General features: G+C 38.2%; 2 protein-coding genes and 1 pseudogene across 7 annotated transcripts; all 3 read left to right on the top strand.

Moving 5' to 3' along the window:
- The first annotated feature begins 14,677 nt into the window (after window positions 1-14,677).
- Window positions 14,678-135,187, top strand: LOC149841099 (putative cyclic nucleotide-gated ion channel 20, chloroplastic). Of its 4 annotated transcripts, none has more exons than XM_090003590.1 (13): window positions 14,682-14,851; window positions 18,357-18,973; window positions 20,239-20,322; window positions 54,941-55,039; window positions 62,092-62,232; window positions 75,162-75,410; window positions 84,575-84,835; window positions 85,754-85,899; window positions 86,135-86,212; window positions 95,972-96,101; window positions 97,332-97,578; window positions 133,970-134,132; window positions 134,685-135,187. In XM_090003590.1, the coding sequence occupies exons 2-13, from the start codon at window positions 18,449-18,451 to the stop codon at window positions 134,752-134,754; spliced, it is 2,193 nt and encodes a 730-aa protein (XP_089859716.1). In that variant the 5' UTR covers window positions 14,682-14,851; window positions 18,357-18,448; the 3' UTR covers window positions 134,755-135,187. The 4 variants fall into 4 exon arrangements, with proteins under 4 accessions (XP_089859718.1, XP_089859716.1, XP_089859717.1 ...); XM_090003589.1 differs by having other exon boundaries at window positions 14,684-14,851; window positions 20,239-20,415; XM_090003592.1 differs by lacking the exons at window positions 133,970-134,132; window positions 134,685-135,187 and adding an exon at window positions 102,925-103,044 and having other exon boundaries at window positions 14,678-14,851; window positions 20,239-20,415.
- Window positions 135,188-192,357: 57,170 nt separating this feature from the next.
- LOC149841098 (F-box protein At5g46170 pseudogene) lies at window positions 192,358-194,663 on the top strand (annotated as a pseudogene). 2 transcript variants are annotated; one of them, XR_016431632.1, is made up of 4 exons: window positions 192,358-193,425; window positions 193,579-193,662; window positions 194,047-194,155; window positions 194,442-194,663. The product of XR_016431632.1 is annotated as an F-box protein At5g46170 pseudogene, transcript variant X2 (transcript). The 2 variants fall into 2 exon arrangements; XR_016431631.1 differs by having other exon boundaries at window positions 192,358-193,662.
- Window positions 194,664-239,130: 44,467 nt separating this feature from the next.
- Window positions 239,131-243,081, top strand: LOC149841097 (protein trichome birefringence-like 4). Its single transcript, XM_090005188.1, has 5 exons — window positions 239,131-240,152; window positions 240,262-240,454; window positions 240,589-240,782; window positions 242,381-242,539; window positions 242,639-243,081. Exons 1-5 carry the CDS (start codon window positions 239,131-239,133, stop codon window positions 242,967-242,969), a joined length of 1,899 nt encoding a protein of 632 aa, XP_089861314.1. The 3' UTR covers window positions 242,970-243,081.
- Window positions 243,082-249,185: the final 6,104 nt, after the last annotated feature.

Below are 249,185 nucleotides of genomic sequence, written 5' to 3'. Positions count from 1 at the left end.
AGATGAGATCAAAAGGTTCATCTTCAATAATCTCGAGAATTCCATATTCTATGTTTTGGTCATCCAATAACATAATGTCTCTACTGACAATTAGACCCTTAGGTTTCTTTAGGATATCCAATAAAGGCATATCTTATGAATTTGCTATCAAGTTTATCTCTTGATCAATTTATTACCTTTATATGAGTTGTTGAACTCTATCTACAAATATGGCTAAGGTTCGGTTTTCTTTCAATCCATAACTTATAAAATGTATAGACAACGACCTTACAGAGAACTCGATTCAAAATGTATGTTGATGTATAAATAACTTCTTCCTAAAATACTTTGGATAATGAAGCATGAAACAACATACACCTAACCATGTCAAAAATAGTCATATTATATCTTTCACAAACACCATTTTGTTGTGGTTTTATAGGTGTTGTTTAAGGTTTGATTTCATTCAACTTACAATATTCAGTAAATTCATTTAAAGTGTATTATCTCCTTCGGTTAGAACATAAGATCTTAATTCTTCTTTCAAGTTGGGTTTTCACTTCTTGACAATATTCTTTAAATTTGTCTAATACCTCAAACTTATACCAGTGGCAGAGGCATCTTTTCATTGGGTGGGCAAACATCGGGTCTCGGGCACAATGCTATGGTCTTGAAAGATGATCCATTTATTTGGACTAGTGGCAGAGCCAGAATTTTTTTGTTGAGGAATAGTCGTTTGTGGAGAGATAAAACTTAAATAAGCCTTTGAATTAAAATAACAATTGTTACAAACACAAACAACTAAAATTATGAACATAATAAGATAAAACCTTAAATTTTACTTTTAAACTAAAATAAAGATTGTTCACTTAAGAAATACAAGCAACTAAATTCATGAAAATTTTACAACGAGCATCTTCTATTTTTTATATTTTGAAACCAATCCATAATTGCATCATCATTGATTGCATCAAATGTCTAATTTTCTATGTAAGTAAACAAAGCATCATTGATCCATTCATCTCCCATTCTATTACGTAGACGACTTTTGATATTGTTCATAGCTGAAAATAATGCCGATTTAATCAATAGATACAATTGTTATTACATTCATCTTTCAACACTTGTTATTACAATTGGCAAACTTAATGCCAACTTAATCAATAGATACACATGAGAAAATAAAATGTGCTTTTGAGTTGCTACCATCGTTTGTGCTAGCTCTTCTGAAGATTTTAAACTTGAAAACTTATCAATGTTTTACATTTATGTAATATATATATATATATATATATATATATATATATAATTGATTCTCAAGTTTAATTATGTTTACTCCAGAAAAGTCCTTAGGGTAAAGCTCAGGAAGATGAATCAACTTATCTTTATCAAAAGCAAAAAAAGAATTCTTTGGACTCAAGCATGACATTGAAAGGAGGGGCTCTGTATTTGCTCCAGTGAAACCATCATTCAAATCTTGAAGTTGCAAATCAATAATAGCATAAAACATATTAATACGATAATGATGCAATATGGTGATCTTTTCAACCTTACGTATTGGTCGTCCTTGAGGTGTATATGAGTCCCCTAGATCATGAATCAGAATATCAAATCTCTTACAAAATATGGACACTTTGTTTATGAGAGAGTCTCGTCCATTGTCTCTCAGACCTTGAGGGCACTGTTTTGATGTAGTAACTAAACGCATATCATTCACAATGTCTTGATCTTTTTGCTAAAGTGCTTATAAAAGGTCATCATTTCTTCTCAAAACTTTACACATCAAATGTAAGCAAAAAACAAATTCAAAATCTTGCAACTGATGATATAAAATAATTGCATCTAAACTTTTTTGGAATATATATCTTCTGCAATGAAATCTAACACTTGAATAACATAAGAATACATACTGAGTAAATTAACCAAAGCATCGTAATGAAAACCCCACCGAGTATCACCAGGTCATTTGAAACTTATTTCTTGATTTAATTTTTGTCTTGTTTCAAGTTCACCCAATGCAAGTGCTTCAACAATTCGCATAAATTCTGCTTCTCGAATAAGCTCAAATCTCTTGCATGAAGTGGAGAAAAAGTTGACAACCTGCCTAATATATTGAAAAACACATCAAGCAATGAATTTTTTTTAGCAACACCAACTAATGCCAATTGAAGTTGATGTGCAAAACAATGAATATAATATGCAGATGCATTTTCATGTAATATAACACTTTTCAATCCAGTAAACTCCCCTCTTATATTACTTGCTCTATCATAACCCTGTCTAATAAGCTCAGATCTCTTGCATGAAGTGGAGAAAAAAATTGACAACCTGCCTAATATATTGAAAAACACATCAAGGAATGATTTTTTTTAACACCAACTAATGCCAATTGAATTTGATGTGCAAAACAATGAGTATAATATGCAGATGCATTTTTATGTAATATAAGACTTTTCAATCCATTAATCTCCCCTCTCATATTACTTGCGCCATCATAACCCTGTCCACGCAAACTTGATATGCTTAATTTATTCTTACAAAATGTTTCTTTAACTGCTTGTTTGAGTGACATAAAACTTGTTTCAAGAACATGCACAAGAGTAAGAAATCGCTCAACCACTCGACCTTTTTCATTAACAAACTGTAAAACAACAGTCATTTGTTCTTTAGTTGATACATCATGAGAATCATCAAGTAAAATAGAAAAAATAAGTATCTCCAAGTTTCATGATAATAGCATTTATGGTTTGTATAGAAGCAACCTTGACAATATCCTTTTGTATATCAGGAGATATCAATTTGTTATTTTCTGGAGCACTTTTCAATACAACTTTATTTTTGTCATCATTGATCTTTGCAAATATCTTCAACAGCTCAATAAAATTTTGTCTATTAAGAGATTTTTCGGCTTCATCATGCTCTCAAAATGACAATCCTTGACTTAACAAGTATCTGATTGCATTAATAGTTGCCCAAAGGCAAAGTCTATACTCATCTTTCTATCGAACACTTTGTATATAAAGTATACCATTAATATTTTGTTTTTGTTGCATCAAATTTTGACACTTCATTCATGCTGGATTGTGAAAACTGCTAGAACTTCCAACATGTTTATCAAACCACTTATTATCTTTCCAGTAATCAAATCCTACAGATACAAATGCCTCTACACTAATCTTCTCCATACTTTTTGGCCTGAAAAGATAACACTGCAAACAATATGCTTTATGCTTACTTGTACTATACTTCAACTAATCCTTATACTCATCATACCAAGCTGGAATGAACCTTTATTTTTGGTGGTTTAGTTAAAACTTACAATCTCAAGGTTGACAAGGACCTCAGATCATATATGTTATACAAACATTATCTTGGATATTAGGGTGATAACTAGAAATAGAAGGATGAAGTGCAGGGTCTGCAGGTAACTTTGATTCATCAATTTCTGTTTTGCTTATTTTATAACTTGGTTCTCCTTCTTGAGTTACAGAAGATTTATCAAAGATTGGCCTTTTCATTATAAACTTATCAATTCCTATGCAATGAAAAAAAAACAAGACAATGTTCTACGAGGCAAATCTCATTGCAAAAAATGGATCAAGTAAAATGAAAATGACAATCTTCTATGAAGCTAAATATCAAACTATGTTTTTTAACTAAGTAATGAGTATCAACAACATGTTATGAACTGAATCTAAAGCTCTCAATCATCAAGTGAAAGTAAAATTCTAGAGAAGATGGCAACAAGTACCGTAAAATTCTTCAAAGTCCAAACCCGATGTGATCTCTGAATCTTCCTCTTACATGAAATAATCAGTTTACCTCATCTGAAGTAATGCTAAGTAAGTCCAAACCCGATTTTCAGTTCACAAGTTCTAGCAAGTAATGCCAAATCATTAAAAAGATAAAAAAATATCTAAGTTCTACATGTTTCAAGAAAATCACATAAGAGAAGCATTCAACCCATGACTACAGAGGCTTTGCCCCTGTCGATGATCAAAACGACGGAGGGTGGAGACCCCTGTTCTGCCAGAAAGATCAAAGGAGCAGGGGGCAAAGGCCCCTACCGACAGGCTCGAGGACAGAGGCAAGGCCCGCTGTCCTGCCAGCAGGCATGAGGACAAGGGCGGAGCCCCCTGTCCTATCGAAAAGAACAAAGGGACAGAGGGCAAATCCCCTGTCGACAAGCACGAGAATAAAGGTGAAGCGCCCCCCCCCCCCACACACCTCATATGGGTGGGGAGGGCCCGAAAGAGGCAGTCGAGTCTTGTCAACCCTCTGGCAACCACCGAAGGAAAAGGGGGAGGCTCCGACAGAGCCGCAGAGGCCACCGATCCTCTGTCGAACCTCTGAAAGCTCCAGAGGAAGGGGAAGGCTCCGATAGAGGCCACCAGACCTCCAACTGTCACAAAGGAAGGGGAAGGCTCCGACAGAGGACACCGACCCTCTGCTAGTCCTTCGGCGAACCCGATCGAATGAGAAAAGAAAAACAAGAGAAGGGGTTTACCTGCGGGAGGCGTCGGTGCTCGTTGCGACATAGTTGGCGCGGGGGATCGGCTCACCAGAAATCACAAAGGGAGAAACAGAGAGGACGAGAGGGAGCCAACGGCCACTGGTAACACAATGGTCGACGATGGCCGTTATAGGAGGTGAGGAGGAAGGGGAGGGCAGCGCAGGGAAAGACGATGTGAGCCCTTCCCTGCGACCCTACTAACTTAACCCTATTGGGTTCTCGGATCTGGGTCGGGTCCAGACCCGACCTGGGCCCGATAAGAAATTATGGGACCCATGCCCACCCCTGGCTCCGCCACTGACTTATACGTTATAAGATATATATAACTATGCCTTGAATGATTATCAATAAATTATATAAAACAATACATGCCTCTGTGAGTTTGGGTCCTAAAAGGTCCATAAAATTCTAAATGGATAATTTTTAATAATTCAGATACTCTAATTACATTAGTTGATAAAGTTTTTCTTGTCATCTTCTCATAAGTACAAGATTCACATCGATAAAAGGTTGCTTGTTCAAAGTTTGGTATTAAATTTTGTTTAACTAGTTTCTTCATTTTTTTAAATTAATGTATCATGACCTCTATTGTCATACGTTAAAATCTACATTAAGGACATTATTAATATAATCCGAAGTAGATGCCATTTTATTCACATCATAAATATTGATTTTAAACAACCCATGGTCTTTGTCAAAGACCGAACCAAACATAGCCCGATCATGCTTTTTCATTGGAACCTTTTATGGAAAAAACCTAAACTTCAAAGCACTTATTGACTAGGGTTGAGACAGACACATGGTCCCATCTTATGGATGGTACAAACAGGACATTGATCAATAAAACATTATTTTTTGATGTTTCTATACGATAAGTCCCAACACCCATAACATAAGAGTATGTATTATTCCTCATGTACACCCAATGTTCTTCAAGTTTAAACTCAATCATGTTCACCATGCCTTCCTTGCTCTTGGCAATATGTCATGTTGTGCCAGAATCTACCCGCCATCCAGAAAGTTTCGGTTCCGCATATGAACACTTTGATATTACATAAACTATATCACGCCTTTCATGTTGTCAATCAGATCTGTTATTCCTATTGTTATTATTTTGATTCTGGTGACTCTGACAATCTCTTTTGACAAGTTCTTTGAGTTTAGCCTAAGGGAAATGGTGTCTATCTTTCACGAAGAAAGAAGGCTATACAAAATAGTAGATATGTGTATACGATCGTGGATCACATTCTCAACTATGGCTAAATCTTTTGCCATTACCAATATCTTATCCACATTATCAACTACGTTATCATTTTCTTGCATTTTATATAAATTGTATTGTTCTAGGAGGAACTGTATGTGTGTTTCTAAGGTAGTGTAATATTTTTTAGAAATTGCTTAAAATATTAGTCCTCAAATACCATTATCAGAACATCCTCCATGTATGTGAGCATGATTGTCCTGGCTAACATAATATCTTTTTTGTATTTTTTATACGCAATTTTGTCTTGATCAGTAGTTGTTTGACCAAGGTCTTTTAGTTCTATATTTAAGGCATTTTTGATGCCCTTTATGGTCAAAACAAGAGAATTTTTTCTCTTCTAACTGTAACAATTTATGTCATCCAGTTTTTCTCTTTTGGCTAACTCGATAGCAAATACTCTACAAGTCATTTTTTTAATTTAAGTTATTATGTATTGCTAAATATCAAAAAAGAGGAGTCCAACATCTAACAGAAAATTGAATGACACTACATGAGTTCAGTTTATGCAATATATTATGTCCATAAACAAAGAATATATGTTTTCAGACCTATTTCACCATGTAATTATTGATAAATAAAAAAAAATTCAAATTTGTATTTATTAAAAAAATAAAAAGTTTACGAGAAAAATTGCATAAACTGCCACTTTTCTATAATTTTAGAAAAGTTAGTGGTGGTTATGTGAAAAAAAACCCTTGAAAGTAATAAAGGAAACTTTTCAAATTAAGTAGAAAAGTTTAGGAGACTTTTTGTAATTTTAAAAGGTAAGAGCATGTCTCAGATATTATCAAGAGTACAACACTCTTTATTGACTTTAATAAAATATAAGGCCTATGTTTTATAAAATCAGAGGATACCAAAGTAAATACCAAAAAAACAGAGGGCAAAATAGTTAAAGTTATATAGCAGGAGATATAACAATAATTAACAAAGATGTTCAGGGATAGAACAATAAATAAACTAATAATGGAATTTACAAAAATCTAAAGGGGCAATCTAGTAAATTGGCTACAAGTGATATGATCTGAATTTGTGCATAAGACAAAGGGTTAAACTTCAACCTCCCTTTAAAATGGGTATAAAACCGAAAAAGTCAATTTTTTAAAACCTAATGCAAAATTTTTTCTCCTATGGTCTCCCTTTAGTTCTGCCTCCTATGTGTCTCTGGTGGCCAATATTCCAGTAGATCAGAGGTTGGGTGATGAAAGATCACCACCACCAACCTCAGATGAAACTTTTCCTATCGGAGAAAGGGGATTCATTCACCATGTGCCAAAAAATCCATCAAAAAAAGGAGAAAATGTTTTTGATGCCAACAAACATGGAAAAAAGGTCACTAATGACCAACAAGAGGTGAGAGGTCTTTACCTCCTCCGCCCTTTTTTTTTTTTTTGCAGAATCAGGGGTCACCGAAATTCGCCAGCCTTCTATGCGTGTTTTTTTGTTCTTTTTGGATGAGACAACCTTCTACATTTTTTGTTTTATGTATAGTAAGAGAGGTCATAGAAATCCAATGACCTACTATAAAATTTAAAATTTAGAAGGTCTAAAAGGATGCCCTTGGGGAAGGGGGTTATTCCTCCTCTACCTTGGGTCTAGATGCAAAGCCTCGATTCAGGGTTTGCTTGCTATTCTATAAAAAAAAACCCAAGAAAAAGAGGGCTTTTCACTCTACCTTAGATGCCAGCATGCTTTGCCAGAATCTGGAGGGATCAACACTCCTACAACCACCTCTGATCCATTTTTTTTTACTTTGTTTTTTTTTGTTTGGTTTCCTTCTCTCCAATGATCGATCTTCTGGCAACTGTGATCGAAAAACCGGTTAAAGGCTTTAAACAAAAAGGAAAAGGAAAGCCCTTATTTGAGCAGGGTAACAAAAAAAAATCCTTTTTTTGTTTTTTTAAAGATACATGTGAGTAATTCTCTCCCATAGAGGGGTTCTAGTTTTTTCGGTGACTACATGGCTGAATTTTTTTGTGACAATCCCTCACATAGAGAAAAAATAAGCAAAACTAATCAATTTTTTTTGCTTATCCTTTTTTGGGATTCTGACGATGATGAGATCGAGCAATTGGGTATCATAGGAGGATGGATTTGTGGCTTGCGCACACTGGTAAGCAACATGACACTCTGATACCACTATAGAGTCTTTGTAAGCACAACGAGAGAGAAGAGAGAATGAGAGAAGGGTGAGAATTAATGACCTTCTTCAATGAGCTTTAATCTGAATTGATAATTCGTGTCACATTCAGAAGTTGCTCACTCCTATTTATAAGAGTGAGGGCTCGCTTTCCTCCTCTCCTTGGTAGCCGTCACCCAACCTTGTTCCTGTTAAATCTGTTGGTATTCTCTTATGGAAGGGATACCAACGGATGAATTAACCCAACGAATAGACTTTCCCATGCATTGAGCAAAGAGTGGGCACACCTCTTTCGTGAACGCATGAGTTTCATGTATGAGGTGCATGGGCATGCATGCCATATATGACCAACAAGTGCCAATATGGTATAGATGGGTACATTGACTAGCTTCTTCTCATGGAAGGTAGATGGATGATTGTACACTTGTGTATGGTGTTATGCATATTTCTTTATGGTTCATCCTTTTTTATTTCATTTTTGGCAGGGAGAGAAGGGTTTTGGCCGATTCATATGGATGGCGATGTATTTGGGCATGGGTGCATGGATGGTCTTCCTTTTTTTTTGGTGAGAGGGAGTAAAAATGTTATATATAGGACATACTCACACACACACATATATAAAAATTGATAGCTTGTCTTCAAACCCGAGCCCGTTAAGAATTGGGTCAAAACTTGGCCCGATAGTAAATGGGTCGGGCTATTGACCGCCTTGATGCTTTAAAACACATTAATTTCTTATCCCGATCACTTGAAAAGAACATTTGTGCCATGTTTGGAGTACGAGAACATTGATTCATCAAACACTACATATCTCGATGTATGTACACATCCAGTAGGAGGAAAAAGACAATGACATCCCTTATGTTGCTCGCTATATCCCAGGAAAACACATGGTAGGATTTTATGATCAAATTTATTTATGGCATAATCTCTAAGTTAAGGGAAGCACTGGCATCCAAAGACATGTAAGCTGGTGTAATAAGGCTTTTCTCAAATAGCATATCATATGGCAATTTCATAGACAAAATTAGAGTTGGTAGCCTATTTATGAGCCTCACAATAATAAAAAAGGCTTTAGCTAAGAAACAAACTGTGGTTTGAGTATGAAAAAGCATGGTTAGCCCTGGTTCAGTGATGGATTTATGTTGTCATTTAGCCATCCCATTTTGCTTGACAGTTTTAGGACTTCTTTTATAATGTAAAATCCCATTAGACTTCAGATAAGTCGCTAGTTCGATGCTAGATAATTCACCGCCTTCATCAGTTTGAACATTTTTAACCTCTTTTTCAAATTGAGTATGAATACTTTTATGAAGTTCAACAAATTTCTTGAACTCATATTTATGCCTAAGAGAAAATACCCAAGTATATCTCGAGTATTCACAAACACAACATAAAATCTGAATTTTTTGTGAGACGTAACATGAATAAGACCCTATAAATCATAATAGATTTTACCAAAACTTTATTTGCAATGATCATCAACAAGTAAAAATGATAGACAACACAACTTGCCCATTTAACAGCTTAAACATATGGAACTCTTAACAAGATTCACTTTTATTGAAATAAAACTATTCTTAAAAAAAAATCAACAACTTGTGTGTGAACATTCCCAAGCTGTTGGTGCCACACATCCCAACTGTTGTCTCTAAACCTTAAAGAGAAGAATACCTTATTGACACAAATGCCTTTATTCACCAAACTGTCGAAGACATAGAGGTCACTTACTCTACTTTAGGTTGCCACCACTTTGTCTATCCTCTTGTCCTTGAAAACAAAACCATTGATGGAAAATTCAAATAAGCATAGCATGTCAGAAGTTAACTGACTCGCAGATACCAAGGTTTTTTTCATCTCAGGGACAACAAGAACATTATTTAATTATAAAGACTAATTATTGTTTCTGACCCTAGTTGACCCCACATGAGTAATATCCAGTTTGGCACCATTACCTACCATGATTTTTTCAGGGCCATAGCAATTGAAACAAGTTTCAAGATTAGCTAAATATGATGTGATATTCAATATAGCACCAGTGTTTGGGAACTAGGCTTGATCCTGACTATCAACGAGTTTCATGGGGGCAAGATCCTGAAGAACATCTTCTGCTTAATAAGCATGATTGAATTGGTGCCAGCAGTTCATCGCACTATGGTTCATCTTGTGACATTTATGGTACAACACACCTTTCTCCTTTCCTTGACCAATTCTAAACGTAATTGGGTTTGACTCAAATTTATTCTTATATTTATTCTAATTTGTCTGACTTCCACCTTGGTCGGCTTGCTTGAACCCATGCCCTTTGGAGTTGAACTATTGCTTTCCATTAAAGCGATTTCGTTGATTATTTATTCTTTGACCTGCAAAGATATAGTTTTGCTCCATACCTTCTTCATGTATGGAGTGCATAGTCTCACACCCCTAAAGGAAGCCAACAACGTCGTCATATGACAAAATTGGGGGCTTTAGCATCATGGTAACAAATGAATCATGCTCATTACTAAGACCGTTCAACAACCAGAAAATCATGGTTTGGCGCTCAACATGTTTGCCAATCACAGCAAGTTCATCACAAATCTTTTTGAATCCTTTAATATATTCAGTAACAAGAAGTTATTTTTTTGGAAAGACTGAAGTTTCTATGTTAGCAATAACTCATGTTTCTTAGAAACATGAGCAAAAGACTTGAGTAGGGTATTCCAAACCGCAAAAGACATTTGGGGTCCAACGACCGAGCACTTCTTTCGACAATGTGCCTGTGATCCATCCTCTCAATAGTCGATCTGACTTCCACCAGGCTATAAAACCAGAATTTGATCGGTTGCCACTGATAGTCTGAGGTAGCGCTAGGATCTCTCCATCAATGAACCCATTCATGTCTTGGCTTTCAATCAAGCCAAGAAGTTGAGTTTTTCATAAGAGAAAGTTGGAATGGTTGAGTATGATGGTGATAAAGTTGGCAACCTTTAGGTTAAACGGGTAGAAAAATTTGACAGAGGTTTCACTGGACGATGAAGCTATGGTAGACAATATCTCTTTCTCACCCATGACGATTTGCTTCGATACCATAAAAACAAATGATGCACACACAGAGACACAATTTTATGTGGTTTGGTGTAATGATCACCTACATCCACGATAACTCCACTCAATGATTTTCCTTGTGTAGCCGTTCACTATTTAAAGATTGTATATACAAGTTGTTTGGTTTACATGACTCTCTCAGAGAGAGGATACTTATTTTAGCTGATATACAATCATTAAGGAGGTTGTGATTGAGTATACAGGGTTGGCACCAAGAGACTTCCTCGTAAGAATCTCCTTGTTGGTTAGGACTCCAAGCTGCTCTAGACTCATTTAGGTTGGTGCCATCTCTAGAGACTTCCTCTTAAGAGTCTCATTACTGGTTAGGACTCCTAGCTGCTCTGGACTCCTCAGGGTTGGCACCATCTCTAAAGACTTCTTCATAAGAGTCTCCTTCTTAGTTAGGACTCCTAGTTGCTCTCTACTCCTTCATCTTCTTGCGAGACTCTTTTGTATAAGAGTCCCGCCTCTTGGAGTCCTCTTTCCTTTATGTGGTGGTATCTAGACCTGGACCCATCTGGATCTGGATCAATTCCCTAGTAATTTGCTACAAATGTTTGTATATATAAACGACGTAGAAAATGCTATTTTTTCTTTTTAAATTCAACCCTTTGGATTTTATCAACATGGTTCGCTTAGTGGCAATTAGTGCTTTGATCATTAAATTTTAATGTGTGAACATGTTTTTTTTTTTGGTAATTCAAATATCAATGGTCTTGAATGTGTCATTTTTTCTCAAATCAGAAATATACTTTATTGGTAAAAAAAATCGTGATCTAAGTGCCAACTCCTAACAAATCAACCATGCTGAACTCATCTATGAGATTGTGTAAACAACAACAACTTGCAACTACAATTTCTCAACTAAATTATTGTATATACAAATTATTATAGCAAAGACTTTCCCTAATCCATGGTTTTCCTCCAAATGAACTATTGGGGCTGAGAGAGAGAGAGAGAGAGAGAGAGAGAGAGAGAGAGAGAGAGAGAGAGAGAGAGAGAGCAATGATACAATGCTTCTGGAGCACCTAGTCTCTTATATGAACCATTGGATTATTTTTAATCCAATGGTTTAGATGAAATTGAAATTTTGATGGGTTTCTATTATTAATGATTTAAAAAAGTAAATGAGGAGGATGCTTGACCATTTCCAAAGAAGTAAACGAATAGTTTTTTTAATGACGAGGAGCCCTCGCCAAAGCGATGAAACCCCTGGTGGGGCCCCACGACCACCATGCCTTACGTGGCACACCTCTTAAAGCTACGAAAACAGTGGGCCAGTGGGGTTTGATCCGGTGCCTTCCGAAGTAAATGAATTGTTGTACTCCCTTTAATGTTTTTGTAGTGTTTGATTTTTCAAAACATTAAAGATCGAGAGTTAATGTTGTTTGCTTAATTGTTATATTTATTGTTATTTATGTCTTTTAGGAAGAAAATTAAGCATTTTAGATTTTTTATAAATCTTTGTGGTGATGAAGGGAACGAATGATGACGTGCATGGACTTGGTGTACTACTCGATCATGACTGATCTCACCAGGAACTGATTCCCACAATATTTTCAGATGAGCTGTTCCTGTCATAGCAGAGGGGAAGAAAAAAAAGAAAGCGTACAAAGGATTTCCCTATTGTATTGTACAGGTCTTCCAGTTACCTTTATCAATTAATTTAAAACAGCATATAGTCATTTTTATTTATTTTTTATATTTTTTACTCGGATAATTAAGGAAAACTGTGCCGCTCGTAAGCTAAAGGCCCGTTTGTTTCACGCTATAGAAAGGAAAAACATCCGAAACTGAAATCCACCCAAAGCCCCCGTTTAGAGGAAAATGCTTCCCCAAGCCGGGAGGTGTGACAAGGGTTTACATTGAAACCCTTTATTTGGGTGAAACGTGTGTGGGCCCCACACGCTCTTTTCCTCTTGGTGTTTGTTTCAACCCAGTCAGAAAATTCGCAGATTGCTGCCCTGTGCTTCGAGATACAACTGGTCAGAGCTCTGACCAAGGTAGACCTGACTCATATGATAGGATCCAAACAATACGCATCTGAATCTGGGTAGGATCCTAAGAAATCTGGTTGGGATGCTTGGATCTGGGTGAGAGTTAGATCAACACATGTTTGGAACTGGGTTTGAAATCAACTTGAACCGGCCCGATTTTCTTCCCACTCTAGAGATTAATATCCTTGACCCATTTTGAGCGAATTGACTGGCACGCCTTGTGTCGTATCAAAATATCCAAAGGAGATTCAAGTTGGGCACTAATAGGGATGCAAATGGAACAGATTTTATCCGATATCTGACCAAATCCGGCTTTGTTTACAGAGATTTGGTAAGCCGGAACCACATCTGACTACATTTGGATACAGATATTGTTCTGGGTTTTTGCTATTGAATCCAACAGATATGCTGATTTGATGGATGCTCGAATCCAATTACATGTAAAACAGTAAATTTAGTATGAGATTTTCATCATTTGAGTCTGAATTTGAATCCAAATCTGTTGAGCGACATCCAATTAGTTCGATCGAGTATTCTCTACATCTGATCCGAATCCAAACAGTTTACATCCTTAGATCCTAGTTTGGGATCGGGTGCAGTCTTTGTAGTTCGGATCCAATTTCAGGTCAACCTTGACCACTATTTTCTTCTCCGCAGCTACCTAGCAACAACGAGGGGTTGCAGTTGATTTCCTTTTCAAACTTTTGGAGTCTACGAGAAAGAGAGAGACCGATCATTCTTTCGGTTTAGAAAACATTTTAGTTGGGAGATAACATTTTGCTTCTAATTTAAATATAGGATTTACGTCCCTGAAATTCCCAAATACAAACCTCATTTTTTTTTTGGAAACCGTCAAACAAGGGCTTGATACATTTATTAGTGTCTTTTAGCTCAGGTTAAATCACAAGTGAAATTATACAACTGTTTATTTTTTTCTTTCTTATGAGAATGAATGAGTAATTTTCAATATAAAATACCAAAAAAAGAATAATGTTTTTCACAATGATAGGTATTGACCTGAGGTCCCTCCCTGTTTTGGCTATTTTAATAAAGAAATTGGGCAAATATCTGAAATTTCAAAAAAAATAAGCTCATATTAAGAGCAAAAGATTGGCGCACAAATGAAAATTTCCCCCCTTTTTCTTTTTTTCAATGCGACGAGGGGTATTTTTGGATACTAATGTCATAAACTGGAAAGGTCAGGACCGGGTGGAACTTTCATGACGTTACCAAATAGTGTGAAATTGAATAGTAGCTACGACTTTGAGGAAAGGACAAAGAGAGAGCTCTCTGGGACGGAACTCGGCAGGTGTTTCAGGCAATGTTGTCAGTATCGGTATCGGCCATGAATCGTTTGGCCACCGATTCAGATGTATCGGCCGATACTGTTACTCAAGTGAATATTTCGGTATCGGCTAGAAAATAATAAAAAATATTACTAACTTGACACGTGTTAAAACCATTAAAATAATTTAAAAATAACTTTCAGTATTTTTTGCATTTATAAAAAAATAGCCGATTCAAGGGTGAATCGTATAGATTTATGCCGATACGATTCATATCGGCCAATACGAATCGAGACTTCAAGTCAACAAAGGCAAACGAAGGTTTGGTGGACGAAGTGAGAAGGTGAGGGAGGGAACGAAAGGAAGAAGCCGTCGTATGATATGACTTGTCTTACAAGTAACTTTCGCGGCTTCAACTTGTCCCCGCGTTCAACTCCACACACAGAAAAGAGAAAAATGCAAACGAGAATGAAGTAGAAACCCGAGTTCCTCCACTGCTCGATTCCCTCCAGAGTCGTGTTTTTGTTTGTGGTTTACTACCGCAGGTTCTGTTCGTGTTAGAAGACGAAGAACCTGAAACTCTTGGTATGACTTGCCTACACCATCGTGCTTCCACTTTGCTCTTTCTTCTTTTTCTTTACTCTTCGTGTTTGGTAATGCACGAGTTGTTTTTCTATATGTGAATTGAATTCCATATGTGAGTTAGAAAATCTTGTGTTCGAGACGGTTTTGATGTGATTTTTTTGGCGGATTCTGCTACTTATGGTTCCTCTTTTTCTCCCTAATGATGTTTTCTCAGTCTTGTTGTAATTTTCTCTTTTCCTTCCAATCAGAGATTCAGAATGCTGGGCCTTTTGCGTTGTATGCTGCATACTCGTCTCCGAACAACATATATGTATATATATCATAGATGAAGCCCTCTCCGTTTTTCTTTTTGATTGTTTTTTCTTCCTCGTGTTTGTTTCAGCTGCAATTCGTATGCGTATACGTGAAAGTTCCCGTTGGAAAAGGAATAATCATAGAACTGCTAGAACAGCATCAACTTAAACATCGCAAGTGCTAATTGCTAAAATTATATTTCAAATCAACATATAAGGGTAACATGAAGAATAAGTACGGGAATCCCAGTGGTGGAATTGATGAAGGGGAGAGTGCCTAAAAAAGCCATTTGAGATGTGTTTGTGCATGTGCCGCATATGCACCTAAAGTTTAATATCGTTATTAACTTGTTTCAGTGTGAATATGATGTCAGATCCAAATACAGACAGCTTCCGTGCATATATTTTGCACAGAAGACAAATGCATGGTATTTCTACTGATATGATTGAACGATTATGAAGTTTAAATAATCTGTTTCTGCTCTTTGGAATGAATAATAGGATTGAACATGGTTATACCATCACATTGAACTAAGAAATACAAAGGGTAATTTTTGTTCTTTGTCTGAATAAGAAGCCAAAAGAAACGAGTACAGAATGTGAGAAAGGTTTTTGAAATGAATGATAGTTGGGAAAATGAATTTAGGTTGACTGAGATCAGATTGGTGGAATTCCAAGTGAACTCAATGTCAATTGAAACTGAAGATTATTGACTAAAGGATTGAAAGATAAGAGGGCAAGAGAATGATGAAATATATGGCCTCCCTTTCATGTAAATTTTCTCAGGGTCCATGTGATGTTTTATTGCTTTGCATATGTTCTACAATATAGCGGAACAGTTAGTATTTGCAGTATTTAACTAATGACGCATGACTGGAAGATTGTTTAAATAACAAATAGTCAACAAAACTATAATATTCACATCCAAAATACTACTGTAATAGAAATGATCAAATGCTAACTGTTATGAACTTTCTGGGCTGTGTTTTTCATCAATGTTTATTCCTCTTCTATTGTTGGAGTTGGCTTGTCAAAAGAACATTACATTGTTGGTTTAAGTTTGTTTTTCTCACCGATGTTGAGCGGTTATTGTTTCTTATGTTCTTTGTGGTCATTTATGTAAACAATAAATTACTAATATTATATCATGTTTGCCCTTGTAAGGTTTGATCTTTGATTTTCATATACTGCCGCAACTTTTTAGAGTAGTTACAACCCACCAAAAAGATGAATGCCTTTGGATACTTATGTGGTTGAAAACAAGCTTATAAAAACCTTATCATAGCCTGTATCGAGCCCAAAATAATACGTATCGTATCATAAAAAAATGTAATTTTTAATAAAAAATCCAGAAAAGTTAGATTTTTTTAGAAAAATCCTAAAAATAACACATGAAACAATGATGAATTGCACAAGATACAACCATAGAATCATATATCAAGCATTTATACTAAAACATCATCAAAGATCAAATAATAAAGACAATAATGCATGCATATCTCACAAGAACAATGCAAAATATGAAATATCGTGCAATTAAGAACATGTCACAAGACTCACAGTTTCTTAATACATAAACAAAAACAAAATAACAAAGTTTGTGAATACTTAAGTTTTACATAACCAAGTTTTTTCAAAATATAAACAAAAACAAATGTATATGATTTCAATCATTATTATCATCACCATCATTATTATCTTCCTCTTTTGCTTCTTCTTTTCCTCCTCCTCCTCCTTGTTTATCATCCACATTCACCCATCTTACTATTATAAAGGTCCTTGTCTTTTTGTCCGTCCACCCATCTGCTATGATGCTACACCCAGTTTCCTTCTATGACTGCCTCATCTCATCATAATATTCCTTCACTTTACTCACATTAATATTTAAATTTTTTCTTCTCAAATCATGATATGAAGGCATTTTATATACATACCTAATATTGGTTATAGCATCTGCCATTGCCTAAAAATGAAATGAATTTGTTGCATTGAAAGGAATGCGGGCATCATAAAACCATCTCCCAACCGTGACCTTTGCTTTCTCTACTAAATGTTTTGGGGTCATAGAAGTGTGAATGTCGGGCTGCGACCCAGAAGCAGTCCTAGGAGAAAAAAGAAATTCCTACTAGAGCCTCCAACTCTTCTTCCTCTAGAGGAACTCTTTTCTCCTCTTCTTCTTCTTCTTTGTGTACTCACACCACTACTACTAGCACCAACCACACTTTTTTCCTTCGCTGCAGAGCTTCCTACTTCTAATGCTATGCTAGGAGATACAAGATCAGAAGTAGAAAGCTCATCATCTACATCATAAATATCATCCCATGGTTACACATACCCCATTTTCACTTCATTCATCTCTTTCTCTTGCTTTTTTTCTCTCAAAGTGGTAAGCAACTGATGGCATTGCCATTTCACAGCCTCCGACAAATTTCTTATGTCCCAGCCAAATGATGCTTAACCGAGAGATACAACCAGAGAAAGTATTATGACAAAACTTGCACTCAATTTTAAATCAGTTCTCACTCATTACTTGAGTCCCCCATTGCCATGTTGGCTCATTTGATGTCATATTCTTCCAAAAACCTCAAGAAGAAGAAAAAAATAGAGATTTGTTACGTTAACCCACTTTCTTGAGTGAAAAAAGGGTGGAAATGCGCTCTTACTCGAGCAAACTGGAAAAGCCCTCTCTCTTGTGCACATATCGGTCCCCAAATCGCTCTCACGACTCCTAGGGTGCGTGGATTCCCCTTTAATGGCCTCTACATAAATGAGGAAGTCGGCCCTCAAGAGGTGTTTAAAACCCCAAAAATAGAAAATACGGTTCGGTCCTTTTTAAAGTGCATCAAGGGTGTATCGTACGATACAACTTGTATCGTACGATACAACCTGTACTGTACAATACAACCTCTATTGTACGATACAAGACATCCGATACAGATACAATATACACTTATATCACGATACGAGTGTGTATCATATCGAAAACATAATAGTAACGATACGTATCGTAAGATACGGTACAATACTTACAACACTGGTTGAGAATGCATAATATTGAATAAGTGTCTTATCTTTGGAAGCATCTACTATAGAATATTGCATTTTGCAGTAATTAATGTTTCTAGTATGCCTTTTGTTGGCCATGTTCTCTTTCATTTTTGTAATCTTCATGCCCTTTCACTAATTTGGTGTTTCTATAATGGTACTAGCAGGCATATGGTTCATGTTTTAAACTCCTACATGATCAGATTGTGGTTATTAAGAAAATAATTTGTTGGTGAGGCATTTTATGTAGTGATAGACTATGGCTGGTTATGAGAAGGAAGGGCGTTTTGACTTATCGGATAAGAGTTCTGGTGTGCATAGATACAATTTCAATAGAAGCACATCAATGTTCACACCCACCAATACTACAACATCTTACCATGAAACTGGAGACAACTTCATATCCCACACAGGTCCTCTGAGGAATGAAAAAAGAACTCCCCTTGTACCTAATAGTGGTCCGTTGTATTACAATGGAAGACCTCAAAATCTTTTGCCCTACAGTGGTCCTTTGTATATGAACAGAAAATCTGAAAATATGGCTCTCCCTATGAATAGATTGTTAAGCAGTGTGACTCCAACAGTCATGTCCCAAGAATTTCATGAAAATGGAGTGACTAACAGAGATGATACTGAATACAGCTTTTCTGGAAGGAATGAACATCTAATGAAGTCGGGGTTATTGGGAAGATGTAACGATCCATTCTGCACCACCTGCCCTACATATTATGATGCTGCACAGAAACAAAAATATGCAAAGACTTCTTCGATCCTTGATGCTAAGGTTTGTCTCTTGCCTTTGAAGAATAAATCTGCTTGGCTAATCATCCATATATTTTGAGTAAACGTTGTGTCTGTTTTTTCTGTATGATTATGATGTATTGGCATGTTCTTATCAGAAAATTTTGCCTCTTGACCAACTTACAATTATAAGGGGCAGAAATTTCTGGGTCACTGCCACTTCATACCTGATTTCTCTATTGATACTTTGGGCCTTTGGTTCCTCATCTGAGGGATATCTCTCCAATGTATTGAATTGATTGAGCATTGACTTTGAATGGTCTTGGATGCTTTTGAGTGGCCACTTTCCACTGACTTTGTTCGCTTGTGGCTGATTTGCACTGATCTTTTTTGTTCTTTGAATGCCTGGCACTGTTCTCACCTAGGTCTCTGCATCTTGTTAACATTTCTCTTACAAAAGTTACATTGTATTTTCGACCTGCCAAATTGCTTGATATGGATTCCCCATTGCCATGACAGATCATTTGAGGCCATATCTACTATGAATCCTTGTAGATCGGCAAATAAGAATTTTTAGCTGAAAACATAGAATGATAGAAGAGAAGGGTAGAGATCACTTTCTTTGGCCATCAACCTACTTTTGACGCCGATTCAAATTTTAGAGAGAATAGAGAGGAAGAACCCTAAAAACCACCAATCCCCAACTCTAGAAAACTTGAGAATGCGTGAAAACGGACTTTAGGTGTGTTAAGGAGTAAAACCACTAATATACCTAAAAAGTCCTACCAAAGCTGGTTGGACTTAAATAAAACATTACACTGCTAGAAACCCAACTCTGGCAGCGTTGGGTTCATATGATACACTTCCTATCAGGATGGATTGGTAATGTAGGATATGTAAAGACAACACTTGTATACCCTAAAACTAGTTTCAGGGTGCATTATCCATTTTCCCTTAGAAAAGTGCTGTAGCAGAATATATCATATGATTATTGGAACACTGATTAGGATATTTATTATCAATGTTGTCTTGAAATGAGGTAACAGGGCTTGCAATGTCAAAATATGAACTTTACTTTTCTTGAACTTAATTTGTGTTCTTAATATCCATTCTCTAGCAGGTTATGGGGCTTGTGTTCATCATTGCATATGTATGTATGTAGTAAATCAAAAAGATTGTAGGTTGTGTTCCTTTCTTTTCCCCCTTATATTGGTTTGCAATTTCATGATGCATTTTATGTAAGAAGTTTTTTATCTTTCCTTCATTTTCATATTGTAAGTTTATTTAGTTATTTCATTTGGTATACAGTTTGGGGATGCCAAGGATTGGGTGACAAGATCTATATATTCCATTCATTCATATATTCCAGGTGTCATGAATCCTCATGCCAAGGTCGTTCAACAGTGGAACCAATTTTTTGTTATTTCATGCTTGGTGGCTATATTTATAGACCCACTATTCTTCTTCCTATTGTCCGTGCAGCAGGTAGAACTCTATACCATGTCTTATTTGAACAAATTTGTTCATATTTATATTATGTTTGTTTCCACTTTGTAAAAATTTAAGTTCATATCATGATCACCAATATTATTATATTGGCATGGTTGATGTATATTTTTACTTGCATTTTCCATTTGCAAAAGGGGCCAAAACAATGGATGATCAAGAAAAGAGTACCTTCATTTATCTAAAGCTATTACATACTAATACCCTTTAGGGCCAATCCTCGTGTTTTACATAAAGCAAATACACAGTGGATGAAAATGCCCTTATGCATGCCTCTTTGATCAAGAAAGGAGAAACCAGAAAAAGGATAAAAGTAACCCTGTACATAACAAAAAACAACAACAAATTGCCCCTACTCTGTATATACATAATGAACTGTTGTATGCATACAATATACAATATATTTTCACTCCCCCACCCAAAAAAAACTCGAGATGGTGCAAGATGAATCATCATGGGTTTGGAGATTAGACACTGAAATGAAAGCATAGGTTGACTCTTTGTAGAGAAGTCCACAATTTGTTACATAGATCTCAAATATGGCAATCTAATTACTATTGACTAGATATGCTTACCCTATAAAGTGACCACTTTTGTCAATCTATTTGGTGCTTTCGTGAAACTCTAGATTTTGACTATATCTATGACACTCTAATTATCACAATGAACTGCAATATTCTTTTCTAACTTGACACCCATATTTGTGGAGCCAATAGCCATATAAGTTTGCACCATGGATTTATATTATGCTTCTACGATAGATAATGCAATTCTTTATTGTTTTTTATTTTTCTATGAAATTAGGGAAAAATATGCAAAAACTAGTGCTAGTGCTAGAACATCGATCTTTGACAGATACTCCAAAATTAGAATTACGGTATCCTTAGTTCAAGAGATGCTGCTGCTGAAAGAAGCATGGCAAAATGCATGGTGTCACAAGCATAATAATTGACCGTTAACAAGACTGTCATATGAATAAATTGTGGTGTACTCAAATTGTTTTACTACATATACTGCATGAGTGATATCCAATATAGAAATAGTCAAATAGATTACACTTCCTATCAATTGATGATATATGGTAGGATCAAGTGTAACGCCCCAAAATTTCAAACTTTCGAACCTTTCAGAAAACAGGCAAGAGACTAGAAAAAAATCTCTTTCCCTCAGAGTTTGTTTATGAAATCAACGTAAGACTATTCTTTTGTTAAATTTAGAAAGGCAAGCTGACAACTTTGGGCACGTTAGCTAAAAGAACCAAAACTCACAATCCATGCTACTTGCAAAACACTTGGAAAAACCACTTTCATTAAAAGAAGTTTCCAAATAGTACAAAATTCGGATATCCCAAGGAAAATCCGTTACAAAACCCTAAAACGTCCAGGACGCTAGCTAAGAGCAGAAAGAGGAAATCTTGAAGCCATCTTGCAATCGCGCCATCGCCCGTGGTGTACCTAATCATCACCTGTACCCATAAAATGGGTTAGTTTTGCGAAAAACTAGTAGGTGCACAAGAGAGACTACAAGAAACTGAATTAAGTACATTTAATTCAGTATGCTAAGCAGTTTAAAGCAGATATGCAGCTAAACAGGTAAGCCGTTCAAAACAGGTAGGCGGTTCAACGCAGGTAAGCAGTTCAAAGCAGGTAGGCAGTTCAAAGCAGGTAAGCAATTCAAAACAGATAGGCAGTTCAAAGCAGGTAGGCAATTCAAAGCAAGTAAGCAATGCAACTATCAAATGTAGAATGACGATTCATTTGATCGTAAGCTGTGAACTACTATGCAGTAAGCAAGTCTCATGACCCATCAACCAGTGTGAACAAACTTTATGTTTCGATATTACTTGCCTGCGGGTACGCGCAGACAAAACGTAGAAACAACTGAGGCTAGTTCGGGCGTCTGTTATTCTATGTATTTTTAATAACCCGAATAGCTAGTTGAGTCCGCTCTTAAGGGGATGACTTTAGCCGAGAGAGGATTCCCCAAAGGCAGGTACTTGACAACGGATGTATCCAACTTCTGCAGAAGTCCATGGTATCTACCACTTAGGATAATGTCTGGTAGTCCCTTCCCCTAACTCCAATGACTAGGGAGGCCGGATCTTTGCCCGTGGGGTGGTTGTTAACAACATGTCCATTGGAGTTTTGTACCAATCCATCATTTCCCTTAACAGAAACACAAGGGCGAATGAGTGCGTCAGGGGTAAATTAACTAACAACTCATTCTATATGCTCTGGTCTTTTGACCTAATGAGCATCTTACCTGTGAAGGCGATCCCATTTTTATATATTTACAACATTGTGCATTTAGCACGGTTCGAGGTCGCACAACCGTCTCATCCGATCATCACAGTACTAGTGTGTAGTGCACGACTATAAGTACTCTAGGATGAAAGAGGTATAGCTCCTCAATAGGAGCCTTAACAGAAGTGTTTCACAAAGATGTAATGTTTCTCAAACTTTACTTTTGACATTCTTTATCTTTTGAAACAGCCAACAACTTGTGCTACATTTGGCATGCGATTTTCTAGAATATCATCCGCTATCGTGCTATCTACATGCCTCGCATGACTCGATACCAGTCTCGATAGACGGGATACGATTCTCAACAGAACCCCCACTAAGAAGCTTGCTCAAGCCCCAATTCAGGGTTACCCAAGATATATCGGATAGACGAACAGAACCAGCCAATGACATTCTTCCAAATACTTCGCTTTGGGCAGTCATTGATGCTTTTGCGCAGCTCCCTAAATTCTCAAGTCTACTATGCAGGACTGCTCACTCGAAAAGTCAGGATCCCTCTCCTTAGACGAGGATGTATCGCTAGCTCCCAACTCAACTCTTGTCGCAAGAGAGAGAGTGGTAAATGCCCTTTGCATCCTCCACGAGGATGCCTTTATGGCACATGCAATGAGCGAAAACCTGAGCGTCATCTGCAATGACAAGACAGTAACGAAACATTTGCAAAAGCAAGAGCCTGGGCGCAAAGCGCGACGACAAAGTAAAGACATAACAGAAAGTAAAGGACAAGGATCGCGAAACCGCATCTTTGAGTTAAATGCGTACTCGTATAAATAAATATGATATATATATGTATATATATTTATTTAATTGTCCTTTTTAGTTAATTAAACTCAATTCAATTGTCCAAGTCCTCTGTGCAAACTTCCCCTACCTTGGGGAGTTGCAAGCTTGCTAGCGCCTGCGGGTATAAACGATTGATGGCTCGGGTCGCGGAGTGCGAGCGGGATCCGTTGTACGAGTTGCAAAAGCGACAGTCTTAGCAAGCTAACACAAAAAATAGAAGATCAGGGGAACAACCGCTGACCTGACGTGAATGAAGCAGAGACAAGGGCATCATGCCCTTGCGCACCTGCTATCAGTGCAAGAAGCAGGGGCAGGGGCTGCGATGTAACACCCCGAAATTTTAACCCAAATTTTTTGAGGATTTTTTTTTTGAAACAGCGGAAACCAGTCATACCATAGGGATAAGCATTCCATAACATTACAGGTGGAGCAAGACCAAAACATTTTTTTCATTTCAATATCAATGAAAATTAAGATCAGAGTTCTCACACTATCCTTGGAACAGTAAATCCAAAATCCCGATCGAAGCCTCATCCCGCAACCGCTCCTAACTTCAATTCTTCATATGAAATTTATAGGAATTAGACTACAATTGTCTAAGTAGGAATTCTGTAACTTTTAATGTGGTACATCATGAATCCAGCATGTGATATGGGTGTCATGTATGATTTTCAGCACATACAAGAATAAATAAAGGTCTATGCTACGACAATCAACAATTTATCATAAGCTAACTGACAGGTAACATTAATAACAACATTTATATATCCCACAACTACAATACGAATCCACACAATTATTCAGAGAAATGCAATTATGACAATTCATAATTCAAGTACGCATTCATACCACAAGGTACATCCATTATGCATAAAGAAACATTAAACAATACCATGAATTACAAATCAAGTAGAACAGGGCATTTAACATGTATCCATTAAACATATAACAATTAAAGAAACATATAACATATGCATGTTCTAATGCATAGCATGAGATGCACGATTTAGGTGTAATGCATGAATCCTTTTATTATCTTTCCTTAGAATTTCTTTTTCCTTTCCATATGCATGCCCTATTAAATGCATATAATTTAAGTTCCTCTTTTTAATTACTGTTCCCGCGGATACACTAAACGGGAACAAACCCCGAGGTCAAGTTAGCTTCTCAGAGTAGCTTAACACACAATTTGTATTTTATTACTGGGTTCCAACTTAGCCCTCAACTGAATCACCTTCGGAACATTATACCTCCACATTTAATGTCGAGGACACAAGGGACACCCAACACCCACAAGTGCCACTTCCTTGGTACCAAACAAACTCACAGTTGTGACCAACACACCACTCACGGGTAAAGTGACAGGCTCTCCCTAAAACCGTGGCCAGGAGAATGAACCTCAATATCGGGTTCAGGGGACAAAATTGCAGCACACAGAGTTTTTGTATCCTTACAGTCTCCCCAATACCGGAACTCTACGATCCTTATTCTCCAGATGAGATATCCCATAACGTATATTACACTGTTCTTATTCATTATCTTTTTATTAAGCGCCAATTATTGAGTTTTGCAATTTCACATGCAAAAACAAGGCAAAAGCTCGCATCTACCCCTGCGAGAACCATCACGAGACTCCAGCTCGTGGAAACACATTGAACAATGCAATATAGAGCAATAAAATCACATTTGCAAATCAACATGGAAAGTTAATCATAGGCTTGCAAATCAACATGCAACCTTAAGCTCGCAAATCAACATGCACAACTATTCACGGTCTACCACCCGTGGCAACAATAGAACAACACAATTAAAACTATCGTGTAAATATGATTATTGCGATGCATTTAAACAATTAAAGAAAGAGCAAACCAAAGCTCAAGACTCTCCAGGCCTGTGATGATTCGTTTAGACCATCGATGCATCATATGCAAAAATCATCACAACTTCAATTTATGCGATGAGGTCAACATGCCTCTAAATGCACATTCATTCAAACCGATTTAACAATGTGCATGAGTTACCACAATCATATGCATGTATTCACCATCCACGTGTAAGTGCTTTCATGTAATCACTTAACACACATGCATTCGTCCATCATTCATAAGCACATAAGAACATTTATACTTGATTTTACATGCTAAACACAAATCGATTTCGTGTATGCACATGTACTCAAAACAAATCCATAAATGCACGATAAATAAATATGTCCCATCAATGTAGGCACAAGAAACCTTTTCATGCGTTAACATCCACACACATGAGCATAACCCAGATTTAGCAATTGAAATTTTAGGGTTGCACACATTCATATCATGTATGCGCCTATATCAAAACAACTTTGCCATAACATATTAATAGACATCAAATACCTCACATGTTACAAACTATAAAGCATGCTAACATGTGCCAAATGCATGTGCACTCATGCAACCCTAACACAATCATAAGCATGTCATATCTCAATCATATGCATCTTCACTATGTGTGTCACCTACATCACATACGGGTATTAACCAATGCATATCTCTTTTGAGTGTGGGAGTGTACATGTAAAATCTCACATACACATCAAGCATACATGCTCAAAGAAAAAATGTTAATAACTTAACCATGATCACCTTCATGATTGCACAATCAATATATTGAAAGGCTAAAATAATATTTTTTATATACATCGGCAGAAGGGTGAGTTTCTGCATATGCTAAGGAAGGTGATCAGGCTTACCAATCCCGAACCCCCATCCTTCTGGCTAAACTATCCAACTCAGTCCAAAAAGTCCAGGATTCTAGACACATACATAAGCGCATGTAGGTTCATAACAGTCAACATGTCACACGCACAATTTGTTCAATCTACATAACATTAAACTCTTTCGATGTCACATGGAAGAGAATAGAAACCCCCTTCGACGTCACATGGTTTGGAAAACCATTGTGTGCCCCTTTTTCATATGAAATGGCTTCCAACCTCTCCCAGTGGGGAAGCCATTTAATATGAACTAGTGAACCCTGATGGAAAATGTGTGACTCAATGCACTGCTACGCAGGCAATGCATGAGCCCTGCATTTTTCCTGCAAGGCTGTTTGTTTAAATGGCAGGCAGAGCAACCATTTTCATATAAAAGCAGTCACAGTTCTCATGAAACAAACTAGCCCTTAAAATTCTTAATCCACTAGCACTTTTCTGTAAGAAAATGATAGTAAATGGGGAATGATCAGCTGATAAGTTAAAACTTTACGCTACTGTTTCAATTAACTTACTTGCTAGCCTTTTTCCTTTCTTTACATGGGAGAAAATAGAAGCCCCAAATCTGGGGTTATCCATCTCAAGAATTCGAAAACCCCACGGCTGGGGCCATCCACTACCTCAGCCGAGCCCCCATAGACCGATGCTATGGAATTTATACTCATACTCGGCACAATAGTGGGTTTTTTCACTTGTTACAAAATTAATAACCGATAAGTACCACTCACAATATGGTGCATTTCAAACTGTACTCTTACAGTATCACTGTTATCACAATCTGATCAGAAAGTTTTGTTTGTCACTGACCAAATTCTGCAGACGTGAGTATTTTAAAAAGTGAGCTTACAGAAAAACATCATATACTGAAACCATTCCAATGTGACTGGTTTTTAACATACAATGGAGTTACCTCTCTAAACTCATGAATCTATATAGAGACTTATACATGTAATTTATGTTCAAGGAATACATTTCACAGTATACCTACTAATGCAATATGTATACATTTTGAGGGAATAACTGAGAGAAATACACTTAGTCTATTTTCAGCATTTTGAACCACCTATTTAACACATATTATGTTATCAACTAAAGCAAGACATACAAGAGGTTGTATCTCAAATATCCAGAATTAGGGAAGATAAACAAACTGAGCAACTCGTGGCTTGGTTTAGTTCAGCTTGGAACGGCTCAACTGCCCTTCTTGATTTCATTTTCTTCGAAGCCTTTGCAATTTCTTTCTTTTGAATCTTGCGCATGAAGTCACGATTCATCTCATGAAAAGGAATGGAGAAGTCTCCAAGATCCTTGTTGAGATTTAGAGGTTTTAAGTTTAAGTTTTCTTAAACTAGAGGTTATTTGATATTTAGTGTTTAATAAGGGACTTGAGTGTAATTTTTTACATTGGCCTATCTCTATTTAACATAGAGATTAACCCTAATCATATTAACGAGTTCTATCAGCCGATCTCTCTCTCTCTCTCTCTCTCTTCTCTCCTCTCCTCAACCTCGGTTCGGGTGCTCCTCATTCAAGTCGCAACATGGTATCAGAGCCCTGAATCTCTGGAGCCTGGAGAAAAAAAAACGTGATTGTTCTACACCAAATCGTAAACAGGTGTGGGTTTTTTTGTTTCTTCTCTCTAATTACATAGATCTGATCACAGATCTGATGTCTGACTCACGTCATGACACAGATCTGTAATCAGGTCTACAAATTGATTGCAGCTGGGAGTTACGGAAGAGCATGCGTGCTTTTATGTGTCGTGGAAAGCTTTTTCTCTTCTCATGCGTGAGTTCTGTGCAATAATAGCAGCCTTTTAATCAATTTTTTTTTCATTTCTGTGTTGTGGAAGCTGCAGTTTTTTTTTGTTTGGAGCTTTTATCTGCTGTCGTGGCAAACTGCTTTTCGTGGATTTTTTTTTAGCAGCATGTGTGCCGTGGAAGCAACATGTTATTTCTATGTTTTTCTGTGTCGTGGAAGCAGCATACGTGATTTCCTGCTTTGTGGAAAGTGCTAAAATCTGACCATGAACAAGTCGCCATGTTGGATGCTGTTCTGACTTTCTCAGATCTATATTTCTGAGGTGTTTACCTATTGTATCTGACGTGGGTTGAATAGTCAGGTGCAAGTAGGTCGTGGTATTGGCTGATGCGTGATTGTGGGACACACTACTTTCTGTGTCAATTGTAGTCTGTCGTGATTTTTATTTCAGGTGTGGCAAACTTTGTGTAGTCGTGGACTTGACTGACGCGTGATTATAAAACACGCTGTTCAAGTGAGTGAATCTGATTTTTTTTTGGCAGCTGCAATAGCATCAAATATTCAGTATGGGTGAAACTTCGAAATGTGATTCCAAATTGAACATATTGGGGAGTATAAGGCTTTTGCAAATCTCTTCTCGTATGGTTCCTCTATAAGGTTGAATAAAACCAACTATGCCAGGTGGTCCAGAACTTTTATGATGTCGGTATCTGGACATCGTAGAAAACATATTTTGTTGGAAGATGAACCAAATGAAAAGGTGGGAAAATACGTTACTTGGGACGAAGATAATGACATCGTTATGTCATGGATCATGAATAGTGTCGAACCCCATATTGCAGATGGTTTAATTTACTATAATACAGCCAAACAGATGTGGGACAATCTTAGAGATACGTACTCACAAGAGACTACTGTGAGTCGTATCCTGCAAGTTGAACAGGAGATATATAATTTGCAGCAGAGAGATCAGACTTTGGCCCAGTACTATGCCTCCGTCAAAGCTGCGTTTGAAAGACTCAATGCTCACAGGCCTCTTTGTTGTTCGAAGAAAAAGGATCATCAATAACAGACTATGGTTGCTCGGTTTCTTACAGGTTTATCTTTAGAATTCTCTATTGCAAAACTCCAAATGTTGATTGAATCAGATGTACCTACTATTGTTGATGCATACAATCGTCTGAGTAGACTTGCGATCTCTCTTCCACAATCTCATTCTGTGTCCCAGTCATCTGCTCTAGCTGTCTCATCTGGTTATGGGCGCGAAAATATTCAGAATATCAGAGGACGAGGTCGTGGGAGAGGTATGGGAGGCAGAGAAAAACTTCAATGTACATTATGTGGAAAATCTGGACATTTAGAAGATCGTTGCTTGGATAAGCATGGTCGGCCAACCTATTTTTCATCAAAGTCATATGCTCCAAAAGCAAATGTTACTACACTAGAGGCAACAAATGCACATGATAATACCTCTGCAAGTGACAGTATCACCCTGAGTCGAACAAAATATGATGAGCTGATAGCTTTTCACCATTCGAGTTCCACCTCTCCTGTAGCCGGTGTTGCCTACTCAACAGGGAATCATCTTCATCTAAATGATAGTAAGTGGATTATTGACTCTGGAGCATCCAGACATTTGTGTGGAAATTCACTTGTTTTTTCAGATCTAAAGGATATTATTGTTCATCGAGGAGTCTCATTAGCCGATGTGAGTTCCTCCCCGGTTGTTGGTCAGGGAAATATTTCTATATCCTCCTCATTACAGTTGCAAAATGTTCTTCATGCTCCAAACTTTCCTCAAAATTTACTCTGTGTTAGTTGCCTTATAAAAGAACAAAACTGTAGAGTAATATTTGATCCGATGGGTTGTCATTTTCAGGATTTGCTGACAGGGAACAAGATTGGTGGAGGCTATGAAGAAAATGGAGTCTACTACCTACATCATCCAGTGGGTAAGGTTTATGCTGCAGTGGAACACTCATCCAGTCCTGTTCAGTGGCATCGTCGTCTTGGTCATCCTTCATTGTCAAAGCTTCGTTATGTCTTTCCTCAAATTCCTTCTACTACATCATTTCAGTGTGAAGCATGTCAGTTGGGCAAACATCATCGAAGTTCGTTCCCTTCGAGTCAGAGTCAGTCTAGTCATAAAGTTTTTGAACTTCTTCATGCAGATGTATGGGGTCCTAGTAAGATTCCTACTAAGACTCAGTGTCGATATTATCTTGTTATTGTTGATGATTTTTCTAAGTTGTCGTGGGTATTTTTAATAAAAGAACGATCTGAAGTTCCAAGTATTATCAAATCCTTAATTCTTGAAATAAAAACTCAGTTTGAATCTGTTGTCAAGATTGTTCGCACTGATAATGCTCTTGAGTTTAAATAAAAAATTCTGTTACAATTTTACCAAGATCATGGCATTCAACCCCAAACTACATGTGCCTATTCATCTCAACAAAATGGGGTGGCTGAGCGCAAACATCGGCACCTGCTTGATGTTGCCCGAACCATTATGATTCAATCCAATGTTCCTGCGTTATATTGGGGTGATGCGATTAGCACTGCTTGTTATCTGATCAACCGCATGGCTTCATCTTCTGTGGGTGATCAAATTCCATTACATATCCTAAAACCCAATACCCCACTCTTCTCTTTCTCACCAAAAATATTTGGATGTGTTTGTTTTGTACACAAATTTGGCCCTGACCGTGATAAATTAGCCGCTCAAGCTAAAAAATGCATATTTATAGGTTATCCCAAAAATCAAAAGGGCTATCGATGTTATGATCCTATTTCTCGCCGAGAGTATATTATTGTGGATGTATCTTTCTTGGAATCCACTCCATATTACTCTAGTACCGGTTCTCCGTTGCAGGTTGATCCAACTGAGTCTTTTCCATTACCTATACCTCCTTTTCCTTTGGAATCTGTGCCCTCATTACCGAACCAAACTTCATCCTCTTCCAGATTTAATAATCCTCCATTGGTATATGTGCGTAGAGCTCCACCTCCGCAAGTGCCTTCATCTTCTTCTTCCCCTGAGGTAAGTTCTACTGACAATAGTGATCTTCATGATGATGATAACAAGCCTATTGAAATGAAATGGGGATCTTCGAAACACGAGCTTTGATTAACAAGAGCAAGTGTCAAGAATGACACTAAAGCATAACCCTTAAAAAGGGTATAACTGGAAACAAAATAAAAATAAAAATGTATTCTTTATTGATATGAAAAACCAATTGCTTAAGAAGCATTGGAGTGAAATACAAGAGGGGCTGCACCCCTTTATATACACAGCTGAAAGAGGACTCAATAGAGCTGTTGGGCACAGTCCAACAGCTCTATTTAGAGCTGTTGGAATGTGTCAGTCCAACAGCTCTATTGCTAGTCAAGTCTGGACAGGACTTGACTAGCAACAGTCATTCTAGTTCAAACTGAACTAGATGACATAAAGACAAAAAATAAAAATAAAGGAAAAAAAAATACAGAAAAGAAAGAAATTAAAAATGTATTTATATATATATATATATATAATAATATAATATTATTATATATACATATATGTACAGTTTTACATTTTAACACTCCCCCTCAAACTTACGGTACAATGAGCGAAAGTTTGTCTAAGAGAAAGTGAAATCGGGGAGCAGCGAGAGGCTTTGTAAAGAGGTCTGCTAACTGATATTCTGAAGTGACATATGGCAGATCAATTATCCCGTGTAGATATTCCTCTCTGACGTAGTGACAATCCATTTCGATGTGTTTGGTGCGTTCGTGGAATGTTCTGTTACTGACAATGTAGATCGCACTTTTGTTGTCACAACACATTTGTGAAGCCTTTGTTGCTTCAACTCCCATGTCAGCAAGCAGTCGTCGGAGCCAAACTACTTCCATGGTCGTGGTTGCCATGGCTCTGTATTCAGCTTCGGTGGATGAGAGAGATACCTTCTGCTGCTTTTTACACCTCCACGAGATTAATGATTCCCCTAAAAAGACACAAAAGCCAGTGGTTGAGTGTCTGTTATTGGGATCACCTCCCCAATCAGCATCAGTATATGCAATTAAATCAAGAGAAGAGGAGGAAGATAAGAAAAGTCTTCGTGAAAGAGAGGACTTGATGTATCTGATAATACGCATGACTGCTCCCATATGAACAGAAGTAGGAGCATGTTGAAATTGACTTGCTGTATGAACAACATGTGCTATATCTGGTCTCGTAATGGATAGATAGGAAAGTGCCCCGACAAGCTGTCTGTAAGGAGTAGGGTCTGCAAGAAGTTCTCCATCATCAATCTTCATTTTAACATTAACAACTTCTGGAGTGTCAACTTTCTTATCATCAGTAATACCAGACCTAAAAACAATATCAAAAGCAAATTTAGTCTGAGATAATAAATATCCTCTAGGAGAATAAGCAACTTCAATGCCTAAAAAATATCTCAACAAGCCCAAATCAGTCATTTCAAAATGAGATTTAAGAAGTGTTTTGATTGTTTCAACTCCCTGTTTATCGCTTCCGGTGATGATCATATCATCCACATAGAGAAGAAGCACAATGATCCCTGCATCAGAATTCTTAATAAACAAAGCAGTGTCAGTTAAACAGAATTGAAAACCAATATCAATCATAACACGACTAAACCTATCATACCAGGGAGTTGAAATTTTGTAACGAAGAAGATGGCATCCTATTAATGAGATAGGTGGCAGTTAAGGCAGCTTCTGCCCAAAAGTCTTTAGGGACTTGATTTGCTATTAATAAAGTTCTAGTGGTTTCTATAATATGGCGATGTTTTCGTTCTGCCAGTCCATTTTGTTGAGGTGTATAAGGACAAGATCTTTGATGTGTGATGCCATGCAATTTAAGATAATTTTGAAAATCTGTGGATAAAAACTCTCCCCCTGAATCTGTGCGAAAAATAGTAATATCATTTTGAAATTTGTTTTTAACCATATTATGAAAAGTTTGAAAGTATGAAAATACTTCAGACTTATGTTTGAGAAAGTACATCCACGTATGTCGGGAGAAATCATCGACAAAAATAACATAGTAAACAAATCCTCCTTTAGAAATTACTGGTGCAGGACCCCAAACATCCGAGTGTATTAATTCAAGTGGTCTTGAAGAGAAAAAGGTTCTGTTCTGAAATGGTAATCTTTTCATTTTGCCGAGAATACAATCTTTACAATCAAATGATTCAGAGTTACAAAATTTCCCTAGATTTGGAAAATGTTGGATTTTGGCTATATGTGGGTGACCAAGTCTCTTATGCCACAGTTCCAACTCTATTTTTTGAATATTATAACAAAAAGCTTTCTTCGGCATTTCCAAAAAATCCATGTAATAGAGTCCTCCTTCTCTATGGCCTTCCCCAATCAGCTTGCCTGACTGGCGATCCTGTACCCAACAACCATGAGAAGAAAAAGAAATATTACACCCATAATCAGAAATTTGAGATACAGATAAAAGATTTAAATTTAATTTGGGAACATGTCTAATTTCTGGAATAAAAAAATTTTTTGTTTTATAAATTTTTTCAAAATCTCCTATTCCTTCTATTTCAAGAGAAGTCCCATCAACAGTAAAGACCTTTGACACACTTGTTTTATTTTTAACACATTTGGATAGACTTTGATTATTTGGGGTCATATGAAAAGATGCACCAGAGTCAAGAAGCCAAGAAATTTTACCTAAATCAGAAAAAGATGAGGCTGCTGCGCCGGCTGAAGCTTCAGATGAGGAAGAGGCACCTTTGATGAGAGGCTGAAGGATCTCCATTAGTTGGGCCAGGGAAACTGGTGCATCCTGATCTTTAGGCTCCGATCCAGCAATTGCAGCTCTTTTTTTCTCTCAGCTCCTTAAGTTTGGGACATTGTGGCCTGTAGTGTCCCGGTTCATGACAGTGATGACAAATAACTTTCTTCTTATCATAGTCACCATTTTGTCGGTTAAAGTGAGGAGGCCTATATGATCGAACATGATTCCCTGGTCTAGACACGGCTAAAACGGAATCATCTTCAATTTTTAAAGAACCTTTCCGGAGACGATTTTCTTCCATTGTTAACTCTTCAATAGTTTCAACAATAGAAGGAATTTTTCCCCGGTGAAGTAGGGCCGATTTAGTTGTTTCAAATTCCGGCCTTAATCCAGTGATAAACTGGTAAAAATGTTCAACATCGAGTTGTTTCTGACGAAGCTCGATGTCTTTGGCACAATGCCACTTTGGTTCTAAAAGGGAAAGTTCTTCCCAAAGTTCGGACAACCCATTGTAATATTCACGAATAGTTTTGTCTCCTTGTGTCATCATTCGAACTTTTTCTTGGAGGTTGCACACGTGTGCAATATCTTTAAGGGAATACATATTCTTAAGGTATTCCCATGCCTTATCGGCATGATCAAATTTGGCAAGACTTGAGCATTTTTTAATGTCAACGCTATTGATAAGCCATGACATTATCTTCGCATGAGATATTCTCCATTCTTTCCATTTCTTCTCGTATGAGGCAATAGCCATGATTTTCTCTTCTTCCGATAGAGGGACGTCTTTATCTCCCTCCTTTTTAGTAAGAGATAGCTTAGGTTCCGAATCGGAACCATCCACAATCCCCCATAAGCCTTTTCCCCATATATGGTGCTTCATGATTGAAGCCCATGTTACATAGTTCGTATCGCTTAGTTTCATAGGCATGATGGTGACTTTATCATTGTCATCCATCGATTACAAGGAGAGAAAGAATAGGGATAGAAGAGAAACAAGAAGGAAAATGAGAAAGAAAGAAAAAAAAACAATGCAACAAGATGTGAAATCTTCTCCAATGAAGTGATAAAACACTTCTCTTCAAGTGGCGAACACTTTTGCAAACGGGCACGGAAACCGAGGCAGCTTTTCCTCAAGATTTAGTACTTCCGCGGCTCTGATACCATGAAATGAAATGGGGATCTTCGAAACACGAGCTTTGATTAACAAGAGCAAGTGTCAAGAATGACACTAAAGCATAACCCTTAAAAAGGGTATAACTGGAAACAAAATAAAAATAAAAATGTATTCTTTATTGATATGAAAAACCAATTGCTTAAGAAGCATTGGAGTGAAATACAAGAGGGGCTGCACCCCTTTATATACACAGCTGAAAGAGGACTCAATAGAGCTGTTGGGCACAGTCCAACAGCTCTATTAAGAGCTGTTGGACTGTGTCAGTCCAACAGCTCTATTGCTAGTCAAGTCTGGACAGGACTTGACTAGCAACAGTCATTCTAGTTCAAACTGAACTAGATGACATAAAGACAAAAAATAAAAATAAAGGAAAAAAAAATACAGAAAAGAAAGAAATTAAAAATGTATTTATATATATATATATATAATAATATAATATTATTATATATACATATATGTACAGTTTTACATTTTAACACCTATTGCTCTACGAAAGGGTACACGACAATGTACCTTATATCCCATATCTCATTTTGTCTCTGATGCCAGAATTGGAAATCAGATGAAGTCTTTTATTTCAGCCTTATCTGCTGAAACTATTCCTCTGAACTATCAACAGACAGAACTTGATAATCGCTGGAAGCTGGCTATGCAAGAAGAAATGGATGCTTTAGTATCTCAGCATACATGGGATCTAGTTGATTCCCCAGCAGATGCTGACATTGTTGGATGTAAATGGGTATATACCTTAAAGTACAAATCTGATGGTTCTATTGAAAGGTACAAGGCCAGATTAGTAGCAAAAGGGTATACTCAGACATATGGTATTGATTTCTTTGAAACCTTTTCTCCTGTTGCACGGATGGGTACCATTCGTCTTGTTCTCTCAGTAGCTGTTCAGCATGGTTGGAGCTTGTACCAATTAGATGTGAAAAATGCATTTCTATATGGGGATCTATCTGAGACCGTTTACATGCAACAACCTTCAGGATTCGAGGTTGAGGGGGAGTGTCAGAAGGTGTGTAGATTGAGAAAGGCGATTTATGGCTTGAAACAAAGTCCTCGTGCATGGTTTCGAAAGTTGTTTGAAGTGATGTCACACTTTGGCTTTAATAGGTCAGCAACCGATCATACACTATTTATCAAGAAAACTAGCTCTGGCATAGTTGTTATGGTGGTATATGTGGATGACATCATTCTTACAGGAGATGATGTGAAAGCTATTGAAGCCACAAAGGCTCATCTTCAAAAACACTTTGTTACAAAAGACCTTGGTTCACTTAGATATTTTTTGGGTATAGAAGTTGCCAGGAGCCGTGAAGGGATGTTTTTGTCTCAACGGAAGTATGTTCTTGACTTATTAAAGGAAACGGGAATGTTGGGAGCTAAACCAGCAAATATTCCCATGGATCATAAAGTTCAGTTGTTTGAAGAAGGGTCAAAACCGGTTGATAGCAAAAACTATCGCTCACTAGTAGGGAAGCTACTTTATGTAACTGTGACCAGGTCGGATATTGCTTTAGCAGTAAGAAAAGTTAGCCAATTTATGGATAAACCAACTGAGGTACATTGGAATGCAGCTATAATGATTCTCAGGTATTTAAAATCTTCTCCTGGAAAAGGGTTATTATTCAGGAAAAGTGGAACTCTGGAGATAGTGGCCTACTCTGATGCTGACTATGCAGGATCTGTAGTGGATAGAAAATCTACCACAGGATTCTGTGTGTTTTTGGGAGACAACTTAATTTCATGGAGAAGTAAGAAGCAAAATGTGGTTTCTAGGTCGAGTGAAGAATAAAAATATAGGGCTATGGCCCAAACAACTGCTGAATTAATGTGGGTCCGTACTGTTCTTCATGATCTTCTGGTGAAGGTTTCCTCTCCTATGACCATGATGTGTGATAATAAGGCTGCCACATATATAGCGAACAATCGTGTCTTTCATGAGAGAACAAAGCACATTGAGGTTGATTGCCACTATGTAAGAGATATGGTTCAAGCTGATCATATCACTACCAAATATCTAAAGTCGGAGGACCAAGTTGCAGACATGTTTACAAAGCCTCTTGCTAGACCAAATTTCTCAAAATGTTGTGACAAGCTCAGCATGATTGATATCTATGCTCCAACTTGAGGGGGAGTGTTGAGATTAAGAGGTTTTAAGTTTAAGTTTTCTTAAACTAGAGGTTATTTGATATTTAGTGTTTAATGAGGGACTTGAGTGTAATTTTTTACATTGGCCTCTCTCTATTTAACATAGAGATTATCCCTAATCATATTAACGAGTTCTCTCAGCCGATCTCTCTCTCTCTCTCTTCTCTCCTCTCCTCTCCTCAGCCTCGGTTCGGGTGCTCCTCATTCAAGTCGCAACAATCCTGAGCATGACTTCCATTAAATAGCTTATCAAAATAATCTTTCCATCTCTCCTTAATCTCCTCATCTTTGACTAAAACCATTTGCGTTTCATCTTTGATACATCTAACCATACCCAGATCCCTCGATTTCCTATCTTTCATCTTTGCAAGCCTATAAATATCCTTCTCGCCCTCTTTGGTATCCAACTTGTCATAAACCTCCTTATATACCTTATCCCTCGCGTTTCAAACTACTTTTTTATCTTCCTTCTTTGCTATCATATACTTCTCCAAATTCTCATTATCACGACTCTTACTTAGATTTCTATAACACTCTCTTTTAACCTTAATAGCTAATTTGACATCCTTGTTCCACCATGATGTATCCTTACCTAGCGGTGCACTGCCTTTAGACTCACCCAATACCTCCTTAGCCACCTTTCTCATGCCACCCGCTATCATATTCCACATTGATTCTGAATCCTCCTCGAGACACCAATCAGCTTCCTTAACTACCTGCTCTACAAACATTCCTTGTTTAGCTCCTTTCAATGCCCACCACCTAAATCTAGGTTCTATCCTATGTCTATCCCTTTTGCGACATTGTCTAATTCTAAGATCTAAAATTAAGGCTCTATGTTGTGTAGGTACACTTTCTCCCGGTATAACCTTACAATCGATGCAACAACCCCTATCTCTCTTTCTAAGTAGAAAAAAATCTATCTGACTCGTATTAACCTCACTTTTAAATGTTACTAGGTGAGACTCCCTCTTCCTAAACCAAGTGTTTGCTAAGATCATATCATAGGACAAACCAAAATCTAAAATCCTTTCTCCACTTTCGTTTTTTTCTCCTATACCATAGCCTCCATGGATACTCTCAAATCCATCCCTACTAATGTCTACATGTCCATTAAGGTCACCGCCGATGAAAAGCTTTTCTCCATAAGATATCCCTTGTACTACTCCATCTAAATCTTTCCAAAATTGACGCCTAATGGAATCATCTAAGCCTACTTGAGGTGCATAAACACTAATAATATTAATAATATCAATAATATCCGTACCTAATACTAATTTAATAAGTAAAATCCTATCACCCTTCCTACGGACCTTAAACTCACGACTCATAACAATCCCTACTCCATTCCTATTCCTATTTATTCCTGTATACCAAATCTTATATCCTCAAGGCTCTATCACTTTTGCTTTTTCACCTACCCATTTGGTCTCTTGTAGACATAAAATATCAATCTTTCTCCTACCCATAACATCTACTAACTCTACCAACTTACCAGTTAAAGACCCTATGTTCCAAGTGGCTAACCTAATTTTATGGTCTTTGACTAACTTCTTTACCCCCACCCGTCCAACAAAGTGAGGGAACCCTTGCCTATTTGACACCACACCCGGGCGCTGGTGTGACACGTCGCTTCTGGGCGACGACCTAACAACCCTTGCCCATTTATCACTGCCTCCGGGCCTATAAAGTACAGTGCGTCGCTCAGTAGGGAACGCCCCAACGAAATTCTCATATTGGTTCATATTCATAGGGTATGACTAAGTTTTTATGTTGGTGTGATCATCGCAAAATTTTTCCTCTCTTGTATTTCTCTCTCTTCCTTCTCTTTTCCTTTCTAACCTCTATTTTTCCCTTTTTTGAAGGGGAGGAAATAAAAGACAGAAAATAAGAGAGAAGAGAAAAGGAAAGAAGAGTAAGAGGAACTCTTTAGCAAGGTCTCACTTGACCTTAATTTTGAAAATATTTAGAAAAATTACTCGTCTCCGTTTTGAAATATTTGCGGGAATATTGAGAGACGGGATTCGCTCGTCGGTACGAGGTTCGACCGTTCCTGGCGCCTTTACCAGGGGTAATCGAACCAAGGATCGAATTTTATGCCTTTTTGCTTTGCTAAAATATCATCTAAGAATTTATTCTAAGTCTAAAAATGCACAAAGAATCATGTTTGTGCAATGTAAATGCAGAAACGTATGCTTTTGAGAAAACACTTTTGGAAATCTGAGATTTTCCAAGTGATTCTAAAGTGAATGTGATAAGGGAAATGAAGAAATGATTTTTGAATAGTTGAATTTAACTTAGAACTTTGAGATAGATCCGAAAAAATGTTTTTTTGAAGTTCTAAGTCTTTGAAATAATCAGAGTTGGGAAAATAAATCTTGAATTTGAAAGAATAAGCTGAGAGAAAAAAAATGAATTTTCAGAGTCAGAAATGGACTCTGAATTTGAATTTTGAACCTGGATTTAGGAGAGGAGATGAAATTTGAAATGGAATTGAATTACAGATTTAAAGTTTGAAATCAGGATGGAATTTGGATTTTTAGAAATCCAAATGGAATTTTGAAGAAGGCCAGATATGATTTGAAAAATGGAATCGGTTTTGAAATCTGGAATCCTAAATGGAATTGGATCCGAAGTCTGAGATCCAAAATGAAGTTGGATTCAAAATCTGGAATCCTAAATGGGATTTGGATCCGAAGTCTGAGATCCAAGATGGAGTTGGATCCGAAATCTGGAATCCTAAATGAAATTTGGATCTGAAGTCTGAGATCTAAAATGAAGTTGAATTCGGGAATCCTAAATGGGATTGGATCCGAAATCTGAGGTCCAAAATGAAGTTGAATTCTGGAATCCTAAATGGAATTGGATCCGAAGTCAGAGATTCAATATGGATTTGGATCCGGAATTTGGATCCAAAGTGGAATTGGGTTCTAATTTTGGATTTAGAAAGCTCAAATGGGACTTTCAAAGATGGATCTGGGTTTTGAAAACCTAGATTGAATTTAAAACTTTAGAAAAGAATCAAATTTTGAGATTCAGAATCACTCTCAAAACTTTGATTTTGAATTTGAGAATCAAGACTCAATGAAAAATAAATGATGAACCTGATTTAAAGCTTGAGTTTTGAAATCAGAAGATGAATCAGAAATTTCAAAGTTAAATTGAACTTTAAAATTGGATTTTGAGATGTTGATTTGAATTTTGAAATTGAGTCCTGAAAATGAATTTGGAATTTCAAAGTCAAATTGAACTTTGAAATTTGATTTGAATGAGAATTTTGAATATAAAATGAACTTGAAATCTCAAAGTCAAATTGGACTTTGAAATTGGATTTTGAACTTTTGAAATTAGATAGAATTGATGAGTTGAAATGGAAATTTGAAGAAAAAGATATTCAGGATCACTTGGATTTTGAAAAAGAATTTTTTGAAAATATGATGCAATTCTATCCTAAATGATGAATGAATTTAAAGAATTTAAAATTGGATTTTGAAAATCATATTTCATTCTTTTAAATGAATGTAAATAAGATTGATGATATAATAAACTCTTGACTATGGTCATTGAATGCATTATATAATAATCATATTTAAATTCAGATGAAGAATAAAATATATTTTGGTGCTTTTATAGAGTTTAAAATGAAATTAACTCTCAATATATTCTGACTATGACCATTGATATATATCTTGAGTTGATTTTAATTTAAACTCTGATAAAAGAAGAAAATATTAAAAAATATGATGATTTTTGAAGAGGAGATCCAGTGTGGATCCAATGTTATTCCATAAAAGATGAAAATTCTAAGTTTTGTTCAGATCTTGACTATGGCCATTGATGCAAATCATCAACTTAGGATTTAATCACCTCTTATTAGAATGGTGCACGTGTCATTCGTGTCCCCATTCGTGAAATTTTTATAAAATAATGAAAACAAATAATTCTATGAAAATGCATGCTCATACATTCTAATTTAAGACTGAAAATGTAAATTTCTCATTTATAATCTAAGCTATTATAATGAAAATTGACATGATAGAATCCTAATCTAAGAGGGAAATCAACATTTTCCCGAGATTCTTGCAAAACACTTAGTTAGTATGAAAGCAAAAGAGAATTGCACATATCACATTGATTTTAAAGATGCAAATGGTGAGATGCTCATATGCCATGATATTTATGATCCAAGGTATGAAAAGATGAGGAGTGACATATACGCATACACATACATGCATACGTATGTATATATATATATATATGTGTATATATATATGTATATATATATCACATATGACATATATGCAACATAGGTGGATGATAGTGATGCTGATGGTATACAACAATGTCATGAAGTATGGGATATATATAGGTAACTGTAGCAGGAAGTGAGTGCAGAAACATGAGTGTTGTGATTAGATGTAATAAAGGTAGTGAAAATGGTTGCATGTGCTGCTGTATGTTCATAAGTGAGCAAGTCCCGAGACAGATGTTACATAGCAGGAATAATGAGCGACACCTACACCATGTTGGGGCTGACAGATGAAATGACTGTTATCAGTAGTGAGTGGATGGGGTTTTGTATGGAGAAGGCTGTAAGGTTGGAGTTTCAACTTGTGGAAATGGGTACTGGGGATTTTCAGATTTTAGAGGTGCAGAATTAGCTTGAAGAGATATTGACTGAAATTTTTGCCAAGCAAAAGATGGAGAAATCCCCACCTCATCATCCTGCTTACTTTCGCTTGGGTCTGGTGAAAACAAAAAGGCTTCAAGTGTCGCCTTACTCATTTCTGCATATGATGCATCCACTACATGGTTATCCATAACCTGCAACTTTCATGAATTCCCTTTAGCCATTCCTGCATATGATGCATCCACTACATAGTTATCCATAACCTGTGACTTTCGTGAAGAGCCAACTGAAAATGCAATCATGCTTAAGGAAAGGAGAGGCCTGTCATCCTTATGCATATACCCGGAGTTGGCACTACTGATACAGAATTTGTGATAACAATAAAACAGAAATCCAGTAAAAAGAAATGTAAAAGCTGCGGTTATGACAACAGCCTCTGTAATAGTCCTTGTGATGTTAACCTGGTTATCTGATTGCACAAGGGGAGCAAAATTCGGGCGTTTGTTTGTTGTATTTGTACTGCTTATAGGCGGCACACTGAAGGAAACAAACTGATCCGATGGAGCAGTCTGGAATTGGGGAGTTGGGAGTATAGGTGGAGGTAATGTCCATGCTGCTGTGCTGTGGGGAGGTTTGGGTAGCGGTGTTATGGCAGGTTTGCAGTAGTGAAGGGTGACCATAGAAGTGATGAGGGTGCTATGTAATATACCAGCTAGGGAAGCATATGATAGAGTTACAGCAGCTTTGATAAAGTGCTGTGGAGAATTGGCAAAGAAAATATGGACTGGGCTACAGCCAATTGCAGAAGAGACAGAGTATACAGGGTGGATGCAAAAAAAGAAAAAATAAAAAAATAAAAAAAGAAAATGAGTAAGGGTTACTATGAAAGTGATGACTACACTAAGTGATGTTATAATATTGTGGTATGGATGTGGGGGAACAGTGGGTGCTGGAAGTGTCTTAAGATGGTGAATGCTGCAGTGACGGACACAAGGATGGGTGGTGATAACTGAAGATATATGTGAATAGTGCAGTTTGCAGCAGATGGGTGTTGCATGAGTGCTGCACACTGGTGATGGGATTTTGTCGTGAGGAAGCTTATAGGTAATGGACAGGTAAATGTGGCTATAGAGGACATAGGGGAAGACACTAATGCATAGATATGCAACAGGGTAATGATATGGATGCAACGAGATATATTTTCAGCAAGCCCAAAATATATATTCTGCTACTACCTTCAGAAATCAAACAACTACTAGCACACGACAGTTTTTATTACTGCATCTGTCAGAGAAGATAAAATAAAGGGAGAGGGGCTTCAACTGAACCATGTTGTTCATGAATTTACTTGGTCCTTGCACATTTAGATCACTAGTTCCACTCAGATTTACACATGGGACAAGCGTAAGCACCTTCAACTTGCCACCAGAATTCATATTCTTGGCATCAACCATGCTTCCCGTAGTTCAGGAAGAAGCATTTTAGTTATCTGGGGAAGTATAAATTGAGGAAGTGTCAGGAAGAAAACCCCCCAATTCTGCTCATGTTATTGTTAGAGGGAGGGTTTCCCACTACATCAATACCCACTTTGTTTGCAACACTTGAACATTTATGCAGAGCTCCAGATGATGGCCGAAACCATGAAATCTTCAGGGGGATCTGGTATGACAGACACACACGGGAACACACTGGTATATACAGATATATGCTCCTGTACACGCAATCTCTTCTTCATTGACCATTTGAAATTATTGTTTAGTAAAATGACAAACCAGGAGCTCACGCACAGATGCACATCATGTCCAGCCTTTTAAAAGGATGATAAACTTTCCCATATATTCATTGCTAATGAAATCATAATAATGTGGGATGAAGCAAATGGCAGCACAGGGGACGTAAGGCTATCAGAAATTCATTTTACAATGGATTAGATGCTAATGGCAGGTAAACAAGCATGAACGCAATACAGAGAACCAGAGAACAACCAAGAAAAGAATATAACTAAAGGATCAATCGAATGTACATATTAGAGTAAATAAGGAGAAAATCTGAGGTAAATAGGAAATCAAATCATAACAGGCCATCCAACCGATCCCAAGCAAATGTAAAGCCAAGGAGCGGAAATCAACATGTATATGGAATGCTGTATTGATCCTGGATGCAGAATGTTCATATAATGATTGAAAATAAAGGGATGATATACTAAATACCTCATCGATATGGAGATTAATGCATAATGGCCAGGGTTTATGCAATATGATGATGAATGGGAAGTGAAAGGAATGAATGAACGATATTACGCAGACTTCGATAGGTAAATATCAGATGAATGCATATGCAGATTCCATGACTCAAAGATATTACCAATAAAACGGTGAAGGAAAAGAAAAGTAAAGGGACACTAAATCTAAACAATATAAATCGAGATCTACACTTGCACAGACTGAAGGAAATCGAAAAATAATAATAAAAAAAAACTGTAAACAAATGTTGGGATCTCTCACCCCGTTAATATTGCATATCTTGTAAATCGATTTTGCTAATGAGCAAGCCGATGTTACAGGGATGCCTTAATGAAAATGATTGAAATAAAGGGAAGAAAGCAAAGAAACATGAGGAATGAGATAAAGAGGAAGAAAATCACTAAGAATTGAAGGAAATACAATAAAAAGATGCAAAAGAATACAGAAGAGTAAAAAAAGGGGGGGGGATCACTTACCTGGAGCTGCAACGGTTCTAAAGGGGAGAGAGGTCTTCCTTTAATGGAGAGGAGAAACACCGGAGGAGAGAGGGATCTAGAAGGATGGGCTCGGATGGGGGGGGGGATGCCAGATGGATCGAAGACCCCCTGCGCCTCCTGTTTTATAACAGGAGGCCGTTATGCTTTTTACAAGGGAGGTCCAAAAAACATTTTGAAAACTTTTAAAAAGTGGTTCTCTTTTAAGGATTTTCTGAAAAGATGGTTTTAAGAAAGAAACTTTCAAAAAAGGGGTTTCTAAAACCAATTTTCTGTATTTTCTTTTTTTTTTTCTATTTTTTTGTTCTTTTTATATTTTCTGTATTTTTGTGTTTTTGAAATAAAAATTCTAAAACTAAAGGATTTTTAAACTAAATTTACAAATACTTATAAAAGAAGGGTTTTTCTGAGAACTTGGGGTTATTTTTGGAAAATTTCTTCAGAAAAACGGGTTTACATTCGGATTTTGAGGAAATCTTTGAGGTTTAAACCTTGAATCGAGAAATACAGAGCTGTGGATCCAACAGGATATCAGATGGACTGTCCGAGCCTTTCAGAAGTTATTTTTGGTACTTTTGAAAATTTGGTTTAAAAATTGGATAACGAAGCTCAGATTTGGATTCTGATATTGGATCCGAATCTGAAATCGAGTCAGATATATAGAATGAATTTAATTTTAGTAAAATCTGAGAAATAAACTGGAATTTAGATTTAAAAGCGACTCAATTACTCAGAAAATGGGGTCAGGGGCAAAAAAGCGAATATTTACAATATTTTTGAAAAATTTGGGGTGTTCACAACTGGCTGTCACTGGCTTACCGCAACCCTCCTCCTTTATCCGAGCTTGGGACCGACAGTGTATAACTAAACATTTATACACAGGCGGAGTTTAAAAGGGGTATAGGTGTTATGATATTAAAAATAACAAACTTTATATTTCAAGAAATATGACTTTTCTTTAAGAACAAAATGGATTTTAATCTCAAAAACCTAAGGAAGAGGTTGATTCTTCTTTTCTCTTTGACTTATTGCTTAGAAATAAGTCTAAAGATTTTAATGATACTATTTGTGATGTCAATTCTTATCAAAATGATGCTTTGTTTCATCAAAATGATGATTCTCACAATGAGAATCCCAATGATATGCATGTGTATACTCGGCAAGAAAGAAATGAACATCAAAATGCTTTCGACATATATTCTCAAAACATCTTCTTAGAAGACCAAGTTGAAGAATCCCTACTTAGGCGATCTTTTAGGAATAGTAGACCTCCTCAAAAATTTGTGCCATATGATTCCTTTTTCCCAAATTATAGAATTTGTCTAATGATGATCCATCCCTATCCTGAGCCTTCTAACTTTAAAGAAGCCAAGCAACATCCACATTGGATTGATGCTACGAGACTTGAATTAGAATCACTTAACAAAATTAACACTTAGACAATTATAGGTCTCTCTTTAGGAAAAAAAGCTATTAGATATAGATGGGTTTATAAAGTCAAAACTAAGAGTGATGGGACATTAGAAATATACTAAGTTAGGTTAGTTGCTAAAGGGTATGCATAAAAATATAGAATTGATTATGAGAAAACCTTTGCTCCGGTTGCTAGGATGACTACTGGAAGAACCTTAATAGCCTTAACATCTATTAAACAATGACCTATCTATCAATTAGACATCAAACATGCTTTTTTAAATGGGAATCTTTGTGAAGAAGTCTACATAGATCCTCCGCCAAGTCTTGAGATTGAGAAAGGAAAATTTCTTAAACTCAATAAAGCTCTTTATGGTCTTAAACAAGCTCCAAAAGCTTGGTATGATTGCTTTAGTAAAGTTATTCTTGATAATGGTTTTACCTCTTGTTATACTGATACTACTCTTTTTGTTAAGAATGCACGTGATCACATACCTATTTTATTATTATATGTTGATGACATGATCATCACTGGGAATGATAAAAGGGGTATTGAGTTTATTAAAAATATTCTTAAAAGCAATTTTGATATGTTTGACCTTGGCTTTCTAAGGTATTTTTTAGGGATCGAAGTTGCATATTCTCCTGGGGGATATGTTCTGTCTCAAATGAAGCTTGCATAAGATATTATTGCTAAGTCTGGCTTAACTGACGGAAAGAAAGTGGAGACTCCAAAAGTAATCAACCCCAAGATGAGAGTCGATGATGAAACTCCTTTAGAAGATCCCACTCCTTATCGTCAATTGATTGGATCATTAACATATTTGTCTATTACCAGGACATATATTGCTCTTGCTATTCACAGTTAATGTTCCTACTACTATTCACATGGCTGCCGTCGTGCAGATTAACAGATATTTGAAGGAATTCATAACCAAAGGACTATTCTTATCTTCTTCATCTCCTAATTTAATTGCTTATACTGACTCTGATTGGAGTGGTAACCTCAATGATCGTATTTCTACTACAGGTTATTACATTTTTTTGGAGATGTAAGAAATAACAAAAGGTGTCTCTATCTTCCACGGAAGCTGAGTATATATCTTCCACGGAAGCTGAGTATAGGGCGATGGCCACAACTACAACTGAACTTGTCTGGTTGAGAAGTTTGCTTAAAGATATACAACAACAACAACAACAACAACTACGCCTTCATCCCAAAACAATTGGGGTCAGCGATATGAACCAAAAAAGAAATTCATTTTGGGTCTTCCACATGAATCCTTTTCCTCCAATCATTTCTATCCAACGCCATGTCCTCGGTGAGGTTCAAAGCATTCATATCCTTTCCTATCATCTCCATCCAAGTCTTCCTAGGCCTACCCCGACCTCTTTTAACTAATATATTTTCCCATTTCTCCAACCTTCTAACTGGAGCATCATTAGGCCTTCGCCGAATATGTCCAAACCACCGTAAACGATTCTCTCGCATCTTATTTTCAATGGGTGCAACACCTACCTTAGATGGCACTCTTATTGTCGTAATACAACATCTCCATAATTCTAACTTTGCTTAAAGATATAAGAGTCATTATCTCTATTCCTTCGAAGTTGTATTACGACAATAAGAGTGCCATCTACATTGCTAGCAATCACACCTTCCATGAATGAACAAAGTACACCGAGATGGACTACCATTATGTTCGAGATAAATTTTTACGGGGTACCATTCACCTATCATATGATGAAACTTTTGCTCCCGTTGCTCGAATGACTACTGTTAGAACTCTTGTTTCTATAGCCTCAATTAAAAAATGACCTATTTTTCAAATAGACGTTAAAAATGCCTATTTGAATGGTAACCTTAATGAAAAAGTTTATATGGAACCCTCACCAGTATTAGGGTTGGCACATGAAAAATTCCTTCGGTTGCGCAATGCTTTATACGGTCTAAAACAAGCTCTCAAAGCTTGGTATGATCGATTAAGTAGTGTAATGAGACAACTTGGTTTTAATCGTTGTTAAGTCTTCTAATGCTGGCATGGTATTATTACTTCTCTATGTTGATGGCCTGATCATCACAGGAGGTGATAAGCAGGGAGTTAATTATATCAAAGACGTTTTCATTGCTAACTTTTATATGACAAATCTTGGTTTCTTACGTTATTTTCTTGGAATTAAAGTGGCTTACTCACCTTGTAGTGATTATTTGTCACATACTAAGTATGCAACAAAAATCATTGAACGATCAAGGCTTTTTGATGAAAAACAAATTGATACTCTAGGGGTTATCAATGCCAAAATAAGGAAGGATGATGGAGAACCTTTAAAGGATTCAACTCCTTACAGGCAATTAATTGGATATTTATCTTATCTCTCTATTACTTGTCCTGATATCGCACATGTTATTTACTCTGCTAGTCAATTTCATCATGCTCCTACTACAGTGCATATGAGTGTTGTAATGAGAATTATTAGATATATCAGAGAAACTATTAGTTATGATCTATGTCACAGGGATTCGGCTAGCAGGGTACCGCACCCGCGTCGACGCGACTCGATGCGGGTGAGGGTGCGGCACAGGGTGCGGTCAACCCGATCCTGGGTGCGTTGACCGCACCAAAAATCATTAAGGTTCATTTTTTTTTGGGATTTTTTTTTTAAAAATTTGCCCAAATGGGCTGCGAATTTAAAAAAAAAAAAATTATGCTGACATCAGCTGTCAGCTGCTGTCTGTCAGCTGCTGCTGACAGCAGCTGACAACTGCAAAATTTGAAAAAAAAAACCCGCCTGTTTCCCCACCCCCTATATACATATATTACATTTCTGCCCCTGCCGCACCCCCGCACCCATGTTCAAACATATCGAAATGGACTGCCATTATGTCAGAGAATTTTTTTTAAAGAACATGACATTGTCATATGTACCAACCAAGTATCAATTGACGGACTTCTTCACAAATTCTCCTTGGCAAACTCTAGGTTGTGGCACCATGAGTTTGAAGGGGGGGTGTTAAGATATGCATATATATATAATGTATATATACATATTTTGTCATCGTAATAGTTAAATACCCAATAGGAGTATTTTAGTGTTTTCACAACCTTGTAATAAGTTGTACTCATTAAGGGTAGAACAATCTTTTATATTAATTTTAGGTTTTATTATTTTTGTAATTTATTCTTTTTATCAAGGGCATTATAGTCCTTATAATGCTCTTAAAATAGAGATGTTGGGGGTGCTCCCAACAACTATATTTCTAGCTGTTGGGAGCACTTCCCAATGGTTCTTCTTTGCTTCTTTTTGTGTATAAATAAGGGGTGTAACCCCTCTTGTATGTAATGCTTGTTCAAGCATATTTATTATACAAATTCTATATTTTGATGGTGTTCTTGGCCTCTAAGTGGATTGACCCATTTGTTTGAGATTGTGTTCTTGTAAGCCTATAAGAGGCACTCTCTTGTTATATTTCTTGTTTTGTTACATAAAGAATGACAAATGAGAAATCAAATATCTTATGATCCAAAATGGGGTACATATTCGACAAACCTTTTATGTCTTGGTACCCATATTCTTCTAGTCACAAGATCATGACAATGAGACCTGACCTTCAGGATATCAAAGAACACTTTTATTGCCCTAGATGAGAGTTTATCTCTATCATGTTATGGTAAAAAAGAAAAAGAAAAAGAAAAAAGAAAAAAAAACCCTACCAAAGTGTAACGCCTCAAAAATCTAGGACTTGTAACTTTTAGAATAGTTTAGAAAGCTTTGAAATCATACGATTATTAGAGTTTAAATAGTACATCAGTGGAAAATGATATTTTTAAAACAAGTCAATGGACTTTGAGCGCATTACAGCGTAAACTTTCCTTTGCCGAATTCCGCACAACTAATGAAATCATATGGTTTTAAAATGCAATTTCAATGATTGAGAATTTGTTCATGAGATTTTTACAACTCATTATGTTTGTTGAAACAAAAAAGAAGTTTACTAAAACAGTTTTAGTAACTCAAGGTTTAATTAAAAGAGAGTTTTTGAAATACACTTTATACCAAATTTACCAACATGTCCTCAGGAGCGAACGTCAGGGAAATAGCTCTATCTTGATCTCATCACGCCATCGTGCCATCGCAGACTGTATTACCTATCCATCACCTGCCCATAAAATGGGTCAATTTCACTAAAAACAGGTAGGTGCACAGACAGGATAATATAGAACATAATTAAGCAAAATAATTTAATATGTCAAGTAGATAGGCAATTAAATAACAATTTTCTTTCAATAGAGTCATGGAACAAACTATGATGAGCACAATGCTAAAATTATTACAAGCATTTTACTGACACAAGTAGGCTAACTATTACAAGCAAAGAACTGCATAAGAAATTTAACTAGCAAAATACAATGATACATCAACCACACACACAATTCCATAAGTATTGAACCCGTTGTACACTATAACCTTCATACGTGCATAATTTAACAAATTGTGTGATCGGATTTAAATCTTGTTTCAATATTAACTGGCCAAGTGGGTACGCCCAAGGCACGACTCTAGAAACAGCCTAGACTGATCCAGAGGTTTATTATGCTATATATTTTATGATAACCCGGATAGCTGACTGAGTCCGCACCTAAGGGGACAGTCAGTGACCAAGAGAGAAATCCCCAAAGCAACATAAACAATGGATGCATCCTGAACATGGAGGGCTACCACCTAGGATAATTATGGTAGTCCTCTTCCCCTAACTCCGATGACTGGGGAAGCCGAGTCTTTTGTTCATAACTGCCATTAATGGCCTGTCAATCGGAGATTTTGTACCTTCCCGTTCTCTCTCCTGACGGGAGTCAGCGGTTCAAATGAGTACATCAGAGTTAGTTAACTAAAGTCCCATTCTTTATACTCTGGTCTTTTGACCCAACTCGAGCATCTTGCCGGTGAAGGCGGAATCATCACTTATTTAGGTGATCTCAACATTTTGTTATTTGCACTCATCGAGGTTGCCACAACCTACTCATCCAATCATCGCAACGTAAGAAGACGTACTTGTCAAAAAGTATGAACGTACTTGTCAAAAGTACGACTACGATGAAAGGGATATGGTTTCACCAAAAAAACCCCAACAAATATTATCTGCAAAAGAAGTAACACAATACAATTTGGCAAGATAAGTCTTGAATTCATTTCAACAATATTTTGCATATTTCATGATATCTCGGATCTCTCGTCCGATCAACAAAGTACTTAACATGTCGTGCATGTCTAAAAGTACGCTACACTGAAAAAGAGAGGTGTGCCGGCTTCTCAAAATGAACACCCAACATACAACTTCATAACGATCCAAAGAATATAGGAGTGCTCATTTGGCACGATTCATCCTTAAAAGCCATAATGCCACATTGAGTCATTCACACAAGGCACATCACTATCAATCTTGCATCCAAAATTTATCTTAATATCAACATGATTCGCACGACACACGACACTAGGTTTAATAAATGAAGAATGGGTTCTTCAACAGAACCTCACTCGATCATAGGCTCATGCCCCCAATCGGGGTTATTCAAATTGAGCCGCAACTCGAATCGAGGTTATAAAACATTTCTCCCAAGTGTGTGGACTTGGGAGGGCTCAAATGTGACTTCGCAATCCTGCAAGACTTAAACTTAACTTTGCAAAAGTTGTGCATTTTGAAGAGCATTGGGTTCGTAGAAGGAAACCCTCTTTTAAAGAACTGCAATGCACAAGCACAACTTCTAATGTTTTGAAAACAAGTGATATCGGGATAGGCACAAAACTACATTTATGTAAGTACATATTTACCATAAATGTGAGCATATGCAGGTTATAACATGACAACAAGCAACTCTCGCCTTGAGATGCCGCACATCGAGGGAAAAGCATATAAGTAATACACGAGGTACCAAAACCCTACCTTGGCCACTTAGATAGGCAAACACATAAGGTCATAAGTAATACATGAGACACGAAGTCGTACCTCACTCAAAGGAAACATGTAGGCAAAAATGTATACAAGCGAACAAGGGCATATGTATTACAAGAAGTACGAAACCACACCTCAAACTCATAAACAACTACGCAAAATAATAATAGAAGAATGAAATTGTACATCGACCCATAGGAACGTACATGCAAGTATATATGCAAGCAATTAAGGGCATAAGTATTGCAAAAAGTACGAAACCACACCTCAACCACATATGCAAATACGCAAATTAATACTCGAAGAGTAAATTCATACCTCGACTCATAAATATGCAGACAAGAAAATATGCAACGCAAAAGCAATATAAATCTAAGTACATCTAGCATGGACATCTTAATTATTTCAACTTAATTAGGTCCATCTATTGCCCCTTGTGCGACTTTACCCTACCTCGAGGGTTTCAGGGTTGCACGTGTCGTTGAACGTAGTAATGTACATTTCGGGACGCGGGACGCGAGCGTGCTCTGTCGTGCAATCTGTGAAGAACAAATAAATAGCAACTCAAATAAGAAATAGAAGGGGCTAGGTGGACTCGACTGTGATCCTGATCCAACCCGACATTAGACAAGGGATGCCGGTCCGCTAGGACACTTGGCAGTGACAGAAGATGGTAGAGGCACGACCCTTCGCCCATCTTCTAGCATCGCAGACAGGGGCAAAGGCTAGGCTGTTGCCACCTGCCAGAAGGCAGAACACCGCAGAGCTTAGCTCATGCCGCTAGTTGGAAATCATAGGAGGCATTAGGGGGCTCAACCCCTGTCGACCCACCGAAAGGACTCAGTCGGTACGGACTCAGTTCCTGCCGATCTGCCAGAGAGCTAGTGGCAGGTGCAAAGCCCACTGCCGGAAGGAGGTGCATGGCAGGGGTCGAGGCCCCTGCTTGCTGGAAACATCAAACGGCAGGGACTGAGGCCCCTGCCTGCCGGAATAAGACGCACGGCATGGGTCGAGGCCCATGCCTGATAAAATCCCCAAATGGCAGGGACCGAGGCCCCTGCTTATCAGAATAATCGCACGGCAGGGGCCCTGGCCTCTACCTGACGGGAGCGACAGACGGCAAGGGTCGAAGCCCCTGCCTACCAAACAAGTCGAAGGGTGGGGTTGGGTTACGCAGGTCTCGCAAGGGGTTACCGGACTGGGCGATGGCAGAAATCGCCGTTAGGGCCTACCGAAAAAATGTTGCGAAGAGGGAAGTAGGTGGGAGTCGAGGCAAAGGCGGCAGCATCGGTGGTCAATCGTGGCACCGTGGCGCCGCAGCTCCGACGATGCTGCGAGGACCAGTGGCAGGGGGAGGTCGTCGGCACGGAAGGGGAGATGGGTTATGTGGCGCATAGGAGAGAAGAAGAAAGAGAAAATAGAAGACTTACCTATGCGAGGAGGTCGTCGTCGTGAGTGTCACCGCACGCAGAGGAGGAGAGGTGGAAGAGGAGGAGAACATCGACGTAGGGAGGTGTCGGTCAGGGTTGCCGAAAACCGCAACGAGAGAGAGACGAGGGTTGCGAGGTTGGGATGCCGGCGAAAGGGGCTCAAGTTGGCTGCGGCGATCTCTGATAGGAACCCGCCACCTGGGAGAGGATCGACGACAATGGTGGCAGCGGCGACGACAATCAGATCAGAGGGGAGGAGGAGGAGGAGGAGGAGGAGAGAAGGGAGACACATCCCCCCTCCCCTCTTGCGATACTCTTAAAGGGCTCGGGGGGGTGACAATCGGGGAAACCCTCAAGGGTTTCCCTTATCTTGTCAAAGGGGTGGAGCGGCATGGGCAGGGCGCAACGCACAGGGGAGAGGGTTTGTTTTTAAACAAATCCTCCCTTGCGTCGTGTTTTTAAAAACCTTAACGAGGACGGGCCCGGGCCCGATAAATTTTTTTTTTTTGCGTGGGTTTTACATCCTTCTGATGGGATCCGGTGCTTTAGTGCTGGTATAAATAAGGGGTGTAACCCCTCTTGTATGTAATGCTTGTTCAAGCATATTTATTATACAAATTCTATATTTTGATGGTGTTCTTGGCCTCTAAGTGGATTGACCCATAAGTGTTGTTTGAGATTGTGTTCTTGTAAGCCTATAAGAGGCACTTTCTTGTTATATTTATTGTTTTGTTACATAAAGAATGACAAATGAGAAATCAAATATCTTTGACCAAAATGGGGTACATATTCGGCGAACCTTTTATGTCTTGGTACCCATATTCTTCTAGTCACAAGATCATGACAATGAGACCTGACCTTCAGGATATCAAAGAACACTTTTATTGCCCTAGATGAGAGTTTATCTCTATCATGTTATGGTAAAAAAGAAAAAGAAAAAACTAAAAAAAACCCTACCAAAGTCTCTTGGGGATTCATAGTCTGTTTCCATCTGTTCTACTTCAGCAATTAAATATATCAACTATGGTTTTGTCTTTGATTTTTTCTGTATAAAAGGGTTTGGTCAATAAAGTTGCAATATGCTATACGATTTGAGTCAACATTTGCATATACATGCATCTTCTTATGACTTCATGCACAATTAACATAATCATTCACAACTATTTGAGAGTTCTATGAGCTTCACTGAAATGATGGGGATGTTGAAGAGGATAATTTAGCTGGCTGTAATCTCTTGTTTGGGTAACATTTAGACTCACTGCTTGATAAATATATATGGACTGATACACAGTATGTGAGTATGCATATCAACTTTTGTCATGATCCAATGAAGTGAATACGAACTTGCTCCAAGACAATACAACAGAATAACTCTTCATTGAAGATTCTAGAAAGGCATGAAAGATCACACTCATATTGTACCTCATGGTTTTCATGATTTCATGCAATGTTTCACAGATTCTTGCATACTTTGACTGTCTACAGATAAACTAATTTTGTTAGTACAAAGTGGGTCATGTTGTCATCACTTAGTCTTATATTTGTAGTCCAGATATTTTATGAGCAGGTGTTATTTTCTTGTGATACGAAGGAACTTTTAAAATCATCCAACTCATTTTCTAATTCTATATTCATTTTATTCTTTTCTAAACATGTCAGAATAACAAGTGTATAGTTCTTGATTGGACCTTGGCAACGGTGCTTGCATCTGTGAGGAGCATGACTGACTTTGTCTACTTGCTACACATGCTTCTGCAGGTGCACTTGCTTTTCAACAGTTCCTCTAACATTGATTTCTGTTTGCTTCTTGCTTCTTGCTTCCTGCTTCCTGCTTCCTGCTTCCTGCTTCCTAGACTTTTTGTTGACTATTGTAGTCCTATGACAGATGACTAGCAGTTAAGAAATTTAGTTGCTAATGATTTGTTTGTCATGGGAAATATTTCTATTGTATGATATTTTCATATCTGTGGGTATGTTTTGATGCTGTGGAAGATATGAAGTCCCATAATTTTATTTTGTTATTATTGTAGGAATGTCAGATGTGCAAAGTTTTTTAGTGGTATCATCTAAACTTGACCAAGATTGCTAATTTTTTGTTGTATGGAAAATCATGGCCAAGTTAACGGACTAGATATTCTCACAACTTGTAGCATGAATCTTCTTCATGGACTGGGCACTACATGTGACCACACTTAGTCAAAACAATGTGGTTAATGAAGGTAGAGAAGTTTCTCAAGCTGCCATGGATATCCTTAAGAAATTCATGAGATTTTCACATGGTATGCAAAGATACCTTATTACAAAGGAAATTTGAGGGGATCATTCTCGATTTGACACCATTAAAGCATGCATTGTTAAGAATGAGTCACTTATTGGCTGTTGATCAAAGGAATCCTTTGATTGCTATAAATAACCATAAAGTAAACCAATTCCATTACCGGATCAAAGATCCATTACCGGATCCAAAAGAATATAATTAAAAAGATTTGAGTAATTGGGGTTTGGACCCACATTGGAGCCAAATGGACCCAGCCAGGGGATCCTACGGTTCAATGTCGACCCGGATCCACTTGGATCCCTCAGTTTAGGCTGACCCGGATCCGCCTCTCGCTTGGGACCCGGATCCACTTTGATAGTGGATCCAACGTGGTGGGTCGCAGGACCCGGACCGAGCAAGGAGTGTAAAAGCCTTATAAAACATGACACGATTCTGGCAAACAGAGTCAAGAAGGGGAGAGGTTCCGCTCGTCGTTCTCAGAGATGCGTGAAGGGGGTACGATCGATAAAGGGAGGGGAAACGAGTCTCTCTTTCTCACCTTCCTCTTGGGTTCCCTCAGTATCTCACTCTCTTCCTCGACTCTCGATTCTTCGCTGCAGCAGCAACCCTCACCGGAGCCGGCAACCCTCCTTCTGCGACAGCAACTTCTAAGCCCGAAAACAGGTAGGATCTTGTGCTTTCTTTGTACGTATTGACTGATTTTGTATGGGATTGGGTTGGTCAAGGGCAAGAAGCTTAGATCTCGCATGCCTTAAACACCTGGTGCGATTTTGGGCTGCCGGAAAATCCAAGCCTGTAAGTTGGCGTTTCGACAGTTGCGACAACAAGTTGGAAGGGGGTTAGGTGTGTGCTGGCGTAAACCCAAATCAACTAATCCTGGGAGTCGGGGTTTACGGTCGTGGTAACAGGGATTTGGTGAGTCCAAGAACCCAAATCGTTCAATTTGGGGATTTGGACTGTCAAGAAAGAGAAATCTTGACAGTCAAGAAGAAGAAGGGGGGGGGGTTATATCAACCCTAGTTCGAAAGGGATTTGCATACGGTCATCAAGGGGTTTCGAGTGTTACTTCGATCTTGTTGTCATGTGTTCCGGTTTGAACTGTGCAAACAATGAATGATGAAATCTATGTATGTGTCTTAGTTGATTTTCGTACTTGCAATTTTTGTTTAGAGGGTATTAGTATGATTTCGGCAGACACTGAGCACAAATATGGATTACTTCAGATAATGTGATCATATGGGTTCTCTTGATCCGATTTGGTTCCTGGATCATATTTATTTTGCTTGATTCCTGCATTGGATTCTATATCATCTACTAAACTGTGGGTCTTGATTCTGTTTTGGGCACCTGATTTCATAGGGAAAAATATATAAGTAAACCATGTCTTAGCATTGTGTGCTTTATTGATTGATTAACCGAATATTTCTATTGTTATTTGGTAAACATAATAAGTTGATGTTACTTCTGAATCTTCTAAACTGGTCCTGAAAGCGGCTAGCTGGAAATGCTGTGATGTGGTTTGATGTAATATCATGTATGGTACTTTGTGTTGGGTTCATACGTATGCACATGCCTCTAGCTTGTGCTATAGAAATATTCCTGATATGTAGATACCCATGATCTATGTACTTATTATAATGATCCTTGATTCCTTATGAAGCTGCATGCATTCCATATTTCCAAATGTTAAGTTAGTTGTCTGTTATGATGTATATGCCCTACTGTTCCAAATGCATGATAAGCCGTACATTCGGAAGATTAGTTGCAAAGTTTTAATGCTCAAATGCCTATTTAGTTTCATATTCGCTTCTGCCTGTTAAGCTGCAAATGTTCTAATATTCAATGATAGTTTCCAATTCTCATGATAAATTCTCTATCTCTTTTCGTAGAAAAGGAGTGTGACATATCAAGGAGATGTTGTGTATTGACACTATTTGTTGCATATATTTAGATTATGGGAATTGTTTTCTTTGTTTCATTATGAATTAAAATTATATAATTTGAACTGCTTGTATGCAACCTGTTACCTGTGTTGAGGAATGGGATTGTTATATTGGTTTCACACATATGATGGTGTATTTAGTGATATATGGATATGTGCTTTGCCTAAGAGGGCAATATATGAATGGGTTACCCGACGTGGGTACTTGAGTTATTGGCTGGCGTGCTATGTTAATAAGAGTGATGAAAACTTAATTGTAATTATGGTGTGCTTGACTGGTTTAAAAGCATCGGAACTCTCTTAGGGGAATTAAGAAATCAATGTGCAAAAAAGATATGGATGGTTTTTACACCTTGGTAAAATGACTAAGGTTGAGATCTACTGCTATGGCAGTAGAAGGAAGTTGGGGAAATGCCCGGTACTTCGGGAAAGTAATTAAATAATGAAACCAATTTTTGAGGCTTACCTTGGAGAGGGTAGGTGGTACAAAACTTCGAGGACTTGTGTTGAGTTTCGAGCGTGAAGCGGCTCGTTGGTTCCCGTCCTCGGAGTTAGGGACCAGGACTACCTATGTGTCCTAGGTGGTAGTTCCATGTCTTCTGCAGAAGTTAGGGATGCATCCTGTTTTGAGTTGAGCCCTTGGGAGATTCTCTCGGCTATTAGTCGCTCCCTTAGGGATTCAGTCTCAGTTAGAATGTTCGGATTAATAAAATACTCTTGAATAATATACCCCCGAACGTTCTCTTATGAGATGGTCACCTGTGCCCGTGCGTACCCGCGGGGTAAGATAATTTAAACACAATTTAGTGCAGTTAGGTATCACATTGAGTGAAAATACTGGAGAAATATGTTTGTGTTCTTTAACATGTTTTATATTCAGAGCTTGTGACGATATACAATTATGAAATGTGTAGATACGAGGTAGTTGAAGAATCATCTGAAAGTTGTACAGGTTATTGTTATGACTGTTGCAATACACATTCACTTGCTTATTAATGTTGTATACGATGCTTTACCTGCTCAGTTATGGTTGTTGTATAGCTGTTCACATACTCATATATATGAATGTTGGCTTTTATTGCATGAACTGCTTACTTGTTTAGACATATGTTGAGAATCACATTTGACACCCACATCACATGCTAGATTTATGACATACTTGCATTGAAAGTTACAGTTTTCCTACTTAGACGTGATAGTCTAATTCTTATAATTTTTACCATTTTAAGGTAAACGAGTAGATTTATGAGCGGTTACGGGACGAGGCATTGGATCGAGATTGTTGATCTACTGTTCCAGTGATTCCTTGGGTTTATGGTAATTTAAATGTTCATATCATAATGAAATAAAATACCTGTGTTGAGTTTCCTCTCCAATGTAATGTTCCGAAATACTTAACCCTATATAGGTTATGCTTTCCGCTGTTATAAATGCTACCTTTGGTTGTTCATAAAAAATGGAATCTCTTCTTTGCGGCTTGAGTGCGGCCTCTTAATTCTCTTTGTAATATCTTGTAAATTTTTCATAATTTTTAAGCTCAAAAATATAATTTTAAATTAAATATTTATATTTAATATGAAAAAATTATGGAAAATACTTAAATATGGGATGACATCAACATGGGTCTAGACATGGTCCAGGGCCCACTGACAAGATCTATAAATGTTAAGAAAAATTTGCGAACTTATTTGTTTTTAACCTTTAAATTCGAAGAAATTTGGGTTAAAATCAAGTTAAATTTAGGCAAAATTCAGGAGCGAAATAGATCTAAGACCATAGTTAGATCCATTTCGGAACGTAGATCTCGTAGGAGATCTGTTTTATCGAATTCAGATGTCGGTTGGTTCAAAAAATGCATTTTTCTAAATTGACCGACCTCTATTTTTGGGTCTTTTTTGATTTGGATCGGACTTGACCCGCTCCGTTGGATCGATGTTAATATGGATCTAGACCCAGTCTAAGATCCATATTGACTAGTATTCGCTCTGGGTTGAGATCCAATTGGAATTGCATATGGGTTTGGATCATGGGTCTAACCCAGACCCATAATTCATCCATACTCTTTAAAACCGATATGAATTTAAAACTTTAAAAACATGAATTTAAAGAGAAAGGATGAGGCCACTTAACTTTCTAGAAGGGGGCATCCGCCCTAGTGTAGAATATTCCACATGATATAGTTTAAAAAAAATATAATAAATAATAATATATAAAAGATAGGGGTAGAGTTCTATCCACGTAGAAGGGGCATCACCCCCTCTAGAGACTCTCTCTAGCTATAAAAAGTGTAAAAGAGCCTCTCTCTCTAAGAACCGTCCCCTAGAGAGAGAGTGTAACGCCCCAAAATCGTGGACTTGAAACCTTTTATGAAAAAGGTTGAAAGCTTTGAAATCAATCATTTGTCAGAGTTTAAAACAGAAGTTCAGCGGAATATCAAGTTCAAATCAGCAAGTCCTTAGACCTTGGGCGCATTACAACATAAATACAGACTTCCCCTTACAAACCGATTTGCAGTTCAAATATATATTTTAGTGAAATGAAATGAAGAACCAAGTTTTAGTAATACAGTTTTAGAAATCCAGAGTTCTAATAAAAATAAATGCTTTTAAAGAAACTTTGTACCACATCTATCAAAAGTGTCCCAGAAGCGCAACGTCAGAAAAGGGCCTTGCCTTGAATGCATCACATCATCGTTCCATCGCAAGCTGTATAACTTGTTCACCACCTGCCCATAAAATGGGTCAGTCTCACAACAGACTAGTAGGGGTGCAAAAGACAAGAAAGAACAAAGGCTACAATAAGCAAGATAATCGCTAGATCAAGCAGGAAAAGCATGACTAGCAGATCTAACAAAAGTACTGTGAAGTAAGCAAAACTTTAATAAGGCCAACAACTACATACAAAAGCAATAAGGATCATAGTGCTAGACAAGCAACTATAGCGATCCCTCAGATTCTAAAGGTGAAGAGTGCCTAACTCTATTCACCAGGCAAGCAAAGCAATTGAATAAGACGAACATTCATAAGAATGCTCGCAAAACATACAAGTACCATTGGATGGCTCAGTCTATCGACAAATAACTACATTAATTGTAAGGCACAAACTATTGCATCACAAGCAATTCATAAGCTACACAGGATAAGCAATCAACTAGTATGAGAAGCTAGTACCCTTTTCTCTTTTCTTTCTTTCCCTTTTTTTTTTTTTGATCTTAAATAGAGTGAGAGGGAGGTGACGCCCCCCCTTCTTCAGCCCTCTCTAGAGGGACTGGAGAAGGAGAGTTTCCTCCTTTGAGGACTCTCTCTTTCTTCTCTTTTTAAAATTTCCAAAACTCTTATACTTTGACTTTTTCAAAGTTTCCAATTTTTTTAAAAGTCTTTCTAAAACCTATTTTAGCCTTCTTAGGCATGTACAAGGACTCTTTTAAGAAGTTCTAATCATCCATGTAATTAAAATTTGGAATTGAATGAAATTAATTAATTATTTAATTAATTATTTAGTATTAAATAATTAATAATTATCTAGAAGTTTTCAAAAATAGCCAAATTAACTTGGGAGACTTCTTAACCTTATTTAACTCCAATTTAAAGCTAGAAAATTGTTGGGCATGGATTTGGATCTGGAAAATCCAAATGGGTTTTGGACTGGACCAAACCCAGATTAATATGGGTCTTGGATAGAGTTCAGATCCATATTAATTTGGATTAAATCCATTGGATCCGGTCTGATCTAAATCCCGATTCGAATCGACAAACTACTCCTTTTTCAAAAAAATGCGATTTTCGGGCCAACCAGAACTCGAATTCTGAAAAGTAATATATCGTTGTGCTCAGCATTCCGAGACGCATCCAACGATATATCATATGATTATAAATTCTGAATTTTGCCTGAAAATAACCTGAATTTTGCTTGAATTTAAAGATCGAAAATAAAACTTTCTTACATTTTAAATGGCTCGTTTAGACTTAGTTGATGAGACCTGGGCCAAGCCCAAACTCAAAAGCATCTGTCTAATATCGAGGTTCAAATGATTTTTCTTTTATACTTAGCCAAATTTTCAACCAAAATCATAAAATGACTAAGTGCGAAAATACGCGATATTAGAGCTAACTCATGACTATCATTTTTCATATGTTTTAGGAAATATTGCTTCATCTTCGCCATTAGAAAAAGCATTGCATTGGCAACATTTGTTTAAGCTGAATATATGAGTTTCTTTTATGTGACTTGATATCAGTTCATTTGTTTTTTGAAAGTTGTGCTCTAGGATATCTTGAAGCAAATAAATGCACTAGCCCATCTATTGCAGGATGTTGTCTATGTTATTTCTTTAAGTCACATTGTTGTATTATCAAGTTTCCTAAGTTTAAGTTCTGCAACTCTTTGTTGACTCCTCCTGACTGAGGAATCTCAGGCATGTGCTTTGTTAAGGTTGTTCATAATTTCAAATTCAAGATCTATCACTTTTGTTGTAGGTAAATAGTGCCTTAGAAAATGTGATTCAGGATTCCTGAATTTGCTCTTATGTGTATTTAAGAACATATTGTTGAATGATATATTTTGACTACTGCTTATACTTCATATTTGCAGTTTAGATTGGCATATGTTGCTCCAGAATCCCGAGTAGTGGGCACCGGAGACTTAGTTGATCACCCAAAAAAGATTGCTCGCCATTATGTCTATAGCCGATTCTTCTGGATTGATCTATTTGTTGTGCTTCCTCTACCACAGGTATTTTGGACATGGTTCTTGTGTGGAAATCTCTACTTGTAACTGTTATGCTTTGAAAATGTTTTATTATTTAGGATAGAAGAAATTAATGAACTTTTCATATTGAGAAGGCATACAATTCTTTTGTTTTTACTTTTAACCTCTCTCCCCCTTGCTAGCCTTTGTGTACATGGACTTCGAGTCTTAATAGTACTATGCACATGCTACATGCTACATGTGAAAAGTGTTGAGTTAAATCAAGATGACAAAGTATTTTTAAGGCTAAGCTTAAGTGTTTGAATGATAAGTCATAAGCCTCATAAAAAAGTAAAATATTGAAAATTATTGAAACAATAAACGAGTATTATGTGTGGAAAGCTTTGGTTTAACACGATCTTTTGCATGGTCTGATGCAACTAGCCTAGACTCATCTTTGACTTCCAGAAGACACTAAATACTGGAACATAGAGATGAAAATATGATCCAGTCTCTGGTACCAGACAACTGACTCATCCAAAGTAGTAGCTCCTAAATCAACTCTAAGTCTCCTTTGTAAACTCATGTCTAACCAATCTAGGTAATATAGATCTCCCCTCTTATGGCCAATCCTAATCCTCCTCTCTGATAGTTGATCTTGCACAACACAATCAACAAAAGAAAAAAATATATTGCAATTGAGTTTAATAATGTCCTACAAAGACAAGATTCATCGCAAGAGAGGGAACTTGATAAACTTAAGAAAGATTTAGTTTACTCCTAAATCATGAAGTAGGTTAATGGACTTTCGAAATGGGCATGGATGGTCCATCTGCAATACAAAAAATGCTACTGCAAGAATGAAAACTGGTTAGAATGGACTCTTTAGCGGTCATATGATAAGATGCCCCTGAGTCTATTAGCCAACTGGCGAGGCTGCTAGCGATAACTATATAAGCAGTATGAGAAGAAAAGGGGCAAAGGCATGGATTGCAACAACTGAATGAGCTAAAAGTTGCTGGATTTGCTATTGAATATGCTCAAGAATATGTGATTGTCTTCCAACTGATGCTCTAAGGAGCTTCCAACAAGAAGAGGAGGATGAACACCACAATTGCCATCTAACTGCACCTCCTTAGAAGTCTATCCACTAGGTGATGCTGCAAGGGCTCTAAACTTTTTCTTTTTCAATGCTGGGCATGTATTCTTTATATGCCAAAGTTTCCTGTAATAGTGACATTGGATTGAGCTCATATCACCTCTAAAATCCCCGTCCTGCCAGCTCTTTTGCCTCTTGATTGCCTCTTGCAAGTACTGTCTCCTCTGTAGGGCGAGCACTAAGAGATTTGTTCTTAGTATCGTCCACTATCAGCTCATCTAGAGTTTGAACCAAGGTGGGCAGGACACAAGGATGAAGAATGCTAGTATGCACACTGTTGAACTCAGGACATAAAGCCATCAGTAGGTCAATAACTTGCTGTTATTTCCTTGCTTCACAATCAAGCTTTTTACATTCTGTGTACTCTTACACTTAATGCATTTGTTATTAGGCAACATCAAAGTGAAGGCAATACACAACTGCCGGAATCTATCAAAGACATCTACATGGGTTCATTTTCTTGCCTCAGAGCCTTGAAATCCTGTCCCGACTAATAACTATGAGCTCAATGACTTGCTTCAAATAGTCCCAAGCATCCTTTATTCAAACTTCAACATGTTAGATGCTATGTTATGCTCCATGGAACCCAAGAGCCATAACCTTCACATTATCCTTCTTCCATTCTTCAATATTTGTATCATAATTTTCATCACCCTTCTTTGGCTTCAATGTTGTATCATTTGGGCACCTTTTATATCTAAATCCTTTAACAATAGTCCTCACAAAATTAACCAATACAAATAATTTGTCCCATCCAACTTAACTAAAATAACTTGGATGGTTTCCTTCTTATTCATACTTTAACAAGCTCCAAGCTACAAGAACCTACATAATACAATAAGGCTTTGTTTGGGAGCCAGTGTTGGAGAGGAGGCAACATGGGTGATGGGAGTGGAAAGAAAATGGGTGATGAGAGTGGAGTTGTCATGTAAAAACCTAAAAAAAAGCATGGATTCGGGTCGGATCCGGACCCGGACCCAACAGAGGCACCACTTCTCGTGCTTTCTAAAGACATCGAGGCAGGGGAGGGGTTTCAAATAGAAACCCCCTTTCCCTCTCGTTCTCTCGTTTCTCTCTGTACACTCTCTCCCTCGACCGCCTCTTCCACTCTCCTTGCTTTTGTCGAGCAGCGGCCTCCGGCGACACACGCACGCCGGCAACCTTCCCTCCGACGACCTCTAGGTACGCACCCTTTTTCTCTTCTTCTCCTCTTCCTTCCATCTCTCTCTCTCCCTCACTTCTCTGTTTGCGCAGGATGGGGCTAAGCCACCTCCTTGCTGCCTTAAATCGCAGGGGAGGGGTAGAGCCCCCTCCTTGCTGCCTTAAATCGCAGGGGAGGGGTAGAGCCCCCTCCCTGCGATGTGTTTTGCGGGGGAGGGGCCCAACCCCCTCCCGATGCTTCTGTTTGCAGGGGAAGGGTCGAGCACCTCCCTGCGTGCCGTATTTGGCGGGGGAGGGGTCGAGCCCCCTCCCTGTGTCTTTTTTTGGTAGGGGAGGGGCCGAGCCTTCCCTATGCTCCCTGCGGCCAAGGGCGGGGTCGAACCCACTCCCTGCACCATCTTTAGCAGGGGAGGGGCCCAACCTCCTCCCTGCACCCTTTTACGGCAGGGTAGGGGGTCGAGCCCCTCCCTACTCCCTTTTTCCGGCAGGGGAGGGCTCGAGGTTCCTCCCTGCACCTTTGTTGTTCACGGGAGGGGCTGCGACCCTCCCTGCACCTTCTAGCGACAGGGAAGGGGCGGAGCCCCCTACCTGTACCCCCTGTATGCAAGGGAGGGGCTGAGCTCCTTCCCTGCGTACCCTTTGGCAGGATGAGGCCATGCCCCTCCTTGTGCACTCGTTTTGCAGGGGAGGGGCCGAGCCCCTCATTGCGCCCTCAGTTTGGCGGGGGAGGGGCTGAGCCCCCTCCTTGCGCCTTCTCCTTCTAGTAGGCAGGGGTGTCGTCCCTGCCTGCGCTAATTTTGGCAGGCAGGGGTGAAGCCCCCTACCTCCCCCTTTTTGATCGACGACCTCCTTGCTCCTTCGACAGGCAGGGGTGAAGCCCCCTACCTCTCTTCCACCTTGTCAGGCAGGGGCACAACACCTGCCTACTCTCATTTTCAGAAGGCAGGGGCGCAACTCCTACATCTGTCCGATTTTTCGTAAGGCACGGGTACAACCCTTGCCTCTGCCTGAATCGTCGACAGGCAGGGGTGCAACCCCCTGCCTCCCCGATGTTTACTGATAGCAGGTCAACAGGGGCTCGCGGCCCCTTCCCCTACTTCTTTCGCGTTCAACAGGTTCGCAGGGGCACGATGCCCCTGCCTCTGCTTTTTTCACGTCAGGACAACGACAACGCCCCTATCGTCTCTACCTTTCTGATTGAGATAGCACATTGACGTCTTGCTTTTGCAGCTCGTACGACGGATCCCGCTCGCGCCCCGCATCCCGAGCTGTCAATCGCTTACACCCGCAAACGCTAGCAAACTTGTAACTCCCTGAGGTAGGGGAAGATTGCACGGAGGACTTGGACAATTGAATTGAGTTCAATTAACTAAAAAGGATAATTAAATAAATATATATGCATATATATATATATATTTATACGAGTACGCATTTAACTCAAGGACGCGGTTTTGTGATCATTGTCCTTTACTTTCTATCATGTCTTTACTTTGCCGTCGCGCTTTGCGCCCAGGCTCTTGCTTTTGCAAATGTTTCGTTACTACCTTGCCATTGCAGATGATGCTCAGGTTTTCGCTCATTGCATGTGCTATAAAGGCATCTTTGTGAAGGATGCAAGAGGCATTTACCACTCTCCCTCTTGCGACAAGAGTTGAGTCGGGAGCTTAACGATACATCATCGTCTAAGGAGAGGGATCCCTAGCAGGGATCCTGTCTTTTCGAGTGAGCAATTTTGCAAAGTAGACTTGAGAATTTAGGTAGTTGCGCAAAAACATCAAAGACTGCTTAAAGCGAAGTATTTGGAAGGATGTGATTGGCTGGTTCTGTTCGTCTATTCGACATATCTCGGGTAACCCTGAATTGGGGCTTAAGCGAACTTCTTAGCGGGGTTTCTGTTGAGAAACTCGTATCCCGTTCATCGAGGCCGGTATCGAGTCATGCAAGGCATGTAGATACCACGATAGCGGATGAGATTCTTGAAAATTACATGCCAAATGTTGGCATAAGCTGTTGGCTGTTTCAAAAGATAAATAACGTCAAAAGTAAAGTTTGAGAAACATTACATTTTTGTGAAACACTTTTGTTGAGGCTCCTATTGAGGAACTATACCTCTTTCATCCTAGAGTACTTGTAGTCGTGCACTACACGCTAGTACTGCGATGATCGGATGAGACGGTCGTGCGACCTCGAACAGTGCTAAATGCACAATGCTGTAAACACATAAAAATGGGATCGCCTTCACAGGTAAGATGCTCATTTGGTCAAAAGACTAGTGCATATAGAATGAGTCGTCAGTTAATTTACCCCTGACGCACTCATTCACTTCTTGTAATCTGTCAAGGGAGAGGACAGAGCGGTACACACTCCAATGGACAGGTTGTTAATAACATATATGGGTTGTGTTATGTTGTAATTTTACTATTCATTAAAGGGCATTTTTGTACCCTAATCTTTGTAATACTTTATATACATATGCTTTGAATAGATTAGCCACACGTGAGAGATTCACCTGTGACCTTCTGCAACCCTCTTTCTCCTTTACTCATTTTCTTCCTTGCGCAGGTAAATCTAGAGTTCGCCTCTTAACATGGTATCAGAGCGGTAGAAAGTTGGGCTTGGGATTGCTTCTCCAAAAGGATTGTCCAAAGAGATCTTATCTGCGTCTTCTCCAAAACTGCCGAGAAATCTGTGAGTTCAATATATCTCATTTGTGCCTTCTTCAAAACTGCGTCTCCTTCAATTTGTGTTTTTTTTCTAAACCCAGACCTCCAATCTGTGTTTCATCTTCTTAAATCAGCGTCCTTTAAATATGTGTTCCTTTCTGAACACATACGTGCATCCCTTTTGAATTTATATCAACGACCTCCTTAAATCTGTGCTTCAACCTTTAAGTTTTTTTTTTTGGGTGTTAGTTAATTAGCGTATTCCTGTTTCCTTAATCACTGTTTTATGAAACCTTTCTCTAAAATCAGGAACGCCTTTCGTTAATCAACGTATTCCTGTTTCCGTAATTGCCGATTTCTGAAACCTTTTCTAAAATCGGGAACGTCTCTCTCCACGTCAAAATATTGACTTCCAACTTCTTCTTCTGTTGTTGCATATTTTTCTTTAAAGGGATCATCGATCTGCTGCCAATCTGCTTTACTTGAAATGTTTTTGTGTTATCTACATCATTCTTGATATTCAAGATTACAGGATTTGTTGAAGATTAGTTGTATTCATTCATCAATCTATTTTTTATCAATCTGAAATCGATTCAGTGTTGACAACATCAAACCTCTTATGTTCGTTGACCACGACAGGATATAATTTTCCTGGTTAAACTTCTGCAAAAAAAAAGGCAGAATATTAAAAGTGATTGATTCTTTTATCTATTGACTGAATCTGGTCCAAAAATTCTCTTTTTCTTTTATTCCAATCTCCTGTGTTACCCTCAATGCATTCCTCGTTCTCAGAAACGCCTCTTTCTTCCAATTTTCTTAGTCAACTCGTCTCTAAGAAGTTGAACAATAACAATTTCTTTACTTGGAAAAAACAGATCGTCCATTTTATAAGGAGTCAAGATCTCTCTGGACATCTGGATGGGTCAATTCCAACCCCTCCAGAGTTTATCTCGCAGGAAAAGGAAGATGATAAAGGGTCACCTTCTACTGTGCTTCTCAGAAATCCGGATTACATCGCATGGATGAAGAGAGACCAAGCATTGGTGGCCTACATCACATCTACATTGTCGCAAGAGGTTCTTGTAGCCATCTCTGATGATTGTTCTGCTAGGGAATTGTGGGATAAGTTACTTCAGACATATTTGCAAATATCCGAGGCTAGAGTTGTGTTTCTTAAGCGAGAATTTCAGATGTTGAGGAAAGATTTCATGTTGATCATGGAATACTTAAATGGAATGAAGACTATCACGGATCAACTGGCTATCATGGGATGTGTAGTTAATGACAAAGATAAAGTACAACAAACTCTAAGCGGACTGGGTCCAGATTATCATGTTCTGACAACGTCCTTATTGTGTCTCCTCGAGCTTCCGAAGTTCGAAGATCTACGTGCAAAATTGTTACAATATGAGATGAGTCTGAAAGGGTTTTCTGAAGAAAATCATGTGCAATCTGGGACTCAAGAAGTTCTTGCTACAAGGCTGACTTATGGCAGAGGTAGAGGAGGTGGTCCTTTTCGAGGCAGGAGTGGACAGGGAAGACCTGGTTTGGGGGTCGTGGGCTACTTCCAACGCCCAATGTTTCTTCCAATCTGCAAGGTCAAAGACTCATTCCTACCTGTTTCTTATGTAACAAAAGGGGACATATTAAAGCAAATTGTCGGTTTAATCCTCTGAATAAAGGAAAATCTTTGCAGTTAGAAGCCAAGAAAGACACAAAAATTTCAAAGACTGGGGGAGAAGTAAAAGAGTTACTATTGGCAGCATTGACAAGGCTAAATATGAAGCAAAATGATAAAGGCACTTGGTATGTTGACTCAGGGGCATCAACCCACGTTTTCGGTGATGCGGGTAAACTCCTAAACCCCATTCCTTATGTTGGTAGAAATAGCATAGTCACAGGAGATGTGACCCATCACTCCATATCACACATTGGAAATGTTGTTATACCCATGTCTAAGTCTTCTCTTCAACTTTCAAATGTTCTTCATGCACCAAATATTTAGAAAAATATTGTTTCTGTGTTAAAACTTGATGATATTAGTGCTTCAGTTGAATTTACTCCCTCTTCTGTTTATGTTAAGGATCTTCACACGAGGGAGACATTCGATGAGGGAAAAAGGCGAGTCAATATGTACATCTTTCAAGAAGATCTCTCCTCCACAGTTCATTCCACTTGTTCATCGAAGCTCTATCAGCATCCATCATTAGTTTCATCCGAGTCTGTGTTCGTTATCTCTGAATGTAATAAGCCAATCCTTTGGCACAGTCGATTGGGTCATGTTGGTCGTCATTTCATTGAAAAACTTGCCTCAAATAATTTGATTCCTAAGTCTAGTTTGAGTTCACAAACAAATGAAATAAAATGTTCGAGTTGTCATTTATGTAAGAGTCATGTTTTATCCTTCAATTCAATCAATAAAAGAGCTTCAAGACCTTTTGAGACCATATGTTCTGATGTCTGGGGCCCTGCCCAATTGCTTCTGGTTCTGGAAGTCGATACTACCTTATCTTTGTTGACAGCTATTTACGTTACACTTGGATATTCTTCATGAAGAATAAATCAGAAGTCTTTGGATTATTTCGAAAGTTCCATTCTTTTATCAAAAACTATTTCTCTGAAAACATTCTACATTTTCAATGTGATAGAGGGGGAGAGTTCTCCTCTAGTGATTTTATTGAATTTCTCCAGCATAATGAAATAAGGAGGAGAGTGTCTTGCCCACATACACCTCTAACAAAATGGGATTGCTGAGAGGAAGCATCAATATATTGTTGAGAGTGCAATCAACATGATGCATGATAGTAATCTCCCTATTACTTTATGGACAAAGGCCTTTCACTCTACAGTGCATGCGATAAACGCCTGCCTATGTCACTGTTGGAAAACATATCACCATTCTTTACACTTTTTGGCATTCATCCTGATTACCATGAATTGAGTGTTTTTGGATATATTTGTTATGTGCACATTGATAGCTCATTAAGGCATAAGTTTCAAGACAAAGCCTTGAAGTGTAGATTTGTGGGGTATGCAGATGAATATAAGGGGTACAGGTGTTATGATCCTTCGAGTAAACGCATCAAAGTGTCGAGAAACGCTATTTTTGATGAGATGAACTTTGATAATCAACCTACTAACTTCTCTGGCTCAAAATCCAATGTTGAAGTATATTATCCATGGCTAAGCTCTGAACTCTTCTCCAACATTAATACTGAATGCCCTCCGGACTGCAGTCAGAAGGAAGCATGTGAGGAGTCAGAAGATGCATCACATTCAGAAGAGGTTGATGGTCAACCCTTGGAAACAGGAAGGTATAAGGGCATCGTCTACACTCGACGTGAGAAGGAACTTCCACCTGTCTCTACTTCTTGTCCTGACCTTAATATGCCTCCTACTTTCACACAGATGTTGCCGGTTAGGTGGTCTACTCGGGCTCGTCATCCACTTGACAAATGGGTCAGCTACAAAAAATTTTCACTGGATTTTCAATTGTTTTTGACATCCATAACAAAAGAAGATGAACCTCTCACCTTTTATCAAGCTGCCAACTCAAAGAAGTGGATTGAAGCGATGAATGAAAAAATGAAAGCTCTACTTGAATGTGGTACTTGGGAGGTTGTTCCCAGACCACCAAATAGAAATATAGTCGGATCGAAATGGGTGTACAAGATTAAATATAAACCTGATGGGAGCATTGAAAGGTACAAAGCTAGACTTGTTGCCAAATGATTCACACAAGAGCAAGGGCAGGATTTTGATGAAACTTTTAGTCCTGTGGTGAAAATGGGGACCATTCGAATTGTGCTGGATCTAGTTGTTGAACATGGATGGATATTAAGTCAGCTAGATGTTAAAAATGCCTTCCTGCATGGAGATCTCAAGGAGGAAGTTTATATGGAGCAACCCACAGGATATGCAGAACAAGATACTGATCAATACGCGTGTAAATTGAAACGAGCGATATATGGTTTGAAACAGACATCTCGTTCTTGGTTCGAAAGTTTTTCGCTTGAAATACAGAGACATGGCCTGTCTAGGTCTCTTCTTGATCATTCACTATTCATCTACAAGAAGCAGAGTGTGATCACACTCCTATTGATATATGTAGATGACATCATCATTACAGGTAACTGCGAAACTCATATTGATGATGTAAAGAAATTGTTGAATCAGAGATTTAAAATGAATGATCTCGGAGATCTACGATATTTTCTTCGGGTAGAAGTCGACAAGACATGTAATACACTTACTCTCACTCAACACAAGTACATAGTGGATATTCTCAGTAGAGCGAGTATGATGAATTGCAAACCCTTGGCAACCCCAAGTGTCATGCATCAGAAATTGAGCTATAAAGAGGGAGACTTATATGAAGATCCTACTAGATACCGCAACATAGTAGGTATGTTACAATATCTAACATTCACTCGACCCGATATAGTGTATTCTGTCAATCAAGTATCTCAATTTATGCATGAACCTTGTATGTCACATATGGAGGCAGTTAAGAGAATATTAAGATATCTAAAAGGCATAGTTGGCGATGGACTTGTCTACAGAAAGAGTGGGCTGAATCAAGCCGCACATGAGATCATTGTTTATGTTGACACTGATTGGGCAGGAGATCCAGATGAATGCCGATCGATATCTGGTTATTGCAGTTTTCTTGGGTCAAACCTAGTTTCTTGGAGCAGTAGAAAGCAGAAAGCCATAGCTAGATCGAGCACAGAGGCCGAATACAGATCGATGACTTCCGCGACCGTAGAGGCTACATGGATAAGACATCTCCTCACAAAGATAGGAGAATCGATTGCTCGATCACTTTTACTATGTGACAACCAAAGTGCCATCAATATGTCCTTCAATCCCATTTATCACAGTCGAGCAAAACACATTGAGATAGATCAACATTTTGTAAGGCAAAAGGTCGAAGAAAAAGAAATTGAGCCCAATTTTTTCCGAACAGAAGAACAAGTTGCAAATATATTCACAAAAGGATTAACAAAGGACAGGTTTTGGATGTTAAAAGGTAAGTTGTTCGTGATCCAAGATCATGTACAACTTGAGGGAGGGTGAAAAGAATCGTTTATGCATCTGGATCCAATCCAGACCCGTACCCATATATGGGTTGTGTTATGTTGTAATTTTACTATTCATTAAAGGGTATTTCTGTACCCTAATCTTTGCAATGCTTTATATACATGCTTTGAATAGATTAGTCACGCGTGAGAGATTCAGTCGTGACCTTCTGCAACCCTCTTTCTCCTTTACTCGTTTTCTTCCTTGCGCAGGTAAATCTGGAGTTCGCCTCTTAACAATAACCACCCCACGGGCAAAGATCCGGCCTCCCCTGTCATTGGAGTTAGGGGAAGGGACTACCAGACATTATCCTAGGTGGTAGATCCCATGGATTTCTGCAGAAGTTGGATGCATCCGTTGCCAGGTACCTGCCTTTGGGGAATCCTCTCTCGGCTAAAGCGTTGCTCTTAGGAGCAGACTCAACTAGCTATTCGGGTTATTGAAAATACATAGAATAACAGACGCCCGAACTAGTCTCAGTTGTTTATACGATTTGTCTGCACGTATCCGCAGGCCAGTAATATCGAAACATAAGCTTGTTCATACTGGTTGATGGGTCATAAGACTTGCTAGTTGCGTGGTAGTTCACAACTTATGATCAAATGAATCGTCATGTTGCGTTTGACAGTTGCAATGCTTACTTGCTTTGAACTACTTACCAGTTTAACTGTTGATCTGATTTAAACTGCTTAGCATGCTGAATTAAATGCTCTTAATTCAGTTTCTTGTAGTCTCTCTTATGCACCTACTAGTTTTTCGCGAAACTAACCCATTCTATTGGTACAAGTGATGATTAGGTACACCACGGGCGATGGCAAGATGACTTCAAGATTTTCTTTTTTTGTTCTTAGCTCGCGTCCTAGACGTTTTTGGGTTTTGTAACAGATTTTCCTTGGGATATTCGAATTTTGTACTATTTGGGTACTTCTTTTAATGAAAGTGGTTTTTTCAAGTGTTTTGCAAGTAACATGGATTGTGAGTTTTGGTTCTTTTAGCTAATGTGCCCAAAGTTGTCAGCCTGCTTTTTGAATTTAACAAAAGAATAGTCTTTCGCTGATTTCATAAACAAACTCTGAAAGGAAAGGGATTTTTCTAGTCTCTTGCTTGTTTTCTGAAAGGTTCGCAAGTTTGAAATTTTGGGGCGTTACAGATTGATATCAGAGCTAAGGGAAACAATGATTATTGACCATTGAGCATCCGCATAGCGCTGTGAGTATACAATTTCTCTTGCTTTGTAGTTGTATTTTGCATTGTTAAGCTAAGTAGCTTGACACGTTCTGCTTATGTACCATCATTGCTGGGCTTTTGTAAACTACTCATGTTACGCATGAATAGTACGGATCTTTTTTGCTTCTATCTCGAGCTTCCTGAAATTTTTGATCTTTGGTATCCCTTGTCTACTTCATGGATGGTAAGGAACTCGAACGACGATTCTGCTGACGAATGGTCAGATCAGCGGGGTTTCGTGATGGATTCCCTAAGTACCCTAGCAGAGGCTATATGAGACCAGGTTCGTTCCCAAAGGGATCAAGCGCCCTTTTGCTGAATCGAGCCAGGATACCGCAGTGACGTATGAGAAATTTTTGAAGCTTGACCCCCCGACCTTTGCCGGTAAGCCAGACCCAGATATGACCGAGAACTGGGTGAAGGAGGTGGAACAAGTGTTTGAGGTCTTGTCAGTCCCCGATGACAAGAAGACGTTATACGGGACCTTCAGGCTGAAGGACAATGCCCACAACTGGTGGGACATGGCTTGGGGTGTGCAGTTTCCGGGAATTTCACCAATTCCTTGGGAAGCATTCCGGAAAGCTTTCTTGGAGAACTACTTCCCTCCTCATGCGAGGGAGAAGAAGAAGGTGAAGTTCTTGGAGCTCAGCCAAGGCATTTCGAGTTTGATGGATTACATTGCCAAATTCCAGAGTTTAGAACCCTATTGTCCCAACCTGTTCGCGGATGATCACGAGCGGGCAGAAAAGTTTATTCGGGGGCTGAAGGAGGGGTTCATGTATCGGGTCCTAACTAGTATGCCCATGACCTTCTCTAGAGCAGTTGTTGTCGCCACCCTCCTGAGTGAAGCTTGGGAGCACTCTAAGAGTACTCAGAGCAGGAAGCCACCCGCTGCGGGTGGTGAGCCGAAGACACCATCCGATGGCTTAGGCAAACGGTTGTTCTTTCTCATAAAGATCGGAAGTGGAAAGAAACAGTTTCCTCCTTAGTTTCCTCCTTCGAAGCGTCAACAACCTCAGGGCAACCCTCCAGCCCAGCAGTAAGATGGCAATGTATGCCCTAGATGCCATGGTATTCTGTCCTGAAAGTAAATTTCATGAAGGAGTAAATCTTGCATTCAACTCGATCAGCATGGTGGTGGGGCAAAAAGGAGTATCAGCACATGTTCTTGATGGAAACCATTCCCTTATTTTGCTTTGGGTTCAAGGTCATTACCATTTTTATCCTGTGAACTGTGTAGCTCGACTGTATGGGAACTTGATTATTTGTTCATGTTCCTAAATCATGTTGTGGCATGGGATGAATTTATGGGTTACTCAATGAAACAAATTGTGTGTCATTTTCCTCTCTTCTTTGTTCCTACTCTTGAATCTATTTTGATGGTAACAAATGAACTTTTTGATGTTTATGCAGGAGTTACAAAGGTGATTTGATAACTTAAAATGTTCTCTGGATTTCTTTCCCTTCTGTAATGTCTTATTATTTCCAACTTCAACCACAGATACTAATTTTAACATGCCTCATGCATGTCGGATTTTCTTGTGGATATCTACAAAATGACTTGATCATGTAAAATATTCTTGATCATATGTAGGGGATATTTACGATGTTGTTACCACTCATATTCTGGTCATCAAAAATTTCCATTTCTAATTGTCACATTTTGTGCTTGATTTGTTCAGATTATGATTCTGGGTCTCTTGCCGAAGTATGTTAAATCTGGATCAGCCAACTATGCGAAGAATCTATTAAGAGCAGTGATTCTTCTTCAATATTTTCCAAGAATGTCTAGGTTTATTCCTCTGCTTGCTGGACAGTCTCCAAGTGGCTTCATATTTGAGTCAGCATGGGCTAATTTTGTCATTAATCTTTTAATTTTTGTACTGGCTGGGCATGTGGTTGGCTCTTGCTGGTACCTTTTCGCATTGCAGGTTTGGTTTTAATTTAAGGTGCTTAGATGTGGTTGGTTCTTGTGTTGATTTTAATATTTTTGAATATCTTGTGCACCTTATAAGGTTTTATGAGGATGTATTCCAATAAAGAATGAGTCTTTCTAATTCTTTGATTTTTAATATTTGTGCATTATACGTAGCCATCTTATGGTTTATTCTGTGCTTAACAATGCCAATTGTATTATGTAGATGAACTATGAATTTACTTTTAAATGTTAAATTTCCTTCTCGCTTTTTCTTTTTATTCTGGTCTTATAATGTCATCTTTTGCAAAATCATATCTCTCTCTCTCTGTCTCTCTACCTATATGAGAAAAGTATGTGTGCAAGATGCAACCCATATACTTGTCATCAATCTTCTTGAAGAAACCTGATAATCAAGAATACATGTATTTTTTCTTTTGGGTACCTAAGATCATGTTGCAGATTGTAAATGAAGCAGTTTACCGGTACACCAGACATGGGTTGTATTTTGGTAAAGATACTTGCATATAGTGCTAAAAAAAGTGCACTTGAATAGCAAGTTTCCACAGGTTGATATATGATTTGTCTTTAAAGGCATTCATATTTCTATGATGATCTGCATCCATGGATGTATAAGTTATATCTTGAATTATTGTTATAGGCACATTTTTTTTATCATTTCTTCCTAATTTGGTTACCTTATTGCTAGCTTTCTTCATGTATGTAGGAGTTTAGTCATCTTTTTAGTGTTGGGCAATTGATAAATGGTAACTCTCATGTAACCCTTTTACTCCTTATATGCACATTTGAACAATAAAGTCTGTAATATAATATAAAGCAAATCTTGTTATGGAATAAATAAATGTATGAACATGTGATGTTAGCAAATAATACATGACATCAGACAACAAGGGCAACCTTAATTAGCAATGTGATGCAAGGATTAAGTCAATGACTTTTAGTAGCCACACATTCAGAGCGTAATTCAAAAATCTCAAAAATTGACAAACTAGTTCATGTATATAACTGTAAACATAAAGAACTTGATTACCTACTAGTTTTTGCAATTCAGAATATCAGTGGCAGAAGCGGCACCATTATTCTGTCTCCTTAAATTTGGCAATTATGTTTCTATAAGGCTCCCACCTGACTTCTCTTTTATGGAGTCCATGCACATGATTCTGTCTAGTAGCAAAAGAACTTTTGACAGAAACCCTTGCAATCTCTTGTTGGTTTAAATTCAGTTACTTCTGACACATGTTCTACTAAGCATTGTGGGAGAAATAATGAGCTATAGAATAATAGTGCTTATGCTATCAAATTTGCTCTTAAAGTATAAAGAGACCTAATTTCTTTGATAATATTTTTCTCATCTATTTACACAATAAAGTGGGGCTTGTGATTGCTAGAGCCTGTCTTATTTGTTTCAAGGCTTTCAGGAGCTCTTGAAGGTATTTCCCTCCTTGGTGCATCGATTTTATGTACTGCATAAGTTGGTACCTTTTCATCCATATAATTTGCTGATACACCTCCAAATATTTCCAACCATCATAAGCTGCTTAAAGAATTACTTGATTTGTTTCCATCTTACTTAACCACGACATAATCTTAGCACTTCTTTCCTACTCCATTTTTCTCTTTGTCACACTTCCTCCTTTTCACTGAACATTCGTCTCCATTGTAGCTTATATACCCAGTTAACTTCTATAAATTACTCATTGAGAGACACGTATAATTACTTCATTCTGGTTGGCTAAAGCACCGGATAACATCTTATTTCTCTATGAACTAGTTTTACATTCATGGAGAACATCTATAACCAAAATGATCAGTAAAGTTTTATACATCAAAATGAAAGATGCAGTTTTATGTGCAATGGTTCATTCTATCTGTAAAATACTCAAACCTTCAGCATAAATTAAACAAGTCTACCAAATTTCCAAATAATATTTAAATGCCAGAAAAGACTTGGCAAGAGAAGTAGTTGAAGTCAACTCCTGTTAAAGGCAAAATCACAAATTTTGAAAGTGACTGGACTTACCCAGATCTGATCAGGAGTTTATAGCCTTTTCTTGCAAGCTAAAAATTCCAAAAGCACATTAGGAAAGCCCATTTCTTACCTACAACATATTTTTCGCATCAACCCACCTCAACACCTAGTCACTTAAAGTGGGTCAGACATTCTTGTTGTAACCTCTTTATGTTGATTTTTCTTCATAAGAGACCAAACACATGCCAAATATACCAGAAAGCTACTGCTTGGGTCTCAATATGACTGGTAAGAACCATGGGAGAAGGATAAGAAAATCTAGTCACATTCTTTGATACCATATGAGAGGATTAATTTGAAAGGTATGAGGATGCCAATATTTTGAGGGATATAATCTATTTTATGAATCATAGGAAAAATAAAAATTAAGGAGTGACCAAGAATGCCCAACAATAGATAAGTACAAGAATTACAAAGACAAGTTCAAAATATTAATGCAGCCAGAATAAGGCCAATGAACCATACAATATGACTATACAATGTATGTAATGGCATCATTGTACAGTCTAAGTTCAAAATATTAATGCAGCCAGAATAAGGCCAATGAACCATACAATATGACTATACAATGTATGCAATGACATCATTGTACAGTCTATGTAGAAGGAAGCAATTGAAATCCTGGGGAGAGTAGAACTAAAAGAGTGCTGGTTGGTCTTTTATTTGAACATGTGATACTCAAAACTATTTCCATTGGAAGCTTCTAAACTTTAGAAGCTCACAGTTGCTACACAAGCTTAGGCACTCCTGAAGCTTGCTCCGATGTTGTAGAAAGTACAAGGCATCTTGGACATGAGGATTGTACTTTTTGTTAAAGTTGATACATACAGTTAAAAAATTCAGATTTCTATATGAAGGAAACCACAGTCAACCTATTTTAATTGAACTGAGGGATATTCATTTAAAGATTAAGGGCCTATTTATTCAGCAAAGGGATGGAAACACCCTTCCCGTGAAAGGGCATGAACTCCCATCCTTGGGGCCCACATTGCTGCCAGATTGCATGGGCGATGTGAAATTGCTTTCAGGGAGGGAGGTATGACTGTAAAATGCCATGAAAAAGGGAAGGGGTGAGAAAAACTGGGGCCTACACTGCCAGCATGGACTTTTCTCACCCCTGTGTCTTGGCTGTTTGTTTCAATCAGGGTGAGAAAAGCCTAACCTTTCCTGCTATGTTTGATGTTCCCCATCAAAATGGGATAAAAAAGACAGGCCCTAAGGAAAAAGTATACAAAATTTCCATGTTCATTTTATGTACTCTTGTACATCTAGATTTTCTAAATGCTGAGATTAACATGTTATTTGCTATTTATTGTTTATTTTGATGTTAATATTGATTTTTGTTTGAAGTCAAGACATTTGTACCAATTTTCGTCTTTATATCTAGTACATATAATAGAAAAATACTATAGTTATACAATAGAAGTAAGATTATTTTTAATTACATGAATACCTCTATGAAGTCAAAAAATAGTAGTGTCACACAAATTGGATTCTTTTTATTTCTGAGCTATGTCCCATAAGTTCAGGTGCGGATTTGGGTGCGAAGGGTGTGACACGGCTGGGTGCTGGGGTGCATATATATACATATATATATATATGTGTGTGTGTGTGTGTGTGTGTGTCTATGTCACATGGGTGCGGGTGCGGGTGCGGGTGCGACACGGGTGCGGCGCAATTCCAAAAAATTTGGACACGGGGACTCGGCTATATATATATTAAAAAATATATATTATAAATATATATATTTTAAATATTATAATTATATATATATATATAACAATAAATTAACACATAAAGATTGTAAATTTTAAAGCAAAAAAAAAGCAATTCTTAACAACACAAACTTACCAAAATATAACACATAAAGAAGCTTGTGAGTGTGATAAACAACAAAACTTATCATAAATCTGCCTCATCGTCTGAATTAGAAGGAAGAACAGGATCGATGTAGTCCATGTTGAGAGTATGTAAATTATGTTCTCCCTCCAAGTCAAAATCTTCTGGATTTACATCCCAATTCTTGGATGGTCCACAACTGCATCAAAAAATCACTATATTAGTATTTAACTTAAAACTTTGAATACAAATATGAAATATTTAAATACAAACTTTGAATACAAAGAAAAAAAAGTACTTATACTCTTCTTTGGTGCGGCGAGAAATTAATCGTAGATTTGAGTGAACATATACCAAATCCTCTGCTCTTTTACTAGTGAGTTTGTTTCTTTTAATGTTGTGAATTTGAGCATATGTACTCCAATTTCTTTCACAACAAGATGATGTAGCAGGTTGAGATAACAACTTCATTGCAAGACGTTGCAGATTTGGTGTCTCTGATCCATATGTTGCCCACCAATTAAGGGGATCTTCCTCGTCCCTTGCCACAAGTGTTGCTAAAGAATCAAATCTTCCAGTAGAAAACTTGCCAAACTCATTATTTACAACCTTAAACATGTGAGGATCATTAAAAACTCTTCCCAAATATATCATTCTATTTCTTGATATCTCAGGATCTTCATTTGGAGAAACACGACCAACACCTGCTGTCAACCATTTTTTTGCATAGTATTTTGGATTGAGAGAGTGTGCCATGCAATGCAAAGGTGTATTGCTTTTATCCCATCTTCTCACTAAAACTGAATGTACATGATTGTAAAATTCTGAATCATCAAGTGCAATATCTTTCTTCTCATGTTTAAAAATGATACTTTGAACTTTTTCAATCATATTGTCCCACATTTCATAAATTCTATGAAGCATGGGTACATCTCTGTCAACTTCTCTCAGCATTTCCCAAATAGGCTCTGTAAATTCAACAAAATATGTAATTTTATCCCACCAAAAATCATCACAGATGCATTTTTTGATAGCTTGAGCCTTGACATCATCTTCAGTACGGTAAAAATCCCAATCTTGATCAGCCACCATCATCATCAATGCATTCTTGAGTTGCTTAATTCTTTTTATCATAACAATTAGAGAAGCAAAACGAGTTTCAGCAACTTTCAGTAACTTGAGATCAGAATGCCTATTAAATATAGAAAGGGCATGATGATGGTTTACAACAAAATTTCTAATATTTCGAACATCATGCTCTATTTCCTCAATCCATAAGCACATTTCATGTGCATGTGCATCATCTTTTGATGGATTGCATATACTCTTAAGTGCCAAATTTAAACTGTGTGCTGCACAAGGAGTCCAAAAAATATGTGAATATGTATCTTCACTTGCCAAATTCATTCCTGCACGACTGCAAACTGGAGCATTGTCAGTAATGATTTGCACCACACTTTCTTCACCCACTTCTTTTATCACTTCAACAAATAATCTCTTTAAATATTCAGCATCTTTATACTCTCCAGATGCATCAACAGTCTTAAAAAAGATTGGCCCATTTAGTGAGTAAGCAATGAAGTTTATCAGTGGTCGCCTTTGTATATCAGTCCACCCATCAGAAACAATCGACACTCCATGTCGTTTCCATGCAAATTTTTGGGTCTCTAGCAAGTCTTCAATTCTATTTTTTTCCTCTGCAAGAATGACTGTTCTTAGTTTTTCTGAACTAGGAGGCACATAACCACTCAAATTGCAATTAGCCAAAGATGTAATCATATCTTTCCAGTATGGACTTCTAGCTACATTAAAAGGAATTGAGCTTGAGTAAAAGAATCGACCAATCTTTTTATCAATTTCTGCTCTTGCCATGTTTTTGAATGACGCTTGTATTGTTTTATTGCTTTTCATCTTTTTTTTCTTTAAAAGCTCTTCTTGTGTATCACTAGCAGTAGGAAAAGACAAATTAATCGAATCGCTTTTCATCTCTGCAATTTTCTTCTTTTCAGCTTCCTCTTGTTCTTTTTTTAATTGCTTTAACATGTCTTTGTCAACCCCAGAACATGCCCTAATTCCTTGACCACGAATATGCAAAAGATGTGCTTTCACACGCGTATAAGAACCTGTGAAAACAGTCTTACATAGATTACAATGAAACTGCACATTCCCACCACCACCACTACTAGCTTTTATCCCTTTTGTCACAAGCCTCCAAAGTGGTTGAGAAACATCTAATTCAGGGTTAGAACTTGAACCAAATGTATTGACACTACCGCTAGAACTCGCCATTATATCTGAAAAGTGAAAACTGAAAAGAAAATAATTAAATAAGTAAATAAAATAAAGTTAATAAAACAGGGAATATTGGAGGGGCCGAGCTCCTCTTCTGCGAGCAGAGGGTGCAGGGAGGGGGGCCGAGCCCCTCCTCTGTGAGCAGAGGGTGCAGGGAGGGGCCGAGCCCCTCCCCTGCGAGCAGAGGGTGCAGGGAGGGGGGCCGAGCCCCTCTTCTGCGTGCAAAGGGTGCAGGGAGGTCCTCTGCGAGCAGAGGGTGCAGGGAGGGGCGCCGAGCCCCTCTTCTGCGTGCAAAGGGTGCAGGGAGGTCCTCTGCGAGCAGAGGGTGCAGGGAGGGGCCGAGCCCCTCCCCTGCGAGCAGAGGGTGCAGGGAGGGGGTTCGAGCCCCTCCTCTGCGAGCAGAGGGTGCAGGGAGGGGGGCCGAGCCCCTCCCCTGCGAACCGAGGGTGCAGGGAGGGGGGCCGAGCCCCTCCTCTGCGAGCAGAGGGTGCAGGGAGGGGCCGAGCCCCTCCTCTGCGAGCAGAGGGTGCAGGGAGGGGCCGAGCCCCTCCCCTGCGAGCAGAGGGTGCAGGAAGGGGGGCCGAGCCCCTCTTCTGCGTGCAAAGGGTGCAGGGAGGGGGGCCGAGCCCCTCTTCTGCGTGCAAAGGGTGCAGGGAGGGGGGCCGAGCCCCTCCTCTGCCAGCAGAGGGTGCAGGGAGGGGCCGCGCCCCTCCCCTGCGAGCAGAGGGTGCAGGAAGGGGGCCGAGCCCCTCTTCTGCGTGCAAAGGGTGCAGGGAGGGGGGCCGAGGCCCTCCTCTGCCAGCAGAGGGTGCAGGGAGGGGCCGAGCCCCTCCCCTGCGAGCAGAGGGTGCAGGAAGGGGGGCCGAGCCCCTCTTCTGCGTGCAAAGGGTGCAGGGAGGGGGGCCGAGCCCCTCTTCTGCGTGCAAAGGGTGCAGGGAGGGGGGCCGAGCCCCTCCTCTGCCAGCAGAGGGTGCAGGGAGGGGCCGAGCCCCTCCCCTGCGAGCAGAGGGTGCAGGAAGGGGGGCCGAGCCCCTCTTCTGCGTGCAAAGGGTGCAGGGAGGGGGGCCGAGCCCCTCCTCTGCCAACAGAGGGTGCAGGGAGGGGCCGAGCCCCTCCCCTGCGAGCAGAGGGTGCAGGGAGGGGACGAGCCCCTCCCCTGTGAGTAGAGGGTGCAGGGAGGGGGGCCGAGCCCCTCCCCTGCGAGCAGAGGGTGCAGGGAGGGGGGCCGAGCCCCTCCTCTGCGAGCAGAGGGTGCAGGGAGGGAGGCTACGAGCAGGGTCGACATACCTGACGGAGGGGGAGACGGTGGCTGCCTGTCGCTGGAGTTCGGATCGCCGGCGTGGTTGCAGGAGAAAGCTGCAGGGGCTGAGGGGGAGAGGCAAAATCGAGAGGGTAAGCCCCTCTCCCTGTCGATAAACCCCTTTTAGGGTTCGGCTGCCAAAAAAAATTTGGATCTGGGTTGGGTTTGGACCCGACCCGACCCGGATCCAAAACAAAATTTAAAACTCGAACTGGACAATTTTGGACTCGGTCAAAGTTGACCGAGTCCAAAATGTGGTCGGACTCGGCCCGGACTCGTTGACCGAGTCCGACTCGGAGTTGACCAAGTCCGGGCCGTGTCCAAAGCCGCACCCGAGTCCGCACCCGAGTCCGTGCGTGTCGACGCGGGTGCGTCAACCCTTTAGCCGAGTCCGTGTGACATAGGTGTGTGTGCATACTATAGATAAAACTGGACTTAGTTAGGGTTAACTGAATCTAGTTTTGGACAGAAATACACCCTTGTGGGGTTGACTGCAGCTGACACTATGGAAGCCATGTCCAAGTGTCGCACCTGCAACGACACAGATGCGTTGACCTTTTAGAAGAGTCCATGTTGCATAGATTCTGATTTTTGAAAAACTTACTCACATTTTAAGCATTTCTTAGTTGCTTCTTGCTTCTCACTTAGATAGACCTGAAACAGGCATCACTTTTCATTCCCACTTGCCACATTACTTCCCAGTCTTGACAGTGTTGTTTTTATATGGAGCTATGATGGAATCTTGACGCTAGTCTATGCTTCGTTTAATATAAATAAAACATGCATGTAACAAAATCTTGAAATATAAGTAAACAAGAGATGATTGGAGTCATAATGTAATCTCAGTGCTAGGCTATACTCTGGTTGAGATATGTTAAGAATAAAGAAGGGAAATCATAAAGCGTAAGAAATTTTGAGCCTGCAAATTCTGCTAATCTTTCTGTTCATTCCATAACAAAGATGAGGCTATCATTTTCGGCTTACATCTCTCTCTCTCTCCCCCTCTCTCTCTCTTCTTTTACTTGAATATTGGAACTGAACAGTGAACATCCTTATATTTTTTAATTAGCTGCAACCTTGGTATATGGTGCTTGCCTTCTAAGTGAAGTTGACCATCCATTGTCTTCAAAGCTGCAGGAAAAGTTAGGAGGAGAAAACAATGGGGATGCATTCATCCGGCAACTCTTTAGGGCAAACATCCTTACAGACATGGGTTGACCTGTTGTATTGACCTTCATATTACAAACTAGACCAAAATGTCTTTATACAAAACAGCATTTGAGTACAAATGATAGAACATGTTTGAGAAACAAAAAGTGCCCCTAATAATAATAATAAAAAAGACTACTACTATTTCCCATGCTGCACAAACAGCACTTTTTTTGTCACTTTAAGATTTTATGATGTTTGGTGCTGTGATGCAACTGTTTGTGGATCTTTAGTCTTTTCCTGCTTTTTTAACCTGTTAACTTTGTGAGTCTTTGTCATCATAAACTAACATGTTCAGCATAACTTTGTATAAATATTTTCGCAACTTGCCTGAAGCATGAAATTATGATAAGTCACTTCTTTCTTCAAAGAGCTTTATTGGTAGCTTCATTTTTAGTATACTATGTGATGATTTAATTGTGTTGTAGGTCATTCTCTCATAGATTTTTGTTTTCCGTGGCATGATTTGGCCTTGCTTCTTTGTATGCAGAGGGTGAATCAGTGTCTCCGAGATGCCTGCAAAGCATCCAAAATATCATGCTCTAATTTTATTGATTGTGGACGTGGCAACATTGAGGATTTTAGAAATAATTCAAGTTGGAATCTTTGGATAAATAGTCCTGATGCAAGTAACTGCTTTAGCACATCTGGTGGTCCTTTTGCATATGGAATATATGTGAATGCTGTTCCTATTACAACAAAAAGCAGTATTATCACAAGATATCTATACTCTTTATTTTGGGGTTTTCAGGTAGCTTACTGTTTATTCATCTTATGTTTGTCTTTTTCTCCTTTCTTTTGCAGTCTTTTTCTCATATAAGTATGATTAGTTGAAAAGATCAGTTACATGCTTTATCATGCCATGGACTTTGCAATACTAAGCAGTTATTCACTCATTAGAAGCATTCCTTGTTAAAGATACTCTACAGTCTACTTGATTATATGTGTGCTAGTCAAGCTTGTTTATCACTGATGGTCTTACTGAGGGCATTACCAAGGAAAAAGGAAAAGGTCTTTTAGGGACCAAAATAAGGACCCAAGTTTTTTAACACCTACAAGGGAGTGAGAAGAAACAAGGATCTCCTTATGACTATGCTACTTGGTTAACATAATGTTTCTGATGAATTAGGTGACTCACCTTGTAGTCTAGTTTAAGAGGGGTTCTGGTCACTAGGAATGGCCTTTGCAATACCTACTCTGGTATTTTTTGCATAAACCAACTGTGCTAGTACCCTCAAATCACATTTTTGTATGTTGTGGCAAAAGATATCCATCTTGTCCATATTCATTATCAAGCCAAAGAAGGTACCTGTATAATATTTGTCTTCAGTTTACTGTTGCAATATTTTGAAAATCATTCCCAGAATAATCATGTCCTCCACATAGAACAAGATGGCATGGCCCACATTCTAGATAGCTTTATTTGCATTTTGTTTTAACTGGAAGCTTTCTTTTTTAAATAAGCAGAGTTGAGAAATTTTGTTGTATACTCATTTCCCCATTGATGACATGTTCACTTTTATTACAATATGACTTTGGAAGGTTAAAATCTTGTTTTCCTATAAAATTGACTAGGAAAACTTGCTTGTTTCATCACATAAAAACTAGAACTTTACCAGAACTAGCATATATTATCATTATTAAATTTGTCACTCTGGCCTTGTTACAGCAAATTAGTACTCTTGCTGGAAACCAAGTTCCTAGCTCATTCTGGGGGGAGGTTCTTTTCACCATGGCAATAATTGGACTTGGCCTCTTGCTTTTTGCTCTGCTTATTGGAAATATGCAGAACTTTCTCCAAGCCTTGGGTCGAAGGTAGGGCAGTCTTGCATATGATTATGCATATTTATGATGAAACTTCTATAAAGATCAGAATGAAGTCCTTGGTGTAATTTGTTGGATTGAGTTTATTTCATGTGATATTATGTCAGAGATGAAAAAAAGCTAACAAAATGACTAAAAATATTGCTGGGGGATTTCACATTTCTGTTGAGGAGGTGTGCCTACTTTTATTTTCTTTAAATATTAAGCAGGCTTTTTGTTTTCCCAGGAGGCTTGAAATGCAACTAAAGCTCCGTGATGTGGAACGATGGATGAGCCACAGACGTTTACCAGAAACTTTGAGGAGGTATGCACTGGTACTTAAATTATAGATAATTTGTGTGTCAAAATGATGTGGCTAAATTTCTTTCTTTTCATTCTAGTGTTCATCTGCAAGCCACTTCTTGTGCATCCATATTAATTTTGTTTGTTATTGTCACTGTCTTATGCCTTTGAACTTTAATGGACTAAAAGCCAAATACGTTTACACAAATGGTTAGCTGATCTTATTTTATAGTTCTCAGGTTATATTTACTCACATGAATTATTTTTTCCTTCTCTCTTGTTTTTTCTGTTTCTTAATCTCAAGCAGAAAAGATGCAAGAATTTGGTTGTTTAACTATTTACAACTGCTAGTGGGGCTTGAAATCCTCTTTCAACATGTTCTGGCCAGATATTGGAAACGAGTGCAATTTTTAGTTTTTTTATCTTTCGTTTGTATTTTTCTTTGAATTTTTAGATGCGATAACTCCCATGCTATTATTCTAATGAACTAAAATAGTTAATTCTAAATATTAAGCCACTGTGTTATTTGTAAACTCTTTGGAGTATCTTACTGCTTTAAATGCATTTTTGGGTGTTAAAATAGTAGCTTCCTGGAAAATTAAATTCTATGGGAAGAGCACTTTTCATCTCTGAATTAAGCTTGGAATACATGTGATTAGAAGTCAACATCCTAGTGTTCCTGAAATGAAAGCAAAATCTAGAGATAATCCAATTTTAGATGATACACACAATAATGCTTATACTTGTTGTGTATTGACCCTATTAATGTCTATTTTAAACAAATATATATAGGATGTTATATCCATTTAGCACATTTCCTTTGAAGGATGAAACAACTGCTTCGGTTGAGGCTTCAGTTAAGGAAGATGCTTAGAAGTTTTTTCATTAGTTGATACGGGTGCATCTTGATTACCTTGGTCTTTTGATTCTTGTGATGAGCCGACTGATGCAATTTTCTTTTAATCTTTTTTTTTTAATTTGGGGCATTGAAGATTATAATGTCCTGGTTCATGACAATGGTCACAAATCACTCTCTTTTTGTTATAATCATTGCCTTATCTTCCGAAATGAAGTGGCCTATAGGTGCGCATATAATTCCCCGATCTAGATACGGCTAGAATATAATCCTCTTTATTCTTTGGAGTATACTTTTTTAGCCTATTCTCCTCCATAGTTAATTCCTCAATAGTGTCAACAATAGAGGAAACTTTTCCTCTATGTAGAAGGGCCGATTTGGTGGTTTCAAATTCCGGCCTCAAACCATTTACAAATTGGTAAAAATGTTCCATATCAAGTTATTTTTGGCGAAGCTCGATATCTTCAAGACAATGCTACTTTGGCTTAAGAAGAGCCAATTCTTCCCAATGTTTGGACAATTCATTATAGTATTTTCTAATACTTTTGTCCCTAGTCATAGTTCGCACCTTGTCTTGTAAATTGCACGCATGTGCAATATCTTTAAGAGAATACATATTTTTAAGGTATTCCCAAGCCTTATTGGCATGCTCAAACTTTGCAGGACTAGAGCATTTCTTGATATCTACGCTATTAATTAGCCAAGACATGATCTTGACATACCCCATCCTACATTCTTTCCATTTTTTCTCATATGTAGCTAATGCCTTAGTTTTCTCTCATTTCATGAGAGATGTCTCTTTCTCATTTTCTATTTTTGTGAGAATTAGTTTTGGTTCCAAATCGGAACCATCTACTAACCCCCACAACCCCTTCCCTCAATTGTGGCGCTTCATAATTAAAGCCCACATCACATAATTGGTATCATTTAGCTTTATGGGCATGATGGTGACTTTATCATTGTCATCCATTCTTAAAGGGCGATGCAGAGAGAAAGGAGATTAGAGAGAAAAAATATGAGACAAGGTGAAAGAGCAAGAACACAATCACGATTCCACGGTCTTTTAAACCAACAAATCACTCATTTCTTTAACTATGTAAGCATAAGAATACTTGAATCACGAACAAGGAGACTGTTGAGAATAGGTGGTTTTTAGTTTAAGTTCTTTTATATTAGAGGTCTTTTGAAATTTTGTTCTCATAAAGACTTAGATGTAATTCCTCTTTTTAGCCTCTCTCTATTTAATATAGAGAGAAGCCCTAATCTAAGGGTTAACGAGTTTTCTATTGTGCAGTCGTCTCTCTCTCTCTCTCTCTATACACACACACAGGTGGTTGTGCATCGCATCTTCCTCTACATGGTATCAGAGCTCTCGATCTCGGGAGCGTGATCAACAGGGACTGATCTTCATCAACGAAGAACAATAACCCTACGACTTCTTAAAATCAGGTTTGGTGTTGTTTGATTGTGGAAGATCTAATAACAGATCTGGGATGTTACCCAGATCTGTCGTCAGATCTAAGGAGAAGATGTGGAGCCGTAACACTTGAGCTCCTCATCTGGATCTCCTACCGTGACCTTTTGTTGCCGAGTCCTGTTCCTGCCATGACGTGAGATCTTTCCTGTGTTCGTGAGTTGTTGAGTTGTGTTCCTGCTGTTTGGGAGCAACAGAAATCTTCATTTCCTGTGTTGTCGTGATTGCTGAGTTCTTTCCTGTGCTGATTGCGTGTGATCAGAATTTCGCTGAGTTCTTTCCTGTGCTGATTGCGTGTGATCAGAATTCTTGTCTGTGCTGATTGCTTGTGATCGAAATATAATTGATCTGTCTAACTGTGCCCTGAAGACTTATTGGATGTCGTGCCTTATATGTTTGGAGAACAGCATGTGTAGTGAATATTTGTTTTGCGACTGGATACTATCATTGGTCATGATGTGTTTGGGCGCAACAATGTTCGTGTTTCCTGAACTTTAGTTGGTTTTTAGTTGGTTGGTTTATTTCAGAATGTGGATTTCAACAGTCGTGATTCCCTGCTGTGTCGAGTTTTTTTTTTTTGGGAAAGAAGCATGGTAGTTTAAGTTATCCTTCTGTCGTGGAAAACAACAGGTGTGATTTCCTGCTGTGTTGATTTTTTTTTTGGTTGTGGGCTGCTGTTTTTGTGGAAACAACAGGTGTGATTTCCTGCTGAGTTGAAAATTCCTCTTGAACACTTGTTGTTCAAGTGAGGTAATCAGATTTTTTATTTGAATCACATCTTCAGTATGGTTGAAACTTCGAAATGTGATTCCAAAATGGAACATATTGGGGAGTATAAGGCTTTTGCCAACCCCTTCTCGTATGGCTCTTCTGTAAGGTTGAATGAAACCAACTATGCCAGGTGGTCCAGAACTTTTATGATGTCGGTATCTGGACATCGTCGAAAACATATTTTGTTGGAAGGCGAACCCACCGAGAAATTGGGAAAATATGTTACTTGGGATGAAGATAATGACAGTTATGTCATGGATCATGAATAGTGTCGAACCCCATATTGCAGATGGATTAATCTACTATAATACAACCAAACTGATGTGGGACAATCTTCGTGATACATACTCACAAGAAACGAATGTGAGTCGTATCCTGCAAGTCGAAAAGGAAATATATAATTTGCAACAGGGAGATCAGACCTTGGCCCTGTACTATGCCTCTGTCAAAGCTGCGTTTGAAAGACTTAATGCTCACAAGCCTCTTTGTTGCTCGAAGCAAAAGGATCATCAAGAACAAACCATGGTTGCTCGTTCTCTTACAGGTCTTTCTTAAGATTTTTCTGTTGCAAAAGTTCAAATGTTGACTGGATCAGATGTTCCCACTCTTGCTGATGCTTACAATCGTCTGAGTAGACTTGCGATCTCTCTGCCACAATCTCAGTTTGTGACTCAGTCATCTGCTCTTGTTGTCTTATCTAGTTATGGGCGTGGAAATATTCAAAATATCAGAGGACGAGGACATGGACGTGGTATGGGAGGCAGAGGAAAGCTTCAATGTACATTCTGTGAAAAATCTGGACATTTAGAAGATCGTTGTTGGGATAAGCATGGTCGGCCAACATCTTCTTCATCAAAGTCATATACTCCTAAAGCAAATGTTACTACTATCGAGGCAACAAATGTACAAGAGAATATCTCTGCAAATGAAAGTAGTATCACCCTTAGTCGTGCGGAATATGATGAGCTATAGCTCTTCGACCTTTGAGTTCCACCCCTTCTGTAGCTGGTGTTGCCTATTCAACCGGAAATCATCTTCATCCGACTAATAGTAAGTGGGTTATTGACTCTGGTGCATCCAGACATTTGTGTGGAAATTCACGTGTTTTTTCAGATCTAAAGGATATTAAGGCTCAGCTTGGAGTCTCATTAGCCGATGGGAGCTCCTCCCCGGTTGTTGGTCAGGGAAATATTTCTATATCCTCCTCATTACAGTTGCAAAATGTTCTTCATGCTCCAAACTTTCCTCAAAATTTACTCTGTGTTAGTTGCCTTATAAAAGAACAAAACTGTAGAGTAATATTTGATCCGATGGGTTGTCATTTTCAGGATTTGCTGACAGGGAACAAGATTGGTGGAGGCTATGAAGAAAATGGAGTCTACTACCTACATCATCCAGTGGGTAAGGTATATGCTGCAGTGGAACACTCATCCAGTCCTGTTCAGTGGCATCGTCGTCTTGGTCATCCTTCATTGTCAAAGCTTCGTTATGTCTTTCCTCAAATTCCTTCTACTACATCATTTCAGTGTGAAGCATGTCAGTTGGGCAAACATCGTCGAAGTTCGTTACCTTCGAGTCAGAGTCAGTCTAGTCATAAAGTTTTTGAACTTCTTCATGCAGATGTATGGGGTCCTAGTAAGATTCCTACTAGGACTCAGTGTCGATATTATCTTGTTATTGTTGATGATTTTTCTAAGTTGTCGTGGGTATTTTTAATAAAAGAACGATCTGAAGTTCCAAGTATTATCAAATCCTTAATTCTTGAAATAAAAACTCAGTTTGAATCTGTTGTCAAGATTGTTCGCACTGATAATGCTCTTGAGTTTAAATAAAAAATTCTGTTACAATTTTACCAAGATCATGGCATTCAACCCCAAACTACATGTGCCTATTCATCTCAACAAAATGGGGTGGCTGAGCGCAAACATCGGCACCTGCTTGATGTTGCTCGAACCATTATGATTCAATCCAATGTTCCTGCGTTATATTGGGGTGATGCGATTAGCACTGCTTGTTATCTGATCAACCGCATGCCTTCATCTTCTGTGGGTGATCAAATTCCATTACATATCCTAAAACCCAATACCCCACTCTTCTCTTTCTCACCAAAAATATTTGGATGTGTTTGTTTTGTACACAAATTTGGCCCTGACCGTGATAAATTAGCCGCTCAAGCTAAAAAATGCATATTTATAGGTTATCCCAAAAATCAAAAGGGCTATCGATGTTATGATCCTATTTCTCGCCGAGAGTATATTAGTGTGGATGTATCTTTCTTGGAATCCACTCCATATTACTCTAGTACCGGTTCTCTGCTGCAGGTTGATCCAACTGAGTCTTTTCCATTACCTATACCTCCTTTTCCTTTGGAATCTGTGCCCTCATTACCGAACCAAACTTCATCCTTTTCCAGATTTAATAATCCTTCATTGGTATATGTGCGTAGAGCTCCACCTCCGCAAGTGCCTTCATCTTCTTCTTCCCCTGAGGTAAGTTCTACTGACAATAGTGATCTTCATGATGATGATAACATGCCTATTGCTCTACGAAAGGGTACACGACAATGTACCTTATATCCCATATCTCATTTTGTCTCTGATGCCAGAATTGGAAATCAGATGAAGTCTTTTATTTCAGCCTTATCTGCTGAAACTATTTCTCTGAACTATCAACAGACAGAACTTGATAATCGCTGGAAGCTGGCTATGCAAGAAGAAATGGATGCTTTAGTATCTCAGCATACATGGGATCTAGTTGATTCCCCAGCAGATGCTGACATTGTTGAATGTAAATGGGTATATACCTTAAAGTACAAATCTGATGGTTCTATTGAAAGGTACAAGGCCAGATTAGTAGCAAAAGGGTATACTCAGACATATGGTATTAATTTCTTTGAAACCTTTTCTCCTGTTGCACGGATGGGTACCATTCGTCTTGTTCTCTCAGTAGCTGTTCAGCATGGTTGGAGCTTGTACCAATTAAATGTGAAAAATGCATTTCTATATGAGGATCTATCTGAGACCGTTTACATGCAACAACCTCCAGGATTCGAGGTTGAGGGGTAGTGTCAGAAGGTGTGTAGATTGAGAAAGTCGATTTATGGCTTGAAACAAAGTCCTCGTGCATGGTTTCGAAAGTTGTTTGAAGTGATGTCATGCTTTGGCTTTAATAGGTCAGCAACCGATCATACACTATTTATCAAGAAAACTAGCTCTGGCATAGTTGTTATGGTGGTATATGTGGATGACATCATTCTTACAGGAGATGATGTGAAAGCTATTGAAGCCACAAAGGCTCATCTTCAAAAACACTTTGTTACAAAAGACCTTGGTTCACTTAGATATTTTTTGGGTATAGAAGTTGCCAGGAGCCGTGAAGGGATGTTTTTGTCTCAACGGAAGTATGTTCTTGACTTATTAAAGGAAACGGGAATGTTGGGAGCTAAACCAGCAAATATTCCCATGGATCATAAAGTTCAGTTGTTTGAAGAAGGGTCAAAACCGGTTGATAGCAAAAACTATCGCTCACTAGTAGGGAAGCTACTTTATGTAACTGTGACCAGGTCGGATATTGCTTTAGCAGTAAGAAAAGTTAGCCAATTTATGGATAAACCAACTGAGGTACACTGGAATGCAGCTATAATGATTCTCAGATATCTAAAATCTTCTCCTGGAAAGGGGTTATTGTTCAGGAAAGGTGGAACTCTGGAGATAGTGGCCTATTCTGATGCTGACTATGCAGGATCTGTGGTGGATAGAAAATCTACCACAGGATTCTGTGTGTTTTTGGGAGACAACTTAATTTCATGGAGAAGTAAGAAGCAAAATGTGGTTTCTAGGTCGAGTGCAGAATCAAAATATAGGGCTATGGCCCAAACAACTGCTGAATTAATGTGGGTCCGTACTGTTCTTCATGATCTTCTGGTGAAGGTTTCCTCTCCTATGACCATGATGTGTGATAATAAGGCTGCAACATATATAGCGAACAATCCTGTCTTTCATGAGAGAACAAAGCACATTGAGGTTGATTGCCACTATGTAAGAGATATGGTTCAAGCTGGACATATCACTACCAAATATCTAAAGTCGGAAGATCAAGTTGCAGATATGTTTACAAAACCCCTTGCTAGACCAAATTTCTCAAAATGTTGTGACAAGCTGAGCATGATTGATATCTATGCTCCAGCTTGAGGGGCAGTGTTGAGAATTGGTGGTTTAAGTTTAAATCTTCTTAGTTTGGAGGTTATTTGAAATTTTTATTTAATAAGGGACTTAGATGTAATTTATTCTTTTGGCCTCTCTCTATTTAACATAGAGAGCAACCCTAATATGAATTAACGAGTTTTTCTTCCTGTGCAGCCGTCTCTCTCTCTCTCTACCTAGGGTTCGGTGCATCTCTCTAAGTATGGTTACATGTTCAATGAGGATTTTTGCATAAGATGCATCGGTGGTCTGATGTGAACCACTGTAAGCCATGTGGGCCAAGAGCATGTGTTGCTCTAAGATTTGTGTGTATGCATTGCAAAATCCATTTTGAAATTATTGGCTTTCTAAATTAATTGCTCTGTTAAATTGTAACGGGCCAAGGTCCCGCATTGTGTTTTGCATGTTGATTTACAAAACGATTCTTTTGTAAAGAATTTGACTTTTGTTAAAAAGATAAAAGAGATAAACATTGTAATTAATATTTTTTTTCTTCCTGGATGTCCCTTCCACAGTGTGAAAATCTTGGATGACAGTTTTGGGAAAACCGTGAGGATACTAAAACTCTGTATGCAATTTTGCCCCTGAATCCGATATGGTGGTTCGCCTTCCAGCCACAGTTTTAGGGAGTTTTCAGCTACTTTGCCTGGGGGTGGTGTTGTAGACACAACTCTTGTTATTGGTATACCAAGAAAGTGGTAATGTTGATTTCATTGGTGTCCCGACATTAGATGTTGATTTCTAATGTTTCGATGAACGGTGTTGATTTCTGATATCGGTTGAGGAACAAGTGTGAAACCCAGTAATAAAATAAAATTGTGTGTTAAACTGCAACTGATAACCTATCTTGAACTTCGGAAATTTGTTGTGCCCGTTTTGAGTATCGGCGGGTTTAATGAAAAGTGAAACTAAACTTGTGTACATTTAATAGGGTTATGCATGCGAAAGAGAACTCTGATAATAACTTAATAAATTGTTCATGCATGTGCATTGAAATCATGCATATTTATTGTTCAACATTAGTTCATGCATTCTTATTTGTTTTGTTTCATGTAAGATAATGTTATTGCATGATAATTGCTTTTAAATGATTGAATGGTAATTGAATTATGAAAGTGTTATAGTTATGTTCTTCTGAAAACTTGCATGAATTTGATTTATGCTTTTTCTTGCCTATTTGAATTTTTAGAGAAATTCGTATAAAGAATCTTTGATTCTTACCCAATACTTATGTTTTTCACAGGATCTAGAACTCAGTGATGAAAACGACTGCCATAGGGAGCCTACAAGACTGCGTGACTTACTTTTGTTATTCTTGGACAGTGTGGCTCTATGATTTTATACTTTAATTTAATTCTGTTCTCAAACTTTGATTTTTTTGGATTAATAAAGTTAGTTATTTTGATTAGATGGTTCAATGTAGAGATCTCTTGTAGTTTGAAAATTGTTAAGTCTGTGAGGCACTGAATCCTTTGGTTTTGGTTTCCGCATTTGTTTAAAAAAATAATAATTTTTCACTTTTCAACGGGGATGAGTTGGGGTCGTTACAATTTCGGCCATGACCCAAGTTACAGCTGAGATTATATTGATCAGATGCTATTGGGAGAGTTGGAAGTTCCAATGCATAACAGAACCCACTTTTTGTGACAATGAGTGTCATTCTATTGCAAAAAATCTTGAGTTTCATGAGAGGATTAAGTCCTTTGAAATAGATTGTCACTTTACAAGGAGGATATATGAAGATGGGCTGATTTTGCTTGAGTATGTACCCTCTAAAGAGAAAATTGCAGATGTATTCACTAAGAGCCTTGCTCCCTACTTAAAAATTTCTTACCAATCTTAGGATGATTCCACTTACATCATACCAAGTTTGAGGGGGAGTATTGGAAAATGTAATATTGGTGTATCACTGTTGTGTGTCTTACCACTTGTACATTTATTATTTATAAGGTTATTCTTGTCCTCTTTGGTAGTGCTGTTATAAAAGTCAAAGTAAGAGGGCCTTTTTAGTCTTATTTCTGATAGGATGTTAGTGGAGAGGTTGTTTCTTATATGCTGTTGTATTTGCCCTATTCTCTTTAATGAAGTTTTCTTCTAACTTTTCCCTTTCATTGCTTCCTCTCTTGGTTTCTTGTATCTTGGTTTGGCAGTGGAAAAATTTTACAAGCATCCATTTTCAAAATAGTCTAGACAAGTCTTGCTCTAAAATTTATCAGCATGTGTCGATAAGCTAAATAAAGCAAGTCTATAATCAAATTTATTGGGATGGAAATATGCATTTTACCAAATAATATTACAGTTCCTAATTTTGCCTTTTTCATATTAAAACTTTCATTTTTATGTTTGTTTAATTTTTCCTTTGTGTGGAGAGATATTTATATATTTTTTATTTTTGAATATTATACTTATAATTGCATTCAATGAAACAATATCAATTTTGATGCGGCTCTAATTTTTGCTTGGTTTTGCTTAATATAGGCGAGTTAGACAACATGAAAGGTTCAATTGGGCAGCCACTCATGGTGTAAATGAAGAAGAACTTCTTGAGAATTTGCCTGAGGATCTCCAACGAGAAATACGAAGGCATCTTTTTAATTTTATCAAAAAGGTACTTGCCGTAATTTGGTAGTAAGAATATTAATTTAGTGTAGTGTGATTGCCACCAGATGAAGTAATACTACCACAATTATTAGTGCATATAACAGTAATTATTAGTGCATATAAAATTCTTATTGAGCAACCGTATCCTTATGCACTAAATCATCTTATGCAAGTTTCTCAATGGCATATTTCCTTTGATACATCATGTCTGACTATATATCTTTCATAATTTTTAGTTTGTTCCTTTCTTTTTCAAATTTAATATTTTCTTAAAATATTTAAATGTGCACATCCCCTATGTTTTATGTATTTTCGCTTTTTTTAAACCTTTTAAAAAGAAAGTTTTGAAAATCAAGCTCATAGTGGCACCTATGGGTGCACAACGAGGCGAGCTCAGCTCAAGCTTGTCCGCGAAAATAAATGAACCGATCTTGAACACAGAACCAGGTTCTGTCCAGATTAATCAAGTTGTGGAACTCGATTAAGCTCGAAAAGCTTGATAAGTATTATGTATAATTTCTTTTTGTCATGTATCATGAAGGGTATTGTAGCATTAATGGGTGGAGTGTTGGACTACTTTTAGAAGTTGTCAGGTTTGAATCCTGCGGCTGGCCAAAATGCTTTTTATGTTTTGATAATGAGTCACTGATTTCACATGTATATTTCCCCAGCATCTTACATAGCAAAAACTGTTGGCCTACCCTATTGGTGAGGCCTTGTACTGTTTTCTCTTACCGTGGCGGGATCAAATCCCACCTCCTTAAAAAACATAAAACATTTTTTTTTTGTATGCTCAAGCTCGGAGCTGAGCGAGCTTGGACAGTACTGTTCAAGCTCGACCTTGAGCTTGAGCTGAAATATTACTGGCTGAGCCAAGCTTGAACAACCCAGGCTCGGCTCGTGTGCACCCCTAGTGGCACCACTATTGCTATCTGGTCACTATGTTCATATAAGGATGACTTTCTTTCTATGTGAGAGGGCACTTCAGTTGGCATGGGTATCTTATTTCAAATGACATGACACTTGGATGCACCAGGACACTTTATGGATGCAGTCAAATTAATGTGTCAGCCTACAGTGTGTCATTAACTTTATTCATTTTCCTTTATGATATTGATTACCTATATATATATATATGTGTGTGTGTGTGTGTGTGTGAACACACACACAACACACACTCGCATATACATATCAAACCTTTCTCCTAACACAACATGCTGTTTATTTCTATTTGCAGGTTAGAATTTTCACATTGATGGATGATGATATCTTGGATGCGATTTGTGAAAGGCTTAAGCCAAAACTCTACATAGAAGGGAGTCAAACTTTACGCTATGGTTGTGCAATTGAGAAGATGTTTTTCATTGTTCGTGGAAAAATGGAGAGCAAATGGGCTGAGACGGGATATAGTGTTCTCTCAGAAGGAGATGTTTGTGGTGAAGAGCTGATCACATGGTGCCTTGAGCATACCTCAGTGCATAGAGGTCCTTTCTCCTATGCCTATCTAGTTTTGGTTCTTTTCTAAACTTCACATGGTTGAAACCAATTTATGAACTTAAACCTGAAATAATAATGCTCATATTCGCACCTAAAAATCTGAATTCTTGAAAGCATTTCCTTTTAAAAAAGGAAATTTATGTAATATGCAGGGAACTGTGGGGGCCTTGCATGTGTCCTTTTTTTTCTGTGGAACATAAGTCTTCTATATATTATTTGGGACTAATTTTTTATTTAGTTAGTCATAATTTAATTGAAATAGTAAAGGTACACTTGATCTTAGAATGAGAGTTTTTTCAAGGCACACTCAATTATTTTCTCATGTCAATATGTTTGGGTTCTTTTTTGCTGGTAAAACCTAGGTAATATTTTTATTTCAGCTTTCATAATTAAAATCTCTCCTGAGCAGAGTTTTGTGGTTTAGCACAAGCCAAGTTGGGGTTCTTCAAAATTTTCATATTTTTCGGCAGGAGAGGTTAAGTGCGATCTCGTCTAGGGAATCATGTAGAATCAAATAAAACATCCTAATATTGATTGACCAATATGTAAACACACACATGTTTTTGTAAGGAAATAGGCGGAAGTGTAACCCATGAATGCACAAGCATTCACAAAGTCCAATAATGGACAAACACTACGGCATTCAAACAAGAAGTCCACAAAGGGACATTCAAACAAGAAGTCCACAAAGGGACAATCTGAAAGCCTAAAAAAAGCTACACAAGCATGAAAATAATGGAATATTTATTGGAATGGGCCTTGAAAGGCATGACCTATTCAAGGGGAATGACCCCTATTTATACAAAAAATGAAGCAAAAAAGGGAGAGCCATTGGGGGCCCCCAATGCGTGTACAAAAAAGGAGATTAAAAAAAAAATTACAAAAAATAAAGAGATAAAATAACCTAATTAAAAAATAGTTGTTTCAATAAACAACTATGTAAAAAGACAAAAATACCCCTATCAGGTACTACAAATGAATTACATAATTTATATATATATATATATATTTAACACTCCCCCTCAAACTTGACGGAGAAAGATATCCTGAAAGTTTGAAAATACAAAAAGAATCTTGGGAAGCAGTCTAAGTTTTCAAGGGAAATCTCCATCTTTATGACATCTCGGAAAAATCTTGCAAATATAAGTATTCAAAATGCCTTTATTGGTGATCATCCCTAAGCACCTTCATTGGTTATCTCCATGATGTATCGAAGGTATCACATCTTAAAGATCCTGCATAGAAAGAACAAACCAAAAGAAGACTTCAAGTACACAAAAAAATATTCTAGCCTAAGAGTTGCAAAATTTTAATCAACAATATATTGTAAGCAAGAATAACATAGTTTAAACAAAATAGTAATAACTTTTTTAATCATTAGATTTTAAGAAAGACAAGAGAAGCATCCCTCAAAGATGAAATTAAATTATAATCAACTTATTTGTCAAGAAACCATAACATTGATCATAAGAAGATTTGATTACTTAAAGGATATGATTCATTAAGAAGAGATACACAATTCTGCATAAAAATTATCTTAAATGAAATGGTGATCTTCCACGAAATTACTTGAATCACTCAAAATTGTGTCTGTAAAAGACACTTCAAACAAGACCCACAAAAGGGTATAAATGGAAGAACACAAAGTAAAATAATAAATCTTTTATTCATTATAAAAATGCTTAAGAAGCATTGATTATGCACCATGTGAAAATGTCTTCAAGACTAAAAGAAAATCAAGTTCGAAAAATGACTTTAATGTGAAAATATCTTCAATAAGATCAAGTCCAAAGATAACTTGATTAACCCAGAAGAATTACAAAGAGGCTAAGTGTAATGAAATATGCGGAAAAGCAAAGAGTGCATTAAGCACTTACAACATCCACTAATGAACAAACAAAAGGGCAAACACCCAAACCCACAAGAGACAACACAACATAAAAATATAAATGTCTCTTATTGAAAAGAGAGAGAGAGCTCTCAAGAATGAATAATACAAGAGGGGTTCACCCCTATTTATACACAAAAGAAGGAGAGGAGGAGTGGCCTTATGGCCTTAAAAGAAGCCCCACCTAGGGGCTCCCATGGAATCGTTGGGAGCCCCCAGCGGTCACAAATGTGACCGTTGGGGGCCCCATCGACTCCATGGTGGGGCCCCTTTTAGGTGGGCAAAAATACAAAAAATAAAAAGTAAAAAGAAAAAAAGAATTTGCAAAAAATAAAGAAAAGAAAAACAAGTACCCCTATCGGGTACTTGTGAAATGACTAAAATACCCCTATCGGGTATTTTAGATAATATATATATATATATATATATATAAACATATACATATATATGAATTACATATATTTTAACACCCTCCCTCAAGCTTTACGGGGATATAACCGAAAGCTTGTTAAGGAGAAACAAAAAACGAGGAGCAGCAAGGGCCTTAGTGAAGAAGTCCGCCAACTGGTACTCAGATGTAACGTAAGGTAGTGCTATGGTTCCTCTCAGGTATTCATCACTTACGTAATGGCAGTCCATCTCAATATGCTTAGTACACTCATGGAAGGTGTGATTGCTTGCAATATAAATTGCACTTTTGTTATCACAACACATCTTTGAAGGAGTAGAGATGACAATGCCCATATCACTGAAAAGACTTCTTAGCCATACAAGTTCCATGGTTGTGGTGGCCATAGTACGATATTCCGTTTCCGTTGAGGACAAGGATACTTTGTGTTGCTTCTTGCATCTCCAAGAAATCATAGTCACCTAAGAAAACACAAAATCCCGTAGTTGAGACTCGGTCATTGGGATTTCCTCCCCAATCAGCATCAGTATAAGCAATTAAATCAAGTGATGAGGAGCAGGAAAGAAAAACTCCCTTAGTTATGGTGTTTTTGATATATCTGACGATCCTTAAGACTGCACTCATGTGCACTGTTGTAGGTGCATGTTGAAACTGACTGACAGAGTGAACAACATGAGCTATGTTTGGCCGAGTAATGGATAAGTAGGTTAGAGACCCAACAAGTTGCCGGTAGGGAGTAGGATCCTCGAGAGGTGTTCCATCTTCCAACCTTAATTTTGCATTGATGACTTTAGGGGTTTCTGTCTTCTTATCATCAGAGATACCAGATTTGGAACAAATGTCAGCAGCCAGTTTCATCTGAGAGAATGCACCCTTGCGGAGAGTATGCCACTTCAATCCCTAAAAAGTATGTTAAGAAACCAAGATCAGACATGTCAAAATGTTCTTTTAAAACTTTCTTAATATCATAAATTCCTTGCTCATCACTTCCAGTGATGATCATATCATCAACATAAAGTAGTAAAATAACTACTGAAGACCCTGCACTTTTCACAAACAAAGCAGTGTCAGTATAACATGAACGAAAATTCAAACTTGTGATTACATTACTAAATCGATCATGCCAAGCCTTTGGGGCTTGTTTTAAACCATATAATGCCTTTTTAAGTTTGAGAATTTTATTTTTACCAATACATACTCCTGGTGGGGGATCCATGTAAACTTCTTCATTTAATTCGCCATTTAGAAATGCATTCTTAACATCTAGTTGATAGATAAGCCATTTTTTCACAGACGCAATGAAATATGCGGAAAAGCAAAGAGTGCATTAAGCACTTACAACATCCACTAATGAACAAACAAAAGGGCAAACACCCAAACCCACAAGAGACAACACAACATAAAAATATATATATCTCTTATTGAAAAGAGAGAGAGCTCTCAAGAGTGAAGAATACAAGAGGGGTTCACCCCTATTTATACACAAAAGAAGGAGAGGAGGAGTGACCTTATGGCCTTAAAAGAAGAGCCACCTAGGGGCTCCCATGGAATCGTTGGGAGCCCCCAACGGTCACAAATGTGACCGTTGGGGGCCCCATCGACTCCATGGTGGGGCCCCTTTTAGGTGGGCAAAAATACAAAAAATAAAAAGTAAAAAGAAAAAAAGAATTTGCAAAAAATAAAGAAAAGAAAAACAAGTACCCCTATCGGGTACTTGTGAAATGACTAAAATACCCCTATCGAGTATTTTAGATATATATATATATATATATATATATATATATATATATATATATATAAACATATACATATATATGAATTAGATATATTTTAACACTAAGTGCACAAAGGCACAATGAAATACTCACAAAGGAGTACAAATGCACAAAGGCATGAAAAAATCTTTATTTAGAGGACTCAAAATCTTTAGAAAGAACTAATTAGTCTTTATGCATGCAATTATGTGAACCATGAACATGAAACAACAATGAAAAGATAACAATTTTTATCAATAAAAGATGAGTTAATTAAATTTATGCATACCACAATGTGGACAGGATAAACATAATCCACTCACACATCCTAGAGTGAGTTTAAGTATAGAGAACCAAATATCAATATATATATATATATATATAACCAATGAATTGCATGATCTTTTATCGATAAATATTTTTTCATTCAAAGAAAAACAAGTAGTAAAGATTTAAAAATTCATTACAGAATTAAAAAATCCCACATGTTAAAGGGAATGATATATGCAAATCGAAACCAATTTGCAAAAAATTACATTCTCACTAATATCAAGAAGTGATATTTTGCCACCTTCAATAATACAATGCAAGATGCATGAAATTGTTTCAATCAATCATATCTCATAGAAGAGAAGATGAGTTAGACAATCTCAAACATTTAAATGAGTAAATTAGAGCATCGGTTTAACCATCACAAGCAATCACCTCTTAGTCGTCCAAACCTCAAATATCAAGTGTATCAACGACTAGACCAAGAGCATAAACAACATGTCACTAAAGAGCCAAAGACACACACAAGAGTGTGTAAAAACACCTCTTGTCTACATATAATGACACTTGAAATGAGTGTATCAGCGATTAAAACAAGAGTACAAAGCCAACAATGGGCTAAAAATCACACACGAAAGTGTGAACAAATGTCTCTTGTCTACATATAGTGACACTCAAAATCAAGTGTATCAACGACTAGAATAAGAGTACAAAGCCAACAATGGGCTAAAAAATCATATACGAAGATGTGAATCAACATCTCTTGTCTACATATAATTGAAAAGAAGTCGTCATTTACCTAGTTTACGGATCTGGATTGAATCCAGACCCATATCCATATAATAGTGTTATGTTATATTTTTAACTCTCATTAAAGGGTATTTTTGTACACTAATTATTTTGTAACCACTTAATATATGTATTATCGAATAGATCAATGTAAACGAATGATTTTCAGCTGTGACCTCCTTCATCTCCTTTTTCTCTATCACTTGTTTCCTTCCTTGTGCAGGTAAACCTGGAGGTAGTCTTCTAACATGGTATCAGAGCTTCGTTGAAGTTGGGCTTGGGATTGATTCTCTAAAAAGGGGTGTCTAAAGAGATGTTGAGTTCCAAGGCAAGAAATCTGTGAGTTCCAATTTACGTTTTCCCTCTTTTAAATCTGGGTTTTTCCAATCGGCGTCTTCTCAGATTCCAAAACCCATCCTATTTCTATCTGCATTCAATCTCCTTTCTAAACCCAATTTGCGTTCTCCTTTCTAAACCTAGTCTGCGTTCTCTTTTCAATCTGCGTGTTCCCTTTTTAAATTTGTGCTCGTTCTTCTTCCCTTTAAATACGTTATTTCTTTCTCTTTAAATCTGGTTTCTTCAAATTTGCGTTTTCACAGAATCCAAAACCCAGATCCTCTTCCAAAAAACGTTTTTGTGTTTCAAGTGTCCACTTCTGAAACTTTCTTCTTCAAGAATCGGTAACGTGTCTCCACGTTAATCGATTCTGATCTTCCTTCGTTGCCAACAATCTGCTTATTTAAGCAGGGATTATCGACAGGGTCCTCTGTTGCTAAGCTGGTCTCATTTGAAATATTTCTGTTTTCATATTTATCATTCTTATTATTCGAGATTACAATTTTTTTTTTTTTAGAAACTAGATATACTCATTCAATAAGGATCCGATTCAGTGTTGATATAATCAGTCTTGTCATGTTCGCTGGCCACAACAAGATATAATTTTCTTGGTTTATTAACTTCTGCAAAAAAAAAGGCAGAATATTAAAAGTGGCTGAGTATTAAAAGTGGATGATTTTTTATTCGATTGAATCTGTCCAGAAATTCTCTTTTTCTTTTAACACCAACTTCCCGTATTTTTCTTCAATGGACTCCTCGCTCCCACAAACAGCTCTTTCTTCTAATTTTCTTAGTCAACTCGTCTCTGAGAAGTTAAACAACACCAATTTCTTGACTTGGAAAAGACAGATCCTTCCTTTCATAAGGAGCCAAGATCTCTCTGGACATTTGGATGGGTCAATTCCAACCCCTCCAGAATTTATCTTGCAGGAAAAGCAAGATAGTAAAGGGGTATCTTCTACTGCTTTTCTCAGAAATCCGGATTACATTGCTTGGATGAAGAGTGACCAAGCATTGGTGGCATACATCAGTTCTACATTATCGCAAGAGGTTCTTGTAGCCATTCTTGATGATTGTTCAGCCAAGGAATTGTGGGACAAGTTACTTCAGACATATTCACAAATATCTGAGGCCAGAGTTGTGTTTCTTAAGCGAGAATTTCAGATGTTGAGGAAAGATTCCATGTCTATCCTGAAATACTTAAATAAAATGAAGACCATCACGGATCAGTTGGCTATCGTGGGATGTGTGGTTAATGATAAAGATAAAGTACAACAAACTCTAAGTGGGCTGGGGCCAGACTATCATGTTCTAAGAATGTCTTTATTGTGTCTCCCAGATCTTCCTAAGTTCGAAGATCTACGTGCAAAATTATTGCAATATGAGATGAGTCTGAAGGGCTTCTCTGAAGAAAATTATGTGCAATCTGGGACTCAAGAAGTTCTTGCCACAGGGTTGACTTATGGCAGAGGAAGAGGAAGTGGTGCCTTTCGAGGCAGGAGCGGACAGGGAAGACCTGGCTTTGGGGGTCGTGGACTACTTCCAACGCCCAATGTTTCTCCCAATCAACAAGGTCAAAGGCCCATTCCTATCTGTTTTTTATGTAAAAAAAGGGGACATATTAAAGCAAATTGTTGATTCAATCTACAAAATAAACGAAAATCTTCACAACAAGAGGCTAAGAAAGACACAAAAAACTCAAAGGCCAGGGGAGAAGTAAAGGAGTTACTATTGGCAGCACTGGCGGGACTGAATATGAAGCAGAATGATGGAGGCACTTGGTACGTTGATTCATGGGCAGCAACCCATGTTTCAGGTGATGCGGGTAAACTCACCCTATTTCTTATGTTGGTAGAAATAGTATAGTCACAGGAGATGGAACTCATCATTCAATTTCACACATTGGAAATGTTGTTATACCCATGTCTAAATCTTCCCTCAAACTTTCAAATGTTCTTTATGCTCCAAATATTGAGAAAAATATTGTTTCCGTCTCAAAACTTGTTGATGATATTAATGCCTCAGTAGAATTTACTCCCTCTTCTGTTTATGTCAAGGATCTTCGCACAAGAGAGACATTCGCTGAGGGAAAAAGACGAGGCAATATGTACATTTTTCAAGAAGATCCCTCCTTCACAGTCCATTCCACTTGTTCATCCTTGAAGCTCTATCAGCGTCCATCATTGGTTTCTTCTGAGTGTGTTTTTGCTATTTCTGAATGTAATAAGCCAATTCTTTGGCACAGTCGTTTGGGTCACTGTGGCAGTCATTTTATTGAAAAACTTGTCTCAAATAATTTGATTCCCAAGTCTAGTTTGGGTTCAAAAGCAAATGAAATAAAATGTTCGAGTTGTCATTTATGTAAGAGTCATGTTTTACCCTTCAATTCAATCAATAAAAGAGCTTCAAGGCCTTTCGAGATCATATGTTCAGATGTCTGGGGTCCTGCGCCAATTGCTTCTGGCTCGAGAAGTAGATATTACCTTATCTTTGTTGACAACTATTCGCGTTATACTTGGATATTCTTCATGAAGCATAAATCAGAAGTTATTGGACTATTTCAAAAGTTCTATTCCTTTGTCAAAAATCATTTCTCTACACTTCCAATGTGATGGAGGGGGAGAGTTCTCCTCAAGTGATTTTATTGAATTTCTCCAGCATAATGGAATAAGGAGAAGAGTGTCTTGCCCACACACACCTTAACAAAATGGGATTGCTGAGAGAAAGCATTGACACATTGTTGAGAGTACAATGAGCATGATGCATGATAGTAAACTCCCTATTACTTTATGGACATAGGCTTTTTACTCTACAGTGTATGCGATAAACCGTCTGCCTATGACACTGTTGGAAAACAGATCGCCATACTTTACTCTTTTTGGCATTCATCCTGATTACCATGAATTACGTGTTTTGGGGTCTGTTTGTTATGTGCACGTTAACAGCTCATTGAGGCATAAGTTTCAAGACAAAGCTTTGAAGTGTAGATTTGTGGGGTATGCGGATGACTATAAGGGGTATAGGTGCTATGATCCGTCGAGCAAACACATAAAAGTGTCGAGAAATGTTATTTTTGATGAGATGAACTTTGATAATCAACCAACTAATCCCTCCAACTCATGGTCCAATGTTGAGGTATATCACCCATGGTTAAGCTCCAAACTCTTTTCCAACATTAATAATGAATGCCCTCCGGACTGTAGTCAAAAGGAAACATGTGAGGAGACAGAAGGTGCATCACAATCAGAAGACGTTATTGCACAACCCTTGGAAACAGGAAGGTATAAGGGTATCGTCTACACCCGACGTGAAAAGCAACTTTCAGCTATCCCTATTCCCTGTCCGGACCTTAATATACCTCCTACTCCTTCACAGACGTTGGCTATCAGGAGGTCTACTCGGGCTCGACACCCACTTGACAAATGGGTCAACTACAAAAATTTCTCTCTGGATTTTCAATTGTTTTTGACAGCCATAAACAAAGAAGATGAGCCTCTCACATTTTATCAAGCTGTCAACTCAAAGAAATGGATTGAAGCGATGAATGAAGAAATGGAAGCCTTACATGAATGTGGCACTTGGGAGGTTGTTTCCAGACCACCAAATAGGAATGTAGTTGGATCGAAATGGGTGTACAAGATCAAATATAAACCTAATGAGACTATTGAAAGGTACAAAGCCAGACTTGTTGCCAAAGGATTCGCACAACAGCAAGGGCAGAATTTTGATGAAACCTTTAGTCATGTTGTGAAAATGGGGACCATTCGAATTGTGTTGGGTCTAGCTGTTGAACATGGATGGCCATTAAGTCAGCTAGATGTTAAAAATGCCTTCCTGCATGGAGATCTAAAGGAGGAAGTTTATATGGAGCAGCCCGCAGGCTGTGCGGAACAAGATGCTAATCAATATGTGTGCAGATTAAAAAGAGCGATATATGGTTTAAAACAGGCATCTCGTTCTTGGTTCAAGAGTTTTTCACTTGAAATACAAAGACATGGTTTCTCTAGATCTCTTCTTGATCATTCATTATTTATCTACAAGAAGCAGAGTGTGACCACACTCTTATTGATATATGTAGATGACATCATCATTACAGGAAACTGTGAAACTCATATTGAGGAAGTAAAGAAATTGTTGAATCAGAGATTTAAAATGAAAGATCTGGGAGATCTACGATATTTTCTTGGGGTGGAAGTCGACAAGATAGGTGATATTCTTATTCTCACTCAACACAAGTACACAGTGGACATTTTCAGTAGAGCGGGTATGATGAATTGCAAACCCTTGGCAACCCCAAGTGTCATGCATCAGAAATTGAGCTATAAAGAGGGAGACTTATATGAAGATCCTACTAGATACCGCAACATAGTAGGTATGTTACAATATCTAACATTCACTCGACCCGATATAGTGTATTCTGTCAATCAAGTATCTCAATTTATGCATGAACCTTGTATGTCACATATGGAGGCAGTTAAGAGAATATTAAGATATCTAAAAGGCATAGTTGGCGATGGACTTGTCTACAGAAAGAGTGGGCTGAATCAAGCCGCACATGAGATCATTGTTTATGTTGACACTGATTGGGCAGGAGATCCAGATGAATGCCGATCGATATCTGGTTATTGCAGTTTTCTTGGGTCAAACCTAGTTTCTTGGAGCAGTAGAAAGCAGAAAGCCATAGCTAGATCGAGCACAGAGGCCGAATACAGATCGATGGCTTCTGCGACCGTAGAGGCTACATGGATAAGACATCTCCTCACAGAGATAGGAGAATCGATTGCTCAATCACTTTTACTATGTGACAACCAAAGTGCTATCAATATGTCTTTCAATCCTATTTATCATAGTCGGGCAAAACATATTGAGATAGATCAACATTTTGTAAGGAAAAAGGTCGAAGAAAAAGAAATTGAGCCCAATTTTGTCAGAACAGAAGAACAAGTTGCAGATATATTCACAAAAGGATTAACAAAGGACAAGTTTTGGATGTTAAAAGGCAAGTTGTTCATGATCCAAGATCATGTACAACTTGAGGGAGGGTGAAAAGAAGTCGTCATTTACCTAGTTTACGGATCTGGATTGAATCCACACCCGTATCCATATAGTAGTGTTATGTTGTATTTTTAACTCTCTTTAAAGGGTATTTTTGTGCCCTAATTATTTTGTAACCACTTAATATATGTATTATCGAATAGATCAATGCATACGAATGATTTTCAGTCATGACCTCCTTCATCCCCTTTTTCTCTATCACTTGTTTCCTTCCTTGTGCAGGTAAACCTGAAGGTCGTCTTCTAACAATAATAACACTTAAAATAAGTGTATCAGCTACTAGAGCAAGAGTACAAAGTCAACAATGAGCTAAAAATCACATACAAAGGTATGAATAAAACATCTTTTGTCTACATATAATGACACTTAGATAAGAGGCATAAAAAGGAGAAGACACCCGAGGTAAGAAGGCTTATAATGGAAACACTAATGCAATTAAAAAATATCAATTTTGACCATATTTCGAAACACCATAGTTTCAAAAATTAGATATCCATCACAGATACACATAATTAAAAGCATCCATAATAAAAACAATGGCAAAAAAAATGAGTGATTCAATATACTCGCAATCAGAGATTACATAATTGTCAGTTAGAGTCAAACTACAAGTTGACAATCTAAAATGACATAAAACGAGGTGCACACAACTCACCCCAACAAACATCTCTGATTTAACAATAATAAGGCTAAGAAGATTGATGCATCATATAAAAGTCTGTGATGGACAACACAAATGCCATAAGAAGGCAATAAATACTCACAGAAATCATTTTTCAAATAGGTGAGTTCATAACAGGAATCGATATTAAAAGACAATTTCAAATCGAAAAAACCAATAATGGTAGATGACCAATCTTAGAAAAAGTGCAGTCATATGCATAACAATTTGTCTTATGACAACCTTTTGAATAAACAAGAATCATGCTTAACATAATCAATTCCTCAAAATAAATTCACCGATCAAGGAATAGATGCGCTAGGACACATTACATACAAAAACTCTATTAAATTTTAAAGAGAAGACAATAACATATTATCTTAAAAGGAAGTCTTTTAAATCAAAAGTCTATTATGAGACAAACAAAGCATGTAATATTAAGGAAATAATACATATAAAGTTTTTAGAAGAACCTTTTACAATATCAAAGTAAACATAATTACTATCAATCATGAATACTTGAAGCAATAAGATATCAAATAACTTATAGCCACGTAGGTTATATAGAAGGTATGAAATTATACCTAACATAATTCATAATGCAATCTATTTTTGTGTGACTATCACACATTTTTAGAGAAATTGAGTTAACATTATAAAATGCATTTAAAGCGTCTAATACAAGATTCACTTTCTATATAAAAGTCAAATAGAGATGAATACAAACATCTAAGATCATTCTCAAGCATAACCAATTGAGAATGTTTTTCAAAGAATTAGTTTCGTATAATGAGAGAAACATCTTAAAGTCAACCATTGAAATCACATAAAATATGAGACATGAACATGTCAATATGCAAAATATTCATGATATTATGATAAAACCAAAAGCATACAACAAGGGAATTAGCAATATGAAAAGCATAATATTTAAGATTTTAAAGGAAAACCATATATTCTTGTAAAATATAATTTTTATGACAATATGCATAATTAAAACAAATATTTTATATGGAGATATGCTTACACACAAGATTTAATGATTTCTTTAAAGAATTATTCATTTTTAACATATTTAGCAAGAGGCTACTACATTTTAAATACATTTTCAAATGCATACCGTAAATATTTAAAGTAGAGAATCCAAAGAAAATAACAAAACTATCCATATATATTTATATATATAATGATCAAGAAAATAAGTGTTTTCTCATGCATAATGCATGAGATAAATAATACAAGAGACACCTTTTAAAAAGTATGCGATACATACCGGGTAAATTCTTTATTTGAATCCAAATTTTGAGTGGCATGCTTTTCGAGGCGACCACCGTGATGACGCAACACACGAGCTATTCTTCTAGAGACCAATCTTTGATACCATGTAAGAAAATAGGCCTAACTGTAACCCAAGCATTCACAAAGTCCAATAATGGACAAGTACTACGGCATTCAAACAAGAAGTCCACAAAGGGACAATATGAAAGCCTAAAAAGGCTACACAAACATGAAAAATAATAGAATATTTATTGGAATGGGACTTGAAAGCCATGACCTATACAAGGGGGAATGACCCCTATTTATACAAAAAATGAAGCAAAAAAGGGAGAGCCATTGGGGGCTCCCCATAGAGACGTTGGGAGCCCCCAATGGTCACATCTGTCACCGTTGGGGGTTCCAACAACTCTATGTGGGACCCCAATGCGTGTACAAAAAAGGGGATTAAAAAAAAGAAATTACAAAAAATAAAGAGATAAAATAACCTAATTAAAAAATAGTTGTTTCAATAAACAACTATGTAAAAAGGCAAAAATACCCCTGTCGGGTATTACAAATGAATTACATAATTTATATATATATATATAGACATGTATATATATGTATGTGTGTATATATATTTTTAACAGTTTTGACCCATACATTCTTTGTTGGTATCCAATTTTTTTTTAATAAGAATAGGATGGTTGGACATAGTAGTGTTTAAAAACATGCCGAGTGAACTCAGTCACTCGGTCGACTTTGCTCGACTGGGCCAGTTACCTGGTCAAGCATGTAAACGACCAGGTTTGCCACAGGACTCAGCCAAGTCAGCCAAATTTTCATATGACTCAGCCATGACTTGACTGGGTCAACTTATGACTCAGACTAGTCATATATAGGTAGATTATTTATTTGTGTACTTATTTATAGATAAGTATATGATGTGTATATTTTACATAAATATATGAATGTATACTTATATAGTTGTATATGATATACACATATATTTATAAATATCTATAGGTTCTATGCATTTGAAGGTTAACATGACCCTGCCGAGTCACTCAGTTGACCTGCTGAGTCATGAGTCATGCATTGCCGAGTCGATTCTCGTGGGTTTTAAAACATTGGGACAGTGTAAAGCATATGTTAGAGAGTATTCTAATAAATGAGGTTGCTCTTGAGTTTTCAAAGGATTATATTTATTTTGCTTTTGAACTTGCCTTTATTTTTCTTGATAAAACTCATTGGCCTTAGTTAATCAAAGAAAGGATGTAAGAAGGGTATCATAACTCATATTGGTCGGGATCAAAATAAGATAGGTATTGTAAATAATCACATTTTTCACCAAAAAATCTCTAAAAATCTAAAAAAAAATCATAGAATACAAGATAGATGTAACTAAACATAGATATGCCATTAAACATTCATGATTTAACTAAACATAGATGTCTCATCTCATGTCACAATCAACTAAATATAGATCTCGTTACACACAAGTTTTATGACAAAAGATACAAAACATCAATCATCTTCACTATCAAACATCCAACGTTCGACATCAGAGATGACATCTTGTTGTTGGCCTTGTGGCTCTTTATTTGGTTGCATAGCTACTTCCCAAGCATGTGTCAATGCTTGTTCCTCTCTCTCCCTTAATCTAATATTCATATTTATGAATTCTTCTAAATCAACATGTTTTTAATATTTTTTATGAAGCTCTGTAACGCTCCGAAATCTTAACCCAAATTTTTGAAGATTTTTTTTTTAAATACAGCAGAAACCAGTCATACCATAGGGCTAAGCATTACAGAACATTACAGGTGGAGAAAGACCAAAACATTCTTTTCATTTCAATATCAATGAAAATTAAGATCAGAGTTCTCACATTATCCTTGGAACAATAAATCCAAAATCCCGATCGAAGTCTCATCCCGCAGTCGCTCCTAACTCCAATTCTTCACCTGAAAATTTATAGGAATTAGACTACAACTGTCTAAGTAGGAAATCTGTAACTTTTAATGTGATACATCATGAATCTAGTATATGATATGGGTGTCAAGTATGATGTTCAGTTTATACCAAAAATAAGCCAAGGTTTATAATACGACAGTCAACAATTTATCAGAAGTTAACTGACAGGTAACATCAATAACAACATTTATATATCTCACAACTACAATTACGAATCCACACAAATATTCAGAGGAAGGCAATTATGACAATTCATAATTCAGGTAAGCATTCATACCACATGGTACATCCATTAGGCATAAAAGAACACCAATCAATACCATGAATTACAAATCAAGTACAACAAAGCATTTAACATGCATTAGAAGTTAAACATGTATCCATCAAACATATAACAATTAAAGGAACAAATAACATATGTATGTTCTAATGCATAGCATGAATATGCATCATTTATGTGCAATGCATGCACGCTTTATTATTTTTCCTTAAAGTTTTCCTTTCCATATGCATGCCCTATTAAATGCATACAATTTAAGTTTCTCTTTTTAATTACCGTTGCCCGCGGATACACCAAACAGGTACAATCCCAGGGTAGCGTAACACACAATTTGTATTTTATTACTGGGTTCCCAACTTAGCCCTCGACCGAATCACCTTCGGAACATTAGACCTCCGCATCTAATGTCGGGGACACAAGAGACACCCTACGCCCGCAAGTGTCACTTGGTACCATAAACAACAACGGTGTCAAAACACACCACCCCCAGGTAAAGTGACGGACTCTCCTTAAAACCATGGGCAGGAGAAGAAACCTCAATATCGGGTTCAGGGGACCAAATTTCAGCACACGAAGTTTTTGTATCCTCACAGTCTCTCCAAGACCGGTTCTCCAAGATCCTCATTCTCCAGATGAGATATCCCAGAACGTATATTACACTGTTTTTATTCATTATCTTTTTATTAAGAGCCAATTATTGAGTTTTGCAGTTCTCCATGCAAAAACAAGGCAAAAGCTCGCATCTACCCCTGCGAGAACCATCACGAGACTCCAGCCTGTGGAAATACAATGAACAGTGCAATACAATCACATTTGCAAATCAATATGCAAAGTTAATAACATAGGCTTGCAAATCAACATGCAACCATAAGCTCGCAAATTCAACATGTGCAGCTCTTCACGTTCTACCACCCGTGGCAACAATAGAACAACACAATTAAAACCATAGTATAAATATGATTATTGCGATGAAATTAAACAATTACAGAAAGAGGAAACCCAAGCTCGAGGCTCTCCAGGCCTGTGATGATTCATTTAGACCATCGATGCATCGTATGTAAAAATCTTAACCACTTGCAATTTATGCAATGAAGTCAACATGCCTCCAAATGCACATCCATTCAAACCAATTTAACAATGTGCATGAGTTACCACAATGATATGCATGTGTTCACCATCCATGTGCAAGTGCTTTCATGTAATCACTTAACACACGTGCATTCATCCATAATTCATAAGTACATGAGAACATTTATGCATGATTGTATGTGCCAAACACACATCGATTTCATGTATGCACATGTACTTGAAACTGATTCATAAATGCATGATAATCAAACATGTCTCATAAATGTAGGCACATGAAACTTTTCATTCATAACATAAGTTAATATCCACCCCCATGAACATAACCCGGACCTAGGAATTGAATTTCAGGGCTGCACACATTCATATCATGTATGCACCTGTACCAAAGCAATAAAATATTAATAAAAATCAAATATCTCACATGTTACCAATTCTACAGCACAATCACCGATGCCGGTACCTTTAAACCGGTCAGGCATACGACATTTAAGTTTAAGGTTTCTATCAGTTTTATTGTCATTGCGCACAAGTTAACCACCCAAGTACCCGCATCAGGTATTCAACCCATATTGCCCATTAGGCAAGATTTCCCAAGCACCCCTTCCTAGTGCTATGTTGCCTTTGTTGCCATTTGCTAATTTCAGAAAAATATATAGTGTGCTAGGCCATTGATCGCTAGAAGACAAATTATGCACCTTAGCATGGAATTAATCATTAGAGAATAAGCAACTCAATAGGCATTTTAACATGAGCACATGTGTAGCTTATTCAGAGCCGTCCAAAAAGTATGCACTTCGAATGTCAGATTTTATGCAGTTTAATATGCACTTATCATCAAAGAAAATGGGCAGTTTCCCAGCCATTGTCACAACCCTTTTGACACCCGATTTGCATAACTAAATTGATTTAAAAGATCAAATTAACAATAATGAGGCTGACATGTTTCTGGAATGCAAGTGCAACCAAGGAACCAGAGCCACATTTATGTTCAACTGAGAAGAAAGATACAGCCGTATGAAGTTTTTCATGATCCAGCTCATTGAATGTCACACCAATTACTTTGTCAATATTTGAAAAAACCAAAATGCACCAACATAACACCCCTCCTATAATTTTTAAGAATATCAAAGTCACCCAACACACAGACATGCACAAGAGGAAACCCTGACCCCATGAGAACACAGTTCCACAATTCAGCTAATATAGGCTCAGCATGCCATGAAAAAAAATCCAAAATAAACCAGTCACGACTATTTAAGATTGTAACTGAAAGAGGTATTCTAATGTTGTCCTGATTAATAATTCAAATAACCAAATAAATGCTAGGAATTAGCAAACTTCAAAGCAAGAAGCAAAATAAAAATAACAATTGCCTGAATAATCACAATGTAATGTGACAGTCGGTAGGTCTCAAGGCTGTAGAAAATGAAGCACAACATGCTTTCACGTGATGGAAAGGAATAAGCAATCACTAAAATGAAAGCTTATCAACTTGTACAAGAGAGACAAGCTTACTGTCTCCTCAGATTTGGGGGTTATCCAATATCAACATTGGACCCCCCCCCCCCCCCCAATCTGGGTTTCTTTGTTCATGTTACGACTGGTCATGGAGCACTAAGGAATCGAGAGAGAGAGAGAGAGAGAATCGTTATGTTATTAGGGCTACTATCCTCTAGTTTAAATAGAGGTTAGCCTAATGAGAAATTACATATGGGTCCCTCATTTGTATATTAAATATCAAAAAGGAACATTTTAAGAATAAAACATAATTCAGACGACTAATTTTAACACTCCCCCTCAAGCTGGAGCATAGATATCAATCATGCTCAGCTTGTCACAACAATGAGAGAAACTAGGCCTCGCGAGTGCCTTGGTAAAAACATCAGCTACTTGATCTTCGGAAGATACATGATCTGTACAAATATAACCAGCCTGAACCAAGTCACGTACATAGTGACAGTCAACTTCAATCTGTTTAATCCTTTCATGAAAGACTGGATTGTTTGCAATATATGTAGCAACCCTATTGTCACACACCATCAACATAGGTAGGGATACTTTCACCTGAAGGTCGATCAAAACTGATTTTACCCACATAATCTCAGCTGCGGTTTGAGCCATAGCTCGGTATTCATATTCAACACTTGACCTAGCTATAACAGTTTGTTTCTTACTCCTCGAGGTAACTAGATTTCCTCCCACAAAAACATAGAATCAAGTTGTTGACTTTCTGTCTTCAATAGATCCCGCATAATCTGCGTCAGTGTAAGCAACAACATCCAAGGAAGAATTTTGTTTAAACAACAATCCTTTACCAGGAGATGACTTTAAATACCTAAGAACCATCATAGCTGCATCCCAGTGAACTTTTGTAGGTTTATCCATGAATTGACTGATTTTACTGACAGAATGAGATGTCGGGTCTAGTGACTGTCACATATAACAACTTACCCACCAAGGATCTAAAACTGGTACTATCCACATATTCAGACTTCTCATCGAACATATGAGTTTTGGGATCCATAGGAATGTTAGCAGGCTTCGCTCCTAGCATTCCAGTCTCTTTTAATAAATCTAATACATACTTTCTTTGTGACAAAACTAAGCCTTTTTTGTTTCTCGCAGCCTCGATACCCAGAAAATATCGGAGGGAACCAAGATCTTTAGTAACAAAGTATTTCTGAAGATGATCCTTTGTTGCAGAAATATCTTGGGCACTGCTCCCTGTCAATATGATGTCATCGACATATACCACCGTAACCACAATTCCAGAATTAGTTTTCTTGATAAACAAGGAGTGGTCTGAAGCAGACCTGACAAAACCAAAATCCGACATTACCTCAAATAATTTGTGAAACCATGCCCTAGGGCTCTGTTTCAGGCCATAGATAGCCTTCTTCAACTTGCACACTTTCTGACACTCCCCTTGAACCTTAAAGCCTGGGGGTTGTTGCATGTAGACTGTTTCATGCAAATCTCCATACAAAAAGGCATTCTTGACATCCAACTGAAACAAAGGCCATCCATAGTGCACAACAACAGAAAGAACAAGACGAATAGTGTCAAGTCGAGCGACTGGAGAAAAAGTTTCAAAAAAGTCAACACCATATGTCTGAGTATAGCCTTTTGAAATCAAACGAGCTTTATACCGTTCAATTGACCCATCCGAGTTATATTTAATGGTATATACCCATTTGCATCCAACAATATCTGCATCAGTAGGAGGATCAACCAAGTCCCAAGTGCCCTAAGAGCATAGGGCATCCATCTCATCCCGCATAGCCTGCACCCATTTAGGGTCGAATAGAGCTTGACTGTGATGAAGCGGAACAGAGGAGACAGACAGAGCCGAAACAAAATTCTTCATAGATGCCCCAAGATTAACTTCTGAAACAAATTGTGAAATGGGATGAAGGGTGCACTGTCGTTTTGGTTTGCGTAGAGCAATAGGAAGATCATCATCAAGAGCAGAAACTTCAGTATGCTCAGAGATACTTCAGGGGAAGGAGATAATGGGGGCACGGTGGTAGGTGGTAACCTGTGAGTGTATACTATAGGAGGGTTTCGGTAGCGAGACTCACCAGAGGATGGAGCCAAAGGCTGTGGAGGAAACGACTCTAAAGGAAAAGGAGGAATGGGCAGAGGGAGGACATCACCATGGTTCTCCTGTAACCTTGGAGTAGCACTCGAAAAATATGGAATAGACTCAAAGAAGGTAATGTCTGCACTGACATACTCTTTATGGGATGTAGGGTCATAACAACGATATCCTTTTTGATTCTTAGGATACCCAAGGAAAACACATTTAGTAGATTGCGACGCAAGTTTATCTCGATCAGGACCCAGTTTATGCACAAAACACACACATCCAAAAACTTTAGGGGGAATAGGAAAGAGAGGAACCTCTGGATAGAGAATTTGGATTGGGATTTGGTCTTCTATAGAACTTGAAGGCATGCGATTTATAAGAAAGCCAACAGTCAAAACCGCATCTCCCCAGTATGACGCAGGCATATTGGATTGAATCATTAGACACCGAGCGACATTGAGGATTTGTCGATGCTTCCTCTCAGCCACACCATTTTGCTGGGATGTATGGGGACATGTAAATTGAGGTTGAATCCCATTAGCAGAATAAAATTGAAGCAAGTCTTTGAATTTGAACTCCAGAGCATTATCAGTGCGAACAATTTTAACACACACATCAAATTGAGTTTTTATTTCAGCAATCAAAGATTTAAGAATAATAGGGCCTTGAGACCGATCTTTTAACAGGAACACCCACGATAACCTTGAGAAGTCATCAACAATGACCAAATAATAACGACATTGAGTCCTAGTAGGAATCCTACTTAGACCCCATACATCTACATGAAGAAGATCAAATAGTCTTTGACTCGACGAACTTAGACTAGAAGGAAAGGAGCTTCTGCTATGTTTTCCCAATTGACATGTTTCACATTGAAACGAAACTGAAGGAGGTATACGAGGAATGACACGACGAAGTTTTGGCACTGGAAGGTGACCCAGAGGACGATGCCACAATAAAGGACTCGAGGATGATGTAACAGCAGAGTAGACCGAACCCACTGGTTGATGTAAATAATACACGCCACCTTCCTCATGGCCGCCACCGATCCTCTTTCCCGTCAGCAAGTCCTAAAAGGTGCAACCCATAGGATAAAAAATCACCCTACAATTCAACTCTTTTGTCATTTGACTGACAGGCAACAAATTCTGTGGAAAAGCAGGAGCATGAAGAACATTTGACAATTGAAGAGTGGGGGAAATAGACATGCTTCCCTTCCCTACAATTGGAGAAGAACTGCCATCAGCAAGAACTACTCATTTTTTATCAGACACAGGTTTTAAATTTGAAAAATTACACGAATTTCCACACAAGTGTCTAGATGCTCCTGAGTCAATGATCCACCTACCACAATGGCCTGATAGACCATCACTTCCAGAGTATGCAACCTCAGCAAGCAACAGTAGACTTCGAAGTGGATGGGCGTAAGGCTAGAAGCTCTTCATATTCAGTTCTGCTAAGAGTTACAAAATCATTGAAATAATCTGCATCTGGTTTTTGTAAATCCGCCATTACTATTACTATTAAATATAAACTGTTCTTCACGGCAACCAGATATGGGCAAACCAAAGGTAGAAAGCAGGTTCACGACACAAACAATATATATAATCTGAATCCACAACCATTACTGAACCATTTTCAGCAAAAAAAAACAGCACAAAGATAGGAAAGCTGTAATAGAAAGTTGGCCAACTGAATCAGATGAGGTTTGTCACCATACGCTTAGATAATATCATTCCATACCTGACGTCGAGATTCATCAGAACCTATATAAGCATGAAAAAAAAACTCCAATAGATTTTTGACGTCAGATCTGGTACTCGATCAACGTCCGACACTCATAGAACAATTCCCTTATAGCCTTCAATAGACCCGATCCCCACTTGATCAGTCTTCTCCACGATCCACACACCACAATCTTCAAGATTGTATCACTCTGGCTGACTTGCTCCACCAAATATAACTTCAGCCATATTCAGATCTGGCTGAATTTAGGCCTTCTGAAATCAGGCCTCGAGAGTGACCTAGACACAGATCTGAAATCCAGATCTGTCTTCCACACGTTGGTTCAATCACAGAGGATACAACAACGACTCCTTATCGTACAGGATTCTCGAAAAAAAAAACAAAAAAAACGCTGTATAGGATTCACGGCAGCCCCAGATCAATCGGAAAGAGCCAATCCAAAAAAAAATTCAGCATCCAAATCCATGAATATCCAACACTCAGATCTGTGATCAGATCTGAACATACGATCAAATCCAAAGATATATTCAGATCTGCGACTGTAAGAGTTCCCACGACAAATCTGGTCGTCACCCACATCCACACACACAAAAAAAAATAGGCCGCCACCCACTTCACTTCAACATTATTGCAACGTACCTGTATCCACCAGATTTGATCAACATACCCTTCACACACGCTTTTAGCGCAGACCCAGAAGCCACGCCCCTTCACGCGATCTGGTACCCTTCACACATACCTTGGCGCAGACCCCGAAGTCACCCCCAAGGTCGCCAGCTCTGATACCATGTTGCGACTGTTCATGGAGCACTAAGGAACCGAGAGAGAGAGAGAGAGAGAGAGAGAGAGAGAGAGAGAGAGAGAGAGAGAGAGAGAGAGAGAGAGAGAGAGAGAGTCGTTATGTTATTAGGGCTACTATCCTCTAGTTTAAATAGAGGTTAGCCTAAAGAGAAATTACATATGGGTCCCTCATTTGTATATTAAATATCAAAAAGGAACATTTTAAGAATAAAACATAATTCAGACGACTAATCTTAACAGTTCAATACCAAAAATCCCCAAATTAGAGGATCGATCTGAGGGTTTCTTGCAGCCAAACCAATGGGATTTCAGGGTAACCAGAATTTCCCCTAAAACCCTGAGTTACCCGATACTACACAGAGCAAATCCGACTCTACCACAGAAAACCCTCAAATCATCTACTGTCTTTTGCTTCTTGGCAGCTAAGAACCCTATCAAGAATGACCGAGCATCCAATGTCTTGCTTTCTTGACCGACCCACAACACACACAAGATACAATAAACACCAAACAAGAAAAGTGCAGAAATCCTACCTGTTTTCGGTGATCGGAGGAGATTATCTAGAAAATCCTGAGCTTCTGGTGAACAAAGATGACAAAAGGATTTTCTTGCTTCGATCCCCTCTTCCACTCGGTTCAGCTGTTTCATCACCACAGCCATGACTTTAAGGGTGCTACCCACATGATCTCTGGCATTGATTGCACTCCACAGTAAGGGGATCACCCTACTCAAATCTTTATCTATCAAGTGTACTTGCTTTGCCTTGACGTAAGGCGAGTCTCCCAAAGGAAGGCCGGATTTCGGTGACGGCAACCTGTTCTTGATCTCTGTCGCCGGTAAATCTGGCGTTGGAGGGGCAAATCTTGTCATCTGAATTGCAAGAGGCTTCCTTGTTGGGGTGTTCTGAGCACCGTACGCCATTTACAGGTGACAATGAGAGAGAGAGAGAGATGAGAAGTGAGAGGGCGAGACCTCACCCTCCTTCTCCCTTTGTCGAACCGAACCCCACCTTCTCTCTCCTCTGTAACCCTCTCCCTTTTCCTTCTTGATGCTCTGCAAGAATCGTGCCCTGGGCACGATTCTTGTAATCGAGCCCCTTTAAAATAAAAAGGTGTCGGGTCCGGGTCCGAGCCCTGCGACCCGCGATGCCGCTGGATCCACCTTTAGCGTGGATCCGGGTTGGCCCTATAGTGCTAGATTCACAATGAACGTGGATCCGTAACGGATTCTGGATCCACATGTTGGATCCATTTGGGTCCAACCACAGATCCAACCCCAAATAATTAGTTTTTATACTAATATTATTCTCTTAAAAATAATTTTATTTATTTATTTATTAAATTTTGTTATTATATATATATATATATTTTTAACACTCATATATAGATATATTCCCTTTTTGGATCCGGGTAACGGATCCCGGGTCCAATACGAATAAAACTACCCATCGCATTTTTTTACGGGTATTACACTTACGCCTTATGCTTCGAAGGTTACACCTCGCTTCATGAGCGGGTCTTACGCCTCGCTATCAACGCTATTCACAACATTGCAATGGACATTGTGGTGTGTTTCCACCAACCTCTATAATGTGTTCTTTTATGCAGTTCGGGCTCCCATGAAGCACTAAATGACAAAACCTGCACCTCAAAGTAACACACCCTATATGACCTTCAGGAACTTCATAGTATTGCCACACTGGTCCATCACCATGTTGGAGATGTCGAGACATTAATAAATCTAATCACCACAAGTACAATCGCTTAAGACAAAATAACACTACATTCAAAAGCCAAAAGGTTTTCAATTCATAACTCGTTAAAAAGTCAAAGTTACAATTTTTAGTTATAGAAACATATGTCTATGATTCTATATTTAAAAGTTATGTTTAGCATCATACTTCAGCTGAATGATTTTCTCTGTTTATTGCATCATTTAGTAACCTGAGATGATGATGATTCTTCATCTTCTGAATCAGGGACCACCTTTGGCAATTGCTGAAGTTCTCATTCTTTTTTTATCATCTTCGATAAGACTAGTAAGAAGATCAACACGAATATCAGTAGGAATGCGATGATACATAATTTCCCTGTTAAGTTGCTATGTCCCACAACATGACATTTAAATCTATAATATCCTCCATGCATTAAAAAACCACAAAAGTTACACTTCATTACTCCTTTCAATGGGTACCCCAAGTCGACTGATGTACAATATTTCAATGCAGGATCTTTTGGGAGGCATCCTCCAAAACCACTACCCTCCATCAACCTCTTAGGGCCCAAATTTTTAAATCTAATCACCACAAATATGTAAAACAATGTTCAATAACACACTTAGGGACATATTTTGAGTTCTAAGGGCACAGACAATGGGATTAAGGGTAAAGATTAATGAATATATTTTAAAAACATAAAAAAAGAAAGGAGCCTATCCTCTCCCTACTTTAATCATACACAAATGAAGCAAAGAATGAGGATTTTTATCTTATCTCACTCCCTTGAGTGAAAAAATGGTGAAAATGCACTATTGAGCAAACGTTAAAAATCCTCTCCCTTGTGCACGGATTGACCCTCAAATCACTGTCATGACTCTTAGGGTGTGTGGGTTCCCCTCTAATGACCTCTACACAAATGAGAAAGTCGGCCCTCAAGAGGTCTTTAAAACCTAAAAAGTAAAAAATATGATTGGGCTCTTTTTAAAAATGCGTCGAAGGTGTATTATATGATACAGCCTGTAACATAGGATACATGGCTGTATTGTACGATGCAACTGATATAGATATGATACATGTATTGTAAGTGTGTATTGTGTCGAAAATGCTAATGCTAACTATATGTATTGTATCATATTGTACGGTACAATACTTACAGCATTGGGTCAAAGTAGAATGAGGACATGACTATTGAATATGATAATGTTTCACTAGCGCATGAGCCAATTTAGGTCACATCTCTTTGCTGGTCACATAGTATGTTCTTTTTCTTAAGGGGCACTCCCTTAATGAAAGACACATCCACTTTTGTAAAAGACCTGCTAATCCACATCATCTCCTGGTAGCTGTCACATAGGTATGGTGGTGGGGACAGGGCATGGCACGGGTACAATGGGTACAACATGAGATTTTTTAAAAGGATGGATACAAGAGTGTCTGTGTCTCTCTCTCTCTCTCTCTCTATATATATATATATATATATATATATATATATATATATATATATTGGCCCATATCTTTTTATCTATGGCTCCATCACTACCAATGAAAAAACAAAAGGCACAACCATAAAATACATACTTACATGTATATATGTATGTATATTGGTCTATATCTAAATACATAGGGCTCCATCACTACCTATGTAGTATGGGTACTTCTACCAGTCCCTCCTATCTGTGTCATACCCGTGTTGTAGCCCTAGTGGTACTTGGGTACTTCGAGTATGGGTCAACTGAGTTTAGACTTGACTCATTTTATCCATTTCATGATCCAATCAACTTGTAGATAACACTCGGGACCAAGAGAGTCCAACATTAACTATATGCTTAATTGTCATTGAATTAGATATCACATAAATACAAAATAAATTCAAACTAAACTGAATATAATCTAAATATATATGTTATATCTAAAATATATAGTATGTATTGAAAATATAAAGTTATAAATTGAAAATATAATTGTATATATATATTGAATACAAACTTGTGTCTGCGGAGGGTAAAATGGTGTGTCTGGGTGTTGACTCGTGTCGACACGAGGATACGCGTGTCGACACAGGTACGGAGGGTAAAATGGTGTGTCCGGTGTTGAAGTCGGCTAGGGTTTTGAGAAAACCAGAAGAGAGAGAGAGAGAGAATCATTAATCTCTCATTAGGTCTAATCTCCCTTAAATAGAGAGATTAGACAGAAAATAAAGCATGTACAATAATACCCTTTGCTATAATAAGAAAATACGATAGACCCTACCTATTAAATAATTACTAAACTACCCTTAATGCTAGGGTGACTGCTTCTCAACAGTTCCCCTCAAGCTGGAGCATATATATCAATAATGTTCAGCTTGTCACAACACTTTGAAAATTTTGAACTAGCCAGGGGTTTTGTGAAGACATCAACAATTTGGTTTTCTGAAGATACATGCTTGGTACAAATGTACCCAGTTTGTACTAGGTCACGTACATAGTGATAATCCACCTCAATATGCTTTGTCTTTTCATGAAACACTGGGTTATTAGCAATATAAGTAGCAGCTCTATTATCACATATCATCTCCATAGGTAATGAGACTTTCACTTGGTGATCAATCAACACAGATTTAACCCACATGCGGTCTGAGCCATAGCCCGATACTCTGACTCAGCGCTCGACGTGGCAACAACAGTTTGTTTCTTACTTCTCCAAGTAACCAGATTTCCTCCAACAAACACATAGAATCCAGTTGTTGACTTTCTATCAACAACCGACCCTGCATAATCTGCATCTGAGTAGGCAGTAACATCTAGAGAAGGATTTTGTCTAAACCATAGTCCTTTACTAGGGGATAACTTTAGATATTTGAGAATCATCATTGCAGCCTCCCAGTGAGCCTTTGTAGGTTTGTCCATAAACTGACTTATCTTGCTCACGACTAAAGATATGTCGGGTCTGGTTACAGTTACATATAATAGTTTGCCAACTAAGGAGTGATAACGGCTATTGTCTACATACTCTGATTTTTCATCAAACAGATGAGCCTTAGGATCCATAGGAATCCTTGCAGGTTTGGTACCTAACATCCCTGTCTCCTTCAGCAGGTCCAAGACATATTTCCGCTGTGACAAAATCAATCCTTTTTTGCTCCTTGCAACCTCTATGCCCAAGAAATATCTTAGTGGTCCCAGATCCTTAGTCACAAAGTGTTTCTGAAGGTGGGGCTTGGTCTCAGAGATGTCTTTTTCATTGCTTCCTATGACTATAGTGTCATCAACATATACTATCATAACCACAATCCCTGTACGAGTCTTTTTAATAAAAAGAGAGTGGTCTGAGGCAGATCGGACAAACCCAAATACTGACATGACCTCAGCCAGCTTGGAGAACCACGCACGGGGACTCTGTTTGAGACCATAGATTGCCTTATTCAACTCGCATACCTTCTGACACTCCCCCTGAACTTCAAACCCCAGAGGTTGCTTCATGTAAACTGTCTCCTCCAAGTCTCCATACAGAAAGGCATTTTTCACATCAAACTGACATAGAGACCAACCATGGTGCACTGCAACTGAAAAAACAAGACGAATAGTCCCAAGACGAGCAACATGAGAGAATGTTTCAAAGAAGTCCACTCCATAGGTTTGAGTATAGCCTTTAGCAACAAGGCAGGCTTTAAACTTTTCAATCGATCCATTTGAGTTATACTTAATAGTATAGACCCGTTTACAACCAACAATATCAACCTCATGTGGAGGATCCACTAAGTCCCATGTTTTCCGAGAAAGCAGAGCATTCATTTCATCCTGCATGGCCTTCGCCCATTTGGGGTCCAGAAGGGCTTGATGATGATTGAGAGGGACTGATGCAGCAGATAATGCTAATACAAATTTTTTCATATTAACACCAAGTCTGGCCTCAGAAACAAACTGAGAAATAGGGTGTAGTGTATACTGCCTTTTTCCTTTCCGAAGAGTAATAGGTAAATAACTATCAACAATAAGCTCGTTAGTAGGGTCAGGAACACTCACCTCTGGAGAAGCTGATGGCGGAGGCATAGAGTTGGGTGGAGCTCGATGGGTGTACACCACAAGAGGATTTTTGTAACGAGACGAAGTCGGACTTGGAACAAGAGGCTCAAGGCAGACAGACTCTAATGGAAAAGGAGGAACAAGAAGAGGAAATGAATCACCTTGACTGGCATGAAATCTTGGTGAAGTACTAAAAAAATATGCGATAGACTCAAAAAAGGAAACATCCGCACTAACATACTCTCTCTGGGATATGGGATCATAACAACGATATCCTTTTTGGTGCTTGGGATACCCAATAAAAACACATTTTACAGATTGGGGCGACAATTTATCTTGGTTGGGACTGAGTTTATGAACAAAGCACACACAACCAAATACCTTTAGAGCGATAGGGAAAAGAGGAGCTTCCGGCCTAAGAATTTGGATGGGAATACAGTCCCCCACAGAAGTTGAAGGCATACGGTTTATTAGGTATCCCGCAGTTAGAACCGCATCTCCCCAGTAAGACGCAGGCATATTAGACCGGATCATGAGGCAACGGACAACATTTAGAATTTGTCTATGTCTACATTCCGCTACACCATTCTGTTGCGAGGTATGAGGACAAGTAGTCTGAGGTTGGATTCCAAGATTTTTGTAAAATTGTAACAATTCAGAAGATTTGAATTCAAGAGCATTGTCAGTGCGAATAACTTTGACACGAGAATTAAACTGATTTTTTATTTCAATAATCAAGGATTTGAGAATAATGGGGGCTTCAGCCCTATCTTTTAACAAGAATACCCAAGATAATCTGGAAAAATCATCTACAATGACTAAATAATGACACTTAGAACGACTAGGAATTCTACTTGGACCCTAAACATCAACATGAAGAAGATCAAACAGATTGTGACTTGAAGGACTCTGACTTGACGGAAATGAACTCCTATGATGCTTCCCAAGCTGACATGATTCACACAGTAGAGTAATGGACGACAAGATATGAGGAATAACTCTACGCAATTTAAGCAACGGGAGATGATCAAGACGATGATGCCAAAGCAACAGACTAGAGGAGGACTCAACTGCCGAATGAACAGATCTAACTGGTTAATGTAGATAATAGACTCCACCTTCCTCATACCCTCCACCAATCGTCTTCTCCGTCAGCAAGTCCTAAAAAGTGCAACAGGCAAGATCAAATATTATTCTACAATTCAATTCTTTTGTAATTCGACTAACAGATAACAAATTTTGAAGGAATGAAGGGGCATGGAGAACATTTGATAACTGAAGAGTAGGATAGATGGAGATATTTCCCTGGCCAACAATGGGAGAGGAACTTCCATCGGCAATAACAATCTTTTTATGATTAGCAACACAATCCAAATTTGAAAAATCACAGGCATTTCTACACAAATGTCTAGATGCCCCTGAATCAATAATCCACCTACTACCTTGGCAAGATAATTCATCACCTGCAGAGCATGCAACATCAGCCACAGGGGAACTAGACAGAGGATGTGCCAACAAATCATCATACTCAGCCCGAGTGAGTGTAACCGAATCACTAGGAGGAACAGTGGGTGACTCGGGTTTGGCAACTTGAGTTGTAAGAACAACTTTAGCTGAAGATACGGGAGGTCGTCCATTCTTGTCAAAGCATCTATCTTCTAAATGCCCAAATCTCTTGCAGTAGGTACACTGGAGCTTGCCTCGTCCTCTCGTGCCTCGATCACGTCCACGACCTCGAGAATTAGGAATAAAACCTCGGCCTCGACCATAGGAAACAGACAAAACAGAGGTTTGTGATTCCGATTGAGATGAAGGAAGGGACATGGCAAGCCTGCTCAGTCGATTATATGTGTAACGCCCCAAAAATCCAGGACTTGTAACTTTTAGAATAGTTTAGAAAGGTTTGAAATCATACGATTATCAGAGTTTAAATAGTACTTCAGCGGAAAATGATATTTTTAAAACCACAAGTCAATGGACCTTGAGCGCATTACAGCGTAAACTTTCTTTTGTCGAATCCCGCACAACTATTGAAATCAAATGGTTTTGAAATGCACTTTCAATAATTGAGAATTTGTTCATGGGATTTTGCAACTCATTATATTTGCTGAAACAAAAAAGAAGTTTACTAAAACAGTTTTAGTAACTCAAGGTTTAATTAAAATAGAATTTTTGAAATACACTTCATACCAAATTTACCAACATGTCCTCAGGAGTGAAATGTCAGGGAAGAGCTCTATCTTGATCTCATTGCGCCATTCTTCCATCGCAAAGTGTATCACCTATACATCACCTGCCCATAAAATGGGTCAGTTTCACTAAAAATTGGTAGGTGCACATACAGGACGATATAGAACATAGTTAAGCAAAATAATTTAATATGTCAAGTAGACAGGCAATTATATAGCAATTTAATTTCAACAGGTTCATGGAACAACTATCATGAGTAAAATGCTAAAACTATTACAAGCATTTCACTGGCACAAGTAGGCTAATTATTATAAGTAAAGCACTGCATAAGCAATTTAACTAGCAAAATACGATGTTACATCAACCACATACACAATTTCATAAGTATTGAACCTGTTACACACTATAACTTTCATATGGGCATAACTCAACAAATTGTGTGATCGGATTTAAATTATCTTTCGATATTAACTGGTCAGGTGGGTACGCACAAGGCACGACTCTAGAAACAACCTTGACTGATCCGGGGGTTTATTATGCTATGTATTTTATGATAACCCGGATAGCTGACTGAGTCCGCACCTAAAGGGACGATCGATGACCAAGAGAGAAATCCCCAAAGCAGCATAAACAATGGATTTATCCCGAACATGGAGAGCTACCACCTAGGATAATTATGGTAGTTCCTTTCCACTAACTCCGATGACTTGGGAAGTCGAGTCTTTTGCTCGTAACGGCCATTAATGGCCTGTCTATCGAAGTTTTTGTACCTTCTCGTCCTCTCTCCTGACAAGAGTCAACGGTTCGAATGAGTACATCAGGGGTAGTTAACTGAAGACCCATTCTACATACTCTGGTCTTTCGACCCAACTCGAGTATCTTACCGGTGAAGTCGGAAATCATCACTTATTTAGGTGATCTCAGCATTTTGTTATTTGCACTAATCAAGGTTGCCACAACCTACTCATCCAATCATCGCAACTTAAGAAGACATACTTGTCAAAAAGTACGGACGTACTTGTCAAAAGTACGACTATGATAAAAGGGATATGGTTTCACCAAAGAAACCCCAACAAATATTATCTGCATAAGAAGTAACACAACACAATTTGACAAGATAAGTCTTGAATTCATTTCAACAATATTTTGCATATTTCATGATACAAGGTCGTCTCGGATCTCTCGTCCGATCAACAAAGTACTTAACATGTCGTGCATGTCTAAAAGTACGCAACACTGAAAAAGGGAGGTGCGTAGGCTTCTCAAAAGGAACACCCAACACACAACTTCATAATGATCCAAAGAATATATGAGTGCTCATTTGGAACGATTCATCCTTAAAAGTCACAATGCCACATTAAGTCATTCACACAAGGCACAACACTATCAATCTTGCATCCAAAATTTATCTTAGTATCTACATGTGACACTAGATTGATAAATGAAGAATGGGTTCTTCAACAGAACCCCACTCATTCAAATGCTCATGCCCCTGATCGGGGTTATTCGAATTGGGTCGCAACTCGAATCGGGGTTATAAAATATTTCTCCCAAGTGTGTAGACCTGGGAGGGCCCAAATGTGACTTCGCAATCCGACAAGACTTAAATCTTAACTTTGCAAAAGTTGTGCATTTTGAAGAGCACTGAGTTTGCAGAAGGAAATTCTCTTTAAAAGAACTATAGCGCACAAGCGCAACTTGTAGTGTTTTGAAAACAACTGAAATAAAGTTAGGCACAAGACTACATTTATGTAAGTACATATTTACCATAAGTGTGAGCATATGCAGATTATAACATGACAACAAGCAACTCTCGAGTTGCAATGCCGCACATCGAGCGAAAAGCACATAAGTAACACACGAGGTACCAAAATCATACCTTGACCACTTAGATAGGCAAACACATAAGGTCATAAGTAATACACGAGAGACGAAGTCGTACCGCACTCAAAGGAAACGTGCAGGCAAAAATGGATGCAAGCAAACAAGGGCATATGTATTTCAAAAAATACGAAACCACACCTCAACTCATAAGCAACTATGCAAAATAATGGTCGAAGAATGAAATTGTACATTGACCCATAGGAACGTACAGGCAAGTATATATGCAAGCAATTAAGGGCATAAGTATTGCAAAAAGTACGAAACCACCTTTAACCACATAAGCAAATACGCAAATTAATACTCAAAGAGTAAAATCATACCTCGACTCATAAATATGCAGACAAGAAAATATGCAATGCAGAAACAATATAAATCTAAGCATATCTAGCATGGGCATCTTAATTATTTCAACTTAAATAGGTTCATTTATTGCCTTTGTGCGACTTTACCCTACCTCAGAATGTTATGAGGTTGGGTCGCTGCGAGCGATAGAGAGTATAGGCGATGCGGGGGCTCGGGTCGCGGGGTACGAGTGGAATCTATCGCGGAATCTGCAGGAAACCCAATGTCAGTATGAAAGTGACCAAAGAAGGGGCAGGGAGCAGGAGAGGGAGACAGAGAGGGGCAGGGCATCACCCCTGCCGACCAAGCCAAAGGCGACAGGGGCCTTGCCCATGTCTGTCGATGAAAGACACAAAGGGCAGGGGCGAAGCCCCTGCCGAGAAGGTAAAGGTGGCAGGGGCTTGGCCCCTGCCTGTCAGAGGAAACGAAGGTAGCAGGGGCTCGGCCCCTGCCGAGCTATCGAAAGAAGGGCCCAGGCGATAGGGGAACGAGCCCCTTCCGACAACACCGAGGCGGCAGGGGCTAGCCCCTGCCCGCCGACGAAAGGTCGATGGCAAGGGAACAAACCCCTGCCGAAGAGAGAGAGATCGGGGCGGCAGGAGCCACCAGCCTCCTGCCGACCCCTTCGCAGGTCATGGCAGAGGGGAGGGAGACAGGGGGACGACCGACCTCCTATCGGTCGCCCGATCTCCCACAGGGAAGAGAAGGGGGTCCGCAGGAGCCATTGCCCCCCCCGTCGGCTCTCCGGCGTACCCCCAGAGAGAGAAGGAGTAGACAGGGGCCCCGTAGGCCCCCTGTCGGCCTCAGATGGATACGCAGGGCGCGGCAGGGGCCGTGCGCCGCCTGTCGGCCTCCCTGTGAACCCCTAAGAAGGGGGGAAAAGAGGGAGGTGAAGAGGGAGGAGACGGCGTTCCTGGGGCGAGGGTCGTCAGCGATCGCAGCAGCGATGGCGATCTGAGCTGGTGGTGTGCGCAGGGAAGGAGGAGGCGCAAGAGGGAGGTGTGCCTCCCCTTGTCCTCCACAAGTGCTCTTAAAGAGTTCGGGGGAGGAGGCGTGAAATCGGGAAACCCCGATTTCCATCCTTATCGGGTCGAAAAAAGGGGTTGCGGCGCACAGGGGAAAGGCCTCCTGTGTCGAGTTTTTAAAACCCTAACGATGACGGGCTTGGGTCGGGTCCGGACCCGACCTGGCCCGGGTCCAATTTTTTTTTCTGCGGGTTTTACAATATGCCTCAGCAAGAGTGGGAACAACTGAGCTTGTCAACATCTGAACTTTGGCAACTGAGAATTCAGCTGGCAAGCCAGTCAGGAACCGTGCGACCATGGTATGCTCCTGGTGTAGTTTCTGTTTGTCACAGCATAATGGTCTATGTGCATTTAGTCTCTCAAAAGTTGCTTTCACAGAAGCATAGTACTGGGCTAGAGTTTGCTCTCCTTGATGCAATTTATAGATCTCCTGCTCTACTTGAAGAATACGACTTACATTAGTTTTTTGAGAATAAGTATCTTGCAAATTATCCCACATTTGTTTTGCAGAGGTATAATAAACAAGCCCGTCAGCTATGTGAGGTTGCACACTATTCATAATCCAAAACATGACAATATCATTGCCCTCTTCCCATGTAGCATACTTTTCAGTTTTGTCTTTAGGCTCATTTTCAACAAAATATGTTTTCTACGATGCCCTAGTCTCATCCAACTTTACGATCCATATGAAAATGGGTTTGCAAAGGCTTTATAATTAGCCACTGTTTCGGTCTTCATGTCGGACTTCTGCATTTCAGCCATGGAAATACAACCACACGCAACTACCAACTGCTGAAAACTCGGATCTGACGTGCACACCAACTACCAACTATGAAACCGACTCTACCAGATTTTAATCACACTGATAAAATCTGATATATAGAGGATAACAACTGTAATACGTTGTTCAGATCCGAAACTTGAATATCTAACTTGAATTGGACTTTACCTGAACCATCCACCTTTTAAAAAAAAATCTGCGACAAGATGCATACCACGACCACGATAAAAAAAAAATCGACAACCTGCATACCACGACTGCATCATGACGGAAGCTGCAGGCATCTTTGATGTCCACACAACCATCATCGGCCACCATTGTCACGATCTGAAGTCAGATCCAAATCAGTCTGGTCACCATAAAGAGAACGTGATCCAAACTGCAGTTTGGGTCTGACTTCAGATTTGAAGAGGAAAAAAAAAACTGGAGTCTCCCTGCTCCTACGTGCAAATCCCTGCTCCTACGTGCACAACGATCGTTGTAGTCGCTGTACACGGTGCCACCCGATCTGCGTTCCTGCTGGAGTGGCTTCAGATCGCTGTACACGTTGTTGTTCACGCTGGACCCTATCTACATGTGGGTCGATCAAATCAGACGCCCAGAGCTACGTCCTGCTCTAATACCATGTTGAAGTCGGCTAGGGTTTTGAGAAAACCAGAAGAGAGAGAGAGAGGGAGAGAGAGAGAGAGGAAGAATCGTTAATCTCTCATTAGGTCTAATCTCCCTTAAATAGAGAGATTAGACAGAAAATAAAGCATGTACAATAATACCCTTTGCTACAATAAGAAAATACGATAGACCCTACCTATTAAATAATTACTAAACTACCCTTAATGCTACGGTGACTGCTTCTCAACATCCGGTACCATAGGTTATGGACCTTTGGTTTGCATTGATAGTCTATAACTCCACGTGAAGAGCATTTTGTAAATATAGTATAGTTGTGCATTTGTCTTTGTGTTTATACACACATACGCCATGCACACACGTGCTTACACATTATTTAATGTACATAAATATGTTATTTAGTTAATTTATGTACATTAGCAATAGAAAAATACATAAATCATTGTAGGCCTTAGCATATATGACACATCCAGTCATCTCTTCATTGGAACTCTTGAAAAATGAATGTGAACTAAAAAGGAATCTGTTCTTTTCCAGAAAAAGAAATGGAAATTTCCATTTAGGGGTCAACCTTTTGCCTCTAATTCCAAAAATGTGTCTCACTTTTCTCAAATTCGAGATATTGGCCATACTTTTCCTGAAAACAGTCAAATAGGGACCTCAGATCAACATCTATCATCTTGAAAAATGTGGTTCCTTTTTTGTTTCAAAGTACTTATTCATCCTCATGAAAAAGAACGTAAAAAGTTTGAACTCTTAATCATGAAGGTTACTATTGTAATTTGACTTATGATTTAACTTGAATTAAAGGACAATAGTAAGTGTAGGCCCTTGTTTGGCAGTTTTCAGGAAAACAGAGATCTGTGTCCAGAAATTCAGAAATGTGAGGCTCATTTTTTAAATTAGGAACAAAAGGTTGGCCCGTAAATGGAAATTTTCCTTTATGTTCATGAAATTGTCTTTTGACTAATGATCACATTTATATATATGTATTAAAATTATTAGATAATAAATATATACTATATAAGTTTAATTATAAAATGTGAGAATGTATGTATACAAAATTATTATTCCCAGTTATAAACCATTTAAAGAAAATACTCGGATTAATAAAAGTAGTCAAGCAGTTTATGGACTTATTTGCAATATTCTACACTTGTTTTGACAGTGCCCGAGAAGTCATTTCACATCTTCTGTTTCTTTCATGTCAATGAGATGGGTACATAGGGCTGCAAGTGTCCACATTTATATTGTTATTGGATAGACAACACAAAGAAACATGCATTGCCGATCAAACGCTTACTAAACATATCAAAGGCCTAACTGTGTGTGCCCCTTTTTTCTCACTTGAAACACTAGTTTCTTGGTAATGTTAATTGTCTACTGTCAGCATGATACATGCCTACATGGGTGTTTTCCCATGTCAAATGTGCCTCATGCAACCTAATAATCATGTTATCATTCTACCTAGCAGCTGTCCATGCTGTAGGGTGGAGTCCTACTGGTGGATTGAGATAATTATTACTTACTCTTCTATCTAGATCCTACTATCTGAGTTAGCGTAAGCTCTCCTTAAATGATTACGTAAAGGGAAAGAATACGGGACAAATCTCTCTCTCTCTCTCCATTATGTGTTCGTTTTAGTTATAAATCTTTGCAGTCAGATCTGATTCTCAGCTGACAATCTCCATGAGGGTGATAAACCATCAAACTATGAGCTGATTCTTGCACATGGGAATTTTAGGAAAAATTTATGTTCTTTAAAGTGTGGTACTCATGGCCTTGATTCTCTGCAAGTGAAACCAATTGAAGTTATTTGGGATTAGTTAGCTGATGAACTTTTTTGTGGATAGTTATTTTGCTATATATTTCTTGGTAGCTCACCAGCTGAGTATAATTTTCTTCAGATGGAGGGAGAATCAATTCTACTGGACAAAGATTACTTTCTGGCCGGACTGTAACATGTGTTTGTAATGTGGAAGCATTCTCATTGCATGTTGATGACTTGGAAGAAGTCACTGCGCTTTTTGCCAGATCTCTCCGCAATCCACGAGTTCAACGAGCTATAAGGTTGAGTACACTACCATATTTTCTGAACACTTAGTGAGACATAAACTGCTTAAAATAAGTGAATACTTCCCTGCCATTTTTTTCCCTTTTTTTTAATTTGTTGTTAAGCACGATGGTTCCAACAGAAATCACTGGAACCCGTGGTGATTTTTTCCCTTGCAAAATAAACAAAGCCATAGCCCCCACTGGACTCAATACCCATGACAGCAAGACCCCTTTGTTAAAGAATCTCTCTTGGTGCAGCTATCACATTCTATCACTATATGCATGTACAAGTCTCTTGGTGCAGCCCTCAACTCTATCACTGTATTTAGATTGCATTACAAGTAAGACATGATTCTCAATAGCTCTTTTGACATGATCAAGATTGCACCAAGGGTATTTGTTGTATTTGATTTGTCATTCATGTTTTGCAGAATCGTGGCCAATCCTATACAAAAAATGCTTCTGTTAACCCACATGTGGCGCCATATTTTTATGAAAACTTTCAAGTTGTTTCTATGTACAAAAATTTCAAACTGAATCTACTAATGTTTTTTTATTCTCTAAAAGGTACGAGTCCCCATACTGGAGAGCCTTGGCAGCTAGTCGTATTCAGGTTGCTTGGAGGTACAGAAAGTGAAGACAATCTGTTCGAACGAACCGCTCTACTTCTAATCATTAAAGAAGCAGTATGCTGAGTTAGTCACTGGCTCACACTGTACATGATTTTTGTCAACCTATTTGTAAAGGGACGGCTTGTTAAATTTATTATTGTGCTGTCTACTTAGCTTGTCAACTTATACATATTATGGCAGAGGTACTGTGTAAAGCCACAAATGAATTGGTACTACTAATTCGGCTGCTTGCTTTCTAATTTGTCCTGATCAATTTGGAGCAAAGAAAATCTTTTAGGCCATATTGTTGGGACCATGAGCTTCAACAGGCATTTTTCTAGTAAATTATTTTTTTGTTACTTATATATGAAAAGGACCTCTGTATGTGGAAATGTAAAACGATTGGATTCAGTTTGGTTGTAGGATTTACTCAGTCCGACCTAATTGGATCGTGGCTAATCGTGGTTGGAACCAGATTTGGATGGAAAAGGTAGTACTTAATTTGGAGCCTACTAACATAAAATAACTAATCATATGCATATTATTTATGGAAAATGACTGTACTGCATGAACATGTTTTTTGAAATGCGCTAAAATTTTTGCTATTCTCGTCTAAAATTGCAAATACCCAAATTCGTCATGATCTTTTTAACCCTCGCTTGTGTTGAACTGGTGAAGTTTGCGCAATATATTGCTCCGCTCCTCAGGTAGTGCAAACTCTTACCTACTTAAAATGAGTTTTGCACCCTTTTTGTGGACATCATGAATGTCGCATAAAATTATGTATGAACTTCGTGTTAATCTTGAACTTCATACTGTAAGAACTTCAAAAAAAAAAAATTGATATGGGCTGGATCCGGACCTGACCCGAGGCCACCGCCCCTCGTTGTCATTAAAAGATAGTGAGGCAGATAGGAGGAGGGTTACGAAACCCCCCTCACCGCCTCTCGCTCTCTGCAATTTCTCTCTCACTCTCTCGTCCCCGACTCTCTCCCTCATCGACCCTCTCGTCTCCCTCTGTCTCTCCGTTTCTCTTGCTCGTCCACTGTCACCGACGCAGGCGACCCCCGACAACCCGCGGCCACCGGCGACAAGCTCCTCTCCGGCAAGCTCCTCTCTGGTGAGCTTCCTCCGAAACCCCTTGGTACGTCGGCGTCTCCTCTTTTCCTTCTCCTCTTTCGTCTCTCTCCCTCTCTTTCCCCCTCGTATTTTGGTTACGCAGGGAGGGGAGGGTTGAGCCACCTCCTTGTTGTCCTAGGTTGCAGGGGAGGTCCTAAGCCCCCTCCCTGCTTCTGTCACGGCAGGGGAGGGGGCAAGCCCCTCCTCCTTGCCCCTTTTTGCTGTTTCAGCAGGGGCCATCGGCCCCTGCCCTGTTTATTTCAGCAGGGGTTGCAGGCCCCTGCCTCTTTTTGATTGTTCTAGAAGGGGCCATCGGCCCCTACCCTTTTTGCTTGTGAGCAAGGGCTGATGGCCCCCTGCCCTTTATGCATGAGCCTATACCCTTGGCAGACAGGCCCGGGTAATCTTCAGAAACTACATCATGATGGGGATAAATCATTGTAATTGTTGGTCTTCAACGAAGAATTCCTAGTAAGCGTAAGTCATCAACTCGCTTTGGCTACATCCCTCTTTAGGCAACAAGGGTCATTTGGCCCTGCCCCATCTTTTTTTCGAGTCAATTGGGACGGTTGGCCCCAGCCCTATGTATCAGAGAAGTCGAGTCTTCTCTTTGCTTTTGCTTTTGTCTGGGTTTGCATGTTAATATCGCATATTTGCAGCTATGACGGATCCCACTCGCGTTCCACGACTCGAGCTGTCAATCGTGTACATCCGCAGACACCAGCAAGCTCGTAACTCTCTAAGGTAGGGGAAGATTGCACGGGAAGACTTGGATAATTAAATTAAGTTCAATTAAACTAAAAATGATCATTAAATGAATATATACATATACAAATATATATATTTATATGAGTATGCACTTCACTCAAGGACGCGGTTTCGCGATCCTTGCCTTCTATTAGTCTTTACTTGTCGTCGCGCATCGCGTCGAGATCTTGCGTTGCACTCTTGCTTACAGTTTTTACTTGTCGTCACGCATCGCGTCGAGGTTTAGCATTGCACTTCTGCTTACCGCCTTTACCTTGTCGCCGCGCTCTGCGCTTAGGCTCTTTCTTTTGCATATGTGTTGGTATTGCCTTGCTATTGCAGATGACGCGCAAGTTCTTTCTCTTTGCGTATGCCTTAAAGGCATCCTCGTGGAGGATGCAAGAGACATTTACCACTCTCTCTCTTGCGGCGAGAGTTGAGTTGGGAGCTAGTGTTACATCCTCGTCTAAGGAGAGGGATACCTTGCAAGGATCCTGACTCTTCGAGTATGCAGTCCTGCAGACGAGTTGGGGTTCAAGCAAACTACTTAACAGGAGTTATGTTGAGAAACCTGTATTCCGTCTATCGAGGCCGGTATCGAGTCATGCGAGACATGCAGAGACCCCGATAGCGAATGAGATTTTAGAAAATCGCATGCATAATGTTGGCACAAGGTACTGCTGTTTCAAAAGATAAACATTACGTCTTTGTAAAACACTCTTGTTGAGGCTTCTATTGAGGAGCTATACCCCCTTCATCCTAGAGTACTTGTAGTCCTGCACGACACGTCTAGTACTGCGATGATCGAATGAGACGGTCGTGCGACCTCAAACAGTGCTAAATGCACAATGTTGTAATTACATAAATGGCCTTACATTCGCCTTCACAGGCAAGATGCTCGAGTGGTTTAAAGACCACAACATAGGATGAGTCGTTAGTTAAGCAACCCTTAACGCACCCATTCGCATCTGGTTGTTCGGTCAAGGCAGAGGACAAAGCGGTACAAAAATCCAATGGACAGGTTGTTAACAACCACCCCACGGGCAATGATCCGGCCTCCGCAGTCATTGGAGTTAAGGGGAAAGGGGCTACAATAGTTAGCTCAACACTTCTGTAGAAGTTGGATACATCTGTGGTACTGCCTCCTTTGGGAAATTCTCTCTCGGCTAAAGTCATCCTTTTGGAGCGGACTCAACTAGCTATTCGGGTTATTCAAAATACATAGAATAACAGATGCCTGAACTAGTCTCAGTTGTTTCTACGTTTTGCCTGCGCGTACCCGCAGGCCAGTAATATCGAAACATAAAGTCTGCTCACACTGGTTGTTGGGTCGTGAGACTCACTTGCACTGCTGACTCGGTTGCACTACTGCATCACTTGCCCTACTGACTCGCTTGCACTACTGACTCGCTTGTCGTACTGACTCGCTTCCACTACTTATTCGCTTGTACTACTTACGTGTTTGCACTCTTTTACCTGCGTGCATTGCTTACCTGTTTGATTGCATATCTGCTTTAAACTGCGTAACCTACTGAATTAAATATACATAATTTAGTTTCATGTAGTCTCTCTTGTGCACCTACTAGTTTTTCGCGAAACTAACCCATTCTATGGGTACAGGTGATGATTAGGTACACCAAGGGTGATGGCACGATAGCAAGATGGCTCCAAGACTTTCTTCTTCCTGCTCTTAGCTCGCGTCCTGGATGTTTGGGGTTTTGTAATGGATTTTCCTTGGGATATCCGAATTTTATACTATTTGAAGAACTTCTTAAATGAAAGTGGCTTTTTCAAGTGTTTGCAAGTAGCATGGGTTGTGCGCTTTGGTTCTTTTAGCTAACGCGCCCAAAGTTGTCAGCTTGCCTTTCTGAAATTAACAAAAGACTAGTCTTCCGATGATTTCATAAACCATCTCTGAGATAAAGAGATTTCTTTTTAGTCTATTGTCTATTTTTCTGAAAGGTTTACAAGTTTAAAATTTTGGGGCATTACAACTTGGTATCATAGCTAAGAGAAGCAAGGATTCTTGACCATTGAGCATCCGCATCGCGCTGTGATTATACCTTTCCTCTTACTTAGTAGGTGTATTTTGCATTGTTAAGCTAAGTGGCTTGACACGCTTTGCTTATGTACCAACATTGCTGGGTTTTCATAAACTACTCATGTTAAACATGAATAGTACTTATGTTTTTGGCTTGTTTCGAGCTTCCTGAAATTTCTAATTATTGGTATTCCTTGTTTACTCCAAGAATGGCAAGAAAGTCGAATAAAGGGTCTGCTGACGAATGGTTAGATCAGCGGGGATTCGTGATGGGTTCTATAGGTTCCTTAGCAGCGGCTATGCGAGACCATATTCGCTCCCAAAGGGGACCAACGCCCGTTCCTGAGCCGAGGCCGCATACCGCAGTGATGTATGAGAAATTTTTGAAGCTTGACCCCCGACCTTCTATGGAAGCCCAACCCAGACATGGCCGATAACTGGGAGAAGGAGGTGAAACGAGTGTTCGAGGTCTTGTCAGTGCCTGATGACAAGAAGACGTTATTCGGGACCTTCAGGCTGAAGAAGAATGCCCGCAGTTGGTGGGACATGGCCCGGGGTGTGCAATTTTCAGAAATTTCACCCATTCCTTGGGAAGCTTTCAGAAAGGCTTTCTTGGAGAAGTACTTCTCGCCTTATGCAAGGGACAAGAAGAAGGTGGAGTTCTTGGAGCTCATCCAGGGCAATTTGAGTTTGATGGATTATATCGCCAAATTCCAGAGTTTGAAACCCTACTGCCCCAACCTGTTTGCGAATGATCGCGAGCGAGTAGAAAAGTTTGTTCGGGGGCTGAAGGAGAGACTCATGTATCGGGTCCTAACGAGCATGCCCTCGACCTTCTTTGTGGCAGTTGCTACCACCACCCTCTTGAGTGAAGCCTGGGAGCGCACTAAGAGTACTCAGGGCAGGAGGCCACCCACTATGGGTGGTGAGCCGAAGACACCTTTCGGCGACCCAGGCAAACGATTGTTCTTTCCTGTAAAGAGCGAAGGAGGAAGGAAATGATATCCTCCTTCGAAGCGTCAGCGACCTCAGGGCAACCCTTCAGCCAGGCAGCAGGCTGGCAACGTATGCCTCAGATGTGAGAGATCTCATATTGGGCAGGCATGCCTGCTCAACACAGGCGAATGCCTGTATTGTGGCAAGATGGGCCACTAAGCCCGTGATTGCCGCAAAAATGCGATTGACGACTCCAGGCAGAACACCGGAGCACCTCTGCTCCCTCAGCCACCCCAACAGCAACAGCAGTATCAGATGCCACAACCGCAGACGAGCGGTCAGAGGAGGGCTCCAGGACGTGTCTACACCGCCAAGGCCGAGTAGTTGACCAAGGGTGACCTAGTTCAAGGTACCCTTTTTATCGCTAACCAAGCGGCCTTTGTGCTTTTTGATTGTGGTGCCACACACTTTTTTATTTCGGTAAATTTTGCTGAGTTTTTGCACATACCTATAAAACCATTACGTAATACCCTTGAAGTGTATAACCCGATTGGGAAAAATACTATTTGTGCGGCCTACGTACCAGACTTGGACGTAGTCTTGGCAGATCGACATTTACCGGCTTGTGCTATCTTGCTAGTGATGATGGAATTTGACGTCATCCTGGGCATGGATTGGCTGCACAAGTATCATGCCAAGATTTTCTGTTGAGATAGCAGGATTGTCTTATCTTCACCAGGAATTTCCAAGATGGAATTCAAGATCGTGAAACCCGTTCGGGCGAGCAAATTGATTTCGTCACTAAAGGCGCAAAGCTACCTAAAGAAGGGATGCACTGCCTTTTTGGTTAGTGTCATCCAGTCCGAGCCGATGTGAGTCCTGATGGGAGACTTGAAGGTTGTTCAAGATTTTTTAGACGTCTTCTCAAAGGAATTGTCGGGCCTTCTTCCACCTCGAGAGGTGCAGTTCAGCATCGAGTTGTTGTCGGGTACTGCGCCAATTTCTAAGGCTCCATATCGAATGGCGTCAGCCGAGCTCGAAGAGCTCAAGAAACAGTTGCAAGAGTTGATGGATCAGGGATTCATCTGCCCCAGTGTCTCATCCTGGGGAGCTCCTGTCTTGTTCATGAAAAAGAAGGACAAATCATTACGGTTGTGTATCGATTATTAGATGCTTAACCAGGCGACAATAAAGAATAAGTACTTATTGCCATGCATCGAGGATCTGTTCGACCAGTTGCAGAGGGCCAAGATCTTCTCAAAGATTGACCTTAGATCTGGGTATCATCAACTCAGAATTAAGGGAGATGATATCTCCAAGGCGGCCTTTCAGACCAGGTACGTGTATTACAAACTTACGGTCATGCCCTTTAGACTCACTAATGCTTCTGCAACATTTATGGATCTCATGAATAGAGTGTTCAAACCTTTCTTGGACACCTTCATGATCGTGTTCATCGATGACATCCTGGTGTATTCCGATAGCTGGGAGCAACATTGTGAGCACTTGAGAGTTATTCTCAAAACTTTGCGAAAGGAGCGTTTGTTCGCTAAGTACTCTAAGTGCGAGTTTTGGCTCGAGGAGATCATGTTTTTGGGACATGTCATCTCCAAGGAAGGTGTGTCCATGGATCCAGCGAAAGTAGAGGCCGTACTCAGTTGGTAGCAGTCGAGGAATGTTTGTGACATTCAGAGTTTTCTTGGATTAGCTGGGTATTACCGAAGATTTATCCAGGACTTTTCTAAGATCTCTCTACCTTTGATACAGCTCCTGAAGAAAGAAACTAAGTTCGTGTAGGATGACATGTGTAAGAGCAGTTTTCAGATATTGAAGGAACGTCTTACGACTGCTCCTATTTTGGCCTTACCTTCGGGTTAGGGCGGCTTCGTGATTTACACCGACGCTTCCGGGATAGTCTTGGGTTGTGTCTTAATGCAGAACGCTAGAGTGATCGCCTATGCATTGCGCCAACTTAAAATACATGAGAAGAATTATCCGACTCATGATTTGGAGTTAGCAGCGGTGGTCTTCGCATTGAAGATATGGCGACACTATTTGTATGGGGAGCGGTTCGAGGCTTTTACAGATCATAAGAGCATAAAATATATGTTCTTGTAGAAGAAGCTGAATATGAGGCAACGACGTTGGCTGAAATTCCTCAAGGATTATGACTTTACCTTATCCTACCACCCAGGAAAAGCGAACATCGTGGCCGACGCTTTGAGCTGCAAGTCTCCCAGCATTTCCATTAATTTGTTATTCGCAGGGTGGAAGCTGAACAAGGATCTGATATCGTGGGAACCATTTGCGGTCATTCAAGATTCGATCAGTCTTTCTGGCATGGTAGCTCAACCTGAGCTATTGTCAAAGATCTTTGTCAGTCAAAAGATTGATGCGCAGTACAAAAAGCTGAAGGCTCTAGCACAGTGGTCCGATACCCCCTTCCGTTTGAGTGAGGAAGGAGGTGTATGGCATAAGAATCGTCTTTGGGTGCCAGAAGATCCTATTTTGAGAGATGAGATTCTCGTTGAAGCCCACAAGTCCAAGTACACGATCCACCCCGGCGGCACGAAGATGTTCAAAGATTTACAACGCAGATATTGGTGGAGTGGAATGAAGCGGGATGTAGTCGGGTATGTTTCAAAGTGCTTGACTTGCCAACAGTTTAAGATCGAGCACCAGCGACTAGGCGGAGTGATGCAGTAGATGGAGATTCCTCAATGGAAGTGGGAAGACATCACGATGGACTTCATCGTCGGTTTGCCAAGGACGCGGAGGAAACACGATACGATTTGGGTGATCGTGGATCGACTCACTAAATCGGTGCATTTCCTCCTTATATGGCTCAGTCAGTCACTGAATAGCTTGGCAGACCTCTATGTCAGGGACATTGTGAGATTGCACGGTGTTCCTGTGTCAATCATCTCTGATCGTGACCCGAGGTTCACCTCCAGGTTTTGGGGGCAGCTGCAGTTGGCCTTGGGCACAAAGCTAAAATTCAACACCGCCTTCCACCCTCAGATCGACGGACAATCTGAACGCACGATTCAGACTTTGGAGGACATGCTACGAGCGTGCATGATAGACTGGAAGGGAGAGTGAGACTCTCATACCGGGTTGGCAGAATTCGCGTACAATAATAGTTATCATGCGAGTATCGATATGGCCCCGTACGAAGCCTTGTACGGGAAGCCTTGTCGATCACTTGTTTACTGGGATAAGGTTGGTGAACGAATGATAGATTCACCTATAGTGCTACAACACTATACTCAGCAAGTGCAGATGATCAGGGAACGTCTGCGTACCGCGCAAAGTCGGCAGAAGTGTTACCTCGATCGTCGACGTAGAGAGCTCGTGTTCTCAACTGGAGATATGGTTTTTGTCAAGGTATCTCCCACCAAGAGCATTTTTTATTTCAGAAAGAAGGGAAAGTTGAGTCCCCGGTTCGTCGGACGTTTTGGGATCTTGGATCAGATCGGTGAGGCGGCTTACCGTGTTGCGCTGCCTCCTCAGTACGCTCAAATCCACAACGTCTTCCACATATCTATGCTGAGAAGATACGTTCATGACCCATCACACATCATTCATTATGATAATGTGGATATCAAAAAAGACTTGACGTTCGAGGAAAGACCAGTGGAAATCGTTGATCATTGAGACCAAGTACTCAGATCGAAGACGATTTCTCTTGTAAAAGTACGTTGGCAACACCATGGAATAAATGAATGTACATGGGAGCCTGAGTCTGATATCAAGGAAAAATACCCTGACTTGTATTTTGACCAATGTATGCATTAGAAATTTTGAGGACAAAATTATTTTTTAAGGAGGGTAGGATGTAAGAACTTCAAAAAAAAATTAATTGATATGGGATAGATCCGGACCCGACCCGAGGTCACCGCCCCTATTTGTCATTAAAAGACAGCGAGGCAGGCAGGCGGAGGGTTACGAAACCCCCCTCACTGACTCTCGCCCTCTCGTTTCTCTCCCTTACCCTCTCGCTCTCTGCAATTTCTCTCTCACTCTCTTGTCCCCGACTCTCTCCCTCACTGACCCTCTCGTCTCCCTCTGTCTCTCTCTCTCTCGCTCGTCCATTGTCACCGACGCAGGCGACCCCGACAACCTGCGACCACCGGCGACAAGCTTCTCTCCGACGAGCTTCCTCCGAAACTCCCTAGTACGTCGGCGTCTCCTCTTCTCCCCTCTTTTCCTTTTTTTCTCCTCTTTCATCTCTCTCCCTCTCTTTCCCCCTCGTTTTTTGGTTACGCATGGAGGGGAGGGTTGAGCCACCTCCCTGCTGCCCTAGGTTACAGGGGAGGGGTAAAGCCCCCTCCCTACGAGCCCTTTTAGCGAGGGAGGGGCGAAGCCCCTCTCTTTGTTGTGCAGGGTACGAGAGGGGCCGATTCCCCTCCCGGTGCCCTTCTGGCTGCAGGGGAGGGGCTGAGCCTCCTCCCTACTTCCGTTACTGCAGGGGAGGGCCTGAGCCCCCTCCCTACTTCTGTCATGACAGGGGAGGGGCCAAGCCCCTCCTCCTTGCCCCTTTTTGTTGTTCCAGCAGAGGCCATTGGCCCCTGCCCTTTTTATTTCAGCAGGGGCTGCAAGCCTCTGCCTCTTTTTTATTGTTCTAGCAGGGGCCATTGGCCCCTGCCCTTTTTGCTTGTCAGCAGGGGCTGATGGCCCCCTGCCCTTTGTGCATGAGCCAATACCCTTAGCCGACAGGCCCGGGTAATCTTCAGAAACTATATCGTGATGGGGATAGATCATTGTAATTGTTAGTCTTCAACAAAGAATTCCTAGTAAGCGTAAGTCATCAGCTCGCTTTGGCTACATCCCTCTTTATGCAGCAAGGGTCATTTGGCCCTGTCCCATCTTTTTTTCGAGTCAATTGGGACGATTGGCCCCAGACCTATGTATCAGAGAAGTCGAGTCTTCTTCTTGCTTTTGCTTTTGTCTGGGTTTGCATGTTAATATCGCATATTTGCAGCTACGACGGATCCCACTCGCGCTCCACGACTTGAGCTGTCAATCGTGTACATCTGCAGACACCAACAAGCTCGTAAGTCTCTAAGGTAGGGGAAGATTGCACGGGAAGACTTGGATGATTGAATTAAGTTCAATTAAACTAAAAACGATCATTAAATGAATATATATATATATACAAATATATATATTTATACGAGTATGCACTTCACTCAAGGACGCGGTTTCACGATCCTTTCCTTTTGCCTTCTATCAGTCTTTACTTGTCGTCGCGCATCGCGTCGAGATCTTGCGTTGCACTTCTGCTTACAGTTTTTACTTTCCGTCACGCATCGCGTCGAGGTTTAGCATTGCACTTCTGCTTACCGCCTTTACCTTGCCGTCGCGCTCTGCGCTTAGGCTCTTGCTTTTGCATATGTGTTGGTATTGCCTTGCTATTGCAGATGACGCGCAGATTCTTCCTCTTTGTGTAAGCCTTAAAGGCGTCCTCGTGGAGGATGTAAGGGGCATTTACCACTCTCTCTCTTGCGGCGAGAGTTGAGTTGAGAGCTAGTGTTACATCCTCATCTAAGGAGAGGGATACCTTGCAAGGATCTAGACTCTTCGAGTATGCAGTCCTGCAAACGAGTTGAGGTTCGAGCGAACTACTTAATAGGGGTTCTATTGAGAAACCTGTATTCCGTCTATCGAGGCCGGTATCGAGTCATGCGAGGCTTGTAGATACCCCGATAGCGGATGAGATTCTAGAAAATTGCATACATAATGTTGGCACAAGGTACTGTTGTTTCAAAAGATAAACATTACGTCTTTGTGAAACACTCCTGTTGAGGCTTCTATCGAGGAGTTATACCCCCTTCATCCTAGAGTACTTGTAGTCGTGCACGACACGTCTAGTACTGCGATGATCGGATGAGACGGTTGTGCGACCTCGAACAGTGCTAAATGCACAATGCTGTAATCACATAAATGGCCTCATATTCGCCTTCATAGGCAAGATGCTCGAGTGGTTTAAAGACCACAACATAGGATGGATCGTTAGTTAAGCAACCCCTAACGCACTCATTCGCTTCTGCTCTTAGCTCACGTCTTGGATGTTTGGGGTTTTGTAACAGATTTTCTTTGGGATATCCGAATTTTATACTATTTGGAGAACTTCTTAAATGAAAGTGGCTTTTTCAAGTGTTTGCAAGTAGCATGGGTTGTGCGCTTTAGTTCTTTTAGCTAACGCGCCCAAAGTTGTCAGCTTGCCTTTCTGAAATTAACAAAAGAATAGTCTTCCGCTGATTTCATAAACCTTCTCTAAGATAAAGAGATTTCTTTTTAGTCGCTTGTCTGTTTTTCTGAAAGGTTTACAAGTTTGAAATTTCGGGGCGTTACAATAACATTGCATATACTTGATGAATTTCACACATATATCACGAAGTTTGTGTAAAATTATGTGTGAACCTCGTGTTACTCTCAAATTTTGAAACATCACATACTTGACAAAGTTTGCACATATGTCACAAAGTTTGCATAAAATTATCTGCAAACCTCGTGTTACTTTCAAACTTTAGAATATCGCATATACTTGACGAAGTTCGCATAAAATTATGTGTGAAACAATTTAGTATAAAAACTGAAACACTATCCCAAGGCTCTTTTCACATAATTTTTTGAGGCTCTTTGTGTTCCCCAACAAGTGGTTTTCAACCTGCTTTTTGGCAACAACTTTTTTGACAGTATTTTTGTTAATTATTTTGGCATCCATTTCAACAACTATTCTAGTGTGACTATTAGCCCAATATTTTGGTTTCACGTTAGTAGCAAGATAATTGTATGTGAGTTCATCTTGCTTTCAAATTAAAAAAAATAATAATTGTATTATTTTCTCATGATTGCTTGAATTGTACTTCACCAAAGTACACTGAGTAGTGAACCGAATTTCTTAAAAAAAAAATTGTCAAATGCTTCATGCAATATCCAACATGATATGTAGACCATATGTGGGGGATAACATACTTTAGACCTTTATGCATATTAGAGATAATTGTAAGCCCTAATCACTCTTTATATTTGTTGTAGCGTACGAGTTCTTCCTTAAGATGCTTGAAAAACTACTCTAATAAATTTTTTGGCTCCTTATCAACAACTGCAAATGCTATCGAAAATATCTCACCACAAGGATCAATACCATGGGTCAACAACAATATACTGACATATATTTCTTTTAGAAAAGTATCATCTACCATAAGAATTAAATGGTATATTTTAAAAACCTATTAATGCTTAGACGAAAGGATAAGAATAAGTACTGAAATTGATTTTTTTGATTGGTCTGAATATACCCCACCGATCCTAGGTTAGCCTTCATCAAATGATCCAAATAGATGAGAATCATCTTGAATGAATCTTCAAATGAACTATTAAGTGCCTTCTTAGTATGTTCCTATCCGCGTCGTGCTTGTTTGTAAGTAACATCCACTCCTTCCTCGCGACTGATGTCATTCATGATTTCTCTTGGAGTTATATTTAAGTTATTGTGCATGCACTTGTGAGTAACATCTGAAATCTACTTAGAAGATACTTTTTTCACTACAAGGTTGCTCAGTGATCCACCACAGGTATGCTCGCTTTGATACTTTTTCACTTGAAAGAATCCTGCTTTGCACACCTTTGTGTGGATCTTCTATGGGCAAATTATAGTGTGCATATTTTTTCTTGTGCATATGACAATGTCTCGGTTATTGCAGCTCTTCAAGAATTTTGTTTTACAGTTATTCCTGATCACATGATCTTTCAAAAACTCATGACAATGTTGGAGATCGTTAGCAATTTCTTGATTGTTTGAGTCTGTTGTTAGCCAATAAAATTGTTCACAATCATTAAGTGGTTCGTTACACAATTGGTCATATAAATGAGATGTCTCCGCTTAAATGATTTTCAATTGCTCTTCATTATATAAGAATCCATTGAACAAGAACATATTCAACGTCTTATTAATGTAAAAACATAAAATAGTTCTCATGCCCAACAAATGCTCATATAACTTCTATAACATACCAAGGCTTTAACTTTTTAAGTGACGTTCATGCATCGCTTTCACCTGTTATTATTTGTCTCATCTCATCACTATCTTTGTTCTCTTCCATTGACATGGTATAGTCATCATCATCGATATCATGTGATTCTTCACTACTACCACTAATTGACTATTCGATTGCACAAACTAAGTCAAGATTCATTGTATATATCACTTTCAATCCATCAATGCATTCAACATTCCTGCATTTTCAATATTCAAGATTAACCATATATGTAAAAATACAATAATTGCACCTATATCTTAAGCATAAATTATAACTTGTACTTAGCTTTATCACTGGCACTGGTTTGCCGACGTGGTTCCTCATCCTCTGCAGTGATCCTTTAACCATTAACTGTTTGAGACAGTTGGATGATCGAGAAAGGACTAAGCTCGATAGATGGTGCTTGAGTTAAATGCATGTTCTTTAAAGGATCCCCATCATTTCATTCATCAACTCCTTGTTTGACTCTCAAAGCAATAAATTTTTCTTCAATTTTTTGAGCAACTAAGCAAACATCGCCACTAAATAACATAGATTCTACATCATCATCTAAGACCTCTATCCATATATGTTGTCATTTAATTTGGGATCTCCCATATACCGGAGTATAATTGACTCTTCTGCATATCCGGTTTTATGAGACATTAAAACTACAAATTCCTTATAGCTACTATTTTTGGAGACCAATATAGATCTTCAAGCAGGGTGATTAATGTTACAATAGTATATTTGAACCCTTTTAGTGTAATGCCCAAAAATTTTAACCCAAATATATACATGATTTTTTTTATAACATTGTAAATGATGCAAGACCTTATAGATGACAATGTTCCAACTATACTAAGCACTAGGGAGCCTGCCTGAGTGCAAACACAAGCATATATTAGCTCACTAGAACTAAGTTTACGAAGGAGACAATCAAGGGCATGAATTCTCTATAAAACATAAATACAATGGAAACATTCATTTGGTTCTGGTTAGAATTTTGAGTAGTTTACACATATTTTAACTCAACATGAAACTGAATTCGTTCCTTGTATGGGACTTGGGTTTAGGTCCAAATCGTGAATCAGTTCCAACTCAAGAATTTGAATCTAAGGTATAAAAGAGACAATACAATACATGAACCAAATCAAATAATTCATTAATTAAATCAACTATTTGGAAACATTGGACTCTAAGACCTATAACATTATCTGAACAAATTAACAAGTCTTAATAATAATAGGTTGTTCCCAAATAAAAATCTCAAATATAAAATATTTGGTTTGTGGCACTACCTGTAATATCACATCATCACTCCAACTCATTTATTCATTATGAATGGTTATGATATAAGGGTCAAACTCATTGAGTAGGAACACAATAACAATACTTGCATATACAAAACCAAGCATACATGAAATCATACATTTTTTTAGAATATATGCAATGCAATATAACAATCATATTACAATCAAAAGAACAATTACAATAATTAAATTCATGCAACATGCTACATAACATGCACATATCCATGATTAAGCATTTAAATTATTAAGAGCATAAATCAAAGAAGGACCATCCTTAGAGAATATTAACGTATATAAACCAATTCAGAGATGCTTGCAATCACACAAGATAGATAAACCAATGCATAATGCATGAGGTAGCTTTTATCTTCCTTTCTGACATCACTTTTGAATACATAGAGATGTTAATTATAATCAATTTAAGTTTCCTCTTGACCCCTTAGTGAGTACTGTCACAGACAAAAATCGAAATTCAAAGCAAACCCAAAGTATATTTTATTCTCACATACAATTGTATTTTATTGACATGGTATGCACATGTTCCTCAAGCTGACATCAGGCATCATCACCCTAGTTGGATAAGGCTATCATCACCCTAGGCGGCCAAGAGCATCATCACCTTAGGCAGTCACTACTTAGCATCATCGAGCATAATCACCTAGCCAATTCTTGGTATACCAATAACGCTAACAACTGAAGCACAACCACACCATTCTCCAGTCTCAATGGTGGAAAATATCTGCGACTACCATGGCTGAGGACACGAGCCACAATATCGGGCTATCAGAGAAAACACCACTACGAAGTTCAGTACTACCTTGTCTTCCACGATTTCCATCCAAGGATCCTACTTTCTTAGAGGGCAACCAAGGAGAAAACTATTAGCACACCATTTGGGTATCTTTTTATAAAAAATGATCGTATTGTACGGGTAATTTAACCCGATTTTCGAAAAACCCTATGATTTTTTATATTCTTTTGATGTCCAAAATCGCAAATATTCGACATCGTTAGGACCCTTTTACCCTTCACAATTGCGAATTGAGTCCTTTTTGCAATACAATTTTACCACCCATCAACTAGGTCCAACTCCTACTTAAATACACAATCACAGGTTTTTTATGTGAATTTAGACCTTATGAACTCGCATAAATTTATTTTGTGAATTTTGTGTAAAACTAAAACCACCAAAATCATAAATATCTCTCTCTTTCACATATAATAATTTTTTTTGCATAAAAATATATGTGAAACACCTCTCACAAATATCCTACTATTTCATATATACTTTATGAAATTGCATAAATTTTTGTGTGAATATCTACTTAAAGGGAACCAACCAAATCACAAATATGCTACTTACATATTTGAAAATTTTGTATTATATGTAAATTTTTTTAATAGTTGTGATTTTGTCAAATCATATATATATATATATATATATATATATATATATATATATATATATATATATATATATACTCATTTTTGTATGAGTGTTTCTTCTTTTTTTTTGCGTCTGCAAAGAACTCTGTAGAACTCTTGCAGCGATTTTTGCATTTCGAGGAAGTTGTGGTATCATCCTTGTGATTGACTTTCCCATCTACAGGTTCAAAAAGTGAGTTTCATACAATATATATTTGCATATATCCATGCCTATTTTCGAAAAAGTTATAATATTATCCTTGTGATCGATTTTCATTTAAGGTTTACTATGTTTATGGGTTTTTTCATAAAAATATAAATATTATTGTAGATGATTTATGATTGTTTGCTTGTCTTTAGTTAATATTTGTTATTCTTGTGTTGGTGTAATGGGGCTAGGGTTCACTATACACAACCATTAAAAGGGCTAAAGTACACTATCGTGGTTGTTGTAAGTAGTCAATGATGGCGTCTGAAAGAGCTAAAGTATACTACCGTACGTCTTTTTACACTAATTGAAAATCTGTAGTGGTCTTCAAAAATATTACCTTTAAGAAATTTATGGCTTTGATGTCTCGTAAAACCGAATATGCGGCTTTAAGATTCTGGTATAGTTATTCTCTAAAAAATCAAGAAATGTGGATAGATGTTGAGGATGATAATGATATAAAATCGATGTTATTTAGTGGTGATATTTACTTGATAGTATGCAAAGTTAATGAAGGAGCAGTTAAATAAGGAGTAGTTGAGAAAGTTGATTTCAAGTGTTATTCACAAATACATGCACGATAACCCGAAGATAACTCCAAGAGAAATCATGAATGACATCAGTCATCAGGAAGGTGTAGAAGTTACTTACAAACAAGCATGGTGTGGATGAGAACATACTAAGGCTGCATTATATGGATCGTTCAAATAGTCGTTCAAAATGTTTTTCGCCTATTTGTATCATTTGATAAATGATAATCGAGAATTGCTAGGGTATATTAAGACCAATTGAAAAAATTGATTTAAGTACATGTTCTTATCCTTCCGACAAAGCATCGATGGTTTTTGAAAGGATGCCCTCAAGTTTTTATGGTAGATGGCACATTCCTAAAAGGAATATATGCAGATATATTGTTGTCTGCCCATAGTATTGATTAATGCAGTGAGATATTTTCGATAACATTTGCAGTTGTTGATAAGGAGTCCAAATATTCATGTGCATGATTTTTAGAGGTATTAAAACACAAATTCATACACATTAATGAGTTGAGAGAGAGAGGAGTACTGACAGTTATCTCAGATAGGCATCCAGGTTTAAAATATATTGTCCCCCACACATGACCTACATGTCATATTGGATTTTGCATGAAGCATTTGCTGGAGAACTTTTCGAAGAAATTTGGTTCACCACTCAATGCACTTTGGTGAAGTGCAGCTCGAGCAACCATGAAACACTAATGCAATTATTTTCTTGCCAAAGTTAAGGAACAAATTATAGACATACAATTATATTGCTACTGACGTGGATCCAAAACATTGGGCTAACTACTACTTTCAAGCGAAAAAATATGACTGCTTAACATCTAATATAGTGGAGAGCTTCAATTTATAAATTCTCGTCATACATGACAAGCCCCTGATTCTATTTATTGAAAGGCTTATTATTTTCTCAATGTTTAAAAATGACAGTCTTGTTAAGAGAGAGAGAGAGAGAGAGAGAGAGAGAGAGAGAGAGAGAGAGAGAGAGAGAGAACGGGCCTGCCTAAAATACTTTAATATGTTTATCTTAAAAGAGAGAACAAGTCTAACTAACGCTTTTGCATACATTTGGATCACACCCTAGGGAGGGACCCACACCACAACCTATTTTAACACATTATTTTCTAATGATCAAGTCAATGATGACTTGTTTGCCACTTGTATTCTAAACCTAATCATAATATTACCCACATTTTGAAAACATCACGAGGTCTTATTGTGATATTTTTAAAGAACGAGAACATGCCCGAAGAAAAGAGATGTTTTAAAAATATCACCATTTGAAAATATCATGTTCTTATCATTATTGACAAGCTAAAAACACTTTGGAAAGTGTTCATATTTTTTGTTTATGTTTTTATGCATTTCCATGTTTTTTGTTTATGTTTTTATATATTTTGCTTATTACAATGCACTCGTTTTGCTCTGTTAGGCCTTTTCAAAAATCACATTTTTTTGTATTTTTTCCTACATCTAACACCATATATGTGATCTATAGGTTTTGTTTAGTGGAAACCGGCTTTTGGATTACCATAATTTCACCTGTATACAAGTTTTTCCGGTGATTCAAAATCAATGACTATGAAGGCATCAATTTTTTCCAACTCATAAAAATACATTTTTTTCATAAAAAAAAGCATGATCCAATAGTCGACGATTCTTGCTAAATCAAGCATGCTAAACACATCTAAAGGTTCAGATCAATCATAAAACACTTCAAACTATTGAGCCTAAGGGGGCAGAATGAGAAAAGAAGGCCTAATATGTTCAATTCTCTTATACTTTTTATATATTTTGATATCTTCTCAATACTTTTTGACAAAAGGCTCCCTGTGTGGAAGTGTTTGTTTTTTATCAGAAATCTCCTAACCAAATAACTTCTTGAGATCTAAACATAAGGTGGCATTGGGCCGGCCAAGCCCAAGCCTGTTTGGAGCTCGGCCTATCAAGCTTTGATCAAGAGCTGCCACATTTATTAATTGTTGGGGTTTAGGCCTAGTTCTTAATGGGGCTCTTGTTTGAAAAGAAACCTATTGGTCTAATGAGCCTATGTCCAACGAGTTTAACTTCACCCAAATCCATTTGTGAGTTATTTCAAATTATATTAATAAGTTAATTCTTATAAGATAGAAATACAAAAAAAAAAATCACTACAAGAATAGGTAGCAATAGCAACGACATTTTAACAATGACTCAAAAAAGTACTGTTGTTGGGTGGACAATAGAGGCAACATTAAAGGTGGCGGCTGATACACAAGTGTTAAAGAGTCACTTTCTCAAGAGGTCTTTGATAACCAATGGCAACCATATTAAGCAATAAGGGCCACACTTTTAGTGGCTGTGTATTAGTAGAGATTTTTTAAAATTGTCTTCTAATAATATATTGAAGCCACAAAAGTGAATAGGGGTGACATTTATAGTGACTGCTGATACATAAAAAATAAGGGTGATGATCTATTGTAGCCACAAAAGTGGCTGTTGTTGGATAGAAAATAGAGGCGACATTTATGGTGGCCTCTGTTAATCTATTAATACTGTAGCCACAAAAGTGCCTACTATTGGAAAGGAAATACCACTTTCAAGTGGCTGCTATTAACAATTTTTAGTAGCCACAATGTAATGTCGCTACTATTTACATAATAGTAACCATATTTTATGTCGATGCTATTGCAAAGTTTTTAACCGTTGGGCCATTTCAAAAGTTGTACTGAGAATATGAACATTGGGTTTACATCTATAAATTTACAACATTTCACTTATATTTTTCAACCTCTATCTCTAAGAAAAAAGAACATTTCACTCATATTTCTTGCTAAACCCCTAAGACTCTAAAAATTACACTTTCAAGGAATGTTCGTTGAATTTGAACAATTAGATGTGTTTATCATTGTTTATTTACTAAGAAAGAAGCTTTATTTTAAAATGATTTGATATAAAAATATAAATATTTTGTCATCATTTTTTAGTATAATATCAACCATTGATTTTTTACCTTTTTAAAAATATAAAAAACTCTTAATCAAATACATGCTCCCTATTAAGTAATCAAGGACACACAATTTAAGGTACAAAGCAAAAAATACTTGAAAGTTCTATTTTCAGAAGGTCCTAATGGAACTAACAAAAAAGAAGGGTAGGCCTTCTCACGTTTATTATATCTAAGCATCTACTTTATTTAGATGTATTTATTTTACTTTTTGTATAAAATAATAAATTTAAAATAAAACTACTAGTCTTTTTTTATCATCTCATGCACATTTGCTGAACAAATCAACAACCAATTGGTCACTCTCTGACTAAAAAGTCATAGGCTCGAGGCCAGGCAATGTGCAGCCAGTGACGAGAGCAGTGATCTGGAAAAGTGATTTGGCATCCTCATAGTTCACAATGTACACGTGGATGAAGCAGTGGACGGTGAAGATGTCAAATCACTTTTTGACAAATCACCTGATTTGCTCTCCTCAATGATGGAGGCAATTTTCTTTTTGATTATATAAAAAAAGTCAATTGTATTTTAGGACGAAGTGTAGGACCTTAGATTGTTTACTTAAAAAAAGAAAAAGGCCATTCAAGTCTTTTGAACATAAATCACAAAGGCAATCAGCAAAAAGTAACAATTGAAATGCACACATTTTATAAATAAGTTAGACGGGCTTTTGTAAATTACTCTTCTTTAGTTTATAGCCCCCCAATGGATCGGCTTAATCATGTATTTGATCCAAATCCGACACATTACTTCTAGGCTCAGATCCCGATAGTAAGATCCAAAAATGGATTCCAATCAGTTTCATATTTGCTAAAATTAGATTGCTTTTGGATTCAGATTGGTATTTTTGTTAGGATCTATTTTGGAATCCGGATCAAACTCCAATCTGGTTTCAATTTTTACATGTAAAGAGCTTAGTTTCTCCTCTTCCTCTTTAGCTCCCCTTCCCTCCAAAAAAAAATTTGATTATTCCCACATATATTTGGGACCCAGTTTCAAACTACCATATAGAATCTGATCCACATCCAGATTCGGATCAACATTATACGGTTTAGATTCAGATTCGAATTTAACAAGATCTAAAGTGAAAAAGCTTATTGTTGCAATATTTAGCAATTGTTAATATTGTTAATATTTTTAATTATTATTAAATTTTAAAGAAATCATTCAAACTTTGGGTGCATTAAATCTCTTCCAGCCCAAAAAAAAGAAAAAGTAACACCGGCCCCTCGATCATTCCAATATTCCCTTTTTTTCTTCTCTCTCGATCTCAACATCTCTCTCTCTCTCTCTCTCTCTCTCTCTGGGGTGGCCGTACACCGCCGAGCCTCCTTCCTCCGCGCCCTCGACTCGAATCCACACTTGGAATCTTCCCTATGCTTCTCTGAAAAACTGCAACCCTTTGTTTTTCTCCTTTCCCCTAGAAAGAAAAAAATCTCTCACTGGGCCCCAAAATCCATTTCCATCACACCCACTGAACTCTTTCCCAAATCGAATCAGTTCTCCCTATTGTTCATACTTTCTTCAGTGGCGTACCCTTCGTTCCATCTCCAAACCCATTTTCCGAATGGCATCTCAAAACACAGAAGCAACAGCTAGGGCTTTCCGACATCGCGCGAGCTCCGGTCGTCTCCTTCGTTCAGCATTTCCAGTCGAGTGGGTTCAGCCAAGGTAGTCTCTCTCTCTCTCTCTCTCCGTCTGGATCTTGATTTCTTTCTTTCTCACCCATTGCTCTAATTTTAGGCGTTTCTCCGTCTGGACCTTGATTTGTAGGGCTTCGATGCAACGAATCTATGATTTTTTTTTCTGGATACAAAAATGACTGATCTTGATTTCTTTCTCTCTCGGCTAGGGTTTCTTTTAATGGTTCCGACAATCTTGATTTCTTTCTCTCTCAGCTAGGATTTTTTTTCTGGACTACGATTTTTTTCTCTTTGGGGGTTTTGTTTAGTTAGGGTTAGACTATTTGAGTATGGTTTTGCTTGTTAAACCCTAGCTTCATTGTTTGGTTGGTATAGATCGACCTTCTGCGCAATGCATTTGGTTTTCTGTATCTGGTTTCTTTTGTTGGGTTTTTTGGGTGTTTGATTTATTGATTTGTTTGTTTGTGTGGGATTTTATCGAGATTTTGTAGATCCTTGTTTAGGGTTTCATTATCTGTTTTTTTTCTGTTAGATGCATGTTATTGGTTGCATCATCAAATGAAGTTACCAGTCTTGCAATCATCATTAATGATGCTACTGCAGGAATTAGAGAAATGGATATAGGTCCCTTCTTATAAAGGTCAGCATTGCATATAACCTCCACTAGTGCTGGCAAAACTTCTAGAGATTTTATCTCTTCTGGAATGGGATTTAACAGATAAATTAAGATAGCTGCTTCATAGATCTTTTTGTTTAAAACATTAGCCAATGAATACATATCTATGTTTTTCTTCTTGATGTAATTAAGTATGGAACCATCTTTCAATATCAAAGAAACAGTATAAATATACATGTGAAAATGTCTCCAAAGAGACTATATGCACAAGAACACTAAGTTCTCAATGCGTGAAGTGTGCACAAAGGCACAAGAAGAACACTTGGAACAAGTGTGCACAAAGGCACAACACATACAATAAATCACAAATGCACAAAGGCATAGAAATAATATAGGATCTTTATTAAAGAAGAGAGAGCTTTTGCTCAAAAGGTTGAAGGATACAAAGGGGTTCACCCCTATTTATAAAGCAAAAAGGAGGAGCCTTGGAGGGGCTCCAAAGTAGACGTTGGAGCCCCTCCAACGGTCATAAATCTGACCATTGGAGGGGGGCCGACGTCTACAATGTGGGCCCCTCTAAGGCTTAAAGAAATGAAAAAAGAAAAAAAAAGAAAATAATTACATACATATTCAAAAAGATGAATATGCGTAAAATGTGAAAGGACATATTTACCCTTAAAAATACCTATATATCTATCTATCTATATATATATAGTTTACAATTTAACAATACATGCCCTTATAACGTCTTCAACTTTGAATGTCAAGATGTATCAGTTGGCTAAGGGCTAAGCACTGCTTCCTGTAGCATTATACAACTTTCTAGGATATAGTTTTTCTAATTTTCCCCAGATGGTTGAAACTTCTAAAATAACATTTTCTCTGTTCCCTATCTCCCTTGAGGAGCACAATGCTGACACTGCTGTTTCAAATCTCTCTTGTATTTTCATGCAGATGTCGCTGTTGGATTGCAAGCTTACAACACCCTGTATCTTTTGTCCTGCAAAATCTACATTTTTCCATGGAGATCTTATCCCATTGTTGAATGTATAAAAGTTGTAGTTCTCAGGTATCATGCATGAGCAGTGGCCAGAACATCTGACATTTTCAGTAATTCTTCTACTATGTAAAGCTGTTTCCTTTTTGCTTCTTAGCAGAGTTGAAATATTGCTTGTTGGAAAGATATTGGTTGCTTTCTAGCCATTATTTTAATCTTGTAAAGATGGATTTTCTTGTGAATGAAGAATGTTTATACATAGTAGTATATTTAATTTAGAACCTGAGAAGATGTGTGATAATTTTTAAGATGCCAACTGTGCTAATCTTAATCATTTTTGGTTTTTTAATGCAAAACTCTGAGTCATATTCATTAAGTAAGAATGTCTAGATATATATTTAACTGAAAATCTCTAATATAGTCCAGCAAACCTCTATCTTATATTGTGATAGGGACATCTAGATGGATAGAGGTTGGATGCATGGTGACAGACGTTCTGATCAATTCAGAGATGGACTTAATCAGTTTAAGGAAAAGGCACATACTTGTGCTGACTCGGGAGGTAGGACACAATGTTCATGTCGTATATGCGAGAATTCTAAGTTTGCCAAGGTGTACATAGTCATGTATCATTTGATAAGTAATGGATTCGATCCAAAATACACACAATGGATCTTTCACGGAGAAGCCAAAATTGTCCAGAATGTGGTGCATGCCCAACACCATCATAAGAACATGAGTACCACAGGAGCTGATCGGGTCGTAGAAATGTTGGAAGATGTTGTCATGGGGACAACGTTGAATCAAGCACTAGATGATGATGTCCAACATACGCCTCTCGAAGATTTGATGGAAGATGCTCGAAGTGATCTATATCCAGGTTGTACAAAGCTAACAAAACTAGTTTTCATCCTCAAGCTGTTGCATATCATGACAATAAATAATTGGAGTAACAAGTCCTTCAATATGTTGATTGATTTGTTAAAGGATGCCTTACCTGAGTGAAAAAGATTGCAAACTCGTACTATGAAACCAAGAAGTTTGTGAATCACACCGGCTTTGATTATGTGTTGATACATGCATGCGTGAATGACTGCATTCTCTTTTCTGGAAGGAACATGAACAAAGAGAAGTCAGCCTAAGGCGTAACACTTCAAGATGGAAACCACAGAAGGGTAAAGGAAAGAAAGTCCCTCAAAAGATTTTATGGTATTTTTCGATAAAACCAAGGTTGCAACGGTTGTTCATGACGAAGGAAACATCTAAGGTAATGAGGTGGCACAAAGAGTAGCGATGAAAATAGCTTAACCCACCCATATGATTTTTTAATGTGGAAGGAGTTTGACAGAGAACATAGCTCATTCGCGGCGGACCCTCGCAACGTGCGCTTTGGCTTGGCAAGTGATGGATTCAACCCATTCGAGAATATGAATCAATCATACAACATGTGACTTATGGTATTATTGCTGTATAACTTGTCTCTATGGATAAGTATGAAAGATCCTTTTATAATATTGTCCTTATTGATCCCTGAACCAAAGGTACCTGAAAACAACATAGATGTCTGTCTGAAGCGATTGATTGATGATTTGCTAGATTTATGGAATGAAGGCATCAATACATATGACACATCATCTGAACTCCCATTTAAGATGCATACAACAATGTTGTGGACCATAAATGATTTTTTGGCATATGTAAACTTATCAAGGTGGTCTATGAAGGTGAACCTTGTATTTCTGGTCTGTAACTTGAATACTGGGTCGAGAAGATTGGTTCACAACAAGAAAACCTGTTATATGGCACACTATAGATTCTTACCTATGGATCACCATTGGCGCTACCAAAAGAGGGAGTTTGACGTCGAAGATGAGCTTTGAGAGTTGCTAGAAGAATTATCTGCATTTTTTTGGAGGAACAATTGAGAAATGTTGTACAATTTGGTAAAAAGAAGCCGATTAGCTGGAAAAAAAAACATGATGATAACAACAAACAATACTTAAATTGGACAAACAAAAGCATATTCTTTGTCGTACTTGTAACGACCCTAACTTATACCCCTAAAAAAGTGATAATTTTTTTTTAAATGCGGAAACAATCCCAAAGACTCGGGCTTTACAGTTAAACACAACCACCACCACAAGGGATCTTATACTCATCTCTCATACCAAACTAAAATCAAACCAGTTTATTCAAATGTAAAGAGTCTGAGACATAAGTAAATAAAAGTAAAGAATGCAAAAAGAAAGAGTCACGCCGTCCCAAAAATCTGCCCTGCAGTCGTGTGGTCCCCTCGTGACCCTTCTCAAAAGCAAGTTCTTTCCATTAGGCATCTGAGGCTGCGAAAAACACAAGAAGTAGGGTGTTAGAATCCAAAGAATCCTGCGTACGAATCCCTTTAATGAATCAAACGAGTAAATGAACATAAATAAGATTCATGCAATATTTTAGAGGAACATAATTATAACACATTCATAATTCAAGTAAATCATTCATGCAATAAGAAATAATTATTAAGCATGAGAGAACAATTAAATAACAACATGAATCACAGTTTAAGCATTAAAGACATTTAACATGCATTAATGAACAATATTATGCATTCACCCATATATCACAGTTAAGGGAACAAGTAAATATGCATGATCTAATGCATAACAGGAATACGCATGATTTCAGTGCAATGCATGAAAAAATTATTATCTTTTATCAAAGTTTTCTTTTTATATGCACGTTCCTATTAAATACATACAATTTAAGTTTCTTTTTTTAATTATCATTGCTCGCAGATACTCAAAACATGTAAGAATTTCCGAGGTCAAGTTGGGTTCTCAGGATAACTTAGCAAACAAATTATATTTTATTACTGGGTTCCAAACTTAGTCCCTCGATTGATATAAGGAAACAACATTATTCATCGGAACATTAGAAATCAACATCTAATGTCGGGACACCAAAGACATCAGCATCCACAAGTGTCACTTTCTTGGTATATCAAAACAACAGTTGGGTCTACACACCACCCCAAGCAAAGTGACGAACTCTCCCTAAAACTGTGGTTAGGAGAAGAACCTCAATATCGGGTTCAGGGGCAACAATAACGCATACGGAGTTTTAGTATTCTCACGGTTTTTTCAAAACCGCAATATCCAAGATTCTCACACTACAGAAGGGACATCAAGTAAACATAAACTACACTGTTTTTTACTTTCTTTTATCTTGTTATTAATTCATCTCTTTTACATTTGCAAATCAACATGTAGAACATGCATAATTAATAACATAAGCTTGCAAATCAACATGCCAAGCTCTTCACGGGACCACAGTCCGTGGCATCATGAAACAATGCAATAGGAACGATAATATCACATTTGATTTTTGCAATGCATTTAACAACTAAAACAAAGACTAACACATGCTCAAGGCTCACACAACCCATGATGATCCATTTGATCGTCAATGCATTTATATGCAAAAATCATCAATCACATGCCACTATACATTACTTTCGCATGCTTTTTAACGCACATTCATGTATGCAAACTTCAAGAATATTTAGAAACATGTTTATATTCGGTTCATATGATAGTGACACGTGCATATTTTCATGTAATGCACATGTTCAAGTCTATTGCATGCTTTCATTTAGTACAAAAGTTTATGTCCAATGCATAATTTCATTTAATACTTGAATTCATATCAACTGCATGTTTTTGCTTACAATTCACTTTAAGTAAACTTGTGATCACATCATGCAGTCACTTACAAGTAATCCCACATCAATTCCATGTATGCTCATGTATAAGTAAACAACCATGTGTTAAACACTTTTTAACTCGGCATATAATATTCAGTTTAAGCATTGGAAAGGTTACCAAAACAATTACATGTTTAGCTAAATCATGGCAGCCCTCATAAATGTTACGTAGGTGTATGCTTAACAACTTTGCATGACCATATGCATTTTAGTCACACTGGACACAGGCACGACATGATGCATGAACATTGAGCAGGTATGCATCAAGTCAAGCAAGAAATATAAATCAGTTAAGCACTCACACAGGAGTAGCTATGTATAGAACCAGAAAAAAGGAAACTTGTGAAAAATCTGGATTAACATATATGCACATAATGCGTATTTTTTTTTTTGAGAACCAATGACCCAGCCGACCCGGTCGGCTGGGTCTGGCATGCAGCCAAACCCCACCCAGCCGACCCAGTCGGCTGGGTCAGGTACTCAGTCCAGCCGACTCAGTCGGCTGGGCCCTAACATGAAAAAAAAAGATAATTTATTAAACTCATTTTTTTTTCAAAACATGCCCAGTCGACTACTCGGCTGCCCACTAGGCTCGGCCTGCCTACACAGAAAAAATCTTTTTTTTATATGGCCAGCACCCAACTGGCCGGGTTGGAACCCCAGCCCAGCCGCCCAGTCGGCTGGGGCTGCCAGCACATGGCTCAGCCGACTGTGGTCGGCTGAGGCCCACACAACAGAAGATATTTATATATATATATATTTTGATGACAACATATCAACAGAAACACTAAAATAAATTTCATGCATCGGCATGCTTAATGGAATAAAAACAAGTCACAGTATGCATGTGCATGAAATTTTGCATAAAGTACACATGTACGGATCGGATATACTCAGATTCATGAACTACACAACCCGATTATGAAACAAATCTCATTTGTTATCATAAGCACACGTGCAACCGCGTTTTTGCTTGGTTATACCCAGATTTCACATACCCTAACCATTCCTAACGTGAGTTTTTCATAGGAATCGATACGATCATGGTGTACATGCATAACCACAATATTTTTCATGGATAAAACTTTTGTTTTAACATAAAAATACCTTCACACGTATGTTAATCCATAATAACTTTCAAGAAGACGAAAATATATGGATTCCATCCATGGATCTTTAGATTTACTCATTCACATGGTTTTACACTAAAATACCGCATGAAAATCGAATCTATATTCCTTTTCTCACTCAAATCAAAAGAAAAACCCGTATCATGAATCTAAAATGAAGAAAACGATGGTAGAAGGTGGATTTGATGGCAGGAGAAGATTGAATCTCTCATTTTTCTTCTCTCTCTCTTTTTTTTTCTCTCTTTTCTTTCTTCCCTTTCTTTTTCTCTCTTCTCTTTTATTTTTGAGTATATATATAGTCTAATAAGGGGGGACGTCTCCCCTTCTCCATCCCATCTAAAAGGGCTGGAGAGAGAGAACTCAAAAATTAAAACTCTTTTATATGAGTTTTTAGAAAATTTTAAAACTCTTCAAGTTTGACTTTTCAAAATTTTGAAAAAAAAAATCTTAGTCTCTCAAATCCTCTTGAACTCTTCCATAGGTGTTTTAGGGCTCTTTCAAGAGTCCTAGACAAACCTCAAAATAAATTTTCGGAATTGCATTAAATTAATTAATTAATTAATTAATATTAAATTACAAATAAATTTTTAAAAGTTTTCAAAATTTACCAAATTAATGTGGGAGGCTTCTTAACATAAATAAACCTCAATTTAAAGGTTTTTGATGAATTTAAAGTTAGAAAAATCGTTGGGCATAGATTTGGATCTGGATCCAGATTCAAGATCCAAATCCATCTTCAAAATCCAAATGGGTTCTGAACTGGATCAAATTCAGATTAATATGGGTCTTGGATAGAGTCTAAATCCATATTATTTTGGATCAATTCCATCAGATCCGGTCGGATTCAAGTTCGGATCCGAACTGACAAACTGCTCAATTTTTGAAAATTGCGATTTTTGGGCCAACCGTAGCCCGAATCGAGAAAAATAAAATATCGTAGCCTTTGAAGGGTCTTCTTCATTCCCCTTTATAATGATGGTTTCGTTGGATGACTCAGGTATAATTGTTTTTTTTTAGACTTAGCCATAAGCATTCTCATCTTTCTCCTTGACTTGAGTCTCACATTGGTGGACCTGAGTGCGAGTATATTATGGTGATTCAGACAACTGTCGGGCTTTTTTCTGATCCGCAAAGTCAACGTAGACAAATTTTTTGGTACAGGTTCATCTTTGTTAATCATGTGGAGTTTCTCAATTTGAATGCAACTTTGTTCCTCTTGAGTTTTTTCATTTTTCAAGACCAGTTTACCTATATCAAGGTGGTCTTGGATTATGTGCTTAAGAGAAATGTATTCTTCGGTGTCATGGCCCAGGGCCTGATGATATCTGCAAACCTTTGTTGGGTTTCATCATTTCATCTGGGTAGGATTTGACACTTTGAGAAATTCAAAATTGTCATTTTGTAGCAAAATATCTAGGATTTGAGATTAATTACGCTGAATATTGATGAATTCTCTGTCACTTAGACATCTTGGATTTTGGGTTGCATACTTAGGTCAATTAGGGTTCTAAAAACCTTGACCAAAATTTGAAATCGGGTTTCTTAGATGATTGATGGAATCCTTTTGTGGAACCATAATTTAGGATCTAGTATACACAAGAGTTTAAACAAGACAAATAACGCACAAATCAAGTTTTTAAAAACTAGTTTTCTAGTTTTCCACGAATGCTTCACGGATCCGTGAGGTCTGTTCCAAATAGGTTCTATTAGGATGAGCTTTCTCTGCACCAGACCTGTAACACCCCCAAAATTTTAACCTTAATTATTATTAAAATATTGAAATTTTGAGACTATTTTTTTTATAAGTATAAGTAAATCAGATCTTATAATGCAAAAATGATTTTAAAAAATGGTTAAAAACTTTGGGCGGGGTTACACTAAAGATAACAATCAAATAAAAATGTACAGGATATATACATTTTATACCACATACAATATGAGACTGAAATATGAAGAGTTTTACTTTCATTTCAAATCAGAGTATAAAAATAATAGTTCAGTCTCTACATGACCAAGTACTTAAAACGAAAAGATCATGTCTACCAAGATCGCAAGGTAAGAGTGGACCTTCAAGGATGCAGCTCGACCAATACTTCACTTGGACTACTCCTCATACTTTACCTGCATTTTCTATCCCCCATAAAACAGGGTCAGGCTTGCTAAAGTCTAGTAAAGCAACCCAAACTAAAACTTAAAGAAAGCATATCAAGCATTTAAAAGTAAAAACATGATATATTATTCATCAATCGTCAGGTGATAGACAGGGGAGCAACATCCTGTGAGTCATTCATTTCAAGCATTCGAACATAAAGCATTTAAAAGCATTTCATCACTTAATATTTTATTCAACCTTAGCTCACATAATAAAGCATAATCTACATGCATTCAAGTCAAACAAGTCATTACATAAATATATATATATATATATATATATATATATATATATATATATATATATATATATATATATATATATATATATATATATATATATACATATAAGACATTTGGATCATTGCATCATTTTCATATGCATTCATAATTCTTATAAACAATAAGTCAAATCACATTTGACCATTCTAGCGTGAAACATACACACATACCTTCTATGTAATTTAGTTAGATATTTATGATACACATCAATCATGATACATAAATATAATATATTCACTCAGACAATCATAATATAATCATTTGCAATAAAACTATGTAGGCATGAAAGTCAAAACTAGTCATTTGTAGGCATGATGTGTCATTCACCTATACGCTAACATAAGCATCACAATCATAACTTCACATCAAGATCTAAAATCAATAAGGATCTGATTCTCACATCTAAGTTCAATATATAATCATGCTACAACAGAAAAGTCAAATTTAGAGATTCATAACTGACTATCTCAATCAACTCAGAAGATCATCATAATTTATCATAACATTTCATTTAATCATATAAATATTCACAAGATTCACGCTGAATCGCCTGATCTGGAAAATGTACAACCTCACAAGGAGTTACCGCTCTAGACAGATGGTCTGCCTGGTCTGGGACAATGCACTTGTTCACAGAAATATACTATCTTCGCGAATTACCAGCTCTTAGATAATGCACTTTCTCACAAAGACTTACCGCTCTAGCCGGATTACCTGATATGGTCATACACACCCTCACAGAGAATCTTTTGAGAGCAGTTCCTTAATGAGTACCATATCTACTGAAGACTATTGTGACACATGCATCAATACAATTGACCACTCTCAGGGTCGATAGCCACCAACACGAGAACAAACATATATACAATCAATATGCATCACATCATACATCACTCTATATGACACTTAAATAATAAAATCATACATTTAACCAATAAGGTTTCATGAACCATAGTTCACTATTGAACTTAAATATTTATCGCGTGCATTCATAATTTATATCACGTAAGATTTAAAATCATATCATACAAAAGCATATTATCCTACACATCATATCATCGTCACAAGGAACATTGTAAAACATAAATTAAACTTCGAAGCATGTGTAAACAAAATATGAGTTCTATGCATGCATATGTGAACATGCACATTTCATAATACGAAGCTACTAAACCTCAATATACGTAACTCCTACGTAGTTTGAGCTATGCACACATGATTCAAGTTATATATGCATTGTTTCACCACATGAATCAATATGCAAAGCAAGCATTTCATGCATAGTGTGTCTCACACATAGTATATATATATATTAATAGCATTTACATCAATCATGGTTTGTTCATGCGAACACGGGACATATCAGTCCATGAGTAACGATATTTGCATAATCCTATCATGAACATGATTCTATCGCTCATGTTTTCGTGCATGATTACACAATTATTATTTTACACTAGCATTCAATATGGTCATGTTAAACACATCAATTTATGCAACATTCATTCACACAAATGCATGCTCAAATACGTACCTGCAGCAAACACACTCTAATATCTCGCTAACTACAATCATGACCAGCATGGTCTTCGAACTACAATTTTCAATAGTCCTAAATATCCACAACTAAGTAAGTGTGTAAGTATAATGAGTGTTGCATTCAAGAAAGTAATTAACCTGTGATGCGCTTGCACCACTTACTTACCATGGGTAGTTACCCGATTTACATGCTTTTGTATTTTTCTTTTTCTTTTTGCATGGCATTTTTAGCCACATGCAATGCTTAGCATTAAGTATCATGCAATTTGCTCAGCTATGCACCTGCAATGCACTTTCATATAGACAATACAATACAATTCTAACATCTTCTAGCAATGTGACTGTGTTACAAATTCAGTGTACATATTCAATAACTTTTAAATTTTATCATACAACATGAATAATATTCTAAAATTTTACTTTAGGAATCCTACCACAGGATTATAAGAATAATGCCTAAACATGTTATCTACAAGTTTAGTTAAGGTATCTTACCTTCGTATATCTAAAATATATGTATGACGAAACACAAAAATCCAAAGGGTTTCATGAACACCGCACCAAACTGCCCCTTATAAATATGCCAAGCAACTGAAAGTATAACTTATAAGGCTCCATTAAAACTAAAGTCTATTATGACTAAATTGAACCAAACTGTATGAATTCAACAATGATTGAGTATATATATATATATATATATATATGATTTACAATTGAATGAGAACTTCCTTTAACATAATACAAATACAACAATGTTTCCACACCTAAAGTAACGAAGGAAGGTTGTGACTAAGGACATAATCTATATTTCAGGGAACATACCGCAATGTAATATTTTTCCACCTTTTTGTCTTCAAAATGAAATGATTAATAAAAACAAAAACATCATATTACAAAAAACTAAATTTGACATCCAAGAAAGCTTTAAGCTATATATACATAAATATAAATTTTATCAACAGATAACTTCAGCAGACCATAACGTTGACAACAAAGATTTTTCAAAAGGATACAATGATGATAGCAGAGGTTTTGTCAACACAATTTTCAGCAAAAAATAACATTGACAATAGAGAGTTTTTAAACAAGAATTCAACAATGTGAAAACTCCAGCAGAGAAACATGTTACTACATGTTACAGCACGAAATACAAATTTCTAAATATCATGAATATTGAGCTAAAACCCTATAACAAAACAGCAAAATAGAAAACTGATTTACTTGCTATAACTATCAGATTGGAAACCCATTTTCTGCTATAACCATGAATCAAAGCCCCCAAAAATGATTTCTACCATGGTTTAAACCCAAATGCTTAACAGTTTACAAGTTCTAACAACCCAAAAAGTTACATAAATCTACGTGTGATAACCAGAGAAATAAATCTCAAAAACCATTCAATGACAACTTGCTAAACCAACATACCCACTAGGGCACCCAACCCCTCCATGCTTTCTTTTTATTTCAAAACCCAGCTGTAAAAACCCCAACTCTCCTGGTGCGACTTTGTGCTTTGGAGAGAAAAAACACTTCTCTCTATGTTCCTCCCTTCTTGTTGCCATGGTTTGTGACCACCATCCGCTCGGGCTCTGCATTGCTGTGGCCTCTGCACTGTTGTCACACCTCTTGCAACTACAACAACCACAACCTGCAATTCGTCAGTCGCTTGCTTGGTCTCCTTGGATTCTTCCTTTCTCATCGTTGACACCAAGTCCATCCTCTTCGTTATCTCATTACCAAACTAAAGTTCCTAATACTGTGAGCGAGTTAACAGTCTCCTTTGTCCACTACCGATATAGTCAATCTGAAGGCTTCTGGTATTAGTGGCGGTATCCGAAGATTCAAATTATAGGATGGGTTGGGGAGTTTTGAAAATCCACATAATAAAACAGTCTCTACAATCAAAGTACTAAGAAGAAGAATAAAGTATTAAGAACATATGCGATGCAACCAATGTTTTCACCCAAAATGATTTCTATTCTTGTTGGAGGTTCAAAAATTTTCTAAGAAATTCTAAGTGTCATGCAAATCTTCAACAAGTTTTTTAGGTTATTTTATTAAATCTAAAACAATAAATCAAACATAGAATCTACCTATTGTTTTTACCTAGGAAAAACAAAAAATACTACGAGAAAATACTATGCTTTTATGTCTAAAATAATTTTCAAGTGAGAAAATAAAATAGATCGAGATATAGATCTTATTCAAAAGATATATCCAATTCAAATACCACACACAACACACAAGACGAGATGCATACACGGGTTATGGGAACCAGGGCTTCGAAATCCCAGAAAATCAAATCCGATAAAAAAAGGGAGATTTTTTTGAGAATTTCTAAGTCAAGAAACAATAGCAGATGTTGTTACTAATTTTTTTACTATGAAAACAATAAAAATCGAGAAAACTCCAAATAAAAAAAATCAAATAAAAAAACCTTTGAAATGACGTATGGCATGCTAGAAATTGACATACGGGTGCCGAGATATGGCTCCTAAAGACAAGTCCTGAACATACATCAAGACACCTATTTTGACTATTCTAGCCTATGCTAAGCCTCCAAGAATGCTGACTAATTGACTGTTTCACAACATAGAGAATACCAATACCAGACTTTAAGTCAGAAAATAGTCACTCCAAAGGAGCTTTCGACTTTGTCTCAAAACTAGACGAACTTAGATCCAAGTACCAGCTTTCTAATGAGCCCAAAAATGTGAGTTTCTGTTTCTAGATCGCTGAGATACAAATAGAAGAACATGTATTTTTGGCAAAAAAGTCATAAAAATGACTATTTTTAGTGTTCATGCTGATTTTTTCCAACAAGACTAAGAACGTGAAAAAGAGAGCTACAAATATTGAGATACGACTCTATCACCGTGACAGTGCCAGAAATAAAAAACAGGAAAAACAGAATCTGCGGATTTGGATCTAGATCTGAAAAACACAGAAATAGGGTACCAACTTTGCAATGCTATCCCGACAACTTTGATCTTCAGTTCAGATGAACAGTCCCATCGTGATTGCCTTTTATGTAGATCCCTGATTTTTGAGAGCTAAAATACAATTTTTTCACTGAAAATTTATTTCAAAATTGGATCTGAGAACTAGATTTGAATTTGAGAAGATAATGAGAACCATTCTTCAAGACCTCGTGCATTGAAAAGAAGAAGAAGCGTACCTTGGACATGACAATATAAAAAAAGTGAGTTTGGTGGTGGTAGCCACCAAAACCCAAGAAAATATAAGACAAAGAACAATACATGAACATTAGAAAAATTTGAATCTATAAAAATAATTAAAATATATCAAAATAAAATCAACCTACCATGTGCTTAGGTAGCCCTCTCTACGATTGTTGAGCGCAGGGCATGAGTAGTACTTCAGCTTGGTGTGAGTTCGATATTGGTGTGAGTTGGGGATTTGAATCATAAGACTAGGCGCGATATAGTCTTGAACTAGGCTAGGTTCAGTTCTGCACAAATTTCGACAGAGTAAGGGTACTAAGAAGACAAAAACCAAATCTCTCATGGGGACGAAAGGTCATCCCTATTTATAGGCTTTTGGCGGATCTGAATACGGCTCCTACGTATCCAAGATTCAAAGAAGGATCAACGATTGAAATTTAAAGGATTCTAACCGATGGATAAGATTTAATCTTAAAGAGGAGATTAAGAGATAATATTTGGTTTTAATGGAGGTCATTAAGTGAGAGAGGTGTCCTTAGTTGTAAAAAATGGACGAAAATATGTGGGACATGTCAATCTTGAAGTTGTCGACATGAATTGACACGAAAAGAGTTAACGACAAATGAGTTGACAATTGAGTTAACAACACTTGAGTTAACTACGTAAAAAAAGATTTAACGACACATTGATTTGTTATTATATCCTCTACTAAGGGCAATAACGATAATTCAGAAAGAGTTAACGACAAATAGATTTGGGGTTAGCAAACTAGACAAAAAAGCTCGACAAATCAACTTGTTTCTGCCTTAACTTTTTATACGGATGTCGGTCTGAGGTGATTTTTAACGAGTTGAAAAGTTAACATCCTCAACTTTAATTTATCTTTTGAGTGAAAAACTATATTTAATAGTAAAAAATGCGGTGAAAAATAAACATACATGAAAACAAGTTTTTTACTGAACAAGTCACCTTAGTTTGGTCAAAACTTTTGATAATAGTGCTGGCCTTATGTTTGGCTTGTTGAAAATATGAAAACCGCTAGTTTAATTATTATTTTGAAAAAAATCTTTGAAGATGCCGTTTTGAAGGTCAAAAATGCAGTTGAAGTTCAAAGAACCTTGAAATATACTGAAAACACTGGAATTTGGTACGCTACTCATGACGTGTGTCTACGTATGGTTACTAATTTCTTTAAGAAATCGTCGTTCCGGTGGGATTCCTGTTACGTGAAATCAATTATGGACCGTAAGCACACTATTTTGCAGGAAATACTCCCTCTTTATTCTATTCGAGAATGTTGTTCAAGACTCACCTGTGATCATCTCTTTCCCCTGCGAAAACCTGAGTTCTGGTAGGAATTACTTCATATAGCCTCACGTCTGCTTCCCATGTCTAGTGCTCAGTGACTTTAATTGCATAATATCGCAGGCAAAGAGAAACAAACCAACCTCTTTCACCTCCTGGTTTGTCGGATTTCGAGACTTCTTGGTTAATGCCTCCTTGGCCGTCCTGCCGCTTGGAGGAAGATGTTCTCTTGGTCCAACAAAAGGGCCAACCTTTGTCTGTATAAGCTGGACAAATTGTTGGTCTACACATGGCTTCTCGATCTAGCCTCGAACATTTCTGGTTTTATCTCACCAAGAACCATCTCTGATCATGGTGATATTATAGTGAGATGGGGCTCTAGATTTCAAGCCCGACGTCTCTTCAGGTTTGAGGAATGGTGGCTAAGAGAACCGGAGCTCTGCAACAAGATAAAAATAAAATTGGTCCTTGCATGTAGATGGTGACTGGGCCTATTTTAAAATTCCACAAAAACGTCTCGTTCAGGAGATCTCTAATCTCTCCAAATTGCAAAGCAGTGATAACCAAGTGACCCCGAACCCATCCATCACACCAACCAGATAAAACATCTCGCTGACTCGACATGCAAGCAGAGCCGGACCTGTAAAGAGGCCAATGAGGCTTGGGCCTCAGGGCCCCTGGGCCCAAAAAAAATTTAGGGGCCCATTTTTAAGGCCAATGAGTATTGTTGAGGTAGTTTATATAAATATTTTATACATTTTTATTTAATATAATATAAAATATTTGGAATATTATATTTGTTTAATGTGAATGCAAATTTTATTGTTATTTTGATTCTTTAAAAAAAATTGGGAGGCACTGCCCCCGAACTCCTACTATTAATAGGGGGCCCATTTTTTCCCTCCGCCTCAGGCCCCATAAAACACAGGTACGGCTCTGCATGCAAGTGGAGGACCTGAGATGAAATTCATTGGAAGCATAGGTCTAAAATTAACTGGATGCAGTTGGGGTACTGCAACACCTCCTTTTCCCATGAATCCGCCTCTAAACGCACTAGGATCAACCTCATCCCTCTAATGCGCATTGGTGGTCATCTTTACAAGCAAGATGACATTCTCCCCGTTGCCACCATGCACTTAGAGGGTGGATCTTCATCTCCTTCCATCTTCCAGAAACTCTCAAAACCAATGAAGTTTGGGTTAGACATTGTTCACCTTGGCTGAGATTCAGAATATAGTTTGAAACCTTTTCACACAAGGTCTAGGGGAAGAACGGGTTCCTTGTAGATCTTCTTCAAATGTTTAAAGAATTTCATAGCATAGGTCGTTTGTTGTGCACTATTAACAAATTTGTACTGGTCTTATTGCCCAAACGGGAGTCAACTGTCTTCTTAGCTCTATTTACAAGATTATTTCCAAGGTATTGGATTCTTGTCTCGAGTCCATTCACAATGTGGTGTCGGACTCCCAATATGCATTCATCCATCAATGGTCAAGTTGAAAATTATTTTCCACCGAACACGGACCTCTGCCAAGGCTGCCCTCTATCACCACCTGACAGGCTCTGTGTCCCCGAGATGAAGGGTGATCTGGTGCTTAATGCATAAGTATTTGTGCAATCAAATTGCACCTGATCTTTTCGCTCTTTAATCTGGGCAGAGAGGGTTTGGCGGCACTAATAAAAAAAAAACTGTGCACCCCAAATTCAGGAAGCCCATTACATTCTATGGAGTGGATTTCACAGTTTTACATTACTTGGGTGATAAGTTGGTATTGGGTCACGCCTTACCCAAACAAATGGCCAGGACCGCTTTGATATTGAAGGCTTTTTCGTTGGTCTCAGGGCTTCACATAAACGATGAGAAATGACATCTTTTCACTTTTAATGTGGACGTCCAGACCAAGGTAGCCGGCCGGTTCTCGACCACTTCATTGCTGATCTCATATCTTGGTATACCCGATCCATACTAAAAAGTTTATATAAGACGGCTTTGTGGCAACCTATCATGGATCAGAGGCAAAGGAAACTGATGATCGGTCCTCATTTTCATCCCCATTTATCTATTCTCAATGTACCGTGGAGAAGGAGATCACCAAACTGCTTATGTCATTCCTCTAGTCTGGCGTCGATGACAAGCACAAGTCATTCCTCATCAGGTGGGAGGTCCTAGTTATCCTGATTCAGCGAGGTGGACCTTGGCAGCAGCTCGGTTAGTCAGAACAATACAACCCAACTAATATGATGGTTGTGTTATGGATGATATGTTCCAATTAGGGATGCACAACAAACCGAGCCAGCTCGGTTAAGCTCAGCCCGAAGCTCGTCCGTGCTTTAAATGAGCCAAGCTTGAACATGTTTCTAATACTCGATCGGACGAGCAAACGAGCCGAACTTGATCAGTCTACCAAGCTCAAGAAGGCTCGGATACAAGTATATATATATATATATATATATATATATATATATTATGTTTTCAAAAATAATTAACAAGTTATTGTAATGGCTAGGCTGTTGGCTTTTTATCGAGTACTTTTTAGTATGTATATATTATTTTCAGTATTAATGATTAAATTATATGAATTGGCTTAGTAGTGGGTCACTTGGGAAACTTGAGAGAGGATAGGGATCAAAACCTACCTTTAAAAACATTTTTAAAAGATTATTTTTTTTTAAATGCCTTGAAGCTCTGCTCGAGCTCAAAAAAACCATTCAAGCTCTAGCTCGGAGCTGAGCTTGAACAGAAATATTTTGAATCGAGCCGAGTTCGAACAGCCCAAGCTCAGCTCGTCTCCATCCCTAGTTTCAATAAAGTAGACTACAAGGTAAAGAGATTGTTGGTGGCAAAATATGAGAAGCAGATCAGGTCAATTTAGAAACCAGTTAACCCTCATCCGAGCATTGAGGACATTTTAGAAATGAGTTAACCCACATCCGAGCATCGTTGTTACTTGTTATCGATGAGTGCCACGTGTTTTCAGTTGTTTCACTTTTTTCCTTAATGGCGTCATGCCGTTAAGTTTTGAATGTTAAAATTTTAAATTAAATAGTACACAGAATGATCTTTTTGTTCTCTCTCTCTCTCTCTCTCTCTCTCTCTCTCTCTCTCTCTCTCTCTCCGTTAACGCCTTCTAAAAAAAAACATTCTGTCACCAACTATACACCTTCACAATGCAGACACTCAGGTTGTCATAGATGCACACTCAACACATACAACAACCCCCATCATGATAGGCATCCCCTTTTTATGCCACACCTACTGAATTCATAAGAAAACAATCAAATGAAGTAATGAGATCACCATCTAATTATTGATAAAAGCAAATTCCATCCTCCATGTCAATGTAAAACCTGTGACCATTATACTGAAAAAGTTTTCATCTAAGCACAAAAAATTAAAAGAAAAAATATATGGTATTACATTGGTACAAGTTAGTTCATGATTTTTCTTTCAAAATCAAGAATTACATAAGCATCATTTTTCTTGAAACTGAAAAGTAGAGAACTATAAAGGACCCCATTCTCATTGACCAGCTGGACCTACAAAAGAAAGAAGCATCACTTCCATTGCTTCTGCCACCCATCCAATTCCAGCATAAGCACTTGGAACTTTCTGAAACTCGGAACAAAAAGCCCACGATCCACTGTATACGTTGAGGTATACTCCCATCTACAACCAAAACAATGACAAAGGAGAATAATCATAACAATAACTGAATTAGCAAGATGACCTAAAATGAGGATATGAATAAGCTTTACACATGACCGAAGATTTGTATGCATTGTAAAAAGTAGTTAAAATTCACCTGAAATATGCATGTTACGCATAACCAAAATTGTTCTTTCATAATTTCAACTTTGCTTTTCTGCCTCATGTTTCGGTTCGACAAGCTCAAGTTTGGTCTTCAAAGTGTTTATTTTCAGTATTTGATTGCACAAGTTGTGCTTTCACTAGCGCCAACTCGATAGACAAAATATTGTATCTGTCCCATCTTCTTAGGGCTGTACTTTGTGTTGGCAATATTGGGGTTGGACTGGCATAGTCATCACACCAATAAAAAAACCACAATCACTCTCACCTTACACGTTTTTTATTACCGTTAAGATATTTATAATTGATTTAACATTTTCATTAATAACATAGAAAAACAATATTTTTACCTACTTTGGGCACCTATAAAATTTTCTATTTTTATCTCTCTGTATTTCCTGTAAAATTTTTGCATTACCCTTCACCACATTCACACCTAATGCGAGTGATTGTTAATGTGAAAATTAATAATCTCATAATAAAAATTTACTCCATACTAAATCCTTAGATAACTAACTCATGCTGGCATTTTTTCAATGATCAGTTTTGCTCTCTAAGACAAATTTGACAGGGTGCATTAAGCTTTATGATAGTCAAATTGGGGGACAACCCATGTGGGAATTGAACCCGAGGCCTGTCTGTCTTAATAGTGTGACCTCACTATCCACAGTTAATCCAATTCCATTATGCTTAGAGTGAATTCTAAGGTATTGCAAAGACCAGCAATAAGAGGCTAAATCAATTACAAGTTACGTAAACAATTTTGGAAGCGACCATCAGAATTTACTGAACCAAAGAGAATGGATTTCCAGAAACAATGTCAACAATGGTTTCCTAATCAACCATCTTTAACTACATTGCCACCTACAATAGTTTCACCAGTGCACTCACACAAAGTAATTTAAAGAAACAGGGCATCCAATTGTCTAGTGTGTGCTACTTGTGCGGCCGTGCCGATAATCTAGGTTCCATTTGGTTTGGGAGGAGTGCTCCTAGTTCCAATACGCTTTCAGAGCTGCATGGAACTTCATCACCGTTGAGCCAAGGCAGGAATCGTGGAGCAGGGACCTACTACTGTTGGCTCCACACTTCCCTTCAAATGTGAAGAAATGGAGATACATCTGGAGGTGTTGGATCATCACCTTATGGTGGTTCATTTGGAAAGAAAAGAACTCCAGAATCTTCGACAACCAAACTCTACCTCCACAGCTTCTATGCAACAGGATTCTGTCTGGGGTTTATCCCTTATTCACAACAAATTGGGGCAGCCAAAATCTGCAATGGCTCAATCATTTATTCTCATGTGACATGCACTTCTTCACACTAAGAGTGTCGACTCCTCGTTGAACACTCTTGGTTTGTAATTTTTGAACTGCTGAATGAAACGTTTTCCTACCTCTCAAAAAATACTCCCCCACTCATGAACGAGTTGCCAATGTCAACTTTCCTTGAAAATCATTGGATCACCAACTCTCCAAGAAAACCAATGATTTCAAGATGATTCAACGCCCTTTCTGCTGTTTCAAGGGTTCTAGAGAGAGAGAGAGAGAGAGAGAGAGAGAGAGAGAGAGAGAGAGACGAAAGTAATTCAACATTACCACTCATGAAGATCAACAAACTGTTGAACCCATGAACTGAACAAGAGCAAAAGCTAAAACCAAATAAAGAAAGCACAAGAGAAAAGAACATCAGACAGATAAAACGGGCTCACGCCGAAGCCGCTTGCTCAGATTGCGGCAAAGGAAATGTAGCGTCAGCAGGAGGGAGCGGAAGATCACTAAGATGCAAACACAAGATCACATAAACATCTACCAAGATTTTATGCACCAGGTTATGAGTGTTAACTGGAATATGACGAAAATGAGCGTTGTTTCGTGCCATCCAAACAAACCACCAAGAAGTAAGCAACCACGTCTGCCAGATGAGCCTCCACCTCTTGCTGCGCCTAATACAAACTGGTCCCAAGATCAGATCTAGCGCAAAAGACTCCTTCTTAACCAATACTTCTGGATGCCTCCAGGTCCTGCTAAAGATTTCTACAAATATTGGGCAATACCAGAACAAGTGAAACGTAGATTCTTCAGCAGCCTGACAAAGCACACACCAACTCGGGAGCTGAATGCCCCACTTTTTTAAATTACTGTGGGTTTGGATCCTATCGTGCAAAATTAACCAAGCCAGGACTCGAGAACGGGGAGAAGGACCCTTCGCCCAAAGCACATCCTCGGGCAACCAATCAGCCCCCGACGGGAGCAACGATCTATAAACTTTTTTTGTGAGAAACTCTCTGCTTGGCGTCAAAGCCCACTGCAACCACTGACCAAAATTTCTAGAGTCCTCAAAATGGTCTCTAAAGCAGGCTAAAACCCTCAACCATGATTTACGCAAGTGCGATACAACCAAACCTCGGGTTCCCAGACGAACCGGGGTAAGAGCCCCATATTTAGCAAGAAGCAAACTAGCACAAGGGTTATCCGGTTGGTGGGCCAACCAACATTGCTTGACGACAAGAACAATGCTTCGCAGTCTGGGAGCAGGAATGCCTAAACCAGCCATACGTCGAGGTAAGACCACTGAACGCGAACCAATCAAATGACACTTACCCTTGATTTGACACCCAGACCATAGAAAACCTGCCAGCAAGCGTGTCAGCTGCTTCTCTACTCCCACAGGCATCACAAACATAGACATGAAAATTTTTGGAATAGTTGAAAGAACATGTCTGACTAAGGTTAGACGGCCAGCGATGGAGAGATAAGACGACTGCCACGAAAACAATTTGCACTTCACTTTTTGAAGCGTCGGAGCCCAAGCAGCTGAATTGAGGTGCTTCACTTGTAACGGCAAGGCCAGGTACATAATAGGCAAGTCAGAAATAGTGCAATTAAAAATTCTCTTTCCAGCTGCAAGCATATTGGCATTAACATTGAACATGGGAATAGAGCATTTGGTCTCATTTAAAGAAAGCCCAGATAGGAAGAGAAAGAACTGAATGATAAGCTTGAACCTAAGCATCTGTTGAACATTTGCACGACAAAAAATGATCATATCATCAACATAAGTAAGAATATGACTCTGGAAGTCTAAAACCTGCAAAGGTTCAATGAAACCCGATACAGCAGCTCGCTTAAGCAAGACCATAAGACCCTCAACAACTGCATTGAACAACAAAGGCGATATGGGGCGCCCTTGTCGCAAACCCCGTACCAGCTTGAACCGGTCTCCTCTAATACCATTGATATTTAACATGGCCTGGGCATTTGAGACCAACTCTCTCACCCAACCAGAAAAACGACGACCAATACCAAAGTTTGCTAACATTTGAAATAAGAATGGCCAATGCACAGAGTCAAAACCTTTATGAAAGTCTAACTTAAGGACAAAGTAAGGTTGACCGCTATGCTGCAAGGAATGAACAACCTCGGATGCCATGATGAACGAGTGTTGTACCCTCTTATTACGGATAAAGGCGAACTGAGAGTCTGAAAAAATATGGTTAGCCACCAATTTCAACCTATTCGCCAAAACCTTGGCAAACATCCGATAAAGTGCACTCATAACTGAGATTAGACGGAATCGAGAAATATCAACGGCCTCATCATCTTTCGGAATGAGCGAAATAATAGCAACATGAAAATGATAGGCAATCTGGAGTTACGATGGAACTCATCAAACATGCTCACCATGTCTGATTTAACACAGTCCCAAAAGATTCTAAAAAAGTCGACATGAAACCCGTCAATGCCAGGTGCTTTCCAATCCAACAAATCCTTAATGGCCGTAAAAATCTCATCGTCAGAGAACCTCATTTGCATAGATCTGGCTTGCTTAGGCTGAATTGAGCCAACTAGGATATTGCCAAGGACACCCTCCGCAGTTAACGAAGAAGAATATAAGTCCTTAAAGTATAGCGAGACTATCGGAATAACGTGTTGATTGAGATAAGAAACACCCTCAATGGAGATAGAAGGAACAACCTTCCTCCTATGACGATGAGAAGCATATGAGTGAAAAAATTTAGTGTTGCCATCACCAGCCGCAAGCCATTTCACCCTAGACCTTTGCTTCCAACGAATTTCCTCTTCGACCCTCCAACTTTTCAAGAGCATATTTAATTCTAAGGACCTGGCCTGGAGACTGAGAAGTTGCAAATCAGAAAGAGAGTCAGGAGAAGACATATACTGATACAACGCAGAAATCTCTTGCTCCCATGCGGCAATTTGCTGAAATTTCTCCACCTTACGACTATGAAACCAAACTTTGATATTCTTAGCTAGACGAGAAAGCTTATTTTGAACCCGGAGCGCTGCCCAATGCTCATCAACAGTTTTGTTCCAAGAATTAGTAATAACCGAGAGAAAATCTGGCTCCTGAAGCCACCATTTTTCAAACACAAAGCTCCTGGTCGGTTGAAAGCCATCCTCCCACTGAGTGATGATCTGCCCATGATCCGAGATAGAGGGAGGAAACAACACACACTTAACATCGGGAATGAGGTCCAATAAATTAGGGGTGACAAAGACCCTATCAAGGACCCTACAACACAGACGAGACCACATATTTGACCAAGAAAAATGCTCCCGAGTTAAAGGAATATGGTAGAGAAAATGTCGATGAACAAAGTCTTGGAAACCTCGCATAGAGGGATTAGGAATTATGAGGTTATTAGAGTCATGGATAGATAACAAACAATTGAAATTCCCCATAAGAAGGTGACAATCCGCGTTGGAAACGACAACCCTATCCAAGTCATCCCAAAAAGCGGGCCTCATGGAGGCGAGATTAGGTCCATAAACAACAGAAACCACTACTCTTCTATCAACTGCCTGAAAATTGAAAGCAACGGACAGAGAAAAAAGTCCCACATCCAGCTGAGATAAATTTAAAGACTGCTTTCCCAAGATAAGGATACCTCCTGCATGATTTACTGCTGGCTTAAAGAAATAGTCAGCTCCCTGCCAGATGCTAGAGACGACTACGAGGGGGATGACCTCCATTTTAGTTTCACATAAAGCAAGAATGTCAAGTTTTTGTTCCCTAACCCAATTAGCCAGAAACAAGCGTTTAGTGGGACAATTTAAGCCCCTAACATTCCAACAAACAGTCTTCATGGAACAAAATCTGGAAAAACCTGGGGTTGGTGGCACCGAGATGACCTTCTTGGGGACCTGACATCGGTAGCCGAAACAATTGACGAAGGCCTCCTTCTTCTTCGTTGACCACCAGCACTGACAGACGACCTCAATTGACCATCGAAAATGCCCAACTGCTCGCAGTCTTCTCCACTGGAGTTGCATAGAGAGTCCCCAATAACCGCAGAAATAGCTGAAATCGTACAATCCATATCAACAACTATAGCTTGCAGCTGCAAAGAGGAGAGAGAGATATCCAGCAACTTAGCTGCATCGACAACCGTGACACCCAGGGGTTGTGAACTAGGATGTTGCTGAATCAAAGGCATAAGCCGGTGGCTACCCTGACCTCGTGCTAGACTACTGAAAGAGACCCCGTTTGACGGAATACCAAAAGATTTGGTAGAAGAAAAAACCTCAGAGACATAATGCGATACAGGGAGAGGACGAGGAACCGAAGAGCCAAGCACCATGTATCTGATTGCCAGGTTGGTTCTAACATTAAACGCAATAAGATTGATAATCAGATAGTCAGAGCGTCTGGAGAGAAAAATAATAAGGGATGATTGCAGATTCGTCCTTTGTCCATCACGCGCAAGCCTGCCCAACCGCGCCTCCAACTTGAAATGGCAATTGGTACAAACAGAGGCAGATACCAGGCCCCGAGCTTGAGAAATAGATAACGACCTTGACATAACTTGTGATGGCGAGCATGGCAAAAATTTTTTTTGCTTCCCACGAGCATGCCTAACCAACCGCGCCACCATTCCGCCACGTGAATTAGCGCAAAAAGAATCAGACGTCGAGCTCCATGCATTATAAATAGTGAGCGGCAAATCTCTAAGAGAGTCAGCATTGACGGCATAGCCAAATTTTTTGGGGCCCACCCCTGGCAGAACTTGCAACGGTTGGGAGATGCCATCAAATGCCGGCGAAGAGTCTATCATAGCTGGAGCAATAGACGAAAAAGAAAGCCCAAAGTGCTGCAGCCGAATCGGGACCCAGATAGACCCAATCTTGACAACATTAAATGAATTCGCCGGGTTATGAAGATTGTCAATCTGCACCCATGGCGAGAAGGATAATTTTTGTGAAGGCCGTTCAAGATTCCGACTTGTCGAATGACGCCCCACCCCAGAAAAATCTTTAGAGACTAGAGTCTTCCCCGAAGAATGGGAATGTGATGGGTTAGATCGTCTTTACTTCCATACTGGGTGCCGACGAGAGAGAAAAGATAAGCCGCACTTATGACAATCACAACGTTTGTGAAAGTTCAGAGAAAAACAATTAGTACACCACCAATCCTCCGGCCTGGCACGACTCAACTGAGATCTATAGCGAACAACATGAAAGGAGCTTTGCCAAGTTGATGGGACCTGTTGCCATCCTCGACCAGCAATCCATTCTGGAAGCTCACGAATGAAGAAAGGAGAAACAAGCAGAGCCTTAACAGAGCACGCTTCAAGAGGCTCCCGTCTAATAGCTCGCAATAAAAACCTAATGTCCGAAATACGAAAAGAGCCCATATCTAGGCATGATCAGAGGGACTCTGAAAACTTAGAGAAGAACCAATGATTGATTCTGAAAGGCAAGACAACATCCAATCCCCATCGGCGAAGCACAAAGGCTGCACCCCAGTCATTCACAACTTCCTTGATGAAATGTAGGGCTCGCAGGTTGACCTTCAATGGGAGATCGGGAGCAAGCCCCCAAAAACGGCTAGACGAGGGGCGCATAACCAAACGACGAAAGGCACCGATGAAGGAGCCTATGAAAGTCTGGAAAAGAGAATAAACAAGATAGAGGCTTTCCTGCGAGGGTCGGGGACTCCTCCGGTGATCGGCACGACCAACGAACGCAGCACAAGCTAGGGCAATGATGCCTCTTCACCGGCCAAAACCTCTGAATGGAGCGTGCTTCTGGTGATGGGGACAGAGGAGGGTTGTTGGTGAGGTACCCACCGAACAAGGGCCCACTGCGGTGGGAGAGCCTCCCTAAGATTCGAGAGGATACGTCCAGCAGACAAATTCCAGAGCTTCAGACACCGAATGATCGGATGCCGGAAAAATGTCGATGCCTCATCACTGGCCAAAACCTCTTGGATCAGTTGGTTAACGGCATCCCGCTTCTGGAAATGCAAGATGACTAGTGGTGGATGATGAAGGAAAAGGGGGACAGGGGAGAAAGGTCAGTTGGCAAACAGAGAGGATGTTGTGCGAGGGATGGGAGAACGGATCGAGAGAGAGAGCAGAGAGAGATGGGAGTGGCTGGGTTGACAGCAACTGAAGTGGCCGGTGACATGGGGTAGACTAAGGGTTTGGGAGTGTTGAGAAAGAGAAAAGACCGACGACGATGGTGACCGGCGATGGGGGTGGTCGTTGTTGGGTGGCCGGTGACGGTAGTGATCAGCAATGGGGGCTTGCGAAGGGTTTGAGAATGTTCGAGAGAGAGAGAGAGAGAGAGAGAGAGAGAGAGAGAGAGAGAGAGAGAGAGAGAGAGAGAGAGAGAGAGAGAGAGAGAGAGAGAGAGAGAGAGGAAACACCCAACTGCAAGGAGGGCAGCGAGAGAGACAGAGGTGGAGTCTCGACGCCACAAGGAAGGCAGAGAGAGCGAAAGAGAAGAACAGATCATGGGCGCTCCTGAAATTTGAGAAGGAGTGTCCCCATGAATGGATCTGCAGCAAGCGTCACTCCCCTGGGCAAATCTACAAGCCTGATGAGACTGAAAACCCCAAATCCCCAATCACCAGCCTCGACTCTGAGGACGTCCCCAACAACATCTTCAGGGGTTGCAGCATAACCTGTCATCTGTTGTTGGGTGTTGGTTCCGTGAGAGAGAGAGAGAGAGAGAGAGAGAGAGAGAGAGAGAGAGAGAGAGAGAGAGAGAGAGAGAGAGACCAAATGAAGCATCAAGCAAGAACAAAACTAGGAGAAGTAAATGAAAAACATGAAAGATTCAGCCTAGGTCAAGAGGCGTCCAGGGCGGCAAAAAGCGCTGAAGGTCAGGGAACGAGAAGCACAAAATAGTGTGCATGTCTGCTAAAATGCAATGCGCTAGTTTATTGAAAACAACTGGGCATTCCCGAAGGATGGCATTATTGCAGGTCATTCAGACAGCCCACTAGAAAGAGAGAAGCCACATTCTTCAGATAAGCCGCCATCGGCAGGCTCGTTCCAAGTATGCTTGGAAAGATTTCTAAAGATGGGGCAGGCCCAGAGTAGATGATAAACATAATACACCTACTTGGTAGATGAAAGCCGATATATTTTAGAAGATAGTCTGTCTGAACCCGATCAAGCATAATTCGCCATGCAAAGAACCGCGAACGAGGAGTAGGGCCTCGGGCCTAGATAAGGCTCGTAGGGATCCAATCGACACCAGGAGGAAGGAGAAAAAATAACAAAATTTGATGCAGAAAGCTTCGCTTGGCGCAATAGCCCGACGAAGAAACTTGGCTAGAGGATCAGGGTCACCCTCCTTGAAAATGACAACCGACCATGCTTTGATTCAAGACCGACGCAGCGGAGAAGCGTAGCGTCTGTTGTGGGAGTGACGATCCAAGTAGAGCGACTCAAAGGAGCCGTACTTAGCAAGGAGGAAGTTAACATACAAAGAGTTAGATTGGAGAGCGAGCCAACTTTGCTTCGTGACAAGGATGATACTTCTCATTCGGGAGTCAAATATCCCAAGCCCGCTCAACCCCTAGGAAGCGACAAATAATTTCAACCCACCAGATGACGCTTATTCTGGAGATTGCATCCTGACCACAAAAAATTCACTAGTAAATGAGAGAACTTTTTGTGCACTCCAATGGGCATCACAAACATGGACATAAAGAATTTTGAGATAGACATTAGAACATGCCTGATGAGAGTTAAGCACCCAGCAATGGAAAGGTAGGAAGCTTGCCAAGAGGAGATTTTAGATTGGACTTTTTGGAGACTGGCATTCCAAGTGGAAGATGAGATACATAATAACTGAAGAGGGAGACCCAAGTAGAAAATAGGAAGCTCTGAGGAGGCACAACCAAAAATCTGTTGCCCAATAGCAAGCAAAGAAGGAGGAACATTAAGCATAAATATGCAGCATTTACCGTTGTTTAGGGATAACCCGGACAACGAAAGGAAAGATTGAAGGATTAGCTTGAATATCAACATTTGTTGAATGACGATGCAGCCGAAAAAGATCATATTGTCGACGTAAGTAAGAATATAGTAAGAGAAATCTTTGATTCTGAGGGAGTCAAGAAGCCGATGCAAGACCAAGAGAGAGAGAGAGAGAGAGAGAGAGAGAGAGAGAGAGAGAGAGAGAGTCCAAGGTTAGTTAATTCCAGCAGGGTGTATTGAAAACAAAAAAGGTTTCATATGTAATAAAGGCAACCAATAAGAAAAAAACAAAAGCGCGAATAAAAAAACTAAAGACAGCTATTACCTTATGAAATAAAATTAAACAAAAATCTTTAAATTTATCAGTAAATCATAATATTAATATAGATATACAAATTAAAAATAACCTAATATAATAATGAAAGTATTTTATGTTCAATAATAAGCTAAAACCAAGCAGTTTTTTAGAATCGTGTAGATCATATATACTTGAATAATTTGAACACTTTTGCTGCCATGATTTTACTGTTTTGTGTCGATATACATATGAGGTAGCATTGTTTTGACAAAAATGTATCATATAATTAAAATATTAACATTTCATCAATTCTAAAAGTGTTATTAAATTTCTAGTTATATTTTCAAATGCAGTAATTTATAGTTGTTAATATGAATTTACTAATTTTTTGGATTAATCACAGTCTTATGAAGAATTTGCATATCAAAACTGACCGATCTTTGCCCCTGATTAATCACGAGTTTCTGAGGAACGCAATCCCTCATGGATTGCCGAGGACAGGGTTGGCTAGCTAGTTTGGTTTATTTTTCATTATCTTAATATTTGAATCTTATAGTATATTTATACTGATTAAATTGAGTGTGCGTTATTACCACGGGTCGCCTGCATGGCCAGCAGGATGGTTGTGAAGATGTTGAGTTGAAGAACCCAGATCAAACCTCGCTGGCGCACGGGTGTGTGCACGGTTTTGGAGGTGGTCCACATAAGGCAGGGTGGTCGTAGGGTTTTTTTACCTTGCTTGGGCGAGGGTTCCTTGTCATAAAAAAAAAATTTGAGTGCTTAGCGCGTGCCATTGACTAGTTTAACTGGGTCATGGGTCAAGATATGATTGACATCATCAAAGCCTCCATTGATAGGTCGCCATCAAAGAAAGACTCGATTCCTGGGCATGAGTCGATATGAGATCCAAACGAATGTCACAAATACTGCCCAGATTTGGAAAAACTCGAGCAATTTTCCCCATTTTTATATTAATACCACAAATATTGCTGAGACTTTTTTAAAATCTTGTGCTATTTTCCTGATATTGTTACAAGCTGTGAAGATCCATAAAATACCATAACGTTTGGAAATCTTCACCACTACTAATATATTGTGATTTTATAGTGACCATATTAATTGTGCTCTTATAATTCTATCATTTCTGCCATCTTTATTGTTTTCCTGTATTTTAGCACTATAAACATGTGGATTCTACATGTTTTTTGAGAAAAAAAAAACATTTTTTTTAAAATTTATCACGAGTCTCTCCCTCTCAGAAAAATCCGGATAATCCTGTCAAGTTGTCAACCAAGCCCTTGTTCACTAAGATGTAGACTCGGAATGTTTTTTTTTTAGATCTCCCAGTCCCGAGACGAGTCATGGCCTTAAAAGCCTTAAGCCCCGTTACTGGGTCGGATCTAGTTCGGACTGAGATGAGTCCAAACCCAGATCTGTTTTTGAGGTGCTGGGTACTCGGTCCAGACAGGTCCTATCAAGTCTTCTATAAAAAAAAAAAATAGCCGGATCTTATAAAGATTACATGAACCAGACTTAGTCCAAATCCAATAAAATAACATTTTTTTATCTATTTTATATTGAAAAATCAGGGGTCCTAATCGAAACTTGGATTGAACCTTGACATGAAATTTCACAAACCATACCCAGCTCCGACCCGGTTTCTAATCGGACCTCCTCTTTTATCACAAAACCATAGCGCTATAAAGGGTTTGGTATTGGTTGGGCCCAGATCAAACCTAACCCTTTGACACCCCTACCTGGATCCTATAAAGAGTCATTGCTTACATCTAGGGGTGTCAATGGGTCGGATTTACCAAGACCAAACCTTATAGGGTTCAGGTATGGTGATAAATAAGAATACCCGATTAAGATTCGGGTTCGAAGGTCCAATTAATACACGAATCTGGTATAGTTTGTGAAATTTTATACTAGACCAGGCCCCGACTTGAGTTTCGATTAAGACCCACAAATTTTCAATGTAAAAATGATAACAAATATTATTTTACTGGGTATGGTCCAGGTCTGGTTCATGTAGTTCTTATCGATTTCAGGTATAATTTTTCTTATTGGGGATCTGATTAGACCTGGGTCCAAACCTGATACCATACCCGAAAATCTGGTCCAGATTTGGTTCCACTTGGGTCCGAACCAAACCCGACCCGTTGACACTCCTACTTACATCGCATGTGAGCCGCCATTTCGGGATGAAGCTGAGTTGAGCCGATAAGGCCACTACCTGCGGCTCGGCGAATACAGGTAGGACACCTCAGTTCCCATGTGATGGGGCCCACCACCACCAGAAGTACCGTTCGGGTCCGTCCCCTCCTTGGCACTCACCCGTACTCCGTCGACCGGCTAACGGCGGTAAAACCGGTTCCAAACACCCCTCGAAACCGGTCGAACCACACGTGCGAGAAACACACACCCCCAGGTAAAACAATAAAAATGAAAAAAGAAACGATTTAAAAAAAAAAACCAAACAGAGTAAATGGCAAAAACAAAAAAGAAAACCAAAAATGAATAAAACGCCAAAAGGACAACCCACGATCCATTCTTAAGGGTTAGCAATTTGCAGTTTTGCATCCTCCCTCTCTCTCTCTCTACCCAAAATCCTCTCCATCAGAAGAGGAAGAAAGAAGGCGAGGAAGAGGAAGGATGAGGATACGAAACAGATCGACCCACCTCTCTCTCCTCTACCCTCATTTATCCCTTGTGAGAGAAATGCAGGCAAAGGACGAGGTTAAGCTGCATCAGAAGAATACCTCACACCAAGAGGAGAAGATGGATCAGATCGAAGGAGGTGCAGCCTCGCACCTTCAACTCCCCAGCTCTCATCTGCCCATCACCGGTTCATCCCTCCGTTTTCTGCAGAAGGCCGCCGGAGGAAATCCCACCACCACCATGTTGAAGACTCGTACACAGGTAGGTATCCTCCTCTCTCAAACTTGTTTTGGGGGAGCCCCCAACTCCTCCCACTTTTATTATTGCATTTCCCTCTTTTCTAGCCTTAATAATCGCATGCACCTCTACATACCTCGCCCGAAAAACGTCGGATTTCCGATCCCCATCTAGTTTGTCCCTACATTTTATGTTGCTTCTTTCTCTAAAATGCACATCCGACCTCGAGACAACCTCATCTTTCAGCAACTAAGGATTGATGGTTTGCTTTTCTCACGGGCCTAGATTTCTCTCCTTTCAGCCAATAGTTTCTTCAGATCTATAGTGTGCCAGTTGGTGGTGCAAAGAGAATGGAAGAATGTTGCACTCTTTTAGTCTTGTTTTCTTTTTTTTCCTTTTTGATATTTTAGTTCAAATATAGAAAAAATGCACATGTAGCCTCTCTAGTCGAGGGGGGGGTAAAAGAATATGGGTGGGCTTTTTATGTATGCATTCATGCTTGTGTGCAGGAAGATGAGCAACAGGAGAAAGGAGAGGGTGCAAGTAAAAATAGGTAAAGATGATGATAGTGAAATAGTGATGGTGATTCTTAAATTTATCCTGGTTATAGGAACATGGTGCGCGCCTTTTAAGTTATGTGTGATGGAAAGGCGTGGAGGGTATTGATGAAGTTTTGTTGTTATTATGTTCTTTTTCGGTTTTGAGCAGAAATTGGTCGACTGTGATGGCGCCTGAGAAGCAGTCCACACAAGGTATGAATTATTTTATTGATAACAGGCTGTGAGGAAACATTAACGATGGAGACTTGATTTAGTGAGCAGATTTTTATCTACTGTGTGAAATCTGCAACACCCATGTATTGTATTGAATCATCAAGTGTTTGTTTCTCCTTTTTGTTGATGGTTGTTCGCAATGAAATTGAAATGACACTGCAGATGGAGGATGGTGCGAGGATGAGGCCTTTCCATTGAGTGTGGTAGAGAAGAGATAGAAGTGCACTCGGATGAATTGAAGAGGATGAAGGTGCAACAAACCAACAGTAGTTAGATACTCTCTTTGTGAGCATCACCTTGGCAAGGGAAGGAGGATAAAAACCATCAACACTCTTGCACCCCAAGATGATAACCCTAAGGCTGCTGCGAAGGGAAACAAGAAAAAGAAAGAGATGGAGAGTGTGGTCAAGGCTCGATCCATCAACAACCTTCTTCTGGACGAGGCTTAAAAAAAATGGGTAAAAGTAAGCCCCTCTTGTTATTTCTCTATGTGGGTATGTTTGGGACTGGTACTCATGCAGATCTTTCATCTGGAGGTTTGTTGACTAATAGAAGCTACAAAGGAAGTGAGTTTGTTGGTAGTGTTTTTTTCTTTATTGGCTTGTGAATGGATGGATGAATGAATTTGATTTTGTTTGCTTGTCGAGTCTGCCTGCCTGCCAACGTTTCTTTTCACTGTGGAAAAAGGCTACGGCGCTGCACTGTGCTTTTCTGCAGTGTGAATTTGGCCACTAGGGGACACAGGTACGATGAATAATTTCCCTCTCTCTCTCTCTCTCTCCTTTTTGCTAATGTTAGAAAGAAGTCATGGGTCTTCTTACTTCTGTACACAATCACATGATTGCAAAAAATTAAGGGCAAAGAGAAGAATACATAAGATGCTCGGGAATCTATGATTCCAAAAGAAAGTAAAACAACAAAGTAATGGTGTAGCGCATTATTTAACTCTAAGAAAAAGGAAAAAAGTTGTCTGATATCTCTCTACTTTCTTTTTCTTTTTATTTTATTTTACGATCTTTGTGTTTCGATTAACTTCTTTGATTACCAGTTCAAAGCTAAAAACGTGAATTTTTTAGTTTGGATATTTATGAAAATTATTAGACCGTCAATCTTTATAAAAACTTATCCATGTGTCAGAATCAGATGATCCAATAGTTCATATAAACCAAGTATGCTTAATACATTTATACAATCATATTTGAGAAAAACATGAACAAAAAATCTCCAGAAGCTCAGTAGGTTGGGGGTATTCAAAGATCAAAATAAACAGCTACCACATATATATTCTGGATATACCCCCAACCTACTGAGCTTCTGGAGATTTTTTGTTCATGTTTTTCTCAAATATGATTGTATAAATGTATTTAGCATACTTGGTTTATATATAGAAATGGACTATTGGATCATCCGATTCTGACACGTGGATAAGTTTTTATAAAGATTGACAGTCTAATAATTTTCATAAATATCCAAACTAAAAAATTCACGTTTTTAGCTTTGAACTGGTAATCAAAGAAGTTAATCGAAACACAAAGATCGTAAAATAAAATAAAAGGAAAAAGAAAGTAGAGAGATATCAGACAACTTTTTTCCTTTTTCTTAGAGTTAAATAATGCGCTACACCATTGCTTTGCTGTTTTACTTTCTTTTGGAATCATAGATTCCCGAGCATCTTATGTATTCTTCTCTTTGCCCTTAATTTTTTGCAATCCTGTGATTGCGCACAGAAGTAAGAAGACCCATGGCTCCTTTCTAACATTATCAAAAAGGAGAGAGAGAGAGAGAGAGAGAGAGAGAGAGAGAGAGAGAGATTATTCATCGTACCCGTGTCCCCTAGTGGCCAAATTCACACTGCAGAAAAGCACAGCGCAGCGCCGTAGCCTTTTTCCACAGTGAAAAGAAACGACAGGCAGGCAGACTCGACAAGCAAACAAAATCAAATTCATTCATTCATCCATTCACAAGCCAATAAAGAAAAAAACACTACCAACAAACTCACTTCCTTTGTAGCTTCTATTAGTCAACAAACCTCCAGATGAAAGATCTGCATGAGTACCAGTCCCAAACATACCCACGTAGAGAAGTAACAAGAGGGGCTTACTTTTACCCGTTTTTTTTAAGCCTCGTCCAGAAGAAGGCTGTTCATGGATTGAGCCTTGGCCACACTCTCCATCTCTTTCTTTTTCTTGTTTCCCTTCGCAACAGCCTTAGGGTTATCATCTTGGGGTGCAAGAGTGTTGATGGTTTTTATCCTCCTTCCCTTGCCAAGGTGATGCTCACAAAGAGAGTATCCAACTAGCGTTGGTTTGTTGCACCTCCATCCTCTTCCATTCATCCGAGTGCACTTCCATCTCTTCTCTACCACACTCACTTTCTTCTTCTTCTGCTTGCACCCATTATCGCTATCACCTTCATCATCGTTATCGTCATTATCACCATCAAATGCCCATTCAGGATTCTTCCTCTTCTTCAATGGAAAGGCCTCCTCCTCGCACCATCCTCCATCTGCAGTGTCATTTCAATTTCATTGCGAACAACCATCAACAAGAAGGAGAAACAAACACTTGATGATTCAATACAATACATGGGTGTTGCAGATTTCACACAGTAGATAAAAATCTGCTCACTAAATCAAGTCCCCACCGTTAATGTTTCCTCACAGCCTGTTATCAATAAAATAATTCATACCTTGTGCGGACTGCTTCTCAGGCGCCACCACAGTCGACCAATTTCTGCTCAAAACTGAAAAAGAACAGAATAACAACAAAACTTCATCAATACCCTCCACGCCTTTCCATCACACATAACATAAAAAGCGCGCACCATGTTCCTATAACCAGGATAAATTTAAGAACCACCATCACTATTTAACTATCATCATCTTTACCTATTTTTACTTGCACCCTCTTCTTTCTTCTGCTGCTCATCTTCCTGCACACAAGCATGAATGCATATGTAAAAAGCCCACCTATATTCTTTTACCCCCCCCCCCCCCCCCCTTTTTACCAGAGAGGCTACATGTGCATTTTTTCTATATTTGAAGTAAAATATCAAAAAGGAAAAGAAAGAAAACAAGACTAGAAGAGTGCAACATTCCCTCCATTCTCTTTGCACCACCAATTGGCACACCATAGATCTGAAGAAACTATTGGCTGAAAGGAGAGAAATCTAGGCCCGTGAGAAAAGCAAACCATCAATCCTTAGTTGCTGAGAGATGGGGTTGTCTCGAGGTCGGATATGCATTTTAGAGAAAGAAGCAACATAAAATGTAGGGGCAAACGAGATGGGGAACGGAAATCCGACGTTTTCGGGCGAGGTATGTAGAGGTGCATGCGATTATTAAGGCTAGAAAAGAGGGAAATGCAATAATAAAAGTGGGAGGAGTTGGGGGCTCCCCCAAAACAAGTTTGAGAGAGGGATGGAGGGAGGATTTGGTGCAATGTGATTGAACACATTTAGTATTCCACCACATCTGATCACCCTCCGTCTTTAAGATGCAACTTGTCAATGGTAGGGCCCAAGCATTAAGGCAGGGTAATCGTGAGCTCCACCCAGAGTTTTCCCTCACTTAGGAGAGGGTACCTCGTCATATAAAAAAAGGTAAGGCCCAAGCACAAGCACAGGTGGAGAGTTATCAGGTGTAACAGCACACTGCAAGTGTGCAATCACATTAAACCTGATTGCACACTCTGTCTTTATGATATTTTAGAGCAAATTTGAGTCACTCTTATCTCAGATCCGTGGATTTCAGTTGACATGGGGCACGCTGATGCAATGTGGGCCCATGTCAAAGTGGAGAGGGATCTCTCATCAGATGCTAGGGGGTCGGATGAGAGATAAGGATCTCTATGCTATCTTCAAATTCTCACCTCCTTAGATCTCTGTCAGATCTTCAAACTCTCACTTAGACCTCTGTCTGGTCTTCAGATTTGGGGCGATTCATACGAGCCCTTAGGGATTTAATTGCACCCGGTTCAGGGGACTTGCACAGTTGGGTGGCCCAACCTGTTAAACGACAATGAGATTTTAGGATTGGAATAAACGAATTTTCAGTGGAACAATAATTACTTATCAGACAAATATTACAATATATTTATACAAGAATAAATAAAAGAAGACTGTGAGCTCCACGATTTTAGGATAGCTTTTAGGATATCTCTTATTTATGGTTATTTACAACAATAAATCACGATCATTTTTTTCTAGAAGTTTGAGATTTATAACGCATCAAGTAAACCCAAGTTGAGCCAGAGTAATCATCTACAATGGTTAGAAAATAATGTAGACATAATAATGATGAGTTTGATATCCTTCCCATAAATCAATATTAATGAGTTCGAAAATTGACGTAGAGTTAATAATACTATTTTACTACAAGAAAAATGTCGATTAGCGATGAAAATTTGCGACGAAAATAATTCATCGCAAATTTATGATGGATTAGCTAGAGAAAACTAGTCATCCCTAAAATTGGAACTAGCGACGGATTTGTGCCGTCTCAAAATCTATCGCTAATTAGCGAAAAAAACATTTCGTCTTAAACTCCATCGCAACTTCGCGACGGATAGGCAACAAAATAATTTTGTCGCTAATTTGCGATGAATTTTGAGACAAAATATTTCCGTCACTAATTTTTGACTTAAATCGGCCAATCTAGGGCACAAAATTCTTCCTCCCTCTCTCTCTCTCTCAGTACCGAGTGGCTTGGGATGTCGAGGGTGGCGGTGGACCACTTCGATCAGCTTCCTGACTCCATGCTGCTTCTCATCCTGAACAAGCTAGGTGACATCAAGGCCCTCGGCCGCTGCTTCGCCGTCTTTGGGAGCTTCGCCTCCCTCCTCCCCCAAGTCGACTCCGTCATCGTCCGCGTCGACTGCATCATCTCCGACGACGGTGACGACAACGATGACCCCTCTATTGGCGGCGACACCAAGCCGGGCGACGTCCTCGCCAAGCTGCTCCTCGACAGCATCCTTCGATCGATCCAGGCCATCCAACAGTTGATCGGCCTCAAGCGCATTATCCTCGCAGAGGTCTCCCACCACTCCCCCTACGAGGTCCTCCACTCCTTCAAGGAGCTCTGCCGGCTCCGCATCGAGCTCCTCGACGGCGAGCTCGGTGTCAACGACGACACCCTCCTCAAGTGGAAGGCTGAGTTTGGGAGCTCACTCGAGAGTTGCGCCATCCTTGGTGCCACCTCCTTCTGCCGGTGGCCCGCTGCTGGCGACGATCTCTCCATCGATCCCGCCATTAAAGCCGAGAGGGACCCCAATTGTGGCCCCGAGGACCAGGGAGGCATCCCAGAGTCGTTTTACATGAACGACGGGCTGAAGCTGCGTGTCGTCTGGACGACCACTTCGCTGATCGCCGTCTCCGCTCGGCATTACTTCCTACAATCGATCGTGGCAGAGCATCCGACACTCGATAGCCTGGTTCTCACCGATGTCGACGGGCAGGGGATGCTCTGCATGGGGAAGGAGCAACTCGCGGAGTTCTGGTGCTCAATGTGGAAAAGTGGTGTCTTGCTGCTTATAGAAATTGTTCCTTCGCTTGGGATTGATCCAGTGCTCAATGTGGAAAAGTGTTCCTTTGCTTGGGAAAGAAATTGTTTCTTTCTTCCTTCTTTTATTCTTTTTAATTGTTCCTTCGCTTGGGATTGATCCAGTGCTCAATGTGGAAAAGTGGTGTCTTGCTGCTTATAGAAATTGCATCATTGTAAAGCTGGAGTTTATCAGAGTATCTGTTTGAAACTCTCTTACTCTTGCATTTGATGTCTGATATATTACTTGTTGCTCTAGAGTTGATATGTTTTCATCTGCATCTCATTACAGATTATTGTGGTATCCGTTTTCCTCAGTTGTCAGTAATTCTGCTTTTTATGTGCATCAGGTCTACCATTTCTTTTTAAGTTGCTTTGTTTTGGGTGTCTTCCCTGTTTGTGGCACAGGAGATTTGGATCAAAAGCGTGTAAAGGTATGGCCAGACATCTACCTGCAATACTATCGTCAATTCTTTTTTAATTATGTTGATGCATTTTAGGACTTGCTCTGTGGTTTGGTTTCTTCAACAGTTTCGTTGGCATTATCAAATGACAACTTATACGATTGTAATATTAGCATGTTAACTGCATCTCTCATATTTTGTCACAAAAAAGGCCGTTTGGCCTGGCTATTTAACAAAATACCTAGATGTGGCCTTGTCCAAATAATTCTATTGTTCATCCCGAATAATTCTTGTTGTTGTTGTTGCTACTGACTGATTTAAGGATGGATGCACACCATTTTTTTGTTATTGTAATTAGTTATGATTGTAATTTACTCATTCATTATCTCATGTCCATTTCATGAAATGCCTCAGTGAAGTCTTTCCCAAGAGACAACCCAAGCAAGGCATGTCGGCTTACCGCCTTTCTCGGATACAAGGCTGGAAAGACACATTGTCAGGGAGGTGGACAAGCCTGGATCAAGTAAGCTGATTTATGCTTTACTGCTTAGATGGTTTCAATGGCCTAAAGTTTTCCAAAATTTCTAGGATGCATAGATTGGGTCTGACTCTGTATTTCATCTGTGCATTTGATTGTTTCCAACTTCTGGGGCTAGGTCATTTTTCAAGGAATCATTTTCTGCCAAAACCATTTCAAATGTGTTTTTTTGTAAATATAGATTATTTGTATCTGATTTGAACATTTTCTGCTTAACAATCTATTCAGTGTCAAGTCATTTCATTTCGTATGAATGTTATTCTTGTCTCAGCTTCACAAGAAGGAAACATGTCACAGACCTATAACCAGTGCACCTGGTTCAATACTGCCTGTACCAGTTAATACTAATTCTTCCTTTGCAAATAGCAATACAAGCTCCTCACAGGCGAAATAAGTATGAACTGAGGTATTGTATTTGTTTCAATTTTAAGGTATACTTAATGATTGTTTCGTTATTAACTGGATGTATACAAATATCTCCTGTGAAACAAGTCCTTTTGGAGCAAATCTTTTTATTTATCAGATTCCTCAAGAATTTGGTGATCAGGACTTGCAAATGCTTTCCAGTCTTTTGGTCAAGTGGAGGACTAATAAGGATAACCAACAAACAAAGTTTGGGAAGATGAACGATCAAGAATGGAGCACAAGATTTTCCAAACATAAAACATATAAAAGGAAAGCAGTATGCAGGAAAACCGATCTCCATTACTCCAATTAGAGAAAATCGGTGGATTGGAAGATGGTTTACTCGAGCTGAAATGCGAAGCACGAGAGATTTTAAACATGCTTATGTGGATTGTTTGCTTTGGTCACAGGCGGAATGGACAATCACTTTTTTTTTTCAAGAAGAGATGGGACACTCACAGTTGAGAAAGTAGAAGCTGTGATTGTTGGTCACAAGGTCAATCTTGTGACCAACTTTCATATGATTCAAGACGAAAAAAATTGCACTTTCCTCATATTTCGCTAACCTTGAGAAAGTGTTGCGATTGTGACCTGCAATCACAAGATTTTAAGAAAATTCAAGAATCACAAGTCTTTGCAAACATGCCCATAGTATATGCCTATCTGGGAAAATAGAAAATGCCTAACATCCAAATTCCCCAACATTTAAGTGCGGTGGATAAATTTTTTTCCCTTCCTTCTCTTTCCTTTTTTAAATAAGCAAAGATTCATAGTTTCAACATCACCCAAGATACGTCATGGGTATATCGCAATGCACCAAAGTTTTTTCCACAGAATATTTCACATATAAATACAAGGAAAATTTTCAAATACACATCAAACTTTTAGGTCCAATCACAGTTGATCAAATGTCCCTCGTCCATGACCTCGTAATCCTGTTAATTAGCTTGTCCTTGAGTTAACTCTAACCATTGTTTGGAAGTTATTATTTTACCTTTTTAGCAAATGAACTACTACTACTATTGCTTCATCACAATAACTGTTTGACCCTTACCTTAGAAGTCCAATCATTTTTACCTAATTATTTAAAGTTAGTTTGACTTCACATAATCCATAATTACTGTCTTACCCTTATTGCAATCCCATCCTTATCTATGAATATAGCTAAGAGATCAGATGAAACAGTAACTTCCTTGTAATGTTTGAGTTGGATCTGGATTCAATTTTAAATCTATTTTAAAAATCTCAGGTTTTATCGGGTTAAGAAAATGAAATCTCAAACCAGATCGTTAGAATTTAAGGGATACTTTCACTAAAATATAAGGTCAAGTTAGATATTCGACAAACATCATAACCCAAACCCAACTCCCATATTACTTGGGTTGGGTTCGGGCTAACCCAAATAATATTCCAGTAGTCATTTTTTATGCCCATATCTAAGAATTTGGGTCAAGTCGAGTCAGGTTACCAATACAAACCCAACTTGTTGATAGCCCTATCTATCCTTGACATAAGAAATAAAAGGGGTTTAGCTTGTTGGCCTAAAACTATATTCCTATTCTTGAAAACATGTCAAGATTTGGATCCAAATCTAGCTCAAACATCCAAAGAGAGTTATGGATTTGTATAGGATCCAAACTTCACCTTTTCAGGGTCTACCAATAATTGGTGGAACCTAATCCTTTCGTGCCCAAATAAAGCATGTTTTCCAATAAACAATGTGAGTTACATAGACCGATATCACACACTTATGCATTCCTACTTTATATTATGATAAAACTATAGCTATATTCTATATAATTTGGTACATTTGCTTCTTCAATTCATTATTTTTGCCATTAGCTGAAAAATATTTCTTCTTAAAAATGTTAATATGTCAATTTCAGTTTAAAAAAAATGTTAATATGCCGAGTGATGCTATGGATGTCGCCAGACTATAGTAAAAGAGGATGCCAACACTTAAGGATGTCAACATGTCAGATATTATCTAACATTCAACCAGAATCCAAATTCGGTTAGTTAGATCCGGTAGACAAAGTAGGAGCTAGTTAGTGATCACATCCTTACTCGATATTGGTTTTTGCATCCGAATCCAAGTCTGACTTTGACTAAAATCAGAATTCGACTACAATCTGAATCCCAATACATGTAAATATCAGATTTTTTGTTAGCTGGACCGAATTCACTTTTAGTCTTTTAAAGGATTGCTTATCTGAATCCCAATCTTTAAACATTAGTGAGAACTTGTCCAACAATATTGCTAAGTAGGATAATTAGAGATGGCAGTGGATCAGGGAGGAGGCGGGGGACAAGGTCTCCACTCTTGCCCCCATCTCAAAATTCTGCCGTCCATCCCCGCACGGGTTTTGATTTTAACTTTCCTCTACGCCTTCATTCTCGTTTCATGTCTTCCATCCTCGGTCCACTGCCATCCCTAAAGATATTTTAGTTATTTTATTAACGGGGATCAGGGATGGGGAAAAGCATAAGTCTATCCCTACCTCCATCCTTGCATGGGTTTTGATTTTAAACTTCATCCCCGTTTCATGTCCTCTATCCCCCGTCCAAACCTGGCGAGGTGGGGCGGGGCTCCATTTTTCCCCGGTCCACTCCCATCCCTAAGGATAACATGACAAATGTACCTTAACTAAATAAATCTGCAAAACTTGTAAAAACTAAATAATTCTGGCTTGAATGATACCCATATCACTGAGCTTACTCACCTGCTACTCAACAATGACTAATCTGCACTTTAATATGCATTCCTTTTTAGACTATGGATCGGGTCCAACTTGATGTGACCCAGTTTAACACGGGTCTATCTAAGAAAATGTAGAGTTTCTATTGTGGTGGGAGCGGTTGCCATTCAATTATCATTTTGAATTGCATGGCAGTTATAGTAACCTCTCACATTTCCCACTATTTAGAGTCTACAGATGTTTGATGAAAGCGTGCCATATTGGTTTCTCTCTCTATGAGGTTTAAGGGTCCTACTCTCCTCTTGACTTCAAGGCCTGAGCTCATCGAGGGCGTCAATTGGCTGAGGAGAACACTGACAACCCACATCAACCGAAGCTTCCCTCGAATCAATAATGGCCGCTTCTAATAAGTGTTCTTTCTTTTTTGTTTTTTTGTCAACATTCCCTCCCCCCTCTTATGTCAGGCGTGGTTTAGCTGATCGGGCCGATTACTGTATAAAGTATTCCGGCCGCAGAAAAATAGAAAATCTCTATAGCATACAGTGATTTTCTATGTAAAACACAAACCACAGAAAATCGCTATCCAGTAGTGATTTTGTGTAAACCACAAAATGTAGAACGCACAGCGATTTTCTGTGTTTTGTGTGCCTGAGTATTTTGTAAAGTACTCGGGCCCAATCACTAGATCTGCTCGGCGCACTCTTATGTCATTCAACAATCTAGTCCAAATGCTTTCTCCATTCCCACATTCTATGTTCAAAGATGCTGCAATTTATGTCTCTACAAAAAATCTTAAGCTTGAAATATCCACAACCTCCATATAATTAATCATTATTTATGCATTCTTTTTATATTCTTGGTTAGAATGACCCCTTCAAAATATTTAAAATCCAGCTTACTATCACAAAACTCCGGTTCATAAACCTTTTAAAAAGGAGTATATAGTTGTAAAGATGAATTCTTTTTCTTTGAAAAGTTTGACAAAGAAGTATGCGTTAGTTCATGAGGCTTGTATGTTTTGGCTTAATGAATTTTTATGCAATAAATAAATAAATTTATTTATTTACATTTCCATTAAATATATATACATGCATAGTGTAATTTGAATTTATCACAATCTATAGATGAAATTTATATGCTATTAGCTCTTTGGGATAAGCTCAACACGTATTCTGTATCATAATATTTAGTGAGAGCAATATTGCATTACAGCTTGAATGAATGAATCCAGTGTGAAATTTGGATCATGTCAATAGTGGTTGAATTATTCATTTGACTTGACATTACTGAATGATCCAATATCCGTATCCATTCATGGTTCTTGCTGAAATAGTAGCTATAGGTCTAGCTAATGTATTTGTGACGACAAGCATTTACAGTTTTTTTAATTTAAGTTCTTTTTATTAAATTGTATACTTTTATAAACAACACAAGGGCGCTTACATAGGTTTTGGACTAAATAGATCCAAATTGATCGACCTTTTTCCTTGATTCATTGTTATAAAGCATTATATAATTAGTTTATGTTTTAAGTTTATTAGTTAATCAAAATCATAAAATTTCAAAATTAATGGCTATGATTTATTTGTCCATAAGTGTTTAAAGATGGGCTTTAAGATAAAAACTATTTATGACAACAAATAAGTGGAGGTATAAAAAAAAAAAACAAATTGCAGTCCGGAGAAAATTGACACATTATACTTCTAAAGTTCGAATGTTTGTTGCTCAGACATTAAATTGAAGTAAAATTTATCTTGTTAAATTTATAAGAACCTGAAATTCATTTGCCGTTATAATAACCTCAATCTATGTATTTATAGGTCAAAATAGTTTAAAAAAAAATACTGTTCGAGTTTATTCACACATATTCCAATTATTATTTAATGAATTTCTTTTTATAATTAACTTTAATATTTTTAGTGATAAAATAGTTTCTTATATTAAATTTTAATTTCTGAAAGTTGTCCTTTCTACCCAAAAGAAATAATCGATTACCTAGTAACTTAAAAGTTTCGCGAGCATTTTATTGGGTCCTTTTCTTGCTTATTTGAAATCTTTTTTCCTTAAGTTAAGGAATTTTTAATTAGAAAAATAGTTGTATTTCCACTATAAATTGCATAATATGATTAAATAAAGTTAGAAACTTATTTAAAAAATATAAACAAAATTTCAGTATACAACTTAATATGGGCCATTATTTAGAACGTCCCTTGACGATAATTAGTTAATATAATTTAAATAAATAAATAAATAAATGAACAGAAATGAGAATTACAAATCCAAAGATCCTATATTTGTCTTTTGTCAGATAATCTCAACGCCATGCCCTTGAAAATTTGCCATGATGACATCGATTTTTCTGATACACCTCTGCCATAATATTAGTCCAATTATAAGAAACGGTTGGTTTTAGGACAAAACAAGGTTTGACGAGAGTGCTTCTTTCTTTGAACTCCATTGCACCTAGGGGTGTCAACGGGTCGGGTTTACCCAGACCCGACCCAGACCAAGCCCTATAGGGTCCGGGTATGGTGACAAATAAGAAGACCCGATTAAGACCTGAGTCTGGACTCGAAGGTCCCATTAATACATGAATCCAGGTATAGTTTTTGAATTTTTTACCAGACCCAGGCCAAACCTGAGTTTCGATTACGACCCACAAATTTTCAATGTAAAAATAATAAAAAATATTATTTTACTGGGTATGGTCCTGGTATGCTTTTTTTTTATAGTAGAACCGATTAGACCCTGGTCCGGACCCAATACCATACCTTAAAAAATATGGTCCAAGTCAGGTTTCACATGGGTCCGAACCAAACCTGACCCGTTGACACCCCTAATTGCACCCTATCTTCTTGGCTCATTTATAAATCTATTCTCGATTATGATCCGACTTTTTTTTTTTTTTCAAATTAAATTTTCAACATAAAGAATTATCGAAGTATTATTTTACAAGAGTCCCTTTGAGGGCGTTTGCATATTAGGGTGTGGCAGCCTGCATGCCTGCATTCTGGGACATCGAGTTGGATCCCAAGGGTTTCGAATCTTGCGTTCCACAAACTTGGGACAAAATAGCCCGAGCAGGAGCCATTTTGTCCCTGTTCAAATGCTTTGCAATGGCAGGACAATCCTCCAGTGGGGACCGTTTTGTCCCGTGTATCAAACGTTCTTTTATCTAGGGGTGTCAATGGGATGGGTTTGACCTGGATCCGACCCATACCAAACCCTATGGGGTCAGGGTTTGGTGATAGATAAGAAGGTTCGATTATAATCCAGATCGGACCCAAAAGGTCCATTAATTAATATATGGAGCTGGGTATGGTTTGTGAAATTTCATACCAGACCTGCAGGGCCTGACCCGAGTTCCGACTAAGATCTGCAATTTATCAAAGTAAAAATGATAATTTTTTTTTTACCGTATAGTTCATGTAATCCTTAATTATAGGATCCAGGTATGGTTTCTCTTATGGTGGGTCCGATTAAACCTGAGTCCAGACCCAGTATCAGCATTTCAAATGAGGTTTGGGGCTGGTTCCAGCTGGTTTTGAACAAAACCTGACCCGTTGACACCTCTACTTTTATCTATTGCAGCTAAGGCTGGAAAAAAAGCTGAGCCACTTGTGGCTCTGCTCATGGTCGGCTCATAAAGTGCTTGTTCAAACTCAAAAAATAGATCTAGTTGGCTCAGTTCAACTCCTAGAAGCTCGGTAATATGAAATATATTGTTGACATAATTTATATATATTTTACATGTATTTTTGTAATCCGATTTCTCCCAGCTATAAAACAGTGTATTTTAATATAACTAAGCCAGCTTGAACTCAGCTCATTTTGCTCGAGTTCATTATGAGCTTGAACTTGGCTTTGCTCACCACGAGACTGAGCCAAGATTGAACACTTCAAGCTCAGTTCGTTTAGCTTGTTTGCCAGCCCTACTTACTGCTGCATAAGGATAGGATAATAGAATATAAATGGTCCCCATATATCCTACTCAAGGTTCTTATCAAATTGAATCAAGTCTGTGTTTCTCAAATATGCCCTTATCCTAAAAATATTTCAATTCATTGGTCATCCACCCACTGGCTATATATGCTTTCCAATGAACAACCAGCCACCATTTAGTTAACAATGGTTTACTCATCATTAGGGGTGGCAATCGTGTCGGGTTGGCGGGTCGACCCGACGGGTTGGCGGGTCAGCATACCTCAACCCGAACCCGACCCGTTTATTAAACGGGTCGGCTGTGGCAAACACGAACCTGACCCGTTTAATAAACGGGTAATCCGACACGACCCGCCAACCCATTTAATAAATGGGTTGGGTCGGGTAAACGGGTTCTCAGGTTCGCGGGTCGGGTTGACGGGTCGGGTTGGTGGGTTGGCAGGTTGGTGGGTCGACCCACCCGCCTAACCCGTTTATTAAACGGGTCAGCCGGGTTGGCATACCCCCAACACGAACCCGACCTGTTTAATAAACAGGTTACGCGGGTCGACCCGTTTATTAAACGGGTTGGCTTAAGCCCAACCCGAACCCGCCTAAGAGGCGGGTTGGTGGGTCGGGTTGGCGGGTCGTGTCAGGTTTTGCCACCCCTACTCATCATGCTTTAAACCACATATCCCAAGTATCTCATGCTCCACTAAATTAGCCTACAATGGGGCTGTGGGATCCTAATTTTTACTTGTAGATAGCTGTACGTATATCATTTTTGCTTTACATATATTATAATTAATGAAAGGGGCCTGGCACACCTCTGATCATCAAGTATCTCATTCTAAACACATCTGTACGGTTGAATCTACCACCCTAAGATATCATGGTACTGTATAAATTGGTAGCTGCTCACTGGTTAGGTGCTCAAACGAAGGTCACTCATGCTGAGCATCCATCGCACATAGGGGTGGCAATTTCTGACACGACCCGCCAACCCGCCTCTTAGGCGGGTTCGGGTTGGGCTTAAGCCAACCCGTTTAATAAACGGGTCGACCCGCGTAACCCGTTTATTAAACAGGTCGGGTTCGGGTTGGGGGTATGCCAACCCGCCAACCCGGCTGACCCGTTTAATAAATGGGTTAGGCGGGTGGGTCAACCCGCCAACCTGCCAACCCGACCCGCCAACCCTTCTGCCCGACCCGCCAACCTGACCCGTCAACCCGACCCGCCAACCTGCCTACCTGCCAACCCGATCCGTCAACCCGCCAACCCGACCTGCGAACCTGAAAACCCGTTTACCCGACCCAACCCATTTATTAAATGGGTTGGCGGGTCGTGTCGGGTTACCCGTTTATTAAATGGGTCGGGTTCGGGTTGAGGTATGCTGACACGCCAACCCGCCAACCCGACCCGATTGCCACCCCTAATCGCATAGCATGATTGACGCTCAACCTCTTTTTTGCGCAAAAATAGACTTTTACTCGCGCTAAAATCGCACCAGTAAAAGTCTAAGTAGATACTTTTAGACTTTTACTATTTTAGCGCCGGTAAAAGCCTTATTTGATCTAAAAAGATGTTGAGCGTAGGGATGGCAGTGGGGCGGGGCGGGGGACAAGGTTTCCACCCCCGCCCCGCCTCAAAATTTTATCCTCCACCCCCGCCCCGCCTCCGCGGCGGGGATGGATTTTATCCTCCACCCCCGCCTTCATCCCCGTTTCATGTCCTCCGTCCCCGTCCCCGTCCCCGTCCCCGCCCCGCCCCGTCCCCGTCCCCGTCCCCGTTTGTCAAATTGCATCCCTACTTAGAAATCATTCACGTTAATATTTCAGTTAATGATAAATGAATTCATCCACATGGAAAACAGGATCTCCCCGCCTTCATAGCCCAGACAAAAATTAGATTTTACTTGTGCCTAGTAAACTAATACATAACATACATGGATCATGCTCTAGAAGATATTGAATGGACTCAGTTCCTCATCCTCCAATTTTTTCTGAACTGGAGAATATTATTTAATAATTAGAAAAATGAATATGCAAATAAGTTGATCTGAAATGTTAAAAAAAATTAAGCCAAATCAAACAACCACTATAAATGAAAAAATTAACCTATTGAAACCTGCTTTATAATCACAGAAAAATGTGTCCACTATATGAGAAGATTTGACAGCACAAGCAAAACCACAGAGTGCAACACAAATTTAAAACATAAAGGTCCAGAAAGAAAGCAGGATGAAAATATTGCCCTTATGCTTCTTCAGAATGTCAAGCAAAACCCTAGTCCAGTAGCCACGATAACTTAGATTACCAAGATCGGAGAGTGGTCTCTCAGGTGTCCCAACCTTACCTTCTTTTTTTGATAGTTCATACGCTGACAAACAAACAATGCATCAGCCATGTCAAAAGTTGTTTTTAAGATCTCAGAAGATGTCAAACAATGCATCAGCCATGGAAGGAGGGAGAGATCGTGTCGGCCAACGGTGGTCGGTGTCGGCAAACGGTGGTCGGCGTCGGCCAACGGTGGTCGGCGATGGCCAACGGTGGTCGGCGACGGCCCAGCTCCAATGATAATGCGGATGGGGAAGGAAGGGGAAGAGGCGATGGCCCGGCTCGGCGGCTCCAGGGTTAGGAAATTAGGGAAGGGAGTTAGGGTTAGTAAACATGTAGAAAAATATAAAGGGTTGGGGGCGGGGATGGGGCAGGGCGGGGATGGGCCGGGGGCGGGGCGGGGATGGGCCGGGGCGGGGCGGGGGAACGTGCTAGTCCATCCCCGCCTCCACCCCCGGACGGGGATGGATTTTAACCTTCGTCCCCGCCTCCATCCCCGTTTCATACCCTCCATCCCCAATCCAAACGGGGCGAGGCGGGGCCTCGCTTTCCTCCGGTCCACTGCCATCCCTAGTTGAGCGTCCATTCGTTTGAACACGTAACGAGTGAGCAGCTACGCAAAAAACACTCTCTCTCTCTCTCTCTCTCTCTCTCTCTATATATATATATATATATATATATATATATATATATATATATATATATATATATATATATATATATATATATATATATTGCATGCTCGATGTCAACCTCTAGTTATACTGATCAATAATTGAATATTCAAATTAAAGTTAAAATGCATTAATAATCGTTGGGGCTGTTGGTATGATTAATTTAACAACCATAATTGTAGGTTATCACATTTCTCCCTGACAATGTCCTCGTGGGTAGGGGTGGGCATGGGGCCGTTTGGAGATTTGCCCGCCGGGCTTTAAGTGCTGCCCGGCCTGTATATGGCTTGGCCCGTTTACTAATGGGTCAGGTTTTAGCCCGGCTCTTAACGGACTCGGGTTTGAAGAGTAGCCCATGGCCCAGCCCATTGGCCCAATGAGTCAATGTGAAGTGGGTCGGATCCCCTAAATCTATTTGTAAATAATAATAATTAACAAGTTCTCAACTTTCTATTCACCCAATTAATTTATCTTTTTAGTTTCCATAAAATTAATGTAACTAATTAGGTAAATAGTAATAGTTACCAGGTTATTATGCAATAGTTAATTTTTCTAATTTTTATATTATTAAAAATTAATAAATAAGTTGAGACCCGGCCCAGTAGCCTGCAGGCTGGCTCAGGCCCAGCCCATGTATATAACGGGCAGAGTTCCAGCCCAGTACCTAATGAGCCCAGGCCTAAAACCTTAGCCCAAACCTGACTCATGACCAGCCAAGCCGACCCGGCCCGTTGCCCACCCCTACTTGTGGGTAATTAAGTCTACTGAGTATAGCAACCAATACAAATTAATCCTTGTGATTCTTCGGAGGGGGCGTGGCTAGAGTTGCACTATTGTTTTACGTGCTTTTATTTTGAGAGCGGATCAGGTCCAAGGTACCATGGACAGGAAACTATCCGGGGAACCTCAAGATGCCATCCATCATTAGGATGAATGACACAAAAAATCTTATAAATGGATGTGGATCCCTCCTATGGACGGGCCTCATGTTATATTTGATATTGTTTGAACTTCAAATGAACGGCATTGCTGGCTGTAAAATGCATGGCTACGAAGCTTTCATGCAATAGTGTTTGGGATCAAATCAGTTCTACTCATACCCTATGTCATCCCTATCTTCATACCCTTCCTTGGGATTCCACGAACCAAAGTTGTGTTTTATCAAATCAGACTATAGATGTGATTTTACATATTTTATTTAGTGAAGATCAGCATTTAAATTGTCGAAATCCAACTTGTGTGCAGGATATTTTGGAGATTCATTAATCAATGGCTGGTAAAAACACAAAATTTTATGATTTAAAATTTTCATTGAAAAAATACGATCCAAGGGTCAATTCTTACTAAATTGAGCATGATGAATCCATCTATAAGGTTAGATGTGATCAAAACAACTTGCTTCATAAGATTTAAGAAGGGTATGAAGATGAAGGATGACATAGGAGATGAGTGAAACTGAACTGGCCGTGAATGGTAACCCAAGGTTTTGTTTTTCAGTTCATGATGGCTAAAGCTTATTTTATGAGGTTGAACAAACTCTTTATGAGCTGAACACAAGTTACTCCTCTCTTTTCCCAGCCATATGGCCCTTCCACTCCTTTTGAATAGGGGTTTCAACGGGTTGGGTTTGGTTCGGACCCAGGTGAAACCAGACTTGAACCGGATTTTTGGGTATGGTATTGGGTTTAGACCTGAGTCTAATCGGGTGCATTATAAGAAAAACCATACCTGGACCTGATAAGAACTACATGAACCAACAGTCCTGACAATACCCAATAAAACCATATTTTTTATCACTTTTACATTGAAAATTGTGGGTCTTAATCAGAACTTGGGTCAGGTATAAAATTTCACAAACTATACCAAGGTCCATATATTAATCGGACTTTCGGGTCCAGACCGAGGTCTTAATCAGGTCTTCTTATTTATCACCATACCCAGACCCTATAGGGTTTGGTTTGGGTCGGGTCTGGGTAAACCAGGCCAGTTGGCACCCTTACTTTTCAACATTGAGTTGATCCAAGTCACATGGTTGACAAGTAAGCGACCAAGAACCCATTTGTACAATGCCACTCTCTTGTACCACCAGGACCCCAACCAGCCACTAGAACCCACACATGATGCAAGTACAACGTGCAATTTTTTTTTTCTTTTGAAAAGTGAACATGAAGAGATTTTTTTTTTTAATTTTTAATTAATAAGAAACTTTTTTTTGATATTTTAATACATAAAAATGAATTTTTATTGAAATAAAAAATGATTAAAAATACTAACACAATGGCTGTACATGTCGATATGCATGTTGTGTCACCAAGGGCACACCACATTGCGATAGAGAATAATCAAGACACCAACAACCCAACCCATTACATTATCAGACATTAATAAGGATGGTGATATAGGGCCTTGTAGGGGTGTCAACAGGTCGGACTTTTGCTGGACTCATATAGGTTTAGACCTAGATCTGACTCTAAGGTATTGGCACCAGGTCAGGGTCTGGGTGCATTCAAATCTAACAAAAGTGAAACCATGCCTAAGTCACAATATAAATCTGACCTGAACAAAAATGGTAAAATAATAGTTTTTTTATACTTAAAAATACCAAATCTTAATCAGGACTACCGTCGGACCCGGTCTGATATAAGATTTTATAAACCATACCTGACTCCATGTGCTAATTGGACCATATGAGTCTGACCTAAATAGTTAATCGAACCTCCTTTATTACCAAACTGGGATTTTACTAGGTGTGGTATAGGCCAGGATCAGGTCATACTAGACCACTGCCATTCCTAATCCAAACTTTGGACGTTCTCATGTGGAGAGGTGTCATAATAAATTTTGTTTGTAAATATCGCATTTTTCAGCAAAATCATGATAATAAAAAATAAATTAAAAATCTAAAAAAATAAAAAAAGATTGAAAAATAAAAAACACATGGTTCTTTTACTATAAATAGCCAATGAAAACATAAATATCGTGTTTAAAACATGATATTTATGTCTGACAAAAAAATTTGTGAGAAATTGCTGTTTTTAACTTTCAAATAATTTCTCATGGTATTTTCACTAGATTTTTCACAAGTCTCGTGATATTTGTCACTATTGTTGGCGGTACATATCTGTGAATTAATTGTGGTGGGGATAGCATATGCGACCCATTGGTACAAGTGGTCGAAGCAAAATAAAAAACCTTTATGAGGCCAGCCAAGATTGTTGTCATAGGCTATAAATTCCAAGGCCCAATTACAAGGCTGAGACTTCGTGTGCAACAATTATTCTATATGTTCATAAAGAATAGCCTTAGGTAATATCTCGATGACATCCAAAACCAGGTTGAAAACCTAGCTTTGGGTGTCAAACCAGGTTTTGTACCCAAAACCTACAACCTAGTTTTGAAAAATAGCCCACCCCGTTTCATCGAGGATGGACTGTCCCAAACCCCTTTCCACCCCCTTTCCCTCACCCTCCCACTGTACCCTTGCCTGGCAGCACCGACCTAGCCATTTTTTGACCGGAATTTGGCTGAAAAATGGCAGGCCCATATTTTTTTTTTATTTTTTTTGGCCTTTTGGACTTCGGCCAGCCACTGGTTGAGAAATGTCTGGCCATGTTTTTTTTAGTATTTTCTTTATTAAGTTATGGGCATGGTCAGCTATTTTCCAGCCAGCCTGGCCGATGGCTGGCCAGAAAATGCTTGGCCTTATTTTATTTTTTAGTTTTTGGTGATAAAAACAGCCCTTTTATAGTTGGTTTTTAGCAAACCAGGTTTTGGCCCTGATCATCCAAAGAGGGCCTTAGTGTTCTTTTTTTTTTGTTAAATATATAGTCAAGATAAGAGTTGCCCTAATGAAATTTGAGCTTGAGATCTTTAGATAAGAATCATAAATTAAAGCAACTCCAACCATCCATATATCTTATTCAACCTTGTGTAGTCCCGTTTATCAAGAAAATATTGTTTGCAACAAAGTAGGTTATAAACTGCAAAGCAGGTCTAGATGCACAAGAAGTTGGTCTATAGCAAAAAATACTGCTGCTATCACTAGCTATTTTGTCAGGAGATATTCAAATGCAATGAAAATTCCAATAAAAGAATTTGTTTTTCTCAAACAAGCCAGCTCAGGTTTAGCCCATCTTGCTTGAGCTACTCAGACTGGCTCGCACAACCTAAACAAGCCGAGCCTGCGCAAAGCGATAATATAAACGAGTTGGGCCTAGGGATGGCAGTGGACCAGGGGGAAATGGGGCCCGGACCAGCCACACCCTGTTTGGACCTGGGATGGAGGGCATGAAACGGGGATGAAGGCTAAAATCAAAACTCGTGCAGGGATGGACTTCCTACGCTTTCCCCTGCCCCGACCCATCTCTTTCCCAATCCCCGTCTTGCCCCGCCCCATCCCGTCCCCAATCCTTTTTTAGGGATGACAATAGACCGACGGGAAATGGGCCCCACCTTGTCTCGTCCCGTTTGAACCAGGGATGGAGGACATGAAACGGGTATGGAGGCGGAGATGGAGGTTAAAATGAAAACTTGTGCAGGAATGAAGACGGGGATGGAGGGCAGGATTTTGAGACGGGGCGGGGGTGAAAACCTTGTCCTCCGCCCCCGCCCCAGTCCACTGCCATCCCTAGTTGGGCCTGAACAGTGTGTTCGGCTCATTTACCAGCCTGAGAGGGGATCCAGAGAGCGGCTAAGCTATTTGACACAGCCAACCACAAGACAACATTTCATGTGAGGCATGCACTCAGGATTCAGTCGAGCCCATGCAATGCAGTCATGTGATTGGCTAGTGTCAGATAACCGCCCCTTTGATCTCAACTCACCAGCCCTACCTGTTAACCAAGAAATATTGGTTTGCATTGTAGCAATTTTATCAACAGATATACAAATGCGATGAAAATCCAATGAATGATGACAATACTGAAAAACTTCCCCTACTTTGAAATATATTGCGACTTCAGCATGACATTATCCTGGCTTTTATTTGCTTTATTTTTCAATACCCTTACATGCTTTTATTATTTTTCTTAAATTTTTATATATAAAGGTACTGAAAATTTTCTGATATTTCTTTAAAAAATTATTTTCCCTTGCTGAAAAAAAAAAGACCCGGGAACAAGGTTTATGATGATGGTTTAGACCATTTGGCAAACATGGGGTTGTAAAATTTGTATTTCTGGTGGACGTGGGAATTATACGAAATCCTGACAAATTAGCAATATTTGGTTTGGATCAAGATATGGTTAGGAGAACCATTACTATATAACAAACTGATCATTGTTGTTTTAACATAATTTGATATATATTTCTTATCAAAAAGGGTAAATTTTATATTGGCACCTAAAATTTTTAAGCATAATTCAAAAACTCACATATGATTTGAAGATTTTCAAAATGCATCTAAACCACATTCCATCTAGGGCTGCTCGTGGCTTGGCTAATGTTCTGTTCATAAATATGAACAATAGGTACTGCCTGCTTAAGGTTCATCTTATGTTTCTTAGCAAAATAAATAAATATTTAGCACATTTTTATCATTTGGTTTGAAAAGCAATGGTCAGCTGTAGTGCTGGTAAATGAACCGAGCAGCTCATGGCTTGGGTTGGCTCACACGAAGCTCATCTGTGCTCATTAAATAGACTTATCAAGCCGAGCCACAAGCTGCTCATTAAGCATAAACGAGTCGAGTAAGAATAGAAGGTGTTTGGCTCAGCTCGGCCTGTGTGAAATCGCAGAATGCAACATACTTGAAACATGTGTAACCAAGGAGAGGTCTGTTGGTTAGACAACATGTCCCTCAAGAGGGAAGTTTGGTGTTTGAATCCTGTTGTTCTCAAACTGAAAATTCAACGTAAAATTTTTTTAGATGAGCCAACTCGTGGCACATCATGAGCTCAAGCTCAGCTCTGTTTGCCACAAGCCTGAGTCCAAGTTGGAGCTCTCGGTCTATAGGTAAACGAATGGAGCCCCGAACAGCCTCTATTCAGTCCGTTCTGCTCGTCTACCAGCCCATATTTTTGTAGCAAAAGTGAAAAACGTAAGAGTTTAAAAAGTTGAGCAAGCATTGTAAATAGCTGGTTAGTTGGGAGTTTGTCTATAATTTAGTCTTTCACTAATTTGAATGAGTTTTTTGTTGTTGTTGATATTTACACGGATAAACCACCCCTAATAATATAGGCTAGTCGTGCTGGCTCTGCCTGTCATATTTATGGTCACTGCCCTGGCAGCCTAAAACTTTGTGGGTTTACCCCTTGCTCCTAGGGCGCCGTCACGCTAAGGCTTGCGTAAGGAGTGACACCCATGAGATTTAAACCTAGACTGCCTGCAAGCGGCCTAGGCACCATCAAAACTACCCCAAGCCGCTTGGGGCTAAAAGAGAAAACCCATGTTACCACACCTCATGGAAAACCAAAGATCAAGATGAGGGGGAACCTGGCAAACAAATTCGTGAGGTTCATATTTTAAGGGAGTGCTTGTTACACCCCCATCCAAGTGAAGCCACTTTCCCATGAAAAGGATGCTAAAGAGGGAAAGTACTTCCCCATGGGGGAAGGTATGAACCCATTATGGCAGGTAAGATGTTTTATTTTTACATTGACTAGGCCGGCTTCACCACATATTTCTCGTGTGCACGTTTGTTTAATTAACTCCTCTTAAGAAAATTGCCCTCTTTCCTATAAGAGATGACCTCTTTCATAGGAAAGGGTATGAAACAAAGGATCCCTATGGTTTGTTTCATCCTCATTAAAGGAAAACTAAAAATGATTGTACTCTACAACAAAAATGATGTGTTACCCAAAAAACCCTACAATTTTCGAATGTCTAAAATTGCAAATGTTTGTCATTAAAAGAACCATTTTAAACTTTGCATAACGGACCTCCTAAGGTTCGCGTGATATATTGGTACACTCCTAGGTATCACATCAACTCACTTAAAGGTAGATTCACATGTTTTTTTTTGTGCGGAGCTCACAAAGTTTGCATAACCAAAAATGCGAACCTCTTGATAAACTGAAACCTCAAAATGTCACAAATATCATACTAAATTCACATATGTAATGTGAAATTCATGTGATATAATGCAAACTTCATGTTAATATATCGTAACTTCACAAATATTGTATTAAATTCACAAGATATAGTGTGAACTTTTTGTGATCCTGAAGAAGTCCACAAATTAGGTGCTAACTTTGTAAATAATGTCATTGCAAATATGCTTATTTGTGATTTTTTGTATGAGCATTAAATGCAAATTTTCTTCATTTATATAAAAACCTATTGTCGCACCCCAATGTCATTTTCACATAAACTAAGGTTTTTTGTTGTCACCAACATGCTTTCCCCAGATGATTATTTTTGATGAATCATCGACGATGATTTATCAGCGGCACTTCATCAGCGAAAAATAAAAAATCATGGCATTCTTTTGGTAAGCACATCTTTAATGGTTGAACGTGTTATTGAAACATTGGTATGAGTTAGTTATGTTGTGAAAGAATTGTATGGTTTTTAAGTTATCTTTGCATGTTTAATAACCTATTATGTTTTTTGTTTTGATTAAATAATTTGTGTGTGAGTATTCATGTGATTATATGTTGTGTATCATGTATTATATACATGATTAAGGAACACTTTTTATTTTTTTTTGTTTTCTTAACAATAAGTTTTTTTATAGGCTATTTTATTTGTTTTTTGCAATATTTTTTTCAATAGCTTATTTCATGTCTTTGTTGCTCACTTGTTTATCTATATTTCATGTGTTGTTATTATAAAAAAATTTGAATTTGTTTAATATGATGACTGAGAATACTGACTCAAAGAGGGTCACACCCACAACATCTCATATTGTTGGAACACGTGGGCAAAAGAAGAAAAAATATGTACTTGGTGGTAGTTTGTATTATGAATTATGGAGTATACTAGACACGTGGGTAGAGAGAGAGCCTACTCTATGGTCAAAAGTTTGAGTGCCCGATATTTTTCATAGAAAATACAACATCGATAAATTGAGACCTAGACTTCTATACTTAAACTCATTGTAGTTAACACCTTTAAAACATGTCAAACAACAACAAACATTTTAAGTGTGACCTAAATCTAAGGATAAATATAAAAAAAAAACTATTGACGAGTATGTGACCATTCATGTGTTCTATTTCAGAAGCATCTAAGGAGGGGGACAAAAAACACTCGAATGTGGTTGTGCAAGCGAAGGGCATTATGAGGAGGGACATTTGGTTGGATAACATGAATAAAATTGTGCATCAAATGGCTAGCCGAGTGGTCTGATAGTTTGGTTTTGTTCAGCAACCATCCAGTTATCTTTATGTAGTTAACATAACAGTCTTGTGGGCAATAAAGGATCAGACGAAAGATTACCTTATGATCTTCCTCTTTGAACTTGAATACTGGCACGAAGGCGATGATAACATTGACTTGTCAACCATGATACGTGCCTACGATGACAATGATGTAGTTGTTGCCGACCTTCAGTTTTGAAGCAGTCCCTCTGCAAAGAGGGCCATTGAGGAGGAGAAACTTAAGATGAGGAGTTTGAAGTATGTAAGGACTAAGAGTGGAGCAGATGACCAGTTGGCTCTTGTACCGATTGAAAACTACATGTTGAAGGAGTTGTTTTAATAAAATGAGTCCACTATACAAACTCAAGATGACCTTATCGCTAACAGCTATTATGTCATAGAGGGCCTACAAGCGTGCCTGATGTATCCACAATAGTGTCTTCCATCTTTAATTGTGTGTGTGTGTATATATATATATATATATATATATATATATATATATATATATATATATATATATATATATATATATATATATATATATATATATATATATATATATATATATATATATATAACAATAATTTATTATAAATTTGATTACTATTATAAATTCTTGGATGTAAATTTAACAAATTATTGAATATAAATTTGATAATTTTTATATTATTGATGTTACATTAATATTTAATATTTAATTTATACATTATGTTTTATAAGTTTTGAATATTCTATATATGATTATTTGTATGTTCTGAATGTTATGCACATTATGTTTTATAAATTTTAGATGTTCTTTGAACATGTTTGTATGTTTAACTTCATTCTAGGTTTAATTTTAATTAAGAAGGTGAACTTGTTACATTTGAATGTAACAAATGAATTTAAATGTAACAGGCGAATTATGTAAATATTATAAATTTGAATTAAGCAAGTAAAATTGTCAATTTGTGAGGAGGAGAAAGTTCACAAAAAGGATTTGCAAAAAAATGATAAATATTTTTTAGGATAAGGAAGTTTGAAAAAAAATTATGAAAAATAACAAATATTGGTGAAGATAAGGAAGTCTCCAAAAAACAATTTGTGAACACTAGGACTAATATTTACAACTATTGTTCGTAAATTTTTTTTTTTTTGGACTTCCTCATCCTCATAAATATTGGCTAGTTTTTAAAAACTTTTTTGTGGGCTTCTTCATCCTCGTAAATGCCCTATTGTTTAAAAATTGTTTTTTGCAGAATTCCTTATCCTCACAAATATTTGTTATTTTCTATTTTTTTTTTTGCAAATTTCCTCATCCTTATAAATATTTATTATTTTTCCGCAAATCTTTTTTTCGTGAACTTTCACACCCTCACAAATTAGAACATCCAAAACTTTTACAAATTCAAATTTACAGCTAGAGAACAAATACTAATACATTGACATAATTCAAATTCAAATTTATATAAAAAACTTACAAATATAAATTCAAATTTACAACATTTATATAATTCAATGACTTAATGATTTACAATAACTAATACATTTGTGCATGTCATTGTTACAAGCCTATAAAGTTAAACATACAAACTTGTTTAAAGAACTTCTGGAACTTACAAAACATAATGTATAGAACATCCAAAATTTACAATTAATAATGTACAAAATATCAAATATTAAATGAACATCAATAATTTGAACACATCAAAAAATTTATCAAATTTATATCCAATGTTTTATAATAGTAATCAACATATAGTCCCCTAGAATCGTCCATATCTCAGCTTTCGATGTCGCATCCTCCGACACCTCATTGTCTGATATCTTGTCCCTTGCCTTTTGTTTTCTTTTTGGATATTTTTTGATCTCCTGTAGTCCTTTCTATTTTTTTGCATCCTCCTCAACCCCTTTTTGGCATCATTTGAAGTCGTCTTCTCCCTCGTGAGTTTATAGAATTGAATCATATGCTTTCTGATTTTTATTACGTAATTCTGAAAAGGGTTATTAGCAAACAAGTAACTATAGATTGTATCCAAAAAACTTAACAAAACAACACATATAAATACGTACATGCGTGAAGTTTACTTCATTATTTCTGCCAAATTTGTATATGTACAATAATTCAAATATACCATAATCATATATGTAACAATCATATACTAAGTCAAGCACATGTACATATATGAATTGAGTTAACAAAAATATGCAAATTACCCATTTTCTTGCTGAGGAATACCATTCTGGGACATGCCATCCAATCAATATAACAATCATAGCTAAACCGCACTGCAGAAAATTGAACCTCCAATGCCAACATTAAACCTACTGAATGCGAGAGTAATAAACACATTATTGAATAAGTGATGTTATTGTATTATGTTTTTTATTTTTTTATGCTTTTATTTGCATTAGTTGTGGACCCAATCAAATTTTATAGCTTAAACTCCCTCGTATTCATATCCATTTCCCAAAGAACCCAGTGTTGGTTGTCCCAGTTGATATGAATTAAGAACTTCAATATAAATCAAGTTTAAAGTCATTGTGTATGTTCAAATTTATGTTTTATAAGCATGCAAAGTTGTAGAGTGAATACCTTGTCAGATTCGAAAAAAGGATACGACAATTTGCTGGTCTGTAAGAAGAAATAAGCGCTATCTTGCATTCTCTTAATTTTAACCATTTGTTGTGAACAATTAATGTTTACCAGTTAATTTTTATTAGTCGATAAAAAAATATAAGAATCCTCACTTTCGAGACTCACAAAAAAATATGGGGTACGATAAATGGTATTTGGCAATTCCATTCCTTCTATCATGTCTTTCTTGTGGGCCGCTTGGAGTATTTCTATGAATATTTTTAGATGTTACATAAGAACAATATATGATACATTCTTGTTAAATTCAAATGAGTGTATATAAAACTATAATAAATAAACAAACAAACGTATAAACCTAACACTTACGTCACTTGCTAACAAAGTTTCTTTTTAAAATTCATGTTCTTTCGATTCTGGTGGCTTCTGCCCTTTGTTTTCCGTATTAATAACATGTTCTCATCATCAATTGAAAAATGAATAAAACACATATATAACATTGTACCACTGGTTGTATATACACATGATTTGGATATTGATTATACCTTAGGCACCATAATTGAGTCCTTGCTTGGGGATTGGGATGGGAGTTTGGATATCTTTATATTGTCACATTTTTCTTTAAGTTTACAAGCATTTATTGTGAACTACTTAAGACATTATAAAAAAAAAACTAAACATGGTAAACACTACACAATAAATTCAGTGAAAAATATACAAAAAATATCTACAACAACAACCAAACACAAATACATATGGAAATATTAAATGCTCATATCTACAAACAAAATAAAAAGTTCAGAATAAAATAAAACAAATACACAAGGGGCTATAAAACTCACATTTCGACCTAACCTAGGAACTAAATGCGAAGGATACTAGAAACTCATCGAAATGCAACAAATTTTTTTATGAGAATCGCTACAAGGGAAGAGAAAAAATATTGAGGGTTCTAGAGGAAAATGGGTTAGGTTTTTTTCTAGAAATAAGCAAAATAAATAAATAAACAAAATGATTTTATATATGATTCAACGAACATGCAAAGTTTTTAAACTTCACAACATATTATATATGCAGACTACCACTTATTTGAGGATCTTATCATTTACTTAAATGAGATCCATATAGTTCTATGTGAACTTCATACTATATATGTGAATTTAGTGAAATATTTATGAACTTTGACAGATTTGATTTACCGGAGGTTCGCAAAAATAGTTATGTGAATTTCATGAGGCCTGCAACAAAAATTGTACGAATCTACCTTTAAGTGAGTGAGTGCGATACTTGAGAAGGATACTGGTATATCGCACGAACATCAGAAGGTCCACTCTGCGAAGGTTAAAATGATAATTTTAACAATAAACATTTTTTATTTCGAAAGTTGGGAAAATTTTAAAACATTATAGGATTTTTTGAGAAACGCGTCATTTTTGTTGTATAGTATTGTCATTTTTCTAAAGGTAAAGGCCTTCGTGAAAATGGGCACAAATTTGTAAAAAAATCCAAACAGCTCAGCGCTCTTTCATGAGGGGGAGAGGTATGAAAGGATCTCCACATGAATGGTACGGGCCAAAAATAATGGAGCCCATTTGTGCGAGCACAACACTTACCTACCATGATGACTTGATATTTGTTTCACTCATCTTTCACATGGGAGGCATTTACTTCAAAAGGTTTGATTTCGGTGGTTTTCACACTACTCAATATGTTGTACCATGGTATCAAAGTCTTTATCAAACGGTACTTGTGTTTAGCCTAGTAGGAGTGAAAACTGATCAAATAGGGACGGATAACTCCAGATCTGAATCCTAATCCAAATTACATAGTAGACCAAAATCTGAGTTCATATCCAAATCAGCTCCAATGAAGTAGGGCCCAATACAGATCCGTAATATGTGCAGTAATACTGGATTGGTTAATCAATAACAAGCTTGCACTTTATTTGTGAAAAATGAAATGGAATTGGAGTTTGCTCAGAATCCAAATTAGATCCAACCTAAAATACCGATCCAAATCCAAAAGTAATAGGATTTAACAAATCTGAATCTGATTGAAATGTACATTAAAATCTTACCTTAATGATCCAAATCAGAAAATAACATGCCAGATTGGGGGTGGATATCCAACTATATCACATCTGTTTGCACCCCAACTGATTATATGACATGATCGATGACAACCATCTTTCTGGGGTTCTTTTTTTTTATATAAAATTACTCCATGATGTTGTAATATAGATCACCAGATGAATTAGTATTGCAAAACTATTTTACACACCTTGGGGATATATATTTCGGTGCATGATGGGTTTTTTTTTTTGACAGGGAGGCTTGGGGGGCGACCCCAATGGTATTCCAACCCTGGATCTCTTAGTTAGACAGTGTGACTCTAACTGATCCATCTACGTGATCGGATCCTTTATGGGCATATATGGCTATTCTAAAATGTAAATTGCAATATTAAGTTTTGCAGTCTTTGAAGTTTGGTCATATGATCAGCCAGCTTTGATCAAGCCCATAAATTAACCATGTTGAACAATCCTAACCGTAAATCCAACTTTAATGATTGGCATGCATTTATGGGCACTAAATCCATAAGGTGACCTAAGATTTGAAGTGGCTAGTTGGACTCTTGCTCACCACACATACAGACAGTTTGAGGTTAACGTTAGTTTTTTTTTCATCAAAAAAGTACTATTGCTTACCCAACAAATTTATGGTGTGCCTATCTTTGGAGAGAGAGAGAGAGAGAGTCAAGGTGTCGGCAAGGGTGTATATATATAAATATATATTGTATAATCTTATTAAGAAAACCTAGAGTTTGGTAGAAGTTTTATTTTATATCAATATTGAAAAATGTTTCGCTAGTATTGTTAGCACTGTGCTATATTATTGTTAGTGTTGTACTATCTAGTAGAGTACTTAATAACAGACGTTCTAGATTTGTGCTATGGCGATTTTTAAGCAGAACAACTGGAAAATTTTAAAAACAAGTTTTTTACATAAAGAAAACTCAATCTAAAGTGCATTTCTACAAATAAACCATGTTGAATACATCTAAAAGGTCAGTCTGAACAGATGAATTTAGCAGTAATTACAAATTTTTGCTAGATAGTATGTGCATGTGTGCGCACATGTGCGCGTTTTCCTATTCAACTTGATATCATATATAAAGCAAACATTATTGTTTATATTTTATATTTTTGGTGATCAAACCTTGGAATTGTGATCTACATGGTCAGTTTAGTAAAAAACTGGTTTTAGTGATTATGATGCAGAAGCAAGTTTTTTAAGAGCTTAAAAAATCAGATGCCCGTATTATACCAAAATTTCATAATTTTATAAATCATGTTTATTGGTGGAAAAGCACAATGCAACGCATGATCTCTAACAATTACTCTATGCTAAACACATCTGTGAGGCCAGATTGAGTTAATAATGTGAAGGATCAAGAAGGCATGTTGAGTGGTTCCGGGCAACCAAAATCCTCTAGGCATATGATCGGTTAGGAAGCTTAATAAAGAACTCTATCAAGCATAAAGATGTCAATAGTGGCGAGTTAATTCTCCCTGTTATAGCCTACAAAGGCGAGTTAATGCCCATTGTTATAGGATATAATGATGAGACAAGTTATAACATTATAACCTATAGGTAGCCTATAACGATGAGCCAAAGATCTCACCGTTAAAACAACTTCATTGTTATAGCTACTTCGCCGTTATTAGTATTCCTAGTTTTGGTGAGTAATCTCGCTGGTGTTGGGTCACATTTAACGGCGACCTATAAATGTTGTCATTATTAGTTAACAAAGGTCATTTCTTTACAACAACTTATATATAAAAAATTTCACTGTTATAGTCTAATAGCGATGAGAAATAGAATAATAGTGGCAAAAAAAATGCTGTTATTGACCCTTATTTTTGTAGTATAACTAAAATCAAATCATGCAATATTCATGGATTCTTGTCTAATGGTAATTGAAAAGAATATAAAAAATCCTTAAAACCATAACTAAACATTTATGTCATTCTAAAAAAAAACCCAAATCAAAACCTACTTTCTACAAACATCATAAGCCATGCATTTATGTTAGTTGTTATAAAAACCACTAATATTTTAACCAAAATCAAATCAAGCAGTATTCATGATTTCTTATAGTAATTGAAAAAAACACAAAAAACCCTCTAAAATCATAACTAAAACATTTATGTCATTCTAAAAATTATAATATTCTAACTAAAATCAAATTAAGCAATATCCATGAATTCTTATAGTAATTGAAAAAAACACAAAAGACCCTCTAAAATCATAACTGAACATTTATGTCATTCTAAATTTTTTAATATTTTAACCAAAATCAAATTACACAATATTCATGGATTCATGTCTAAAGTTAATTAAAAAATACAAAAAAACCCTAAAACCATAACTAAATGTTTATGCCATTCTAAAAAACAAAATCAAAACCTTAATTCTTATAAACATTATGAATTATGCATTTATATTAATTGATAAAAAATGCTCAATATTCTAGCCAAAATCAAATCACACGGTATTCATAGATTCATGCCTAATGGCTATTAAAAATTCGCAAAAAAACAAAAAACAAAAAACTAAGCATTTATGTCATTCTAAAAAAATCAAATCAAATCAAAACCCTAAATCCTAACAAACATCATTAATAGATAATGCTAATTGAAAAAAAATCCTAATTAAGTATTTGTCATTTAAAAAAACAAAACAAAAAACTTAAATCCCAGCAAACATCAAATTTAGGGGTTTCATAACCAAAATCAAGCATTCATTAATTGAATCATGCTCAATGATAACTGAAAATAAATTAGGACAAAAAAGCTTTAAAACTCTAATTACAAATCATGTCGTTTAAAAAAATCCAAATCAATACCCTAATTCTTAAAAAAAATCATAGATTTATTGAAAAGCATAAAACCCCTAATAATCTAACCAAAATCAAGAATTCATTATTCATGCCTAATTCTAATTGAAAAAAACAAAAAAAAACCCTAAAACCTTAATTAAACATTCATGCTATATTGAAAGAAAAATTGTATTAAAAATCTAAACCCTAACCATACATTATGCTAAAAAAATGACAAAACCCTCGATCAAGCATTTTGGAAAAAAAATGTAATGAAGAAGAAGAAGTTGACACAACCATGAGTAATAGGGGTATGCGCTAGATGACTCGTGTGATGGAGTCCTGCAAAGTTTTAGGAGAGAGAGGGGGGACAAAAGGCAGGGTTGTGCACACCACCGCTGGTGTCACTGGATAGGCTGCTGGAGTCCTCAACGCCGGACAGTGGACCACAACTTATGCGAACCATCAAGAGAGAGAGAGAGAGAGAGAGAGAGAGAGAGAGAGAGATTTGGGGGTGAAAGGAGAGAGAGTTAAAAGGGTCAGGCACATGTATGCCCACCCTGACCCAACTTTACATAAGGTCAGGGTGCCTACTGCCACCCTGTTGTCCGGTCAGGATGGGCACTGCCCACTTTGATCTGAATCTCCTTATTGGAAGAATTTTTGGGTCTAGGTGGGCACTTGCCCACCCTAATTTTAATGCGGATCCGCCCCCGGTTCTGTTCATGTGATCAGATATATTCACTTATATATACACATATATAAATATAAATATTAGCAACTATTGAAGGCAAGAAACTAATGAGAAGAATTACTCTTTTCTTCAAACAAATCATTTTTTTATAGATCAAATGTTATGGATGTGATGGTTTGTTTAGTAAGAAACTTGTTTTGAATCATGTGACTGTGACAAGTAATTAGCTTTTTAATGAGGTCCAAAAATCAACAGCCCACAATGTGCCAAAAATTCATAACTCAAAAGATCACATTTTTACATCTAAAAAAACGATCCAAGGTTTGATCCTTGACAAACAAACCATGTTGACCATATCTATGTGCTTAGATCCAGTCAATACAACTTGCACCTATTATTTCTAGCTTATTAGTTTCGTACCTTCATTAGTAGCCAATATTTACCCCATATTGAATAAACCTGGTTTAGGCCAAAAAACCAGGTTTTGGCACCGTTTGGACTACGATGCCAAAAATTGGTTTTGTTAACCAGATTTTCTCAAAACCTTTAAAACTGAAAAAACTCCCTCCCAGCATGTTGAAAACCTGGTTTATCAGGGAGGGGGTTCTCCTACTACCTCCCCGAAATGAGAAAAACCTGGAGTGGGCCCCACAACCACCTAGTCTTATGCAGCCCACCTCTGAAAGCTACGGACACACCCGTATGCCAGTGGGGTTTGATCCGACATCTTCATCTTGGCTCCCTTACAACCACACAGCTGACAACGCAGGTGACCCCAAAGGCTGAGAAAACTTTCATATGCATGGATGCAAAAATCATACAAAAATGTGAAATTTTGGATATGAAAAATTTTCAATCGGTCGAAATAGCTTAGGAAAATTTCAATTTTACATTTCACGAGGATTTTCTTTTCTTTTTTTCTTTTTCACTTCCAAACTCGGTCTTAGTGACCCAAAGAGCCTACTAATTAAGCACTACAATGAAGCTTTGTAGATCGCATGGCAAGAACTTTACATGTTTTTATAAGTCAGTAAATGAGGAAAGCAGATCATGTCCAAGGGGCCTGTGGACAGAACACTGCCCAAAGGCACCTTGGACGCCCTCCATCAAAAAATCGAATTAAAAAAATGCACTAAAACCTCAATGTTTTGGACGAATTTAAGCCGTCCATTTTTTTGCGCCTGATGCCGTTCATCTAAAAAGTGGATGGCATAAAATTAAATTTGTAGGACCCATCAACTTGAGGACCATCCTATTCGATGGGTTATGGGTTCCATTCATTTTCTAGATAAACGGCATCCAAGGTGGCCATTGACAGTTTTATTTTCAAGGTGCCATTAAGGGTGGCAAAATCTGACCCGACCCGCCAACCTGACCTGCCAACCTGCTTCTTAGCCAGTTAGGGTTTGGCTTAAACGGGTTCGTGTTGTAAACAGGTCGACCCGCCTAACCCGTTTATTAAATGGGTCGTGTTCGTGTTAGGGGTATGCCAACCCGTCAACCCGTTTGACCAGTTTAATAAACGGGTTAGGCGGGCGGGCAACCCGTTTAATTATTTATGTTTATCTTGATGATTGTAAGACAACTTGGTGGATATGTTTGTAGTATGGTTGTAACTTGTAAGACAATTATGTTGACGTTGTCTTTATGTTGAAGTTTTATGTTAATGTTGGTAGTACAATTCCATATTGAGATTTGCAGAAAAAAGTATAATATGTATTTTTTTTTTCTAATTGTGTTATTCGGGTTAGACAGGTTATTCGGGTTACTCGGGTCGGTTATCGTGTCTATGTTATCGGGTCAACCCGTTTAATAAATGGGTCGCCGTGTCATGTAATCGTGTCGTATTGATCCGACCCGTTTATTAAACGGGTTAACCGTGTCGTAATCGGGTTACCCGTTTAATAAATGGGTCGTGTTCATGTTTGCCACATCCGACCTGTTTAATAAACGGGTCATGTTCGTGTAGAGGTATTCTGACCCGCCAACCCGCGCCGACCCGACCCGATTGCCTCTCTCTTAAATAAGTAATAAGTAGGTTGGGAACCACATCGTGTCAGCACTTTCACTGGTTGTCAAGATTTGCCTACATCAGGCCAGATATGCGTTGCCTGAACCTGGGCCAAGATCTATTGGATTCATTTATTTTATCTATGCCATCATAAATACTGTCTTTGAAACAGTAAAAAAAAAGCCATTGGCTGTCACAAATATGCCATAGCTTCATGATTGGTGTAACATACAAAATTCCAGCTGAATTAGATCCGAGATTCGGGTGTGTGGGATGAAGAGCCCGCTAACACCCAACCATTTCTATGCCAACATATCTAAGTTACTTTTATAATTATTTATTTTTAAACATAGTTCATGAGTTTTTTCGGGATATCCCAGAAAAAAAATTATCCATTTTCTATCTAATCAAAGCATATTCTGTGGACCCACCTGAGGTCTCCCCTTGCACTCAAAAAAGTATTCCTAACTTAGTCCTTTGGAACTTATGACATCCTTTCAACTTGGTGATACTCCCAACTGCCCCTTGCAGGCAATTAAGACTTACCCTTATCCCATGTTCGACTCCCACCAAGTGTTTGGGTGCCTTTAACTGGTGGGCTCCGGAAGGGTTTGGGTGTCGGTGATCCCATACCCTCTAGGCAGATCCTAGTAGGGGTGGCAATTTCTGACACGACCCGGCAACCCGACCCGCCAACCCGCCTCTTAGGCGGGTTCGGGTTGGGCTTAAGCCAACCCATTTAATAAACGGGTCGACCCGCGTAACCCGTTTATTAAACAGGCCGGGTTCGGGTTGGGGGTATGCCAACCCGCCAACCCGGCTGACCCGTTTAATAAACGGGTTAGGCGGGTGGGTCAACCCGCCAACCCGTCTGCCCGACCCGTCAACCCGACCCGTCAACCCGCCAACCCGACCCGCCAACCCGTCAAACCGACCCGCCAACCTGCCTACCCGATCCGTCAACCGCCAACCCGACCCGCCAATCTGACCCGCGAACCTGAAAACCCGTTTACCCGACCCAACCCATTTATTAAATGGGTTGGCGGGTCGTGTCGGGTTACCCGTTTATTAAACGGGTCGGGTTCGTGTTTGCCACAGCTGACCCGTTTAATAAACGGGTCGGGTTCGGGTTGAGGTATGCTGACACGCCAACCCGCCAACCCGACCCGATTGCCACCCCTAGATCCTAGAGTTCTTGGTTCGGATACGAACTCAATCGGATACCCGGATCACAGAGATCTAATCCGCCGGGTACCACTTATAGCTTGTGGCCAGCTTGTTTGTGCCAACTTTGAAAGGTCATATCTCTAAAACCATGGGACCTATTTTGGTGAGTGTTGGTGTGTTAGAAAGCTATTGGCGATGACCACCCTCTCAGCCTAATTGCACCCAGAGAAGCAGTCTACACCAAAGCCTGAAAGTCATTGAAGGTAGTTGCCCCACTCTCTCAAAACTAGACGCAGCCCATAACCCATAGGTCCCAGGATAAAAGCTGCGTGCTTAAAAATTCGGGTCATAACAAGTGGTAGGCCCATTAAATTTCTCATCATAAAGAAAGGTCTTATTTTTAAATATACAAGCATTATATCGTTTTTGTTGTCGATGTTTCTCGTATGTTCAAAGTGATAAGGATTTTACAAAAAAATCTTATCACTTTCCCAACTTCTTGAACCTCCAAATTCTAGTTTAGTTTTCATTTTTCTATGTCATCCTCTTAAAATCTAATAAGATTTACTTTCACTTTCTTTTCTTTTTATGATGAGGAATCCTCATCAAAGTGCTGAAAACCCCAAGTGGGGCCCCACGATCACCCTTTCTTACGTGGCCCACCTCTGAAAGGTACATGCACCAGTGGGGTTTGATCCAATACCTTCCACTTAAATCAATGATGAGAAAAAAATAATAATTTTGAAATAATACTTCATCTTATCACTTTTTTTTTCTTTTTAATGGTTTATTGTTTTATTTCCATGATGGAAGCTTGTTCTTTTTCTTTCAACAGTTTAGTGGATTAGAAGCTCAACTTTTATTTTTGCTTCTACTGTTTTGGGGTCTGATATTAATTTTCTTTGCTTTTGAAAAGGTTAGATCTCGATGTATATTATGTGACGAATGGGATGAACAAGCAACCTTCAAGCAATAGTAAGGCATAATTATTTAATATCTGAATGTGAGTAGTAGGCAGTATACTAATATGAATAGGAAATATACCTGTAAAACATATAAACGACTCCCAAAAAATAAGCACACTAAAAAAAATACTGCAATTGGACCTGTGGTATGTATGGTAATCTAATATAATATTCCCATAACAAATCTACATTTGAATCACACCCAGAAATTTGGAATATCATATAGTTTCTTTTTCAGTTTAGCCCATTTTTTTCCAATTTATTACATTACAGTTGAGATTACTTCACTACGATAAAAAAAACTCTTTTACAAGCGTGCAAGTAAAAGAGCACTTTCACTGGTGCCATTTTACTTAGTGCCAGTGAAAAAGTGGGTTATAATAGTGCTAAATGTAATGTGTCAGTATAATAAAATTTATCTAGCATACATAAAAGGTGTGCTGGTATAATGAATTTCTTTTTGGCACAACAAAGAAATTCGCCAATAAAAAAGAGTTTTTTTATGTCGCACATAGAAAGTGCGCCAATAAAAAAAACATGTTTAAAAAAACTTTCTCTCTCTCTCTCTCTCTCTCTCTCTCTCTCTCTCTCTCTCTCTCTCTCTCTCCCACCACCATTGGCCACCACCACTGGCGTCCTCTCTCTATCTCTCTCTATGTACCCTCTCTCTAGTTATCTCTCTATGATCATCAGCCATGACCATCAACGTCCTATCCCGCTCTCTTTGTCTCTTTATGTTCCCTCTCTCTGTCTCTTTCTCTGGCACCGTGTTTAACCACCCGCCACCACTAGCGACAACATCTCCAGTGTCCTTTGCTCCGTGCGGCATCTTCTCCGGCATCCTTTTTTACCGATGGCTTCCTCTCTAACATCCTCACCCAAGGTATGCTAAAATCAATTTTGTTTATGCATGCTTTAGATTTGGATTATAATCTATTTTTTTTGTAATTTATTGAGTGAATGCATGCTAAATCTGATTTTTTAGTAAGATTTAGATTTTAAGGGTATTATAATTGCTATTTTTGTAATTTATTGAGTGAATGTATGCTAAATCTGTTTTTTTATATATGTTTTAGATTTTAGAGATTTTGGATTATAATTCATAAATTTATAATTTATTTAGTAAATGCATACTAAATTCAATTTTTTTCTCATGTATTCTTTAGATTTTAGGGGTTTTATATTTTAATTGATATTTTTTACAATTTAATGATAGAAAATATGCTAAATTCAATTTTTTTATCATATATGCTTTAGATTTTAAGGGTTTTGCATTTTAATTGATATTATTACATCTAATTTATTAAATGCATGCTAAAACCAATCTTTTTGTTAGAGAGGATTTTTGAGGGTTTATATTTTAATTGCTATTATTTAATTTATTTATTGAGTGAATCCATGCTAAATTTATTTTTTATGTATTATTTATATTTTATGGGTTTATATTTTAATCACTAATTTTATAAATTAATAATTGAATGCAAGCTACTCTGATGTTTTTTTTCATATATGTTATAGATTTTAAGGGTTTTGTATTTTAATTACTATTATTATCATTTATTTATTAAGTAAATGCATGCTAATTCTATTTTTTTATGAATTGAATTTTAGAGTTTCTATATTTTAATCATTATTTTTTCAATTCAATAATTGAATGCATGCTAAATCTAATTTTTTTTATCATATATGCATTAGATTTTAAGGGTTTTGTATTTTAATTGCTATTATTACATCTGATTTATTGAATTCATGCTAAATCTATTTTTTTTAGAAATGATTTTAAGGTTTTTATATTTAAATTTTTATTATTATAATTTATTTATTGAGTGAAAGCATGCTAAATCTATTTTTTATATATGGTTTAAATTTTAGTTATTTTTTTATTTTAATGACTATTTTTTTAATTTAATAATTGAATATATGTTAAATTTGATTATTTTTTTCATGTATGCATTAGACTTTACAGATTTTGTATTTTAATTACTAATTTTATAATATATTGAGTGAATGCATGCTAAATCTATTTTTTTCTTATATATGATTTAAATTTTAGAGGTTTCACATTTTAATTGCTATTATTATAACCAATTTACTGAATGCATGATAAATTTGATTTTTTTTGTTAGAGAATATTTTAGGGTTTTGCATTTTAATTATTATTATTATAATTTATTCATTAAGTAAATGCACGCTAAATCTATTTTTTTCTATATGATTTAGAATTTAAGGGTTTACATTTTAATTCTTAAATTTGTAATCTATTTAGTGAAAGGATGTTAAATCATTTTTTTTCTTGTATATGATTTAGATTTTAGAGTTTTTGCATTTGAATTCTTAATTTTATAATTTATTTAATAAATGCATATTGAATATGTTTTTTTATAAAGATTTATAATTTATAATTTATAATTTAAAAATTTTATATTATAATTTATAATTTTATAATATATTTAGTGAATGCATATTAAGTCTATTTTTTTCCTTATATATGATTTATATTTTAAGGGTTTTACATGTTAATTGCTAATTTTGTAATATATTGAGTGAATGCATGGTAACTTTATTTTTCTTTCTTATATACGATTTAGAATTTAGGGTTTTGTATTTTAATTCCTAATTATGTGATTTATTTAGTGATAGCATGGCAAATCTAATTTTTTTGTTATATATGATTTAGATTTTAGTGGTTTTGCATTTTAATTCTTAATTTTATAATTTATTTAGTAAATACATGATACATCTTTTTTTCTTATATATGATTTAGAATTTAAGGATTTTATATTTTAATTTTTAATTGTGTAATCCATTTAGTGAATTCATACTAAATCTATTTGTTTTCTTTATGTATGATTTAGATTTTATGATTCTTGCATTTTAATTTCTAATTGTAAAATTTATTTAGTGAATGCATGTTAAATATTTTTTTTTGTTATATATGATTTAGATTTGAAGGGTTTTGCATTTTATTTGCTAATTTTATAATATATTGAGTGAATGCATGTTAAATTTGTTTTTTTTTATTATATATAATTTAGATTTTAACTTATTATTTAATTTTAACATATACAAAATCCTAGCCTAATATCATCACTAGCATCGATGTAGGAATTCAAAACACTTGCTAAGTCATTAAGTATTTGCTATGTTATATTGACAATAGAGTGTTGCTTATGATAACTAATAAATTATCAATGCATGTCTTTTCAATGTAGTAGCTATGAGGATAAGACACGTTCTTCGGCTACTATAGGTCTTCATCCAAGAAAAAAACATAATGCTAATATTAATATGTATGGACACCCAAAGGATGAGAGACAAAATACTGTAGTAGCTTAATAGGAATCATCTCACGAGATCCTTGTCAGATACCTTTACATTTTTTTACCTGGTGTGTATTACTAAGGAGGATGCTTGGGCTTCAGATCTAGTAATTATAATAATAATTAATTTATCTTTAGTATTTATTTCTACAATAATAAATAAGCTATATATATTGTTAATGCAAAAAAAATATGAAATTCTGAAGATGAGAATAGTAGCCAATAATCAATAAAGTTCCTTACCAGCTCTTTAGGCAAGTTGATGTAACTAAAAATTATAATCATATACATGAATTTGTATATATATATATATATATATATATATATATATATATATAGTAGTACTTACACAACCCTTAGGTGTGCAGCTACCTGCACAATTGTGCTGGTTGTCTATCACAGGGTGTGATGGACGATCATAAAAAAAACAAAAAAGGAGAAAAAATACCCCATTTACTTGTTTTTTCCCTTTTAGCGTCGATTTTGACCACCACTAAAGGTCTCAGTAGAAACTAGGACCTTTAGCGGTGGTAAAAAAAATTGCCCTCACTTTTGGTGTTTTTTAGTGGTTTTCGTGTTAGTCGTCCATCAAGCCCTGCGATGGACGGCCAACACAATTGCGCGGGTAACTGTGCACCTAAGGGTTGTGCAACTATCACTTATATATATATATATATATATATATATATATATATATATATATATATATATATATATATATATATATATATATATATATATATATATATATGTGTGTGTGTGTGTGTGTGTGTGTGTAATTCTTTTATCTATGTTTATTCACAGGCCTCGTATACAAGCGTGGTGCACCTCTACTTTTGAAAATATCTTTTCTCTATGTAATTCATGAACTTTCAAACTGTCTGTTCATATTTGAAACAAAACTTATTTGTTTATCTGGCGTTGTTTATATGTGTGAATTTTTTATATTGGTTTGAATATATGCATGAACTTTCAAACTGTCTCCTCTTTATGCATGAACGTTTTTCATAGAGAGTTGAATATGTGCATGATGAAATTATGGAAGGTTGAAGTTATGTATATATATATATATATATATGAATGCTGGAGTTATAAAGGTTGGAGTTATGAAAAGTTGAATAAAGAAATATACATAGTTGTGTATATATGTACACTTTAAATATTATGTTTCTTGCAGTGCTTCAAATATGAATATCGGGGTTATAGAGGTTCATTTTGAAGGTTGGAGTTATGCGGGGGGCGGCTAAAGGAAGAAATATGTATAGTTATGTATATATGCATGTATTAAATGTTGTGCTTTTTGTCGTGCTTCAAATATAAATATTGTATGAAAGCTGAAGTTATGAAGATTGGGGTTATGAAGGGTATATTGTGTTTCTTATAAGGCCTCAAATGTTAATGTTGTTGTTATGGAGGTTCATTATTGAATGAATAAAATGATTGAATATATAAACTGTTTTAAGTTAAATGAATGAATGAATATATGTATGAGTATATCCATTTTTAATGAATATATATATATATATAAGTATATTAATTCAGTGATAAAAAAATGAATGATTGTAAGAGTTGGTTCATATTGAATGTAAAAAATGAATGTATGTATAAATAGGTTCATTTTAGAATGAATGAAATAAATGAACATGTTCATTTCGAATGAATAAAATGAATGAATGTATGAACCATTTTTTTTTTAAATGAATGAAGGCACATATGAGCATATTCATTTTTAATGAATAATTGAATGTATGCATGAATGCATTTATTTTTTGATAAATGAATAAATGTTTGTATGAACAAGTTCATTTTTTAATGAATCTATATATAAGCATGTTCATTTGGTGATGAATAAATAATGAAAAAAGTTTTATAAATATTGAATGTAAAAAATGAGTGATATATGAACATATTTATTTTAGAATAAATGAAATGAATGAAATGAATGATTAGATTTGTTTTGAATGAATGAAACGAATGAATGTATGTATAAGCTAGTTTATTTTAAAATGAATGAATGTACAAGCAAGTTATACATGAAAAAAAAATAAAATTAGCAAAAAAACTATAATCAACACTAAAAATGCACCAGAAAAAGTATTTTTGATGTTATTTTTGCGTCAGAAAAAACATTCTTTTGTATTTTTTTAGCGCCAAAAAAATCTTCTTGTTTACACAATTTCAGCAACATAAAAAACTGTTCGTTGGCATTATGCATTAGCACCAATAAATATGTTACCGACGGTACTTTTACTAGTGAAACTATTAGCACTAGGCAAACTTTTACTAGAGTTAATTTAGTGTCAGTAAATGTCTGATTTTTTTATAGTGCATGAGAATAATTAATTACGACAAACATTTTGCTATATTCAGATATATTGTCATAGCAAACATTAATTTTGCAAGAGAGAGGAATATTATCAAACCATTTAGGATGCTTGAGAACCATGCAATGGTTTATCACCAAAATTTTGATGATTGACCTTTTTACCTTCCTACTGACTAGATTTTATTGCAGTGTTTGTTCACCAAATTTTTTCAAAATTAATGTTTGCTTCCGCAAAATATTTAAAACTCTAAGAGATTGAGAACAACAAATAGCCCTTAACTTGAACAATTAATGTTTGCTTTCGCAATAGATTTGAAGCTAGCAAAACACCTTTGTGTTAACATCATTATTAATGGATTTGTTCGCCAAAGTAGCTTCTATAATCTATGCCATATCATGTCATTGTAGGTCAGCTTATAATTGAAGGCAATTGGATCTAGAGGTTTTAATATTAGTAATGAACATGATTTTTCCTACTAAAAATCATAGTAATCATGAACTAATATATATTCATGAAATTAAGAGAGAGAGCACTACAAGAAATCTCTTGATTAGCGACGAGCATAATCCATCGCTAAACAATTTAGTGATGGATAACTTTCATCACAATTTCTTAGTCGCTAATTAGCGATGAAACATATCTGTCATTACTTCCATCACTAATTTGTGACGGATTAACGAATGCCATGATTCGTCACGAGGCCGTCGTTAATTCACAGAGATTTGGTTTTGTGACAGATACACATTCGTTGCTATTGTAGCGACGAAATTACGACGTATTATAATTCATCGCAAAATATCGGCTGATTCAATTTTATGCCAGATAAATATATGTCCCTAATTCATCGCTAAATTGGAGGCTGATACTAATTAGCGACGGATATTATTCATCGCAAAAAAAATTGTTTGAAATAAAAATATCAAGAAAAATTTCTTGTTATATAATTTATATATCCTGTGTATGAAAAACAAAATACACATAAAAAGTACATATACAAAGCAAGTGAAACAAATTTAACACAAGATACAAGGTAAAAAAATTTATTAATCCACTATAATCCTCGCCAAGTTCTAATTATTTACAAGTGAACATATACAAAGAGTTTTGTTTGAAACAACAAGAAGGTTCAACAAATTCAACACATGAATCTAATCATCACCAAGATTCTGAGCATCATCCTCTTCATTGTCTCGATCTGCCCCTTCATCCATGCCTTCATCAACTCCTCTACACTGATTATCTCCAGCATCCTATAAGAGAACCTAAAGGTTAGTATTGATAAACAAAATATAATGAAATAAATTATATACAATGCACCTAATCTAAGGCAATCAAAGTAACATGAAGGAATTACACATAGATTAGCTAGCAATAAAGTGAAAGACATTAACATAATTCAGATATGTGTTCTAAGGTTGACAAAAAAAATTTCATAGCGATTCAATCATGCAGATATGTGTTCTAAGGTTGTCAAAAAACTTTCATAATTATGAAATCATGTTAATATGTATTCTAAGGTTGTCAAATAAATATGTTTTGTATCACAATCATGCATATATGTGTTATAAGGCAGTAAAAAAAAATTCATAGTGATTCAATCATGCAGCTATGTGTTTTAAGGTTGTCAAAAAACTTTCATAATGATGAAATCATGCTAATATGTGTTCTAAGGTTGTCAAAAAAATTTCATAGTGATTCAATCATGCATATGTGTTATAAGGCAGTAAACAAACTTTCATAATAATGAAATCATGCTCGTATGTGATGAAATCATGCATATAATAGCTTGAAATCTAACGACATGAAACTTTCATACCTTACAGGTACCTGCAGACGAAGATTCCCTGTCCCAAAAAAAATTGCACAACTCATTACGGATAACGTCGAAAATGGCCTCATGTAAATAGTCACGCATTATGTCCTTAACAAGCTGGTGAACACCATCTCAAGAATTAGCAGGGTCAATCAGACGTTGGGAGTTGATGATGGCAGGAGAACTCTGAGAACCCTGGCTGGAGGAAGCAACGAATGGTGTGGTGTTCACATTACTCCCAAACCCGAACACATGACCCTTTTTTGGTTCACCGGTTGCAGTCACCCATGCTGCAAGATCAAAAGACGGATGCTGGGTGGAGTCATTACCATATCGCTTTACCATCTGTTGCTCGTATGACTCCTACAAAGTAATGATTACAATATGGATTAATAATTAAGAATTACAATGTTCATGGTAACTTGTCTATTATAATGTTTATTAATATAATAAATACATATCATTTTTTCTCTCGCCTTCTCTGTTACAAACTCTTTTGTGCTCTTACGTTTATGTGTTTCAACAAACAATCCTTGTAAGGCACAATGTCTTCTTTTTCTGCTTCCTGTGAGGTTAAATGATAAAAAAATTAATTAAAAAGTATGCAACAAAACATATAAATTTGACAATATATATATATTGATGAGTTCCATTTTCTTCAGGTGGCTTCTAAAAGTCTTAGATCCACCTGTGTGTAGATGGGCATCAGACATCTTTTCTCGGTTTTGTGCAGCCTTTGCTGAGCGGTTTCAAAATTCTGACATGATAGTAGGAGGGTCATAGCATTTCCACTACAGTGGATCATCTATCTCACCAAATGCTTTTATTGTTGCAGTCTTCATATTGTGCAGCATGTCTGCAAATCGACTGACAACCACCTTCTGCCATACCCGCCTTGCGTCCTGCTCCTTATTCGCAGTCGCGAAGGAATTCAAAGCCTACAAAAAAATTCAGAAACTTAGTACACATGACTAGAACAAAAAAATAAATATGAAACATATTAGTTATGATAAATGATTGTATACAATGAATGAAGACCACAATCTGTTCAACACCTCATTCAGGTACTCTTTCTGATTGAGCGACCGGTCCTACAAGATGCTGAATTAGTGACTGTCTAATTTCTCATATTGCTTCTTGTAGCTCGAACCTCGCGTTGTATATGAATTGGTATATATTAACAATTGACTATTGATATACACTATTTATAAGATAAGTATTGGATAAGTGAAAATAAAATACTTACAGTCGACTATCGATATATACTATTTGAATGAGTCATTGTGTGTCAGACTGAGAAGACCCTGCATCCGGCGTTGTCTTGTGACGTGTATGAATAACTGGTGTAGGTGGGTCATGTGCAGGCGAAACATCATCTATAGAAAAATGAGTTAGAAATTCACACATTGCACATTTAAACTAATCAAGTATAAAATTAGTTAAATGATATACCTCTCGAAGCAGCCCATGAAAATGAAGGCAGAGACTGGGTACCACTGAGTGCTCGACCACTATGACTTCCATAAACCATGTTCCAATAAATAAAAATGAGTACGATCAATGACCTTAAATATACATCAAGATTTTGGCCTGGAGAAGTCAGACCATGGATCAATAGAGACAAGAAAAGATTTTGACGCTTCATACACAAGCTTTGAGGAAGGTTGTATGGGTTGACAAATACTGGCCAACACGAGTATGAAGTTGATCTACGTCCAAATGAATTAAATTCATCTGTACATAAACCGAGCCCAATATTTCTCGCTTCCATTGCGAAGGTCTAATGAGTACGATCAAAGTGCTTTCAAGCTTCCACGTCAATAGGATGCGTGATCTTGTCTTCATCATGTCGAACTTTATTTACATGTCATCTCATGTGTTTAACTGTCCTCAAAGATATATACAATCGTTGCAATCTAGGGGTGAGGGGGAAGTAGTAGAGCGACTTATATGACACTTCTTTTGACCTCGTACTACAATTGCCTCTTATCTTTGGCTTGAATCGAGGATGCCTACATGACAGACATGATTTGTTATTTTCTTGATCTTTGAAATACATACAGTGATTTGGATAAACATCTATCTTTTGATATCTCATACCTAGAGCGTTGACCATAACCTTCACACGATAGAAATTTTATGGCAATTTCTCATCTTTGGGCAACATACTCTTCATAATATAATATAGACGGTCAAAACATGATTGACTCAAATTATACTCGCACTTCAAATTCAGTAGTTGAAGAACTGCAAACAAGATAGTGTGACTCTCGCAACCATTCCAAAGTGGCTCATCAACATCTCTAAGTAAGTCATAAAATCTACTAGCTACATCGTTTGTTGCTTCTTTCTCTACCCAAGTTGGTACATCACTAGGACCCATAGCAGAACCCAGTTCTGGTCCTACGGTATCACATATCAAATCTATATATGGATTATCGTGCACCACATCCACCCGTGCATCAAAATTGTTATACAATTCTTCACAATGAAGCATTCAATTCTGATAATCACTCATAAAATCTTTCATGTATAGGTGATGTCTAACACCATGAGGTTGTACAAATTGATTATTCTTACACATCGTGTAGGGGCACCTGATCCAACCAGTGGGATCCACTGTACTGACACTTGCTGTTGCAAATTTAATAAAACTGTCAACATCATCCATATATTCAAGCGATACATCATTGTCAACTTTAGTTGCCATGCTAATGGGGTTTTTTTTAAGGGTTTTTCTCATGTATTACTTAAATTTGACTGTAGTTTGGTCAATTTACTTGAAAAGGATACTTGGATCTTGTTTTTTCAATAAAAAACATGATTTTTAAAGCTTTGAATATTTTGAAAAATCTTGAACAATTGATTTTTTAAATCTTATAAAAACCTATCTGTGTATCAAAATCGGATGGTTCAAGAGTCGATTCTTATAAAATGAAGCATGTAAAACACATCTTCATGGTCAGATTTAAGTAAAACATTAAAAAACCCTTCGAAATCCTGACTAGCACGACAGTTAGCTAGAAAAGTGGTTAGCAGCTACCACCTTCTCTCTCTAGAGTCTTACATGAGTTTAAAGATTTTATACTATATTTAGAATTGTGTAAGAAATTGAAATTGCCAATTACCTCTAGGATGTCAATGAATCAGATTTTATCCCAAAACCATATCCGATTAGATGCAGATATGGTTTGAGTTTTTTGCTACGGAATCCTATAAATATCTGAATTTGATCGATATTTGAATTCATTTACATGTAAAAAGCGGATATGGTATGAGCTTTGCTCCATCCAAATTCGATCCGTTTAGCCAACATTGGATTAATAGAATATGGTTTTTGACTACAAACGATCTGAAACTGAACCGTTTAAATCCCAAATTGCCTCGAGCAGTTTTAAAATTAGTGTCCTCGCTTTTAAGAGTAGATTAGCTTTTGTTTAGAGAGAATGAAAAGTTAAATAGGATCCCCAAAAAATTAAAATAAGTACTTTTAGTAATTTTAGTTTATTTACTATGGTAATAAATATCTCGACCTTATAGACTAACAGCACATTTTTCAAAGTGCCCACATGGTGATACATATTACAAATATTTTTTTGACATACCATGATATTTTGTCATCCAATTTAAATTCATAAAATTATTATGATATAATTAATAATCATTTGAAAAGAAATATTACGCTTAGAAAATGGCTAAAGATGAAGGATACTTTTGTCATTTGAAAACAACCCCTCCGTTTCTTTTTCTGAGAGCAAGGATTTAGCTACGCTAAGAATGTGGCTTTTTTTAAAATGACGATAATACCCTCTCAATGACCCCAATCCACCAGTTTATTTTTTATAAGAACGAGCCCCTACGGCACGACAGTAAGGAACGTTGTTTGACCACCCGTAAGCACTGGATCCAACCCACCGACAAGCTTCCTCTCACCGTCTCAATCTCTCTGTAGGACTCCTTCCCACCATAACAATCCTCGAGGCTCTCTTTCCAATTAATGCTCTCCCCTCATCCGTACGATCCGACCTTGACTCTCCCAACTAACAGATCACCGACAAGCCAATTCCTTCCATCACAAGCATTTAACCCATGGTTAAAAAGTTGAGCAGATCAAGCGATCTGCTAAATCACTTTTAGAAAAGTGATTTGGCATCCTCACCGTCCACATTGTACACAAGGACCATGAGATCCTTGTGGGATGAAGCTATGGACGGTAAAGATGTCAAATCACTTTCTCAAAGTGATTCGACAGATCACCCGATCTGCTCTCGCGACCCAGCGGTACTTAAAAGATGTGCTAACTATGCTTTCTTTACCTAAATCTTACGTTATTTCTTATAATTAATAAAAAAAATCATGTTCTTTTAAAAAAAAAACTATGGCTTGTTTACAAAGATATATGCCTCAGATCAAGAGCTTAGTTAGCAAAACATCACGCAATTTAAAGACGTGTTTTTCAATAAGAAGTTTGGAAAAACAAAAACCCCATATTTTGTAGAATGCCAGCTGAAATACAAGTTTAGAACACAAAAACTATGGGATAATATTTAAAGTTTTTTTTATCAGATTTTGCCTCACCGGGATTTACCCTAGACGGAGGTTTGAAGCATTGTTGCCATGTCTAGGATATCTTCTCCAATACAATCGACATTCATTTTTCAAAAATATTTAAAGAATTTTAAAGATCAACTTCATTTCTCATGATTTCCAATCCATTTCGTATAAAATAAATTCTGGATTATTTAATTGTGATGTGTAAGAATTAATGCTTTTCAAGAATTTTAAAGATCAACTTCCTACCACATTCCAAAATTTTAACATCCAAAAAAGTTTACAGCTTTTTAATGTCAAAATAATTCACAGGATTAAAATGAACGATCCCTAACAAAAATACCATGTTGAGCTGGGCTGGAGAACAATCCAAGCCAAGCCCCTCATGGCTCGGATCATGTTTGTCTCGTAAAGAGCTCGATTCAAACTCATAAAATAAGTTTGCAAGCTGAACATGAACAATAGGTACTTGGCTTGGCTTGACTTCACTCGTATAAACTTGTCAAGTAATAAAAATTATATTTTAAATCATATAATATATATATATAACTTATGATTGAACTATTTGGTTTGCAAAAAATAAGTTTATTGGTAAAGTCTTATTGCTTCTTGTTTTTAAAAACAATGCATTTTTCTTGTAATCCAATTTTTTCTAACTATTAAACAATATATTTTTTTTATAAACAAACTAGCTCGTGTTGGGCTCCTTCAACTCGTGCTCATTATGACTCAAACTCAGCTTGGCTAGTCTGAAAATGAGCCAAGCTTGAACTCTTGAAGCTCAATTATTTACCAGCCCTAGTGTTGAATACATGCATTTATGGGGAGAAATTGAGTAGATAATAGTTGCACCTAATTTCCAACCAGCCCCTATGTTGAACACATTTATGGGCACAAATTGAGTAGATAATGGTTGCACCTAATTTCCAAGCTACATATGATACTAACAAAACATTAGCCCAGTATAGTTACTTAGAAATGCATGATCTATAATGCCCTAATGACTTCTTTTGAAGATTTTTACAAAGTATAGACCATCAAAAGGTGAAATTCTTTTGAGAAGTCTCCCAAGTATCAAACTCTCTCAAATTACTTGATGAAGTTGAAGGAGCATCATGAGTTTGAAACATAGAGATGCGTGTCTCCATCACTCTCACAAATATCGTGAGATTTATGAAAAATCTCGCGATAATATCGCAAGAAATTGCCTAAAAGTTTAAAACGGTAATTTCTTGCGAGATTTACAAAATATCGCGAGATTTATAAAAAAAACATAAATACCATGATTTAAACATGATATTTATGTTTTAAACGGCTATTTATCGCAAAAAATCATGTATTTTTATTTTTAAATAATTTTTATTAATATTTTTTAATAAAAGATATTTTTTATATTTTTTAATTAATTTTTTTATTGCCGAGATTTTGCCAAAAATGCGAGATTTATGGATTTTTTTCAATTTCTCATGAGTTTTTAAAAAAATGAGAAATTGCCTATATAAAAACGTTTGTCACTATGGTCTCCATTAAGCATTAAAGAAAGAACTTCCAAAGTGTAATTTCTATGTAAAACTAAAACCTTCTTTTTAAAAGTCCTTCCAAAGTGATAAACTCACTCAAATTCGATACTTGATCTCTATTAAGCATTAAAGAAAGTCGGGGTAACGTTTGGTAATGGCACCATTACGTACACCTCTGCATTTCCATGGTGCTAGTTGTTTTGATCCAAACCGTCTACATGGATGGATGGATGGAATCAACATGTTCAAAATAGTGGAAACCTGTTTATGGATCATGATGTTTGGATGACAAAACGCGACTTTTTATGACCCAGGAAAGCATTGTAGGCTGTTTGATTTTTAATCTTTACAAAAGCTACTTAGGTGTCGTGATGGGATGATCTACGAGCCTTATCTCACTGAGAAAAACATGTATATCTCACTAGTTTCATGAAAAACAACCCCACCCCCAAAAAATAAAAATAAAAAATTTGTACCTCATGTCACCGTTACCAAATGTGACCCCCCCCCAAAAAAAACGGATTCATTTGGGCAGAAAAACATTCAACGGTATGGTACCATCGAGAGGACCAGATATAAATCCTCGTTAAATGGTAAAAACCGGTAAGCGTACCAAAACCATATGAGCATCGACGATTGGCCTCTCCTCCTTCCCCCGTCCCCGCTACTTTGCGTTCATTGGCAAGTGACAACCAACGGCAACGATAGCGACGATGAGATCACCACTTCGTTCATAAGGCTTCCAAGGAAACCGGCGATCTCCCGACTCTGCACTCTCCTCCTTCTTCTTCTTCCTCCTCCATGGACGGAGCGAAGAAGTCTCCCTCTCTCACGCTCTTCATGGACTCCAAAGGCTTCCCTTCTCTTCTCAAAAGGGGGAAGACCGTCGTCTTTGCTTACGGTTTCGTGGCTGCTTTTATGCTCTTCACTGGCTTACTTGCCCTCCACTCTTCCCCAAACGTTTCCTTTTCGTTCCCTCGCTTTTTCCCTTCCACGACGCCCGTCTCTCCTTCCTCCTCCTCTTCATCTCCTTTGTCCTTCTCCTCCATCTTCTCTTACGTGTTCCCCGACCCCTCCTCCTCTGCGAAACTCGATGATCTTCCTAATGGCGATCCAGAGAAACGCGAACCGAGTAGTGGGAAGACGATCCAGACCGTTGCCGGTCCCTCTCCGTCTCCCCACATTCACGAGCGTCGAAACGCTTCCGTCACCTCCGGCGGTTACCAACGAGAAGCGAGCAACGGTTCTATGAGGACCCGAATCGGTAAAAGCCTCCCCGCTTCTCGTAATCCCGGCCACGAGCTTGGAAGCGTTTTTGTCGGTTCTGGGGATGGCTCTACTCCGGCGAAGAAACGGGAAGATTCACCGCCGTCGATCATGAATCCGACGAAAGATGGTGGGAATCTTTCAATGATAGGCAATGGTGCAGCTATCCTCCAAGGCAACATCAGTTCGAGCTCCTCCTTGGAGAGAGCGGCAGTTCACGAAACCGCCGGAACTCCGGTGGTGATTCCTGCCGGCAACGGAACGGTTTCCGGCAATGCCACTGCAAATCTTGCGGGAGAAAGCAAGCCTACGGATAGAAGCAGGGGGTCGCCCACGAACTCTAGCACGATGGCCGATGGTGGTTACCGGAAAAGAATGGAATCTTTGTTGGAATGCGACATATTCGACGGGAGGTGGGTGAGGGATGACTCATACCCTCTCTTCCCTGCGGGGTCTTGCCCGTTCATCGACGAGTCTTTCAATTGCCTCCTCAACGGTCGGCCTGATAGGCTCTACGAGAGATGGAGATGGCAACCAAATGGTTGCAATATCCCAAGGCAAGCAACACTAGCAAGAAACACCAAGAAAGCCTTTCATTTTGGTTATAATCTTTGTATACGAGTCGATCATGGTTATTTTATTTTTCCATATTTTCGTGGTGTTTAGATTGGATCCCAAGGATATGCTGGAGAGGCTGAGAGGGAAGCGCCTGGTTTTTATCGGCGACTCACTCAACAGAAACATGTGGGAGTCCTTCGTTTGTATCCTGAGGAATTCTCTCAAGGACAAGAGGAGGGTGATGGAGGCATCCGGCCGGCGTAAATTCAGAACCCAAGGAGCATATGCTTTCATATTTACTGTGAGTAAAGAAAGCAAAAGAAAGAGATTAATTTCCCCTTTATTTTTTTTTTCTTGGATTTGGTCTTTTATTTATTTCCTTTTCTAAATGGCGTTTCTTTTTATTTTGCTGTTTTGGTGGTGGTGGTGGTGTAGGACTACAAATGCTCCGTGGAGTATTTCCGATCACCGTTTTTAGTTCAGGAATGGGAGACCCCCAACCCCAACGGGACCATGAATGAAACGCTGAGGCTTGACTTGATAGAGAGGTCTTCCCCAAGATATAAGGACGCCGACATCTTAGTCTTCAACACCGGACACTGGTGGACTCACGAGAAGACCTCCACAGGGTAAAGTGCTTCACGGATACTATATAAAATTACAGAAGCTCTTATTTGGTATTTAGTATAACAAATCATATCTCATTCATTATGTTGGTTTTCATAGAAAACCCACCCTCCATCATATATGACAGTAAAATTCAGACTGAAACACAAGAAAACAGTATCCAAGTTGGATTCTTTCCGTAGAAATTTATGGCTGTTTTACGTGAAAACGGGTTCTAAGGGAGATGAATTGTGTATTGACATGACTGCCTCAATAAAATAAAAAGTGATGATGCTCACAAGTTTCAAGGATTTAAACACGCCACCTGTATTTATTTTGTGTTGCAGCAGAGAAGGTCGACAGTAGTTGTCCATATTTCAGAGGAATTAATCGAGAAATTATGAGCAAATGCTACTCTCGATCGTGGCACAAGCCACCAAACAGAAACACCCGTGGGGATTATGGAATGGGTTATTGTTTATTAATATTAGAATATTTAAAAGAAAAAAAAATTCCTTGATTCTTGCAATTCTGTTAAATAGTTAAAGAGTCCTGTTCATTGGCAATGTTGTCAGTATCGGTTTTTGACCTGAATCAATTTTCAAAACGATTGCCGATTTGGACACAAACCTAATTGAGCTGAATCAGTCATTTTTACTTTTTTAATATAAAAAATTAAAAACAAAAAAGATTATTAAAATATGAAAATGTTTTAAAAAAATTAAAATATTTTAAAAACTATCATAATATTAAAACTCAGCCGAGGGCTGAGTCAGCCCATATTGAATCGATTTTGGGTTGATACTATGTGTTCATTGGTATTCTTCTATAATAGAACTGAAAATTCAGCCACATTCAAACAGTTCCTTATTGATTTATTCTCAAAAAGAGTAAGTAAAAGCTTCACATTTTTTTTTATTAGATAATAATTGTTAATATTTTTATGTCATTTTGTAGCATACAATTCCTGTCTAGTGGGATCATTTTTCCGACCAGAGGTCTTATGGGGATTGACAAATTTTTTTTTGATATTTACTCGGAGAAACCACCCCCAAGATTCCCTGCCCCACAGAGTAAAACTCCGTGGGCTTCTCACTTGCCCTAAGGTTGTCATCATGCTTGCGCAAAGGATGATGCCCATGAGATTTGAACCTAGACTGACTGCCTGGCGGCCTAGTTCCCCCCCCCCCCCCCATCTCACTAGGCCAAACCCCTTTGGAATTCACAAACTCATATGAATTGTTTTTGTCAAAAAGACAAAAAACTACTTTTTGCCTATGAGGGCTCTACTACCGATCTACCTAGTGGCACCCAGTCGTGACAAGGTCAAAGTTGGGTGTACTCTCTGGTGGGCAAGGGGTACATGAGATTTTATCCCAACCAATGTTAGAAAGGGGGACCTGAGATTTTACCCCAAGAAACAAGGCAATAGTCAATTAATCTTCTAACGAACATAAAAATTACCTATAGATCACATCTATGGTGTTAGACATGAGAAAAAATATTAAAAACTACTATTTTTAAGGGGCCGAGCCCATTACTATATATATATATAAAGTAGAAACCAAAAAATCGGTCTGCTGTTTCTAACAATGTATTGTTATATATGGAAATATGCCAGGAAGGATTACTATCAAGAAGGGAACCATGTTTATGCGGAATTGGAAGTTAACGAGGCTTTCAAGAGGGCTCTTAAGACATGGGCTAAATGGGTTGATGGGAACGTGAACCCAAATAAGACCTTGGTGTTCTTTAGAGGGTACTCAGCTTCACATTTTAGGTAATTACTACCTGCTTCCCTCCATTTATTCAATCGTAAATTGGCTTTACTCTGTTGTAACTAACATTTCTAGCTTTTCTTTGCTTTTGGAACTTGAAGTGGTGGGCAATGGAATTCTGGTGGGCAGTGCGACAATGAAACAGAACCCATTATGAAGGATGCTTATCTCACTTCATACCCAGCAAAGATGAGGGTGCTGGAGTCTGTGATCGGTGAGATGAAGACACCAATTTCGTATCTGAACATAACTAGGATGACGGATTACAGAAAGGACGCCCACCCTTCTATCTACAGGAAGCAAAACTTGACTGAAGAAGAGAGGAAGTCGCCTGAGAGGTTCCAGGATTGCAGTCACTGGTGCCTGCCCGGCGTCCCTGAAACGTGGAATGAGCTGCTATATGCAAAGCTAGTAATGATGATGAGAAGATGAGCAATTATAATTTGCAGTTGCCCTGTACATATAATTTTTATCAAGTTAGAGAGAGGAAAGCGTGAAAGGTAAAGAGAAGAATGGGAGTTGAAGTGGTGTATAGTGAATTCGGGGTTTCCAAGAAATTGGTTAAGTGGGAACTAAGTGACAATAAAGTGTGACTAAGAAAAGGGGAGTCTGTTGAGAGTAGGAGTTGAGGAAATAAAGGATTTATGTTACACGTTCTTTTTTTTAAGACCTTGCAGAGAATTGCATATACATATACTGTAAAGTTATCTCAGGAAGTTGAAACACAAGAATCTTGAGGTGATCCGCGCTTGTAATAATTGGTGAAATCTGTTTTCCTTATATATTATTGATTGACTGCCATTGGCTTTTTTTTGTCTTTTTTTCTTTCGAGAGAGAATTGCCTCTGTTTTTTTGTCCCGGTTGGCATTTTTTGTAAAGTGGTTTTGATCCGAGGGTTTTGACTTCTAACGTCCTCACATTCCAGATCAATGTCCAATTTTTCCAAGAAAGGCATTTTAGGTCCCGAGTTTTTATTAGAACTGTCAAATAGAAAAATAGAAACCTACAAGTTAATTTTACCGGAAATGAGGGAGATGGTACTTACTTTTGACACAAATTCGAGTTTTGATGTCAACTTGAAAAATATTGCACTACAATGATGCAGGTCAATAGCAGCAATCTCTCTCTCTCTCTCTCTGCTGTTATCCTATTTCTCGTTGTTATAGGCCTATAAAGGCCAAAATTCTCGCAGACAAATCACAAAAGAAAAATGACCTTTGTTAGTAATAATGACAACATTTATAGCTCGCTGTTAAAGGGTGAACCAACACCAACTACTAATCTTGCCGGAACTGAAAACACTAATAGCAATGTGACAATCTTTAACAATGAAGTTATTTTTACGGCGAGATAGGATATAACGGTGATCTATAAATGTATCACCGCTATAACGACGAGATTTTTATCTTGCCGTTATAGGGTATAATGGTGAGATCCCTATCTTGCCGTTATAAGCTATAATAGGGATAATTGACTCACCGTTAGAGGCTATAACAGCGAGATAAAGATCTTGCCTATAACGGCAAGACAAAGATTTCGTTGTTATAGGTTATAAACCTGAAAAAAAAATTAACTAAAGATATAAAAAAAAACAATTAAGCTTACTCCATGGAATAAAAAACCACGGTTTTAGCATGCTGATTCCAAGTATATAAAAAAATATCTACATTTCACGAAAAAATAAGGATCATCAAATCCATAATTCTACCAAAGGAGTTTATCCATATCTAAATTAAATAAACAAAAACAAAGATTACAAATCAAATAAACAATTGCTAACAATTTGAATCTCACCAAAGCTTGGAAATGACGGCCCAACAAGCTTCAGACTTGAACATTTCACGTTCAAACACAAAAATAAAGGGGGTGCAAGTTGCCCACCTAAATGACTATCGGCATGCCTCATGGTGAGGAACACCATCAGCAGGCTGACTGTCAACCAAGGGCAGCCAACAAATCATCATGAACTCAGCCGTAGCCAACTGCAACTCAAGACTAGTTCGAGTAAAGACCAAGGCAACCTATGTTCCTCAAAGATTTTGTATGTACATTAGGTCGATATCCCACTACAAGAAAAACATTAATTAGTGACGGAAGTTTGCGACGGATTAGCTAGAGAAAACTATCCATCGCTAAAATTTAGATTATTTGCAGAATTAGCGACGGAAAAAATTCCTTCTCAAGATCCGTCACAACTTAGCAACAGATCAGTGGTAGAAATTTTTCATCGCTACTCTGTCGCCAAGCATTGATGGAGTAGCGACGAAATTGTTTCATCGCTAATCCGTCGCTAATTTTCCCCATAAAACTCTAATGTGAGTCCCTTTCTTTCACTTTCTGTTTCATCCGTCGCCCGCCATTTGTCGCTCATCGCCTGCCGCCCGTCGACCTCCCCCTTTGACTTAGTCCCCCTCTCACCTCCACTCCCCTCCCTCTCGCTCTCATCATTTTTCCGTCTGGCAACCCCCTTCCGACCTCACCCCTTCAAGGTTTCCCGAAATGGCTCCCCCCACTGAGCTTTCAAGTAGTCGCAGGAGGGGACCCAGGTTGCGACCTCCTCTCACATTTTCCTCTTGTTCCCTCTCTTGTTCTCTCTCTCGTTGCTCCCCCTCTACAATTTTTGATGACCCCAGCCTGCTCTCCCCGCGACGATCGTCGGTGCCTCCCGCAGGTAACCCTCCCCCTTTCCCCCTTGTTGTTTCCCCTTGAAATCAGGGTTGCCAGAGGTCCGGCAGAGGGCCACCAACCTCTGTCGGAGCCTCTCCCTTCCCCCTATGGTTGTCGGAGGGCCAACAGAGGCCCGACAGCCTATGTTCGACCCTCCCCACCCCTCTGTAGTTGGCAGGGGCCAGTAGAGGCCTCGATCGCCTCTGCCAGGCCCTCCTCTTGCCCTTGATCTCTTTGGCAGGACAGAGGGCTCCGCCCCTGTCCTCTTGTTTTCTTTGGCAGGACAGGGGGCATTGCCCCTGTCCTTTCGAATGTTGATAGGAGGTTCGCCTCCTGTCCTCTTGACTTTTCTGGCAGTGGGGCTCCGCCCCCTATCCTCGTTATGATCGGTAGGGGGAGAAGCCCCCTGCCCTTTTGTTTTCCCTAGCAAGAGGTGGCTTTGCCCCCTGTCCTCGATAATTTTGATAGGGAGCGAAGCCCCCTACTCCTTGTCTATTTTCCCGGTAGGGGGCGGAACCCCCTGCTCTGCTATTTTGCCTCGGCAGGGGGTGAGACCCCCTACCTCGTGATTCATTCCCGGCAGGGGGCTCGACCCCTGCCTCCCGATGCTTCCCTTCGGAGGGTCCCACCCCCTGCCTCCTGTGAATGTTCCGGCAGGGGGTTTTGCTCCCTGCCTTGACCTTACTGCTGGTAGGGGCAACGCCCCTGCCTGTCTCGCTTTCAGCAAAGGGTTGTGTCTCCCTGTCTGGGCTCATTTCCGACAGGGGGCGTCACCCCCTTGTCATCGGGTAATAAACTTCATTTTAACACAGTGTCTCCTGCAGATTCCGCAATGGATCCAACTTGTGCCCCGAGCCCCGCATCGCTTACACACGTAAGCGCTCGTAGCGACGCAACCTCTCGAGGTAGGGTCCAGTCGCACAAAGACTTTTGATGAATTAAATAAAGAAAATATAGATAAATTACTTGTTTTTGCATTTGCTTTATGGTAACTTTTACATGCACAATTTCTTAATTGTCATTATTTTGCTTCATGTGGTTCTTCTACTCGTAGTCATAATTTATAGACTCAATTAGGTCTAATATCGCATACAATGTATGAAATTCATCTGGATGTGTTACTTACAACTAAATATACCTGAATCTGTTACTTGGAAAAAAAATGCAAAGGAAAAAGCAATACAAATCGGGTAAATACCCGTGGTGAGTAAGTGATGCAAGCGCAACACAGGTTATTTAATTTCTTGGATGCAACATTTTTTTGTTCACACACTCACTTAGTTATGGATATCTAGGACTGCTTTGATGGAGTTCAGAGATCATGCTGAGCATGATTTTAATGTATGAAAATAGAAGTGTTTTTATTTTTGGAGTTCGGATTTCATGCTAGTCATGGTAGTAGTTAGCAGGATATTGAAGTGTGTTTGCTACAGGTACATGTTTGACATTGTTTTGATATGAATGATTTGAATATATTGCAATGTTTGATGTAACTGTATCCATGCTTGTATGAAGTTATTTTCACTTTGATTATGCCTTTCATGTAAAATTGTATCATGAAAACATGCTTCAAATGAATTGAATGATTTGATGTGAATTCAAATACCTTCCATGTAAAGTTATTTTTGCAATGTTTGATGTGAATGATTTTAATGTATTGCAATGTTTGATGTGAATGATTTGCAATGTATTGCAATGATTTGATGTGAATGATTTGAATGTATTGCATGAAGTTATTTTCGATTTGATTATATATCCATGAAGATATAGAGTTGTGTAATTAATCCAAATAAAAATTTTATTTGTTAGAATATGGTTCATAAAAGTCACAGTGGTCGAGCACCCAGTGGTAGCCAGTCTCAGCCTTCATCTTCACGGGTTGCTTCGATAGATATATCATCTAACTAATTGTATACTTGATTAGTTTAAATATGCATTGTGTGAATTTCTAATTCAATTTTCTATAAGTGATGTTTCACCTGCACATGACCCACCTACACCATGTATTCATACACGTCACGAGACAACGACAGATGCAGGGTCTTCTCAGTATGACACACGATGACTCATTCAAATAGTATATATCGATAATCGATCGTAAGTATTTCATTGCCACTTGTCCAATACTTATCTTATAAATAATGTATATCGACAATCGATTATTAATGTATATCAATTCATGTGCAGCACGATGTTCGAGACACAAGAAGTAGTAAGAGAAATTAGGAAGTCAGTACTGTAGCATCTTTCATGACCGATCGCTCAATGAAAAGGGTACCCGAAGGAGGTGTTGGACATATTATTGTCCTCATTTATAGTATGCAATCGTTTATCATAACTAATGTGTTTCATATTTAATTTTTTGTTATAGTCATGTGTGTTAACTTTCTGAAAGTATTTGTAGGCTTCGCATCGCTTCACGACTGCGAACGAGAAGAAGAATGCGATGGTAGTATGGCAAAAGATGGTTGTCAATCAATTTGTCGACATGTTGCATAATATGAAGACTGCAACAATAAAAGCAGCTGGTGGGATAGATGATCTACTGCAGTGGAAGGGTCATGACCCTTCTACTATTAGGAGAGATTATTGGGAGGGAATGTACGACAAGTGGGCGAGCAATGAATTTCAAAATCGCTCAGCAAAGGCTGCACAAAACTGAACGAAAATGCCTGATGCCCATCTACACACAAGTGGATCTAGGACTTTTGGGAGCCAGCAGAAGAAAATGGTAACTCATCAATATATATTGTCAAATTTATAAGTATTTCTGCATATTTTTTAATTGATTTTTTTATCATTTAACCTTGCAGAAAGCAGAAAAAGGAGGCATTGCGACTTACAAGGATGTGTTTGTCGAAACACATAAATGTAAGAGCACGAGAGAGTTTGTATCAGAGAAGGCGAGAGCGACATCGATATGTATTTATTGTATTAATAAACATTATAATATACAAGTTACCATGAATTATATTATCATAAATATTATAATTCTTAATTATTAATTCATATTGTAATCATTACTTTTTAGGAGTCATACGAGCAACAAATGGTAGAGCAATATGGTGATGACTACACTTAGCATCCACCTTTTGATCCTACAGCATGAGTGACTGCAACCGGTGAACCCAAAAAGGGTCGTGTGTTCGGGTTTAGGAGTAACATGAACACTACACCAGTCGTTGCCTCCTGCAGCCAGGGCTCTCAGAGTTCTCCCGCCAGCATCAACTCCCACTGGTCTGATTGACCCTGCTATGTCTTGGGATGGTGTTTGTTAATGTCTTGAGGACAAAATGCGTAACTATTTACATGAAGCCATTCCCAACCTTGTTCATAATGAGTTGTGCAACTTTTTTTGAGATAGGAGAACTTCGTCTGAATTCAACATGAGCTCCGGTGCCCGTCAGGTATAAAGATTCATGTAATTTGTTTTATGTCGTTAGATTTCAAGCTAGTATATGCATGATTAAACACATATAAGCATGATTTCATCAGTATAAAATTTTTTGACTGCCTTATAACATATATATGCATGATTGAATCACTATGAAAGTTTTTTGACAACCTTAAAACATATACAAACATTCTTTCATCACTATGACAACTTTAGAACACATATGAGCATGATATTAGCATATATAAAAGTTTTTGACTGTCTTATAACACATATATACATGATTGAATCAATATGAAAGTTTTTTGACAACCTTAAAACACATATATGCATGATTGAATACTATGAAAGTTTTTTTATTGCCTTAGAACACATATGAATATGATTGAATCACTACGAAAGTTTTTTGACAACCTTAGAACACATATGAGCATGATATTAGTATATATGAAAGTTTTTTTACTGTCTTATAACACATATATGCATGATTGAATCAATATGAAAGTTTTTTGACAACCTTAGAACACATATATGCATGATTGAATCACTATAAAAAAAATTTACTGCCTTAGAACACATATATGCAT

This window comes from Nuphar pumila, chromosome 4 (assembly GCF_984573655.1).
Source record: "Nuphar pumila chromosome 4, dmNupPumi1.hap1.1, whole genome shotgun sequence".
NCBI lineage: Eukaryota > Viridiplantae > Streptophyta > Magnoliopsida > Nymphaeales > Nymphaeaceae > Nuphar > Nuphar pumila.
This window is presented reverse-complemented; position numbering and strand designations above follow the sequence as displayed.

Coding starts and splice junctions, on each gene's coding strand:
- LOC149841099 (XM_090003589.1), top strand. CDS start 18,449: ATGGCTGGTTATGAGAAGGAAGGGCGTTTTGACTTATCGGATAAGAGT. Junction 84,836..85,753: donor CTTTATTTTGGGGTTTTCAG/GTAGCTTACTGT, acceptor GCCTTGTTACAG/CAAATTAGTACTCTTGCTGG. Junction 134,133..134,684: donor CGAGTTCAACGAGCTATAAG/GTTGAGTACACT, acceptor ATTCTCTAAAAG/GTACGAGTCCCCATACTGGA.
- LOC149841097 (XM_090005188.1), top strand. CDS start 239,131: ATGGACGGAGCGAAGAAGTCTCCCTCTCTCACGCTCTTCATGGACTCC. Junction 240,455..240,588: donor CATATGCTTTCATATTTACT/GTGAGTAAAGAA, acceptor GTGGTGGTGTAG/GACTACAAATGCTCCGTGGA. Junction 240,783..242,380: donor CACGAGAAGACCTCCACAGG/GTAAAGTGCTTC, acceptor GAAATATGCCAG/GAAGGATTACTATCAAGAAG.